The 288,358-nt window shown below is 47.2% G+C and overlaps 2 protein-coding genes across 2 annotated transcripts; both read right to left on the bottom strand.

The window, feature by feature from the left end:
- Positions 1–1,152: 1,152 nt before the first annotated feature.
- Positions 1,153–150,018, bottom strand: FRMD6 (FERM domain containing 6). Its single transcript, XM_053365658.1, has 15 exons — positions 149,798–150,018; positions 98,937–99,231; positions 40,721–40,980; positions 33,030–33,120; positions 31,953–32,032; positions 29,910–29,986; positions 28,324–28,510; positions 21,044–21,199; positions 18,400–18,465; positions 16,776–16,844; positions 13,359–13,533; positions 11,929–12,264; positions 10,025–10,159; positions 6,405–6,496; positions 1,153–3,923 (listed from the first exon to the last, which is right to left on the bottom strand). The coding sequence occupies exons 3-15, from the start codon at positions 40,817–40,819 to the stop codon at positions 3,639–3,641; spliced, it is 1,848 nt and encodes a 615-aa protein (XP_053221633.1). The 5' UTR covers positions 40,820–40,980; positions 98,937–99,231; positions 149,798–150,018; the 3' UTR covers positions 1,153–3,638.
- A 38,893-nt stretch (positions 150,019–188,911) lies between these two features.
- On the bottom strand, positions 188,912–269,283 carry LOC128402100 (maestro heat-like repeat-containing protein family member 2B). Its single transcript, XM_053365954.1, has 43 exons — positions 269,058–269,283; positions 266,577–266,704; positions 264,531–264,696; positions 263,163–263,261; positions 260,501–260,652; positions 259,046–259,186; positions 257,775–257,867; positions 256,557–256,667; positions 253,725–253,794; positions 252,414–252,530; positions 249,690–249,763; positions 249,037–249,159; positions 247,701–247,808; positions 242,743–242,881; positions 242,141–242,181; positions 239,913–240,066; positions 238,593–238,639; positions 237,341–237,448; positions 234,727–234,846; positions 233,169–233,294; positions 230,077–230,229; positions 229,616–229,642; positions 228,859–228,981; positions 227,790–227,869; positions 227,326–227,452; positions 223,826–223,921; positions 221,436–221,537; positions 219,115–219,238; positions 214,560–214,669; positions 213,514–213,666; positions 212,198–212,352; positions 211,887–212,049; positions 209,810–210,000; positions 207,039–207,176; positions 205,961–206,072; positions 204,540–204,686; positions 201,721–201,894; positions 199,563–199,718; positions 197,885–198,016; positions 196,872–196,974; positions 194,440–194,505; positions 192,804–193,016; positions 188,912–188,974 (listed from the first exon to the last, which is right to left on the bottom strand). Exons 1-42 carry the CDS (start codon positions 269,089–269,091, stop codon positions 192,805–192,807), a joined length of 4,995 nt encoding a protein of 1,664 aa, XP_053221929.1. The 5' UTR covers positions 269,092–269,283; the 3' UTR covers positions 188,912–188,974; position 192,804.
- Between the last annotated feature and the right edge of the window lie 19,075 nt (positions 269,284–288,358).

Below are 288,358 nucleotides of genomic sequence, written 5' to 3' on the forward strand. Positions count from 1 at the left end.
GTGTCGTGCAAAGGTGCTTGGACCGCAGTTCCCATCTGCGTGGCAGCATAATGCTGGAAGCTCATGGGAACTGTAGATCAAACACCTCTGCACAGCACCAGGTTAGCAAAGGCTGTCTTGGATCAATCAGAAGTTCAGCTCAAGAACAGCAACAACAAAAAGCTGATCGATAAGAATTCAGAATCAAGGAATTTGGCTGCAGCCATGCATCCGGGACGGACGAAAGGTGAGCTGTCGCTGTTATTAACTGTGTCTCAAGAGTCACAGAGGAAAGTGTTATGCAAACCGCGATGGTTGACTTGTGCGATCGTGTGATGCTGGGGCATTCACGGGAGACTGGGAAATGGCTAGTTTCAAAAAATCTCCTCTTTCTTCTCCAAAATAAAGTCTCCAGGGTAAACCAGTCAAGCTTATTGGTAATATCACCTGCCCTTCTCAAGCACCCTGACCACCACACCAGAGTGAAAGGTCAGCCTCATTCCTTGCCGAAATTTGTCTTAACAAGACCCAGCCTCCGTCCACAGATCTGGGTGGGCCACTTCTGATGGTGCGCCAAATGACAAGAGGGCTGTCCAATGGGAAGCGAGGAACAGGGCAAGCAACGGCAACATTGCTCCTTTATATACAGTCCTCCAAGCCCAACACAGTCCACTCTCCGTGTATTGCAGGCTACCAGGTGCTTGAATCCCCAGGTGAGGGCAAGACAAAGCCTGACAGGTCGCCATCCTTGGGTGAGGAGGGACTAAGATTGGCCTGCCAGGGGTGGGGTCTGCAATTTGCAACGGCTGGTACCAGAATGCTATGGAGAAGGGGGTTGGCACCTGTGCCAAACCGGCAGTGCCAACGCCAAAGCACAACATAAAGGACATGCAGTCTCACTGCAACTGCCGCTTTACGACACACAAATATACACACCCCTGCCTGTATCACGAAGCAAAATCTCAAAAGGAAGCTGCAAACATCTTGTGCTGACATGCTGAGGAGCGCAGGTACCGGTGAAAGCTCATCGGAAGCAATTGGCAGAATCTAGATGTGCCCAACTTGAGACTTCTTTTGGCTCAACTCTTAATACTGATTAGTTGGTCAGCCTATTTGGATACCAAAACAGGGGGAAGGGGTGAGGGAAAGGAAAGAATGGAAATTTTCTGCCTCTTTAGAAAAATATCCTTGCTTTCAGCTTTATAAAATAATATATATATATACAGGTACATATATATATTTAAGAAAGGCTCCAGTTAGAAAAAAGACAAGTGTATCAAAATATGGCGATGCTGTATGGCTGTGAATACAAAACCTCTCAAAAATATTTGTTCGCGTGCTTTTTTAAAAAAGGCATCGTGCTAAGAAACTTAAATCGTTTTGCTTCTCCCGCTCCCGCAGAAGGTCTTGGGACAATTTGAGATAGGGGACAACCCAGACCCGTTTAATGAAAACACGTAATTCCAAGACCGCCATCCTCTGAACACCAGCCTCCTTCCCCTTAGAGAGTGGCACAACTTCTCCAGAAGAATGGAGAAGCCGAGCGTCACCTTCTAAAGCTCTTGGCTCAAAGTTCAGGTTATGGGGAACGCCGCTCAGCACAGAATATGGGGCTCCCCACCCCCCCGAAATATGTTTGCTACTGCTTGGGTCACGAAGCCGAAGTCATGGCCAATTCCAGCTCTCTGGCAGTGCACATACCTTTCTGCTATTTTATTCCACGGAAGACTAATAAATATTGTACATCTTACGTGGGGGGTTGGTTCCAAGGGTTCTGCGTATGCACGGAAATCATATATGCCCAAACCCCTGGAGTCACGTCTGCAGCTAGCAGGTGTGTGCAAGTAAGGCAGAGAGCTTAAAAGCTCCTTTTGTGCCGGGTAAACCACATGGATCCAGCAGGAAAAAAAGAGCTTTTAAGCTCTCTGTCTTAACTTGGGGATGAAGGCCAGCCCAGAACACTGGCTCTGGGATGCTTACACGAAATCTCGCAGGAACCCAAATGGCCCTGCGAGATCTTGCACGAGCATCCCCGAGGCGGCGCCCTCAAGCAAGGCGGAGAACGTAGGAGCTCTTTAAAGATCTCTACCTCGTCTGGAGTTCAGTTGCACGATTCCAACCGGTCTGCCTCCGACCGCGTATGGTCGAAATCGTGCAAGCTCAACTCACGTAAGATGCAATCTTGCAGTAGCTGCACATAGGAGGTCCGGTCAAAAATGCGTTTGCTGCCCACAAATGTTACTGTATTTGTAAAGTATTTGGCGTGTTTGTTTTAGAAAAGAGCTCTGCTGAGTGGAGAGACCCTAAAGGTAAGGGGGCAAAACTATTCTCCTAAGGAGCCTGTGGTCAGAGGATGGCAGAGGGGAGCATCTCAGGATACACAAAAGACCCAGTTCAACAAAGAAAACAGCAAAGATATATTATGGGGGTGAGGAAGAAGCCATGCTTACGATGCAGCAATAACACCCCCCCTCCCTTGACAGCAAAAAGAAAAGGGGAGCAAGTTTTCTTCCCTGTGTGTAAGTAGAGCTTATGAGATTGTCTATATATGTAACATGGGGTGGTTTGGGGGTAGTTAACGTTTTCTACAAAAGGCATTTAAAACAGAAAAACAAAACGTAAAACGGGAGAGCTGCAAGTTGAAGCATACAATAAACAAATACTCCTCTCTATACTTATATACGCATTTTTTTATATAATCTTTCTCTCTCTCTTTCTCTCTCTCTCTCAAATTTAAGGTACTTTGGTCAGCAAACCTTATTGCTACATCCTGACAGATTATCTGTTCGTGAGGTTGTTTCCACCTCAATTGAAAACGCTTCCAGCAGCTTTCAAAATCCCACTTTTCTGAACATCGGTTTTTAGGCCTGTTTTTGTTCTTCCCCTTTTTCTTTTGTAAACAACACAAAATATCAGATGGAAGATGATGTCACTGCAGTCCTTTTCCTTTTGGTGGGGAAGAACAGGAAAATGGCGAGGTGGCCCGACTGCATCGCGACACACTTGCCGCCCTCCCCCAGGCCTCTGGACCGAAGGAGGACAAAGTCCCTTTGGTCAGTTATTGCTCACACCTACGGTCTCGATGGCTTCCCGTTTGGGACGTGTGCATTTCTTTGGCTTGACACAGTGCAGGAAGTAAAAAGGGTTGGGGGGGGGGAGAAAGAAGACTACAGAGACCAATGTCCTCGCTTTCAGCATTGATGCCACGACAGCCGACCCGAAGAAAGCTGCAAAATGTGATGCAGGAAGAAGCCAGGGCCACCTGAAGCGCGGAAGAAAGACGGGGGCTCACATGAGGCAAATAAAATTAAAAAGCCAATCTTTGTGCATCGTTTTTTTCTTGTCAAAACGAGAGAGCGCAACAAGTGCTCAAGGCTGGCCTCCCCTTTTCCGAGAACAGAAGACCGCCGTGTTTCCAGAGCAAATCCCACCACGGACATCGATTCGGAAAGAAACCGTCTTTGGGACAGGCACATTTTTGTCAAAGTGCAACACACAGGATCTGTGTAGTATCCGAGAAGAGATCTTGACGGGGAATATATCTCTCTATATACCCCTGCTATGGCACCAGAAATAATCCAGGCAATCCGTGGTCCTCTTTCTTGGGTCAAACTCCCTCCCGAGTACCCAGCTCCGGAGGCGTTTCTGAAGAGGCAGCGTCAGACGACAAACTCTGGGACTTCTTCGTGGGCAAGATCCAGAGAGAAGTACTTGCTGGTCCTCTTGACGGGGAAAGCGTCGTGAATGTTGATGCATTGCTGAGCCAAGCAGCCGTTGCAGTAGAGACCCTCTTCGGCCAGTCCGTGGCCACAGCCGAAGGTGTAGCTCTGGGCTGTCTCTTGGCAGAGGCTGGCCAGTCGAAGGAAGTCCTTTTGGTAGAGCCGGATGTCATCCAGGCTCAAGCTGTGCCGGTCAGTGGAGGTCTTTGGCTTCCGGCAGGCCGTCTGTAGGAAACAGGAAACGATCACCTTTATTGTCATTGTCCCATACAGAACAACAAAATTGAAAAAAAATCCGCACCAGACCTTCAAAAACCAACAAGCCTGCTATTCCAGCTATCCCAGCCTGGTTAACCCCCTAAAAAGTCGGATACCCCATAATTAAATACAATATACTCCCACAGAGACTACCTTAAAGGTAAAGGGACCCATTAGGTCCAGTCGTGACCAACTCTGGGGTTGCAGCGCTCAGCTCGCTTTATTGGCCGAGGGAGCCAGTGTACAGCTTCTGGGTCATGTGGCCAGCAGGACTAAGCCGCTTCTGGCGAACCAGAGCAGAGCACGGAAATGCCGTTTACCTTCCTGCCAGAGTGGTTCCTATTTATCTACTTGCACTTTGACGTGCTTTCGAACTGCTAGGTGGGCAGGAGCAGGGACCAAGGAACAGGAGCTCACCTCGTCACGGGGATTCGAACCGCCGACCTTCTGATTGGCAAGTCCTAGGCTCTGTGGTTTAACCCACAGCGCCACCCACGTCCCTTACACTGCGTTTAAAACCAAAATCGCATTTGAATAAATACTGTTTCTCAGGCGGCTAGTCCTAGTCTTTACAACCCTGTACCTTCTTCCAGAAGGCAGAAGCTGAAAGAGATTATTTCCAGAGTGCGCACTATCCTGCGCTATCTCTGCAGCTTTCTTATGGCACCTGGAAGCATAGATTTGATCCCAGGTGGGAAGAGGGCACCCAGTTATTCTCTCCGCAGTCTTCACAACCCTGGACAGCGTTGTTTTCCCCCTGACCGTGCAGCTCCCAAACCACACGAACAGTCCATAAGTTAATACACTCTCCACAGTACAATGGTAAAATGCCATCAACAGGTCCTTTGAGAGATTATTTTTCCAGAGGATTCTCAGAAAAGATAACCATAGAAGGGTTTAAGGCAGAAGCTGTCAACCTTTTGGAGTTCGCAGCTCCCTTGACCAACTACATACTTTCTGTGGCTCCCTTGTGGGGCTCAGGAGCCCAGTTAGGTCTCCCCTTGCCTGCAGAACTGGCAGCCGCTCACCCCTTTTCAAACACCCTCCCTTGTGGAGGGTTCCCTCAGCCTCCTCGCCTCTCCCCTCTCTTTGGGAGTCCTCTGGGCAGCTGCTGCCGCCGCCCCTGATCTCTGAGCACCCCCAAAGAGAGGTGCCTCCTCACACTGCCCCACAGAGGCCTGGGACTTGTCTGTCCATTCCCAACAGCAAGGGATGGTGGACTGGCTGGCTGGGCTCCCTGCCCCACTTGCTTGCTCTGAGGCTGCCTTAGCTCCTGGCAAGCAGCCGCCCCCTGGCTAGCCCCAGAGGCACCATTCGCCTGTGGAGCTTGCAGCCAGGGCTGCTGCAACAAACAGCCCTGCAAGCCTCAAATACGAAAGTTTGGTTGTGCTTGGACTAACCTTGTGAAGAATATGGAGAACACAAAGATTTGATGGACTATGAAAGAACTCAAGGAAAGGGAGTGACTGAAGAACAGGTGTAAAGGTGAACTAGGAACTAAGAGACGTGTGGTGAATGCGGTGGAAGTCTTTTAGAATATTTTAACTAGGATATATATATTGTAATGTTTGAAGTATAAATTTGGTATTATTATGAAAAGTATATATTTCTTTTTTTCTTTTCTTTTAGCTTTCGTCTCTTTTCTTTTCTAGTCTGCGTGTTGGAAAATACGTAGACAAATGAGTTTACAGTGTTATGTATTGATTTTTGTTTATTTCTTTTTTCTTTTTATTTTCTTGTAATATTTAATAAAAACTATTTTTTAAAAAAACAAAACAAAACAGCCATGCAAGCCTTTGGGAGGCAGTGACGCAAGAGGGCATCAGAGGAGGGAGGGGAGGAAAGAGGCCAGTCTTGCCCACGGCACCCCTGACCATCCTTCAAGGCACCCCAGGGTGCCACGGCACACGGGCTGAAAACCACTGGCTTAAGGAAACACTAGAGCAGTCACGTCCAGCTTTCAAGAGACTGAGATCTGCTCTCACTATTAAAAAAAACTGGCAGTGATCTACCAAAGTTGTTGAGCTTTTGTGGGGTGGGGGGAGGGTCCAGCGATCTACCACAGACACCCCGTGATCTACCAATAGATCATGATCTACCTATTTGACATCCCTGCACTAGAGCAGGAGTAGGCAAACTAAGACCCAGGGGCCGGATGTGGCCCAAATGCCTTCTCAATCCGGCCCGCGGACGGTCCGGGAATCAGCGTGTTTTTACATGAGTGGAATGTGTGCTTTTCTTTAAAATGCATCTCTGGGTTATTAGTGGGGCATAGGAATTCGTTCCTCTTTTTTTCAAAATACAGTCCGGCCCCCCACAAGGTCGGAGGGACAGTGGACCGGCCCCCTGCTGAAAAAGTGTGCTGACCCCTAAATTAGAGACTCCACAATTCTATGGTTTTATGGCCTCGAATGCAGAACTTTATGGACTCAGGCAGAACTTACGAACCTGGGGCAATGAATCAATGCTTTGGCCACGAAGCTTGACCACGGTCTCCGAAGAGCTGGAAGTGGACGAACTGACTTCTTTGACGACTAATCCTGTGTTGGAAACAAGAAAGCAAAGAGCCAAGAATTCGTCATTATTCAAGGGCGGCCCAGTTCTTAACAGAACCGCTAAGTTCTGCTTAGGGAACAGTACATCAGAAGCCTGCTTTTTAGCGTAATGGAAAAATCTGCCACCATCTGCCTGCTTTTTCAGAATGTGGGAATGGGCGAATGTGGCTCAAGAGACAGAACTGGTAATATATCCCCGAAAACCATTTTGTGCAGAGACAGTCCACATTTATCACGCCTTGGAACAAGAAGTGCCAATGTGATATTAGACCCCGTCCACTCTTTTATCATCCGATAGCTTTTTAAGACAAAACACAATTTCAGTTTCCGTTTCAAGGTATTGATTAAACTGACTGTAGCCATTACAGTTCAAATGGATGGTGAGATTATGTAGCTCTTGCTTGTTACTTATTTTTCCTGGGAAATCTCAACTCGGCACGGATTGTTTGTTTATCCCTGTTTACTGAATTTTGCTGTGCGGTGCACTATGTTCAGATTCCTGCACTGTCGGGGGCGGGGTGGGGTTGGACTAGATGACCCCTAGTACCCCTTTCCAACTTTGCAATTCTACGATTCACCTTTGAGCATGGCATAGCCGGATACAACATTAAAGGTAAAGGTAAAGGGACCCCTAACCACTAGGTCCAGTCGTGGACGACTCTGGGGTTGCGGCGCTCATCTCGCTTTACTGGCCGAGGGAGCCAGTGTACAGCTTCGGGGTCATGTGGCCAGCATGACTAAGCCGCTTCTGGCGAACCAGAGCAGCGCATGGAAACACCGTTTACCTTCCCGCCAGAGCGGTACCTATTTATCTACTTGCACTTTGACGTGCTTTCAAGCTGCTAGGTTGGCAGGAGCAGGGACCGAGCAACGGGAGCTCACCCCGTCGTGGGGATTCAAACCGCCGACCTTCTGATCAGCAAGCCCTAGGCTCTGTGGTTTAACCCACAGCCCCACCCACATCCCTGGATACAACCTTACCTGTGTATTATTTATTTCTTCGATAATTTGGAAGGGTTTCTTAGAAGAAATAAAAGATGTTCATTTGATTTCTGAGGGATAGCTCAGTCGGCAGAGAGTGAGACCCTTAATCTCAGGGTTGTGGGTTTGAGTCCCACGTGGGGAGAAAGATTCCCGCATTGCAGGGGTTTGGACTATGGTCCCTTTCTAAATCTACAAATATGTGATTCTGTGATATTTAGGAATGTAGGAAACTCTCTCATACCGACACAGATTCTTGGTCCATCTAGCTCAGTATTCTGTTTTTGGCAAACACTGGTGGCCGAGTAATATTGCCTTCCACGAACACAGTTTTAACAGTGAGTCCGTAAATGACTGTGGAGGCCAATTCTGGACCCACATGTCCTTCCACAGTGGGGACATAGGTTTCTGGGCAGGGGTTGATCATGGTGAGGCTACTGCCAAACGCTCAGCATTACCCACACTGACTGGCAGCAGCTCCCCTGGGCTTTATTTATTTATTTTCATTTTTTAAAATTGATTTTCCAAATTTATAAACAAACAAACACACATAAATCTTAACTGTAAATATTCCACTATTATTAACATTGTTAGGTGACTTCCTCAAATCCCCCTGGCTGAATGTCCATGTATATCATTGTAACAGTTTTCCAAGACTAATTTCCCATAAAATTTACCTAGACAATTAACTTCTTTTCCATATAAACTTTAAACATATTATTATATAAAATCACATATTTAAATCCTAAGCCAATCTGGTATTTGCAAGTATTTCTATTTAAATTATCTTAGCATATTTAACTAAATATTCTTTAAATTTCACCCTCCCTGGGCTTTAGGGGCAGGAAGCGTTTCCCAGCGCCACCTGAAGATGTTCTGAAGAAGGAGCTGATTCAAACAGGAAGCTGCCTGATTTTGAGTCATGACTCTCTGGGGTTTCCAGACACGAGTCTTTTCTGGAGACGCTGCTGGGCAGGGAGCGATTCTGAGATTTAGCTGAGATTTCTGCACTGCAAGGGGGTGGACTGGATGACCCTCGGGGGTCCCTTCCAACTCTATGACACCACAAACGCTAGACTTTCTGTGTGCAAAGCAGACACTCTACCGCCAAGGGCCTTCTGGTGGTTCCCTCGCTGCAAGAAGCCAAGTTACAGGGAACCAGGCAGAGGGCCTTCTCGGTGGTGGCACCTGCCCTGTGGAACTCCCTCCCACCAGATGTCAAAGAGAAAAACAACTACCTGACATTTAGAAGACATCTGAAGGCAGCCCTGTTTAGGGAAGCTTTTAATGTTTAATAAAAAGGTAAAGGTAAAGGAACCCCTGACCATTAGGTCCAGTCGTGGCCGACTCTGGGGTTGTGGCGCTCATCTCGTTTTATTGGCCGAGGGAGCCGGCGTACAGCTTCCAGATCATGTGGCCAGCATGACTAAGCTGCTTCTGGCGAACCAGAGCAGCACACAGAAACACCGTTTACCTTCCCGCCGGAGCGGTACCTATTTATCTACTTGGACTTTGACGTGCTTTCGAACTGCTAGGTTGGCAGGAGCAGGGATCGAGCAATGGGAGCTCACCCCGTCGCAGGGATTTGAACTGCCAACCTTCTGATCGGCAAGTCCTAGGCTCTGTGGTTTAACCCACAGGGCCACCCGCGTCCCTTTTTAATGTTTAATAGGTTATTGTATTTTAATATTCTGTTGGAAGCTGCCCAGAGTGGCTGGGGAAACCCAGCCAGATGGGCAGGGTATAAATAATAAATTGTTGTTGTTGTTACAGTGGTGCCTCGCAAGACGAAATTAATTCATTCCGCAAGTTTTTTCTTCTTGCGAGTTTTTCGTCTTGCGAAGCACGGTTTCCCATAGGAATGCATTGAAAATCAATCAATGCGTTCCTATGGAAACCGCCTTCAGACCAGGTCCGGGGACAGTCTGTCCCCCAACCTCTTCTGAAGGCGGGGGGGGGGCGAGGGCTTTTCTTTCCACCGCCAGCCTTCAGAAGGCTGTTCTGAAGGCTGGCGGTGGGAAGAAAAGCCCTTCTCCCCACCTCCCACCCCGCAAGCTCCGGGGACAGGAGGGCTTCGCTGCCGACCCCCAGCATTTTAAAAGCCCCCGGGACAGCAGAGGTCTTCTGAAGGCCGGCGGTGGGCGAAAGTCTTTGCTCCCGACGGCCAGCATTTTAAAAGCGGTCCGGGATAGCGGGAAAGTTCCCTGCTATGCCGGACCGCTTTTAAAATGCTGGCGGTGGGGAGCAAAGCCTTTCGGCCCCCGCTGGCCTTCCTGGACCTCTTCTGAAGGCCGGAGGGGGGCGAAGGGCTTTGCTCCCCACCGTCAGCATTTAAAAGAGGTCCCCGGAGATTTCCCTATGGGCTTTCTTCTTGCAAAGCAAGCCCACAGGGAAATTCGTCTTGCAGAACGACTCAAAAACGGAAAACTCTTTCGTCCTGCGAGTTTTTCGTTTTGCGAGGCGTTCGTCTTGCGAGGCACCACTGTATTATTAATTCCTTCCTTGTTTATGCCGAGCTCCTGGGAGGTTTACCTGAGTGTCCGTTGAACTTCCTGGCCATGAGCATGTCTTCGGTGATGTAAATGCAGACGTCGGGACTCACGTCGTCCAGGGACCTTTCGCTCGTGGGCTCCAGGTCTCGGGGGTCATCAACCAGCATCTCTATTTCTGAACCAAAGATGGAGGGGGGGGGTGAGATGGGAGTGGGGAAAGGGAGTCTGCAGTATGGGGAAGAGCACTGAGGACACAGCAGAGCATCGTCTCATCCCCCATGCAGAGGATCTTGGGATTCCCCCTTCCAGGATTTACGTACAGTGGACGTTCAGGTTGCGAACGTGATCCGTGCGGGATGCACGTTTGCAACCTGCAGCGTTCGCAACCCGTACCTGCGCGGGCTGTGATTCGGTGCTTTTGTGCAAAGCACTTCTGCGCATGCGCGACCGCCAAAACCTGGAAGTACAGTGGTACCTCGGGTTACATACGCTCCAGGTTACAGACGCTTCAGGTTACAGAGTCCGCTAACCCAGAAATAGTGCTTCAGGTTAAGAACTTTGCTTCAGGGTGAGAACAGTTATCGCACGGCGGCGGCACGGTGGCAGCAGGAGGCCCCATTAGCTAAAGTGGTGCTTCAGGTTAAGAACAGTTTCAGGTTAAGAAGGGACCTCCAGAGGGAATTAAGTACTTAACCCGAGGTACCACTGTAACCAGTTCCAGTACTTCTGGGTTTCGGCGGTCCATAACCTGGAAAAAAGCAACCTGAAGCGGCTGTAACCTGAGGTATGACAGTATAAGCTAAACAAGCTATAGCTTAGGGCCCCACTCTCTTGTGGCCCCCCCCCAAAAAATTTAAAGGAAAAAAAACCTGGATGTACATTTCCAAACTATAAGATAAGAAACAAATAAAAAAACACCTACATATGGCAACAGTGTTTTGTGTTGTGTAGGCTCCTATGATGTCCGTCATGGCCCCTGCCTGCTCGCCTGCTCCCTAAAATATCACGGGTTTGCTCCTTTCTGTATATAGGGTGCCTACATTCTGCATGCACTGGTTGCATGGCAACAAGTGCAAATGGCTTTAGATACCTATTAGGTCCATAAATTACCATATAGCATATATCCAACACACAAAAAACAGCTGCAATTTGTTGTTGACAGCTGGACATATAAAGGGCCCCATTACCTTCAGTAGCTGAGGGCCGCACTGAACCTAAATTCGGCCCTGCCCATCCTCATACATGTGGGCTTTGGTAAAACAAAGACATTTTCATTGCACCGTGTTTACAGGCGCCTTCCATCAGCTTTGGCTGGTGGCCCAGCTACGCCCCTATCTGGATAAGGATAGCCTAACTACTGTTGTCTATGCTCTGGTAACCTCAAGGTTAGATTGCTGCAATGCGTTCCATGTAGGGCTGCCTCTGAAGACGGTTCAGAAACTTCAGCTGGTGCAGAATTCAGCAGCCAGGTTGCTCACGGTTTGAGCATATTACACCGATCCTGGTCCGACTGCACTGGCTACCAATTAGTTTCTGGGCCCAATTCAAAGTGCTGGTTTTGGCCTATAAAGCCTTAAACGGCTCAGGACCCCAATACCTCAAGGACCGCCTGAGATCATCTTCTGAGATCATCTTCTTCGTATGCTTCCTCCTCGAGAGGTCTGGAGGGTGGCAACAAGAGAACAGGGCCTTCTCTACAGTGGCTCCCCGTCTGCAACATGCTCTCCCCAGGAAAGTTTGCCTGGCACCTTCATTATACACCTTTAGGCGCCAGGCAAAAACGTTCCTTTTTAACCAGGCTTTTGGCTGATCTGATTTACATCCTATGCCCTACGTGCATTTTTGGGGAGGGGTTCGTCTGAGCGAACTACAGCATGGAAATATAACCAGCCCATCCGTCCCCAAAGGGAGGGGCCCGCCCCGCAGGCTCGGCGCCGGACTTACCGTCATCCTGGGAGGAGTCTTCTTCCTCCAGACGCTCCTTCTCGCTGCTCTCCACGCCCGAAGTGTGGGAGCTGCCGTGGCTGGTCAGGGAGCTGCAGGCCCTCAGTTTGTGGTGGGCGGAGGGCAGCAGGAAGTCCTCCTCGCCCCCCTGCTCACCCCTGGGCTTGGGGTCAGCCTCGATTCCCGACGTGTGCGAACTGCTGTGGCTGGCGGTCGAGAGGCGGGAGAGGCACTTGTGCTTCATGCTCCCGGAGCTGCTGCCGCTCGCGCGGGAACGCTTCTCCATCTGGTCCATTTCCAGGTCGCTGATATAGGACTCGCGGTACTGTTTCTTCTCTGGGGAGGAAAGCCGGGGAGAGTCAGGGGGGAGACACGGCACCACACCCCTCTCTTTCTCCAGCCGCCAGTTGGGTTATCAATTAGAATCACTTTGATTCCCTGCTGCAACGGTACCTGTTTATCTACTTGCACTGGTGTGCTTTCACACTGCTAAGGACTTCCCTGGCTTTTTTCTGGCCCATGTAGGACCAGTCTGGAAAGTTAGCCGTGACGTTTACATCCCCAAAAAGTTTTTGATTTGAGTTTCCATTGAAATGAGGCTGTATTTTAAATGTTTTAATGTTGTATTTTAATCTTGTTTTTAAGCTGTATTTCAATCAATTGTTTTGATATTTGGTGTTAGCCGCCCTGAGCCCGGTCTTGGCTGGGGAGGGCGGGGTATAAATAAATTTATTATTATTATTATTATTATTATTATTATTATTATTATTATTATTACAGTGGTGCCTCGAAAGACGAAATTAATCCGTTCTGCGAGTTTCTTCGTCTTGCGGATTTTTCGTCTTGCGAAGCACGGCTATTAACGGCTTAGCGGCTTTAAGAAAAAGGAAACAAACTCGCAAGAACTCGCAAGACGTTTTCGTCTTGCGAAGCAAGCCTATAGGGAAATTCGTCTTGCGGAACAACTCAAAAAACGGAAAACTCTTTCGTCTTGCGCGTTTTTCGTCTTGCGAGGCATTCGTCTTGCGAGGTACCACTGTATTATTATTATTATTAACTTGGTAGGAGCTGGGACAGAGCAACAGGAGCTCACAGCGTCACAGGGATTCAAACCGCCAACCTTCTGATGGCAAGCCCAAGAGGCTCAGGGGTTTAGACCACAGCGCCACCCGAGTCCCTTTACCTTTTACCTTTATTTCCCTTTACAACTCAACCAAGCCCCCCCCCCCATAATTTCACAGCTCCTCCATGTTCCCCCCATCCCTAGAAAAGGGGGTCACGATGGCTTTCGCTCCCACAGCTACACTTTTAAACTCAGCAGACGTCAGCTTCCTGTTCTCCTGGCTGCTCATAACCTTGTGGACTAGCACCTTTGGCAGGCGGGAGACATATGCCAAAGCAAAGAAGAGCTGAGACGGGGCAGTTCCTACCTTCGCTCTCCTCCAGCTTCCTGATCTGCCGCAGGACGGGCTGCAGGTTCATATAGAGGCGGTGGCTGTTGCTCAGGAGCTGCAGGAGGTGCCGCGAGCGCAAGGGGCAGGCGGTGTAGTAGGTGAGTTTGCGGGCAGAGGGCAAGCCGTCGGGCAGGATCTCGAACCTCTTGCCCTGCGGAGAGAAAGGAGCACATTCGGGAGTCAGCTGGGGCCTGGAGACCATACACCGTGAGATTCAGGATGCAAAAGCGAAAGCACTTCTGTACGCAGCGCAGAGTTAAACTGTGGAACTCCCTCCTGCAGCGATATCCCCCAACTTGGACTTGACTATTTGAAGAACTGCTGTAGACAAATGAAAACGCGGCCAGCGTCCGAATTATGAGCAGTGGAACGAAAACAACGGTGAGGCAGAGGGCCTTCTCGGTGGTGGCGCCCGCCCTGTGGAACACGCTCCCATCAGATGTCAAGGAAATAAACAACTACCAGACTTTCAGAAGACATCGGAAGGCAGCCCTGTTTAGGGAAGTTTTAATGAGTGATGTTTTAATGTATTTTTAAATATTTTGTTGGAAGCCTCCCAGAATGGCTGGGGAAACCCAGTCAGATGTGCGGGATATGTATGTATGTATGTATGTATGTATAAATAAATAAATAAATAAATATTATTATTGAGGTTAATTTGTATTAGATTAAAGTATGTCATATAAAACAGTAGGTATAAAGTGGAACAAAAATACCATGGAAGTAAGGGTGGGGAGTCAAAAATTTTAAGAAAAACATATACAGTTGTACCTTGGAAGTCAAACAGAATCTGTTCCGGAAGTCTGTTCAACATCCAAAACGTTCAGAAACCAAAGCACGGCTTCTGATTGGCTGCAGGAAGCTCCTGCAGCCAATCGGAAGCTGCGCCGGACATTCGGCTTCCGAAAATCGTTCGAAAACCGGAACACTCACTTCCGGTTTTTGATTGTTCGGGAGCCAAAATGTACGCATTCCAAGGCGTTCAGCAACCAAGGTACGACTGTATTGAAATATAAGTAAATTTGTAAAACCTGTGAAAATCAATAAAAAATTATGTCTAAAAAAAGAGAGCGGATTAGACAAATTTGTGGAGGAGGGGGCTGCCAATGGCTACAGATGAACTAAGCTACAGTATGAAGGAAAAATGTACATTTTTTGCTCCACCCACTCTTCCTGCTGGCCCTGCCTCCTGCTGGAATGTGGCCCTTAGATGCCTTTTCAGAGGATTGTGGCCCTCGGGGGGAAGGGTCCTTGTGGCCCCTGCTTTTGGGGAGACATTGCTGAGAGAGACTCTGCAAGAATCCTGCTCTTCCACCACCGGTATAAAATTTACGGCATGTAATGCCTTAAGAGAGAATATTATGAAAATGATTTATAGGTGGTACATGACCCCAGTCAAGCTTGCAAAAATTTATCATTTGCCCAATAACAAATGCTGGAAATGTAATGAAACTGAAGGTACTTTTTATCACCTTTGGTGGACGTGCCCAAGGATTAAGGCCTTCTGGGAAACGATATATAATGAAATTAAGAAGGTGCTTAAGTGTACCTTTCATAAGAAACCAGAGGCTTTTCTCCTGGGCATGGTAGGCCAATTGGTGTCAAAGAAAGATAGAACGTTTTTTATGTATGCTACAACAGCAGCAAGAGTTCTACTAGCAAAGTATTGGAAGACACAAGAACTACCCACACTGGAAGAGTGGCAGACGAAGGTGATCGATTACATGGGATTAGCAGAGATGACGAGCAGAATCCGTGACCAAGGGAAAGAGACGGTGGAGGAAGACTGGAAGAAATTTAAACTTTATCTTAAAAATTCTTGTAAAATTACTGAGTGTTAAAATGTCATGGGTAAAGCATAGCAGATTTGCAGCGATAAATGATTGGACAAGAGGAAAGAAAAGGGTTAAAGAAAGGAATTAATAAGTAATTCAGACCAGGGGTTGCTGAAAAAAGTTTAAAACAGGGATGCAGAAAAGGGAGGCATGGGGAAGTCGTTGAAATTGGGTATATGAAAAAATTTATGAAATTATACATGTTTATATGTTTGTTTGTCAGTGTTTGTTGTTTGTATTGTCATATATTATATGTTGAAAAACCAATAAAAATTTTATAAAAAAAAGAATCCTGCTCTTCCGCAGCCTTTGAAGGCCAATTCAGTCTTCCAAGGAAGACTTTTATCAGCTGCCTGCCTTAGCGGTGCTGACTTGTTGTTTTTTTTAAACACTTTTGGCTGCTCTGTTTTATTTTTTGCCGCTTTATTATTCTGTAAGTATTTTATCGCAAGCAGCTTTGAGAGGGTTTTTTATTTCTTGCCAGGAAGTGGAGCTCGTAAAAAAGAAGAACAAAACAAAAAATAGAAATGCAGGCTTTGGATGTGCGAGGCCCCAAATCAAACTGCTGCAGAGCTTGCTAGCGGGGTTGAATCTTTAAAAAAGCAAGGCAGCCTCTCTAAGGCGCTGCCTTGAAATTATCTTTATTTGTTAAAGGTGGCTTCGAAGCAGTTTACCAAAGATTGCATGGCACTGTTAAAATCGCAGGGATTTGAACCGGCAACCTTCTGATCGGCAAGCCCTAGGCTCTGTGGTTTAACCCACAGCACCACCCATCACCCTGGGTAGCTTCCAGCAAAGTATTCAAACACAAAAACCTCAAATGTTAAAAACCTCCTTGTACCTCTTGAAGGAGCATAATCCTTGCATATAAAAAGGGTAAAGACCCCTGGATGGCTAAGTCCAGTCAAAGGCGACAATGGGGTTGCGGCGCTCATCTCGCTTTCAGGCCGAGGGAGCCGGCGTTTGTCCACAGACAGCTTTCCGGGTCATGTGGCCAGCAGGACTAAACCGCTTCTGGCACAATGGGACACAGTGATGGAAACCAGAGCACATGGAAACACTATTTACCTTCCCGCTACAGAGGTACCTATTTATCTACTTGCACCGACATGCTTTCGAGCTGCTAGGTTGGCAGAAGCTGGGACAGAGCAACGGGAGCTTATCCCATCGCGGGGATTCGAACCGCCGACAGACCTTCTGATTGGCAAGCCCAAGAGGCTCAGTGATTTAGACCACAGCGCCCCCCCGTGTCCCTTGCACATAACCACACGCTGTTTAGAGAAATACTTTCTTTGGTATTTTCTTCACATTATACTCTCCGGTTGCGTTCCCACTTTACTTGCCTTCCCCCTCCCCGGCCAAACTAAACTTTTCCAAAAAAATATGTTAGCTTGCCTCACCATCCTTCCCCCTTGACCTTTCCTACAATCTCCATTTTGAGGTGAAGTGACCAAAATTGCACGAGGTTACCCCAAGCGTGCGCCCCAAGAAAACCCGTCGTGCAAATCCGTGCCACAGGCAGAATATTTGTGAGGAACTGAGCAGAGAGGCTACTCACCACAAACACGAGTTTCCCCACGTTCGTCCAAGGGAAGTCATAAAGCAACTGCCTTTCACTGTTGACATTCTGGGAAGGAAGAAAAGGGGGCAAAGAGACAACGACAATCATTATATTTATTATCTGCCCTTCCCTAGCATGCCTCATGGTGGGTTACGGCAATGTAAAACTAAAAAACAGTTAAAGCAAATACAATCACAGGAAGAGGCCCTGAAAACATACGTCTCTGGTGCCAAAGGCCAGGGATGTGTCTTCAGCGTACAATGAAAGACGCACCTCCGTGGGGAGGAATTTCCACAGGTTAGGGGCCACCACACAGAAGACCCTCTCCTAGGCTGCTGCCACCACGGCTGTGAACTTCTGAGGGAGGTGGGACTACTGAGAGACCCCTCTGATGATTTTAACAGCCAAGGGGGTCTGTAGGGAAGGGGTTTTTCCAGCTATTTGGGGCCTAAGTTGCTCAGGGGTTTAAAGACAGACATGAGCATCTTGAACTGGGTGCAGAAATGAACTGGCAGCCATGATAAAGGTAAAGAGACCCCTGACCACTAGGTCCAGTCGTGGCCGATTCTGGGGTTGCGGCGCTCATCTCGCTTTACTGGCCGAGGGAGCCGGCGTACAGCTTCCGGGTCATGTGGCCAGCATGACTAAGCTGCTTCTGGCAGACCACAGCAGCGCACGGAAACACCGTTTACCTTCCCGCCGGAGCGGTACCTATTTATCTACTTGCACTTTGACATGCTTTCGAACTGCTAGGTTGGCAGGTGCAGGGACCGAGCAACGGGAGCTCACCCCGTCGCGGGGATTTGAACCACCAACCTTCTGATCAGCAAGTCCTAGGCTCTGTGGTTTAACCCACAGCGCCACCCGCGTCCCGGCAGCCACGATAGCTGAATATATTTACCATTTGCAGAATTTTACAATATAAAATGGGAGGTTCAAGGCAGGCAGCCAAGTAGGAGAATGGATTGCAAAGTGTGTGTGTGTGTGTGTGTGTGTGTGTGTGTGTGTGTGTGTTTTATCCCATGGGATCAGAAATGTCGGTGATCTTTTTTTCCTAAAAAGGTACATCTTTTCTAAAAAAAAGGTACATCTGTGCACATCTTAGGTTTCAGAAAACTCTCCCCATCTCTTTCTGCAGCTCTACCATCCAAAACCTGGACTCTCCAGCATGGAGATGGGTTACCTGCTTTCAGGCAAGCCTCAAAAGTCAGAAGGACTGTGAATCATCATCCCTCCCCCCCCCCCAGAAATCCAAACCCCAGATTCTATGCAAAGTTTAGCCTGTTGGGATACTGCCAAGGAGGCAAAGTCCATCATAGCCCCAAGCCGGCTGCCGGACGATCCATCGACCTCCCGTAGACAGGCAGTATCAGCAATTAGCGGCACGAAGCCTCAGAAATAGATTGCCACATTCTTAGGCTGGTGCACACTCTATCAGCAGAATCCACACAGCGAAAGATGCACAGCAGGAGAGCATTTTTCCAAGTTTATTCAGCGTTGATCAGAACAAAGAAAAACATGACCGTCTGCATCGGCATGCTCAGGCAAGAAAGCGAGGCGGCTTAAGTCTGGGAAAACAAGAAGCCATCTCAATGGTATGTAATGTTTTGGAGGCGCGTACCTGGAATATCTGGATGCCTCGAGTGGTAAGCCCTAGAGTGAGGGAGGCCTCGATTTCCTTCTTGTCCTGCGAGAAAGAAATGATAATGACTCTTTTTGCCCTTTTACAAAGCCCTCACCTCGCACACACAATTCGAACGACAGTTTTACTTGGGAAAAGGAGCGTTCAGACATGGAGAGAAAAGAGGGGGATTCTTCAGAGCAAGGTTGTGTGTTGACTAACAGAGCATCCTTCCCCAACCCGGCGCCCTCCAGATGTTTCAGACTACAACTCCCATCAGAACCAGCTAGCACACGGCCACACCTCGCTGGCTTCCCTCACAATCCCGTTCCAAATTCTAGCTATGTTGACATGAGCCAACAGTGTGACGCGGCAGCTAAAAAAGCCAATGCAATTCTGGGCTGCATCAATAGGAGTATAGCATCTAGATCAAGGGAAGTAATAGTGCCACTGTATTCTGCTCTGGTCAGACCTCACCTGGAGTACTGTGTCCAGTTCTGGGCACCACAGTTCAAGAAGGACACTGACAAACTGGAACGTGTCCAGAGGAGGGCAACCAAAATGGTCAAAGGCCTGGAAACTATGCCTTATGAGGAACGGCTAAGGGAGCTGGGCATGTTTAGCCTGGAGAAAAGGAGGTTAAGGGGTGATATGATAGCCATGTTCAAATATATAAAAGGATGTCATATAGAGGAGGGAGAAAGGTTGTTTTCTGCTGCTCCAGAGAAGCGGACACGGAGCAATGGATCCAAACTACAAGAAAGAAGATTCCACCTAAACATTAGGAAGAACTTCCTGACAGTCAGAGCTGTTTGACAGTGGAATTTGCTGCCAAGGAGTGTGGTGGAGTCTCCTTCTTTGGAGGTCTTTAAGCAGAGGCTTGACAGCCATATGTCAGGAGTGCTCTGATGGTGTTTCCTGCTTGGCAGGGGGTTGGACTCGATGGCCCTTGTGGTCTCTTCCAACTCTATGATTCTATGATTCTATCACTGGTTACTTATAAAGCCCTGAAGGATCTGGGGCCGTAAATCCTCAAAGAAACACCTCTCCACTACCCAGCTGTGCTTGCTAAGGGTGATGGGAATTGTAGTTCAAAACATCTGTAAGGCATCAGGTTAGCCAAGGGTGCCCTCTATTGTCCAGTGCCTGGATATGACGATTGGTCTGGGAAACGTTTGCTTGCTGCTAGCGCCCCAGCTTTTCACAGAAACACAGAACTGCAGGGTTGGAAAGGACCCCTAATCCTCTAGCACGACCCCCTGCGATTTTGCAGCACCCCCCGCTCTGAAATGCAGCTGTCCTCCAGAAGCGAGGGCTAAAGCCTGGTGGCCAGGATGAATAATGGTCTCCGTCTTCAGACCTTGCAACTTATCTCTACAGCCGTTTTTGAAGAGGGCCGTCGCAAACACACACCGTTGCAGTTTCTCAGCGAGCCATGTGAAAACGCAGCACTAAATTTCCCTGAGGTTATTATTATTATTACAGTGGTACCTCTGGTTGCGAACGGGATCCGTTCCGGAGCCCCGTTCGCAACATGAGCGTCTGCGCGTGTCGCGATTCGCCGCTTCTGCGCATGACATCATTTTGAGCGTCTGCGCATGCGGCAAAACCTGGAAGTAACCCTTTCTGGTACTTCCGGGTTACCGCGGGACACAACCTGAAAAGACGTAACCTGAACCGAACGTAACAAGAGGTATGACTGTATTGTTGTTGTTGTTGTTGTTGTTGTTGTTGTTGTTGTTGTTGTTGTTGTTGTTGTTATTATTAGAGTTTGGATTTGATATCCCGTCTTTCACTCCCTTTAAGGAGTCTCAAAGTGGCTCACAATCTCCTTTCCCTTCCTCCCCCACAAAAAAAAACACACTCTGTGAGGTGAGTGGGGCTGAGAGACTTCAGAGAAGTGTGACTGGCCCAAGGTCACCCAGCAGCTGCATGTGGAGCAGCAGGGAAGCGAACCCGGTTCACCAGATTACGAGACTACCGCTCTTAACCACTACACCACACTGGCTCCATATATTATTATTATTATTATTATTATTATTATTATTATTATTATTATTATTACTGTAGTTTATATACCACCCTATACCTAGTGGTCTCAGGGTGGTTCACAGAAAATATCACAACATATATAATCAAAATAAAAACAACAACCCAATTAACCCCCCCCCCCAAAAAAAGAGCCACATTTTAAAAGAGTATAGGATGTCCATCAGATCAACCAAAGGACTGTTTAAAAAGGAACTTTTTTGCCTGGCACCTAATGGCGTGTAATGAAGGTGCCAGGCAAACTTCCCTGGGGAGAGCATCCTACAGACGGGGAGCCACCACAGAGAAGGCCCCGTTCTCGTGTTGCCACCCTCCAGACCTCTAGAGGAGGAGGCACACGAATAAGGGCCTCAGAAGATGATCTCAGGGTCTGCGCAGGTTCATATGGAAAGAGGCGGTCCTGGAGGTATTGCGGTCCTGAGCCGTTTAAGGCTTTATAGGTCAAAACCTATTGTTTTGGGGCCAGGAGGGGGAGGGAGAGAGAATAATGACCAGGGACACAAAATCTTTTTCGCCTTCCCAAATGGAGGACACAAACTGATCAGCGGCTCTCGTCTTGCCTAACTGCACCCGTTCGATTCTGCCTCCCCCGTACCTTATACAATCTATAATAATGCACGGCCACGTCATCGAGGCGGACAGCTTCCTTGATGTACTTCAGATGGGCCTCGGAGGCCGTCAGGGCGCACTGGTCCTTGTGCATGATGGGAATGTGCTTCAGGATGTAGTCCTTCCCTCTCTTTGCCACCACCTGCCGAGACAGAGAGAGAAGGGGCGCTGGGTGTTAATTGCGCCTGGCTGGGAATCTCAGGTTTGCTAGGCGAAATAACAGTGGACCAGAGACGACTTGACACAGCCTTCCCCAATCCCAGTGGCCTCCAGTTGCTTCCAACTGGAGCAAGCCTGCAAGTTATGTGGGGGTTATGTTCTGGGGATGCCACCCAAAGCCAATACAGCACAGACTCAAAACACATGGCAAGTGGGACTGCCAAAGTCATTTCCCCCAGAACCTTCACCCTTTCCATATTTTTTCCCCTGCCACGTGCATCAAGCTAAACTGAAATACTTTATTGTCATACTTTATTGTCACTTCTACAACTTGTGTACAGTGAGATTACACGAGCACCCCCCACTCAGCTCTCTTAGTCTTAATTCCCCTCATTTACTGACAGTTGCCTTGTTGTTATCTTTTCCTTCAGCAGCCTAACAGCCCACGGATAGAAGCTGTTCTTTACCCTGTTGGTACGACTAATCATGCTTCTATATCTTCTGCCCGAGGGCAGGAGATCAAGTAAGTGCCGGGGTGTGAATCATCCCTGAGAATTTTCCTCACTCTCCTGAGGCAAGCTTCTTCCGCTATTTCATCCAGTGGATTCACGGGACAGCCCATAATATCTTGTGCTGTATTCACCACCCTCTGTAGGCACATCCTATCAGTTGATGTCAAACCAGCGTACCACACCGTGATGCAGTTGGAAAGGACACTTTCTATTGTGGACCGGTAGAAGGAGATCATCAAATGTTGATTGACATTGTTCTTCTGCAATACTCTGAGGAGATGGAGTCTCTGTTGGGCTTTTTTAACCACCTGGGTTGTATTGATCTTCCAAGTAAGGTCTTCACTGAGATAAATGCGCACAAGTTAAATGCGTGCACTTGCAGGCTTACTGTACGACCCCAGCCAACGTCTCTGATAGCCAGGAATTATGGGAGTTGTAGTTCAGCACCACCCAGGGGGCTGGAGGCCCTCAACTCCCTGTCTTAGGGAGCACCTCTTCCCAAAGGTTCTTCTCCTTTCCTTTAAAAGAGCAGCTGAAGTCTTCTCCACCATACCTCCCTTTTTCTAAAGTCACAAATATGAGCGTCTGCAGCAAGGCTTTCAGCGTGTAAATAAATGTTTGCAATTCTCAAACATTTTGGGGGGAAGCAAGCGGCTTTATTTATTTATCGCATGGTTTCAGCTGGTTAAAACTGCACAAGTTACCGTATTTTTCGCACCATAGGGCGCACCGGACCATAGGGCGCACCCAGTTTTTAGGGGGGGGAAATCAAGAAAAAAAAATTCCCCCCCCCCGCCCCCAAAGAGCAGCGTACAGGCTGCGCACAACCTCTCCCTGCCGGAGGGGTTGCACGCGGCTATGGCACAAGCCAAGGCAGCGAGCAGGATGGATCCCGCTCGCTGTTTTGGCTTCCCCTTTAGCCCCGTGCAGCCTCTCGTTGCCAGGAGAGGCTGCGTGTGGCTAAAGACTCCATAGCCCCGTGCAGCCTCTCCTTGCCGGAGGGGTTGCGCGCAGCTATGGAGCAAGCCAAGGCAGCCAGCGGGATGGATCCCGCTCGCTGTTTTGGCTTCCCCTTTAGCCCCGTGCAGCCTCTCCTTGCCGGGAGACGCTGCGCAGGGCTTTTCTGGCTTTACTGGGAGGTGGGGGGATTCACCCACCTCCCGCAAAACCGGCAGAAGCCGCGCAACTCCTTTAAAGAGATCCCGGCTTCTCCTGGCTTTTCTGGGAGGTGGGAGAAGGGACTGATGTGACCAGTCAGTCCCTTCTCCCTCCTGTGGAAAAGCCCGCAAGAGCGCACGGAGCTTGTGTGCAGCTCTTGGGGGCTTTTCCCGCCTGCCTCCCCCCTGCATTCGCTCCATAGGACGCACACACATTTTCCCTTGCTTTTTAGGAGGGGAAAAGTGCGTCCTATGGTGCGAAAAATACGGTAAATGCACGCAAGGTTTCCCCCCCCCAGTATGGAAAGAGCTTATCTACCTTGCTTGCTGTGCAAAGCCCTCTCAGCGTGCCGGCTCTGGAAGAATGGGCACGGTCGCACGAGATCTTGCAAGAGTACCCCGGAGATGGTGCGCTGAGCAAGCCGTACCAGATGAGCAAGGCTGAGAGCGAAAGGATGGCTTTAAAGATTTCTTCCTCGCTTTTGGGCAAGGCCCACTCAGCACACCAGTCCAGAAGGGCAAGTATCCTTGTGAAGGGACAGTTCAAGTATGTGGGGGACTCCCTGGTCCTGAATGGGGTAACTGTGCCCCTGAAGGACCAGGTGCGCAGCCTGGGAGTCATTTTGGACTCACAGCTGTCCATGGAGGCGCAGGTCCATTCTGTGTCCAGGGCAGCTGTCTACCAGCTCCATCTGGTACGCAGGATGAGACCCTCCCTGCCCCCGGACTACCTCACCAGAGTGGTGCATGCTCTAGTTATCTCCCGCTTGGACTACTGCAACGCGCTCTACGTGGGGCTACCTTTGAAGGTGACCCGGAAACTGCAATTAATCCAGAATGCGGCAGCTAGACTGGTGACTGGGAGCGGCCGCCGGGACCACCTAACACCGGTCCTGAGAGATCTGCATTGGCTCCCAGTACGTTTCCGAGCACAATTCAAAGTGTTGGTGGTGACCTTTAAGGCCCTAAATGGCCTCAGTCCAGTATACCTGAAGGAGCGTCTCCACCCCTATCATTCAGCCCGGACACTAAGATCCAGCGCTGAGGGCCTTCTGGCGGTTCCCTTACTTCAAGAAGTGAGGTTACAGGGAAACAGACTGAGGGCCTTCTCGGTAGTGGCGCCCGCCCTGTGGAAACGCCCTCCCTTCAGATGTGAAGGAAATAAGCAGCTATCTTCTTTTTAAAAGACATCTGAAGGCAGCCCTGATTAGGGAAGTTTTTAATATTTAATGCTGTATTGTTTTTAACACTTGATTGGAAACCACCCAGAGTGGCTGGGGAAACTCAGCCAGATGGGCGGGGTATAAATAATAAATATTATTATTATTGTTGTTGTTGTTGTTGTTGTTATTATTATTGTTATTATTATTGTTGTTATTATTATTATTTGCCTTCTTGTGTACATGTGGGACCCCTGGAACCAAACCCCCATGTAAGATGCCATTGTACTGTACTGCCTTTCATTCAGGGGCTGGGAAATGACAAGGCTGTTTATGCAACCCAGAGCAAGCATTACCTAAAATGCAGAATTTGGATTCTGAGGTATGTGCGTGCAACAGAACACTTACATGTTTATATTCCTCCTGTTCTTTGGAGACTGAAGGTGCAGAGGGTGGTTTTTTTTGCCGAGAGTCATTTTAGACTCTGGAATGTGTTTTCATTTCAGAACGCCTGTCTCATCCCAGCGGCTGTGTCTGCTATCTGAAGTCTGAGCTGTTGCTCCCCCCCCTTAATGCAGACGAGATGCTAAACACTCCTGGGTGCTTAAAATGGCAATAGTGAGTCAACCTTCCTGCAAGCGTGTAATCCTCTTAGCCAACACGTTTGCAGTGAGGGCTGGCTTGGGAGTCGGATGAACTTGAAGCCTGAGACGGGTCGGTCAAACACACCAAGCCACTCTTTCGCCTTGTGCCAATATCCACAGGGAGGCCTCAACAGGCATGACACGGTCGCTGCCAGCTTACTCGCACAACGCTGCAATCGTGTAGGTAAATCCCGCGAAAGTTGCAGGTCTGCTGTGTTTTACTGGTGTGGCATAGAATCATAGAGTTGGAAGGGTCCCATAGCTGCCAACGTTTCCTTTTTTAAATTCCCTTATTGCAAATAGGATTCCTCGCAAGAAAAGGGAAAAGTTGACAGCTGTGAAGGGACCCCAAGGGCCATTTAGTCCAACCCCCTGCCAGGAGAGCCAGCTTGGTCCTGCAACCATAGGCGCCTGGGGCCATGGGTGTCATGCAGCGTGCATGGCCCTGGCGCTGAAGTTTGTGGGTGCCCGACCCCAATCATGGGGAATTTTGTGGGTGCCCGGGCACCCGGGGAGCTGGCAGCTATGCCTCCTTTAATGCGGGAATTTCAGCTAAAGCATCCATGACAGATGGCCCCCCCAACCTCTGCTTAACAACCTCCAAGGAAGGAGAGTCCACAACCTCCCAATGGAGTCTGTTCCACTGTCAAACAGCTCTTACTGTCAGAAAGTTCTTCCTGATGTTTAGCCGGAATCTCCTTTCTTGCAGCTTGAAGCCATGGGTTCAAGTCCTATCCTCCAGAGCAGGGGAAAACAAGATTGTACAAAGTGCACACTTGGGTGTCCAAATGACTGTTCATCCACAGACAGACACACACAGCGAGGATAAATTTTATGGGCTGGGAATTCCAAGGAGGAGCTGACTGACCGAAGGAGACTTAAGAGGCAGAGGGAGCTGCCTCGTGCCCAGAAAGACTTATTGGTATGACTAGTTTAGTGTTGTCTACACTGACTGGCAGCACCTTCTCCAGGGCCCCGGTCTCGCCTGGAGAAGCAGGTGCGCTGCCCCCAAGCCACACAGCCCTTCCTGAGAGCCACTGACCATTAGGTCCAGTCGCGGACGACTCTGGGGTTGTGGCGCTCATCTCGCTTTATTGGCCAAGGGAGCCGGCGTACAGCTTCTGGGTCATGTGGCCAGCATGACTAAGTCGCTTCTGGTGAACCAGAGCAGCGCACGGAAACACCATTTACCTTCCCGCCGGAGCGGTACCTATTTATCTACTTGCACTTTGATGTGCTTTCGAACTGCTAGGTTGGCAGGAGCAGGGACCGAGCAATGAGAGCTCACCCCATTGCGGGGATTCGAACCGCCGACCTTCTGATCGGCAAGTCTGTGGTTTAACCCACAGCGCCACCCTGCTATCCCATTTTAAACAGCTATGGCCTCCTGAAAAGCATCCTGGCAGATGAAGTTTGTTATGGGTATTGAGAGTTGTTAAGAGACCCACCCCTTTCCCTGAATGAGCTACAATTCCCAGAGTGGCTTAAAAATCAACCTCTCTTCCCAGTGCCGGATTTACGTATAAGCTAAACAAGCTATAGCTTAGGGCCCCACTTTCTTGCCCTTCCCCCCAATATACTTCTTTTTAATTGTATTTCAGTTCAACAATTACTTTGATAAAATACATATTTTGTTATGTGCAAATGGCGTGAGATACCCATTAGGTCCATAAATTAAAGGTAAAGGTACCCCTGCCCGTACGGGCCAGTCTTGACAGACTCTGGGGTTGTGCGCCCATCTCACTCAAGAGGCCGGGGGCCAGCGCTGTCCGGAGGCACTTCCGGGTCACGTGGCCAGCGTGACATCGCTGCTCTGGCGAGCCAGCGCAGCACACGGAAACGCCGTTTACCTTCCCGCTAGTAAGCGGTCCCTATTTATCTACTTACACCCGGGGGTGCTTTCAAACTGCTAGGTTGGCAGGCGCTGGGATCGAGCAACGGGAGCGCACCCCGCCGCGGGGATTCGAACCACCGACCTTTCGATCGGCAAGCCCTAGGCGCTGAGGCTTTTACCCACAGCGCCACCCGCGTCCCGTCCATAAATTACCATATAGCATATATTCAATGCAAAAAAAAAAGCCGACAATTTGTTGTGGACAAAGGACAGCTGGACATATAAAGGGCCCCATTACCTTCAGGAGCTTAGGGCCAAATCAAACCTAAATCTGGCTCTGGCTCTTGCCAGGGAACTCTGGGAGTTGTAGTTCGGGGAGCTGAAAAGGGGGTTTCCTAACAATACTCAGCTCCCAGAATTTTTCGAGGGAAGCAGTGACCGTAGTGCTTTAAGCTGTGTTACTTTTACTGTTGGTAGCCGCTCTGAGCCCGTCTTTGGCTGGGGAGGGAGAGATATAAATTATTATTATTATTATTATTGAATGCAGGTTGGGAATGCAAACCACTGATGGACCCACGGCCTGGCTGCGTATGAGGCAGCTTCCCATGTCCCTAGGAAGTTTTGGGGCCAGGGCAGGAAGGGCCACAGCACAGGGGCAGAACTTGCAAGCAGAAGGTCGCAGGTTCAACCATAGAATTGAAGAGCTGGAAGGGACCCCTGAGGGTCATCTAGACCAACCCCTGAAATGCAGGAACCTCCATGAACAGAGAGCCAACCAACCCTCAACGGCACCCCCAGGCAGGGTTGGGGAGAGCCTCTTGCCCGAAATCCTGTCGGGCTGCTGCAAGCCAGTGTGGGCAGCACTGTGCTAGATGGACCAAGGGTCTCAGGCAGGTTCCTATGTTCACGCATCCAGTCCCAAGCCCTGCTATGGCTCCACCTCAGAGCCTGGCCGCTGCGAACGGAGCCGGCGAAAAACAAAACACCAAAACCAACAGGCGTATTGGCCATAGCTGTCATCCGTCCCTTATTTGGCGGGAAAGTCCTTTATCCCAGTGCTGCTGTCCCTTATTGATGATGTCCCTTAAATTTCCCAGGTTTCAAAGGAAGCAGCTCCTTTCCCTCCCTCCCTGCCGGCCAGAGAGGAGGGAGGCTCCAACTGTGTTGCTTGGCTGCGTTGCTCACTCAATAAGGAGTCTAAGAATGACTGGGGGGTGGAGCTTGCATGCCTTGTGCCGCTCAAATCGGCCGCGTTGCCTGGGAACTCGCCTTTGCTCAGCGCTTCCCAGCGGAGAGGTGACGGCGGTTTTCCTTGCTGCATCCCCTTTGCCGGGTTGCTGCGCTGTGGGAACCACCGCTTGAGGCTTCGTTTGGCTCCTGGCTGGGCTTTCTGCCTTTGGCTCGAAGGGGCTCAGAAGTTGAACACACCCGCACTCCGAATATCCCTTATTCTGGCTGCTGATCCCTTATTTTCAAGGCTGCCGGTCCCTTATTTTCAAATCTGTAAGTTGACAGCTAGCGCTCTCCTCCGAGGGGAAAGCCAAAACAGACAGCGCCGCCAGATTTCTGCAAAAGGCAACTCGATCCCAGCCAAGCTGGGAAGCCCCACGGCCGCCTTCGGAATATTTTCCGGCTGACAGATGCACCCACCCACAAACCCCTCGTGCCGTCTGGAACGGCTCGGAGGACGGGTGGCCTTCAGAGCTATGGCAACACAGCTTGTGTTTAGGCACTGGGAAGAGAGATGAAGGGGACAGAGGGAGAGAGCGAGCCTGGGCTCGAAGGAAGAGGGTCTCCTACCCAGGCGGGGAAGTAGGCTTCGGGTTCAAAGTATTTCCCGTAGTGCTTGTTCCTTTTGAAGTTGCCCAGGTCGGCTTGCAGGGCGAAGGCTGCCAGCAGGAAATAGGCCTCCTCGCGAAGGAGGCTCTGCGAACGGAGGACTTGCTTCCTCAGGTGCCAGTAATAATAGTAGCGGGCGGTTCGGTCGCTGGAAGGCGAGGGAGAGAAAGGAAGAGGGATGTAAACGAAGAACGGCAGGGGGAAAACGGACGGGCAGAAACCATGGATGTCTTTCACTGGGGTTGGTCGCTTCTTCCTTGTAAACTTTTTTTTATTATTATTATAAATTTTTTATTAGTATTTTCCAAACAACACCAAGAAATATATCGAAAAATAACAATACACAAAAGACAAAAACCGACATTAAAAAAACAAAAAACAAATCTATATCATACAAGTTAATAATATAAACACTAAAAAGAAAACAACAACAACAACAATTGACATGCAACTGTTTTATCAATAAGAACTCAGACAGAGCTTTTAAAATACCGCATTTTTTTCGCTCTATAACACGCACCAGACCATAACGCGCACGTAGTTTTTAGAGGAGGAAAACAAGAAAAAAAATATTCTAAACGAAACAGTGGATGTATGATTTCTGTGGTTCATGCTGTGGCCACAGACATGTGATCTGACAGTGAGTTTGGAGTAGCCCAATGCAAAAATCCTGAGGATCCATGTGGATCCATGCTTTGTAACCACGTTTTTGCACCACTGCAAAAGTGGGTGCGTGATTTTTTTGGTGAAAGATGTAGCCATGGACATGCTATGTGATCTGATGGTGAATTTGGGGCGACCCAGTGCAAAAATCCTGAGGATCCATGTGGATCTGTGCTTTGTAACCACGTTTTAAGTGGGGAGGGAAGGAAAAGCGCTCAAGGGACAAGGAGCACGCGTGGGGTGTGTGGAGAAGGATGCTGCTAATAATGCAGGAGAGGGGTTTAAGGGGAGAAGAAGCATGCGTGGGGTGTGTGGAGAAGGATGCTGCTAATAATGCAGGAGAGGGGTTTAAGGGGAGAAGAAGCACGCATGGGGTGTGTGGAGAAGGATGCTGCTAATAATGCTATTTAGTGAGCTGAGTGGGGAGGAGAGAGGGACAGAGAGCCTGCTTGCTTTATAGGGGGCAACCGGACAGGAGCTGCTTACACTCGTGTAAGCGGCTCCTCTCCTCTCCCGCTTTGCTCCTTTAAAGCAAGCAGGCTCTCTGTCCCTCTGTCCTCCCCACTCAGCGACTCCTCTCCCGCTTTGCTGTTTCAAAGTGAGCCACGGAGGAGGGAAGGAAGGGGAACCATGGATCCTCTGCTCACGACTGCAGCAGATCCCCCCCCCCATCCGTAGGCATTCGCTCCATAACACACACAGACATTTCCCCTTGCTTTCTAGGAGGAAAAAAGTGAGTGTTATGGTGCAAAAAATACAGTAAATAAATTGTGGGCCACCATAAGGTCCACTTTTTCTTCCATATGGCTCTTTGCCACCAAGGCTTTTGGCAACAATTTTTCTTTGCTCCCCCCCACCTCGCAAAAGCCCCCTTTCCCCTTTACCTGATCAGCCGGCCGTTTTCCACGTAATACTGGACTCGGAAGTGAATGATCATGGGGGGGCCAAACTGGTCTATACCCTGCAACCAAAGGCAAAAATAAAGGATCAGCCTTGAGGCAGGGAGGGAGAAGGACCCCCCCTCCAGAAGACATCTTCTCTCCCCCCCCCCATAAAAATACTGAGCCCCAGCAGGAGCAGCGTGTTAATGCTGGGGTGCATTTGGCGAAGGAGCAATTGTCACCTCGGCGGCAATGGGAGACCCAAAGGCTCTGGGGGGATCTGGCTTTTTGCAAAAACGGTTTGCACCACCAGCTACACTGGGAGGATATAACCTGAGCTTCAGATCTGCCGGTAACCTGAGCTCCAGGTTCAGTCTTGATCTGTGCCCTTTTCGTTATCTGCTACCAGAAAACCAGACCCGACCTTTTGCTGCTTTGACACGAAACCCATCTGTCTGGAGGAGAAGGCGGCAGCTGGAAGCGGCCGCACTGTCTTTCGGGGCCGCGGCTAACTCTCAGAGGTCCTTAAAGGCAATTTTCTGAGACGTCCCCCATACGCCGGCAATTTGTCTCAGGGGCAGGCTGGAGTTTCAAGACCAAGCCGGCCTTGACAGCTGAGGCTACAAGATGCTATATGTTTCCAAAGAGCCGGGCTTTGAACGGCTAAGCAGCTCAGAGCTCCCAGCCGTCCTTTCTTAGAGAGGGGAAGAAGATACTTTCTGTGTTGACTGTCATCTGGTTGTTTTAAAGCAGGCCTGGCCAAACTTGGCCCTCCATATGTTTGGGGACTACAACTCCCATCATCCCTAGCTGACACGACCAGTGGTCAGGGATGATGGGAAATGTAGTCCCAAAAAACATGCCTGTTTAAAGCTCTGCAAACTGGCTTCAGATAAACATTAGGAAGAACTTCCTGACAGTAAGAGCTGTTTGACAGTGGAATTTGCTGCCAAGGAGTGTGGTGGAGTCTCCTTCTTTGGAGGTCTTTAAGCAGAGGCTTGACAACCATATGTCAGGAGTGCTCTGATGGTGTTTCCTGCTTGGCAGGGGGTTGGACTCGATGGCCCTTGTCGTCTATTCCAACTCTATGATTCTATGATTCTATGAATTTAAGCTTCTAATTGCAACTCCTTTCCTCTGGGAAAAAGCATCTTTGTTCCGGGATGTCAGAGAGCTCTCAAAGGTTGCTAAAATGAAGGCGCCGGTTCTTCCTGCTTAAATCTGGTGAGGATAAGGTGACACAGGCGCTTTCGGTGGCCAGCTCATGCTACGGCAACATAAGAACAAGCAAGAATTGCTCGCAAGATCAGGCCAATGTCCCATTCGGGCCAGCCCAGATGCACCTAGTGGGAAACCGGTGAGCGGGATCTGAGTGCAAGAGCATCATTCTCCCCTTCCTGCAGTTTCCGGCAAAGGCACTTCTGAGCTAGAGAGGAGGTGGGGTTGCGGGCTTCACGCCCCTCCCCCACACTCGCCGGGGGCTGCCTCCAGCCCCTGCGATGCCAGGGAATCCTCAGACGCGCCATCCCTGGGCCAGCCAATCGGCTGGCCCGGGGGGCGTGGCCTCTCGCATTTAGGTCTGGCCTCGCGCATTTAGGTGCGGCCGGGGCTCTCCCTCTTTCCCGTGCTGCAGCTAGCCAGGTTTTTCCCCTAGTACCTCAGCTTCCGGTTCCGACACTGCCCCACCGGGAACTGCTTCTGCTACCTGCCCCCTAACCTGATCCCAGTCTTCTCGCTCCCTCAGGTCAAAATCGGGTTCCTCGGGCGGTAGGGCGCCTCCCAAGGGATCATTCGGTAATAACCATCAGCATGATATAGATGTACCCAGTATGTTTCAGGAACCGCCGCCGCAGCCCGCAACAGCGGAAGAGATTTCTGGTTCCTCTTCCGATGAGGATCAATAGGGAGGCCAGGACGCGCCCCCGGTTGCAGCCCAGACCACGGCCTCCTATGAGGAACAGGGCGGGAAAAGGGGGGGAAAGGGGGGAGGCGGGAACTCGCCACGCAACTGGGATTCAGAGGCGGAGGTGAAACCAGAGTCCTTACCTTACTGGCTTCTTTCTTCCACTCTTTCGGACAGTACTTGCAGAGCTTTTGGGACAGCTCCATATAGACGTGCTCGTTGTCTGTGCCGTGGGAAGAAATGGGAAGCTGAGATTAGACAGTGGGCCTGTTGCAAGGACCCTCCCGATGTTCCTCTAAAAAGCAGGGACAATTCGGCACCCGCAGCCAACAAGAACCACAGTATTGCAGTTCACAAAGGCAGCATTTTAGCAGTTTCTGAGGGGGGGGGCAGATTCCCCAACGAGCTGCTCTTTGTGGTAAGGTAAAGGGAAGGTAAAGGGACCCCTGACCATTAGGTCCAGTTGTGGACGACTCTGGGGTTGCGGCGCTCATCTCGCTTTATTGGCCGAGGGAGCCGGCGTACAGCTTCTGGGTCATGTGGCCAGCATGACTAAGCCACTTCTGGAGAACCAGAGCAGCGCACGGAAACGCCGTTTACCTTCCCGCCGGAGCAGTACCTATTTATCTACTTGCACTTTGACATGCTTTCGAACTGCTAGGTTGGCAGGAGCAGGGACCGAGCAATGGGAGCTCACCCCGTCGCGGGGATTCGAACCGCCAACCCTCTAATGCTGCTGCTGCAAGGGATTCCGTTAAAGGAATCGGGGGCTAACTATTGCTTGTCCACCCCGTCAAGGGGGCTCGGGTCACTGCAAGAGCTCCTGGCTGCATTTGAGGTGGGCTGAGGGCAGGTTCCCTGCTCCGTCGCTAGCTCCAAGTGTATTCCCCTTTTCCGACTTTCGCAGGGGTGCGGAATGTCAGACTGTCAACCAATGCCTATGCAACCACTCATGTTTGTATTTTAAGAAAGTTGTGGCCAAATTATGCCAGAAACCTTAAACAAAAATATTGGTGTGATGTGTGAGTTATTGGGGTGGCCCTGGGGACACGCAACATCCTTTACTGAGAGGCGCTTCCGCACATCGGCTGCGGCGGCAGAAATGTTGTGCTGAGTGCTCACTGAGCGAGGGAGCAGCAGCGGTCTATCTGAAGGTCACTGAGAAGCAGGGCAGAGGTGCAGAGAGTGGAAGGAAGCCAAACCCTTCTCTCGGGACTTACTCTGAATGACGCTGAGTCCGAAGAGGTGACAGTCCTTCAGCCGCAAGAGGTCACACACCTGGACCAGTAACTCATGGCACAATATTTTTACCTACAAGGGGGAGACGGTGGTGGAGGAAAAGGGAGTTATTTGGGGAGCGACTTCTGCAGGGATGATACAGGAAGACCCATTTATTTATTTCAGGATTTATAAGACGTTCAGCATTCAGAGAACACCCAGGCAGCAAACAGCAAAAGAACATAAGACATAATGCAGCATGTAAAAGCAGTTTTATACTGTAAGACGCATTTGTGCAACTGAGCTTTCAGAATAATAATAATAATAAATTTTTATTTATACCCCACCCTCCCCGGCCAGAGCCGGGCCCGGGGTGGCTAACACCAGTAAAATTACAATAAAAACATAATAGGGAAGGGGGGAAAATACAATTTAAAATACAGGTTAAAAATGCAATTTAAAATGCAGCCTCATTTTAATAGTAGCCCGTACATCAAAACCAGAACGGGAGGGAAACATAAGGGTCAGACTGAGTCCAAACCAAAGGCCAGGCGGAACAGCTCTGTCTTGCAGGCCCTGCGGAAAGATGTCAAGTCCTGCAGGGCCCTGGTTTCTTGTGACAGAGTGTTCCACCAATTCGGGGCCAGTGCTGAAAAGGCCCTGGCCCTAGTTGAGACCAATCTAACCACCTTGCGACTTGGGACCTCCAAAATGTTGCCATTTGTGGACCTTAAGGTCCTCTGCAGGGCATACCAGGAGAGGCAGTCCCGTAGGTACGAGGGTCCTAGGCCGCATAGGGCTTGAAAGGTCAAAACCAGCACCTTAAACCTGACCCTGTACTCCACCGGGAGCCAGTGCAAATGGAAAAGCACTGGATGAATGTGATCCCGCGGCAAGGACCACGTAAGGAGCCTCGCCGCGGCATTCTGCACCCGCTGGAGTTTCTGGGTCAGCTTCAAAGGAGTCATGTAGAGCGAGTTACAATAATTAAGCCTGGAGGTGACCGTCGCGTGGATCACTGTGGCCAAATCAGGGCTTTGCATGGGCACAGAGGGAGGAACTTGCAAGATTCCCAGACTATCCCTGAACCTTTATCTCTATGCTAATTCCTCCCTCTCCCTCCTTGTTGTTTAGAGGGCTACACCTTTAGTTGCATCCTGTTTATAACTTCTTCCTCGCGTTTCTCTCTCGGAGACGAGGGGTCAGCCAGATGGATAAGGTATAAATAATAATTAAAACATTTATTTTTATTTTTACTATCCTCTGAAAGAACCAAGGGGCAATTACGGCTGACTTGCTCTTCTCTAGGCTTCTTAGTTAGATGAGAACAAGAAACCTTTTCTATCCGCAAGTTAAGTAGTAAGAATTCCCATCATGCCCCAGCAGCGTGGCCAAGGGTGAGGGATGATGGGAGTTGTAGTACAACAACATCTGGAGGTTCCTGATCCCTGGGTCCGTTGCCAAGTGGAGTGTTAATCATGAAATTAACAGCAGCTACCCAGGATTTTGGGCAGGAGATGACGGGATTGAACCTGGAAATGTTTGCACGCAGAGCACAGCATATGCATTAAGCTCCAAGGGCTCAGAGCCAGAGGATTGGTGGACAGAGGGAGAAGACTGTTTTGTGGGGACAGGGGGTAGGGAGGTATGGATGACTCCCTGGTCCTGAACGGGGTAGCTGTGCCCCTGAAGGACCAGGTGCACAGCCTGGGAGTCATTTTGGACTCACAGCTGTCCATGGAGGCGCAGGTCAATTCTGTGTCCAGGGCAGCTGCATACCAGCTCCATCTGGTATGCAGGATGAGACCCTCCCTGCCCGCAGACTGTCTCGCCAGAGTGGTGCATGCTCTGCTTATCTCCCACTTGGACTACTGCAATGCGCTCTACGTGGGGCTACCTTTGAAGGTCACCCGGAAACTACAAGTAATCCAGAATGCGGCAGCTAGACTGGTGACTGGGAGCAGCCGCCAAGACCATATAACACCAGTCTTGAAAGACCTACATTGGCTCCCAGTATGTTTCCGAGCACAGTTCAAAGTGTTGGTGCTGACCTTTAAAGCCCTAAATGGCCTCGGTCCAGTGTACCTGAAGGAGCATCTCCATCCCCATCATTCTGCCTGGACACCGAGGACCAGCTCTGAGGGCCTTCTGGCGGTTCCCTCACTGCAAGAAGTGAGGTTACAGGGAACCAGGCGGAGGGCCTTCTCGGTGGTGGCCCCTGCCCTGTGGAACGCCCTCCCAACAGATGTCAAAGAGATAAACAACTACCTGACATTTAGAAGACATCTGAAGGCAGCCCTGTTCAGGGAAGTTTTTAATGTGTGACATTTTAATGTATTTTTAATCTTTGTTGGAAGCCGCCTAGAGCAGCTGGGGAAACTCAGCCAGATGGGCGGGGTAAAAATAAAAAATTATTATTATTATTATTATTATTATTAACCATGGTTAAGGGAAATGTCGCAGAGCTACACAGAGCCACAACGCCATTCTCGATTCCAAAGCCATCAAAAACAAGAACGAAAATAATGATTCTAGACTAGAACAACTAGAATCTCAAATATCGTTTCCAGGCAGTTAACTGCAAAGGGGGGAAACTGCAAGATCCATTGGACCCAAGATGGCTTCCATTTTGCTTAACCCATTGCGATTTCAACAGCTCTGTTTGGAAGCTTGAAGCATGGGAGATGGAAAGCCGTTCCAAATGTCTAGAGAGACTGTTATTTGCTCACGGTCGTAAGGCCTCGGCTTCTCCCCGTTTTGCGGCAATTACGGATACGGTGTGCAAATAAAGCTTGCAGATCCACTACAAAAAATATTCTAATTTCCAGCACGGCTCTGGATGCTTTGAGGGCCCCCTCGCTTCGCCAAGAAGGCACCAAGCCAGAGACTTAATAATTGAAGAATTCAAAACAGCCGCATAAGCAACTCTCTAAAAATGTTGCATGTAAGAAGAGAGGAAGGGGTGGAGTGGGAGAAATGGCCCTGTCAGAGAAACAAAGGGAAGGGAAAAGCTCTAAAGGATCATCGCTTGGGAACTTCTAAATAGGACATCAAACTGTCAGGGGAGAGAAATTTGGTAGAGAGGTGGGCATGCAATGCAGCGATCCTTTAAATTTAACGCCTGTCGTTTCCAAAAGGAAGTCACACAGCCAAGATAAAGAGCTTTTGGGTGACCGGCAAGGATATAATGGGTGAAAATTGTAACTTTTCCTTCTTTTCAAGCATGAAAAGCACAGGTCTCTCTGGGTCACAGCCAGTGCCGGATTTACGTATAAGCTAAACAAGCTATAGCTGAGGGCCCCACTTTCTTTAAAAAGGTAAAGGTACCCCTGCCCGTACGGGCCAGTCTTGCCAGACTCTAGGGTTGTGCGCTCATCTCACTCTATAGGCCGGGAGCCAGCGCTGTCCGCAGACACTTCCGGGTCACGTGGCCAGCGTGACAAGCTGCATCTGGCGAGCCAGCGCAGCGCACGGAACGCTGTGTACCTTCCTGCTGGTAAGCGGTCCCTATTTATCTACTTGCACCCGAGGGTGCTTTCAAACTGCTAGGTTGGCAGGCGCTGGGACCGAGCGACGGGAGTGCACCCCGCCACGGGGATTTGAACCGCCGACCAAGTCCTAGGCGCTGAGGTTTTACCCACAGCGCCACCTGCGTCCCTGGGGGCCCCCCAAAAATATACAGGGAAAGAAAACCTGGATGTACATTTCCAAAATATAAGATAAAGAACAAATAAAATAAAACCTACATACAGTGTTTTGTGTTGTGTAGGCGCCTATGATGTAAATCATGGCCCCCGCCTGCTGGCCCGCTCCCTAAAATATCACCGGTTTGCTCCTTTCTATATATAGGGTGCCTACATTCTGCATGGACTGGTCGCATGGCAACGTGTGGAAATGGCTTCAGATACCTATTAGGTCCTTAAATGATCATATAGCATATATTCAACACAAAAACAGCGACATTTTGTTGTTGAGAAAGGACAGCTGGACATATAAAGGGCCCCAGTACCTTCAGGAGCTTAGGGCCTCATCAAACCTAAATCCAGCCCTGGTCACAGGTCCAAACCCCATGAAAGAAAGGACAGGAGCAAAACTGTTCTGGATAAAATTTTAGAAGGTTGGCTATTGCGGAAGCCAGCCAGGAAAGGGTTGAGAGAGACAGGCCTTTTAAACTGTCAGCTCTTCATTTCGGCAGCCTAATAATTCAGGCCGGGGAAAGTCATTTTGTGTTGCTGTAATTAAACTACCAAGAGGAATTCAAACGAATAGCCAGCACGTGTAGACACAAAGTCAGAAAAGCTAAAGCACAGAATGAACTCAGGCTTGCTAGAGAGGTTAAAAGCAACAAAAAAGGCTTTTATGGGTATGTTCGTAGCAAAAGGAAGAACAAAGAAACAGTGGGGTCACTCAGAGGAGAAGATGGTGAAATGCAAACAGGGGACACAGAAAGGGCTGAACTCCTCAATGCCTTCTTTGCCTCAGTCTTCTCTGATAAAGAAAACAATGCCCGACCTGAAGAATTTGGAGCAAATGATTCAGCAGAGGAAACACAGCCCAGAATAGCTAAGGAGATAGTACAAGAATACTTGGCTAGTTTAGATGTATTCAAGTCTGCAGGGCCAGATGAACTGCATCCAAGAGTATTAAAAGAACTGGCAGATGTGATCTCAGAACCACTGGCAGTCATCTTTGAGAATTCCTGGAGAAGAGGTGAAGTCCCGGCAGACTGGAGGAGGGCAAATGTTGTCCCTATTTTCAAAAAGGGGGAAAGAGAGGACCCAAATAATTACCGCCCAGTCAGTCTGACATCAAGCCTGGTAGATGAAGGGAATGCAGTGGATGTAGCCTACCTTGATTTCAGCAAGGCATTTGACAAGGTGCCCCATGATATTCTTATAAAGAAGCTGGTAAAATGCGGTCTTGACTATGCTACCACTCAGTGGATTTGTAACTGGCTGACTGACCGAATCCAAAGGGTGCTCATCAATGGTTCCTCTTCATCCTGGAGAAGAGTGACTAGTGGGGTGCCACAGGGTTCTGTCTTGGGCCCGGTCTTATTCAACATCTTTATCAACGACTTGGATGATGGACTCAAGGGCATCCTGATCAAATTTGCAGATGACACCAAACTGGGAGGGGTGGCTAACACCCCAGAGGACAGGATCACACTTCAAAACGACCTTGACAGATTAGAGAACTGGGCCAAAACAAACAAGATGAATTTTAACAGGGAGAAATGTAAAGTATTGCACTTGGGCAAAAAAAATGAGAGGCACAAATACAAGATGGGTGACACCTGACTTGAGAGCAGTACATGTGAAAAGGATCTAGGAGTCTTGGTTGACCACAAACTTGACATGAGCCAACAGTGTGACGCGGCAGCTAAAAAAGCCAATGCAATTCTGGGCTGCATCAATAGGAGTATAGCATCTAGATCAAGGGAAGTAATAGTGCCACTGTATTCTGCTCTGGTCAGACCTCACCTGGAGTACTGTGTCCAGTTCTGGGCACCACAGTCCAAGAAGGACACTGACAAACTGGAACGTGTCCAGAGGAGGGCAACCAAAATGGTCAAAGGCCTGGAAACGATGCCTTATGAGGAACGGCTAAGGGAGCTGGGCATGTTTAGCCTGGAGAAGAGGAGGTTAAGGGGTGATAATGATAGCCATGTTCAAATATATAAAAGGATGTCACATAGAGGAGGGAGAAAGGTTGTTTTCTGCTGCTCCAGAGAAGCGGACACGGAGCAATGGATCCAAACTGCAGGAAAGAAGATTCCACCTAAACATTAGGAAGAACTTCCTGACAGTAAGAGCTGTTTGACAGTGGAATTTGCTGCCAAGGAGTGTGGTGGAGTCTCCTTCTTTGGAGGTCTTTAAGCAGAGGCTTGACAACCATATGTCAGGAGTGCTCTGATGGTGTTTCCTGCTTGGCAGTGGGTTGGACTCGATGGCCCTTGTGGTCTCTTCCAACTCTATGATTCTATGATTCTAAGAGTAAGAAACTCTTTGCTTGTCTACTGGCCAGGGGTAGCCTAACATCCGTCACCTATGGTCTCTAGGTTAGACTACTGCAATGTGTTATATGTGGGGCTGCCTTCAAAGGCGGTTTGGAAACTGCAGCTGTTGGAGAATTCAGCGGCCAGATTGCTGAGTAACACCAGTTTTGGCACAGGTGTTCTGGCTGCTTCTGGGCCCAATGCAAACAGCAGGTTTTTACCCGGAAAGCCTTATGCAGCTCAGGACCACAATATTTCAAGGACACCCTCGACCCACGTGAACCAACCTTCAGGATGAGAACAGAAATCGTGCTCTGGCGGTGTGGTGGCAGCAGGAGGCCCCATTAGCTAAAGTGGTGCTTCAGGTTAAGAACAGTTTCAGGTTAAGAACAGACCTCCGGAACAAATTAAGTACTTAACCCGAGGTACCACTGTACCTTGTTTATTGCTTTCATTTTATGGATCAATGGTCTCGTTAGAAAGTAAAATTCACGTTAAATTGTTGTTTTAGGGGTTGTTTTTAAAAGCCTGGAACGGATTAATCCATTTTGCATTCCTTTCTATGGGATAGAGCACCTTGGTTTTGGAACACTTTGGTTTTGGAACGGACCTCCGGAACAGATTAAATTTGAGAACCAAGGTACCACTGTATGTTACTGTTATTTTAGGTTGATTTTATTCCTGCTTTTATATTTATTTATTACCTTTGCTTTTATAAATTGCTTCGAGTTCAATTTTTTTCGGAGGGGGGACGACTAATGATGACAATGACAATTATTTTATTACCTGCCCTTTACCAGCAGGTTACAGAGCAAGTCAAAATTCAGAATGAAAAGCAGTTAAAACAGATTGCAGCCCCAGGAATAGGGTGGGCCCTGCAAACACACCTAGGTTTCAAAGCCCAGGGTAACACTGAAAATTTCCCCCCTTCCCAGACACCTGCCAGTAGAGCCCACCTTACTCTTGACAGTTGGACTGGGGGGGTAATGCCCCCCCCACCAAGACTGTGCTTGAGCAACGTCCACTTTGCCCAGGTCTCAGAAAGGGGGAGGGAAAGGTTGGGGGCACATACTGTATTTTTCACTCTATAGGATGCACTTTTTCCCCTCCAAAAATGAAGGGGAAATGTGTGTGCGTCCCATGGAGTGAATGTAGGCTCCTTGGCTTCAGCGATAGCAACGCAAAGCCTCCGAAGCGCAGAAGGAGTGCTCCCCCCCGTGCTTCGGAGGCTTCGTGTTGCTTTCGCTGAAGCCACCTGAAGCCCCTGGAGCGCAGGGAATGCCCGCTGGACTCCGGGGGCTTCAGGCAGCCGTCCGCAAGCCTTTGGAGCACAGCAGGAGTTCCCGCCGCACTCCAAAGGCTTGCGGATAGCTGCCTGAAGCCTGGAGAGCGAGAGGGGTCGGTGCACACTGATTCCTCTTGCTCTCCAGGCTTCGCTTCGCTGGAGAGGCGCTGCACAGTTTTCCCTCTCTGCGCAGTGCCCCTTCAGCGAAGCGGGAGGAGAAATGGAAGGACCTCCGTTTCTCATACTGCTTCGCTGAAGGGGCGCTGAGCAGAGAGAGGGAGAATTTCGCCCCCCCCCCCCGTTATCTCCCTCCTATGGTCTGGTGCGTCCTATAGAGCGAAAAATACGGTACTTGTGACAGGCCCCCGAGGAACGGCGAGAAAGAGGCAGCCCTGAGACGGTTCACTCACGTTTATGATGATGTTGAGGGAATGGTCGTTGGGGAGGAAAACACACACGCTGCGTCGGTCCTGCATGACTCTGTTATTGTGGAAGTTCAATTTGTTCATCGTGTTCCGGGCCTTCCCCGTGGATGTCTGAGCGAGCCGCTTAGAGACTGCGCGGGAACCTCGGGGTCACGGCACACGGAGACCAGCAGCTCCACCTCCTCCTGCTCACCTGCGGCCAAGCAGGCTGGGCATCTGAGCATCTCTTCTCACGGGTACCATCACTGGAAAGGACGAGAAGCACACGCAACTTCAGGTGCTGCTGGCCACGAGAAGATGGGAGAAGAACTTCGCCATGCCCTACCCCCAGTGTTGGACTACAACTCCCATCTTCCCTGACCTCGTCCAACCACAGCTGAGAAACACTGGACCCAAACCAATAATTATGATTATGATTGTTTTAATCCCGCCTTGAAAAGAAAAATATAGAACGCAGTCGGTGGCCTGCGACTAGGAAAGGGAAGCCCTCTCAATTTCTGTTTCCCATATCCCCAATCTTGTAAGTTTGGTTCTCCGCATTTACATATAAGTTTGAGATTCTCTGTTTCTTTTAAAATCCTCATGAAAATTCTTCAGCATTTCAACATGACTGGTCGGAGGTTCGAATCCCGGCAACTGGGTGAACTCCCATTGCTCGGTCCCTGCTCCCGCCAACCTAGCAGTTCGAAAGCACATCAAAGTGCAAGTAGATAAATAGGTACCGCTCTGGCGGGTAGGTAAACGGCGTTTCCGTGCGCTGCTCTGGTTCGCCAGAAGCGGTTTAGTCATGCTGGCCACATGACACGGAAACTGTACACCGGCTCCCTCGGCCAGTAAAGCGAGATGAGCGCCGCAACCCCAGAGTCGGCCACGACTGGACCTACTGGTCAGGGGTCCCTTTACCTTTAGCTATCTCCTTTTGCAAAGCACACTATCCCTAAATATTGTCCCGATTATTATTTATTTCCTGCCCCTTGCCCTAAGGTACCAGGGCATATTACAAGACTAAAAACGCAACATTAAAAGCAGCCTGAAACAACTTACAATCGCAAAAATAAGGTGTATCCTAAAAACATACCCCTTCGTGTGCCAAACATTTGCCCCTGCTGAAATCTGTTTTTGATATATTCACCACCCAGTGGTACCTCGGGTTACATATGCTTCAAGTTACATACGCTTCAGGTTACAGACTCCGCTAACCCAGAAATAGTGCTTCATGTTAAGAACTTTGCTTCAGGATAAGAACAGAAATCGGGCTCCAGCGGCGCGGCGGCAGCGGGAGGCCCCATTAGCTAAAGTGGTGCTTCAGGTTAACAACAGTTTCAGGTTAAGAACGGACCTCTGGAACGAATTAAGTACTTAACCCGAGGTACCACTGTACAGTTCTTTCAGGTGCAGAAACAACAAGGAAGCGTGTTTTCAATGTTATAGTCATCAATGTGAGCATTTTTTTCAAAGGAACCTTTTAACCCATTCTACGCATTCCTCTCATCATTACTTGGCTGAAGGGCTGAGCAGCAAAATGCGCCAACGCATGAATTTGGAAAGATGGCTATGTGTTTGGTTCGTGTATCATCTCAGAAAGTCAGAATGGGGCAGAATTGGCTTCAAAAGAGAACAGGATCGAATTTCTGCCCCTGTCCTGACTCGCAACTGTTTTTGCCACTGTATTCTGCTCTGGTCAGACCTCACCTGGAGTACTGTGTCCAGTTCTGGGCACCACAGTTCAAGAAGGACACTGACAAACTGGAACGTGTCCAGAGGAGGGCAACCAAAATGGTCAAAGGCCTGGAAACGATGCCTTATGAGGAACGGCTAAGGGAGCTGGGCATGTTTAGCCTGGAGAAGAGGAGGCTAAGGGGTGATATGATAGCCATGTTCAAATATATAAAAGGATGTCACATAGAGGAGGGAGAAAGGTTGTTTTCTGCTGCTCCAGAGAAGCGGACACGGAGCAATGGATCCAAACTGCAGGAAAGAAGATTCCACCTAAACATTAGGAAGAACTTCCTGACAGTAAGAGCTGTTTGACAGTGGAATTTGCTGCCAAGGAGTGTGGTGGAGTCTCCTCCTTTGGAGGTCTTTAAGCAGAGGCTTGACAACCATATGTCAGGAGTGCTCTGATGGTGTTTCCTGCTTGGCAGGGGGTTGGACTCGATGGCCCTTGTGGTCTCTTCCAACTCTATGATTCTATGATTCTCCTCTAGCGGTGGAGGAGTCGAGAACAACAAAAATTCCCTCAACTCAGGGACACCATCACCCAGAAGAAGGCGGCCTTTGCGCCAGGTGATAGAACGAAGTTGTTACTTGCGTAAAATGTTTCTGAACTGCGATTCAGCTGAGGATTCCAGGCTGCCGGATGAAAGTACAAGAACAGTTCCCGCTGCACGCAAATGCAAGAGATGAGATCATTCCCTCTCTTTGGCACACACACACAAAAGTGTGAACGAAAAAGCAGGCTAAAAACAGAGAAGCTAACGAAGAGAAAAAAGAGGCTGCAACTATTAATCTAAAATGCCCAGGGCAACAAGGAATAATAATAATAATAATAATAATAATAATAATAATGCTTGTGATGTCAGCGCCAGATTGCAAGTCAGACTATTGGGCCATCTAGATCAGTATTGTCTACACTGATTGGCAGCGACTCTCTGGGCTTTCAGGCAAGAGTTCCCCTGCCCCTCCTTACTTGGAAATGTCAAGAACCGAACACAAGACTTAGGGCCCTTGTATCTACGAAACCGCCTCTCCTGGTCTGCGCTGCAGAGGACCTTACGGTCCATGAATAACCATAGTTTAGAGGTCCCGGGCCCACCAGGGACAGGGCCTTTTCAGTGATGGCTCCGACCTGGTGAAATGCTCTGTCCCATGAGACCAGGGCCCTTCAGGATTTAACCTCCTTCCGTCGTGCCTGTAAGACAGAGCTATTCCGCCTGGCCTTTAAATTGAATTCAGCCTGATCTTTTATTTCCCTTCTCTCCCCCCCTCCTTTATGAAGATCACCCGCTCTGAGACCCCACAGCTAATTCTCCCCTGGCCTCCTCGCTGGCCCAAGTAGGACCAATTCAGCCAGCTAGCCCTGGGAATTAGCTAATTGATTTTTATTGTTATTCATGTTTTTATACTGTATTTTATAATTAAGTGTTTTAAAGTGTTTTAAATTTGTTGTTAGCTGCCCTGAGCCCGGTTTTTGAACCAGGAAGGGCGGGGTATGAATAAAAAAATATTATTATTATTATTATTATTAAGACATTTTGCATGGAAAGCAAATGTTGCACCACTGAGCTCTGCAGCCCTTCCTCATTTTTCTTAAAGGCTTAAGCTGTTGCTCCTAGGTTCAAACTACATTCAGTCTAGCTTACTATTCATTTGCTTAGGGACATATGTCTTGTGCAGAGTTGGACCACTGGTCCGTGTAGCTCAGTATTTCCAACACTGACTGGCAGTGCCTCTCCAGGGTTTCGGACAAGCGCTACCTGGAGATGCCAGCAACTGCACCTGAGACTCAAACATCCCTTGAAGGATGCTGCGGCATATTTGCTTTCCTGGGAAAGAGCACATTTCATCACCTGCGCTCCCATTTCTCAAAGCTGGTGCCGCAGTCCATTTGTGTGCCCTCAAAGTTGCTACGAGGCCTTTTTGCCACTGGGTTCCCACCTCTGGAATTCGCAACGACCCATAACACCATTTTAATTATCCTCTCCTCCTCCGCCACCAAAGAAAATGCCGCCACAAACATGAACGAGGGCACCTTTTTATTAAGTGTACATTTCCCAATTGGGTTAGCCAAGCCATCGCCTCCTTTTCACAGAACAGAGGGGGCTCTGGATCTTTTTAATCAACTGGAAACTCATCTCCTGAAAGCCTGCAGGGCTTTCTTCCATGTGCATTAAGCGGCTGTCCAAAGGCAAACACATTTCTCATCTCTGAACGTTAAGAGCGTAAGCCGAGCCTTCCTGGATCAGGACCATCCAGTCCAGCATCCTGTTCTCACAGTGGCCACCCAGGTGCCCGTGGGAAACCAGGGAGCAGGATTCAAACACAAGAGCAACTCTCCCCTCCTGTGATTTATAATAATAATAATAATAATAATAATAATAATAATAATAATAATAATAAAAAATATATATATTTATACCCCGCCCATCTGGCTGGGCTTCCTCAGCCACTCTGGGCAGCTTTCAACAAAATAGTAAAATACCATAATACATCAAACATTAAAAGCTTCCCTAAACAGGGCTGCCTTCAGATGTCTTCTAAAAGTCTGGTAGTTGTTGTTCTCTTTGACATCTGGTGGGAGGGCGTTCCACAGGGCGGGTGCCACCACTGAGAAGGCCTTCTGCCTGGTTCCCTGTAACTTCGCTTCTCGCAGGGAGGGAACCGCCAGAACGCCCTCGGCGCTGGATCTCAGTGTCCAGGCAAAACGATGGGGGTGGAGACTCTCGTTCAGGTATCCTGGGTAAGGCCATTTAGGGCTTTAAAGGTCAGCACCAAGACTTTGAATTGTGCTCAAAAACGTACTGGGAGCCAATGTAGGTCTTTCAGGACGGGTGTTATGTGGTCCCGGCGGCCACTCCCAGTCACCAGTCTGGCTGCCGCATTCTGGATTAGTTGCAGTTTCCGGGTCACCTTCAAAGGTAGCCCCACATAGAGCGCATGGCAGTAGTCCAAGCGAGAGATAACTAGAGCATGCACCACTCTGGCGAGACAGTCTGCGGGCAGGTAGGATCTCATCCTGCGTACCAGATGGAGCTGATAAACAGCTGCCCTGGACACAGAACTGACCTGTGCCTCCATGGACAGCCGTGAGTCCAAAATGACTCCCAGGCTGCGCATCTGGTCCTTCGGGGACACAGTTGCCCCATCCAGGACCAGGGAGTCCTCCATACCAGCCTGCCCTCTGTCCCCCCAAAACAGTACTTCTGTCTTGTCAGGATTCAACCTCAACCTGTTAGCCACCATCCATCCTCCAACCGCCTCCAGACACTCACACAGGACCTTCAACGCCTTCACTGGTTCTGATTTGAAAGAGAGGTGGAGCTGGGTATCATCCGCATATTGATGGAGACCCAGCCCAAACCCCCAGTTGCTGGTTTACAGCAACTGGGATTCAGAAACATCGCTGCCTCGGACCATTGATAGCCCTAAGCTCCTCCATGAATTTGTCCAATCTCCTTTTAAAGCCATGCTGTGGGAGGGAGTTCCATAGATTAACCACGCACTGTGTATAAAAGTACCGTATTGCCCCAATATAACCCGCATCCGAATATAAGCAGCACCTTTAAAGTTCGGGGGGGGGGGGAGAGAAAAAAGACAAGACCCAAATATAAGCCGCTCCCTTAAAATTCCACAGGCACTCACACCCGTTCCGTTTTACTGTATGTCTGTTTCAGCAGCGATACCGTAAAAGCCAATTTTTGTAAGGTCGCAAATTTAAGCCACACTTTTAACTTTTCACAGTCGGAATTTGGAAGGGGGAAAAAAGTGCAGCTCATATTCGGGCCAATACGGTATTTTCTTTTATCTGTCGTGTTTCGCACACAGTGCCCTGACATGGGCAAAAATAGCGATTTCCTTAACAGGAAGGCTCTAACCATCTGAAACAGAGAGGGGAGAAGGAACGATGGAGAGAGGGAACACTATGGGAAAACGCATATTTTATTTCATAAAAATTATACACTTCTTGATTGTAAAAAACAAAAGAAAAACCTCAAAGCAGTTTACGGAAGATAAAACAGTAGAATCAAGAAAAAAATCACAGCCATACTCTTAAAAGATACAGAAGTTAAGTCCTTAAACAGATTAAAATTATCTCAGCTTTCTAAGCATCTGGGTAGGCTTGTCTTAAACTAGGTACTTAGCAGGCTAGGAACTTAAAGTTGGTTGCAGCTGGGAAGAAGGATTAAAGTGGCAAGGCCACAGATATGCGGGAAAATGTGGATTTTGAGGAGGGGGGCTGAAGATGGGAGAGGGGTTTCTGTGCCGGTAAGGTGTCAATGTGCTTTGTGGCTCAGGCTAGGATTCCAGGATGGCTTTTGTAACATCACTGTGGCTGTTTTATCCCAGGCTGCCTCCGCCTTGCGGCCGCCTTCTTTCCAAAACTAGATGAAGGGCTCCATCCGGTGTAAAATTCCAAGGGCTTCGATGCAGGCGCCGTGAAACTGAAGGGTTCTTTGTGCTGAGAAGCCTCAAAACTTCTATAGAGCAACAAAGCATGCAAGCAGGATCCAGCAGAACAAAGTGGTACAAAAGTAGATTTTGCTGCTTCAGAATGCAGGATGCCACTTTTTTTGCAAAATGCAGGACATTAGGGAGAAATGTCCTAGCTCCTTGCTATGCCAGGTTTGTATTTGCTGGGAAGCACAAAAAACCACAACCCACTGCCAGCTTATTTATCGGGGTGGGATCCAGACTGGTGCCTTATTATATTGGACGTATAGACCAGCTGCAAATACACTTCCCAGATGCGGAAGAAATTACACGTTCTGTAGCAGATGGGCAAAACCGATTCCTGCAAATTATTTATTTTGCTTGAAAGGATTTGGGGGCTACCCTTCAGCAAAAGAAAAAAAAGGTTCTTACATCAGCTTGACGTAAGGCAAACATGGCCCCCCAGTATAGAAGACACAACACAAAAGGAAAGGGGCTCGAGCAGGGAGGAGGAAAGGAAGCAAACTCTGGTTCTTCGCTGTAAAGTTCTTTTAGCAACCAAGCTGGAATGGAAGAGGAGTTCAGGGAGGGGAGGAGGGGAGTTGGTGGTTTCTGCTGGCCTGGCAGTGATGGAGGGAGAAGCCGGAAGGGGCTGATTTCTCAGTGGCCCGCCTTCCTTCCTTCCTTCCTTCCTTCCTTCCTTCCTTCCTTCCTTCCTTCTCTCCCTCTCTCCTGCAGCCACTCAAACAAACTGGCAAGGAAAGGAAGGCATGAGTTGAAGCCGAGAAGTAGTAACCCGAAAATATTCATCCCAAAGCTACTTCAACCCAAGGTATGGCTGTACTCCATTCTGAACTTTAAAATGGAAAGTGTAATGCTGGTGGTCAACATAAGAGGTTTAAAGACTGTCTCAAGGCAAATCTTTTAAAATGTAGTATAAACACCAACAACTGGGAAACACTTGCCTGCGAGTGCTCCAATTGAAGAACAGCCTTTACCAAAGGTGTCATGGGCTTTGAAGACACTCGAACTCAGGACGCAAGGGAGAAACGTGCTAGGAGGAAGGCACGCTTGTCAAATCCACATCATGATCAACCCCTGCCTGGAAACCAACGTCCCCACTGTGGAAGGACGTGTGGATCCAGAATTGACCTCCACCGTCACTCATTGTTAAAACCGTGTTTATGGAAAACAATCTTACTCAGTTCTAGATTCAGGTAGGGTGCCGTGTTGGTCTGACACAGTAGAAATATAATCTATAGTAGTAGTAATAATAATAATAATTTATTTATACCCCGCCCATTTGGCTGGGTTTCCCCAGCCACTCTGGGTGGCTTCCAACAAAATATTAAAATACAACAATCTATTAAACATTAAAAGCTTCCCTAAACAGGGAATATAATTTTTAAAAAATAAAAAATTGTCCAGTAGCACCTTAGAGACCAACTAAGTTTGTTCTTGGTACACTATGCATGCACACGAAAGCTCATGCCAAGAACAAACTTAGTTGGTCTCTAAGGTGCTACTGGACCATTTTTTATTTTAAAAAAATGTATCTTACTCGGCTATGAGTGATCGCCAAAGAAGACGACAACGACATTGTTCTCCCTCTTCCATTTTATCTCCAGAACAACCCTGTGAGGCGGGTTGGCCAAGAGGCAGTGACTGGCCCCAGGCCACCCAAGTGAGCTTTGTGGCCGGGGAGGGGGGTCTCCCAGGTCCTAGTCCGTCACTCCAACCATGACACGGCACTGCCTTTTCACACCTTCCCCAAATCCTTGGCAGAGAGCAGAAATTATCAGACACAGGACCCCAAGGAAAAGGTGGCTGCGGGCTGAGTCTCAAACCACAGCGGCTGCACAGATTTTATTCCATCCACATTTCTCTCTCATTTCTCTGTGATGACTAGGGCTGGGCGACATATCGAGATATCGTCCCAAACCAGTTAGGAGTCCCTGTCTTGATACCGGTTTCGCAATTTTTGACCTGGCAATATAGCGAAATCATGACGGGTGTGTGGTCCGCAAAAAACGCGATGTGGGGGAAACCGTGAAGCCAGCCAAAACCTCCATCCTTATTTCAGACACCAGGACATATTGGTATATCACGATGTTTAGCTAGTGATATATCGTGATGCCGAAAACCAGATATTCGCCTAGCCCTAGTGATGACAAACACCAAAGCTGTCAACTCGCCATCAAGCAGCTTGTGTTTTTCTTTCCAGGAGCGTGGAATTCAATCCCGAAACAGAGCTTGAGAGGACTTCTGACTAACATTGCTATGTCTCAGCCAACGTCGCTTCATCCGTGTCTCCATCTATTTTAAGCTCTTTTTGCACCTATTAAAGGCCAGGCGAAGCTTTCCCAAAAACTCTCTCCATCTCTCGGTGTTTTACAACCCTTTACCTGGGCGCTCCCAAGGCCCAATTTTAAAACCTTCAGCTTTAGGTAAAGGTAAAGGGACCCCTGACCATTAGGTCCAGTCTTGGCCGACTCTGGGGTTGTGGCGCTCATCTCGCTTTATTGGCCGAGGGAGCCAGCGTACAGCTTCTGGGTCATGTGGCCAGCAGGACCAAGCTACCTCTGGCGAACCAGAGCAGCGCACAGAAATGCCGTTTACCTTCCCGCCGGAGCGGTACCTATTGATCTACTTGCACTTTGACGTGCTTTCGAACTGCTAGGTTGGCAGGAGCTGGGACCGAGCAACGGGAGCTCACCCCTTTGCGGGGATTCGAACCGCCAACCTTCTGATTGGCAAGTCCTAGGCTCTGTGGTTTAACCCACAGCGCCACCCGCGTCCCCCCACCTTCAGCTTTACGGGAGGCAAAACATTTCACCGATCTGTGTTTTGCCATCCACTTATTCACCCAAAAGCTCCTGCTACTGGCTCAGTCCTCCAGAGGACCCAAAGCCTCGTTGAATACAAGGAAGTTCAGGTTTTCTTGCCAGCGTGAGCCCAAGATGTTTGGGCACCTGAGGCAAGCCACAAAATGCCACCTCGCTCCCCGCCACAGAAGGAGGGCTGAGTGAAGATCCACACAACAGGAACAAAGAGGGAACGAAGATCTACCTGGAATCTGCTGCCCCTGTGAATTCTGCGGCCCGAGGTGGTCGTCTCCCCTTACCTCATGGGAGGGCCGGCCCTGTTTCTTGCTCACAAATGCACACAGACATACAGGCTCTCTGAATGTCCTTTGTATAAGCATAATTATTTGTGTTCAGTTACACACTACCAACACACACTGAATTCAACCCCAATAAAGGGCCAGCCAAACTTTTTGAGCCAAAACGCTACTGATGGCTACTAGCCACAATGGCTATGGCTCTGTCTCCACAGCCAGAGGCAGAAGTGGTTCTGAATCCTAGTTTGCCGCTGTGGGAACAGGATATTGGACTAGATGGGCCACTGGCCCGATCCGGCAGGCTCTTGTTCTGCAGTTTAAAAACAGCCTGAGATATATATTTATTTATTTTAATAGCCAAATGTGGTTGAAATGAAGTATTTTCCTGGGGTGGGGGTGAGGAAATATTATCTATACGTAGGCAGCATCTGTCATACTCACGAGTAGCCCCATTGAAATCCATGGACATGGATAGCTAAAGTCTACACAACCCATAGCACCTAGTGCAGTTTTCAACGTGATATTCATATCAAAATCAAAGCTTTACTTGAACTTTTTTTTTGGGGTGGAAAACTCATAAATATTTTAAGATGTAGAAACTCAAAACATTCCCCTTACATTATTTAAATTTTAAGGGGGGGGATGAAGGCACCAAAAAATCTGGTAGCACACTAATTTTAGCATGCTTGAACAGCTGTCCACATCAATATCTTAGGGGCAGACATCCTAGCTATAGCTAGCTGGGAAAAGAAGCTTTGATTTTAGATTTAGTTAGATTGGATTGGATTGGATCCACTCCAGTTAGCCAATTCAACTTGTAATTTTCTTGTTCAAATTTGTAGTTAAGTGATTTACAATAAAATCAAAATTCACTACCCAAATCTTTTAAATAACTGACTGTGATTTTATTAGTAACCACCAGTAATTTATCTATCACTGGTTGTTTCTACAGTTTCCATAGCTTGGGGTGTCCAGCAGGCAGCTGTTGCTGGGAAAAGCTGCAATCATAAGGGCTAGCAACTTGGAACATTTTTAAAGCAAGCAGAGGAGAAATTCTCAGGATGCCAATGTCAGTTGTTCAGTATTGGATTACAGGCAACTGGAACATCTAATTAAAACCGGAGCAAGACAGTTTGAGCATATTCTTCTTCTTCTTCTTTGGCGATCACTTGTAGCAGAGTAAGACTGTCTTCCATACAAGGTTTTAACAATGAGTCCATAATAATTCTTGATCCTGGTCTGACTGCATTGGCTACCAATTAATTTCCGGGCCCAATTAAAAGTGCTGGTTTTGACCTATAAAGCCTTAAATGGCTCAAGACCACAATGTCTCAAGGACTGCCTCTTCCCATATGAACCTGCCCGGACCCTGAGATCTTCTTCTAAGGCCCTTATTCGTGTGCCTCCTTCTCTAGAGGTCCAGAGGTGGCAATACGAGAACGGGGCCTTCTCTGCAGTGGCTCCCCGTCTGTGGAATGCTCTCCCCAGGGAAGTTTGCCTGGCGCCTTCATTGTACACCTTTAGGCGCCATTCCTTCTTAGCCAGGCCTTTGATTGATCTGATGGACGTCCTATGCCCTTTTAAAATGTGTTTTCTGTGCGGGTTCGTCTGAGTGAACTACAGCGTGGAAATAGAATCAGCTCACCCACCCTGAGCCAAGACCCCGCCGGACTTACCATCACCTTGGGAGGACATCCAGCACCCTTTGAGAATGTGGCTCTTTGGGGGTTTTCTATTGGGTTATTGTTTTTTGTTTGGTTTTACATACTGTGGTCTAGTTTGTGAACCACCCTGAGACCTCCAGGTGTGTGTTCTGAACAGCAGAGGATTGCTCTTCTGCAAGACCAGTCAAGGAGGTGAAGGGCAGGAAGGTGTATAAATTGAAATAGTAATAATAATAATAGTAATAATAATAATAATAATAGTAGTAGTAATAATAATAATAATATTAATATTATTATTAATATATTATAATATATATATATATTATATAATATATATTATATAATAATAATAATAATAATAATATAATAATAATAATAATAAATTCACATCTTCCACCTGGCCTTTGGCTTGGAGCCAATTTGATTCCCTCCCCCTTTCTTTTTTCTTTTTACTTTCTCCTCCTGTGATGAGGCTGCATTTTAATATTTTAATGTTTCAATATTTTAATGTTGCATTTTAATCTTGTTTTTAAGTTGTATTCATTCAACTTGTTTTTATTATTGCTTGTTAGCCGCCCCGAACCCGGCCTTGGCTGGGGAGGGTGGGGTATAAATAAAAATTATTATTATTATTATTATTATTATTATTATTATTATTATTACTATTATTATTATTATCTATGGGACCGCCTTTCCTGGTCTGCCCCGCGGAGGACCTTAAGGTCCACAAATGACAACATTTTGGAGGTCCCAAGTCTCAAGGTGGTTAGATTGGTCTCAACTAGGGCCAGGGCCTTTTCAGTACTGGCCCCGACTTGGTTGGAACGCTCTATCACAAGAGACTAGGGCCCTGCAGGACTTGACATCTTTCCGCAGGGCCTGCAAAGCTGTTCCGCCTGGCCTTCAGTTTGGACTCAGTCTGACCCTTATGTCTTCCCTCCCCTTACGGTTTTGAGCTATGGGCTACTACTAAAATGAGGCTGCATTTCAAATTGCATTTTAACCTGTATTTTAAATTGGTTCCCCCCCTATTATGTTTTTATTGTAATTTTACTGGTGATAGCCACTCTGGGCCCAGCTCTGGCCGGGGAGGGCGGGGTATAAATAAAAATTATTATTATTATTATTATTATTATTATTATTATTATTATTATTATTATATTTATCTGATGATCTTGATCTGCTTTACTTAGCACTGATTCAGGACAGAGGATCCCTTCCCCATCATCTCTGCTTAAACCTCTCATGCTCCTCTCAGATGCTCAGGGACTAAAAGAATGTCAGGCCGGACAAGAGAGATCCGACTCCATGGATGAAGGCAAAGAAGAGTTTCGTCAATCCCCCACGAAGCAGGTGGCAGGAGAACAGAAGGAGATTCATCCTTTCACAAGCGGCCCTGAAGGCAGAACTGATCCTTCTGACCTGCGCTGAACAGCCAAGCAGCTCTGCGGGTCAACGCCTGAGAAAGCTGTTCTGTTTTGTAACACCTGCACAGCATCCCCACAAATGGCCTTCTGCCTGCAGAGCACGTGTCCAGTGTTAGAAATTTGGATATATAAGCTAATAGCCAAGTGGCACCTTAAACATGGGTTACAGTCAGGGTGGATTTGATTTAAATCAAATCGATTTAAATCACGACTAGTGGTCAGTAAGACTTGATTTAAAACACGTCAGTAAGACTTGATTTACCGTGTTTTTTCGCTCCATAAGACGCACCTGACCATAAGACACACCTAGTTTTTAGCATAACTAAGATATGCAGATGACACAACCTTGATGGCAGAAAGTGAGGAGGAATTAAAGAACCTTTTAATAAGGGTGAAAGAGGAGAGCACAAAATATGGTTTGAAGCTCAACATCAAAAAAACGAAGATCATGGCCACTGGTCCCATCACTTCCTGGCAAATAGAAGGGGAAGAAATGGAGGCAGTGAGAGATTTTACTTTCTTGGGCTCCATGATCACTGCAGATGGTGACAGCAGCCGCGAAATAAAAAGACAACTGCTTCTTGGGAGAAAAGCAATGACAAACCTAGACAGCAACTTAAAAAGCAGAGACATCACCTTGCCAACAAAGCTCTGTATAGTTAAAGCTATGGTTTTCGCAGTAGTGATGTATGGAAGTGAGAGCTGGACCATAAAGGAGGCTGATCGCAGAAGAATTGATGCTTTTGAATTCTGGTGCTGGAGGAGACTCTGGAGAGTCCCATGGACTGCAAGAAGATGAAACCTATCCATTCTGAAGGAAATCAGCCCTGAGTGCTCACTGGAAGGACAGATCCTGAAGCTGAGGCTCCAAGACTTTGGCCACCTCATGAGAAGAGAAGACTCCCTGGAAAAGACCCTGGTGTTGGGAAAGATGGAGGGCACAAGGAGAAGGGGACGACAGAGGATGAGATGGTTGGATAGTGTTCTCGGAGCTACAAACATGAGTCTGACCAAACTGCGGGAGGCAGTGGAAGACAGGAGTGCCTGGCGTGCTCTGGTCCAGGGGGTCACAAAGAGTCGGACACAACAAAACGACTAAACAACAACAAGAAGAAAGAACACCAGAAGCACCTGCTGGCTCAAGACAATAGCCCATCTAGTCCAGCCTCCCGTTCTCCCAGTGACTGAGCAGATGCCCGGGGGACACACACAAGCTGAACCCGAGCACAAGAACAATTCTTCCTTCCTGCGGTTTCCAACAACTGGCATTCAGGAGCACCGCCATCTCTAACCGGGAAAGCCTTGGCTTCCGTCTGTCTCGGGAGACAATGGAGGAGTGTGCCTTCATTTGGGTTGAGGCCCAAATGCTGGGAGGTTACAGCGCCTGATGCGGCTGTAGAGTCCGATACGGGAGAGACATGTTTCGTTGCAGCCGGGGCAGAGAAAGGCTGCAAACACACTCCATCTGGTCAGCATTGTGGATGTACAATCTGTCTCCTTTAGTCTGCAAGGGATTCCCGCACAGCGGAGTTGATGTTGCCAGACTTCTTGTCACTTTTGCAGACGTCTTTGTAACACGGATGCCTAAAGTCCCACAGAGCATGCCCTAGGGACACAGCCATTTCCCATTCCATTCTAAGCACAGCCATCACAGCTAGTAGCCATCGACAGCCTTTTATTCCTTGAATATCTCCCATCTTCTTTTAAAGCCATCCAAGTTAACTCGCTGGCAGAGTCTTCTTCTTTGGCGATCCCTCGTAGCCGAGTAAGACTGTCTTCCATAAACACGGTTTTAACAACCAGTCTGTAAGTGACTATGGAGGCCAATTCTGGATCCACACGTCACAGTGCAGACATTGGTTTCTGGGCAGGAGTTGATCATGGTGTGAATTTGCTAAGTGTGCTTTCCTCTTAGCACGTTTCTCCCTTGCGTCCTGAGTTCGAGTGTCTTCAAAGCCCATGACACCTTTGGTCAAGTCTGTTCTTCAATTGGAGCAATCGAAGACAAGTGTTTCCCAGTTGTTGGTGTTTATACTACATTTTTAAAGATTTGCCTTGAGACAGTCTTTAAACCTCTTTTGTTGACCACCAGCATTACACTTTCCATTTTTAAGTTCAGAATGGAGTACAGCCATACCTTGGGTTGAAGTAGCTTCGGGATGAATATTTTCGGGTTGCGCTCCACAGCAACCTGGAAGTAATGGCAACCCAGCAACCTGGGTTTCGCCACTTGCGCATGCACAGACGCTCAAAATGACGTCAAGCGCATGTGCGGAAGCGGCAAAACGCAACCCACGCATGCGCAGATGCGTCTTACGTTTACTTCAGAATGTGAAGGGGGCTCCGGAACAGATCCCATTCATATCCAGAGGTACCACTGTAGTTGCTTTGGAAGATGATAATCAGGCATCCACGCAACATGACCAGTCCAACGAAGTTGATGTTGAAGAATCATCGCTTCAACACGGGTGATCTTTGCTTCTTCCAGTACACCAACATTAGTTCGCCTGTCTTCCCAAGTGATGTGTAAATTTTTTCAGAGACACCATTGATGGAATCTTTCGAGGAGCTGTTGATGGCGTTCATAAGTGGTCCGTGTTTCACAAGCGTACAGTAAGGTTGGTAGTACAATAGCTTTGTAAACAAGCATTTGGGTTTCCCTGCGAATGTCCCGGTCCTCAAACGCTCTGCACACTGGACAAGAGCAGACAGTGTTCAGCCGGCTAACCACAGCATCCTGACCTGCACAAAGGCAGCATCCCACATTAGAGCAAAGCTATGCAGTTCCTCCTTTCAATATGTGTTAGCACAGGAGAGGAGAGAGGAGTTGGGGAATGGGGGGGGGGAGAGAAGAGAGCTGCCAGCATCTCCTGCCAAATACCTGCAGTTTTAGCACCTCAGGCTGCGTCCCTGTCATGTCTGATCAGCTTACGCCAGCCTTCAATTTGGGCAGGTTAAAAATAGAGGCAGAAGTTGCAGAAGAGGCAGGTGAGAGACGGGAGGTGTCTCAGGCAACAGAGGGGGAGCCGCCTCTGCATTCGAAGCCAGCGGAAAACCCAGTGCCGGGGCCAAAACTACCCAACGGGTTTGCGGACACCGAATCTTAGAACTGTTGAGTTGGAAGGGACCCGAAGGTCATCTGGTCCACCCCCTGCAATGCAGGAATCACAGATAAAGAATCCCTTTGACCTGTTTAGAAACCTCCAAGGAAGAAGACTCCTCTGTGTTCTGAAGGAGTCCGTTCATGGTGTGGGGGGGGGGGGGAGAGAGGGGGGGGGGAAAGGGAGAACAGGAAGCTGGAATCACAATGGACAGTCATATTCATAATTATTCAGAATAGGCCCCTTGCAATTAATGGACATGACTAACTTAGGTGGAAGGACAGATCCTGAAGCTGAGGCTCCAAGACTTTGGCCACCTCATGAGAAGAGAAGACTCCCTGGAAAAGACCCTGATGTTGGGAAAGATGGAGGGCACAAGGAGAAGGGGACGGCAGAGGACGAGATGGTGGGACAGTGTTCTCAAAGCTACAAACATGAGTCTGACCAAACTGCGGGAGGCAGTGGAAGACAGGAGTGCCTGGCGTGCTCTGGTCCATGGGGTCACCAAGAGTCGGACACGACTAAACAACTAAACAACAACAAAAAAAAACTTAGGTTCATTCATTTCAGTGAGGCTACTCTAAGCAGAACTTATTTTGAAGACCTTTCCTAATGACATGAAATCCTATTTAGTTTGCAGTGCAAGACCTTTGACTTTTAAAAAATCTTCTTTTGTGGCAAATTGCTGAGGGTAGTGTATTGGGTCCCATCCCCTTTACCCTCACAACACTCTCGTGTAGTTTTGGCTGAGAGGGACTGACTGTTCTGAGGTTCTTGGGGTTGAGAGATAAAATGGACTATCCTGTATAAGAGCATGGGCAGCTGACCAGAATACTGAACAGAAGCACTCCATGCTGCAACATTTTGCTGCAGGCCCCACTACCTAAGCACACATAAATGTATGTTGGCGTATGGACAATGGGCAGTGTGCAATTACATAGGTGTGCTAGTGCAAGGATCAGTGCTCGTGCAATGGGGTCCACCCCCCGTCTGTCCCCAGATCTGCTCCGGAGGGTTGGATGAACCCCCAGAACAGATTTAGGGGGCATGTTGGAGGAGGAAAAGGGGAGAACACTACATTGCACCAGGAAGAATTCTTGCACTAGTGGGACATTCACCTTAGCGCTATGCTGCACACAACCCACTAAATTTGGGGCCTTTCCAGATGTTGCAGTTTTGGGGGCCATCAGTGAGCCTTCACAGTGGGCTGTTCGCCACCAATTTCTTATTTCACTACAAGGATTCCAGTCTTTGAGACTATATGTCATATAAGGTAAAGGGACCCCTGACCATTAGGTCCAGTTGTGGCCGACTCTGGGGTTGCGGTGCTCATCTTGCTTTACTGGCCGAGGGAGCCAGCGTACAGCTTCCGGGTCATGTGGCCAGCATGACTAAGCCGCTTCTGGCGAACCAGAGCAGCGCATGGAAATGCCGTTTACCTTCCCGCTGGAGCGGTACCTATTTATCTACTTGCACTTTGACGTGCTTTCAAACTGCTAGGTTGGCAGGAGCTGGGACTGAACAACGGGAGCTCAGCCCGTCACGGGGATTTGAACCGCCGGACCTTCTGATCAGCAAGTCCTAGGCTCTGTGGTTTAACCCACAGCGCCACCTGCGTCCCTTTGTCACATATACCCCTCCAAAAATGAGGATTGTAAGCTCCTGTGGGCAGGGACTGGCATTTCCCCAAGACAAAAGGCTACAGGGCAGTGGCAGAACATCTGCCTTGCATGCAGAAGGACGTAGGTTCAAATGCCAGCATTGCCAGGTAGGGTCCTGCCTGAAACATTGGAGATCTACTGCCAGTCAGTGTAGTCAATATTGGACTAGATGGGAGAATGGTCCTGACTCGATACAAGGCAGCTTTCTGCGCTCCCTCCAGGACAGGTTAACTGTTGCTATAGGGTTCGTTCCAAAATGCGCAGCCTCCCTTCAGCTAACAAGCGAAACAGCTCTGTGCTTAAAACAGTAGCGTATCTAAACCTTGTGTCGTTACAGAGATGCGTGATCTACCCAGCGCTTGCGAGAGATTAACTGCGACTGCAGCTGCCTTTGGGCTGCATCTCTCATGATCCCCAACCCCTCTGAGGTAGAGGCAGAAAAGGGAAGGGGGAAATGTGATGATAATAATAATAAAATTTTATTTATACCCCGCCCTTCCCGGTTCAAAAACTGGGCTCAGTGCGGCTAACAACAAATTTAAAACACTTAATTATAAAGACAGCATAAAATACAGTGTAAAAACATGAATGACAATAAAATTCAAAAATCAATTACGGTAGATAATCCCCAGGGCTGGCTGGCTGAATTGGTCCTACATGGGCCAGTGAGGAGGCCAGGGGAGAATTAGCTGTGGGGTCTCAGAGCGGGTGGTCTTCATAAAAAGGGGAGAGGGAGGGAAGGGAGGGGAAATAAAAGATCAGGCTGAATTCAAATTAAAGGCCAGGCAGAATAGCTCTGTCTTGCCCTGCCAAAGGAGGTTAAATCCTACAGGGCCCTGGTCTCATGGGACAGAGCATTCCACCAGGTCGGAGCCATCACTGAAAAGGCCCTGGTGGAGGATAGTCTGACTTCCTTAGGGCCCGGGACCTCTAAACTATGCTTATTCATGGACCTTAAGGTCCTCTGCGGGGCAGACCAGGAGAGGCTGTCCCGTAGATACGAGGGCCTAAGCCACAAATTAAAAAATCCTGCCCTTCACCCCCTCATTTGCTCTTGCACAAGAGCAACACTTTCCCCTCCTGGGTTTTTCCAGCAACTGGTGTGCAGAAGCATCGCTGCTTCCAATTGTGGAGGCACAACACAGCCATCCTGGGCTGGGAGCCCCTCTCTCCTCCTCCATGAATTTGCCGGGTCATCTTTTAAAGGCGTCCAGATTGTTGGTCATCCCTGCCTCATGTGGCAGGGAGTTCCGCAGCTTAACGATGTCTTGCCTGAAGAAGTATTTTTCTTTCCTCTGTTGGACTAAATCCAGTCTTAGTTGAGCGTTTGGGGGGCCGGTTATATGATAATCGGTATTCATCCAGATTTGCTTGTGGGAAGTTCACATGCTAACCGTTCGCCCCACACTTTCCAGCGCATTTGTTGCGCTGGGGCAAGAGAGTGTTTTAATTGTATTTATTTATTTGTTAATAATAATAATAATAAATTTTATTTATATCCCACCATCCCCAGCCGAAGCCAGGCTCAGGGCAACTAACAACAATAAAATAATACAACATTCTAAAATCTTTTCATTATAAAATTAATTCAAATCAAATTGATGGCAACCATTGGGCTAGAGTGCTATGAGGATTACAGAAAGAGGGTCAGGCTGTACCCCGGCCAAAGGCCTGGTGGAACAGCTCTGTCTTGCAGGCCCTGCGGAAAGATGTCAAGTCCCGCAGGGCCCTCGTCTCTTGTGACAGAGCGTTCCACCAGATCGGGGCCACAGCCGAAAAAGCCCTGGCTCTGGTTGAGGCCAGTATAACCTCCCTGTAGAGCAAGTTACAATAATCCAGTCTGGAGGTGACTGTCGCGTGGATCACAGTGGCTAGGTCAGGGCGAGAGAGATAAGGAGCCAACTGCTTAGCTTGGCGGAGATGAAAATATGCCGCCTTTGTTATAGCTGAAATCTGCGCCTCCATAGAGTTGTATACCACCTGTCATTATAAGTTCTCAAGATAAACCACATTAATTGCATTTGCAGTCCTGTCACAGCAAATGCGCTGCCTTGGTCACGTCCACAGAAATGGAAGATGGCAGGATCCCCAAGGACGTGAAGTACGGGGAGTTGCCTTCAACCACCAGGCCCAGTGTCAGACCAGCTCTGCGTTAAAAAGATGTCTGCAAATGTGGCATGAAGGCTGACAACATCAGTCCTTTGCTGCGTAAGAACCCCTTGCAGACGACCGCAGTGCCTGGAGACAGACAGTCAGGTTGTGCGTCCATAGCAGTGACCAGAGGAGGAGCAGAGAGAAAAGAAAAAGCCCTGGTGCACCTGTGGCAGTGCAACCGGATGCCTTCATCTGCCCCAGCTGCAACAAAACATGTCTCTCGAGTATCGGTCTCTACAGCCACAGCAGAAGGTGCTGTAACTCTCTGATGGTTTGACTTCACCTCCAAAGGTTCACTCCTCCTTTGTCTCCCGAGACAGACAGATACCAACATTTCAATACCACATAACACCAGTCTTGAAAGACCTACATTGGCTCCCAGTAGGTTTCCAAGCACAATTCAAAGTGTTGGTGCTGACCTTGAAAGCCCTAAATGGCCTCGGCCCAGTATACATGAAGGAGCATCTCCACCCCCATTGCTAAGCCCGGACACTGAGGTCCAGCACCGAGGGCCTTCTGGCGGTTCCCTCCCTGCGAGAAGCCAAGTTACAGGGAACCAGGCAGAGGGCCTTCTCGGTGGTGGCGCCCTCCCTGTGGAATTCCCTCCCATCAGATGTCAAGGAAATAAACAACTATCTGACTTTTAGACGGCATCTGAAGGCAGCCCTGTTTAGGGAAGTTTTTAATGTTTGACGTTTTAGTCTTTTTTTAATAATCGGCTAGGAGCTGCCCAGAGTGGCTGGGGAAATCCAGCCAGATGGGCGGGGTATAAATTATTATTATTATTATTATTATTATTATTATTATTATTATGTGTTCAAGCCCTCTCCTGCAGGAGAGGAAACATCTGTACAAGAATTTGCGGGTTATTCATGCATCGAAAAGGATCTAGGAGTCTTGGTTGACCACAAACTTGACATGAGCCAACAGTGTGACGCGGCAGCTAAAAAAGCCAATGCAATTCTGGGCTGCATCAGTAGGAGTATAGCATCTAGATCAAGGGAAGTAACAGTGCCACTGTATTCTGCTCTGGTCAGACCTCACCTGGAGTACTGTGTCCAGTTCTGGGCACCACAGTTCAAGAAGGACACTGACAAACTGGAACGTGTCCAGAGGAGGGCAACCAAAATGGTCAAAGGCCTGGAAACGATGCCTTATGAGGAACGGCTAAGGGAGCTGGGCATGTTTAGCCTGGAGAAGAGGAGGTTAAGGGGTGATATGATAGCCATGTTCAAATATATAAAAGGATGTCACATAGAGGAGGGAGAAAGGTTGTTTTCTGCTGCTCCAGAGAAGCGGACACGGAGCAATGGATCCAAACTACAAGAAAGAAGATTCCACCTAAACATTAGGAAGAACTTCCTGACAGTAAGAGCTGTTTGACAGTGGAATTTGCTGCCAAGGAGTGTGGTGGAGTCTCCTTCTTTGGAGGTCTTTAAGCAGAGGCTTGACAACCATATGTCAGGAGTGCTCTGATGGTGTTTCCTGCTTGGCAGGGGGTTGGACTCGATGGCCCTTGTGGTCTCTTCCAACTCTATGATTCTATGATTCTCCTCTAGCGGTGGAGGAGTCGAGAACGACAAAAATCCCCTCAACTCAGGGACACCATCACCCAGAAGAAGGCGGCCTTTGCGCCAGGTGATAGAACGAAGTTGTTACTTGCGTAAAATGTTTCTGAACTGCGATTCAGCTGAGGATTCCAGGCTGCCGGATGAAAGTACAAGAACAGTTCCCGCTGCACGCAAATGCAAGAGATGAGATCATTCCCTCTCTTTGGCACACACACACAAAAGTGTGAACGAAAAAGCAGGCTAAAAACAGAGAAGCTAACAAAGAGAAAAAAGAGGCTGCAACTATTAATCTAAAATGCCCAGGGCAACAAGGAATAATAATAATAATAATAATAATAATAATGTCACATAGAGGAGGGAGAAAGGTTGTTTTCTGCTGCTCCAGAGAAGCGGACACGGAGCAATGGATCCAAACTACAAGAAAGAAGATTCCACCTAAACATTAGGAAGAACTTCCTGACAGTAAGAGCTGTTCGACAGTGGAATTTGCTGCCAAGGAGTGTGGTGGAGTCTCCTTCTTTGGAGGTCTTTAAGCAGAGGCTTGACAACCATATGTCAGGAGTGCTCTGATGGTGTTTCCTGCTTGGCAGGGGGTTGGACTCGATGGCCCTTGTGGTCTCTTCCAACTCTATGATTCTATGATTCTATGAAAAGGGGATCTAACACAAAATAGGAATAGATGGTGGTGATGATGATGAAGAAGAGTTTGGATTTGATATCCTGCTTTATCACTACCCGAAGGAGTCTCAAAGCGGCTAACATTCTCCTTTCCCTTCCTCCCCCACAACAAACAGTGGGGCTGAGAGACTTCAGAGAAGTGTGACCGACCCAAGGTCACCCAGCAGCTGCATGTGGAGGAGCGGAGACGCGAACCCGGTTCCCCAGATTACGAATCTACCGCTCTTAACCACTACACCACACTGGCCATTATCAAGTGACGCGATTGGGTGCGTGAACTGTGGCCGACACACGAAACTTGCCTCCCTTAGTTTTCCTTTGGTCTTCCTGGACCCAAAAAGTTTAGAGCTAAAGAACTTCACCCCCCCCCCCGACAAACTGCCTTTCTGCCTCTTCTGTAAAGAGTCGACAGCCGAGGTGAAGAGTCGCATGCCACGAAAAACCTATGCGGGAGATCATCTTGTAAACAGAGGCCTGCCCGTTTAAGCAAGAAGGATAAGTTGTAAGGGGGGGGGGGAGAAAGAGAGGAAAAGTGCTGGAGTCAGGGAAAATTCCTTTTCAACCATCTGCTTCTCATTTCCACAAAGAAATCTTTGATTCCTTCACACTGAGAGCAGCCAAGATCTCTCCCTTAAATGCTGTGGCTAAATACTGAGAAGCAACTTCCATGCAAAAAAACAGAAAAAAGAGAGACGGTTCCTATTATGGGGCAGTCAAGGGAGAAACCTGTTCTTCACTCCATCCAGGATATTTCTCCTGAGTCCGAGAAAGGATGCTGCTTTTGCTGAACTGACCCAGGAACGGCCAAAATTAGACAGGGAATTGGTAATCTAGGCTCAGTTTGGGGGCTCGGTTTGGGGCCCCAGAGGGCCTTTGGTCCCCTGAGCATGTGAGGATAATAGCAAAGGGATGACAGCTCTCTCAACCCCCCAAATACAGTGGTACCTCTGGTTGCGAACGGGATCCATTCGTAGCTGTCAACTTACAGATTTGAAAACAAGGGACCAGCAGCCTCGAAAATAAGGGATCATCAGCCAAAATAAGGGATTTTCCAAGCACAGGTATGTTCGACTTCTGAGCCCCTCCAAGCCAAAGGCAGAAAGCCCAGCCAGCAGCCAAACGAAACCTCAAGCGGTGGTTCCCACAGCGCAGCAACCCGGCAAAGGGGATGCAGCAAGGAAACCCACCGTCACCTCTCCGCTGGGAAGCGCTGAGCAAAGGCGAATCCCAGGCAACGCGGCCGATTTGATCGGCACAAGGCATGCAAGCTCCACCCCCCAGTCATTCTTAGACTCCTTATTGGGTGAGCAACGCAGCCAAGCAACACGGTTGGAGCCTCCCTCCTCCCTGGCCGGCAGGGAGGGAGGGAGAGGAGCTGCTTCCTTTGAAACCCGGGAAATTTAAGGGACATCATCAATAAGGGACAGCAGCGGGACACGGCGCTGGGATAAGGGACTTTCCTGCCAAATAAGGGATGGTTGACAGCTATGGATCCGTTCCAAAGGCCCGTTCGCAACATGAAAAGAGCGCAGTTTGCAACGGCGTGTCTGCGCACACGCGGGTTGCGATTCGCCGCTTCTGCGCATGTGCGTGACGTCATTTTGTGTTTCTGCGCATGTGCCAAAACCTGGAAGAAACCCTTTCCGGTACTTCCGGGTCGCCGCAGGACCTAACCTGAAAGAATGTAACATGAAGCAGACGTAACATGAGGTGTGACTGTAAACAGAGCCCTGTTTTCTTTCACTTCATTTTTTGTTCCCACCCGTGTCTCGGGCTGCAAAGAGGACCAGATTCTTGGTGTGCCTGGTAAGCTCCCTGCTGAAGTCACCTCTTCTGGCAAGCATCAGAGAGGAGAGGGTTAAAGAGTTCTCGGCCCTTCTCTGCCTCAGGGGGCAGCCAATGGGCAGAGCTTATGCTGCCGCCCTTCGGCACATTGGCCAGTTCAAATAGGGCCACGCCTCTTGACAAAGCAGCGCTGGACCACACCTCCACACCTGGGCCTTGAATGGAAGCGGAGGGGTTGGTGCTGCTGCCTGGCTGCAATCAGAAAACCAGAGAGACATTTGCAGCATATGCCATCCTGCTGTTTTTGCAGGAAGATCGGAGCACCATCTCTGCAAGGGAGAAAGCAAAAGCCGTGGTTCCCAAAGGGGGTGTTGCTGCACCTGGAGAGGTGATCGGATTACTAGGAGGGTGCTAAGAGGCAAGGGGGCAGGAGGGAGGCGCGGGAAATGGGCCCCCTTTTTAAAGCAACTGAACAGGCTAGAGCCTAGAGCAAAGCACCTTCCTCGCTTTGCATTTCTTTTACTGCTCTTCTTATCACTTTCAAAGCTCTTTCCTCTGCATCTGCGATTCCGAACTGTCACAAATCACACGACAGGCAATTATAGGCAACAGCAATTGATTTTCTTATGAATTAGTTACTGTACATCTGTGGTGGGCAAAGGTTTGTGGATGTTTGGTAGGTTTTTTATATATATATATATATATATATATATATATATATATATATATATATATAGGTTTTATATATATATATATATAAATCGCTATGAATTTCCTTCACCCTTACATTTCTGTTAGTAAGAATGTGCAAAAATGTATTTCATGCAATATTCTTTGCTGTATATTCTTTTCTTTTCAGCTACAAGATTAGATCAGAGCATATACCGTATTTTTTGCTCCATAAGACTCACTTTTTCCCTCCTAAAAAGTAAGGGGAAATGTGTGTGCGTCTTATGGAGAGAATGCAGGCTACACAGCTATCCCAGAAGCCAGAACAGCAAGAGGGATCGCTGTGCAGCGAAAGCAGTGATCCCTCTTGCTGTTCTGGCTTCTGAGATCCAGAATATTTTTTTTCTTGTTTTCCTCCTCCAAAAACTAGGTGCGTTTTGTGTTTTGTGCGTCTTCTAGAGCAAAAAATACAGTTTGTGTGTGTATATATATATATAACCTGCAATGAAGTGCTACTGTTTTTAATTTTGTTGGGTTATAATCTTCATTAATGGGCTGTGCATCCTGTTCCCACAGTGGCGAACCAGTCACTGATAATAGCACGTTAGCAGCCAATTTATATTGGACCGTCTATCATTCAGCTTTACGGATTGTTCTGTGCAACTTCCCCAATGTTACTGCAGTATTTCCACCTCGAAGGACACTCCTGTGTTACAGTGTGACCAAAAAAAGCCCAAACAAACTCAGAACAATTGTGGGATAGAAAGTTACAGATTTCAGCAGGAAGCTGCCCCAAGTGGAAATGAAACAGTATATTATTATTATTATTATTATTATTATTATTATTATTATTATTTATTCAATTAATACACCACCCTGTATCCGGAGGTCTCAGGGTACAGTGGTACCTCGCAAGACGAAATTAATTCGTTCCGCGAGTTTTTTCTTCTTGCGAGTTTTTTGTCTTGTGAAGCACGGTTTCCCATAGGAATGCATTGAAAATCAATTAATGCGTTCCTATGGAAACCGCTTGCCGGGCTGGCGGTGCGGAGAAGGGCTTTTCTCCCCACCGCAAGCCTTCAGGACAGGTCCGGGAACAGAGGGGAAGGCGCGCTGCGCTTCTCCTCTGTTCCCGGAGCTTGCGGGGCTTGCAGTGAGGAGAAGCGCTTTCCTCCCCACCGCCAACATTCAGAACAGCATTCTGAATGTTGGCGGTGGGAAGGAAAACCCTTCTCCCACTGCAAGTCTTCAGGACAGGTCCGGGAACAGAGGGGAAGGCGTGCAGCGCTTCTCCTCTGTTCCCGGGGCTTGCGGTGGGAGGAGGGTTTTTCCTCCCCACCGCCAACATTAAGAACAGCATTCAGAATGTTGGCAGTGGGAAGGAAAACCCTCCTCCCACCGCAAGTCTTCAGGACAGGTCCGGGAACAGAGGGGAAGGCGCGTTGCGCTTCTCCTCTGTCCCCGGACCTGTTCTGAAGGCTGGCGGTCCACCGCCAGCCTTCAGAACAGCCATCCGAAGGCTGGCGCGGGGAGAAGGGCTCTCTGCCCCACACCAGCCTTCGGAGCAGCCTTCCAAAGCCTGGCGGCGGGAGGAGGTCTCTCCGCCCCACCGCCAGCCTTCGGAGGAGGTCCGAGGACAGTGGGGAAGACGCGCTGTGCTTCCCCGCTGTCCCCGGAGATTTCCCTATGGGCTTTCGTCTTGCGAAGGAAGCCCATAGGGAAATTCGTCCGGCGAAGCACCTCGAAAAACGGAAAACTCTTTCTTCTTGCGAGTTTTCCGTCTTGCGAGGCATTCGTCTTGCGAGGTACCACTGTAGTTCACAAACAAGACCACAACATATAAAATCAAACCAAAAACAATAACCCAATAACCCCCCAAAAAAGAACCACATTCTAAAAGGGTATATTCACCCTTAAACATCAGGAAGTGGGATTGCAATAAAAGGGTCCTCAGAACATCTGTCTACCTAGCCTGGTACAGTCCATTTGCTGGCTCCGGCACAGAAGCCCACCTTGTCTGCAGAAAGCTAGCAGTTAAGTGAGAAGGCCAAGTTAGAATCTCCCTCCCTGATGTGCTAGCTCTCTACATGCGGGGAGCACTTGAACACGATCGCTCCCCTCCATTCAGATACAAAGCGGTCCCAGAAAAGCAGTGTTTTTCTCCTATAGTTGCTGGCACCTTTTAGAACTGCAGAGGCAGAGATTCTGGGCAAATCGCTGCAACCCACACGTCCTCAAATTACACGTTCCAGGCTTTTCATTCCGAGATCAATGGATCAAAGGAGCTGAACGAGATCCAGGAGCGCTACTTAATACCAAAGAGTTGTAATTAGGCAATTAGGAATTAATGAATCAAAAAGAGCTTTAGCGCAACAAAGGGAGGCAGATCTCGGGAAGGGAAGAACTGAAAACACCCTTGTTTGGAAACTCTGAGGCTTTCAGAGTTTCGAAGTGGCAACTCCAGCAGGAAATACGGGGCCAACCTAAGCACAGACACATCAAAATCTGAAGCAAATCTCATGCCTACAAAATGCAATGTTGCTAGGGATGTTACATCTGGCTATTTGAATATGACCTTCCAATAGCCCTTGTAAATCCCAGAGACGGCTGTATCTGTTCTGGCGTACAACCCGTATTCAAATTTATTAATAAGGCAAACCGAGTACAGATTGCGCTCAAACAGAAACACGAACCCCAAATGTATAACGAACAGATTCTTAAATTTCAGAGGAGGCGGTGTGACCCTGTGTAAGTTGAGCAGCCTCCGCTGGGAATTTAGCTGTAGTAAACATTACAGACCTGTCTGAACCACACAACACATTTTTAATCTTATCTGTATCCCTGAGGGTAGCAAACCACTGCTGAAGGTTTCTCTAAATAACTGGGTCTAGGCGTTTCATGCAGTTTACGGTATAGGGGTCCTCTGATCACAAGCACATGCAGAAGTGCCAATCTCTGGGGGTTTTCTTACATCTCCCCTCCAGAAAATTTGACTTCGTAGTCTGGAAACGCCGGTGTTATGTACTGAGTTGAATAGGATTCAGAATGGAGCAGTCTGATTGGTCCTAGAACAATAAGGATCCAGAATGCAGCAGTCTGATTGGTCCTAGAACAATAGGATCCAGAATGCAGCAGTCTGATTGGTCCTAGAACAATAGGATCCAGAATGCAGCCGTCTGATTGGCCCTAGAACAATAGGATTCAGAATGCAGCAGTCTGATTGGTCCTAGAACAATAGGATCCAAAATGCAGCAGTCTGATTGGTCCACAGGAGCCACCCAATCCAGCTCCAGGTGGAAGTGAATCCGCAACCTGATTGGCCTACAGGAGAATCCCGGAATTAGCCAATCACGTGGGGCCCATTGTGTAAATAATGTATATAAAGCAGACATTCTGGGGGGAACTTCCATTCCTCCTCACCATTATGAGCTGAATAAAGAGCATGAAATCCACTCTCAACTCCGAGTATATTTCAGCAGGGCTTGAAGTGCTTTGTAGAAAACAAAGGTGGATTTAACTCAGATAAGTATTTCTCTGCCCTGTGGTGGGGAAAGTACTGGAGAATCTGGATCACGTAATGGAACCCATGTCCTGTCCTACAAACATATTGCAATCAATATTGTTCCACTAGGAAACAGAGGAACTGGGAGAGAAAATTTACCACCCTTTAGGAAGCAAAGGCTCAGAAAAAGCTCAATATGGAGGCCAAATGGCCAAAATATTGGGAAATTTTGGAACAAGATGGAGATAAATTGAAATTGCAGAGTTTTGACAAATTAAAAGATAAAGTGCGAGACTGGCTTCATTACTATCAAATAAGGGAAGCTTATAATTTGGACAAAAAAACCGGCTTCCAGGTGGAGAAATCAAAATTGGAAACAGAATTGTTAGAACCAAAAACAAAGATACTTTCGAGAATGTATAACTTGGTGTTGAAATGGAATACTCAAGATGAAACGGTTAAATCTGCTATGATTAAATGGGCACAGGATGTTGGATATAACATTATGTTTGCTGACTGGGAACAGTTGTGAACCACTGGTATGAAATTTACGGCATGTAATGCCTTAAGAGAGAATATTATGAAAATGATATATAGGTGGTACATGACACCAGTCAAGCTAGCAAAAATCTACCATTTGCCCGATAATAAATGTTGGAAATGTAAAGAAAATGAAGGTACATTCTTTCACCTTTGGTGGACATGCCCAAGGATAAAGGCTTTCTGGGAAATGATATATAATGAAATGAAAAAGGTATTTAAATATACCTTCTTGAAGAAACCAGAGGCATTCCTCCTGGGCATAGTCGGCCAATTGGTGCCAAAGAAGGATAGAACTTTTTTCATGTATGCTACAACAGCAGCAAGAATACTCATCGCAAAGTATTGGAAGACACAAAATTTACCCACTCTGGAAGAATGGCAGATGAAAGTGATGGACTATATGGAGTTGGCTGAAATGACTGGCAGAATCCGAGACCAGGGAGAAGAGTCGGTGGAAGAAGATTGGAAGAAATTTAAAGACTACTTACAGAAACATTGTAAAATTAATGTTAAAATGATGTTGGAATGGACCTAAGTTGACTTAGTAATAAGATCAGTAAGAGTATGCAAAAATGGTAGGACAATTGGTTAAGGTATAAAGATGTAAATTTGATGAAAATCAAGCTAAATGTTATAATGAAAAAAGGGGTAAGGATATGCTGAACTAATGACATGACTGGGAATAGAAAAAAGGGAGGCGTGAGGAGGTCAAAGAAACAAGCTGATGAGAATTTTGGAAAAGTGAGAAAATTGAGTTGGTTTTTAATTATTTTTCTTTTGTGTTGTTATGTGTTTGAGTGTGTTTTTTTTATGTATTTTTTGTAGTTTTCTGTTTTTGTATGTTTTCTTTTTTGTTATGACTATTTTCTGTTCTGTTTGTTAAAACATTAATAAATATCTTTTTTTTTTTAAAAAAAGAAAATTTACCACCCTTTGCTGGGGTCGTGGAACCGGTAGCATCGCCGGATGCTGTCGGACTCCCACCAGCCTGTGGTTATCTAGGGATGATGGGCTTTGTAGTCCATCAAGAACTGGAGGGACCACAGCTTCCACAGACCATTCACAACCCAGAAAATCGGGCCTTGAATTTACGGCTCCTCTCATGCCATAATCCCGGACACGGGGATGAAACAAATAATCCCCATCGCTAGAAGCCTCTTTTATCCAGAGATCTCTGCAGGTTTACACGGAGAGAACAGCCTCCCAGAAGTTGTAAGAGGGCTCCCTTGAGACAAGGGCTCCCAGATGCAGAAGCCCGATTACATCATCACTGAACAGAGAGGAAAACAACAGAGGATGGTGTCTGAGAGAGAGCCATTCCTTACATTTGTAGCTCTGCAACATTAGGACACTTTGTTCAGCTGCCTCGCCCTCAGGAACATCTGAAACTGGCTCATTCAGAGTCAGAAAATTGGTCAACCTAGTTCTGTGATAGTGCCCAGCAATGGTCATCCTGGGTCTTCGGCAGGGGTCTCTCTCTCTCTTTAAAAAAAAATATTTTTATTAAGAATTTCAACACAATAATTTTAACAAAAATACATCACCCACTGTCCCCCCCGATCCCCCCCCAAATTATGCCCACACTCCCATCCCCACCCCCCGACTTCCCTCAGCTCCTATCTCTGGTTTCTCAATATTTATTTTTGTCTGCATGTTATAAAATGGTAAAGATCCTTAATTTATCTGTCTGTATATTACCAAGTATAACCCAGTATATAACCCAGAGGTGATGTATGGAAGTGAGAGCTGGACCATAAAGAAGGCTGATCGCCGAAGAATTGATGCTTTTGAATTCTGGTGCTGGAGGAGACTCTGGAGAGTCCCATGGACTGCAAGAAGATCAAACCTCTCCATTCTGAAGGAAATCAGCCCTGAGTGCTCACTGGAAGGACAGATCCTGAAGCTGAGGCTCCAAGACTTTGGCCACCTCATGAGAATAGAAGACTCCCTGAAAAGACCCTGATGTTGGGAAAGATGGAGGGCACAAGGAGAAGGGGACGACAGAGGACGAGATGGTGGGACAGTGTTCTTAAAGCTACCAGCATGAGTTTGACCAAACTGCAGGAGGCAGTGGAAGACAGGAGGGCCTGGAGTGCTCTGGTCCAGGGGGTCACGAAGAGTCGGATACGACTAAACAACAACTAACTTGGACTTAAGATTTGGAAGTTGTTTTTAGCTTTTTTTTTGTTTCCTTAATACTTTCCATTGCTCTTTCTTTATTATTTCCTTCTGTTTAGATTAGTTTGACTTTTATTTATTGTATTTGATGTTGATTTTTTTTTTAAATAAATGATTTTTTTAAAAAGAGAGATTGTGTTACAGCGCCTGCTGTGGCTGTAGAGACCGATACAGGAGCGACATGTTTTGTTGCAGCTGGGGCAGAGGAAGGCTTCCAGTTGTTCTGCTGCAGATGCATAACCAGGCTCTCTGTCGCCAGGCACTTGCAAGAGTTGTCTGCAAGGGATTCCCACACGGCAGGGTTGATATTACCAGTCTCCACTCCACATCTGCCGCCTTAAAAACCACCCGGAAAAACCCTCCCTGCTCTTTCGCCCTCTTCTCTCCTCACTCAATCACCCTTCAAGTGTACATGTCAGGGCAAGAGAAAAAAAGAACTGGAAAAAAACTGCAAGGGTTTTCCGTTCTGCATCAGCTGCGAGCTTCTCAGATTTATTTTGTTAAGCAGAAGCTGGACTCTTTTCATTACCGCATGCAGCACAAAACATTTTGCTTTCTCCATGGAGAAATGCTTGCCTGACCCTGGGAGATTAGAGAAGAATCTGGTTGTGTCTCCCACAGCCAGCGAGGCCACAACTGCTGTCGCAAACAGTCCTGGGCCAAAAGTTGCCGCTTGTTTCCTGTTCCAGGCTAAATTTGGGAACCTTGTTTCTCCAGGATTTAAAATAGGTGCTTTTTGCCAGTGCTGGAGCCTGCGCCAAGCTGAATGTACTCCTAAGTCTCATGTTGCAGTGCTGAGTCTCTACCTTTGAGAAAGCTGGCATCACTGGATCAAGTCCATTCGTTTTGTTGAATTAATTAAACTACATCGCTGTAATTGGATTTTGGATCAATGCACAATTCATTGCTACCGTTTTGAAATTCACTGTGTTGCTCTCTGTTTTAGTTGGTCGTGCAAACTGCTATTCTGAATAGCGAATGTATATATTGGGGGACTGCTGCCCTACTGCAAAAAATCCGGTTTAAAAGAAGAAGATGACTTTTAGAAATTAGGAAAGTGATTATGTACAGGCAACTCTCAATTTACCGGTGTGGGGGTGGGGAGGAGGGTTACGTTCCATGGCACCAAGCGTTTAAGTGAAATCATGTGTATTTGAAACACCATTGAAAAAGCCCGCAAATACCCTGTTCCCTGCTCCTTTTTATGACATTTTCAGGTCACTTCTGGGTTCGGCACAGTCGCACACATATTGGGCGCACCTAAAATTGCCATTGACTGTAATGCTTGGAAAGTATGGGATGAACGACTGTCTAAAGGAAAGACATATAAACACCCCCAACAAGCAAATCAGGATGAATGCAGGATAAACGCTCTCTCTCGCATCTAACCTCCCTGCAAACAAATCGGAATAAAGACCGGACAGCCCTAAACTGTGGCTGGAGCTTCGCATCAGGATGAATGCTGAACCATCAGGTCACCTGGAAGATAGGCACATACGAAGACAAGGCATCTCTGCAGGTTCTCCAGTCCTGAACCAGAAAGGGCTGGAAAGTTCAGAATGCCCAGAGAACAGATCCCCCAAACAGGTCAGAGGTGGGTTTTACTATGTCAGATCACGTAACTCGAAGGGACGCGGGTGGCGCTGTGGATTAAACCACAGAGCCTAGGACTTGCTGATCAGAAGGCCAGCGGTTCGAATCCCCGCAACGGGGTGAGCTCCCGTTGCTCAGTCCCTGCTCCTGCCAACCTAGCAGTTCGAAAGCACATCAAAGTGCAAGTAGATAAATAGGTACCACTCTGGTGGGAAGGTAAACGGCGTTTCCGTGCACTGCTCTGGTTCGCCAGAAGCAGCTTAGTCATGCTGGCCACATGACCCGGAAGCTGTACGCCGGCTCCCTCGGTCAATAAAGCAAGATGAGCGCCGCAACCCCGGAGTCGGCCACGACTGGACCTAATGGTCAGTGGACCCTTTACCTTTACCTATCACGTAACTCGCCCCTTGTTTTGCAAGGACTGCACCCGGCTTTCCACAAAGGAGAGAAAAGTTACACATTGTATGTTTGAAGGACATGGCGAGAGCTGAAGTTTTGGAGCGTTCCAATGCACTATGTGTTAAGGGAAGACGGGGAGGAGAAGGGGGGGAGGAAGACGCAAAAAGATTCAACACGGAGAGACATCTGGGTTGTAAATGTCAGTGGAAAAAGCCACACAGTTATGCTGTGAAGGAATTTGGCTCAGCGTTCCTGGGAACGTTCTTCAGAAGGAATCCATCTGAAGGCAATTGTTTGAAGCCAGGATTCTTTGCTGCGCTCTCAAATCTGCATGTCCTCAACTCGCTTTGTTTCATGCACAGCAAAACAGGCGCTGCGCACCACTTTACTCACGAGAAAGCCGACTGCCGTTCTCCCCAAGTCGGCCTTCAAGTTTTCCCTAAGCTGCCGAAGCTAAATTGGATGAAGGGGGAGGAAGGAGGCTGTGGTTGGAGACTCACTTCCTGCCTCCCTCCATCAGGCATCTGGAGCTTCTCCTAACTCCCCACCACAGACGGAAGGAGGAGCAAATTCTCTGCAGAAGATATTCCTGACCACGGAGGCAAGCGAGTTCAGCCCTTTCCCTTACCCCAAGTTACAAATCTTGGTTCTTAAGAAGAGCCTGCTGAATCAGGTCAATGGCCCATCTAGCCAATAATAATAATAATAATAATAATAATAATTTATTATTTATACCCCGCCCTTCTGGCTGACTTTCCCCAGCCACTCTGGGCGGCTTCCAATCAAGTGTTAAAAACAATACAGCATTAAATATTAAAAACTTCCCTAAACAGGGCTGCCATCAGATGTCTTTTAAAGAGAAGATAGCTGCTTATTTCCTTCACATCTGAAGGGAGGGCATTCCACAGGGCAGGTGTCACTACCGAGAAGGCCCTCTGCCTGGTTCCCTGTAACCTCACTTCTTGCAATGAGGGAACCGCCAGAAGGCCCTCGGCGCTGGATCTCAGTGTCCGGGTAGAACGATGGGGGTGGAGACGCTCCTTCAGGTATACTGGACTGAGGCCATTTAGGGCTTGAAAGGTCAGCACCAACACTTTGAATTGTGCTCGGAAACGTACTGGGAGCCAATGTAGGTCTTTCAAGACCGGTGTTATGTGGTCTCGGCGGCCGCTCCCAGTCACCAGTCTGGCTGCCCATTCTGGATTAGTTGTAGTTTCTGGGTCACCTTCAAAGGTAGCCCTACGTAGAGTGCATTGCAGTAGTCCAAGCAGGAGATAACTAGAGCATGCACCACTCTGGCCAGACAGTCCGCGGGCAGGGAGGGTCTCAGCCTCCGTACCAGATGGAGCTGGTAGACAGCTGCCCTGGACACAGAATTGACCACCACCTCCATGGACAGCTGTGAGTCCAAAATGACTCCCAGGCTGCACACCTGGTCCTTCAGGGGCACAGTTACCCCATTCAGGACCAGGGAATCCCCCACACCCGCCCGCCCCTTGTCCCCCCAAAACAGTACTCCTGTCTTGTCAGGATTCAACCTCAATCTGTTAGCCGCCATCCATCCTCCAACCACCTCCAGGCACTCACCCAGGACCTTCACCGCCTTCACTGGTTCCGATTTGAAAGAGAGGTAGAGCTGGGTATCATCCGCATACTGATGAACACCCAGCCCAAACGCCCTGATGATCTCTCCCAGCGGCTGCATGTAGAGGTTGAAAAGCATGGGGGAGAGGACAGAACCCTGAGGCACCCCACAAGTGAGAGCCCAGGGGTCTGAACACTCATCCCCCAACACCACTTTCTGGACACGGCCCAGGAGAAAGGAGCGGAACCACTGTATAACAGTGCCCCCAGAATCCTGTTCTTTTAGTGGACAACCAGACTCCCATTATAGGAAACCAGCGAGCAGGATCCGAGCACAATCGGCACCTCGCCTCCTGGGGTTTGCAGCAACAGGCATTCAGAAGCATTGCTTCCTCTGGCTGCGGATGCAGAGCGTAGCTACTAGGCTTTGATGCCAATGTGTCCAATCCTCTTCTAAAGACACCTTTAGGCTGCTGGCCATCACTGCGTTCTATGGCAGAGAGTTCCAAAGTTTAACAATGTGCTCCTCCAGCTGCTTTGAACTACAACTCCCACCGGCTGGGGGCTGTTGGGAGTTGTGGTCCAAAGCAGCTGGGGAGCCCCATGTTTTAGGTGGGACAGGTTAGTAAAGGTAAAGGGACCCCTGGCCATTAGGCCCAGTCGTGGCTGACTCTGGGGTTGCGGCGCTCATCTCGCTTTATTGGCCGAGGGAGCCGGCGTACAGCTGGTCATGTGGCCAGCATGACTAAGCCACTTCTGGTGAACCAGAGCAACACACGGAAACGCCGTTTACCTTCCGGCCAGAGCGGTACCTATTTATCTACTTGCACTTTGATGTGCTTTCGAACTGCTAGGTTAGCAGGAGCAGGGACCGAGCAACGGGAGCTCACCCCGTCACGGGGATTCGAACCGCCGACCTTCTGATCGGCAAGCCCTAGGCTCTGTAGTTTAACCCACAGCGCCACCCATGGCCCATGGGGCAAGTTGTTGTTGTTGTTGTTTAGTCATTTAGTCATGTCCGACTCTTCGTGACCCCATGGACCAGAGAACGCCAGGCACTCCTGTCCTCCACTGCCTCCCGCAGTTTGGTCAAACTCATGCTGGTAACCTCGAAAACACTATCCAACCTTCTCGTCCTCTGTCGCCCCCTTCTCCTTGTGCCCTCCATCTTTCCCAACATCAGGGTCTTCTTCTCCAGGGAGTCTTCTCTTCTCATGAGGTGGCCAAAGTACTGGAGCCTCAGCTTCACAATCTGTCCTTCCAGGGAGCACTCAGGGCAAGTTACCCAACGACAAAGGGGGAAAAGGTCTGTTCTGGGTTGCTTCATCCCTTGAGTGATTGTTCATTTGAAAAGACAGCAAACAACTCTTCTCCTTATTTGCCCTGCTAGGACTCTTTTGCCTCTAGTGGGGTGAATGGGAGGATTTCGGATATACTTGTTTAACAGTTGTTCCTTGTTTTGAGGTTTTGCATGTGTGTTCGTTCGGGGTTTGGTTTTGCCCATTTATACGCAACTGAGGGACTGTTGCCTTTCTTGGGGTGGGGAATAAAGCGAAGTTGACCTGGGGGAAAAAAGTTTAACTACCGTATTTTTTGCTCTATAACACGCACCCGACCATAACACGCACGTAGTTTTTAGAGGAGGAAAATCCGTAGGCATGCCACCTGTAGGCATTCCCTCCATAACACGCACAGACATTTCCCCTTACCTTTGAAGGAGACCCGGAAACTACAACTAATCCAAAATGTGGCAGCTAGACGGGTGACTGGGAGTGGCCGCCGAGACCATATAACACCGGTCCTGAGAGATCTGCATTGGCTCCCAGTACGTTTCTGAGCACAATTCAAAGTGTTGGTGCTGACCTTTAAAGCCCTAAGCAGCCTCAGTCCAGTATCCCTGAAGGAGCGTCTCCACCCCCATCATCCTGCCCGGACACTGAGTTCCAGCTTCGAGGGCCTTCTGGTGGTTCCCTCACTGCGAGAAGCCAAGTTACAGGGAACCAGGCAGAGGGCCTTCTCGGTAGTGGCACCCGCCCTGTGGAACACCCTCCCATCAGATGTCAAGGAAATAAACAACTATCTGACTTTTAGACGGCATCTGAAGGCAGCCCTGTTTAGGGAAGCTTTTAATATTTGATGAATTATTGTATTTTAATATTTTGCTGGAAGCTCCTCAGAGTGGCTGTGGAAACCCAGCCAGATGGGTGGGGTATAAATAATAAATTCTTATTATTATCCTCAGAGAGAGAGCAGATGAACAACTCCTCAACTGGGCTGAGCCTGTCGTGTAAATAACTCACATTCAGAACAAAGGCATGGTTGTAGTTTTGGATCCATCCCTTATATTCATTCGCACATCCAAAAGGAGATAAAATGCATTATCGAGAAAGAGGACTCAGATCTGCATGAAAATTGCAAATGCCGATTTATACGCAAAGGTGCAAAACTCAGGAAGAACTGCTATAGTTTAGATAAGAACGCAATGTATGTTCTCCCTAGTGGGGAAGCCTGTGGCCAGCTGTGCTGTGTCCCTGCCTGCTGTCCAGGTGATGGGGAACCTGGTGATGGGGAAAGCCAGGCCCCCTGAAAGCCTCCCTTTTTGGGATCCTTTTAAAAATCCTTTTAAAAGACAGCCTTTCAAAGGCACAGCTGCCCTCTGCAAAGCAGGGCACGTGGGACACCCCAATTCCTAGATGCACAGAGGACTCTTTCCGATTTAATCTTGCTGCGTGCAAATGTTTGGCTTGCCCTGCTACTGCGCAGCCCTGCTGTGAGGGAACAGGGCAGCTATGCAGCAAATGCAATTAATTAAAAACCATTTGCCAACTCCCAAACATGGGAGAACCGGCCCCCACGAGGGGGGAAAGGAATTAAATCAGATGACTCAAATTTCCCAGGAGGATTTTATTATTTTTTTGCTGAAATGTTTCTCCTCGGCTCCAGCTGGCCCAGGAGGAGAACATCCTGAAGCCAACCTTGTAGAGCTGCCCAGACAACTACCTCCAAGCTCTGAATTAAGTGTTATATTGGGGTTTTATTTATTGGAAAAGGAGGCATGGCTCATGATCGCCGACCACGGCCTTGCATCCAGTGGGAAGGGGTTCTCATGAAGCAACAGATCAGCGTGGTTGGAGTGGTTAGAGAGCGTTGGGCTAGGACCTGGGAGACACGGGTTCAAATCCTACGTTGGCCATATGAAGGCAGTGCTGTTTCTCCACAGTTGGAGGCAGCAATGCTTCTGAATACCAGGTGCTGGAATCCAAGAGAGATGCTCTTGGGTTCGAATCCTGCTTGTGGGTTTCCCACAGGCATCTGCTTGGTCACTGTGAGAACAGGATGCTGGGCTAGCACGGGCCATTATGAAGCTCTTTGGCTAATGGAGAGGTCAATTCTGCCCACTAGGAATTGGAATCGACAGACTTGCTGTCTCTAGCCACAGAGAAACTGAATAGCCATCGTTCAGCCGGGACACTGAGATCCAGCGCCGAGGGCCGTCTGGCGGTTCCCTCGCTGTGAGAAGTGAGGTTACAGGGAACCAGGCAGAGGGCCTTCTCGGTGGTGGCGCCCACCCTGTGGAACACCCTCCCACCAGATGTCAAGGAAATAAACAACTATCTGACATTTAGAAGGCATCTGAAGGCAGCCCTGTTTAGGGAAGTTTTTAATGTTTGATGTATTACTGTACAGTGGTACCTCAGGTTACATATGCTTCAGGTTACAGACTCTGTTAACCCAGAACTAGTACCTCGACTTAAGAACTTTGCTTCAGGATGAGAATAGAAATCGTGCTCTGGCAGCAGCAGGAGGCCCCATTAGCTAAAGTGGTGCTTCAGGTTAAGAACAGTTTCAGGTTAAGAACGGACCTCCGGAACGAATTAAGTTCTTAACGAGAGGTACCACTGTATTTTAATATTTTGTTGGAAGCCGCCCAGAGTGGCAGGGGAAGCGGGGTATAAATAATAAATTTATGATTATGATTATGATTATTATTAAAACAAATCACACTCTGCTCTTGTGGTCCTTGAATATCTATATCTATCTATCATCTATCTATCTATCATCTATCTTATCTATCTTTAAATGTGCTCCTCCAACTGCTGGGCTGTTTGTTCATTACAAGTCCTCCTGAGCATCACAGAATCAACCTCTGTTGTCTTTTCCTTTGTTCAAATTCCCTGTCCATGACAGCTGGATGACAAGAGGTGTTCTTTAACCGTTTGTTTTCCCGATACTGTTGCTCCCTGCTGGACTCTACCCAACCAAAGCTGAGCATTCCAGGAGCTCTGCTGCACACAAGCAGTGGCATCGACCCCAACGGGATTTCATGTGCTCAGAGTTCCAGTTAGAGAGATTTGATCTGAACAATGAAAAAGATTTAAAGGCTTCCGGTCCCAAGGCCATAGCAGAGATGACATCCAACAGGGGGGTGGGGGTGGGGAGGGGGAGAGAGGAGACACACACCGCTGAATGTCTTTGCTGCCGACGTTAGCAGTTGGATTCACCAGAAAGGAACTGAGGTCATTCATCTCTTTTCTGTCCCCTTTATCAAAACAGAGATTGCATGCTCCTTGCAGCAGAGACTTCCTCGTTTTGGACGGTGAAGTTCTAGAGCAGCATAAACAAGGGGAATTCTATTTCCCTTCCACAGACTGAAGATTAAAGCTGCTTCCTCAAGTGTGTATTTAAATTGCAGCACCCAAAGGCCACGATTCCCACAGTGCTAGTGGGAAGGAGGTAAGAATGGGTGAATCTGTCAATTTAGTTTTTTCTCTACCTGTCCAGTCTTAGGTCCAATCCCCCAGTTTCCTACAATAGTTTGCTTTTCTTCTTCTTAAGCAACGGTTCACATAAAAATTCATCAGTATTTTCCTGCAAAATTCTCCTAGTCCTGAGAATTTGTATGCAATTTCATCTAATGTGCATGTTTCTGCAAAGCAATTTCCCCCAATGTAAGGCATTTTTGTGCACTTATTTTGGCTAATATTTCCACCTCTGTGCACACTCCACCTAAGTATACGCATTTTCTGTATGCATTACTTGCCTGGAGAACTGCATTGCAAAATTCAGAAAATGGAAATTTCGAAAGACGGTTGCGTTTTGGTGCACCTTATTTCAAAAAGGGTGAAGCAGGCAAGTCTGCCTTTAAATGCAATCTTAACCAAATTTCTCATTCATCCTTCGCAGGAGAGGAACCCACGTTCCGATTGCCGATAGTCCAGACACGCTGGCAGCAAATTGGCAAAAGAAAAGGAAATGCCCACTGCCCCAGAACAATGACAGCAACTCTCAAAGGCCCTGAAGAGGAAGTGCCTCTTTGATGGGGTATTTCCTGTTTCCTCTTGACCACCACCAATTGTACTTTACGCAGCACCTCTCTCAGATGCCGTTATGTTGGGAGGAATGAGGCCTCCGGTAGGGAAAACCAAAGAGGCCAAGGTAATGCATTCACACGGATTTAAAAACGAATGAAAGTTTTGCTCTGACATTTGCAAGTTCAAGGGGACGCGGGTGGCTCTATGGTCTAAACCACAGAGCCTAGGGCTTGCCGATCAGAAGGTCGGCGGTTCGAATCCCCGCAACGGGGTGAGCTCCCGTTGCTCGGTCCCTGCTCCTGCCAACCTAGCAGTTCGAAAGCACGTCAAAGTGCAAGTAGATAAATAGGTACCGCTCCGGCGGGAAGGTAAATGGCGTTTCCGTGCGCTGTTCTGGTTTCGCCAGAAGCGGCTTAGTCATGCTGGCCACATGACCTGGAAAAACTGTCTGCGGACAAACGCCGGCTCCCTCGGCCAGTAAAGCGAGATGAGCGCCGCAACCCCAGATTCGTTCGCGACTGGACTTAACTGTCAGGGGTACCTTTAGCAAGTTCAAAGCACATACAATTAATTCAGCTTTGCGTACTGATTTTTTAAATGAATGCTTCGTTGAAGAGTCATCATCGGTTTTACAATGCACGGCATGGACAAAACGACGGAGAAATATTTCCCTTTCTCTCTTTAACGCTAAAACTGGTGGTCATTCAATGAAGCTGGGTGTTGGAGGATTGCAGAGAGATAAAAGAAAATATTGTGTGGTGCACAGTTAAGTGATGGAAGTCACTTCCACAGCAGGCAATAGAGGCCACCAACCTAGATGGGCTTTAGAGCAGCGTTTCCCAGTCTTGGGTCTCCAGCTGATTTTGGACTACAACTCCCATCACCCCTAACTAGCAAGACCAGTGGTCAGGGATGATGGGAATTGTAGTCCGAAAACAGCTGGCGACCCAATAATAATAATAATTTAATAATAATTTATTATTTGTACTCCGCCCACCTTGCTGGGTTTCCCTAGCCAGTCTGGGTGGCTTCCAACAAAAGATTAAAAATACATTAAAACATCAATCTTTTAAAATAGGGCTGTTTTCAGATGTCTTGCTCGGGGGTTGGGAAACATGGCTTTAGAGGAAGATTAGACAAATTCATGGAGGAAAGCGCTACTGATGGCTACTAGCCATCATGGCTATTGTCCTACCATCACTGCCTCAAAATGCTTCTGAATAGTGATGGAGTTTATGGAGCTGGCTGATCTCACGGGGAGAATCCGCGACCAGAAAGAAGAGGAACACCAAGAAGACTGGAAGAAATTCAAAGACTATTTGAATAAATATTGTAATACTAAAGATATGTAACCACTTGAAAGAATTAATTAGGCCTAGGACTAAATTAGGATTAAGTAATTAAATAAGAAAGTATGATAAGAAAAGTTAGGAAATATGATTAGAACTGTGATATGGTTTTATGAAATAATGATATTGGAAACTGCTATATATAATTACTAAGAAATTCAGATGGAAGAGATTAGAGGAAGTCAAGTAATGTTGATGAAGATGGATTTTAATTAATTAAGTTTTAATTTATGTGGTGATTGGATGTATTTTATGTTTTATATTCTTTTTGTTTTGTTTTTCCTTTTTATTTTACTCCTTTTTCTCTTTTATTATTGTTTATTCTCTCTTACGTTTTAGTATGAAAATAATAAACATTATTGTGTCTAAAATGCTTCTGAATATCAGCTGCTGGAAACTGCAAGAGGAGAGAATGATGCTGAGATCTGGCCCTTGTTTGGCGCATCTCATAGGCTTCTGGCTGGCCAATGAGAGAACGGGATTTTGAACCAATGAGCTTTACTGCCTCCAGCATCCCTCCTTAGCAGACTTCCCTGAAGGTAGATTTGGATGGAAAGGGCGAATAAGGTTTGTGGTTGAAGGCAACCCCTGAACAGCGCTGCAAGGCTTCCCTTGCAAGGGAAACCATGCAACAGTTCTTAAAATTTCCCCCAATCGATTATTTAAGTTTAACGTCCACACGCTCCAAGATGCCAGATTCGCAGCAGGAAAAATAATAATACAGGCATCGCCCAACGGCATGAAACAAAAATGGTGCTTCTGGTCTAGGGATGGCGGGTGGAAATACTGAAGCAATAAATTTACAGAAACACAGCTATTCCTCCAAATTCACACTTCTTCAAAGTTTTCGGGTTGCAGTTCTCCAACCCAAAAGTGCATGCAAAGCAGTGTATACGGACTAAAATATACATGTCAGAGGGGGAAAGTGCACTATTTTGGAAGAAACCGTTGGCAAGAATATGTCTACAAGGCAAAATCAAGTACAAAAACTTGTATGTCGAATGAAGAGGAACGGAGTCCTTAAGACTGAAGTTGACAAAAATTGCCCATCCCTTTTGCAGACCCCTTTTACAAGTGGAACTTCCTTGGTAGATAGTGGGGTGTAGCAAGAGAAAGGAACAGGACAAAGCCCCCGTTACAAACATTTCACACGATACGTGGAAGATCTTAAAAGGGCGTTTCTGAAAAGAAAAAAAGACCTCTTCATGATTTGTAAAACCCCATCCAGTTTCAAGCGCATTTGGAAAATAAAAAGGGGAGGTAGGAGTTGAGATCATCTGAAATTTGGAATTCACATGCTTTTTTCTACATCTGCTCTGAATTAAGCTCTCCATAGGACTGCCTTGCATGTAATAGGATAATTGCTTACAGATTTGGGATTTTCTTCCTCCCCTTCAGTGCTCTCACTCTCTCGAAAACATGAATTTTAAAAGGAGGGAGAGGAGGAGGAGGAAGAGAAAGAAGTCAAACACAGCCCAGAATTCTCTTGGAAGGGGAACACCAGAAAAAAAAGAGGAGAAGAATGAATCACAACGCGATGGGCACACCAGAAAACGAAGCCTAACGGACAATAAAAGGCCCGGTTGTAAAGATACTCTCCTGAAGGCCAAATGCAGGAAGAGATACATACGGAAGAATCTGCCCGTTTTTCGAAGTAGCTGTCAAGCTTTAAAAAGATGCCACAATGACCAAAACAAGCTACAAGATAAACAACATAGCCTTGTCTCTTTCGTCACCATGGACAAGTCACTGTCTTCTTCAGGATATGGGGTTGGCCTTGCAACAGAAGATCTTTTTTTGTACCCAAATTCACATGCAGGGAATCCAGCTGGTAAAGTTGGACGATACACATCCAACGTGATACACATTTGCATTTCTTAAATATATAAATTCACTGCAACAGTTCCCTCCCCCCCCTTTCAACACAGACCACTGTGCAGCTGCAAAGCAGTTCTAGCAGGAAAATGTGCTTAACTTCTCCCATAAGGCTGTCCTGTATGCAATTGCCCCGAGTTTTGGAGCTTAGATGTCAAAGATGCTCATCAGCCAACACAACCCAAACCTGCTTGCCAACCAATTACGCACACACAAACACACACAAATACACACTTCCAGTTCCTGAGCATTTGGCTGGCAGCTCCTGGATGAAGTTCCCTGCTGGTAAAATAACTAGATATTAACTCTTCTCAGTGGGAACCCTTTTGCTTCCTATTAATCTTCATCAAGGGCTCTTTTTTGCCATGATCTATTAATCCAATAAAAAACGAACAAGCCCTGCAGTCTGCAAGCTGCTAGCTCTGGAACGGCCCCTTCGACACCTGCCTTGGGAACAGAAGCCGTTTCAAGACTGCAGTCCTTCAAATTCATTTTAAATCCTAGTTGCACTTTAGGTCCAGGGCCAGTTAGCATATCCAGCCATGCGGTCTACAACTGCAGCATGTTCCCCCGGTGCTAGGAAGCTGCTGATGCCTTCACAAGATGGAGAGGTACCATTCCAGCTCTGGGGACCTCAGCTTAGGAAGGATATTGACAAGCTGGAGGTACAGGCCTGGGAGATACAGCGATATATGGCCCAGGGCCGGTATATAGGGGCAGACCGCGATGACAGCTTCACTTGGCGGTATATCGCTGCTGAAACTGCCATTGCACTCTGCCCCTGCAGAGGGAGAATAATAATAATAATTTATTATTTATACCCCGCCCATCCGGCTGAATTTCCCCAGCCACTCTGGGTGGCTCCCAATCAAATGTTAAAAACAGTACAGCATTAAATATTAAAAACTTCCCTAAACAGGGCTGCCTTCAGATGTCTTCGTGACTCCTTGCTTCCTGACCCTCGGACTCTTGGCTTCCTGACTCCTGGCTTCCTGACTCCCGTTCCTGCTACCACCCCGCCATCTTGCCCCCGGTCCCAACGTCCCCAGCCGGGACTTCGACCGCCCATGAACCGGACCGTGATACCCTCCAAGTCTACAGTTTGATGATTCTAAGAGCAAACCCTGCCCATCCTCCAGATCTACCTTTCACAAGACAAGGAGCAAAAATACCCACTGTGCTTTACTGAACTTGGGATTTATTTATTTTTTGGGAGGGGGGGGTTAATGAATATGTGGCATCCATCACCAAGTCAGCACAGTTACCACCTGAAAATGGAACTGAGCAACATTGGAGGACATGAGGAAGCAGAGAGGATGTGGGGGGCGGGGACCAGCTGTAACCTTTCACTCCTTTGGGCTTGGCCAGAAGAACTGTCTTGAGGACTAGGCAAAAGCCCTTGTCACGGGTGTGAACAATACAACGTACTTTGGTAGAGTTACTTGCAGCGGCGATGGGGGACCTTTCTCAGCCTGAGAACCGCATTCCCTCTGGGTCATCTCCCATGCCAGTGTTGGGCGAGGCCAGGGCCAGGAAGTGGGAGGGCCACACCTGGGAATTTCACCTTTGCACAGCAGGCTAGTCTCTACACCAGTGTTTCCCAACCTTGGGCCTCCAGCTGTTTTTGGACTACAATTCCCATCATCCCTTGCCACTGGTCTTGCTAGTCAGGGATGATGGGAGTTGTAGTTCAAAAACAGCTGGGGGCCCAAGGTTGGGAAACACTGCTCTACACAAACTTGCATGCTCCCCCATCCAATCTGGCAAGCAAGTAGCATTCAACAGAGTTCAAGGCCACATTCCAGACAGGCAAAAACTCTTAAAGACAACAGCTTGGTTAGAGAAAAGTGCAGCTGGGGAGAATTCCTAGAGTCAAACAGAGGAGGTCTAAGGGGCCAGATTTGGTCCCTGGAGCCCTGAAGTTTCCCATCTCTTACCTGCAGCATACAAATACCCAATAAATAAATAATAAACACACAAGACGTAACCGGCTGTACGTTTGAAAAAATAATATATACTATTCATTGTACTGAATTGTAGATTTCAACAGAAGTAGCTCATAAAGTTCAATGGAAAAAGCAGAAGACCCAGTGGATCAGTTCTTTCTCTAATCAGTTTATGAATAAGGTCCATACATGTGAAAATGTCTATTCCACCTGCCTGTTCATAGAGTCCAACAATCCACACGAAAGGTTGTTGCAGTTCCACAGAATCCTTTCACAGAGTCTAAGACAAGGATTTCCAGAATATTAGCCTTGTTTCGCTGTCCTGGGCTTCATCAGTAGTACAAACTCATATATGATATTACAGGACAGTGGATCTTATAGCATAGTAGTAGTGAAACAAGGCTAATAGGGTTATAGGTTTTTCAGCTTTGCTGTGTGTCTAACAGATGAGCCACTGAAAAGTGACAAATAAATGAAATATATAATAATCAGCAGTGGGGGCCACAGAAGTTAATCTGGGGCCATCATTCTTATGGCCATTAGCAAAAGTATTAATTTTGCCTTTCTGCCCCCAACGTGCAAAACAATATAAAAAAACACGTATACAGTCGTACCTCAGTTCTCGAACACCCTGGAACTCGTACATTTTGGCTCCAGAACGATCGAAAACTGGAAGTGAGTGTTCCGGTTTTTGAATGTTCTTTAGGAAGCCGAACGGATTCCATTTGACCTCCGAGGTACGACTGTATTGTATGTCAACAGATGTTTTTGCAGCTCAGAGTCCACTTCCTCAGGTGCATGAAGTCTTATCCTCAGTTGACAGAGGCATGTTCATGTGTGTAAAATTTACACAGGGACACTGGGGGGTGGGGAACGTAAAACAGAATCAAATAGCAATGGAATGCAGAAAATAACCAATTGTGGCAACTCAACTAAAGCTTCAATGTATGCAAAACAAGCACACCAACTGATCACAATAGCAGTAATTGGCACAATTATCTTATCATTGCTAACACTTGTAGCAGGACAGGAAACCATTGTCTCGATTCATGCCCAAATGGACAGAATCAAACTTTCAAGTAACTTCTAATTTAGCAGATTCATGCTGGGGGCATCCCTTTGATATTTCTTGGTTGGAAAATACCAACTTCATTTTAAGGTGCTCCACAACTCTGTTGCTTTTGATGCAACAGGCTAACTTGCAGACATACTATCATTCCACAGAGGAGAAATGTGGTTTCAGTGCTAGCCCAGCCACCTACTTCCAAAGACTACAGCATCCACAACTACTACTACACTTTGCAAGTCAAGCACTTTGCACGTCGCCTGTACAGCAACCCTGTAAGGCAGGGGGTTAGCTGGAGGGCTGAAGGCTGAGACAGTGCTTTGCCCAAGGCTACTTAGGGAATCCAGGTGGGAGGGACCACCTGGTTTATAGAAACTTCCATTATCCAAGCTCCCCCAAAACTGAACGCAATATATTGCTACTTACAGAAGTTGATACAGGTGGGGAGACCATCCCATAAATCTCAGCACCCAACCTATGTGGCAACTAAAAGTGATCTGTCATAGCGAGCAAGATTGCACCAGGATCTCAGATATTTCAGAAATATTGCACAACACCTAAAACCAACAAGTTGAAATCTGCATTCTAGATGCGGAGCAGTGATGGGGAATTTGGAGCAACATCTGGAGAGGCAAAACTTCCATGACCTTTGGCCACTCTGGCTGGGGCTGATGCTTGTTGTCGTCCAACAACATCTGGAGAGCCAGGGTTTCCCCCCATCCCTGGTGCAGAGTGAAGCCCTACTTGCATTAAAGGGTCATTTGCAGGACAAAACTTTGGCCCGGCACACTAGAGCAGAGTGCGGTCTTAACGCAGACCCAGCCCTGCAACCAATTTTCCCTTCAAACTCTTACAAATCGCAAGTGGAAATAGCTCCCTTTATCTCCCCATCAGAGGGCCACTCCTGGAGTCTCCGCAAATCCCTCGGGGTCCATGTGTGCTGCAACATTATCATCCCTCTCCCTTATCAGCGTGGTCACCAAGTCCCAAAAAACACAAAGGGGAAGGGCTGGTGGTGTAACTCCACCAAGCTGTTGAGAATTAGGGGGGTGGGGGTGAGAATAAAAGGGGGCTCCCTGCTGCAATTTTTCTAACACTGTGCGCACATTCAGGGCCATTTAATTGCCGTCCAGCCTTGCACATTGTCAGCCAACAGGCTTTCCATGCCAAAACTGAGCCCCAAAATGTCATGAGCATTAAACCCAGGATGGGGAACTCCCCGCAACCCCAGCCAGCATGGCCAATAGTCAGGGATGGTGGGAGCAGTGTTCGGAATTTGCCAGGCGCATTTTGCACCTGGCTACTGGACCATCAAGAAGGCTGATCGCCGAAGAATGGATGCTTTTGAATTCTGGTGCTGGAGGAGACTCTGGAGAGTCCCATGGACTGCAAGAAGATCAAACCTCTCTATTCTGAAGGAAATCAGCCCTGAGTGCTCACTGGAAGGACAGATCCTGAAGCTGAGGCTCCAAGACTTTGGCCACCTCAGGAGAAGAGAAGACTCCCTGGAGAAGACCCTGATGCTGGGAAAGATGGAGGGCAGAAGGAGAAGGGGACAACAGAGAATGAGGTGGTTGGACAGTGTTCTCAAAGCTACAAACATGAGTTTGACCAAACTGCAGGAGGCAGTGGAAGACAGGAGGGCCTGGCGTGCTCTGGGCCAGGGGGTCACGAAGAGTCGGACACGACTAAACGACTAAACAACAACAATTGGTCACTTGTGACTAAGTGAAGATGCCCAGAGGCGCATGCCTGGGGAACATGGGATCTAGACTGTTCTCACACGCTAATGCCACATCCTGTAGAACTCGTGATACAGGCACACCTCGGTTCTCGAACCTAATCCATTCCGGAAGTTTGTTTGACTCCTGAAACCATTTGAAAACCAAAGCACATTTTCCGATTGGCTGCAGGAACTTCCTGCACTTGATCTGAAGCCGTGTCGGATGTTTGGCTTCTGAAAAACGTTTGAAAACCAGAGCACACACTTTCAGGTTTTCGGCATTTGGGAGCCGATTTGTTTGTCAACTAAGACAAGGTATGACTGTATTTTATCTGCACAATCAGAATAAATTTCAGGAACCAAAACATTGTATTGAAAAAGATGACTTTCTAGCTGTCTGGCCTCAAAACTGGCAACTAGGCATCCTGTTTCGGTAACTGCAACCCTGGCTTAAGGAGCCAATCGGCGCATGGCTTATATATCTGAGTTTCTGGCATCTGGGGAGCACCCACAAGCCGTTTCCGAGCCCCCAGCCACCCCCCATCCCTTTGGGAGGAAGGATTTTGAGCCAGAAGCATCGAGGCAGAGATGCTCCTCCGCGTGCTCTTATTTCCATGGAACTCCAGGCAGCCAAAGGATGCCACCCAAGTATGCGCCATCACAGCTGATCCAAGCCAGCCGGAGACAGAAGGAAATTCGGCTTATTCCCCTGGCTGCTTGACTGGAGGAGTCCAGCCAAGTGCACAGCCTATGGGGAGGGTGGGGGTTGCACAGATGAACCCCACATATTGCAACTCTGTTTCCAGAGACCCAGTTTCCAGGAACACAAATTGGGGGGGCACAGCCTATTGGAGGGGGGCACAGAGGCACCCCACACATTGCAACTCTGTTTCCAGAGACCCAGTTTCCAGGAACACAAATTGGGGGGGGCACAGCCTATTGGAGGGGGGCACAGAGGCACCCCACATATTGCAACTCTGTTTCCAGAGACCCAGTTTCCAGGAACACAAATTGGGGGGGCACAGCCTATTGGAGGGGGCACAGAGGCACCCCACACATTGCAACTCTGTTTCCAGAGACCCAGTTTCTAGGAACACAAATTGGGGGGGGCACAGATGTACCCCACATATTGCAACTCTGTTTCCAAGCACACAAATGGGATGTGTGTGTGCTGTATCCTGGCTGGATGAGCTGCCAGCCCCCCGCTCTGCCCCACAACTCCCCGTGCAAAAAGGCTCTCCGAAGGCACAAAGTTAGAGCCCCCAAACTTCGAGCCCCCCCCGCGTCCCTTCCAAAGAAAGCCAGCCCCCGATCTTGTGGGGGGGGGAGGTTGCAAAAAGCTTTGCTCCCGCCCCAGAGAAAAGCAGCACCCCTTGATTCAAAACAACCCGGGGTTCCCAAGAGGGAGACCCCCCTCGAGTTGGAAAGCTCGCCTCCAAATCTGAGCGCCCCACAGAAACGCAACCCCCCCCCCCAAAAAAAATAACCCCAGCCCCACAGCTTGGAAAAGTCCTCCAACTTTGAGCGAAGGGACCCCCAACCTGGGAGCCGCGAGAGAAGCAGCAAAAAGGGGGGAGCTCGGGACCCCCTTATTCCGAGAGGGGGAGTTTTGAGGGGCGCCTCCGCTTCTCGGCTCCCCTCCGGCGCCGCCGCCGCCGCTCACCTCGCCTCTTCCCGCGTCTCCCTCGCCGGCTGCCCGTCCGAGCCTCCGCTCCCGCAGCTGCAGCTCCTCGTCCGCTCCTCCCCTGGCGCTGCCCGGCAGCCGACTGGCGCTGCTGCGCTCGCAACACATGGACTGGGGGGGGGGGGAGCCAGACCGTACCAAGCGCCGCCGCGGGGGTGGCCCGGGCAGCCGCGCCCGCGGAGAGCCGGCCTTTCTCTCTCTCTCTCTCGCGCGCGCGCTCAGGTTCTTCCTCTCGCTGAGGAAGAGGAGGAGAGATACAAAGAGCGCAGGGGGGGGGAAAGGGGGGGCATCTTCCCGTCGCTCTTTCCCCTCTCGACTCCCCCCCCTCTACTTGGTACGGCCCCCTCCGCGCGCCCAACTTGCCGCACTCTTTGAAGAGGAGCGTCACTCGCGGCGCTGCGCAGCCGGTGCGGAGTCGGCGGAGCGGGCGGAGGGAGAGGCGCCCGGAGGACGCTGCCGAAGCGCTCGGGACACCCCTCGCCCCATCCTCTCAACCCCAGAGATGTGATGGAGGCGGAGGGGTTTGCTCCGCAGTGGAGTGGGAGGGAGGGCGCTCTGCACGCGCTCAGAGGCACCCGGGCTCCCCCTCCTGTTGCCGGGGGGGGGCGCAGGGGGAAGCAGAGCTGCCGATCGGTGGAAGAAACAGGAGTCGGTTGATCGAGATCTGTTGCTGTTGCTGCTGCTGAGGCTGTTAAATTGCAAGCCCAGGATTCCCTTTTTTAAATACAGTGGTACCTCGGGTTACAGACGCTTCAGGTTACATACGCTTCAGGTTACAGACTCCGCTAACCCAGAAATAGTGCTCCAGGTTAAGAACTTTGCTTCAGGATGAGAACAGAAATCGTGCGGCGGCAGCGGGAGGCCCCATTAGCTAAAGTGGTGCTTCAGGTTAAGAACAGTTTCAGGTTAAGAACGGACCTCCGGAATGAATTAAGTAGTACGTAACCAAAGGTACCACTGTATAACAATTCATTGATTTTCCAAAAATAAAAACAATAAAAATACACAAACGACACATAGCAAAACAAATGGACTTCCCTCTAGTCCCTTCCTTGGTTCTGTTATTTATCAATATACTGCATGTCCATTGTTCAGTTGGAACCTCACTTAAATTACTTATTATCCATTCATAACAAAATTACAAGTGGTTTTAAAAGCCTGCTCATGTGTTAACCAGTGTACAACGCCTGCAAGCCCAGTATTCCAAGGGTTAACTCAGACAAACAAAGCAAGCATGTTTGCCTGCCTGGCTTTTTATTTAGCAACAGTTTTTGAAACCACCAGCCACTTCCAAAGTGATCAGTCTGACCCATTAATTGGGCTGCATTGATTCGTTTGTTTGTTTATTAAAACGTATCTACCACTTTTATGAATCTCACATTGGTCCGCAAGAGACGTTTTTAAAAACCTATTAAAACCAGAAAATCAGAGCAGATTGTGCATAATTTGGACAATGACACCAACCGGATCCGGTAAAGGAAAACTCAGGGATCAAGCGGTCAAGAAATCTTTTAACTAAATTCAAAAGCACCCCATTGCTGGCTCTCTCTAGATCTCCAATGGGAGCTCATTCAAAAGGGCCTCATCCAAGAATCAAAGCAGAAAATCCCATCGCTTTTGCCCATTAGCTGTGCTGGTTTGGGCAGGTGGGAGTTGTAGTCCGAAATATCAAGGGTGCCATGTTGGGGGAAGGCTGCTCTACAATAGGGAGTAACCATTGTAATACCCTTTAGGGCATGGTTAGGCAAACTAAGACCCAGGGGCCGGATCCGGCCCAATCACCTAAATCTGGCCTGCGGACGGTCTGGGAATCAGTGTGTTTTTACATGAGTAGAACGTGTCCTTTTTATTTAAAATGCATCTCTGGGTTATTTGTGGGGCATAGAAATTCGTTCATCCCCCCAAAAAAATATATAGTCCCGTCCCCCACAAGCTCTGAGGGACAGTGGACTGGCCCCCTGCTGAAAAAGTTTGCTGACCCCTGCTTTAGGGGGTTATTTTTATTTATTATTGCATTTATATCCCACCAGTGTCTCCAAGGAGCTCAAGGCAGCTTATTTGGTTCTCTCTTTCCTCATTTAATCCCCGCAACAACCCTGTGAGGTGGGTCAGGCCAAGAGAGAGTGACTCTCCCAAGATCACTCGGTGCGCTTCAGTGGGGATTCGAACCCTGGTCTCCCAGGTCCTAGTCCTGCACTCGCAAGTGCTATACCAGGGGTCAGCAACCTTTTTCAGCAAGGGGGCGGTCCACTGTCCCTCAGACCTTGTGGGGGGCTGGACTATACAGTGGTACCTCAGGTTACATACGCTTCAGGTTACATACGCTTCAGGTTACACACTCCGCTAACCCAGAAATAGTGCTTCAGGTTAAGAACTTTGCTTCAGGATGAGAACAGAAATCGTGCTCCGGCAGCGCAGCAGCTGCGGGAGGCCCCATTAGCTAAAGTGGTGCTTCAGGTTAAGAACAGTTTCAGGTCAAGTATGGACCTCCGGAACGAATTAAGTACTTAACCCGAGGTACCACTGTATTTTGAAAAGAAAAATAATGAACGAATTGCTGTGCCCCACATATAACCCAAGATGTGTTTTGAATAAAAGCATACATTCTACTCCTGTGAAAACACCAGGCAGGTCCCACAAATAACCCAGATATGCATTTTAAATAAGAGGACACATTCTACTCATGTAAAAACACACTGATTCCCAGACCGTCCACAGGCTGGATTTAGAAGGCGATTGGGCCGCATCCGGCCCACGGGCCTTAGGTGGCCTACCCATGTGCTATACAGTGGTACCTTGGGTTACATACACTTCAGGTTACACACTCCGCTAACCCAGAAATAGAACCTCGGGTTAAGAACTTTGCTTCAGGGTGAGAACAGAAATCGTGCAGCGGCAGCGGGAGGCCCCAGTAGCTAAAATGGTGCTTCAGGTTAAGAACAGTTTTAGGTTAAGAACGGACCTCCGGAACGAATAAAGTACATAACCAGAGGTACCGCTGTACCACGCTGGCTCCCAATGGACTACAACTCCCATCAGCCCCCAGCCAGCAACAGGCCATGGATGGGGCTGATGGGAATCATAGTCCTAGAACAGCTGGAAGGGACCAGCTTGGCCAAGACTGGAATATACCAACAGTTCTCAAACACAGGAGGCAGGAGGAAAAGCGAGAGCGAGACAAGAAGTGGTGTGTTTACAGGAAGGAAGGTTTAGTTTAAAATTAGAAAGGGGGGGGGGAGAAAAGAATCCTGGGCTCTAATCCAGGGAGCTGCTCTGTTATATATATGAAAGCTTCAGGCACTCACTGCAGGAGCTTTCTCCTTCTCCGAAGCATCACATCACGAGCGACTTGCAAGAAGGGGTCTCCCTGAATGACTCCAAGGCTGAAAGGTTCAGCATTTCTTTTAACTAAGAAGATATATAAAGGTAAAGGGACCCCTGACCATTAGGTCCAGTCGTGACCAACTCTGGGATTGCGCGCTCATCTCGCTTTATTGGCCGAGGGAGCCAGCGTACAGCTTCCGGGTCATGTGGCCAGCAGGACTAAGCCGCTTCTGGCGAACCAGAGCAGCGCACAGAAACGCTGTTTACCTTCCTGCCGGAGTGGTACCTATTTATCTACTTGCACTTTGAGGTGCTTTCGAACTGCTAGGTTGGCAGGAGCAGGAACCGAGCAACGGGAGCTCACCCCGTGGCAGGGATTTGAACCGGCGACCTTCTGATCAGCAAGTCCTAGGCTCTGTGGTTTAACCCACAGCGCCACCCGCGTCCTTAAGTGTGTGTGTGTGTGTTTGTGTGTGTGTGTGTGTGTGTGTGTGTGTGTGTGTGTATATATATATGGTGGCCATGGGCCCAACTCTGAGGAGGACTGTTCTCTGATTGAAGGGCTGTCTGGTCAAAGTCTAGTTCAAGACAAAGCACTCTGAGTCCTGCAAGAGGCCTTTGGCGTTGCCCATCAACTGAGCAGAAGCTGGAGAAAAGGCCAGCATTACCAGGTCAGGAGCTTCCCAAACCCTGGGATTTCAGGGCCCCAGTGTGCTGGGCCTGGGCGTAACCTGTGCAACGTGATCCAGGTCTGGTCCAGAATCCAAAGGTTCCGCTAGGAGTCAGTCCGACAGGGACAAGGCAGGACACGAGGCAGGAAACCAGGCAAGGACAGGTACAGGATCTCAGGCAGGATCTAGCATACAGCAATGTTGCTGCCACAACCTGGGGCGGGGTCCAACAGCCTGTTATCTTTGTTGGAGTAACGGCCGGTCCTGATCCCCCGGCGACCCACCTCCCTGTTTCGCCTAAAGGCAAGCACTCCTCCTGCGAGTACTCAGGTCTCTCCTTCTCTCAGACCTCAGTCTCTGCAGCTTGGAAGACGTCGGTGGGTTACTAGACCCAGACGCCGCCTCAGCCTCCCCTGACCCAACCGGTAGTGGAGCAGCTGTAAGTGATGGCCCAGCTGAAGGCAACGAGGTCATCCCCGCATCTGGAGCCAGGGCAGGCTCAGGCCCCTGACTCGGCCCAGCTGGTGCTTGTTGCAGGGGAACCTGTGCAGACTGGGACTCTTCAATTTCAGGCCTCAGACTTGGTTCAGGTGATGCCTGAGGCAAAGGATCCAGTGCAGACTGAGTCTCCTCTGGTTCCGAATCTGAGCCCGAGTCCCAGGCCATCACACCCAGCCTGATGCCCAGGGGTGGCCCTTGGGGTCAGTCCCGGGGGACTCATCCTCTGCATTCCCTTCCACTGCCAAACCCTGGAGATGGAGGTTAATTGGGAGACGGGTGGAGGGAGCGAAAGAGGGCAGACGCCCCGCCCTTCCCAAGAGACTGTGCTATAATTTGCTGCTGCCGCCTGCCTGCCTGGAGCTTGCCAGTTACACACATGTCTGTCTGTCTGTCTGTCTGTCTGTCTCTCTTCCTCTTCCACCTGGAGAGAGCTAGGCAAACCCTGGAGGTCTGGCAATCCTATAGCAAGCACGCAGTTCACCTGCTCACCTCCCTGCTACGGCGAGATATTTTGCATTTGTATGTAAATTCTAGCAATTATTTTATAGTTGCATCTTTAACAACAACAACAACATATTATTTATACCCCGCCCATCTGGCTGGGCTTCCCCAGCCACTCTGGGCAACTTCCAACAGAATATTAAAATACAATAATCTATTAAACATTAAAAGCTTCCCTAAACAGGGCTGCCTTCAGATGTCTTCTAAAAGTCTGGTAGTTTTTCTCTTTGACATCTGATCGGAGGGCGTTCCACAGGGCGGGCGCCACCACTGAGAAGGCCCTCTGCCTGGTTCCCTGTAACTTGGCTTCTCGCAGGGAAGGAACCGCCAGAAGGCCCTCGGCGCTGGACCTCAGTGTCTGGTCAGAACGATGGGGGTGGAGACGCTCCTTCAGGTATACTGGCCATTTAGAGCTTTAAAGGTCAGCAGCAACACTTTGAATTGTGCTCGGAAACGTACTGGGAGCCAGTGTAGGTCTTTCAAGACCGGTGTTATGTGGTCTCAGCAGCCACTCCCAGTCACCAGTCTGGCTGCCGCATTCTGGATTAGTTGTAGTTTCTGGGTTACCTTCAAAGGTAGCCCCATGCAGAGCGCATTGCAGTAGTCCAAGCGGGAGATAACCACAGCATGCACCACTCTGGCGAGGCAGTCCGCGGGCAGGGAGGGTCTCAGCCTGTGTACCAGATGGAGCTGGTAGACAGCTGCCCTGGACACAGAATTGACCTGCGCCTCCCTGGACAGCTGTGAGTCCAAAATGACTCCCAGGCTGCACACCTTTAGCCCATAAATGAGCACAGGCAGAATTGTCTGTCAGTCATCTTTCTGGCTGGTGCAGAAATGACCACCCCAGAAAGCTGCATGGAGTTCGGTGGGACTAAAACCACAGAACTGCAGAACCGGCAGGCACCCCTAAGGCTTATCTCGTCCAACCGCTTGCAATGCAGACATCGCAGCTAAATTACTTGCTCCCAAGTAACTGTGCACAACACTGCAACCTGAATACTGCAGCTGAAATGGAGCACAGTGCAGTGCTGAGGCCTCAATCATAGTCTGGATTAATAAGAAGCATCCACCCATGTGCCCATTTATGAGATAGTGGATGAAATTTGTTTCTTTTCCTTCTTTTATACCATCCCCCAAATGCAATGGGAATCCGCAAGGGAAAGTAAGGGCTGCCAGTAGACAGAGTTGGTGTGTCTCACAACTCGAACATAGCTGAAGCTGTCATTCACCTGAAATACAGCCTTTCTCTGCCACTACCAACCCTTTGGGGTTTGTGCTATGCTAAATCTGCAAATGCAGAACAAAAGTTCATCTGCAGGAACTAACAGCTGCTGGCTATAATTCTGGGCTGGGGATGAGGTAGAGATTCATTTCACTTCACAGCCAAAGGTGCATCTACCTCATTTGCACTTTGTGAAACAATATACAAACCAAAACTCTGGAATGCACGCTTCTCTGAATTTTGCAATCTCCTACCACATAACAGCATACAGAAAGGCATATACTGCACTAAAGTGCACATGAAAAATGCATATATTATTGAAAATAACATGCCAAAAATGCACTACACTAGGAAACATTGCTTTGCAAATATGCGTACATGAGGCAAGATTGCGTACAAAAATCTGTTTACTAGGAAAAATTGCCACTGAAATGCTGGTGGATTTCCAGAAGAACTTTTTTTTTAATGCAAACTGATGGAAAAAATGTGGAAGTCCGAACATAAAACTGGAGAAACGAGAAACCCAAACTGACCAATTCGCCCCTTCCTCTCCTGGCTCAAGTCATTCAGATTCCAGACTCAGCTAGACTGGTAAAGAAAAAGCAATTTATATGAGTTGTATATGCAATATAACACTTTGCCACCAGATGGCGATGTGGAGTCCCGGTTTTCCTCTAGCTGTTTTCCCTGTTTAAATTTACAACGCTTTAAACTGAAACGCGTCTTGGATGCATCTAGATCCAGCCTCCTTCTGCATTCCGTGGGTGTGCAAAAGAAAACATGGGGAGATCCCATCTTGGCCAGCTCTACTTCAGCCTTTGCCAGTGGGGTGCCCATTTAAAAATAATCTAGAAACGGTTTAAAAACCATGTGTCGACCAGTGATCGCAGGGTTTCCGGAAACAGTGTATTTCGGCCATCAAAAGCCTGGGTTAAACAGGAATGCTTTAAAATTTCTCCAGGATATCAGTAATGAGGCAGGCAGGTGCACCACACCAGGGAGGGTATTCTGCAACTAGGGAGCCACCACTAAAAAGGCCCTGTCGTGGGTCAGTGCCAACCAGGTAGCCCCCAACCCTTGCCAAGCTGGTTAACGCCTCAGCTCTCGGGGTGAGCATTTCTCGCTTGGCTTTCCGCCGTTTGGCTGCGGCAGGAAGGGGGTAAAAGGCCATGTCGAATAGCAAGCGCGTGCAGTTCACAAAGATGTCAAGACAGGCAGAGAGCAAGAAAAAGTGACGCTGGCAGGAGCAGGGGCGAAGGAAGGGGTGCAGGAGGGGCGGTCCACCCCGGGTGTCACCCTGACGGGGGTGACAAAATGGCGGGTGTGGGGCCTGCAGCTGTAGGGTGGCTGAGGCCCCATGGCGTGCCCCGCCCCATCCCTCCCTGAGGATGCCACATGCCCCGTTCTGCCCCTATGGGCGGATTGTCCCACTCCTTGGCGCACTGCCCCAGGTGCCCAAAATGCTTCTTCCGCCGCTGGGCAGGAGAGGGCTACCGTATTTTTCGCTCCATAAGACGCACTGTTCCCCTCCTAAAAAGTAAGGGGAAATGTGTGTGCGTCTTATGGAGCGAATGAAGGCGGGAGGCTCTGCTCAGCGCTCCCTTTAAAGAGCCGCGCTGAGCTCTTGGGGGCTTTTCCCCGAGGAGGGAGAAGGGGCTGACGGGCTGCCCTCTGTCCCTTCCCACACCTCCCGGAAAAGCCAGCAGGAGCCGCTACCAGGCTCTGCTCAGCGCTCCCTTGTAAGGGCTCCCTTTCGTCCCTCATCCTGCTTTGCTGGGAAGCCAGATGTGCTGGTCGTGAGGGTTAACTGTGCAGCGAGGTCCGAGTCCAGTCAGAGGTCGCGGTCGCGGTATGGAGGCTGTCTGTCAGAGCTGTAGCTGGGTCCAAGGCAGGGAGTCGGGTGAGGTCAGGAGCTCCGGCAGGAGAGCAGGACAGGGTGCAGGCAGGAACAAGCTACCAACAACGTTGCTCCCGCAACTTGGGACTGGGGCTGGCTGGCTTTTATCTGCCCCGAGTCATAGGGCAGCCCCAGTCCACAGGTGACTCGCCTCTCCTGGCCTGGAGGCGAGCACTCCTCCTGCGAGAACTTAGTTCCCTCCGCCTCTCTGCCCTGAGCCTCTGCAGCTCAGGAGAGGCTGGAGGGTTACTGGGCCCAGAGGCAACCTCAGCTTCCTCCAACAGGGCTGAGAGTGGAGCACCTGCAGGCAATGGGTCCTCCATCACCTCAGGAGCCAGAGCAGACTCAGCTGGTATCTGAGGATCCGGCACAGGTGAGGACCCTTCAGGCTCAGGCCCCAGCCCGGCTCAGCTGGTTCTCCTGTGCAGGCTGGGATTCCTCAGGTTCAGCCTCCGAGTCCAAATCCCAGGCCATCACACCAGAAGAGGCGCTGTGCAGCTATTGCTCTTGCTCTGCTGGCTTCTCAGCGAAGCGGGAGGAGGGACGGAAGGGTTTAAAGCAAGAAAAGTGAGAGCTGCTTACATGCTCTGCGCAGAATATTTTTTCCCTTGCTTTCCCCCTCTAAAAACTAGGTGCGTCTTATGGCCAGGTGCGTCTTATGGAGCGAAAAATACGGTATTTCTGATAGACAAGGTATCCTCAGAGTGCCTCTTGTACTGCCCTTCTGTCTCCCAGCCAAGCGAAATCCACTCAACAGTCAAGGGGGACCCCTGAGGCCATCTGGCGGGGAGTCAGAAAGCCCACACTGAGATTTAGGGGAGCACTTATTTCGCTTCCACGTCTTCCATTAGCTAAACCCTTGAGAGTGCTTAACACAGCGTGGGGGGGGGGTTAGAGTGGCCCCTACAACTCGCTGTTAAAAATCCATTCACTTCAAAACACACAGGACTTCATTATGACCCTCTTGGGTGGGGGGTGACCAGGATCAGATCCGGAGGCCTCCTCCTGAACTCTATTTGTCATTTGTGGTCAGCCTGGTTGGGTGTGTGTGTGTGTGTGTGTGGATTTGTGTCCTATTTTACAGAGGCCAGCTCCCTGTTTATGGTCTCGTTCTCTCGTGCTTTCTCGTTTCCCCATTATTAAATTCAGTTCTCCGCTTTCCCCACATCAAGTTTGCAAAATCTGCCTGTGTTGTTTTCTCGCGGTTTCTTGTTTTCCCATTCTTCAGTTCAGCTCTCCACATTTTTTGCATCCGTTTGCAAAACTGTGTCCCCCCCCCAGTGTTTTTTTTGTGGGGGAGGGGGCAGGGATTGGTGGTGGAAATATTTGCAAAAAAAATTGCTTTACCTGTATACGTAGAAATCGGATGAAGTCCATGCAAAGCCTCCTCCATAGACTAGTTCTTCTTTCTTGCCCCAGACTAGCAACGAACCTCCACGCATCAGCAGCCTCTACCTGTTGACTGGCTTTGCAAGGGGTCCCCTTGGCTGGTGTTTTTATTCAGTAGCAGAGGGATGAATCGGAAGGCCGAGATGTACCACGGGGGTCGCAGGCAAGAAGCTTTTGCCACATCTAGACACCCACACGAGAGTCTTCCTCTCCTGCGCTTGTTCTGCCCTCTCCCTCTGAGGCCACCAGGGACCTGTTTTGGGGGGAAACAAAAAGGTTGTTAGCGGGAACAGAAGTGTGGCTATCGATTAAAAGCCTTTTAAGAACCGTCTTGCTTTTAAGCAGTTAATTGATCAGCAACAGACTCTCACACTGCACACCCCAGTAGATGAGTTTTCATATACATTACTTGAGTGGGAAACCGCATTGCAAAATTCGGGAAAGTGCAAATTTCATAGGATGGGAGCGTTCCGGTTCTCATATTGTTTTGAAAAGGCCAAATTAAGAAAGCTCGCCCTTAAATGTGAATGGAATTCCCCACCACGTTTCCCCAAACATCTATGCATAATTTTCTTTTCTTTTGAAATATTTTTTAAATTTATTTTACAAGTGCAACTTTATAACAATACAAAATAGATATCCATATTTAGAGATTTCTCCGGATCTTGAGACCTCCCATCGTCCCCTAAAAGGGTCCTTTTGTCAACATTTTCAACTGCATATTGTTTCATAATCCATATTTAAAATCTCTCATATTATCCATGTTATTTGCTACATTACAAGTGTTATTAAAATCCTGCTAATGTTTTCGTCTGCTTACAGAGGTCTCCTATATAAATGATAACCCCCCCATACTTTATTGAAGTTTTTGTCTTCTTGGTTCCTGAGCCTCCCAGTCAGTTTTGCCATTTCGGCGTATTCCAACAGCTTGTCTTGCCATTCCTCTCTGGTACAGATTTCTATGCATAATTTTCCTACACCTCTGTCGTGTCCTAGTGGGTGGGCCCCTGGCCTGATCCAGCAGGCCCTTCTTATTTTCTTATGGACCGAATTTCCCCCTCCCCACCCCTAATTGTTGCTTAAGATTCTTGTCTGCAGGCTAAGGCAACTAGAAAAAAGAAGCGACCACGTTTAAGGCTCTAGTCCTCAGCCTCTGATCTCAACGCAGTGCTGGATTTACACATAAGCTAAACAACCTATAACTTAGGGCCCCACTCTCTTGGGGGCCCCCAAAAAATTTAAAGGAAAAATGGTTGTACGTATCCAAAATATAAGATAAAAAAATAAAAATAAAACCTACATAAAGCAACCGTGTTTTGTGTTGTGGAGGTTCCTCTGATGTAAGTCATGGGCCCCGACTGCTCACCTGCTCCCTAAAATATCACAGGGTTGCTCCTTTCTATATATAGGGTGCCTACATTCTGCAATGACTAGTTGCATGGCAACATGTGCAAATGGCTTTAGATACATATCAGGTCCATAAATTACCACACAGCATATATTCAACTATTAAAAGATGCCTGCTTCTTGGGAGAAAAGCAATGACAAACCTAGACAGCATCTTAAAAAGCGAGACATCACCTTGCCAACTAAGGTCCGTATAGTTAAAGCTATGATTTTCCCAGTTGTGATGTATGGAAGTGAGAGCTGGACCATAAAGAAGGCTGATCGCCAGAGAATGGATGCTTTTGAATTCTGGGGCTGGAGGAGACTCTGGAGAGTCCCATGGACTGCAAGAAGATCAAACCTCTCCATTCTTAAGGAAATCAGCCCTGAGTGCTCACTGGAAGGACAGATCCTGAAGCTGAGACTCCAATACCTTGGCCACCTCATGAGAAGAGAAGACTCCCTGGAAAAGACCCTGATGTTGGGAAAGATGGAGGGCACAAGGAGAAGGGGACGACAGAGGACGAGATGGTGGGACAGTGTTCTCAAAGCTACCTGCATGAGTTTGACCAAACTGCGGGAGGCAGTGGAAGACAGGAGTGCCTGGCGTGCTCTGGTCCATGGGGACACGACTCAACGACTAAACAACAACAATATATTCAACAGCGATAATTTGTTGTTGACAAAGGACAGCTGGACATATAAAGGGCCCCATTACCTTCAGCAGCTTAGGGCTTCATCAAACCTAAATCCGGCCCTGTCTCAACGGGCACACGAAGCTGTGCAAATAGCCAGCTGGCTCATGTGCCTTTGGGATCGCCACCCCAGCGATTCCCCACATCTCTCACAGTGCCAGGGCTCCTATGCCAGCTGTGCTGGCTTTTGGAAATGCCCCGGGACATTTTCAGATTTTCTGCCACCCGCTGCCAGCAACTCCTTGGAGCCCGGGGCTCAGTCCGCAAAAGCATGACTAATGCGCAAGCGATGGGGGCGTGCTGAAAACATGTGCTGCACAAAAGTGCTGACTGGGTGTGTGGGAACCCAAGGCAGAGCCTGAACCTGGTGTTTTTATAGCTGTTGAGGTTGACGCAGCAGAGCAGGAGTTTGCATTGCACAGGAAAATGTATCTCAAAAGGCCACGTCTTCTTAGGGAAGTGAGTGCAAACAGAAACGGCAAGGCTTGCTCCACTTTTATATAAACCAAGGAGGTAATAATAATAATAATAATAATAATAATAATAATAATAATAATAATAATTTATTATTTATACCCCGTCCATCTGACTCGGTTTCCCCAGCCACTCTGGGCGGCTTCCAACAAAGTACAGTGGTACCTCGAATTAAGTACTTAATTCGTTCCGGAGGTCCGTTCTTAACCTGAAACTGTTCTTAACCTGAAGCACCACTTTAGCTAAAGGGGCCTCCTGCGGCTGCCACTGCGCCGCCGGAGCCCAATTTCTGTTCTTATCCTGAAGCAAAGTTCTTAACCTGAAGCACTATTTCTGGGTTAGCGGAGTGTGTAACCTGAAGTGTATGTAACCTGAAGCGTATGTAACCTGAGGTACCACTGTGTTAAAATACAGTGGTCTGTTAAACATCAAAAGCTTCCCTAAACAGGGCTGCCTTCAGATGTCTTCTAAAAGTCTGGTAGTTGTTCTTCTCTTTGACATCTGGTGGGAGGGTGTTCCACAGGCCACACTCCCTTCTTTGCAACCTTCCGAGGGCCACCTGGCAGTTATGGGCGGGGCCGGAGGCAGAAGTGGGCGGAGCAACAGAAACGGGAAGTTGTGTTTCCCAGCAAGGGCTGCCCAAGGATGGATGCAGGGGACATTTTGGGATCCAATCAGAGACCGGGATGCCTGCTTTAAATTTGTGATGTGCCACTCAAAACGGGGCAGTTGTGTGGCAGGAAGAGGCCGTGGCAGAGATGCTTCTGAATGCTGCTTTCTGGAAACCTCAGGATGGGAAAAATTGCTCTTGGGATCAGAGCCTGCTTTCTGGTTTCCCCCAGTCGTGTGGTTGGCCATTGTGAGAACGGGGCTGGCTCGATGGGCCTCTGGCAGGCTCTTCTAATGTTCTGCAACGGGCGAGATTTCGCAGCCTAATTATTCCTGGAAATTACTGCATTGCTCCAGCATTACGGCAAATTCTAGGAACTCCGCAGAGTGCAGCCCCTCTTCGGAGGAGCAAGACAGACAGAAAGAATGCAGAGGAAGAATCGAGCAATACCTTCTTCCCCAGGCTTTCCCTAAGCCATAAGACCAGACCCTGTTTTCCTTTCCCCCGAATTCCTATTTTTTATTTCTTCTTAAATGCCTTTTTATCATACTGTTTTATCGGTTTAGCAATAACTCCTTTTGTTTTAATGCTATTGCTCATTGTTCTGAGGTTGCACCCCGCTTACAGCTTCTTTAAAAAATATTGAGGTTTATAAATACTTTTAAATGAGCACTTAATTTCTAGTAAGAGCATTTTTGGATCCTTCCTTAAGAACTAAAGAATTGTTCATTTGCTACCACCCATTACATTGGTTACTTACTCCATGGTTCTCCACTGCCCTCCCCTTTTATCTTCACAACGACACTGCGAGGCAGGCTGGGCTGAGAGAGGGTCACTGGCCTGAGGTTCCCCCCAGCGAACAGAATGAGGATGCGGGGAATCACATTTTTAAAATAGCTGCATAGAAGAGTGCAGTAGATGTAGCTTGCACGCACGCAACTGAACTGAGGGCTATAGTAAAACTATGTGGAATTATTCCCAAATACAGTGGTACCTATGGTTGCGAACGGGATCTGTTCCGGAGTCCTGTTCGCAGCATCAGCAGAACGTAACCCGTGTCTGCGTCCGTGCGGGTCGTGATTCACCACGTCTGTGCATGCGCGTGACATCATTTTGCGCATCTGCGCACGCGTGAGCGGCGAAACCCGGAAGTAATCCTTTCCAGTACTTCCGGGTCGCCGTGGGATGCAACCTGAAAAAATGTATCATGAAGAAAACGCAACACGAGGTATGACTGTACACATACGGAGTGCAATTTTGCAGAGTTGCTTCCAAGCAGATCATGGAAGTGAGCTGCAGAGAAGAAGAGTTTGGATTTGATATCCCGCTTTATCACACCCGAAGGAGTCTCAAAGCAGCTAACGTTCTCCTTTCCCTTCCTCTCCCACAACAAACACTCTGTGAGGTGAGTGGGGCTGAGAGACTTCAAAGAAGTGTGACTGGCCCAAGGTCACCCAGCAGCTGCATGTGGAGGAGCAGGGAAGCGAACCCGGTTCCCCAGATTACGGGTCTATCGCTCCTAACCACTACACCACACTGGCTGGTCTCTTTGAGACTTTCCAGGGTCGGAAGACTTTTCCATCCTACTCACATGCACACACACACACACACACACACTTCCTGACTGCTGTACTTGTGACCTGCTAGGAAACTGTCTCATATGTGCAACAGTGAATCATTGTTTGCCCCTCTCCAAATGCTTATTTTTACCTGCCTTTGGAATGTGGTCCTGACCTTGGGATCATACCATTCCAGCAGGGAAAGGGGAGTGGATGGAACCAAATGGGAGCGATGCCAGGATGTGTGTGTGTGTGTGTGTGTGTGTGTGTGTGTGTGTGTGTTGGTGCTTTTTAAATCACAGAGCAGGGTCATTTCAGAACCAAAACTCTTTTTTTAACGGTCATATTTAGAATGGCACATTTCCCCCATAAACCACTCCTCCTTTTGCACGTTCGTTCCTGCAAAAGCTGCTGAATTATGATTATTTTGCTTTCGGACGGTTGGCATTACTTTCCAATTGTACGATGCTTCACCTTTCGCGTTGTTAACGGAGAAATCTGAAGGCTCCCTTGGACAAAAAACAAGGACACCAGCCAGGAATACCAGAGCAAAACAGCAGCCAGTAGGCTTGGTCTTGATTGAAGACTGTCGCGACAGGACTCCCACCTGCCACCAGGTGGAACAAGATGGAAGCCCCGAACAAAAGAGCACCCAAACATTTATTAGCTGCTAACCCCCATGGTACACCCCCCCCAAACTACATCACGGTTACATCATGAAAGGGGAGGTCTGGTGGCAGTAATCTGAGAATCCTGGACCCTGCCCCATGGTTCTCCTTGCCCTCCACCAAACACCCATCAAGTGTAAACAAAAGAGATATTTACATTTCCCTGTTTCCCACCATTTTGTCTTGATCTGGGTTTTTTATTTCTGGAATGGCTACTTGTCTGGCACTCAGGTATCAGGATGCCAGGGATTATCACTCGGGCAGAGGGGCTGCTGAGTAGCTGAGCTCACATGTCTGTATGAATTTCTGAAGTTTTCCCAGTGAGCCAGTACATAGATACATTTATCAGCGAATTCTTACATTTGGTATTCTGCAGCAGAGGCCCTTTGAATAGATAGGAAGAAACTGTGATGAAGTGTTTTGTGGGGACAAATCACAAAAGTCACAAAAGCGATTGTGCTGATTTTGGTAGTTGGCTGCATGTGCATGATATCTGCTGGAGGGGCAACCCCCCTCAACCTATACATAAATTCCTGCAACAGCGTCGAGAAGCGGGGTTTTTTTGCAAATGTGTTCTGATAATAATTATGAGTGATGGTGCGGTGACAGCACCATTGGGACAGCAACCTCCCCCCAGCAGCCGGGGAGAGAACAGATTCCTTTCTTCGATCTGACCGTTCCCTGCAGCGCTGGATCGATATGAAGTGTTGATGGACTTGCTGCTCTTATTCATGGACTGCTGCTCCAAACAGAACAACATTTCCCTTCTTGCAAAGGGGTATTATATATTTATGAGGGATTAGGGAGATACAGAAAGGCAGTCCTTGCTGAACTCCGAGGCCCATTGGTTGCGAGAGTCTGTTTGTAGACTGAACAAACTCCGTGGCAGAGCTCTTGCTATGGATACAGAAGGTCCTGGGAAAATCATAGAAACATAGAGATGGAAGGGACCAAATGGACAGCGTAATGCTGTTGGTCAACAAAAGAGGTTTAAAGGGCAACCAAAATGGTCAAAGGCCTGGAAACGATGCCTTATGAGGAACGGCTAAGGGAGCTGGGCATGTTTAGCCTGGAGAAGAGGAGGCTAAGGGGTGATATGATAGCCATGTTCAAATATATAAAAGGATGTCATATAGAGGAGGGAGAAAGGTTGTTTTCTGCTGCTCCAGAGAAGCGGACACGGAGCAATGGATCCAAACTACAAGAAAGAAGATTCCACCTAAACATTAGGAAGAACTTCCTGACAGTAAGAGCTGTTTGACAGTGGAATTTGCTGCCAAGGAGTGTGGTGGAGTCTCCTTCTTTGGAGGTCTTTAAGCAGAGGCTTGACAACCATATGTCAGGAGTGCTCTGATGGTGTTTCCTGCTTGGCAGGGGGTTGGACTCGATGGCCCTTGTGGTCTCTTCCAACTCTATGATTCTATGATTCTATGATTCTATGACTCTCTCAAGGCAAATCTTAAAAAATGTAGTATAAACACCGACAACTGGGAAACACTGGCCTGCGAGCGTTCCAATTGGAGAACAGCCTTGACCAAAGGTGTCATGGGCTTTGAAGACACTCAAACTCAGGACGCAAGGGAGAAACGTGCTAGGAGGAAGGCATGCTTGGCAAATCCACACCGTGATCAACTCCCGCCCGGGAACCAATGTCCGCACTGTGGAAGGACGTGTGGCTCCAGAATTGGTCTCCATAGTCACTTACGGACTCGTTGTTGAAACCGTGTTTATGGAAGACAATTTTACTCGGCTACGAGGATTCGCCAAAGAAGAAGAAGATGGATACAGAAGGTCCAGGAATCTCAGGTAAAGCACCCAGGACAGATGGCCATCCAAACACCCAGACATGCAGCCTGGACCTGTGCTGAGAAATGCGGTACGAAAGGAAGCCTAGATGAGCCCTTCGTTGACTCCGCCTGCCATTGGCTCTGGCGCCACCTGCTGTTGGCCTCCCCGCCTTCCGCCCCACCAGTCCCAGTGAACACCAGCTGCCACACACTCTTCCACGCCAACCCTGAAACCTTTTGATGGAGGCCGGTTAAGAAACCGTTTGAACAAACTGCGTGGGCACTTCAGGAACAGCTCCCTCTGCACACAGACCAACCGGGGAGAGAGCTTTGCCTGGTGCCTGGAAACGACTTCAAAAAATACAGGCACTTTTGTGATAACATTTGTTGTTGTTTAGTCGTTTAGTCGTGTCCGACTCTTCATGACCCCCTGGACCAGAGCACGCCAGGCACTCTTGTCTTCCCCTGCCTCCAGCAGTTTGGTCAAACTCATGCTGGTAGCTTCGAGAACACTGTCCAGCCATCTCATCCTCTGTCGTCCCCTTCTCCTTGTGCCCTCCATCTTTCCCAACATCAGGGTCTTTTCCAGGGAGTCTTCTCTTCTCATGAGGTGGCCAAAGTATTGGAGTCTCAGCTTCAGGATCTGTCCTTCCAGTGAGCACTCAGGGCTGATTTCCTTCAGAATGGAGAGGTTTGATCTTCTTGCAGTCCATGGGACTCTCAAGAGTCTCCTCCAGCACCATAATTCAAAAGCATCCATTCTTCGGCGATCAGCCTTCTTTATGGTCCAGCTCTCACTTCCATAACATAGTATTGTATATAAACAGCAGAACGTATCATTTGATGTAAGAAACCAGAAATGGAAGCTGAGGGAAGTCAACCAGGGGTGGGGGGAGAATGAAAAACTAATGCTTAGTATTGATATTGGATATTTGTTTTGGAAATGGGAAATCAATAAAAAATAAAATAAAATACAGGCACTTTTCTCAGTTGGTTGGCCCGTCTTTTAAAGGGGGAGGCAGGAAACTTTATTGCACCCCCTCCAAATTTTAAGCTCAGGAAGGGAGCTTGTGTTTGGTGGCTGATGGAACAGGGAGGGCAAATGTGGGTTTTTAAAAATTATTATTATGCATTCATTGTCCTTTATATATACGCAAGCGTTAGTCATGTTGCTGCAGCTGTGACGTGCAGGGGCTCCGTCTTAAGGAAAGGAGGGGGGCAAAGCAAACATTTGCTGATGGCTTTTAATAAGCCATTAGTGTCTAATTATCATGCAAAGAGTGCAATTAGGCTCACACAGCCTGTTCCAGCTCCGCAGATCCAATTTGCCAACTTGGTTTCCGGGTGGCGCTTTTGCCGCGGAGCCTTGAAGAACCTACTGCCAGGACTTGAGTCAGGAGGCTCCCGGCATGTGGGTGTTACAGACCGGCTTGGCAAAAGACGCTTCTAGGTCTTTGCCCAGACTCCGTGGGCCTCTCTGTTGACAGCTGCCTGCCTGTGTTGGAGGAGTGTCATAACTCAACATAACTAACATTTTACATTTATACTTGCTCATCAGAGCTGACTTCCCTCCGTCCTTCTTCTGGTTTTTTATATCACGTATAATTTTATCGCATTATTTTCTTCCGTTTTATATATTGTTATTCATTTTCTATATTTGTCCATAGTGTAAAAAGTAAAGGTAAAGGGACCCCTGACCATTATGTCCAGTCGTGACCGACTCTGGGGTTGCGGCGCTCATCTCGCTTTATTGGCCGAGGGAGCCGGCGTACAGCTTCCGGGTCATGTGGCCAGCATGACTAAGCCACTTCTGGCGAACCAGAGCAGCGCAAGGAAACACCGTTTACCTTCCCGCCAGAGCGGTACCTATTTATCTACTTGCACTGGTGTGCTTTCGAACTGCTAGGTGGGCAGGAGCAGGGACCGAGCAATGGGAGCTCACCCCGTCGCGGGGATTCGAACTGCCGACCTTCTGATCAGCAAGTCCTAGGCTCTGTGGTTTAACCCACAGCGCCACCCGTGTCCCTGTCCATAGTGTATCCATAAACAAATAAGTCCTCATGTTTATACAATTCTTGTTGTCTCTCTGTATTCATTTACCACTACTGTTAGTTATATTAGTTTCCTTTTACATTTTGCTTCTCATTATTTTCATTATCCATGACTTTTCTTAATCTTTCCCGTTATGAGGTTTGTTTCCAATTCTACTGGTTTTACTATTTCATCTTATCTTTCCTATACACAACTTAAATTTTCCCCATTCTTTTTGAAATGTTTCCTTGCCCTGTTTTTGAATTTTCCCTGTTAAATTTGGCTATTTCTGCATATTCCATTACCTTCTGTCGCCATTCTTCTACTGTTGGTAATTGCTGCTGTTTCCAAACCTAGCAGTAACCTCGCCGCTGTTGTTGCATATAAAAACAGTTTCTGGTCGTTCTTAACTATATCTTCTCCTACCATTCCTAACAAGAATGCCTCCGGCTTTTTCAAAAACGTATATCTAAATACTTCTTTAGCTCATTGTATATATTTTCCCAGTACGTTTTTACCTTGACACATGACCACCACATGTGAAAGAAATTACCTTCTTTCACCCCACATCTCCAGCAATTCTTGTTTCCTGTTTTGTACATCCTTAACAGTTTAGTTGGAGTGAGGTACCGCTTTTCCTTCTAAGCAATCTTCCAGGGGCCGCATGGCGGTGAAGAGGGCAGGACCGGGGGCCAAAGTGGAATGAGAAATGGGTGTCAGTGGGAGATAGGGCTGTCAACAGCTACAGTCAAACCTCAGTTGTCAATCATAATTTGTTCAGAAGCCCATTTTTTGCTTCCGAAATGTTTGACAACCGAGGCGCGGCTTCTAATTGGTTGCAGGAGCTTCCGAAAGACGTTAAAAAACCGAAGCATTTTCCTACAGGTTTACGGTGTTCAGGAGCCAAAACATTCTGAAACGGAGGTATTCAGGATCCAAGGTTTGACGGTACTAGCTGCATGGCTACACTGTTGGAGGCAGGAACTGTTAAGGATAATTGCTTTAATTCACACTCAAATGGGAATGGCTATGTATTGGTGAAAAAGCTTTAACATGGGGATTTTCCATGGGGCTACATTAAAAGCTTTTTGCAGCTTGATAATTAACTCTTGATCGTTCTCCACTCTACTCAGATATTAATACTGCACAGTTTGAAGTGACCGGATGCATAAAAAACAGAGTCCTTTTGGAATAAAAACATAATGAAGGCCTGCAAGTTAAATTCAGACTTTCGCTTGCAGAACCTTCTTCAGCAGCATCACAAGGGCATCAAAGAGCTGGATGGAAAGGCGGCCAGTTCAGAGAGTGCCAGCTGGGCTGTGGGTCTGGATCGTGTTTTGTAAGGCGGCAGAGATATCATGGGTGGGGAGAAGCCACCCAGCAGCAGAAGCGGGGAGATAAAAGGACCCAGAAGCGAAAGTGGTGATTATGGGCCCCAGATATGAGGCTGTGCTGTGTGCACAGAAGGAGCTCTGGAGAGCCAGACTGAAGGGGGTGAACGACCTCACAAAGAGCAAAAAAAAGCTTTCTTGCCGAGGTTTTCAGGACTTACCAGACAGATGCTTGGGAGGTCTGGATTAATGGGGCACCGGCATGCGAAGTAGTTATTGAGCCAAATGAGGCCCCCTGCCCTCTTTATCCATCCCTCGAGACCCTCTGTGACACATGCGCAAATGCTTTTGCCAGTCATCTAGTGCAACCACCTGCAATTGCAGGAATCTTGCCATTTCTGCATATTCCACCAGCTTGCTCTGCCACTCTGCTCTGTTCAGGAAAGATCAGAAATCAGGAAGACCAAGTATTTTTAAAAGACTGGAATAACTTTCTAATGTACAGTCATACCTTGGGTTACAGACGCTTCAAGTTGCACGTTTTCGGGATACGGATGCGTCGAAACCCGGAAGTACCGGAACGGCTTACTTCCAGGTTTCGGCGCTCGTGCATGCATGGAAGCACTAAATCACGCTTTGCGCATGTGCAGAAGCACCGAATCGCAACCCGCGTGTGCGCAGACGCGGTGCTGCGGGTTGTGGACGCTGCAGATTGCGAACATGCCTCCCGCACGGATCACGTTCGCAACCTGAGCGTCCACTGTATAATAATAATAATAATAATAATTTATTATTTATACCCCGCCCATCTGGCTGGGCCTCCCCAGCCACTCTGGGCGGCTTCCATAAAAACCAAAAATACAGTAAAATATCACACGTTAAAAACTTCCCTGAACAGGGCTGCCTTAAAATGTCTTCTGAATGTCAGGTAGTTGTTTATCGCTTTGACATCTGCTGGAAGGGCGCTCCACAGGGCGGGCGCCACCACCGAGAAGGCCCTCTGCCTGGTTCCCTGCAGCTTCGCTTCTCGCAATGAGGGAACCGCCAGAAGGCCCTCAGAGCTGGACCTCAGTGTCCGGGCAGAACGATGGGGGTGGAGACGCTCCTTCAGGTATACAGGACCGAGGCCGTTTAGGGCTTTCAAGGTCAGCACCAACACTTTGAATTGTGCTCGGAAACGTACTGGGAGCCAATGTAGGTCTTTCAAGACCGGTGTATTTGAGAGATCACTGTAAACAGCTGAAATCACTGGCAGGAATACAATGACACTTTCAACATGGATATTGGATACTATGGCTACACTGTCTAACAGATAGATTACAGTAAAAGATGCAGGAATATTTGTTTTTAAGAACTGGAACCCATGAAGGAAGGAGGTCTCAAGGTTTGAAAGAACCCTTTTCTTAATGTGTGAAAATGTCATGTTTATGGTGTTTAATAAAAAACGAATAAAAAAATTATATATAGTGCCATGCAGGAATCTTTTGCCCAACCTGAGCATTATAGTAGGGAAAATTGCTTTGCGAAAATGGGTAGATTAGGCCAAATTGCAGGTGTGTGTATATTACGATAAATTCACATTAAAATGCTAATGAATCACCATGAATATATATTTTTTAAAATCCCAAACTGATATGGAAATGTGATGGGATGATGAGCTGCTTGTGCGTAAAATCCTAGTCCCTCAGAGTTTGGCTAAGTCCACAAACCTCTGTCTGTGACGGAGCTCCTTAAGCATGGCTCCATCAGTCGCTCGTAGAATCGGACAGTGGGCGTTTACGGAACTTCTTCCAGCATAAAAGCTCCTTAACAGAAACGCGTCTTCTGGACTCTCGGCGTGACAGTTTCCGGCGAGGAGTGGGTGTCCCTATAGGAGGTCCTGAAACCTCCCCACTATTTTCGCTGGAAGTGTCTCTGAGCCCTCCCTCCGACTCACTTTCCCTTGGAACTCCTCCTCCTCTCCCCCTGCTGGTTCCCTCCTCAGCTGAATGGTCTCTCTCACCCTCCGTGAGCCCTTTCACCTCCTGCGTCTCAGATGGCAGTTCCCTGACAGGAAACGGAGGACAGGACATTTTGATCTAGCAGGCCAGATCATCACTCCGCACCCCCACTTACTCTGACAGGTAGGCAGGGGCTCCCCGTCGATCAATCAGCTGACATATTGATGTCAGGTGACTGATTCATAGGTGATCCCAGCCACTTGCCGCAGTTGACCAGTGGGGTTTGGGGAAGGGGATCTGATTCACCATCCTTTCTCTGCAGGAAAACTGCTGGAAAGCAGGCTTGAACCCTGCCTCTTGACGCCTCTCAGTGATGCCAGGTGATTGGCAGGTGGGTGTGGTTTCTGGGAAATGCCCTTGCAGGCCAAACTGGACTCTCCAGCAGGCCGAGATTGGCCCACGGGGCAGACATCTTAACCTAAGCCTGAATTATTGCAATTAATTAATTGACCTGCAACTCTCCCACATGATGTGGCCAAGCCAGGCACCCACCCAAATCGCGCTGGGTGGAAACTAGCTTGTGATCGTTTTAATTTGGGTTGCATTATCTATATTTAGCAGGCGTCACAGTACATCGACTGCATTGCTGGGTGTTGTTTCTTGCCCTGCGCACCCTCGGGAAATCCAGCTCACTTGCCAAGAATACGCTACAGCTCAAAGGCGAGGAATGCACTTTTGTCAGCCACAATGACAGCATGTTCCTGAAAGGATGGGCAGCGTTACATTTTAATAGCCTAATGTCACTCTCTTCCTTCAGACGGGACTGAACATCCTGGCCCAAAGAATGCTGGCCGACAAGGCAGAGAGAAAAATGCTTGCTGTAACCCAGAGAAGAGGGGTGGACCTTTAATGTATAACTAACCATCATCTAATATCTAAATAAAACAAGCCTACCGATTAATAATAAGCATCATAATAATATAATTTATTATTTATACTCCGCCCATCTGGCTGGGTTTCCCCAGCCACTCTGGGCGGCTTCCAACAGAACACTAAAATACAATAGTCTATTAAACATTAAAAGCTTCCCTGAACAGGTCTGCCTTCAGATGTATTCTAAAAGTAGTTATTTTTCTCTTTGACATCTGGTGGGAGGGTGTTCCACAGGGCGGGTGCCACTACCGAGAAGGCCCTCTGCCTGGTTCCCTGTAACTTGGCTTCTCGCAGCGAGGGAACCGCCAGAAGGCCCTTGGCGCTAGACCTCAGTGTCCGGGTTGGACGATGGGGGTGGAGATGCTCCTTCAGGTCTACTGGACCTTTGAGCCCATTTAGGGCTTTCAAGGTCAGCACCAACACTTTGAATTGTGCTCGGAAACGTACTGGGAGCCAGATTTGGATGTTAGGGACACGGGTGGCGCTGTGGGTTAAACCACAAAGCCTAGGACTTGCTGATTGGAAGGTCGGCAGTTCAAATCCCCATAACGGGGTGAGCTCCTGTTGCTCGGTCCCTGCTCCTGCCAACGTAGCAGTTCAAAAGCACGTCAAAGTGTAAGTCGATAAATAGGTACCGCTCTGGCGGGAAGGTAAACGGCGTTTCCGTGCGCTGCTCTGGTTCGCCAGAAGCGGCTTAGTCCACATGACCCAGAAGCTGTATGCCGGCTCCCTTGACCAGTAAAGCGAGATGAGCGCTGCAACCCCAGAGTCGGCCAAGACTGGACCTAATGGCCAGGGGTCCCTTTACCTTTACCGATTTGGATACATCATTTCTGAAACACCTTTCAGGTTTCCACTAAGGGGTTAAATCGGGTGTCAGCAAACTTTTTCAGCAGGGGGCCTGTCCACTGTCCCTCAGACCTTGTGGTGGGCTGGACTATATTTTGAAGGGGAAAAAAAAAGAATGAATTCCTATGCCCCACAAATAACCCAGAAATGCATTTTAAATAAAAACATACATTCTACTCATGTAAAAACACGCTGATTCCCGGATCACCCGCAGGCCAGATTTAGAAGGCAATGCGGCCCCTGGGCCTTCGTTTGCCTAGGTAAAGGTAAAGGGGCCCCTGACCATTAGGTCCAGTCGTGGCCGACTCTGGGGTTGCGACCCTCATCTCGCTTTATTGGCCAAGGGAGCCGGCGTACAGCTTCCGGGTCATGTGGCCAGCATGACTACACCACTTCTGGCGAGCTAGAGCAGCTCACGGAAACACCGTTTACCTTCCCGCCGGAGTGGTACCTATTTATCTACTTGCACTTTTTTGCGTGCTTTCGAACTGCTAGGTTGGCAGGAGCAGGGACCAAGCAACGGGAGCTCACCCCGTTGCGGGGATTCGAACCGCCGACCTTCTGATCGGCAAGTCCTAGGCTCTGTGGTTTAACCCACAGCACCACCCGCGTCCCGTCGGCGCCACCCGTGTCTCTTAGTTTGCCTACCCATGGCTTAAATGGTCCCCAAACAGGCCAGTTCAGCAATGCTTAAATACCAGTTCATATTAGGAAGATGCTGTTGGTCCATCTCACTCAGTATTGTCTGCACTGACTGGCAGCATCTCTCCAGGGTTTCAGGCAGGGGTCTCCACTTGTCCTCATGGGGGACTGAACCCGAGACCTTCTGCACACCAAGCAGATGCTCTACCACTGAGCTGTGCCCTGCGATCTGCTTTTCAGCGCCAAGCTCAGGTCTTGAAATAACTAAGGACTAACAGAGAAGAATGTATGCTCTGGAGCATGTGCAGAGTGCTCTCCCACATTCACATTGTGGCAATCAAAGTAAGGGCAATGAAAAGGAACAGAGGAGGCAGAGGCTGGCTTTCCTGGACTGCTTGAGCACCAGTTTGGGCCTTCGTTCTTAAAAGAGAACAAACTTACTTGGCCCCTAGGGTGCTACTAGGGATGAGGGTGGCGCTGTGGGTTAAACCACAGAGCCTAGGGCTTGCTGATCAGAAGGTCGGCGGTTGAAATCCCCGCGAAGGGGTGAGCTCCCGTTGCTCGGTCCCTGCTCCTGCCAACCTAGCAGTTCGAAAGCACATCAAACTACAAGTAGATAAATTGGTACCGCTCCGGCGGGAAGATAAACGGCGTTTCCGTGCGCTGCTCTGGTTCACCAGAAGCGGCTTAGCCATGCTGGCCACATGACCCGGAAGCTGTCTGCGGACAAACGCCAGCTCCCTCGGCCTATAGAGCTAGATGAGCGTGTAACTCCAGAGTCGGTCACGACTGGACCTAATGGTCAGGGGTCCCTTTACCTTTTAAGGTGCTACTGGACAATTTTTTGATTTATTTCCACTGGGTGTTTGGTTTGCCTGCTCCTTGCTCAGTAGCAAGCAGAGGTGATATGCCCTGGGTGGTCTTCCAAACATTCCCGCCTCTCTGTCTAGCCACTCCACGGCTGCTGCCGTTGGGAAGATGGCTCAGATAAGCACAATCGATCATTTCACTCAGTGCAAGGACAGCCTTTTGCAGGCCACAGAGCTACAGGTATTTGCTCGGCGTGCTGCCCTCACTGAAGTTTGCCGCTGGAGAGGGACAAAACTGGTTTCTCCCAGTTTCTCATTGTCTCAATCAACTTCAGTTCTTCACATCCCCAGATCAGCGTGTGATTATTTTATTTTTATATCGGAAAGGTCCTCATGAAACTTCCCCAGCATTTCTGCATGGATATTTCCTAATATACATATTTGGGCATGCAATTTTGCTTAGGAGACACCCCCTCCAATGCTCACCCCTAACTCTAAATCACATATTACAAAGTCCCAAAATACAGGTCTCATTATCAACCCTCCACTGTCTAATAAACACATGCCTTTTAATTTTTTTTTTTAGTAGCACCGCAAAATTCAGAGTTCAGGTTTCACAGAATTGCTGTGTTTTGGTTCACGTTTTCAGACCCTCCAAGTGTTCCTGTTTTCCAGGGAAAGTCCCAGATTTACAGAAGCTGTCCCAGTTTCTGATTAGATCCTGGAATGTCCCACTTTTCCTTAAATGTAAAGGTAAAGGGACCCTTGACAGTTAGGTCCAGTTACGGACGACTCTGGGGTTGCGGCGCTCATCTTGCTTTACTGGTACAGCTTCTGGGTCATGTGGCCAGCATGACTAAGCTGCTTCTGGTGAACCAGAGAAGCACACGGAAACGCCATTTACCTTCCTGCTGGAGCGGTACCTATTTATCTACTTGCACTTTGATGTGCTTTCAAACTGCTAGGTTGGCAGGAGCAGGGACCGAGCAACGGGAGCTCACCCCGTCGCGGGGATTTGAACTGCCGACTTTCTGATCAGCAAGTGCTAGGCTCAGTGGTTTAGACCACAGTGCCACCCGCTTTTCCTTAGGACGTCCCTATTTTCATCAGAGAAATGTTGGAGTGTATGGAGTTATCCGACCCCATCTGAAGGCAGCCCTGTATAGGGAAATTTTCATGTTTGGTGTTTTATTGTGTTTTTATAAATGATGGAAGCTGCCCAGACTGGGTGGGCAACTCAGTCAGATGAGCGGGGAATAAACAATAAAATAATGATAACTAGGTATAGGGTGGTATATAAACTACAGTAGTAATAATAATAATAATAATAATAATAATAATAATAATAATAATAATAGGACGTCCCTATTTTCATCCAAGAAATGTTAGAGGTTATGCATGTTCCAGAAAGCATAAATTGGGGAGGTTGACATCAAAATGTGTATTGATGAAGATTTCTCCTTCCTCCTTAAAGGCCCTGAACAGGCAGCCTACTCTGAAGACAGCTAATTCTTCTGTCTTTCTGCCCAAAGAGTCATTCCCGGATCTGATCTTAGCTGATTTAGAGGTTGAGAGAGAGACGTTTGCCTTTATTTATTTGCGGCGTTCATCAGCCATCCTTCAGCAAGCCAACCCAGGGCAGGAATCCCTGCATCAGTAAGCCTATGTAGCAACAACACCAAAAACCGAATCCACATGAAAGCCTGAAAACCAGTAATTAGTGCAGTCAGCACTCTCTGCGAAAACAGGTAATTACAAACTCAGCACATCTCACCACCTTTCAGAGGCCTGGGCAAAGAGGTGTGTCTTCACCTGCCCATGAAAAGCAAAGGGCATTGGTGCAAGAGGTGTCATTCCAGAGATGGAGTTTCACCACAGACAAGGCCCTCTGCAGGAACAGCTGTAGCAGGGAAACCAAAATGCTTGTTTGCAAAGCTATTGTACTACCAGCCTTACTGTATGCTTGTGAAACATGGACCACTTATAAATGTCAGCTCCTTGAAAGATTCCATCAACGGTGTCTCCGAAACATTTTACACATCACTTGGGAAGACAGGTGAACTAATGCCAGTGTACTGGAAGAAGCAAAGATCACCAGTGTCGAAGCAATGATTCCTCAACATCAACTTCGTTGGACTGGTCATGTTGTGCGGATGCCTGATTGTCATCTTCCAAAGCAACTGCTCTATTTCCAACTTAAAAATGGAAAGCGTAATGCTGGTGGTCAACAAAAGAGGTTTAAAGACTCTCTCAAGGCAAATCTAAAAAAAAATGTAGTATAAACACCGACTGCTGGGAAACACTGGCCTGTGAGCGCTCCAGTTGTATTTCAGTTCAACAACTACTTTGATAAAATACATATTTTGTTATGTGCAAATGGCTTTAGATACCTATTAGGTTTGTAAATTACCATACAGCATATATTCAACACAAAAAACAGCGACAATTTGTTGTTGGCAAAGGACAGCTGGACATAGAAAGGGCCCCATTACCTTCAGTAGCTTAGGGCCTCATCAAACCTAAATCTGGCCCTGATAGATGTTAATGAGGAGATTTCACCCCTCCTACTGCAAGACAAGAACCTGCTGATTTTCCAGAGAGGAGGGGGCGGATTGTGCTTGCTACTTATTCCGCTCCAGCCTCACTTCAAAGGGGGGGGGGAAATGAGTGTTATCTCTGTGTAGATAAGGTCACTGCGGAAAGCAGCTGTAACACTCAGTGCAGTCCAGCGTCTCCATTTGTATATAGTTTGTATAGTACAGTAGCTGTTAATGAATAAAAGAAGATATTCTTCAGCGCTGTCGTCCAAGTCATTTATGCTCTGCTATACTCTGCTGGGCACAGCTGTCTTCTGGAAGTGAGTTCGGTGCTCACAGCTCTGAGTTGTGAGTCCACAGCACTTAGACCTGTTCCTGCAGAAGAAGTTCTCTGGAAGTGCTATCCAGCTCGCCTGGCCCAGTCGGGGCTGAAGTGGTTGAGCCCAGCTGGTGCCACTGGCTCAAGATTGAGCCGTTTGGGGCTACACAGGTCAGTTCCCATGCAAGGCAAAGCAGGAACCCACCAGGACAGGTCTCTGGAAACCACTCTGCAAACTGGTGTGGAACCAGTACAATGTTGTGTCTCCAGCTCCCAACGCTATGGGATCCTCAAATCATGGAATTGTAGAGTTGGAATGAGGTTCATGTAGTCAAAAGCGACTCTTCTTCTGTAGCGCAGGGCTGATCCACGTGAGACAAACCTAGAAGCGCAAATCTGGCAGAGAAGTGTTGAGGGCAGGTGTGTTTTGTGCTCACCAAACCCTTCTGCCATTTCATCCATTGATTTCCCAGGCAACACAGACCATTCCCTTGGGAGTGCACACTAGAACGGCTCAACAAACACGCAGAGAATTACTGCAGCAGCAATGATATGTACCCCCCAAAGATGCAAAATCAGCTTTGGGAGCAGTACTTCTTTTTTGGCAAAGCCTTCTGGCCAACGCATGCTAGTGTCAGTGTTGTGAAACGTGATGCCAACGGAACAAAACAACCTTGCTTTGAAATTTCGCTGCAAATTCTGTGGACGAGCCTGTACGGTGATTCACCCTGCTGCCAGATCTTCCTGGCGCGCCGGCAGCGCACTCACGTTTAATGAAAAATGCATCCCTTCTCCTTTGCAATTGCTCCCGTCGGCCGGGTGCTGCATTATTGATAGCGCCGCCGCCTGTTGATTAAGAGGGAACGGAACGGGTGTGTGTGTCCCTGCAAATCCCCGGGAGATGTTTGCCTACATATCCAAAGTTAATTCTGGGTGCATTAAAACACAGACATTGACTGACAGGGATAATTGCACCTGGAAGAGGCTGGAGTAGACACACACACACACACACACACACACACACACAATGCCACAAGCCTTCGTCACACAATCCATCTTCCTTTATTACTCTCTCCAACAACAACGTCAAAAGGTTTCTTGCAAGTCCCTAGTCTCATATTCCGGCTCTGCGTTGCCACAACTTGCTGAAGTCATCAGAAATGTCTCTTCTCTCTCTGTAAAAACATATATAAAAATGCATTGCCCAGGTAATACGCCACCTGTCCTGCCATTTTGTGACTTTCACAAGAAGCGTTGTTTCCTTGCAAAAAAGCCTTACGGACCTGATCTGGAGAAGAGCAGATCTCTCCAGAGAAGTACAAAACACGTTCCCCTCACCCAGTGGCGTAGCGTGGGGGGTGCAGAGGGGGCCGGCCGCACCGGGCACAACATCTGGGGGGGGGGCGTGCTCGCACTCGCAGCTCTCTGCCCCTACCGGGTTAGGGGACGCAAATTACTTGCCTTGCCCCGGGTGCTGACAACCCATGCTACGCCACTGCCCTCACCCAGTCAAATCGCTAATCTTCCCCAACCGCGTTTTGTTCGCTGTGATCTCTGCAGGAGGCCCTGTTAACCGCACAGAAGGCTACAGGTGCACATCTCACGGTGAAGAGGACAGCTATCTCTGTGGCAGAATATTAAAGACTCTGGGGTTGTGACGCTCATCTCGCTTTATTGGCCGAGGGAGCCGGCGTACAGCTTCCGGGTCATGTGGCCAGCAGGACTAAGCCGCTTCTGGCGAACCAGAGCAGCGCACGGAAACACCGTTTACCTTCCCGCCGGAGCGGTACCTATTTATCTACTTGCACTTCATACTTTTGAACTGCTAGGTTGGCAGGAGCAGGGACCGAGCAACGGGAGCTCACCCCGTCGTGGGGATTCGAACCGCCGACCTTCTGATCTGCAAGTCCTAGGCTCTGTGGTTTAACCCACAGCGCCACCCGCGTCTCTGTGGCAGAATATTAGAATGACAGAATTGGAGAACTGGAAGGGACCCTAAGGGTCATCTAGTCCAACCCCCTGCCATGCAGGAATCTCAACAAAAGAGGCTCCACATGGAGATCAGACAGACAGACTCCTGGCTCTGGGCGTCTGAAAACTTACCATTTCCTTGACATTTAAGAGTGCTTCTGAGCATGCAACAGATATTTTAACTTCTCATTGAACTGGTTTCACGGTGCTATTTTGTCGTTCTTCTATCTGAACTGCCTCGGAGTTCCCTTTTATTTCTTTTCAATGAAAGCTGGTAGGTACACCGGTCCTTTTTGTAAGCAAATAGTACCATAATCTCATCCTGCTGGGGTAGCTCAGTCGGTAGAGCAAGAGACACTTAGTCTCAAGGTTGTGGGTTTGAGCCCCACGTTGGACGAAAGATTCCTGCATTGCTGGAGGTAATACTACTACTACTACTACTACTACTACTACTAATAATAATAATATAATATAATAATTTATTATTTATACCCCGCCCATCTGTGTGTCTATACCAGGCATAAGCAAACACGGTCCTCCAGATGTTTTGAGACTACAGTTCCCATTATCCCTGACCACTGTTCCTGTTAGCTAGGGATGATGGGAGTTGTAGTACCAAAACATCTGGAGGGCCGAGTTTGCCTATGCTTGGTCTATACACACATACTCACCCATATAGTTCCCAATAGTGGCTGGGGAAACCCAGCCAGATGGGTGGGGTATAAATAATAAATTATTCTTGTTGTCGCTGCTTAGCAGCAGTAATCCCATCACATAGCCTGTTTCCACCCCAGCTGCTTGTAATTTGCTTTGGGATGCTCTGGGCAAGATAAAGGGACTAACAAATTCAATAAATAATAATGATCATACTTGAGACTTTGAGACCTGGTGGCTGAGTTTGCCTTTTTCCTCCTCCCTCCCAGTTCCATTTTCCTTTTGTGTGTGTGTCTTTTAGATGCCAAACCTGAGAGCAAGGACTATCATACTACTGAGCTTCGTACGCTGCTCAGGGACCCTTTTTAGCCCCGAAGAGCAGGGCATAACAGCTTTACATAAATGGTAAATATTGAAGTGGAATGCTTCTGCCACTACTTCACTTCATTTTCCATTGCTTTAAGGATTTTAAATTGCAAGCTGCCTCGAGAGGGCTCTTGTCTTAAAGCTATTTTGGATAAATAGAATAACATAAAAGCCTTGGCTTTCCAAATGTCACACGTGCCTGGCTACCACTGACAATATTGTTGCCTACTTCACTTATGAATTCTGCAGCGTCTAGCGCTCGCCTCCGAGACTTTGATTACGGCTTCTGCAAGTTTTTGTTTGCCTTAAGACAAATGCTGGGTTTTCTTAGAAGGAGGCTAAAACTGCAGCGTTCCTCGAAGGCCGCAGCCTTGCTGTCGCCCTCTGATGTAAACAGAGGGAGATCAGAGATGTTTCGCTGGCCAGCTTAGAGGAGACGAGGGGCGGGCAAACATCTCAATTGCAGTGTCCCCCCCTTCCCAATTTCCCCACCCTAAAGTCTGCTTTACGTCATTCCCACATTTGTACACATTCTCACTTTTCCAAATGTTCTGCATTCTGCAAAGTGCACAAATCTTCCCTAAAACAATCCGTTTGTGCAAACAAGACAAATCATGCATTTTTGGACAGGCAGCAATAATTTTAGGCACAACCAACTGACACGCGATTGCCAACACACGGGTCCTTTTGGACCAGGAAGAGGGCAGAACAGGAATGGAACATTTGCGTGAAACAGTCGCCCCCTTTACAGTATCTCTGTGAATAGATACATTTTAATGTGCATTTTCTCCGCAGACTCATAGAACTGTACAGTTGGACGGGACCCCAGGGGTCATGTAATCCAACCCCGTGGATGCAGGAATGACAAATAATAAATAATAATAATAATAATAATAATAATAATAATAATAATAATATTTATACCCCGCTCTCCCTGGCCAGAGCCGGGCTCAGGGCTGCTATAACACCAATAAAATCACAGTAAAAACATAATAGGGGGGAAAGAGAGGGGGGAAGGAGAAACAACAACCCCAATTTAAAATACAGTGGTACCTTGGGTTAAGTACCTAATTCGTTCTGGAGGTCCGTTCTTAAACTGAGACTATTCTTAACCTGAAGCACCACTTTAGCTAATGGGGCCTCCTGCTGCTGCCGCGCCGCCGGAGCACGATTTCTGTTCTCATCCTGAAGCAAAGTTCTTAACCCGAGGTACTATTTCTGGGTTAGCGGAGTCTGTAACCTGCAGCGTATGTAACCCGAGGTACCACTGTACAGGTTAAAATGCAATTTAAAATGCAGCCTCATTTTAAAGTAGCTGATAAATCAAGACCATAAGGGGAGGGAAACATAAGGGTCAGACTGAGTCCAAACCGAAGGCCAGGCGGAACAGCTGTGTCTTGCAGGCCCTGCGGAAAGATGTCAAGTCCCGCAGGGCCCTGGTCTCTTGTGACAGAGCGTTCCACCAAGTCGGGGCCAGTACTGAAAAGGCCCTGGCCCTAGTTGAGACCAATCTAACCACCTTGCGACCTGGGACCTCCAAGGTGTTGTCATTTGTGGACCTTAAGGTCCTCCACGGGACATATCAGGAGAGGCGGTCCCGTAGGTACGAAGGTCCTAGGCCGCGTAGGGCTTTGAAGCATCCATGACAGATGGCCGCCTAAACTCTGCCCACCACCTTTCGAGAGAGACCGTTCCTCTGTTGAACAGAGATTCCAACTAAACAATGGGAAAAACTTTCTGACAGTAAAAGCTTCTTTGACAGTGGAACGGTCTCCTTCGGGAGGTGCTGGACTCTCCTTCCTTGGAGGTTTTTAAGCAGAGGTTGGGTGGCTATCTGTCATGTATGATATAGTTGAGATCCCTGCATGTCAGGGGGTTGGACTAGATGACCCTCAGGGACCCTTCCAGCTCTACAGTTCTATGATTCTATGGTCCACAAGAAAACACAGTGGGTCCAGGTCCACAATCATGAATGGAGATTCCCTCACACCAGTACACAGTTTGTCACTCTTCGAATGACTAAGGACCAAACTTGATGCCGAACCATTGCAGGTAGCTACGGGGCTTGTTTTTCCTTAACCGATTTCTCATTACAAAATATCTGTATATCACAAAGGCCTTCGCTAGTGCATTTTGTCCCTATGCAGACAAATGTTGCATTCAGGTTGGCGTGGTGGTGGTATAAAAATGTAGTATGAACACTGACAACTGGGAAACACTGGCCTGCAAGCGCTCCAGTTGGAGAACAGCCTTGACCAAAGGTGTCATGGGCTTTGAAGACACTCGAACTCAGGACGCAAGGGAGAAACGTGCTAAGAGGAAGGCACGCTTGGCAAATCCACACTGCCCAGAAACCAATGTCCCCATTGTGGAAGGACGTGTGGATCCAGAATTGGCCTACAATAAGACCGTGTTCAAGGAAGACAATCTTACTCGGCTATGAGTGATTGCCGAAGAAGAAGAGGAGGAGGAGGAGGAGGAGGCGGAAGAAGAGGAAGAAGAGGAAGAAGAGGAAGAGGAAGAGGAAGAGGAAGAGGAAGAAGAAGAAGAAGAAGAAGAAGAAGAAGAAGAGGAGGAGGAGGAGGAGGAGGAGGAGGAAGAAGAAGAAGAAGAGGAGGAGGAGGAGGAAGAAGAAGAAGAGGAGGAGGAGGTGGAAGAAGAAGAAGAAGAAGAAGAAGAAGAAGAAGAAGAAGAAGAAGAAGAAGAAGAAGAAGAAGTGTGGAGCTGTTTATCCCCATCCTCTCTGGTCTACTTCCTCTGAACATGGAAGCTCCATTTTGCAGCTGTGGCCTCCTGCCTGACCTGACCTACATGCATTTGTCTTCCTGCCTGATTGAAACGAGACTCATGCCATGCCCTGACCTCTGTGTATCCCCCTACATTTCCTCGTTCAGCAGAGAAAACGACACAATCTGATGTCCTTGTCAAACACCTAGGTCTCGGCAAGCCTAGCCATGCCATTCCTTCTCCTCCGCTGCTGCTTTGGGTGGGGCCTCGTGGGATCCAGCGCTCTTCCTCCTCGGCCTTTGACCGTTTCCCTTCAGGTTGGGATTCTGCTGCTTCCTGACCTGTCTGTTCACCGAGTGACAATGAAACAGTGCCAGGTTCTCTGTTGCCAGAGGCTGCCAAGCTCCCCCTTCTTCTCCTTCTCCTTCTTCCTTTTGGCTGGGTGTATACTGGCCATGCCTGCACATTCTTCTTCCCAAGATGGAGCGCCTTGATGTCGTATTAAGGCAAAAGAAGCCCAACTTGTTCCCGGTGACAAACGTTGCGGGCTGTGAAGCTCAGAGCGGGAAGGGGAGGGGAAGGCAAAGCTTTTCTCCTGGGAGCAGATACAGGAAAGGCAGGCTAGGAGAGACCAGACTCTGCTTGTTGGTCTCTGGAGACTGCAGAGATTTTGCTTGGGGAAGCAGTGCGCCCTTTTCCCCTGCCCTCGCATTATCCTGCAAATACACCACGCCAGAAAACCACGGCGCTTTTTCCTCCAAACGGAGCCAGGGTGGAAAGAGAAAAGGCGAGGGAGACAAGACTTGATTTGTTGTTGTTGTTTAGTCGTTTAGTCGTGTCTGACTCTTCGTGACCCCCTGGACCAGAGCACGCCAGGCACTTCTGTCTTCCACTGCCTCCCGCAGTTTGATCAAACTCATGTTCGTAGCTTCAAGAACACCATCCAACCATCTAGTCCTCTGTCGTCCCCTTCTCCTTGTGCCCTCCATCTTTCCCAGCATCAGGGTCTTCTCTTCTCATGAGGTGGCCAAAGTATTGGAGCCTCAGCTTCACGACCTGTCCTTCCAGAGAGCACTCAGGGCTGATTTCCTTCAGAATGGAGAGGTTTGATCTTCTTGCAGTCCATGGGACTCTCCAGAGTCTCCTCCAGCACCATAATTCAAAAGCATCCATTCTTCGACGATCAGCCTTCTTTATGGTCCAGCTCTCACTTCCATACATCACTACTGGGAAAACCATAGCTTTAACTATACGGACCTTTGTTGGCAAGGTGATGTCTCTGCTTTTTAAGATGCTGTCTAGGTTTGTCATTGCTTTTCTCCCAAGAAGCAGGCATCTTTTAATTTCGTGGCTGCTGTCACCATCTGCAGTGATCATGGAGCCCAAGAAAGTAAACAAGACTTGATAGAAACATGCAAATCAGGAGAGGAAAAACACTGGTTCCATCTCTGGGGGACTGGGCACCCACAAAAATTCTTTTTTTAAAAAATACATTTTTATTAATTTTTTTAACATATCAATTCCAACGTTCAACATATCTTCATTCAACATATCTTCTCATCTTATATAGTATTTTAGACTTCCGTCAACACCTCTGATCATTTCCTGTTCTTCATCACTTATTCTGCATTTTTTAATTTCTATATTGCATTTAATTGTCCTTAACTATAATTCTCTTCATAGTCTTTCTTGCAGCATTTCAAACAATCCACCTTACAAAACTTCTTGCAGTCCTACTAGAGTAATTTGCTCATCACAATTACTTTTCAAATGGTTCATATATTTACTCCGGTCTTCTAAGAATCTCTGGTTTCAAATCTTGTTAATTTATCTAATTCTGCATAGTCCATCAACTTCGTCCTTCATTCTTCTTTCGTCGGTAGTTCTTGCTTCCATTTTTGTGCCATTAATATTCTTGCTGCCGTCATTGCATATAAAAACAACTTAGAATCGGGGCACAATTTCTACTGTGGGTGCCTGGCCATCGCATGCCGTTTGGTCTCTGCCCTACGCTGCTGCTGCCCGCTGCTGGCACCCACGCCCTGCCACCCTGCCCCGCTGCCCTGCCCCTGTTGCTGCAGAGGCCCCACAGCAGACACAGAGGCCCCGGCCCAGTCGCACTGTGGTGCCAGAGAGCAGTGGTGGCAGAAGGAGGCCAAGCTGCAAATGCACGCATGAACACAAGCATGCGCACCGCTGGACACCTGCAGTCTGGGGGCCAAGTTGGCGCATCTAGAGAAAAGCTTCCCCCCCCCTCTCTCATAGCACTACGAGTCGTGGGCATCGCATGAAGCTGAGGGTTAGGGCTGGAACCCAACTTTCATCCAGCAATAGGAGTTTGGATTTGATATCCTGCTTTATCACTACCGGAAGGAGTCTCAAAGTGGCTCACATTCTCCTTTCCCTTCCTCCCCCACAACAAACACTCTGTGAGGTGAGTGAGGCTGAGAGACTTCAGAGAAGTGTGACTGGCCCAAGGTCACCCAGCAGCTGCATGTGGAGGAGCGGGGAAGTGAACCCAGTTCACCAGATTACGAGTCTACTGCTACCAGTACCTGCCTCCTCTCTGAACCACCAGGTGCCCAATACTGTCCAAGCATCACTGTGCCTTAGATTTGCATGTGGAATCACAGAAAGGTAAAGGACCCCTGGACGGTTAAGTCCAGTCAAAGGCGGCTATGGGGTTGCTGCGCTCATCTCGCTTTCAGGCCGAGGGAGCCGGCGTTTGTCCACAGACAGCTTTCCGGGTCATGTGGCCAGCAGGACTGAACCACTTCTGGCGCAATGGGACACCAGAGCGCATGGAAACACCGTTTCCTGCCACTGCCACAGTGGTACCTATTTATCTACTTGCTCTGGTGTGCTTTCGAACTGCCACATTGGCAGGAGCTGGGACAGAGCAATGGGAGCTCACCCCATCGTGGGGATTTGAACTGCCAACCTTCGGATTGGCAAGCCCAAGGGGGTCCATGGTTTAGAATTGTAAAGTTGAAAGGTACCCCCCCAAGGGTCCTACAATGAAGGAACCACAGCTAAGGAATCCTTTTCAGATGACCTCTGTTTAAAAACCTCCGATGAAGGGGAGCCCATCACTTTCCAAGGCCAGTGGCAGACTTTGGGCTCTCAATGTCAGCAGCGCCCTGTGTGACGCTAAAATTTGGTGCCCCTGGCTTCTCTTCCTCCGTTTTGCAGCACAGAACTAATGCCAACACACTGGTCATGCCACCCTAAAACTGCCTTTTTCAGGGGAGTCCATTCCATTCTCTGACCCTCTTACCCTCAAAAAGGTCTTCCTAATGTTTCATCGGAATCTGCTTGCTTGATATCTGTATCCATTTGCAGAATGATACTGCCATGTGGACCCCTTCCCTAGGCATAGATGCTGCTTGTCTCTTTTTTTAACACCCCTGCCGGATTACCAAATTGGCAGCATAGGCCTTTTCAGGACCCTGCGACAATGGATCAAAATAATATTGATTATTTTGAAAGAAAATCACAAGCCAGCTTTCTTACTTTTAAGAGTTAACTTGTGAGATGGACCCCGAGATTTCAGCTGGCTAGGGGCCTCCGCAGGGTTTAATCTGGCACTGAGAATCATCCCCATGGCTAAATGGAGCCTCACCAGACCCCCAGAGCTGTGGCCCCCAAACCCTATTATGCCACAGCTCTCCTAGCTCCATAAACCTATCCCTTGTGCCCCTTACCCTACAAAAAAAGCATTATTCAGAATAGTGTTTTGCAAGGCTCACAAAAGAAGACAATGCAATAAAATCCAACACAGTACAGTGGTACCTCTGGATGCGAACGGGATCCGTTCTGGAGCCCCATTTGCATCCAGAAGCGAACACAACCCGTATCCGCGGGTCGCAATTCGCGACTTCCGCACATGCGCGTGACGTCATTTTGACCGTCTGCGTATGCGCGAGTGGCAAAACCCGGAAGTAACACACTCTGTTACTTCCGGGTCGCCGCAGTGCGCAACCCAAAAATACCTATTTTTTCGCTGTGTAAGACGCACCAGACCATTAGACGCACCTAGTTTTGGGAGGAGGAAAACAAGAAAAAAAATATTCTGAATCCCAGAAGCCAGAGGGATCGCTGCGCAGCGAAAGCAGCAATCCCTCTTGCTGTTCTGGCTTCTGGGATAGCTGCGCAGCCTGCATTCGCTCCATAAGACGCACACACATTTCCCCTTACTTTTTAGGAGGGAAAAAGTGAGTCTTATAGAGCAAAAAATACGGTACTTATCCCGAAGCTACTTCAACCCGAAGTATGACTGTAACTGGATCCAGAGATGCCAGCTTCTCACAGCCTGATAGTCCTTGCTGCCCCCCTTCTGCCCACTTGCCTCTTAGCACCCCCATCCCAGTAATCCCCCCCAGGGGATGCTAATGCCCACATTGCGCACCACTGCCCTAGAGCCAGACCCCCAACATCAGAAACCAGGCAGCCTCCAGTCGACGCTTAGCAGAATTTGTGCTTTCAAATTTCAGGGGCTCCCCGTGCGACACCAAAATTCGGCGCTCCCCCATCTCTTCCCTTCCGTTCTAAGTCAGCCCTGTGGCACCCTCTCGACTCGGCACCCAGTGTGGGTAAACCGGTCACGCTCCCCATAATCCTTCTCTGCTCACCCACCCAGCCCAGGGAGGGAAAGTGTTTTCGCCTGACGGTTCCCCACAATCGCCTCCATGAGAAGGATCTTCAAAGCTTCACAACTCCTCTAGGAAAGGCACCCTGCCTAGTTAGTGGGTTGCAAATTACCGGGGCCAAGCCCATTCTGCTTAGATAAGCCTGATTCATCTCGAATAAACCTGTGCATTTATTCATTTGTCTGGCCTCAAGACTCTCCTCTGCCTTGCTGAGCAGCTGAGCAGCCTTCCCAGTCTCTGGCGCACCTACTTATTAGCAAGAGATGATGACAGGACTCTTCATACCTCCGTCGCAGAGCTGGAGGTTGGGAGGGAGGGAAGGAAAGGACACCCCCCCCCAAGCCAGGCCGCTCACAACAAAGCCACGTTGAAATCAACCACGTTGAAGTCCATTGAAATCAGACATTCTAAGTTCATCTTAGGCTGGGTAGTTCACAGGTCTCTGTGGCTTTGCACAAGGTTTTCTATTTTTCTCAGAAGATTGATAAAGAATGTATAATTATTTCGGTAATTATTGTGTGTATATTAGTCGCCAAAGTGTTGGATGAGTTGTACTACAACCATGGCAGAGCACAGATGCAACTTGCTGGCAAGAGCGATGGAAAAAATATTTTGGCTTCCTCCGGGGAACGAGGCACCTGGTGGGCACAGAGCCAGCCAGTCTTCCAGGAAGGAAGGCGAAGAGGGCGAGCGCTTGGAGGGAACGGATCCTGGCGTTCCCGGGGGCTGAGTAATGTTGTTTGCATTTCTCCCTTCTCTTTGGCCTTGGGAGACTCTTGTGCAATGCTTGCCAGTGTTGACTCACAAGGGGAGGGAGAGAGAGGGAGGGGGCACCGTGGCAGAGGCTGTCACCCTCAAGCTGGGTGCTGGCACTTCTCACCGGGAAATTCCCCTGACGAAAAGCCAGCCCTCTGAGTCATTCGGCAATGGGAAGCAGATGGGGAAAGGAAAACATGCCTGCAAAATGGAGCTTCGGTCAGAAAATGGGTCTGGCAGGCCTGAAATTAGGGTGGCCACATGTTGCAAAGTGCAGAATCACAGAATTGTAGAGTACCGTATTTTTCGCTCTATAAGACGCACTTTCCCCCTCCAAAAATTAAGGGGAAATGTGTGTGCGTCTTATGGAGCGAATGCAGGCTCCATGGCTTCAGCGAAAGCAACGCGAAACAAGCCTCCGGAGGCTTCGCTTCACTGGAGAGGTGCTGCGCAGTGAGAGGTGCGCAGTGCCCCTTCAGCAAAGTGGGAGGAGAAATGGAAGGGGCTCCATTTCTCCTGCGGCTTCGCTGAAGGAGTGCTGCACAGAGAGGGAGAGGTTTTTCCCCCCTTGTTCTCCCCCTCTAAAACTAGGTGCGTCTTGTGGTCCGGTGCATCCTATAGAGCGAAAAATACAGTACTCCCTATCTGTCAAGTTCCCCTTTCCTGCTTAAATTTTGGAGAGCTTCCCCCATCTGTTCACAAGCAGCGACTTGAAAAGATATAGCGGGAAAAACCCTTGTTTGCCTTCATAACAAGAGAACGAGATCTTAACAGTGGCAGGGGGAATATTCTTCTGTTTTTGAGCAGAAAGGGACGTTTATTGTTTAGGACTACTTTTGTTAGGTTTGTAGTTCCGTAATTTTTTATCTATTGTAAGCTGCCTTGAGAATGGTTTTAACTTTGTAAAGGCGTCATACAAATAAAATTATTACATGATTGATTGATGTTGTCAACCCTTGAAGGCTTCTGTTAGCCAGAATGGCATTTCTTGATATGTGAGGCTCCCAAAATATCTGTGCACAGGGGATATATGAAGGGGAAACTAAATAAAGAGGGTGCAGCGGAACGCGTTTCTTTTGGGTTTTGCCGCAAGCGCAGACTGTAAAAGTGATGTCATGCGCGGAAACGGCGAATTGCGGCATGCGCAGACGGGGGTTGCGTTTGCTTCAGAATGCAAACGGGGCTCTGGAACGGATCCTGTTCGTATCCAGAGGTACCACTGTATAGTCAAAGCTATGGTTTTCCCAGTAGTGATGTATGGAAGTGAGAGCTGGACCATAAAGAAGGCTGATCACCAAAGAATTGATGCTTTTGAATTATGGTGCTGAAGGAGACTCTTGAGAGTCCCATGGACTGCAAGAAGATCAAACCTCTCCATTCTGAAGGAAATCAGCCCTGAGTGCTCACTGGAAGGACAGATCCTGAAGCTGAGGCTCCAGTACTTTGGCCACCTCATGAGAAGAGAAGACTCCCTGGGAAAGACCCTGATGTTGGGAAAGATGGAGGGCACAAGGAGAAGGGGACGACGGAGGACGAGATGGTTGGATAGTGTTCTCGAAGCTACCAGCATGAGTCTGACCAAACTGCGGGAGGCAGTGGAAGACAGGAGTGCCTGGAGTGCTCTGGTCCAGGGGGTCACGAAGAGTCGGACACGACTAAACGACTAAACAACAACAACATAGTTCCACACAGTGCTCTCTCTTGGTCCTGCTAGTGTGTGACAGAACATTGGGAAACGGATTCTGGATAGATTTCTAGAGTGCTTTCAAATGCAAATTGCAGTTATTGTGTAATTAATCCTTTAAGCATTCCTGGGAGGTAATTTAAGTTGGGAGACAGGGAGAAAGAGAGGGGGGGGAGAGAGAGAGGCAGACACACCCAAGACCACCTAGTGAGCTATTTGGCTGGGCAGGGATTCCAAGCTTGGCTTTCAATGTTCAGAGTCAAGACTCCATGTTGGAGTCAAACCAAGGACCTTTTCACACAATCATCTGCGTGTGTCTTGGCCAGAGGTTGCAAGCTGGCTATGTTCACCTCCCACCAGATACAAGGTTTTGGCTTTCCATTCACCCGGTGTCAGAATTTGAGGGATTACGAACCCCCTCCCCTCATGACTGGGTGCCAGAAACAGGGAATGAGACGTCTTACCAATGCAGTTATTCAAGATTCCTAGAGAGATACGGAGGTGCAACCGCTCAGAAGGTGGCGTCGCTCCAACTGAGCTCCCCCCCCCCCTCCTTACAGTGGCCTCTGAGTCTTTTGCACTTACACTTTCAATGCATACAGAGTTCTGGGAGAAGGGGGACCAGGAATGTTTTCCAGTGATAACGTGTCAGCTGGCTGCTCTGTCTCTCCTGCTCTCTTCTCCCAACTCCTCCCAACTCTTCTGTTCATCTGTCTCTGGGCTGTCACCTTCCTCAAACCACTGCTGCAAATCAATATTGGCCTCCTCTTCTCTGGAAGGTTCTGTTGGCATGCATCCAAGGATGAGTCCTTTAAAGGTAAAGGACTCCTGACAGTGAAGTCCAGCCGTGGACGACTCTGGGGTTGCGGCGCTCATCTTGCTCTACAGGCTAAGGCAGCCGGCGTTGGTCCACTTCCACAGACAGTTTTTCCGGGTCATGTGGCCAGCATGACTAAGCCGCTTCTGGCGAACCAGAGCAGCTCACTGAAATGCTGTTTACCTTCCTGCTGGAGTGGTACCAACTATCTACTTGCACTTCATACTTTCGAACTGCTAGGTTCATTTTCGAACTGCTAGCTGCATTTTAAATTGTATTTTTTAAACCTGTATTTTAAATTGTTTCCCACCCTCTATTATGTTTTTATTGTAATTTTACTGGTGTTAGCCGCCCTGAGCCTGGCTCTGGCCCGGGAGAGCGGGGTATAACTAAAAATTTATTATTATTATTATTATTATTATTATTATTATTATTATTATTATTAGTTGGCAGGAGCTGGGACCAAACAATGGGAGCTCACTCCATCGCAGGGCCTCAAACCGCCGACCTTCTGATCGGCAAGTCCAAGCAGCACAGTGGTATAAACCACAGCGCCACCCATGTCCTAATAGTACATCTTGTGTGAGTTGCCTGGGCTAGGTAGGACTTTGCTAATGGAGGGCCCAGGGCAGCTACGAAGGGCGAGCCTCCTGGAGTGCTGAGATACCACCAGCTTCTCAAGGGTGCTGGCCAACTGGTCTTCCCAGTCTGGCAGAGTGGGTGTGGCTTTCAAGACTGGTTGCTGGGAATCGCAGATGGGGAGTCCTGCTTGTGGGGTTTTGCTTGTGAGCGTCCCGTCTAGGCCTCTGGTTGGCCACTGTGAGAACAGGGTTTGGACCAGAGGGAAACTTTGGTCTGTTGGAGCAGCCAAGCTCTTCTGATGTTTGCGTTCTGCGTCACATTTCAGCTACAGCATTTCCACAGCGTTTCAACCACAAGCTCTCCATCACAGCTAGAAACTCCAGCTCCATTGCTTCGGAGGAATGTTAATGCTTTCATGGTGACACTGAGGCGGCTGCCCCGAGGTGCCAACCCCTCCTTTCCCCAAACTGGGAAGACCAGTTGGGTTGGTTTGCCTTGCCAGAAAACAGCACACTTTGGGATTCACGGCACGCTTCTCTTGGGACGACTGCTCCTTCTTTTTAATGTAGGAGCTTGGAAGCTGGAGGGCTGCGAGAAGAAACCGGAGACTCTCTAAGACGGAAGGAACAGGCCTCATTGGTCAGGAGTAGCCAATGGGATGCCCTCCATCTGCTGCTAAACTACAACTCCCATCGTCCTTGACCATTGGCGTTGCTGACTGGGGTTGATGGAAGTTGGTGTCCAGCAACATCTGGGGAGAACTTCTGCATTAGGTCCTCTATCCAGTGGTGCTTTTGAATTATGGTGCTGGAGGAGACTTGAGAGTCCCATGGACTGCAAGAAGAACAAACCTATCCATTCTGAAGGAAATCAGCCCTGGGTGCTCACTGGAAGGACAGATCCTGAAGCTGAGGCTCCAATACTTTGGCCACCTCATGAGAAGAGAAGACTCCCTGGAAAAGACCCTGGTGTTGGGAAAGATGGAGGGCACAAGGAGAAGGGGACGACAGAGGACGAGATGGTGGGACAGTGTTCTTGAAGCTACCAGCATGAGTCTGACCAAAGTGCGGGAGGCAGTGGAAGACAGAAGTGCCTGGCGTGCTCTGGTCCAGGGGGTCACGAAGAGTCGGACACGACTAAACGACTAAACAACAACAACAACAACAACAACAACAACAACAACATCCAGTTGGACTTAATAGTCTGACGGGCCCCACCTTTTCAGATCGCCATGGGTACTGCATCCCTTGAGTCTAAAGGTGATGATCCAAGGCTGCTATTTTTGGACCCTCCTGCCCTTTCTGCTGAATGAAGCTCTGGATTTCTGCCCTGACAGAACCATAGATATAACATAGACTCAAGAGGTGTACTGAGGCTCTCTTGCACCCTTGGCAAGGAGGTGTTTTGCCACCTCTGAAGCTGGGAGAAACCATGGACCAGAAACTCAACAAGTTTGCTCTTTGTCGACTTTTGCCAGTGACTTCCTGCTCTGTTCTGCCTTCCCCACCTCACCCCACCCTCCATCCATCCGTCCGTCTGTCTGTCTGCCTGCCTCCCTCCCTCCGCTCCCTGTTTTCCCTGCTAGCCAATCCAAGCCAGAGTGGAGAGGCACAATTTTGGCGCTCCCCCTGGGCCTGGGCCCTTCGCAGAGGCCAACCTAGCCAACCCCTAGATATGCTGCTGGATAGACCAGCTCCTGTTTGAAACCTGATATTCCATCCCACGTGCCCTTTATGATCAATAGGTGCCACAGTCAGGCCTTTGCCTGAGAAGAGAAAGCTTTAAACCAGGAAAGGGGGCGGCAGTGCACAGGCAAGACCCACCCACAGTGTCCCCTGGTGTGCTTTTCAGATTTTCACACAATTTATGTGCTCAGAACCTCCCTGCAACATATGACCCAGGGTTTATAGAGGTTTCTGAAAGTTGTAACCCCTCAGAACACTGTAGCAACCACACAGAGGGTCATAGTGCATAGGTCTTGCGTGGCTACTTTGGTTTAACCCTGTATGTTTGCAAGCAAAATGCCATAAATGCCAGAGAGGTAATCCAAATTCTGCACCCAGAAAAGCAGGACCCTGCAACCGACATAAATTGTGCAAGCCACAGTTAAGCAACCTCTCTTTCCCCCTGCATTCTGTTTCTGCATCATCTACCAGAGCTTTGCTTGTGATACAGAGGGACATAGACCAATGTAATGCACCGAAACCAGTACTGCCACCCACTGAAAACATGCGAATTATGATCTTGCTATATATGATTTTATTTTGGAGTTGTCTGCTGTAAAGAATGTATATTATGTGAATAAAATAATAAAGACCCGATACTGCCAAACACTGGGAATTTCAGCAGAGATTGTCCATATACATGGCCTTCAGAATTACCTCCACCTTCCCTCTATAAGGGACACAGGTGGCGCTGTGGTCTAAACCACAGAGCCTAAGACTTGCCAATCAGAAGGTCGGCGGTTCGAATCCCCGTGACGGGGTGAGCTCCCATTGCTCGGTCCCTGCTCCTGCCAACCTAGCAGTTCGAAAGCACGTCAAAGTGCAAGTAGATAAATAGGTACCGCTCCAGCGGGAAGGTAAACGGCGTTTCCGTGCGCTGCTCTGGTTCGCCAGAAGCGGCTTAGTCATGCTGGCCACATGACCCGGAAGCTGTACGCCGGCTCCCTCAGCCAGTAAAGCGAGATGAGCGCCGCAACCCCAGAGTCGGCCATGACTGGACCTGATGGTCAGGGGTCCCTTTACCTTTACTACCTCTATAAGGGTGAGAAAAGTCTCTTTCAAACAAAGAAAGAAAAAAGGAAGTTGAATTCATTCCCAGGAAGCCAAATTCTGTTGGAGAGGCCTCATTCCGCCCTCCAGCTGAATCACAGCCTTGATGATACCCTTGTTTCAAACAATTTCTCACCCATCCTTTCTCTGGAAATGTTTGAAGTTTCTCCTCCACCACAACCTTCCCTAGAAGCTGATTCCTTCCCTGCTTTGCTCTTGCAATTAGAAAGCTCTTCCTAATATTATCTTTCCTGTCTCTTCAACCCAAGGAAGGAATGCACTTAATTAAAATGCCTCGAGAAGAAAACACCAGGATATTTCAAGGTAACAAGCACATTTCAGCCATCGGAACAAATGGCGCTCGGAGCCACCGCTGAGACCCATCTGGTGGTTGAAATGGCTCGCAAACTCAATGGCCCATTGTCTCATTCAGGCGACCCTCTCATTCTGCGGCTCTTTCCAAGACATCCCCAGTCACAGAGAGGATGGGTTATGCTTGGCAGATCTCTTAACCCGAAACCCTCTGGTTACCAAGTTTGAAAGTGGCCTTCGGATGCAAGGAGACCCATCAATTAACACAGCAATATTCAACCAGAACAGAAGAAAAAGTCCTTCTGGATCAGGGCAGCGGCCTGTCTGGTCTAGCACCCTGTTCTTGAAGTAAAGGGTAAAGGGACCCCTGACCCTTAGGTCAAGTCGTGACCGACTTTGGGGTTGCGGTGCTCATCTCGCTTTATTGGCCAAGGGAGCCGGCGTACAGCTTCCGGGTCATGTGGCCAGCATGACTAAGCCGCTTCTGGCGAACCAGAGCAGCGGACGGAAATGCCGTTTACCTTCCCGCCGGAGCGGTACCTATTTATCTACTTGCACTTTGACGTGCTTCGAACTGCTAGGTTGGCAGGAGCAGGGACCGAGCAACGGGAGCTCACCCCGTCGTGGGGATTTGAACCGCCGACCTTTTGATCGGCAAATCCTAGGCTCTGTGGTTTAACCCACAGCGCCACCCGCGTTCTCGAAGTAGCCAACCAGAATTCTGCATATTAGCCCAGGGAGCTGTACCCCGGCTCCCTCGGCCAATAAAACGAGATGAGCACCGCAACGCCAGAATCGGCCACAACTGGACCTAATGGTCAGGGGTCTCTTTACCTTTAAGGAACTGTGGGACATTCCAGGATCAAATCAGAAACTGGTATTACTGTAAATCCAGGACTGTCCCTGGAAAATAGAAGCACTGGGAGGGTCTGAACCACCTGGGTTGTGAGTGGGCAAATGTTAACCTTACAGTGTATCTCCACCTATCTTAGAGTTTCACCCAAAGCAGACAGTCCCCAGAACACTCTTGGGGAGATCTGCAATTTTATATGGCAGAAAGTGCTGGCGGAAGTTACAACAGTCCCCCCCCCTTTCAACACCAGTGGCTGTTGCAGAGATACCTTTGCCACAGGCCTTCTGAGTCGCATCACATAAATAATGACAGCATCTGGCTTTGTTAGTCAGATCGCTGGCTAATAGTCTAAGACGGTAGTGGCTGATGTTTCATCGCTGGGAAAATAATGGCAGGAGATGGAGTCTCGATAGCTTGGGGGCATTTCTTGAATGAGATATCCACTGGAGCAAGGAGAAAGTGGAGGAGATAGGGAGGCAGAGGAGGTGATAAAGAAGGAAGTTTATAGCAGTTGGAATTGAGTGTGTGTGTGTGTGTGTGTGAGAGAGAGAGAGAGAGAGAGAGAGAGAGATCAAGCTGGAATCAGCTGGACTTGTGATGTTGAAAGCTTGTCTCTTCAATACTCTCTCGCCTCTAAAGAAACTTAAAGTATGGTTACCAGATTTTTTTTCAGTGAATCCGGGGACACTTTTTTTTTTTTGAAGCTGAGTAGCAACAGGGAGTCAGTAGCGGGGATGGTGAGGCAAAAGACCCTGAGCCCAAGCACACATGCACATTGTACAGTGGTACCTCGGGTTACATACGCTTCAGGTTACAGATGCTTCAGGTTACAGACTCCGCTAACCCAGAAATAGTACCTCGGGTTAAGAACTTTGCTTCAGGATGAGAACAGAAATCGTGTTCTGGCGGTGTGGCGGCAGCAGGAGGCCCCAGTAGCTAAAGTGGTGCTTCAGGTTAAGAACAGTTTCAGGTTAAGAACGGACCTCCGGAACGAATTAAGTACTTAACCCGAGGTACCACTGTATAAAGGTGCAAAGCCCTTTTTTTGCACCCTGTGAAACATAAATGCACAGAGTTTTTAAAAAACTGGGCAACGGCCAGCCGGCTGCAACTCCTGAGCCTCCCCCAATCAGTGAAAACAAAGGGGGAAGGGGGCAGGAGATCTGGGGAGGCTCAGGGGTCACGTCTGGTAACCCTAACTTAAAGTTCAATAGCTGGATCCTTGCAACTGCCAAGGGCACCATGCTTGGAGGTTCCCTGTCCTGGGACTGTCTCCTAGTTTCTCATCTTTCCATTCTGAAATTCAGTTCACATTGCTTTGCGATTTTTGATATATTAAAGCAGTGTCCTCAAAAAAAAAAAAAAAATTATCAACAGAGAATCGTAGAGCGGGTGGCGCTGTGGTCTAAACCACTGAGCCTCTTGGGCTTGCCGATCAGAAGGAAGAAGAAAAGAAATGTGAATTTCAGAGAGCGGCTGTGTTTCAAATGTTTAAAATGTGAAGCAAACCAACTTTCTCCTCTCCTGTCCTCACTCCCTGTGTAACTATCCTCCGAAGATCTGAAACAAATTGGGCGAATATGACACCTTCGTTTGCTAGACTGGTCCTGCATGATTCGCACTGGGTTAATGTTAGCGTTGCGTTGTTGCTATTGTTTTAATTTGCATGAAAATTTGACACATCCAGCAAGCAGCAGGTGCTTGTGAGTAATTTCAATCTACCGTTCCAGTTTATCCTCTTTTGTGTGGCAGGGATAAATCATGCATGCATCTTGGGCGTGAAAGTTGTGAAATGGGTGATAAAAGTAATAACAAAATATTCAGGTATTCAGAAGCAGAGCAAGTGGGGGAAGGAATCTGCTAAAGTTCAGTCTCATCTGGGGCACCATTTCTGGTCTAAGGCCAGCTCTGCCCGTAGCCAGGATTTTGCTTTTCAGAAATGCGAAGAAGTGATGATTCTGTAACAATACTGACCCTGATCTGGGAGGCAAGGTGTCAGAATGGAATCAAGGTTGTTGTTGTTTTTTTAGTGTGCAATTGGGCACTAAATGTGGAGTTGGGTTGTTTGTGTGTGTGCTGTTGGAAAGCTGATAATGTACAGTTTGAAAAATGGGGAAATTAAGCACGTGTTTATTAAGCACTTCGAATCAGAGATGGATTTCGGGGAGCGCAACCGGTTTCGTTGCACTGGGCGCGAAGACTCTGGGGAACCCACTGGGGATGGCACAACTATGATTTAGAAGGGAGTGCGAGAGGCAGGGGCACCAAATTTTGGCATCGCACTGCACACCGCTGGAATTTGAGACCCACCACTGCTTAGAAACACAGGGCTGTAGTGTCAGAAGGGACAGAAAGGGTCATCTAGCCCAACCCCTTGGCAAAGAAGCATCAGAGATGGCATGCACACAAATTATGCCAGGGCAGAATGCGCCCAGTGTCCATACAGCCATATCTCGGGTTACAGACGCTTCAGGTTGTGCGTTTTCGGGTTACCGACGCACCGAAACCCAGAAGTACTAGAACGGGTTACGTCCGGGTTTGGGCGCTCGCGCATGTGTAGAAGCACTAAATCGCGCTTTGCGCATGCGCAGAAGTGCCAAATCGCAACCCATGCGTGCGCAGACATGGGGCTGCGGGTTGCAAACGCTGCAGGTTGCGAACATGCTTCCAGCACAGATCATGTTCGCAACCCTGAGCGTCCACTGTACCTTAAACAAGCTGCCCAAAGCACATTTAAATGTCCTGATTTGGGCCAGAACCTCCTCTTCTGTTCCTTTCATTTTGGGGCAAGCAACGCTTCATAAATACCTTTAAATGACTCTTTTTATTGTGCCTGATAGTTACTGAGTCGAGGCAGATTCATAAATGAATCGTCACTTTATAGTGGGTAAGGACTACTGGCGCCTAAGGAGAAGCCACCATTGGTATTGTATGTAAGCAGAGAGAAAAGGTTTTTTAAAAGTGTTTGCTGGGTAATATGTGCAGTTGGAAACGCTGCTTTAAAAACACACAAAAACCCACCTTGATTTGCATGGGCCTTGCCTCTTCTTGGCGCATCAGCTGTGCCCTTTCCTGGACAGGATTCCCTTGGCCACTGTGACCTGTGGATTGGTAACTTCCTGTCTGGGCTACTGTAATGCGCTCTACCTGGGGCCACCCTTGCAGCTGTTCCAGAAGGCTGCAGCCTGAGTGGCGAGTGGCACTCATTATCAGACCTACGTCACTCCAGTGCTGAAAGATCTGCACCGACTGCCTACTGGCCTCCAAGCCAAGCTTAGAGTTCTGCTACTTATATACTTGGGCTTGCCGATCAGAAGGTTGGAGGTTTGAATCCCTCAACAGTGAGCTCCTATTGCTCTGTCCCAGCTCCTGCCAACCTAGCTGTTCAAAAGCACACCAGTGCAAGTAGATAAATAGGTACTGCTGTGGTGGGAAGGTAAACGGCATTTCCATGTGCTCTGGTTTCTGTCAGTGTCCCATTGTGCCAGAAGTGCCTTAGTCCTGCTGGCCACATGACCCGGAAAGCTGTCTGTGGACAAATGCCGGCTCCCTCAGCCTGCAGGTGAGATGAGCACCGCAACCCCATAGTCGCCTTTGACTGGACTTAACCGTCCAGGGGTCCTTTACTTTCTGTGATTCCACATGCAAATCTAAGGCACACTGATGCTTGGACAGTATTGGGCACCTGGTGGTTCACAGAGGAGGCAGTTACTGGTAGCAGAACAGCAGCTACTACTATGCTATAACATCCACTGTCCTGTGATATCATATATGTTTGTACTACTGATGAAGCCCAAGTCTTCCAGCAAGCATTCCCCCTAACTTGCAATGTTACTGTTTAAACTGTATTTTAACTTTTTAAAATGCTTTCATTTTTATGCTTTTAAAGTGTTCGCTTAATCGTATATTTTAATTTAGGACGTTTTCATGCTCTCGTGCATTTAATTATGGATTGATTTCACGGTCGTAAACTGCTTAGAAGCCATTTTGGTGTGTGGGTGTGTATTCATATTCTAGTTATTATACAATTATTATAATAGCAATCATTATAGTGATAATCTAAAAGGGGAGAACCTCATCCTCCTGCACTCAATTCCACATGTCACACCTCATGTTTTTATTTCTCTCTCTCTCTCTCTCTCTCTGTCTCTCTCGCTCGCTGGACAGCTCCACAGCTTCTATACATTGACTATTTTTCTGAGCAAGGCAATGATAACAAAACCAGCCCACAGACATTCCTTGCAATGCACCAGTAGCAGGAAACCCAGCAGGGATTTGGCGGGACGGCAGTAGGGCGGCAGGTGTGTTGAGGGAAGGCCGGAAGAAAGCAGGGAAAATTCACAAAGTCTTTTGCAACAGGCTCTGCGTAGACAAGGTTGCTGTTAATTCAGCAGGAAGGGACCACACTTGCGTGTCAAGACCCCGAAGCCACCCCCTCAATGGGAAATAACACACACAAGGACACAGATATTAGGTTAATGTTATTGGGCAAATTTTGGCCACAGCTTTATTGATTACAGAATGTGAGCGGTATTAGCTTAGGCATTGAATGGACCCGACTATATCTGACTCCTGCCCACTGCGCAGGGAGTCCGGTAAGGGTAAACCACCAGAAGGGGGAGCCCTGTCGATGCAGACCAACTGAAGCTCCCCCTGGTGTTCCCGTCGGGGTCGTGTCATGGCCCTAGCCCAGCCCCGGGCTTCGGACAAGACCCACACCCCTGGATTCCTCTAACGGAATATCCTTAAGCTTGGAGGGGCAGGTGATGGCCACACCTCCCCTCCCCCATCACAAGGTCAAACAATGCCTAACTGCAACCCTAACAAAGTTGTGACCATTGCTACGAGGTAGGCGAAAACCACATGGCCAGTGCCAATTTGCCAAGTGGAAAATTCCTACCGGGCCCCTCAACGGCGACCAACCAAGACCAGTGCCTAAACCTGCAAAATAGGGAGGGAGGGCAGGTGATAGAGGAAGCGAGCCAAAGAGGAAGTCCTCCGGCTCACACCTCTGATTAAATGGCCCTGGCCACGCCGCCCAGCCAGCGATTTGGCTGGCCGGGCTCTGGTGTGGCTGGGATCCCCCGGGAAACGGGGGACTAGGTCCCACACCCCCGTGGTCCACATCAACTCCTCCCCACGGGGAAGTGGACCGGATTTCTGTTGTCATCGAATGAGCTACGGCATAAAATAGCCATTTCCAGAAGGGTAGTCTGCCAAGGGCCTTGCGGCACCCGAAAAGCTAACACATTTAAGATGGTATAAGCCAGCTTTCCTCCAACCTGTTGCCTTTGGATTGGGTTGGACTACAACTCCCAACTCTACAAATTAAAAGACGCCTGCTTCTTGGGAGAAAGGCGATGACAAACCTAGACAGCATCTTAAAAAGCAGAGACATCACCTTGCCAACAAAGGTCCTTATAGTTAAAGCTATGGTTTTCCCAGTAGTGAAGTATGGAAGTGAGGGCTGGACCGTAAAGAAGGCTGATCGCCAAAGAATTGATGCTTTTGAATTCTGGTGCTGGAGGAGACTCTTGAGAGTCCCATGGACTGCAAGAAGATCAAACCTCTCCATTCTGAAGGAAATCAGCCCTGAGTGCTCACTGGAAGGACAGATCCTGAAGCTGAGGCTCCAGTACTTTGGCCACCTCATGAGAAGAGAAGACTCCCTGGAAAAGACCCTGATGTTGGGAAAGATGGAGGGCACAAGGAGAAGGGGACGACAGAGGACTAGATGGTTGGACAGTGTTCTCGAAGCTACCAGCATGAGTTTGACCCAACTGCGGGAGGCAGTGGAAGACAGAAGTGCCTGGTGTGCTCTGGTCCAGGGGGTCACGAAGAGTCGGACATGACTAAATGACTAAACAACAACAACAACACAACTCCCATCATCCTGATGGAACAACACTTCAGGGCTCCTGTCCCTGCTGCGTGGCTTTGGGGAGGGCCGGCCGCGCAGGTTTTTGAATCCTGGTGACGTGTGAAAATGTCTGCCTCAGGCCCCGGAAGGCAGCTGCCAGTAAGAGTAGACTATATGGAGTTAGATGGAGAAGCAGCCTGAGCCTGCCTGACCTGCATGTGTTGCAGGTTTGAGGGCAGAGCCCAGTTCAAGACCTGCCTATTCACCCCAGGTAGGGGCAGGGAATTGGTGGCCCTTCCAGTGCTGATGGCCTCCCATCAGCCTCAAGAAGCAAGGCCGGTGGTCAGGAATGATGGGAGCTTGAGTCCACCAAAAACTGAAAGGGGCACAGAGTCCTCATTCGTGGGTGGATCTACACACAGGAGAAAACCCCACTATAAATAAGCCAGAAATTAAATTGGTATAACAAATCAGTATAACAAAAAAAAACCCTATATAAAAATCTCATCAGAAATTTGTTTGCTCTCTGGCGCCATCTGTTGTATTATATGTTTATAACACATTCAAAGTATTGTTTTTTTGACTAATGTAGCTGAGTCCCCTGTCTAAGGTGGAAAAAAATGTAGAGCTAAAAAGTTTCCTTTCGAAAATGGAAAGAAGCAGAAGTTCCCACCAAAGAAGAAGGGATAGGTAAGGTGATGGACTTTGTGGAAAAATAGTGAAAGAAATACTATACTACAATGAACAAGCCAGCAGGATTCAGACTATGAACTGCAGAAGAAATTTTAGTAGTGTTGTTGTGGTTTAAGAGAGAGAAGATAGGGTGCAGCAGAGGTAGAGAAATGAAAAGACCATGGAAGCTGACAAAACAAAAGAAATAAAATTACTATGTATTGAAATATATGTGTTAAACGTTGGACAACTTGATAAAACATAGGATAAAAAGCTGTAACGCTAAAAAGAAAACAAGATAAATAAATAAAAATCCAGGCCGCCTCCTTTCTCTCCTCCTCCTCTTCCTCTTTCCCCAATTTTCTGGACCCCATCTCCTTGACCTACAAGCAACCTCTTTCTTCTTCGAGGTCTCCTGCCCTGAGGAAGGCACGGCAAAACACAGAACTCCAGCTGCCCCGACTCTGGCATGCTCAAGCCTGTCCTTCCATTCCAAACTTGCTTGTCACGTCACCTGAACAACCACGAGTCTAAATTCCTTCTGGCTTGGCACCCTGATTGCGTTAAAATGTACGGAGGAAGGTGGCCGGCAAAGTTTTCAGCGCTGGAGATCCATAGCATAAAGGGAGATCCATAAAGCGTAATGATATTTGCAACACATTTATGCAAAATATTGTAGGTTTTATATATGTGTGTGTGTGTATTTGGATAATAATCCTTATACACTGGATAAGTATATACTGAATTGTAATTCTTAACTTTAATAATGATATCATATACCTTTTCTTTTTTCTTTTGTTCAATTAAATTGTTATACAGTGGTACCTTGGGTTACATAAGCTTCAGGTTACAGACTCCGCTAACCCAAAAATAGTGCCTCGGGTTAAGAACTTTGCTTCAGGATGAGAACAGAAATCGCTTGGCGGCAGCAGGAGGCCCCATTAGCTAAAGTGCTGCTTCAGGTTAAGAACAGTTTCAGGTTAAGAACAGACCTCCGGAACGATTTAAGTACTTAACCTGAGGTACCACTGTATATATAGCGCTTTTTCTGGGGGTACTCTAGGGTACGAAGTATTGGCACCATTTTTTAAAAAAAGAAAAGCACTATATTTGCAGGCAGATCACAGCCACTGTGGTCAGTAGCCATTATCTAGTTATCTCCCGCTTGGACTACTGCAATGCGCTCTACGTGGGGCTACCTTTGAAGGTGACTCAGAAACTACAACTAATCCAGAATGCGGCAGCCAGACTGGTGACTAGGAGCAGCTGCTAAGACCATATAACACAGGTCCTGAAAGACCTACATTGGCCCCTAGCACATTTCAGAGCACAATTCAAAGTGTTGGGCTGCCCTTGAAAGCCCTAAATGGCCTCGGTCCAGTATACCTGAAGGAGTGTCTCCACCCCCATCGTTCTGCCTGGATTCTGAGGTCCAGCTCCGAGGGCCTTCTGGCGGTTCCCTCATTGCAAGAAGTTACAGGGAACCAGGCAGAGGGCCTTCTCAGTGGTGACACCCACCCTGTGGACCAGCCTCCCATCAGATGTCAAGGAAACAAACAACTATCTGACCTGCAGAAGACATCTGAAGGCAACTCTGTTTAGGGAAGTTTTTAATGTTTGATGTTTTATCGTGTTTTTAGTATTCTGTTGGAAGCCGCCTAGAGTGGCTGGCAAAACCCAGCCAGATGGGCGGGGTATAAAAAAAATACTAATATTATTATTATTATTATTATTATTATTATTATTATTATTATTACTACTACTACTATTTGGGTGGAGGATGGACGTCTATATGGGTGTGATTTGAAAACTCTGGTTTTTGTGTGGCCAAAATGTAGCTGAGTTGCAAGAGTCATCTGAGTTGTTTGGCCCATTTTTGCACCTGGCCCCTGCCATCCCTGCCACGTGGCCCCTGGAAAGTTGACCAGGATGGACTGCGGTCCTGAAGCTGGAAGGAGTTCCCCGCCCCTGGGGAAAACTCTGCCAAGCTAGCTGGGGCAACGCCGTGTCTCCATGGGAGGCAATCGCAGATTGCCTGGTGAGCGTCTGCCTGCACCCAAACAACATATTGCTTTGCCTAATGAGCCAGCTGCGCTCCATTTCTCCCTTTAATTGACTCTGCAACTTTATATGCCAGCACGGAACTCGAGGAAGCGTAGCGTTCTCCCGTCCAGACACTAGCCAGACCAGACCTGCCCAGCTTCAGCAAGCTGCGGGGCTGACCTGTCCCGGTTTGCCGCCTGAGGCCAAATGGGACAGTGCTGGCTCCCCACTGCCGCTGCCTTGCCAAAGCCTCACTTTCTGGGGTTGTGGGGCTGGGGTGGCTTCCGGCGAGACCTTTCAAGATCTCACCAACCGCTCGCCAGACTCTCATGAGAGCGGAGCTCTGAGATTTCTCCGGGGACTGCTGTCCCGTGGGATTCTGCCACCGAGGTGGACTTCTTCGTCTTCTTCTTCCTTTTCTTCTTCTTCCTTTTCTGCTTCCTCTTCCTCTTCTTCTTCTTCGTGATTTTAAATTTTATACATTTCAATCATTTTACCATCATTTTAACATTTCAAAACTCGCTTCCTTCCCCCTCTTTCTGCGGTTCCTTACATCTATTTTCCTGCATATTCCAAATTAAGTTAATTTGGAGTAAGTTAAGTTTACTCATTTATTCATCTACTTTAAGTACATACCCTTGTAAAGCTGCGGGTTATTACAATCATCCTGCCAACGTTCTTATCTGTTTACCGTTTATTTGTAAATATTCAATAAACTGTTTCCACTCTTTTCTAAAAAATGTAGTATAAACACAAACAACTGGGAAACACTGGCCTGTGAGCGCTCCAGTTGGAGAACAGCCTTTACCAAAGGTGTCATGGGCTTTGAAGACACTCGAACTCAGGACGCAAGGGAGAAACGTGCTAAGAGGCACACTTGGCAAACCCTCACCATGATCAACTCCTGCCCGGAAACCAATGCCCCCTCTGTGGAAGGACGTGTGGATCCAGAATTGGCCTCCACAGTCACTTACGGACTTATTGTTAAAACCGTGTTTATGGAAAACAATCTTACTCAACTGCAAAGAAGAAGCAACAACCCACAGTGTCCAGAAACCAGCGCAGAAATTTCAAAACTAAGCGGGGAGATGTAGCCAGCCTCCAATACAATATGGTACAGTCACCTAACTGGTTGAGAGTCCCCACATCAGCCCTGGAGCTCCAAATGAGTTTCTGTTCTGGATTAAAGCAGGGACTCAGGATAACTTGGGACGCGGGTGGCGCTGTGGGTAAAAGCCTCAGCGCCTAGGACTTGCCAATCGAAAGGTCGGCGGTTCGAATCCCCGCGGCGGGGTGCGCTCCCGTCGTTCGGTCCCAGCGCCTGCCAACCTAGCAGTTCGAAAGCACCCCCGGGTGCAAGTAGATAAATAGGGACCGCTTACTGGCGGGAAGGTAAACGGCGTTTCCGTGTGCTGCGCTGGCTCGCCAGATGCAGCTTTGTCACGCTGGCCACGTGACCCGGAAGTGTCTCCAGACAGCGCTGGCCCCTGGCCTCTTAAGTGAGATGGGCGCACAACCCCAGAGTCTGTCAAGACTGGCCCGTACGGGCAGGGGTACCTTTACCTTTACCTTTACAGGATAACTTGGGCCGGACTCTGCAGTGTCCTCCAGCCTTAGCAATGGGAGATTAGCTCCGCCCAAGGCATGATGCAGAACAGCAACAACCAGGAAAAGATAGAGATAATATTTTACAAGGACAGGAAGAAACATCATGGACAGAATAATTGCCACACACAGGAAGAACAAGGATATAGTTTGAATGCTTCACCTGTAGCTTTATAAATCATTTAATGTGTCAATACGGACGGAAGTCATTAATATTGCAGTTGTTGTCTAAGGGGTTGCTATTTTGACTGGAGTGTAATTGAAATTAATAAGATTTTGGAATGCAGAAGTAAAGTAAATCATCCATCAATTCTAGCATGAGGGGGGATAGGACACCTAAATTATATAACTTGGCATCTGAATGATTGGCATTAGCAATTGTACTCTAATTTGGCATTCTTATAATGAGGCTATTATTGAATTATTGTAACTGAAAACTAATAAAAATTATATATATATTGCTCGCTGGAAAACGCTCCCCTTAGCCGTTAACACAAGTCTGACAGGGAAAGGCAGCATTGCAGATGCGAAAAGCTTGACTAAGGTTGTTGACAAACTGGGAGATGGTTCTAGGACCCTGCAAAGATTAAGGGGTTGGGATGTTTTCCTGCAGTCAAGGTTTTCCCAAGCCGGCAATTATGGACTGCTCTAGCATGCGGCTCAGCGAGGCATTCAGAAATTGGCACCAGACAGTTTGCAAGCCCAGATCCCAGAGACGTTTCTTCCAGATCCTTCCCAGAACACAAATTTAATTTGGATGTCCTGAATTTGCATGAATAAATACCTTACGAGCTCAGAGCTTGCCATCAGCACTGGGTTGGAGCAGAGTGGCTGTCAGGCAGGCCAAAGTTGCCTTTCATCGCAGTTCAGGATGCCCAGGGGAATTTTTCTGGCAGATGGCGATTAGGAATGGGCAAATCTGTCCATTTCAGTTTCCATTCTGTTCTCAGTTCTTCAACTCAGTTCACCTGATTTCCACATCAGTTTGTGATTGATTGATTTTTTAAAGACAGCACAATTTGCATGCATTTCGGTACACCTTCCCACCCTTAAATTTCACTACACGGTGCTTTTTTTTTTTTGCCAGTGTTTCCCTCTTATACAATAAAGGCAATTTTCACTAATATACACATTTCACACAGACTTCCCCCTAACGTACACATTTTTGCATGCATTTTCTGGGTCGCAAATTGCATCAGAAAATTCAAATTCAACATTCAATTGCAAGATGTGTTTTGTATTGTTAACGGCATGGCAAATCTGGTAGGTTTGCATTGAGAGACGGACTGAACCCCATGTTGGCCTGTGAGTCAGACCTTGCCTGCCTGAAGTGACTAACAGCACTTGCATCTGTTAACAACATTGTTTTATCCCAGTAGCTGCAAAGAAACTGTGTTTTTGTTCTGACACACCACCTGGGTGACCGCATGCTCCAACAGCAATGGAATTCACCCTAGCAAAATAGACCAAAAGGCCTGTTTTGTTTTTCTTAAAATAGGTGCATGGGATCCAGTCATAACCCACTCTTAATGCAATGCCTTGCAGCTATGGACCGGAAGGTCTGTGGGCAAAATCCAGACTCTTGCAGAGTGCCAATTCTCTCACTTCCACATTGGAAAAATTCAAAGGAAGAGAACTCCATGGCTTAGCTTGTGATTGTGGCAGTGGGGGGGCTTTCTGAGGGTCCAACCTGGGGGGTCCCCTGACCCATCACCCTCCATAACATGAGACCCCTGTAAAACCTAGTCACTGACTGTCCAACCTGTTCATTTAAATAAACCAGTTAAAAATACTTTATTTGCAGTATTAAATCTCAAAAAATATGTCCTTTTGAGAATTCAGAAAGCTTGAGATCATCTTAATGGATGACAGGTCAACCTTTAGGTTCCCGTTCCATGAACTTTGGGAATGTGACATTATACGCTACATTTCCTTCTTTCTTTTATACCCCACCCTTTCCCCTATGGAGCGCAAGGTGGTTCTCTCCCTCCTCATTAGCTCAGTCGGTAGAGCACCAGACTCATAATCACAAGGTCGTGGGTTCGAACCCTGTGCTGGGCCGAAGATTCCATGGGGCTACATTAAAAGCTTTTTGCAGCTTGATAATTAAATGTTGATCGTTCTCTACTCTACTCAGATATTAATACTGCACAGTTGGAAGGGACAGGATGCATAAAAATGGAGTCCTTTGGAATAAAAACATTATCACGGCCTGTAAGTTAAATTCAGACTTTCGCTTGCAGAACTTTCTTCTGCAAGAGCATCAAAGAGACATCCAAACACTTCATGATATCTTGTGCATATCATGGAATCAAGCCACACACTGAACTGGTTTCATGGTGCTATTTTGTCGTTCTTCTATCTGAACTCCCTTTTATTTCTTTCCAATGAAAGCTGGTAGGCACACCGGTCCTTTTCGTAAGCAAACAACACCACAAACTCATCCTGCTGGGGTAGCTCAGCTGGTAGAGCATGAGACACTTAGTCTCTGGTTTGTGGGTTCAAGCCCCACTTGGGCAAAAGATTCCTGCATTTCAGGGGGTTGGACTAGATGACCCTCAGGGTCCCTGCCAACTCTATGGTTCTATTTAATCCCCACAAAAATCCTGTGAGGCAGGTTTGGTTGAGGGGCAGGGACTGGCTCAGGGAGAGCTTCATGGCTGAGTTGGAATTCGAACCTTGGTCTCCCAGGTTTTAGCCCACCACTCTAAGCACTGAACCACCATTGGCTCTATAACCTCTGGGCTGGTAAAGAGAGCCTTAGCCAACTCTCAGTCCTCAAGATGTTTGGACTACAACTCTCATCAATCCTAGTCAGGCTGTATATCTGAGTCCAAATGGACTTCAAAGTCCAAGACATCTGGCCTCTTCCATCACTATAGAAGATCCCCAACATTGACTTTCAAAGAGATCAAACTTGGAACCTTACCCTATGTCATCATCATCATTATAATTTGCCTATTAAATTTGTATTCCGCCCTTCATCCGAAGATCACAGGGTGGTTCACAACATAAAAATACAAAATGAGAACGCAAAATGCAACCAAGAACAAACACAAACCAATACTCCAGCCCCCAGACACATTTAAAAGGCCTTATGAGCCAATTTAAATCTTCAGTTTGAGCTTTGTGCCCCAATCCCACTCGAACAGCTGTTGAAAATATTGCTTAGATGTAACCAGTCAGAAGCAGAAGGGGAAATGCATTTTCTGGGCACCCAGAAAGTAAAGCAATGCGGAACATCAGCATGCACAAACAGGCTTTGCAAATATGAAATAAAAGGTATTCGGTGCCTAGTGAATGTCTAGTTTGTAGCTGTGGTTCCTAACCCAGTAAATGAGACAGGAGCCGGGCTCCGGATGGGGCCACTCATCAAATTAATTGCAGACAACTCATTGGAAGCTGGCAGCCTTACTACCTCGGACGATTTGCAAACCCTGCTTTTTTCCCAAAAGGCAATCACTAATTCAGAATAAGTTTTAAAAGGGCAAGAAAAATCTGAATGGACACACCAAATTGAGTTATGAAATAAATTTTACATTTCCCCAACTGACCCTTCATGCCAGCTTTGTCCCCTGCTGTCAGTGAAGTTGCTCGATTTGGATTCCTGGGTTATCAGAGAATTGTAGACTTGGGGACCCACGAGGGTCATCTAGTCCAACCCCCTGCAAGGCAGGAATCTCAGATAAAGCATCCATGACAGAGGGCCACCCAGCCTCCAGGGAAGGAGACCCGACCACCTTCTGAGGGGTGTTTGCTCCACTGTCGAACAGCTCTAACCCCCAGAAAGTTCTGCCTAGTGTTTATGTTACGAGATTTGAAGGAAATGCACCTCTCATCTTTACGGGATGCGAACAAGGCACCGCATGTGAGGACCTCCAGCCTGCTTGCTATCCAAAACAAAGCCCTGAAATCGTTCCCTACCTGGCACCAGAGCAGTTTAGGTGCCGGGTCCTCGCTGCCGCTCCATGCTTAATCCCAGACCGCCAGTCGAGCGAGATGGAGAGCCATGGCCACCAAGAGAGAAGCTCTTCAGATGTCCCTCAGGGGACAACGTCCTCTTGACTCGGCCGCCTGAGAGGTGGGTTGGTAGGACAGAAACAGCAGAGAGGATGGAGGCGTCAGAAGACGCGCACTCCAGCCTTTGCTGCTAGCAAAGGCAAGGGTGTTACTCACTGGGAATTACTGTACTATTAAGAGACCTACCCTGATTTGGTTGGCTTCCAAAACCTTGCTAGACATGTCCTTACCTGCTGTGAAGGAGGCAGCTCTGAAGCATAGAAGATGGGGGTTGGGGAGGAATCTGAAGTTGGTTGGAGGTGAGGCACAAGGCAAGGGAGCCTGGATGCTTCCCTATTTGAAATGGGGAGTGTGTGTGTGGATGTAGGGGGGGACAGAGCCAATATGTTAACATGGGCTGCATACCTGACCCAACATGAGCACAGGGATGTGGGGAGCCTGTTGCGGGCTTGGCTTCCCGCAGCGCAGATCGGCCTCAAATCAAGCTGCGACTCGTTTTCCCCAGAGACGTTAAGGAGCAGCTGGGATTAAGGAGCCGAGGAGGAATGTGGTTTGCTTGGTCCTGATGAGCCTCATACTGTACGGAGGCAGAGTCGCACGATGACAGATGGATAATCGCAGCCCCTTCATGTCTAATACCCCGGGATCGCGTGCTCAATCCGAACCCCGCTTGCAAGGAGATCGAGAACCACAAGTCCCCTAAGCAGTCATTTGCTTGCTAATTTCTCTAGCATTAAGCAATTAGATTTCCAGAGCCGCCGACTTAACATCTGCCTCTGGAGACTTCCTTGTTGGGTTTCCAAAAGCAGGGAAGGAAGTTTCAAGGAAAAGTTTTGCAGAAGCATGTCAAGTTTATAGCATGCTCTTCTTTTTTTAAAAAAAAAAACCCTAGCTGGTTTTTCCTCACCTGTGCACTGTGTGGGGACAGCTTTCCCATGAACTAGTCACTATTTGCCTCTCTAATTACTGTAAAATGGGAGCAATTGTCCCTTCAAAGGTGCAAAAACTAAGATGATAAAACGCATTAAAAATTAGAAATGTTTTTCCTTTTTTTTTTTTTTAAAGCCATGGAGGTAAGGCCTCCAAAACAAAACGGTGAGGTTAAATGCATCTTTGCCAAATGCAAATTGCATCCCTTGTGGGGAGGGTGTCCAACTGATATCAGGAATGCAGCAAGAGCGGGGAGGGGCAGTTTAACCCCTTGCTCCCCTGCTGCGCTCTGGGTGAAAAGGGAATAGCTTCTTTGAAGGCTCTGTGTTTGCCGAGAGGAAATCCTGCATTTTGCTTAAGAGCAGGATCAGTCCTGAGTCAGGCTGCTCTTTCCTAACCTCATTCTCCCGAGCTGCGAAATGTAGGGTAAGCACCTTGGCCTACCTTACAGGTTTGTTGCGAAATAATGTACGTGACGAAACGCCTTGGATCGTATCCAACAGCACGTCCTTCCTTTGTGACGACTCCTTTGATCCAGAGGAGGCTCCTGTAGCTAGAAGGGAAGGGAGGTAATCCTTGCCGGTTCCTCTTCTCACCCCCTCACTGCATCCGGCACGCCCCCTCCCTCCCAAAAAATCTGCTTTGGTGGGCTTGGGACCCTGGAGAAGTGCGTGGGAGGTGAACTGGGGGGCTGCAAGAAGGGAGGAGAAATCAGAAAAAGATGCTTCCTCCCCATTCTTGCTGCTGCATGTTTTTTTTCCTGGCTGAACAGGACTTGAACTCCCATCATCTACTACAACTCCCATCATCCTTGGTTCTTGGCCAGGCTGAGTGGGACTGGTGGGATTTGGAGTTGAATGATGCTTCGAAGGTAGCTACTTCCCCATCCTTGCACTAAACTTAAAACTGCTGCACAGTGGAGCCTAGGTTCTCAAACTTAATCCATTCCGGGAGTCCGTTCGACTCCCAAAACCGTTCAAAAACCAAGACGCAGCTTCCGATTGGCTGCAGGAGCTTCCTGCACTCAATCAGAAGCAGTGGAAGCCCCTCCAGACGTTTGGCTTCCAGAAATCATTTGCAAACCGGAACACTCACTTCCGGTTGGGAGATGATTTGTTTGGGAACCAAGCCGTTCAAATACCAAAGTGCAGTCACACCTCGGGTTGAATGTGCTTCGGGATGAGAGCGTTCGAGTTGCGCTCCGCGGCAACCCGGAAGTAACAGAGCGTGTTACTTTCGAGTTTCGCCACTTGCGCATGCGCAGACGCTCAAAATGACGTCACGCGCATGCGCAGAAGCGGCAAAATGTGACCCGTGCACACGCAGGCGTGCGGACACGGGTTACGTTTGCTTCTAGATGCGAACGGGGATCCAGAACGGATCCCGTTCACATCTAGAGGTACCACTGTACAGCTGTACTTTGAGAGTTGTTATGAGTAGTTCTGCGACACCCCACTTCACAGATGCGATTCCGCCTCTGGGAACGATCAGGAAACGATGGTGTTTTGATGGTGCCTTTCAAAAGCACCCCACGCCCTGATCCTTCGGGAGATACAGTGAGTGTCACAATAAAAATCATGCACAGCCAAATAAACAAAACTGACTTGCCACCAAACTGTTTTCTTCACCTTTTGGAGGAGAAAGAACTGTCCAAGGCCTCTCCCCGGCGTTTTGGCAAAGGGCACCATTACTAAAATGGTTGTTTCCCTAACCCTCTACCCCCCCCCCAAGTCTTAATTGTTGGTGTTGACCTTTAAAGCCCTAAACGGCCTCAGTCCAGTATACCTGAAGGAGAGTCTCCACTCCCATCGTTCTGCCTGGACACTGAGGTCTAGCGCCGAGGACCTTCTGGCAGTTCCCTCCCTGCGAGAAGCCAAGTTACAGGGAACCAGGCAGAGGGCCTTCTCGGTAGTGGCGCTCACCCTGTGGAACGCCCTCCCATCAGATGTCAAAGAGATAAACAACTACCTGACATTTAGAAGACATCTGAAGGCAGCCCTGTTCAGGGAGCTTTTTAATGTGTGATATTTTAATGCATTTTTAACCTTCGTTGGAAGCCCCCCAGAGTGGCTGGGGAAACCCAGCCAGATGGGCAGGGTACAAATAATAAATTATTATTTTTATTAATTGGTCCCTGCCTTCTGTTTAGGAAGGTTGAATTGAAAGGCCTTGGCAGCAACGGTGTAGCTAGCCGCTCGGGTACCCAGGGCGGCACACGCGCCCTGTACCTGGGGGCGGAGCAAGCCAGGGCAGGGTGCCACTGCCCCCCTCTCAGCTGTAGGGCAGCTAAGGGAGAGATGATGGGCAGACACAAGCCCCACACGCCATTTCAGGCACTGTGGAGCCTGCAGGCACCCAAACCACCACGTCACTCCCAGGAGAGATGCGTGGCTCGGGCACGCTGCAGGCCCCACGATAAGTGCCAGCCCCCACGGTGTGGCACCCAGTGCCAGTTGCATTTCATTGTGTTTGTTAACTAAAACGTTTCGTGAGCCCCCCCAAATTATTTTAAAACTCGTATTTTTGCCATTTTGTCACCCCCTCAGTGATGGCACCCAGGACAAACCACACACCCCCTTCCTACACCACTGTTTGGCAGGAGCGGTTGGTTCCATTTCATGCATCATTTGTCAGATGAAAATAATTATAATACCCCACCCACCGTTGCCGAGTAAGATGGTGATTGTAAGGTGATTGTGGAGGACAGTTCTGGATCCACACGTCCTTCCACAGTGGGGACATTGGTTTCCGGGAAGGAGTTGATCACGGTGTGGATTTGACAAGCGTGCCTTCCTCTTAGCATGTTTCTCCCTTGCGTCCTGAGTTCGAGTGTCTTCAAAACCCATGAAACCTTTGGTCAAGGCTCTTCTCCAACTGGAGCGCTTGCAGGCCAGTGTTTCCCAGTTGTCAGTGTTTATACTACATTTTTAAAGATTTGCCTTGAGAGAGTCTTTAAACCTCTTTTGTTGACCACCAGCATTACACTTTCTATTTTTAAGTTCGGAATAGAGTAGTTGCTTCGGAAGACAATAATCAGGCATCCGCACAACGAAATTGATGTTGAAGAATCGTTGCTTCGACACTGGTGATCTTTGCTTCTTCCAGTACACTGGCATTAGTTTGCCTGTCTTCCAAAGTGATGTGTAAAAATTTTCGGGGACACTGTTGATGGAATCTTTCGAGGAGCTGGAGATGTTGTTTATATGTGGTCCATGTTTCACAAGAATACAGTAGTTAGTAGAATAGCTTTGCAAACAAGCATTTGGGTTTCCCTGCGCATATCCCGGTCCTCAAACACTCTGCGCTTCAGTTGGGAGAAAGCTGCACTTACAGAGCTCAGGTGATGCTGGATTTTGGCATCAGTGTTGGCCCATGTGGAATGAGGGTAGGAAAAGTGATTAACACTTTCCAACGTTACACCATTGATAAAATATGGGAGAGAGAGGAGATCCCAGCAGACTTTAGGGATGCCAAAATTATCAATCTTTTTTTTTTTTTTTAAAGGTGATAGAATGGATTGTGGAAACAATCTCTTTAGTAGCTGCAGCTTGCAAAATTATTTTAAGGATCTTAGCAAACCGTCTCCTAACTATATCAGAGGCTACCCTTCCTGAATCCTAAAATGGTTTTCGACTTTATAGGGGGACAGCGGTCATGATTTTCACCACTCGACAGCTTCAGGGAAAATGCAGAGAGCAAAACCAACTGCTGTATATGGCGTTTATTGACCTGACTAAGACCCTGGACACTGTAAATCACACTGCCCTGTGGACTGTCCTTCTGAAAATCAGCTGCCCAGATCAATTTGTGAACAGCCTTCGGCTCCTCCATGACAATGACAGCAACAAGCGCTTGCAGGCCAGTGTTTCCCAGTTGTCAGTGTTTATACTACATTTTTTAAGATTTGGCTTGAGACAGTCTTTAAACCTCTTTTGTTGACATTACGCTTTCCATTTTTAAGTTCGGAATAGAGTAGTTGATTTGGAAGACGATCATCAGGCATTCACACAACATGTCCAGTCCAATGAAGTAGACGTTGAAGAAACATCGCTTCGACACTGGTGATCTTTGCTTCTTCCAGTACACTGGCATTAGTTCGCTTGTCTTCCCAAGTGATGTGTAATTTTTTTCCGGAGAAACCGTTGATGGAATCTTTCAAGGAGATGGAGATGGCGTTTATAAGAGTAAACAGTCGTTCTCCCACAGCTACAATTCCCAGCATGCTTAAGGAGCCACATTTACCAGGGTTCCTTGGAGGAACCATGTGTTTAAAATCTGTGGTATGGATGGGGTCTTAATTCACCACTGTCGATGGGATGGGACAAGACAGGTGGAATCTATACACATATAAAAAAAAGCTGTGAAAATGCTTTATGAAAAACATGTTTTGAAAAATACATTGAATTTCCCATAGCTCACTGTCACCATCTAGTGTCACATTTGTATATTGCACTTTACAACACACTTAAAACATTTTATTTGTAACTGTATAGCTGAGTCCAGCTTCTCTGAGTTATTCAAGCCCCTTCGCCATGCAAGACATTGAATTATGGTGCTGGAGGAGACTCTGGAGAGTCCCATGGATTGCAAGAAGATCAAACCTCTCCATTCTGAAGGAAATCAGCCCTGAGTGCTCGCTGGAAGGACAGATCCTGAAGCTGAGGCTCCAATTCTTTGGCCACCTCATGAGAAGAGAAGACTCCCTGGAAAAGACCCTGATGTTGGGAAAGATGGAGGGCACAAGGAGAAGGGGACGACAGAGGACGAGATGGCGGGACAGTGTTCTTGAAGCTACCAGCATGAGTTTGACCAAACTGCGGGAGGCAGTGGAAGACAAGAGTGCCTGGCGTGCTCTGGTCCAGGGGGTCACGAAGAGTCGGACACGACTAAACGACTAAACAACAACAAGCTGTGTCCAGAGTGTCCTCCGCTGTACCTGGAGGCTGCAAGCTAATTTAGGGCGTGAAGGGGAGGTTGCAGGAAAAACACACAGTTACTGGACCTCCCTGCTTCTGTCCACCTCTCCAACACCCGCCGCCCGAAGCAGCTGGCTTATTCTGCCCTGCAGCGGGGCCAGCCCAGGCGTGCAAAGAAGAGGACATTTTTTGCTCTGTCCTTTGAAACAAGAGCCAGTCGCTTGCAATCCAGGCACATATGCAATGCATCTTGCGCTCAGTAATTCAAACCATTTGGTTGCAGGCCCTGGCCAAGGAGGTTGAGCCAAAACACACACAGCTTCAAGACAACTACAGTTTTATGTTGCACAGAGAGAGTTGTGGATACTTTTCTTGGTTTGGCTGACACAGGCCGTTCCCATGGTTTGGGGGGGTGGATTTAAATTATGGCAAGGAGGAGGAACTTACGCAACAGCCTCTGGAATACAAAGCCTGGCTGTGCATGAAGCCTGGAGATGCAGGGGAAAGGCAGTGTGAAGTAATGGGTGGAGCGCTGGGCTTTGATTTGGGAGAATTTCCGCTCCTGGCAAAAAGGACCCGATGTGGAATTGTGCAAGTTGGCCTCTTTGGTCTCAGTTTCCCTGTCTCCAAAATGGGAACATCCAAGCCTGCCTGCAAAACGTTTTTTCATTTTTGCAAAATGGTCAGTTTATTACCGAATGGCTGTGCAGAGCCTGCTCGGCTGGCCGAGTGCCGTAAACCAACCTATAAATGAGCCACAAAAGAGCCAGTGTGATGTACTTGTGGTCAGTGGCGTCGCAACGGGGGCCGGGGGGCGGTGCGCCCCGGGTGCCTTGCCGGGGGGGGGGGTGACAAGAAGGCAACCCAGCGCCGGTGGCAAACTGCTATGTACAGTGCATGTGCGGTGTCGTAGACATGCGCTGTACGTAACAATGCTGCACATGCGCTGTACAAAGTGGTTTGCTGCCGGCGCCGTTCGGGCGCCGTATGGATGGCGGTGTGATCCGTTCGTCACCACTACAGCCGCAAGCAGAGGATCCTGGCACTGTCCGTATGGCACTCGAGCGGCGGTGCTGGCAAACCGCTATGTCCAGTGCCGAGGGCCTTCTGGTGGTTCCCTCACTGCAAGGAGCCACGTTACAGGGAACCAGGCAGAGGGCCTTCTCGGCTCTGTGGAACGCCCTCCCACCAGATGTTAAAGAGAAAAACAACTACCAGACTTTTAGTAGACATCTGAAGGCAGCCCTCTTTAGGGAAGCTTTTAATGTTTGATGCATTACTGTATTTTAATATTTTGTTGGAAGCCGCCCAGAGTGGCTCCACTACCAAGAAGGCCCTTTGCCTGGTTCCCTGTAACTTGGCTTCTTACAGGGAGGGAACCGCCAGAAGGCCCTCAGAACTGGACCTCAGTGTCTGGGCTGAACGATGGGGGTGGAGACGCTCCTTCAGGTATACAAGACTGAGGCCGTTTAGGGCTTTCAAGGTCAGCAGCAACACTTTGAATTGTGCTCAGAAACGTACTGGGAGCCAATGTACCATTACATTGGAGATGGTCCTTCAACAGCAGCATCTTTTGTGGCTGGAGTCACTCAGCGCCCCAGGACCTTCCCAGGCCAGGTGGAAACAAGCCAGCAAAGCAGGCGGCATGTCTTGCAAGACGCCCAGCAAAGATGGTCTCTGGCCCCTTCACCCCAGCAGCCTTTGTAGCTGGAGCCAAGGTAAACGCGGCTCTCAGCTTCTTCTTTTTCAACTCCTTTGCCGTTGCTTTCAAGAGAACTTGCTGGGCACTGCTCATGACGTATCAAGTTTTGTTCCTGAGACGTTTTCCCCAAGTCCCATTTTGTGCCATTTCCCCTCGAGCTGTTATATTTCCATCCCCGGTTCTGCAGCATCATTAGCAAATATGACACAGTAATTGGCAATAAGTAAACACATTAGCTGTTGGGCGATTCCATCATCCCAGCTGAAGTTTGTTCCCGGAACGGCTGGGATCAGCTTTGGAGAAACTGGGACGCCTCGTCACTTTTGCAATCACGGACACGACTTGTAGCACTGAAATATACTCAGAGTCGAGAGTGGATTTCATGCTCTTTAGTGGTGAGGAGGAATGAAAGTTTCCCCAAAGTATCTGCTTTATATACATTATTTACACAATGAGCTGCACGTGATTGGCTAATTCCGGAATTCTCCTGTAGGCCAATCAGGTTGTGGATTTACTTCCACCTGGAGCTGGATTGGGTGGCTCCTGTGGACCAATCATACTGCTGCATTGTTCTAGGACCAATCAGACTGCTGCATTCTGAATCCTATTGTTCTAGGACCAATCAGACTGCTGCATTTTGGATCCTGTTCAACTCAGTACATAACAAGCACTGAACAGCGGAACTGCTTTAGTGAGGATACAAAGATGGATTTAAAAGAGAATTGGACAAATTCAGGGAGGGAATGGCTACCGATGGCTACTAGTCATGATGGCAATGCTCTGCCTCCACGGATGCTTCTGAATACCAGTTGCTGGAAGCGACAGGAAGGGAGAGGGTTCTTTCGGTCAAATCCTGCTTGTGGGTTTCCCACAGGCATCTGGCTGGCCCCTGTGAGAAAAGGATGCAGGATGAGATGGGCGATTGGATTTATCCCTCAAGCTCATCTTACGCTCTGCTGTACTATTTGAGCAGTTCAATAAATATTTGGTCAATTCACCCATTTTTCATAAGGCTTGGTCTCCAGACCCTTAATCATCTTGGTCACCCTCCTCTGCGCATGTTCTAGCTTTTCAGACTCCTTATTTGTGGCACCCAGGACTGAGCACAGTATTCCAGGTGTGGTCTGACCATAGCTGTCAACTTAGCAGCCTCGAAAATAAGGGATCAGCAGCCAAAATAAGGGATTTTCAGAGCACAGGTATGTTCAACTTCTGAGCCCCTCTGAGCCAAAGGCAGAAAGCCCAGCCAGCAGCCAAACGAAGCCTCAAGCGGTGGTTCCCACAGCGCAGCAACCCAGCAAAGAGGATGCGGCAAGGAAAACCACCGTCACCTCTCCGCTGGGAAGCGCTGAGCAAAGGCGAGTCCCCAGGCAACGTGGCCAATTTGATTGGCACAAGGCATGCAAGCTCCACCCCCCCAGTCGTTCTTAGACTCCTTATTGGGTGAGCAACGCAGCCAAGCAACACAGTTGGAGCCTCCCTCCTCCCTGGCCGGCAGGGAGGGAGGGAGAGGAGCTGCTTCCTTTGAAACCTGGGAAATTTAAGGGACATCATCAAGAAGGGACAGCAGCGGGACACGGCGCTGGGATAAGGGAGTTTCACACCAAATAAGGGACGGTTGACAGCTATGGGTCTGACTAAGGCAGAATAGAGTGGTGCTATTACTTCCCTAGATCTGGGCTCTGTACTTCTGTTGATGCAGCCTAGAATAGCATTTGTGTACTTTTGCTGCTGCATCACACTCAGTGCCGGATTTCCGTATAAGCTAAACAAGCTATAGCTTAGGACGCCACTCTCTTGGGGCCCCCAAAAAAATTTAAAGAAAAAAACAACTGGATGTACATTTCCAAAATATAAGATAAAAAACAAATAAAATAAAACCTACATACAGCAACAGTGTTTTGTGTTCGAAACAAAATAAAAAAAATCCTTCCAGTAGCACCTTAGAGACCAACTAAGTTTGTTATTGGAATGAGCTTTCGTGTGTATGCACACTTCTTCAGTGTTTTGTGTTGTGTAGGCTCTTATGATGTAAGTAATGGGCCCCGCCTGCTAGCCTGTTCCCTCAAATATCACTGGTGATTATTTCACTATTAATATACTTCTTCTTAATCGCATTTCATTGTTAATATACTTCTTAATTGTTAATTAATTGATACATATCTCTTAATACATACTTTTTAATACATATTTTGTTATGTGCAAATGGCTTTAGATACCTCTTAGGTCCATAAATTACCGTACAGCATATATTCAACACAAAAAACAGCGACAATTTGTTGCTGACAAAGGACAGCTGGACATATAAAGGGCCCCATTACCTTCAGGAGCTTAGGGCCTCAACAAACCTAAATCCGGCCCTGATCACACTGTGGACTCATGTCAAGTTGGTGGTCCACTAAGACCCCTAGGTCCTTTCTACATATACTACTGTCAAGCCAGGAATCTCCCATCTTATATTTGTGCATCCAGTTCTTCCTGCCTAAGGGCAGAACCTGACATTTGTCCCTATTGAAATTCATTTGCCACTTTCCCCCAGGGTGATGAAGATTTCTCCCTCTTTAATGTGAAGTATAGTTAAAGCCATGGTTTTCCCAGTAGTGATGTATGGAAGTGAGACCTGGACCATAAAGAAGGCATTTTAACACCGAAGAATTGATGCTTTTGAATTATGGTGCTGGAGGAGACTCTTGAGAGTCCCATGGACTGCGAGAAGATCCAACCTCTCCATTCTGAAGGAAATCAGCCCTGAGTGCTCACTGGAAGGACAGATCCTGAAGCTGAGGCTCTAATACTTTGGCCACCTCATGAGAAGACGAGACTCCCTGCAAAGACCCTGATGTTGGGAAAGATGGAGGGCACAAGGAGAAGGGGACAACAGAGGACGAGATGGTGGGACAGTGTTCTCGAAGCTACGAACATGAGTTTGACCAAACTGCAGGAGGCAGTGGAAGACAGGAGTGCCTGGCGTGCTCTGGTCCAGGGGGTCACGAAGAGTCGGACACGACTAAACGACTAAACAACAACAACAAGCTTTAGAGTGCCCCATATGTGGGGCAGCCATTTTCAAGTCTCCCCAGCCCAAACATCTCCTTGCTTGATCAGCACCTGTTTGTGCTGTTTGCGTGGGATTTGCACTCCTTCACAAATTGCATTTGTGTAGCTCTCCCAGACTGTATACTGTATAATGAGCCTCTTTCAATTTGATCCACAAACCAGTTAAACCTGAGAGCTGGATGGAAGCCAATAGCTATTAGGCTTTTGAATAACAATCACACTGTGGACTCACGTCAAATTGGTGGGTTGGCCACTTAATTTTATTTTGATTTTACTGTGATTTTGAGCTGTGTTTTAATCAGTTGTTTGATTTTGTGTTTTTAATGTATTATATATTTGGTGTTAGCTGTCCTGAGCCTGGCCTTGGCCGGGGAGGGCAGGGTATAAATACAATTTATGATGATGATGATTGACAGTACCTGGGGATTTCCCCCCTAAGTTATTTATTGAGGCTGCTGGTGCTGGTAGACCACATCATGCTGCTTCTTGTTGTTGTTTAGTCGTTTAGTCGTGTCCGCCTCTTCATGACCCCCTGGACCAGAGCACGCCAGGCACTCCTGTCTTCCACTGCCTCCCGCAGTTTGGTCAAACTCATGCTGGTAGCTTCGAGAACACTATCCAACCATCTCGTCCTCTGTCGTCCCCTTCTCCTTGTACCCTCCATCTTTCCCAACATCAGGGTCGTTTCCAGGGAGTCTTCTCTTCTCATGAGGTGGCCAAAGTCTCGTAGCCTCAGCTTCAGGATCTGTCCTTCCAGTGAGCACTCAGGGCTGATTTCCTTCAGAATGGAGAGGTTTGATCTTCTTGCAGTCCATGGGACTCTCAAGAGTCTCCTCCAGCACCATAACTCAAAAGGATCAATTCTTCGGTGATCAGCTTTCTTTATGGTCCAGCTCTCACTTCCATACATCACTACTGGGAAGACAATGGCTTTAACTATACGGACCTTTGTTGGCAAGGTGATGTCTCTGCTTTTTAAGATGCTGTCTAGGTTTGCCATCGCCTTTCTCCCAAGGAGCAGGCGTCTTTTAATTTTGTGGCTGCTGTCACCATTTCGTGACTGCTGTCACCATCTGCAGTGATCATGGAGCCCAAGCTGCTTCTAAACACCCCTTAATCCAAATTTTAATATCTCCATTCTATTCCTAGTTCTTCGTTACAAGTGGTATTGCAATCCCGCTAACGATTTTAACTGTTTACAGTGGTTTTTAAGATAAATTATAAATTTTACCCATTCCCTGTTAAAGGAACGAAACAACATTTGACTTTGTTGGATGGCCAGTCTGAGTTCTAGCTAGTGTGGTTTTGTGCTGCAGTTTTTTCGCTCAAAAAACCTGCACCAAAATGCATATAAAATGTGCACATTTTACGGCGGTAATACATTTAGAAACCTGTACTTTTTTTGGGGGGAATACATTTAGAAATACACTGGGACCGCCTCTCCGGGTGTGCCTCGCAGAGGACCTTAAGGTCCACAAACGACAACATTTTGGGGGTCCCAAGTCGCAAGGTGGTTAGGTTGGTCTCAGCTGGGGCCTTTTCAGTACTGGCCCCAACTTGGTGGAACGCTCTGTCCCAAGAGACCAGGGCCCTGCGGGACTTGACATATAATAATAATAATAATAATAATTTATTATTTGTACCCCGCCCATCTGGCTGGGCTTCCCCAGCCACTCTGGGCGGCTTCCAAAAAAATATTAAAATCTTCTAATACATCAAACATTAAAAGCTTTCCTAAATAGGGCTGCCTTCAGATGTCTTCTAAAAGTCTGATAGTTGTTGTTCTCTTTGACATCTGGTGGGAGGGCGTTCCACAGGGTGGGTGCCACCACCGAGAAGGCCCTCTGCCTGGTTCCCTGTAACTTAGCTTCTCGCAGTGAGGGAACCGCCAGACGGCCCTCGGCGCTGGATCTCCGTGTCCGGGCAGAACGATGTGGGTGGAGGCGCTCCTTTAGGTATACTGGGCTGAGGCCATTTAGGGCTTTAAAGGTCAGCACCAACACTTTGAATTGTGCTCGGAAACGTCCTGGGAGCCAATGTAGGCTCTTTCCGCAGGGCCTGCAAGACAGAGCTGTTCCACCTGGCCTTTGGTTTGAACTTGGTCTGACCCTTATGTTTCCCTCCCCTTATGGTTTTGATATATGGGCTACTTTTTAAAAGAGGCTGCATTTTAAATTGCATTTTAACCTGTATTTTAAATTGGGTCCCCCCCCTTATGTTTTTACTGTAATCTTACTGGTGTTACCCGCCCTGAGCCTGGCTTTGGCTGGGGAGGGCGGGGTATAAAAAATTATTGTTGTTGTTGTTATTGTTGTTATGAGAAAGCAGGTTCAAAATACATATTAAAATATGCATTTTTATTTGGATTTTTTTGGGGGTAAAAAAATCGTAGATCCATAAACGGGACAGAATGGACTTATGAACTAAGATGGGGGGGGGACGAAGTGGGTTACCCTGATGGGGGATTCCTTGCCGCGTGTCTGCCTAAGTGTAAACATAGACACTTGAACCTTTCAGCTTTGATCACCTCCCTGAGATCCTGCAGTCCGATGTCATTACCGCATGAATAATAGAGAGCAGAAGGAAGGGAGGGTCCCATCTGGCTCCTCCATTATGAATGTGTCCCTTTCATTTTTAAAGTGGTCCGTCTACTCTCCGCCGTCCCTCCAGGGAAGCTTCCATTAAGGCAGACTCTCCAGCCTGTCATTAGGCTCAGCGCGGAGCCACAAGTCGACTGGGGAGCCAGATAAAGTCTCCCAATCTAGACTGTACGGAGGAGAGAGGAAAAGGATGCTCAAAGAGTGTAAGAACATAAGACGAGCCATTCTGACTATAGGTAAAGGTAAAGGTACCCCTGACCATTAGGTCCAGTCGCGGACTCTGGGGTTGTGGCACTCCTCTTGCTCTATAGGTCGAGGGAGCCGGCGTTTGTCTGCAGACACCTTCTGGGTATAATAATAATAATAATAATAATAATAATAATAATAATAATTTATTATTTGTACCCTGCCCATCTGGCTGGGTTTCCCAGCAACTCTCGGCGGCTTCCAACAAAGATTAAAAATACATCATGTGGCCAGCATGACTAAGCCACTTCTGGCGAACCAGAGCAGCACACAGAAACACCATTTACCTTCCTGCCGGAGTGGTACCTATTTATCTACTTGCAGGAGCAGGGACCGAGCAACGGGAGCTCACTCCGTCGCAGGTATTCGAACCGCCGACCTTCTGATCGGCAAGCCCTAGGCTCTGTGGTTTGCACCACAGCACCACCCGCGTCCCTATTCTGATTATAGTCCAACACAATTCCCATCAACCATGCTAGATAGTAGGGCCAGTGGTCAGGAATGACGGGGTTGTAGTCCAACAACATCTGGGACCCCCAAGGTTGGGGAAAACAGATGTCTGTGATGCCCTTTGAGCAGGCATAGGCAAACTTGGCCCTCCAGATGTTTTGGGACTACAACTCCCATCATCCCTAGCTAACAGGACCAGTGGTCAGGGATGATGGGAATTGTAGTCCCAAAACATATGGAGGACCGAGTTTGCCTATGCTTGCCTTTGAGCATTTGAAACATCGCACACACATTCCGAGGCTCATAACTGTACGATAATTATGTGACAATTGGCAACATTACAGCACCCATGAAAGCTAGGCCAGTGTTGTGTGCATGGGTAGGGTAAAGGTAAAGGAACCCTGACCATTAGGTCCAGTCGTGGGCGACTCTGGGGTTGCAGCGCTCATCTCGCTTTATTGGCCGAGGGAGCCGGCGTACAGTTTCCGGGTCATGTGGCCAGCATGACTAAGCTGCTTCTGGCGAACCAGAGCAGCGCACGGAAATGCCGTTTACCTTCCCGCCGGAGCGGTACCTATTTATCTACTTGCACTTGGACGTGCTTTTGAACTGCTAGGTTGGCAGGAGCAGGGACCGAGCAACGGGAGCTCACCCCGTCGCAGGTATTCGAACCGCTGACCTTCTGATCAGCAAGTCCTAGGCTCTGTGGTTTAACCCACAGCGCCACCCGCGTCCCTGTGTGCATGGGTATACACACATAAAACAAAACGGAGATATTAAATGTCAGCTTCCAGCTTCTTCAGCTGTGAATCAAAGTGTGCATTTTGCGCCGAGACTTTAATATCTCTGCCTTGTTGCTCCCAGTGTGGTGTAGTGATTAAGAGCGATAGACTCGTAATCTGGGGAACCGGGTTCACTTCCCCGCTCCTCCACCTGCAGCTGCTGGGTGACCTTGGGCCAGTCACACTTCTCTGAAGTCTCTCAGCCCCACTCACCTCACAGAGTGTTTGTTGTGGGGGAGGAAGGGAAAGGAGAATGTTAGCCGCTTTGAGACTCCTTCAGGTAGTGATAAAGTGGGATATCAAATCCAAACTCTTCTTCTTCTTCTTCTTCTTCTTCTTCTTCTTCTTCTTCTTCTTCTTCTGCAATAAATGCATGTCTTCGGAATTAACTGCTTCCTTCCTGGATGCAAGGGAAAGCACCTGACACTTTGAAAAGCATCTTCATAAGGGGGTCATGTGTGCTATTTTACAGAGGCCAGCCCTCTATTTCAAAGGCTGCCCTCCAGGTAAGGCTGGGAAGCACTTTCTGCCTGAGACCCAGAGAGGTGCTGGCAGTCAGTGTAGACAATACTGAGCTAAATGGACCAATGGTTTGACTTGGTATGAGGCATCCTTCCTGTGTTCCTTGATTGTAAGATGCTTGGGGCAGAGAGCTTCTGTTGTTTGTTTGTTTATTTTGCTCTGTAAAGCTCTACAGTCATAACTCGGGTTGAATATGCTTCATGTTGAGCGTGTTCGAGTTGCGCTCCGCGGCAACCCAGAAGTAACGGAGAGCATTACTTCCAGGTTTCGCCGCTCGTGCATGCGCAGACGCTCACACGCATGCGCAGAAGCAGCGAAAAGCGACACGCATGTGCGCAGATATGCAGTTGCTAGTTACATTTGCTTCTGGATGTGAACAGGGCTCCGGAATAGATCCTGTTCTCATCCCAAGGTACCACTGTATTTATTTATTTTCTTGCATGTATTCCCAAGGTGCCATCTGTGGTTCTCCTCTCTCCCCCCCCCAACAACCTTGCAAGGTGGGTTAGGTTGAGAGGCAGTGCCTGGCCTAAAGCCACACCCAGCGGGCTTCATGGCTGAGTGGGGATTCGAACCCTGGTCTCTTGGTTCCTAGTCTGACCACTACACCATGCTGGCCATTGGTGCCGCACAGACGAAGAAATAACCAGAGCTGTGCTGAATAATACTCTCCAAGTTCAAACTAGTTGCCTTTTCAGCGTAGTAAAAGAAATAGCATTTTGTGTCATTACACAACAACACTTGTAATGTGGAATTAATTATGGTAATTACAGATATGGGTTAAACCACAGAGCCTAGGACTTGCCGATCAGAAGGTCGGCGGTTCGAATCCCTGCGACGGGGTGAGCTCCCGTTGTTCGGTCCCAACCTAGCAGTTCGAAAGCATGTCAAAGTGCAAGTAGATAAATAGGTACCGCTCCAGCGGGAAGGTAAACGGCGTTTCCGTGCGCTGCTCTGGTTCGCCAGAAGCGGCTTAGTCATGCTGGCCACATGACCCGGAAGCTGTACGCTGGCTCCCTCGGCCAATAAAGCGAGATGAGCGCCGCAACCCCAGAGTCGGTCACGACTGGACCTAACGGTCAGGGGTCCCTTTACCTTAACAGATGTGTAAAAGTTGTAGAAAACTTTATCTTAAATACGGAACCCATAGAGGGAGGTTAGGAGGCCCGAGGGTTCAAAAGAACCTTGTATTTTAATGTTTGAAATGGTTAAAGTTAAAATGTATGAAATTATGTAAAACCAATAAAAAACTATATATGTATAAAAAGAAATAGCATTTTGTGATCCATCCAAATTTCTTTATTGCCTCGTGGTCCTAAAGCAGTCACGGCTGGCGTCGCCACTCACGTTCTGGGAATAGCAGGCGCATGAAATAAATTGCACTTCCACGTTGAACCCAAAGTGCATTTGAGGCTCACAACAGGCACTGGCTGTCCTGACGCACAGAGCTGAGGACGAGACTTCCTTGCAGTTCCCGGGAGACTTGGCTTGATGGCATAGACTCCCAGCAGGCTCCCTGGTGAGGCCGAGAGAAAGATATGTCAGCTCACACACAAGCGCAGCCTGCAGTGTGGCTGTTATAAATAGAAAAGTGGTATTTCAAAGACCGGCGGCATCCGAGTCCAACCCTCTCCCTTTCTTTCTTCCTTTGCTTTGTTTTGGAAAAACAATGTATCTGACAGCTCAGGTAGGGCATAGACAGTGCATAGTAGCCATCCATTGGCCCAATCCTTCACCATCTCCAAGTTCTCAGAGGCGATGTTTATTATCTTCCCAAACTTCAGGGATACAGGTTTCATGAGGCCCTAAGCTACTGAAGGTAACGTGGGCCTATCACCCACGTACCTGCGGTACTGCCTCTCCTGGTATGCTCTGCGGAGGACCTTAAGGTCCACAAATGACAACACTTTGGAGGTCCCAAGTCGCAAGGTGGTTAGATTGGTCTCAACTAGGGCCAGGGCCTTTTCAGTACTGGCCCCGACTTGGTGGAATGCTGTGTCACAAGAGACCAGGGCCCTGCGGGACTTCACATCTTTCCGCAGGGACGGCAAGATAGAGCTGTTCTGCCTGGCCTTTGGTTTGGACTCAGTCTGATCTTTATGTTTCCCTCCCCTTATGGTTTTGATCTATGGGCTACTTTTAAAATGAGGCTACATTTTAAATTGCATTTTAACCTGTATTTTAAATCGGTGGTTTTTCCCCCTATTATGTTTTTATTGTGATTTTACTGGGGTTAGCCGCCCTGAGCCCAGCTCTGGCCAGGGAGGGTGGGGTAGAAATAAAATTTATTATTACTATTATTAGTCCAGCTGTCCTTTGCCAACAACAAATTGTCGCTGTTTTTTGTGTTGAATATAGGTTGTTGTTGTTTAGTCGTTTAGTCGTGTCTGACTCTTCATGACCCCCTGGACCAGAGCACGCCAGGCACTCCTGTCTTCCACTGCCTCCCGCAGTTTGGTCAGACTCATGCTGGTAGCTTCGAGAACACTGCCCCACCATCTCGTCCTCTGTCCTCCCCTTCTCCTTGTGCCCTCCATCTTTCCCAACATCGGGGTCTTCTCCAGGGAGTCTTCTCTTCTCATGAGGTGGCCAAAGTCTTGGAGCCTCAGCTTCAGGATCTGTCCTTCCAGTGAGCACTCAGGGCTTATTTCCTTCAGAATGGAGAGGTTGGATCTTCTTGCAGTCCATGGGACTCTCCAGAGTCTCCTCCAGCACCAGAATTCAAAAGCAGGAGAGCCAGGGCTGGATTTAGGTTTGATGAGGCCCTAAGGTACTGAAGGTAACGGGGCCCTTTATTTGTCCAGCTGTCAACAACAAATTGTCGCTGTTTTCTGTGTTGAATATATGCTCTATGGTCATTTATGGACTTAATAGGTAACTAAAGCCATTTGCACATGTTGCCATGCAACCAGTCCATGCAGAATGTAGGCACCCTATATATAGAAAGGAGCAAACCAGTGATGTTTTAGGGAGCAGGTGAGCAGTCGGGGCCCATGACTTATGTCATAGGAGCCTACACAACACAAAACACGGTTGCTGTATGTAGGTTTTATTTTATTTGTTTTTTTATTTTATATTTTGGAAGTGTATATCCAGGTTGTTATTTTCATTAATTTTTTGGGGGGGCCTCAAGAGAGTGGGGCCCTAAGCTACAACTTGTTTAGCTTATATGTAAATCTGGCACTGCCCAAGTTCTACATATGTAACCCATGGCAGACCATTGAGGCAGTTCAATGGAAATTGATTCAGTGGAAATGGACTTGATTTGATTGAATGCTTGCATCCCACTTTTCCAGTGACAAATGTCAAACTCAAAGCGGCTCACAACGATTGCAGTAGCATTAAAAAAAAGAACAGACAGTACAATCGCTACAACTATCAAACACAACAGCGCATAAATAAAGCAAATAACAGCAAATTCACTCAAAATGATGAATTCACCAGGATTCAATAAAGTCATCAGAATTCAGAATATCAGAAAAACGTCATAAAATATCAGAAATCATTCATCAAAATGATCAATGGTTCAGTCAGCAGAGCATGAGACTCTTTATCTCAGGGCTGTGGGTTCGATTCCCACATAGGCCAAAAAAGATTCCTACATCTTGCACAATTCTTCGATTCTATGAAATTCAACAAAGCCACAGCATAGAACTGTTATATTTTAAGAGAGAAATAATGACTGGGCACACCACCGAGTGCTCCTGCGGCTTTTGGGGAAAGTTCAAAAGGTTAGGAAACTGTAAAGCAGTCTCTGTGTTTCTTATTAATGTTTAAACCTTCCATGCCGATAAGAAGCTTTCAGCATTTGCAAACACAAGTGGCTTTTGAAAAGGAGGGGAATCGTTCAAGGGACGAAAGTTTCCACATTCTGCTTCTCTCTTTTTTCCACGCTCAAACCAGAGCTGTAAATTCTTTATAAAAGCAATTCATTTCCCCTTCGTCCGACTTGTCCCTTCTTGTTTGCAAATGTTTCTGAACATGACCAGAGCAAAAAACAAAAAAACAAAAAGAAAGAAAGAAAGAAAGAAAGAAAGAAAGGAAGGAAGGAAGGAAGGAAGGAAGGAAGGAAGGAAGGAAGGAAGGAAAGAAAGATAGAAAGGGGGAAAGCTCTGTTGAAGATAAAAATAAACACCTACCCCAATGTCAACCCCACTGGATAACATCATCAACACAGTTTAGCCACTAGGGGGCTCTGGATTTAATTGTAGTCAGCTCCTACTTTGCAACGCAATCCATTCTGGAGCCCCGTTCGCATCATGAGCAGAACGCAACCCGCATCTGCGTGTGCACAGGTCACGATTCACTGCGTCTGCGCATGCGCGTATGTAATGACTAGATTAGAATGAAGATATGCTTTTATTTGTAGATGTGTGCTTTTCCCCCTCCTTTTTGTGTTTTGTTTTTCTTTCTTGTTTGTATAGTTTTATTTTGGATTCAGGGTTTGTAATTTTTGTTGTAATTTTGCATTGAAAATAAAATTAAAAATTATATTATTAAAAAAAAGGAAAAAAAGATTTGCTTCCTTTGACCGTGCCATGGACCTCGGTTGGTCGCCGTTGAGGGGCCTGGTAGGAATTTTCCCACTTGGCAAACTTGCACCAGCCACTTGGTTTTCGCCTACCTTGTAGCAAATCGTCACAACTTTCTGGGTATTGGCGGTTAGGCATTGGTCTTGTTCTGTAGTTGGAAGAGGGGAGGAAGCGTAATCACCTGCCCCACACATTGAAGGGTAGTCCGATAAAGGATTCCGGTGGGCGTGGTCCTGTCCGAAGCCGAGGGAGGTGAGGGCCTAAGGCACGCCCCCTATCGGTGACCCTGGGGGAGTTCCTAGTTGATGTGCATCAGCAGGACTCCCCCTACTGGTGGTTAACCCTTCCCGGACTTCTAGTGGACGGGCTGAAGCCAGATATAGTCGGTTAGGACCAATGCCTAAGCCAATACCACTCATCACCTGTACCCAATAAAGTTGTGGCCTTTTTTAGCCCATTAACCTTAATAGTTGTGTCATGTGTCATTATTTCTACATGGGGGGGGGGAACTCCCCGCGCAATTCCAGTGTCTAGTTCAAGGACACATTCTAGACTGGGAACACAATGCAAGGAGGGAATCTGGTGAGATCTCTGGCTGATAGATCTGACCAGGCTGGTCTCCCCTTGCCTTGATATTCATTCTGGAAGGCAGAGGGGCTTTCAGCCTCATGGCAACCTCTGCCCTCCGCCTGGCTGATAGCAGGAGTCCCAGAGGGGGCTTTCATCCTGCTCTGCAGTCCCAAAGCAGATGCAGACAGGATCGTTTGAGAGGAAGAGTCTGGAAGCCACTGCCCGATAAGAACTTGCATGCCTGACTGCTGCTAAGTCCAGACATGGCAGGCGAGTGTGAATAACCTTTTAGTATGTGTGATGCCGAACCTGAATCATCACTTTGGGTGATAAGGACTGGAGCACTGATATTTTGACCTCCAAAGGGTGCCCAGATGCATTAAGCTGGTTTGGATATTTCAGGAGAGAAGCACCCTGTGTTGCAGAGCTGGACGATCACTTCTGAACTGCCCTCTTCCTCATCGGAAGCGAGTTTACAGAACATTTCCTCTCCAATAAAACCCCTGTGTCTTACAGGCATCTTCTTCTGGAGGTGATCCCTGGCTGCAAGTCTTGTTTCTATTGTGTTGTCTTGTATTTGTGGCTGTGGAGCCTCTGATGCCAGCAGTGGGAGTTTCACGCCAGCTTGTTCAACACTCCCCTGCTGAACAACTCATACTGTCAGATATTTGAAGATGGCTCTCATATCACCCCTCAGTCTTCTCTGTTGCTGTTGTTTAGTCGTTTAGTCGTGTCCGACTCTTCTTGACCCCATGGACCAGAGCACATCAGGCACTCCTGTCTTCCACTGCCTCCCACACTTTGGTCAAACTCATGCTGGTAGTTTTGAGAACATTGTCCAACCATCTCGTCCTCTGTTGTCACCTTCTCCTTGTGCCCTCCATCTTTCCCAACATCAGGGTCTTTTCCAGGGAGTCTTCTCTTCTCCTGAGGTGGCCAAAGTCTTGGAGCCTCAGCTTCAGGATCTGTCCTTCCAGTGAGCACTCAGGGCTGATTTCCTTCAGAATGGAGAGGTTGGATCTTCTTGCAGTCCATGGGACTCTCAAGAGTCTCCTCCAGCACCAGAATTCAAAAGCATCAATTCTTCGATGATCAGCCTTCTTTATGGTCCAGCTCTCACTTCCATACAACATACCCAGCTCCTTCAACCATTCCTCATAAGGTTTGGTTTCCAGAACCCTGATCATCTTGGTTGCCCTCCTCTGCAGACGTTCCAGCTTGTCGATATCCTTCCTAAATTGTGGCGCACAGAACCAGGCACAGGACTCCAGGTGAGTTCTGGCCAAGGCAGAATAGACCACTGTGAGAACAGGATCCAGGACTAGATGGGCCATTGGCCTTATCCAGCAGGCTTTTCTTATATGTTCTTCCCTGGGAATGTCTGCCTGTGATGGATAGAGCAACATTTGTACTGTTCCCTAAGAACCTCTATGCTGGGCATTTGGGTAGTTTGTAGCATGGTGTAGTGGTTAAGAGCGGTGGACTTGTAATCTGGTGAACTGGGTTCGCGTCTCCGCTCCTCCACATGCAGCTGCTGGGTGACCTTGGGCCAGTCACACTTCTCTGAAGTCTCCCAGCCCCACTCACCTCACAGAGCGTTTGTTGTGGGGGAGGAAGGGAAAGGAGAATGTTAGCCCCTTTGAGACTCCTTAAAGGGAGTGAAAGGCGGGATATCAAATCCAAACTCCTCCTCCTCTTCTTCTTCTTCATTCCCTACCCCCACTGAAGAGCATATGTCCTAAAGTCAACACCCAGCAGGGCATCCTTATCACAACATTGAGGGTGGGGTGGGTGGGACCTACGATGGCATCATTGTGGTGAAATCAGTAAACACAGCTGGTTTGTTGACAGCCAAAAACTCTCCACCAGAGCATAATTTTGAGAAATAAAACCATTCATTGAGAGCCCAATGATTGATATACGGTATGACTAGCAGTTACTTGCGAGATTACATGGTTTGTTTGGAAACTGATGTAAGGCCCGAAAGCTCTTCTGTTTGCTCATGGATCTTGAGAAGCCAGATTCTTTTTTGCCTTGGCTGTTTATCTTGAAGTGGAGCAATGAGTGAGGAGGTGATTTGAGAACTTAAGAAACCCCGGCTGCTGAATCAGGCCAAGGGCCCACCTAGTCCAGCATCCCGATTTCACAGTGGCCAACCAGATGGGGAACTTGGAAGCAGGACCTGAGCGCAAGAGCATTCCCTTCACTTGCAATTCTGGGCAGCTGGGATTTGGAAGCATACGGCCTTGAATATAGCCATTGTGGTTACAAGGGGAGCATAAGAACATAAGACAAGCCTGCTGGATCAGGACACTGACCCATCTAGACCAGTGTCTTGTTGTGAGTCGAGGACCCGACACCTGCGTAGGATTATAAATAAGACACAAAGACACATTATTTTAGGTTAATGGGCAAAATTAGGCCACAACTTTTATTGGTTACAGCATGTGAGTAGTATTGGCTTAGGCATTGGATGAAACAGCAATACCAGACTCCACGGGAGTCATATCAGGGTTAACAACCAATGCAGCTTGTTGATGCAAATACAACTGGAAGCTCCCCCATGACGTCACGGGGGGTCGTGCCGTGGCCCTAGCCACCAGCAGGGCGTCGGACATGATCCACAACAGCCGGATTCCTTAATGGAATACCCAAAAGAGGAGGGGTAGATGATGGCCCATACCCAATCCCCCAACACAGCACATCTAAAAGGGAGGAAGGGCGGGAGATCTGATGCAAAGAGGAACCGACTGGGAACTGAGCGCTGCCACAGCTGTTTAAATGCGGCTAGCCCCGCCCACCAGCCGGCCCTATTGGTCGGCTGAAAGGCTTGGCTGTGGCAGCAGAAGCAATCAGGAGCAGGGAGCCGAATACGCCTCCCTGCTGCTGCCGGAAGCTGCTCCCGCTCACAACCCCTCCCCTCCGGGAGGAGGAGAGGCCTTCTCACAGTGGCCAGCCAGATACCTGCGGGAAGCATGCAAGCAGAATTTGAGCACGTGAACCCTTTCCTCTCCTGCAGTTTCTGGCAAGTGGTATTCAGAAGCATTTCTGCCTCCAACTGTGTAGGTACAGCAGGGGTGCCAACTTGAATAAAACATTGGGAGCCCCAGGTAAGCCCCAAGCCACACAATCAATCACAGGATGCAGCCCCCCCATTTGAATGGCAAAGGTTGTCAACTTTGTGGGCCCCCAGCCCCCAACCTCGGCCCCTAGGAGTTGACGCCTATGAGGCATGGCATAAACATCATGGTCAATAGCCATCAAGAGCCTTAATCTTTGTGAATTTGTCTAATTCTCCTTCAAGCTGATAGTCATCACACAATCCAATATGGCTTGGAGCTCTGCAAAGATCCTTGCATGACTTGGTGTCAGGCTTTGGGGGATCAGATCCCTTCCCCCAGTGGCAGTAAATAAGCAGATCAAATGAAAGGAGCCTTCTTACCAGATGAGTTCTTTAATAATCACGGCGAGAGACAAAGGAATGCATCTCTCTCTCTAAAAATGGCGATGCTCCTAATAAAGGTTTGCCTCCTCCTTCCCCATTAATCTATCTCACACCTACATCATGTAATCTGAGCTTGTTGCCGTTTCAGTTTCTGTTCTATCACTTTCCAAGCCCATCTAGTCTTCGGCGAAGGGAGGGGGGTTCAGGAGTGTGGGCCAAGGACACCGAATCTGCCAGCTGTCTCTCTACTGCCGTTTCCTTTTCTAGCTGTCCCTCACCCAGTATTTCCCAGCTTTTCTCCTCCGGACTATGCCCTTCTGCAAACCACTGTTCTAAACCAATACCATTCCTCCTCAGTCCAGTCCCTGACACTTGGTCCTACTTGCTGGCTTTCCAGGGGTATCCGCTTGGCCCCTGTGAGAACAGGATGATGGGCTAGATGTCATCTTGATGAAAGCCACAGCATACGGCTGTCACCGGAGACATCTGCTGATAGCAACTAGGACTTGACTGCATGGGTTGGGTTCCATTGCAAGAGCATACTCAGAGAGCCAAGCCAGTTTACTACCCAGGGCAATAAAACCACCCTGCACGCTGTCAGTTTTGTCTGCTAGAGAGCAGGTTCTGTCTTGCCTTAGTGATCCTAAAAAAAGAGGCATTCATTCACCTGGTTAGAAGATGACACAACATGACTCACGAACTCTTGCGAAGTCCAAACCTGTCTGTCTTGACCCAGTCACCTGGCAAACACAAAGGATGAGTTCTGGAGGTGGTTACCCAAGACATTTCCCTGCCATCTGCCAACAAGGCAGATGAGCATCGCCCGTTCTTGGCACACCTGGGCATTCAGGGCTGGATTAAGCCACACAAAGCATTCTATAGAGGTAACCCCTTGCTATAGTAGGTTTACTTGACTGTATCCCAACGTGTGAGTGCTTACTGGAAGGACAGATCCTGAAGCTGAGGCTCCAATACTTTGGCCACCTCAGGAGAAGAGAAGACTCCCTGGAAAAGACACTGATGCTGGGAAAGATGGAGGGCACAAGGAGAAGGGGGCGACAGAGGACGAGATGGTGGGACAGTGTTTTCGAGGTTACCAGCATGAGTTTGACCAAACTGCAGGAGGCAGTGGAAGACAGGAGTGCCTGGCGTGTTCTGGTCCAGGGGGTCACGAAGAGTTGGACACGACTAAGCGACTAAACAACAACAACATCCCAACGTGAACGTGTGCAGAGGAAGGTGACCAAGATGGTAAATGGTCTGGAGACCAAGCCTTATGAGGAATGGTTGAGGGAGTTGGGGATGAGCCTGGAGAAAACTGAGAGATGCTATGATAGTCACCTTCAAATATTCAAAGGACTGTCTCATGGATGGTGGGTGCAAGTGTGTTTTCAGCTGCTCTGGAGGGTAGGATCTCATGGACTCAAATGACAAGAAAGGAGAGTCCAGCTAAACGTTAGGAAGAACTTTCTGATGGTAAAAGCTGGAATGGACCTCCTTGGAAGGTGGTGGACTCTCCTTCATTCGAGGTTTTTAAACAAATATTCATTAGTGTGATGGCCTGGGACTCGGGCTCAGACCCAGAGGAGTCTCAGTCTGTACCGGATCCTTTGCCTCAGGCATCACCTGAACCAAGTCTGGGGCCTGATCCTGAAGAGTCCCAGTCTGGATAGGTTCCCCTGCAACAAACACCAGCTGGGCTGAGTCAGGGGCCTGAGCCTGCCCTGGCTCCAAATGTGGGGATGACCTCATTGCCTTCAGCTGGGCCTTCACTTACAGCTGCTCCACTACCAGTTGGGTCAGGGAGGCTGAGGCGGCCTCTGGGTCTAGTAACCCCCTGACGTCTCCCGAGCTGTAGAGACTAAGGTCTGAGAGAAGGAGAGACCTGAGTACTCGCAGGAGGAGTGCTCGCCTTTGGGTGAGACAGGGAGGTGAGTCGCCGGGGGATCAGGACCGGCCGCTACCCTGACAAAGAATACTTGCAGGAGGAGTGCTCGCCTTCGGGACTCACAGGGAGGTGAGTTGCTGGGGGATCAGGACCGGCCGTTACCCCGACGAAGATAAAAGGCTGTCGGACCCTGCCCCAGGTTGCAGGAGCAACATTGCTGTATGCCAGATCCTTCCTGAGATCCTGTACCTGTCCTTGCCTGGTTTCCTGCCTCGTGTCCTGCCTTGACCCTGTTGGACTGACTCCTAGCAGAACGTTTAGATTCTGGACTGGTCCTGGACCGCGTTTCACGGGTTACCCCCAGGCCCAGCACAATTAGATTGCAAGGGGTTGGAGTAAATAACCCTTAGGCATCCCTTCCAACTCTACAATTCTATGAAGAATCCCTAGAAGTGTGTGGTGTAATCCAAAATGCTAAATGTTCCATATTCTGATCTGAAGATTACTTGGTCCTTGAATTGAGAGGTCAGCTTCTGCACTGTGTTCCTAAAAGATCTGTGGCATCCTTGACTGCAAGCAGTTTATTTCCCATCCAGTTTCTGCGTGGTGCAGTACGTGCAAAGCCTCCTAGTCTCTCACCATTGCACACCTGCCCTTGGCCACGTCCTCGGAGGATGTGCAAGTCGTAAAGGGAGAGAGGAATGGGAAAGTGCGGCATTTTCTGCCACACTGAGCAAATTACCCTGCCAATTCATCAAGGCAAACATATGGGGATCTGCTCTCTTCCTGCCTTTGCAACAAAGGCGTTCTTGACTGCAGGCGATGAACTGCAAACCTCTCCAGAAGTTTGCAGAGAGCTGAAACCGCTGTTTCCTACTGGAGTGGCTCCTCTCACCCCTTTGGATACAACACCGAAGAACCTAAGAGCTTGCTGGAGCAGCCCAGTGGCCCACATAGTCCAGCATGTTGTTGTCACAGTTGCCAACCAGATGCCTGTTGAAAGCCTGTAAAGGAGGACTTGAGCCCAAGAGTCCTGTCTCCTTCTGTGGTTTCCAGGAACTGGCATTCAGAAGCACCACTGCCTCCAACTGTGGAAGAAGAGCAGAACCATTCTGGCCAGCCACCGATAGAAAGGTAGCGGGTGGTGCTGTGGGTTAAACCACAGAACCTAGGACTTGCTGATCAGAAGGTTGGGGGTTTGAATCCCCGCGACGGGGTGAGCTCCCGTTGCTCGGTCCCTGCTCCTGCCAACCTAGCAGTTCGAAAGCACGTCAAAGTGCAAGTAGATAAATAGGTACTGCTCCGGCGGGAAGCTAAACGGCGTTTACATGCACTGCTCTGGTTCACCAGAAGCGGCTTAGTCATGCTGGCCACATGACCTGGAAGCTGTACACCGGCTCCCTGGGCCAATAAAGCGAGATGAGCGCCGCAACCCCAGAGTCGGCCACGACTGGACCTAATGGTCAGGGGTCCCTTTACTCTTTACCTTTAAAGGACCCCTGACAGTTAAGTCCAGTCATGAACGACTCTGGGGTTGCGGTGCTCATCTCGCTTTATTGGCCAAGGCCGAGGGAGCCAGCATTTGTCTGCAGACAGTTTTTCCACGTCATGTGGCCAGCATGACCAAGCTGCTTCTGGCGAAACCAGAACAGCACACGGAAACACCATTTACCTTCCCGCTGGAGTGGTACCTATTTATCTACTTGTACTTTGATGTGCTTTTGAACTGCTAGGTTGGCAGGAGCAGGGACCGAGCAACGGGAGCTCAACCCGTCGCGGGGATTCGAACCGCCGACCTTCCGATCGGGAAACCCTAGGCTCAGTGGTTTAGACCACAGCGCCACCCGCGTCCCTCCAGTAGCCACCGATAGCCCCGGTTGAATGTAATAAAACCTTAAAGCAGTTTACAGTTTGGGGGGGGGGATGCTATAATTTTTAGAGAAGTACATGGCATCCCACAATAGTGATATATATATATCAATCACATACAAAATACAGCAAAAGTGATAAGCGTAACCAATGCAAAAACATGCAGAAACGGGAAAAAATGGGGAGGAAAAATTGGAAATAACTGAGAATACAATACAGCATTTAACTATCACATATATTTTTAAAAAGAAAAATAGGCAAGTCAATTCATCTCTCAATAAAGCCTCTCCACGTGCTTATCTGTAGAACAGGGGGTTTAGTGGGCCGTTCAGTTGAGTTAACATAGGAGAATATTTAAAAGATTCTTTTAAAAATTGACATGGTTTAAGTCTTTATCTCACCATAGTGCGGAGCAAAATGGTGACCAGTTATTTCCTGTTTCTGAGGAACTTCAAGCCCTCCTAACTTATCTTCCTTCTTAGAGTTCTTCATCTTTAAACCAGATTTGGATTGGCGCACAGCCTTCCAAACAGAGAGCTGTCCTCTGTAGAATTTGACACATGGTTACTTCATGCTTTAGCTCAGTCATGCCCAATCTGTTGTCTTCTAGATGTTTTGAACCACAGCTTCCATCAGCCCCAGCCAGCATTGCCAATAGTCAGGGATGATGGAACTTGTAGTATACAGCGGTACCTTGGTTCTCAAACACCTTGGTACTCAAACAACTTGGAACCCAAACACTGCAAACCCGGAAGTAAGTGTTCCAGTTTGAGCACGCTCCGTTTTGAGTGCCACGCTTCCGATTTGAGTGTTACGCTGAGGTCTGTCTGTTTTGCTATTTCTTTTGCATTTTTGCAGCTTTTTTGTTTTGTTTTCGTGACTGTGTGGAACCCAGTTCAGCTACTGATTGTGTGACGGCAGTACATTGTTTATTGCTTTCATTTTATGGATCGGCGGTCTTCTTAGATAGTAGCATTCATGTTAAATTGCTGTTTTAGGGGTTGTTTTTAAAAGCCTGGAACGGATTCATCCGTTTTGCATGACTTTCTATGGAAAAGCGTGCCTTTGGTTTTGGAATGCTTTGGTTTGGGAACGGGCTTCCGGAATGGATTAAGTTTGAGAACCAAGACACCACTGTACAGTCATACCTCGGGTTAAAGTTGCTTCAGGTTGGGCACTTTTGGGTTGCACTCTGCGGCGACCCGGAAGTAACGGAACGCATTACTTCCAGGTTTTGCCGCTCGCGCATGCGCAGTCAAAATGACGTCACGCGCATGTGCGGAAGTGGTGAATCGTGACCCGCGCATGCGCAGACGTGGGTTGCGTTTACTTCAGGATGCAAACAGGGCTCCGGAACAGATCCAGTTCGTATCCAGAGGTGCTGCTGTATATTTAAAAATACTGGGAGAGCAACAGGTAGTGGAGAGCTGCTTTAAGCTGTTGCTCCACGGATGGTGGTCCTTTATGCTACGTGGCAAATCAGTTTTGAAGCTAAGAGGTTCTCCCCAAGCACAGCTCCATGATAGAGCAATCGTTTTGCGTGCAGGAGATCTGGACTTCAATCTCCGTCATCTTCATTTAAGAGGATGGAGCAGGAAACCCCACTGGACTTACCCAAATAGCCCCCTGGATCTCTGCCCAGGTCTGCTAATGGCAATTGTAGCTGTACTTCGGTGCCTGCTGACAAGTCCCACTGCAGATTCTCGTTGTTTCCTCAAGGAGATAAGAGCTTCGATTCAGACAGATGGAGGGAGTGGAGGTGTGAAAAGTGCACAGGCAAGGAAGTGACAGGGCAGTCGATCAAGTTCAGATAGATCCCGGATGAATTAAAGCAAAGGGCGGATTATCGTGACCGGGAGCAAAGCCACGATCACACGAAGATGTTGAGATGAGGGTATAAAGGGAGCACGGACTGAAGGGACCAGTCACTTCTGTTTCGTTTTTTTGATAACATTTTATTAATTTTCCAAAAACGACAAAAATCAAAACAACAAAAATACAAAATCAAAGCAAAACAAAACAAATTGAACTTCCCCTTCCTTGGTTTCATTATTTATCAACATACCGCACGTCCATTGTTAAGTTTGAAAACCATTTAAATTACCTATTTATAACAAAATTAAAAGTAGTCCTGAAATCCTGCTAATGTGTTAACCTCTGTATGATGTTTCTGTATATACCGTATTTTTTGCTCTATAAGAGTCACATTTTTTCCTCCTAAAAAGTAAGGGGAAATGTGTGTGCGTCTTATGGAGCGAATGCAGGCTGCGCAGCTATCCCAGAAGCCAGAACAGGAAGAGGGATCGTTGCTTTCACTGCGCAGCAATCCCTCGTGCTGTTCTGGCTTCTGAAATTCAGAATACTTTTTTTCTTGTTTTCCTCCTCCAAAAACTAGGTGCGTCTTATGGTCTGGTGCGTCTTATAGAGCGAAAAATATGGTGCACAACAAAACACCTTCCATTCTTAAATTCATTGTCATCTCTTCCTCTTAGTTTCATTGTCATTTTTGCCATTTCAGCATATTCCATTAATTTGACTTGCCAATCTTCTTTAGCTGTGACACTTTCTTCTTTCCAACGTTGTGCTATCAGCGTGCGGCCATAGTTGCATATATAAATAAGTTCTTTTTTGGATCTTGGTAAGTCCACTCTTGTAATACCTAGTAGGAAAGCTTCTGGTTTTTTAAAAACAAAGGTTATTTTAAACATCTTCTTCATTTCATTATAGATCATTTCCCAATATTTCTTTATAATTTTACAATCCCACCACATGTGAAAAAATGTCAGATGGGACCAGTCACTTCTGGTCACGGTTACAGAAGGTGGCCTGGCATTAAGTTGTGTTCTGGGACTGAAATGAAGTTTTAGAAAATAATTCCTAGGAATGGATGGAATGATTTTTTTTAAAAAATAAATTTTATTTATCATTTTCAATTTTACAACATTCACACAAATCAAAGAAAGCAAACCCTATGCTTAACACTGAATTCCCCCCTTCCATGGTTCTTTTCAATTTTCTTTTACTGCTGCATATTCTAATTATTCCTTATTATTTCTTTTCCAGTTTTTCCCCTCAGTTTATAATCTACTGCTAAATTTATTCTAATCCTGCTAATGTTTTGGGCTGCTTACAATAATTTTTCAAACATTCCACCATTTTTCTTTCCAGACATACAAAATATCATTTGGAAGTGATTTTCCTTTTCTAATGCATGCATTTATTTTGATGGGTTATGTTTGGGTTCTGCCAGGAGGGGAAAGGAAGAGGTGGGGACCCAGTCTTGTTGATGTCTGTTGCATTACATAAAACCAATAAACAAATCTTTAAAATAAAACCTAAAAAGAAAATAATTCCCTTTGAGTTGCAGCTAACAAAACCATCTCACTGACGCAAGGACTTCTATATGTGCAATGAAACTTTCCCTCTCCTACCACTTTCACTTACTGGTCACAATTTATGTGAAATCCAGCATCTCCTGCGCTCTGTGAGTGCAGCTTTCTATTGATTGAGGTGCAGAGTGTTTGAGGACTGGGACATTCGCAGGGAAACCAAAATGCTTGTTTGCAAAGCTATTGTACTACAGACCTTACTGTATGCTTGTGAAACATGGACCGCTTATAAACGCCATCTCCAACTCCTCGAAAGATTCCATTAACGGTGTCACCAAATTTTTTTTTACACATCACTTGGGAAGACAGGTGAACAAATACCAGTGTACTGGAAGAAGCAGAGATCACCAGTGTTGAAGCAATGATTCTTCAACATCAACTTCGTTGGACAGGTCATGTTGTGCAGATGCCTGATGATCGTCTTCCAAAGCAACTACTCTATTATGAACTTTAAAATGGAAAGTGTAATGCTGGTGGTCAACAAAAGAGGTTTAAAGACTCTCTCTAGGCAAATCTTTAAAAAAGATGTAGTATAAACACCGACAAATGGGAAACACTGGCCTGCAAGTGCTCCAGTTGGAGAACAGCCTTTACCAAAGGTGTCATGGACTTTGAAGACACTCGAACTCAGGACGCAAGGGTGAAACGTGCTAAGAGGAAGGCATGCTTGGCAAATCCACACCGTGATCAACTCCTGCCCGGGAACCAATGTCCCCACTGTGGAAGGACATGTGGATCCAGAACTGGCCTCCACAGTCACTTATGGACTCATTGTTATAACCGTGTTTATGGAAGACAATCTTACTCGGTTACGAGGGATCGCCAAAGAGAAGACAGTTTATACGGGGGTGGGAGGAAATAAATAAATACCATCCCACCTCATTCAGGAGGTCTTACTCACTTACTGGGGCCAAGGGCTTTGGCAGAATCTCAGATGCTGGTTAGCCTGACCTTCCCAGACCCTGGTAAGCAGCCCTCTGTCTCATGGCACGAGGTGGGCTGGGAGTTCCCGGAGGTTCCTGACATTGCATGATTTGCACACGGACCCCCGGAGCTGAACCCTCATGTAAAATGCAAGCCCACTGTACAGATGAATGTGTGGTTTGAGTAGAGCTATCAGCTTTTGGCACCGGAAATCCAAATTTATGCACTTGTATAATGTATAAAGATACATGAATTGGAGAGATTTCCATTCTTCGTTCCAAACAACCCCCAAAGTTTCCTCTCTGTTTTGCAAATCTGTATTTCATTTGCCTGTTTTGAAGCTTGCGGCAGACACTGCCAGCTGGAACGGAAATATATCGCCTCTCCGTTAACCGAGTCATCGACGGCAGTGTTCGACAAGACTTATTACAAGACCATTTACATATAGGGATGGTGCAATATTTTGAACAATGTCAGCCGGGAGGAGCCGCTTAGTTTCTGAGCAAAAAGAGCTGTTGTCTTCCATGGCCGGCATGTTAACTTCTCTGAAACATTTGGCTGACCACTCCGTGGTAAGGACTCTGGATAAGACAGACCCTGGGTCTGATCCAGCAGGGCTCCCATTCAGCTGCTATTTTTTTAAACTTCTCCAATGCAATTTTAAATAAAACAGCATTTTATTTATTTTCTTTAAAAAGTTGGGTCCCAAAAATATCCACCTCAAGTGTCAAAAGCCAGGGAAAGAGGGGCATCTTCAACATTCTCCAAAAGCTGTGCAATGAGGGTGGCAGACACATATCTATGGGGAAGGAGTTCCGCGACTTTGGAGCCACCACAGAGAAGACCCTCTTACGTTCAAGTTTTTAATGGGAAGTTTTTAATGTTTGATGTTTTGTCATGGTTTTAATATACTGTTGGGAGTTGCCCAGAGTGGCTGGGGAAACCAAGCCAGATGGGCAGGGTATAAATAATAAATTACTATGATTATTATATATAAAAAAGCAGAGGCATCACCTTGCCAACAAAGGTCTGTATAGTTAAAGCTATGGTTTTCCCAGTACTGATGTATGGAAGTGAGAGCTGGACCATAAAGAAGGCTGATCGCCGAAGAATTGATGCTTTTGAATTATGGTGCTGGAGGAGACTCTGGAGAGTCCCATGGACTGCAAGAAGATCAAACCTATCCATTCTGAAGGAAATCAGTCCTGAGTGCTCACTGGAAGGACAGATCCTGAAGCTGAGGCTCCAAGACTTTGGCCACCTCATGAGAAGAGAAGACTCCCTGGAAAAGACCCTGATGTTGGGAAAGATGGAGGGCACAAGGAGAAGGGGACGACAGAGGACGAGATGGTTGGACAGTGTTCTCGAAGCTACCAGCATGAGTTTGACCAAACTGCGGGAGGCAGTGAAAAACAGAAGTGCCTGGCGTGCTCTGGTCCATAGGGTCACGAAGAGTCGGACACGACTAAACAACAACATGATTATTATTATTCTTACATGTGGGTCTATATCAAGACCTTGTATCGCTGAGTTGTCCTGTTTACTGGTTGGTTGGTTGGTTGGTTGGTTGGTTGGTTGGTTGGTTGGTTGAACAAAATGCACATACCTCTAAGTGATTTACAATGGCCAATAAAAATGGTTAAGAACGTCCAAGGATTAGAAATCACCCTAGAATTGGCCCTACTAAACATCTTCCAAGACAATAATGCCCACTCACATCACAATGAACTCATAACCCACCTACTCTCAGCATCCAGAAACACCATAACCAGACACTGGAGAGACCTGTCAGGAGTAAGCCTGGACCAATGGTACCAAATAGTATGGGAAACAGCCTTACTAGAAAAATTAACCAATAAACTGAAATAGACACAGGGACAAATAGAAGAAGACGCCTTCACCCCGTTATGGCTTTCTTTTATCACATACACAGCACAAGATAACGACAAGAATCCACCAACTGCATACGGATCAATATGGCTAACCTGATCCAAAACACCCACCCACCCCACTCACACATGAAAACAAAGACCACCACAGCCAACCACAAATTAACAACCACACCCTAGGCCAACTCCAACCTCTCACCATCAAAGGAACACAAGCGAATAGCAAAGAGAACCTGTACTAATGACACTGAAACAAAACCCCACACATACATTGAGTGAAATAGAAACATCGCCACCCGACTTCACCCCACCCACCACGGCCCCCTCCACCTCTTCCCCCCCTTTTCTTCCTAATGTAACACTAATGTCTCAACAAATGAAACTGATCTGTTGAAAATGTAACTCGAAAAAAGAGACATTGCACATACTTTTGTAAACTAAGAAATCTTTAATAAATAAATAAAAACACACCCAAGTAAAAACAATTAAAACTAAAGAGAGATTAAAACACGCCAACATCTGCATGCCTGCATAAAGGTAAAGGGACCCCTGACTGTTAAGTCCAGTTGCGGACGACTCTGGGGTTGCGGTGCTCATCTCGCTATACTGGCCGAGGGAGCCGGCGTTTGTCTGCAGACAGTTTTTCCGGGTCATGTGGCCAGCATGACTAAGCTGCTCCTGGCGAACCACAGCAGCGCATGGAAACATTTTACCTTCCCGCCAGAGTGGTACCTATTTATCTACTTGCACTTTGACGTGCTTTCGAACTGCTAGATTGGCAGGAACAGGGACCAAGCAACGGGAGCTCACCCCATCGTGGGGATTCGAACCGCCAACCTTCTGATCGGCAAGCCCTAGGCTCAGTGGTTTAGACCACAGCGCCACCCGCGTCCTGCATGCCTGGATAGCCTTGCCTAAACAAAAGTGTTTTAAGCAGGTGCTGAAAAGAAAATAGCGAAGGCACCTTCCTTGTGTCAATTGGCAGGGAGTTCCGAGGGTAGGCACTGCCTCAGTAAAAGATCAATTTTGTACGAGTGTGGAACAGTATTGTGTGGCTGGCTGGCACCCTGTAACCCTTCCAGGACACTCCATTCCATTCCCCCTCTCCCCTGGTTTTTTGTTCCCCACTGAACTGTCCATCAGTACAAACATTGAAGTTTCATCAGCCCGCCTGAGAGTTGGTGTCTTGGTTTCATAAGCAATGACATTCTCTGCCTGAAAAATGGATTCATAGACAGAAAAGAGGGACCTGAACTCAAATGAATACAACATGGAGGGCTCTGGTTCCAGCCAGCCACTCAGCTATGCCCATTTCCAGGTGACTCCATTCCGTTCCCTCTCCTCTGTGGTTCTCTGACTATCTTTTCAGCAATCGTTGGCCACTGAGCCTGCTCATTCCCGGTTGGGCTGTTGGGGGTTTGCTTGCTCTTTGGTGGATTTCCCCGGCTCCTGAATATTTTGTGTACCACTGTGAATGGCTGGGTTTCTCTGAGTTTTCTATCATTTCTCTCTTGCGGGTGAATGGTGGAGTTTTGACCACACAAGCGTCGGCCCTTGGAGAAGGGAACTGACTAGTGGCATATTTAGGATAATGGATTCCATGCACGCCACTGTGGTGTAGTGGTTAAGAGCAATAGACTCGTAATCTGGGGAACCAGGTTCGCTTCCCCGCTCCTCCACATGCAGCTGCTGGGTGACCTTGGGCCAGTCACACTTCTCTGAAGTCTCTCAGCCCCACTCACCTCACAGAGTGTTTGTTGTGGGGGAGGAAGGGAAAGGAGAATGTTAGCCGCTTTGAGACTCCTTAAAGGGAGTGAAAGGCGGGATATCAAATCCAAACTCTTCTTCTCTTCTTCTTCTTCTCCTGGACTTAAAGGTAAAGGTAAAGGGACCCCTGACCATTAGGTCCAGTCATGGCCAACTCTGGGGTTACGGTGCTCATCTCGCTTTATTGGCCGAGGGAGCCGGCGTACAGCTTCCGGGTCATGTGGCCAGCATGACTAAGCCGCTTCTGGCGAACCAGAGCAGCGCACAGAAACGCCGTTTACCTTCCCGCCAGAGTGGTACCTATTTATCTACTTGCACTTTAATGTGCTTTCGTACTGCTAGGTTGGCAGGAGCAGGGACTGAGCAACGGGCGCTCACCCCGTTGTGGGGATTCAAACCGCCGACCTTCTGATCGGCAAGCCCTAGGCTCTGTGGTTTAACCCACAGCGCCACCCGCGTGCCTCCTGGACTTACTTGGAGGCAAAGGTCTAACAGTGCAATGCTGTACAATCTACTCAAAGGTAAGACCTTTGGAGTTTAATGGTGCTTAGCCCCTTAGCAACTTTTGCTAAAGCTGTGCAGGCCACATTCCACTCACTAATTGCAAGAAATTTTAAATGGCAGCTCTGTGAAAACTTCTTGGCACAGATAGGCCCCTTTCAAGGGAACAGAAGGCAAGCAAGGGATTCGTTCCAGAATAGTAAGAGCAGTGCTGCCATCTTCTGGTTCTTGTGACACATTAATAGGCTGGCAACCGCCTGCCACAAGAGGCAATGGAGTTTGCTTCCAGGGGTGAAGTCAAACTGCTGTGTTTAGCAGCACTGAAGTGACCTCCTCGGGGCACAAACCTCGGGGCTGCCCAGATGACAAGACCCCCCCTCTCGGCCTCGCTGATGGGGTCCAAAGGAAAGCAGGGCAAGATGTTTGACACTAGCTGGGCTTCAGGAAGGGGGGGACGGACACACAGAGCCATCCCATGGTCTTTGAAACTCCACTCTGGATTTTGATATGGTTTACTCCAAAACCTTTCCTTCTCCTGAAGATATGCCTCAAGGCAGCGGATGTTTAGGATCAGATTTTTCCTTCTCCTAAGTCGGCTCCCTTCCCAGGTTGACAAGCCCCATCTGACAAGCCCTCACTTCCGTCTACAAAACATGCATGTTATGTACTGAGTTGAATAGGATCCAGAATGCAGCAGTCTGATTGGTCCTAGAACAATAGGATCCAGAATGCAGCAGTCTGATTGGTCCTAGAACAATAGGATCCAGAATGCAGCAGTCTGATTGGTCCTAGAACAATAGGATCCAGAATGCAGCAGTCTGATTGGTCCTAGAACAATAGGATCCAGAATGCAGCAGTCTGATTGGTCCTAGAACAATAGGATCCAGAATGCAGCAGTCTGATTGGTCCTAGAACAATAGGATCCAGAATGCAGCAGTCTGATTGGTCCTAGAACAATAGGATCCAGAACGCAGCAGTCTGATTGGTCCTAGAACAATAGGATCCAGAATGCAGCAGTCTGATTGGTCCTAGAACAATAGGATCCAAAATGCAGCAGTCTGATTGGTCCACAGGGGCCACCCAACCCAGCTCCAGGTGGAAGTGAATCCACAACCTGATTGGCCTACAGGAGAATCCCGGAATTAGCCAATCACGTGGGGCCCATTGTGTAAATAATGTATATAAAGCAGACATTCTGGGGGAACTTCCATTCCTCCTCACCACTATGAGCTGAATAAAGAGCATGAAATCGACTCTCGACTCCGAGTATATTTCAATGCAGAAACCACCTTATTGATCATTGACCTCCCTATTGGTCTTGTATCTTCAATCCACAGGAGTCTGTCTTTGCATGCAGAAGAAGACCATTAATAGGCAGTAGTCTACTAACGTTTGCCTAGTTTAATCAGAGTAGCAATTAGAGCGTTTGAGAAGGAGGGGGATATTTCTTGGTGTGTGTGGAAGGGAATCCCTTAACAGCCACATTTCTTCAAGGCTATGTGGTGCTGTCAACTATTCTTTCACCTGCAGCTTTTTGCCCCACTTTTATTTCCTGGGTGGATCTCCTTCCTCTTTCCAAGCCAATCAGGGATCACAGTATGATCCTGATAACATTCTAAATTGTGTTATAGATAATATTCTTATTGTGTTACGTCTTGTGGGTGCTTTGTTCTTCTCAGGAGGCTTGTGTGGAACGAGGGCCTGTCAGAAAACCCCACATTCTGCAGAGACTGGATCCGACCAGTAGAACCTCCAGAATGGATCCAATCCCAGCAGAGCCTTCAAATTTAAAACGCACCAAACACAAGCCTTGATTGTCAAGGAAAAACCAGGAGTGTACTTTCTGCCTGCCAATTTTTACGCTGTAGTGAAGGAATGGGTTTCCCAAACCCCAAACTGACTGTGCAGGCAGTTTGAAACGGGCACCAAAATCCCTATTTTTCCTTAGCTAAAATCCATTAACTTGAGCTCTGAGTCAGTGTATAAACAAAAACCCGGCTGTATAAACAAGTGCTCAGAGCCCTCTCCTTTATCAGTTCGTGACGGCAAGGATGACCTTGGCTGTTCCAGTAGAACAGGGATGACACGTCTAGGTCTTATCTTACGTCCTGACCACACTCTGATGCACAGACCTAGTCCGGGAACAGTGCCGGGAGACCTTCTTACTCCAAGATAAGAATATAGGAACAGGAATACCCTTTTATGGTCAGGAGTACAGGAAGGAAAACCCTTTTATGGTTAAGAGTGCTGGAGCAGGAACATCTGTGATGTCAACCTGCGTGCACAAGCTGACGTGCTTGGATTCCTGGGGAAGGAGGTAGAGGGTGCCTGGAGGATATATATACTGCATGAAATTTCTCATTTCTTTGGACTTGCTGTGGACTGACCACACAAGTGCCTTCTGCTATCCGGAGAGCAGAATAAACTCTTTCTTTGAATCAACCTCGGTGTCATTTGACTTCCTTCCTCCCTCCCGGGAGCAATGCAGACCCAGTCGGTGAACTCCAATAAGGCTACAGTAGCTGTGCTTTCACTTGTACCACACCTGACGTCATATGATCCCAGCCAAAGGGGGAACATATGGTGTCAGGTGCGGGGCAGGTGGCTTGGGGGAAAACAGCCACAAGGGCTAAATTGGGACTCGCATGTGGCCTGTGGACTGGAGGAGGTCTCCCATGCCTGCTCTACAATTTCGTCTTCAGCCCTTCCATCTCCCACAGCCTCCGAAAGAAGATTGGATGGCAATTTCTGGCCTGAAAGGGTGGTTTGCCCTTTCAACACAGCACTCACTTTTTGAACAGACTCTTCAGCAAAACTCACCTCTCCACAGATATTGCTACTGGCATATCTTGACGCTCATGTCTTCGAGCCTGTCAGGGCTGTCCACAGCTTATTTGCCGACACGCAGAGTGGGAGATTTCCAGAAGTACTTTTGCTTGTTTGTTTTGACAAAGGAGTTAGGCAGAGAGGCGAGAGAACCACAACAGTGAGGAATATATTGATCCAAATAATGCTGAGAGCCATTTGCTCTTGGAGGGGTGATGTGGGCCAAATCTGGTCCTTCTCTTGTGAGTGGCAGGGACTTTTGTCACTCCAGGTGTCCTGGGAGCAGAGAGAAAGGAATACTATTGCACAGAGACCAACAGGTTGTCATTTTCTTAAAATCTCAAGATGACAAGCCAATCGTGTCTACAGGTTAGATAAAGGTAAAGGGACCCCTGACCATTAGGTCCAGTCGTGGCCGACTCTGGGGCTGCGGCGCTCATCTCGCTTTACCGGCCGAGGGAGCCGGCGTACAGCTTCCGGGTCATGTGGTCAGCATGACTAAGCCGCTTCTGGCAAACCAGAGCAGCGCACGGAAACGCCGTTTACCTTCCCGCTGGAGCGGTACCTATTTATCTACTTGCACTTTTATGTGCTTTCGAACTGCTAGGTTGGCAGGAACAGGGACCGAGGAATGGGAGCTCACCCCGTCACAGGGATTCGAACCGCTGACCTTCTGATCGGCAAGCCCTAGGCTCTGTGGTTTAACCCACAGCGCCACCTGTCTACAGGTCAGCCATCACTAATCCACCGAGAAGCTATGATTCAAAAACTTTCTGCGAGCATGAAATGCATCCCCCCCCCCGCGCACTGTTATGAACATTTTGGTACACATCACTTGGCAGGAGAACCACATAGCAAAATCCGTGGAGGCTTGAATTTCAAAAGATGGCTAAGATTTTGGTTTGCGTCTTGTTTCAGAAAGTGCAAATTGGGAATATTTGCCTTTCATTGTGAATCAAATCACTTTTCTTCCCCATTCTTATTTCAGTCTACAGCTTCATTTTGCCCAGGCCTTCTTAGGGCAGAACAGCATGTCATGTGACAAAAAAATAAATGAATCATGCACCAGCTTTAAAACAACATTTCCTTCGTGTTTATGAGACCCTTTGATTTGATGCAAAGCTCATGTATTGACACAGAATGGAAAAGGAGAACATGCAACTTATCATTTATGAAGGACCAGGTGTGTAGCCTGGGAGTCATTTTGGACTCACAGCTGTCCATGGAGGCACAGGTTAATTCTGTGCCCAGGGCGGCTGTCTATCAGCTCCATCTGGTACGCAGGCTAAGACCCTCCCTGCCCACAGACTGTCTCGCCAGAGTGGTGCATGCTCTAGTTATCTCCCGCTAGGACAACTGCAATGCGCTCTACATGTGGCTACCTTTGAAGGAGACCCGGAAACTGCAATTAATCCAGAATGTGGCAGCTAGACTGGTGACTGGGAGCAGCTGCCGGGACCACATAACACCGGTCCTGAGAGATCTGCATTGGCTCCCAGTATGTTTCCGAGCACAATTCAAAGTGTTGGTGCTGACCTTTAAAGCCCTAAATGGCCTCGGTCCAGTATACCTGAAGGAGCATCTCCACCCCCATCGTTCAGCCCGGACACTGAGATCCAGCGCCAAGGGCCTTCTGGCGGTTCCCTCATTGTGAGAAGTGAGGTTACGGGGAACCAGACAGAGGGCCTTCTCGGTAGTGGCGCCCGCCCTGTGGAATGCCCTCCCTTCAGATGTGAAGGAAATAAGCAGCTATCCTATCTTTAAAAGACATCTGAAGGCAGCCCTGTTTAGGGAAGTTTTTAATATTTAATGCTGTACTGTTTTTAACATTTGATTGGGAGCCGCCCAGAGTGGCTGGGGAAACTCAGCCAGATGGGTGGGTGTGTGGGTGTGTATATACATATATACATATGTATATATATACATATATACATATATGTATGTATGTATGTTCAGATGGCAAGGTTGTGCACCCTCCCACAAACCCATTGATTCTGCCTTAAAAGTCCTCTCTACCCACCACCCCAATCTCTCTTTCCCTCTCCCACATCTGATGCCAAATGATAAGACTCCGTCAGTCTCAGACAGCATGGCAAACAGTCAGGGGCAAAGGGAGCTCTATAAATGGATGGCACCACATTCAGATCCTCTAGGGTTCCCTATTTTTCAGCAACAGTTTTGGATTTACTGTCCCGGTTTCTGATTTGAACCTGGAATGTCCCACTTTTCCTTAGGACGTCCCTGTTTTCATTGGAGAAAAGTTGGAGGGTATGGAGTTAACTGACCCCCGAAACATCTAAAGGCAGCCTTGTATAGTTTTTCTAATGTCTAATGTTTTGCTATGTTTTTATATATGTTGGAAGCTGCCCGGAGTGGCTGGGGCAACCCAGTCAGATGAGCGGGGTATTTTTATTGTTATTATTATTAATAATAAACAGGACGTCGCTATTTTCATTGGAGAGATGTTGAAGATGCTTGGTATAGCCTATCCCTTCTGGATCAAGAGTGGCTGGGGTAAAGGTAAAGGACCCCTGGACTGTTAAGTCCAGTCAAAGGCAACTATGGGGTTGCAGTGCTCATCTCACTATTCAAGCCGAGGGAGCTGGTGTTTGTCCACAGACAGCTTTCCGGATCATGTGGCCAGCAGGACTAAGCCACTTCTGGCGCCACGGAACACCGTGATGGAAACCAGAGTGCACGGAAACACCATTTACCTTCCCGCCACAGTAGTACCTATTTATCTACTTACACTGGCATGCTTAGAACTGCTAGGTTGGCAGGAGCTGGGACAGAGCAACGGGAGCTCACCCTGTCACTGGGATTTGAACCACCGACCTTCTGATTGGCAAGCCCAAGAGGCTCAGTGGTTTAGACCACAGTGCCACCCGTGTCCATACAGTGGCTGGGGAAACCCAGCCCAATGGGTGGGGTATAAATAAATCATCATGAACAACAACAACAACAACTACTACTACTACTACTACTTCATGGTATCTAGATGATTTTTAAAACAATCAAACCAATCTTGAAACAACAATTGCATTGCCCCTTCCTCTCTCCCCTGCTTTCTTGCTTCCAAAAATGGATGCTCAAGGAATTTGATCTCTGCAAATTCTGAATCCCAATGCAAACTTCCCATGCGTGCCCACAAGTGGGCACAAGATATTGGTCATAACATTATGTTTGAGGACTGGGAACAGTTGTGGACCACTGGTATAAAATTTACGGCATGTAATGCCTTAAAAGAAAATATTATGAAAATGATTTATAGGTGGTACATGACCCCAGTCAAGCTCGCAAAAATTTACCACTTGCCTGATAATAAGTGTTGGAAATGTAAAGAGACTGAAGGTACATTCTTTCACCTTTGGTGGACATGCCCAAGGATTAAGGCTTTCTGGGAAGTGATTTATAATGAAATGAAAAAGGTATTTAAATATACCTTTTTGAAGAAACCAGAGGCCTTTCTCCTGGGTATGGTGGGCCAATTGGTGTCAAAGAAGGACAGAACATTTTTTATGTATGCTACAACAGCAGCAAGAATACTCATCGCAAAGTATTGGAAGACAGAAGATCTACCCACCGTGGAAGAATAGCAGATGAAGGTAATAGATTATATGGGACTGGCAGAAATGACCGGCAGAATCCGAGACCAGGGAAAAGAGACGGCGGAAGAAGATTGGAAGAAATTTAAGGACTATCTTAAGAAACATTGTAAAATTATTGAATGTTAGAACGATGTTGATTTTGAAATTAAGTGGTTCTTAGCTGTAATGATTATGTAATTAAGAAAAGAAAGGTCAAAAATTATATAGAAATTAGGGGAAGGATTTGCTGAATTGAACTAATTAGAGATTGGAATACAGAAAGGGGAGGTATGAGGAGGTCGGGAAAGTAAGTTTTATGAATATAGGGGATTGAAATTATACTTGTTGTTGCATGTGTTTTGTATGTATTTTTATTGTTTCTGTTTGTTTTTTGTTTTTTCTATTTTATATAAATCTTTAAAACTTTAATAAATATCTTATATAAAAAAAGCAAACTTCCCATGCGTGAATTGAAAGGTGGTTCTCTACACGCTGCGAGAGGTGCTTACGGGACCAACCTCACTCGTAGAGTTCTTGGACGGAAGCGACTTCCATGATGCTGTTGGGTTGCACCCACATGGGGGCAGACCTTTGGGTGATGCTGCTCCTGCTTCGGCCGGCAACTTTCCTCTTCAGCAGATCTCCGCCCCACTTCTTGAGCAGGCAGGCAGTCACCTCAGAAGCTGCCACTTGAACGCCATGGCTGGGCGCCTCCTCAAGCTTATTGAGCGCTGAAACAGGAGGGGCAGATGTGTCAGGGGACCAAGAGCAGATATGCCAATAGAACCTGACTACCACTACTATAAGGGACGCAGGTGGCGCTGTGGGTTAAACCACAGAGCCTAGGACTTGCCGATCAGAAGGTTGGCGGTACTGCACACACAGAATAGGCGTGAGGCTTGTGAAGTCATACTATTCCTACAGTTACAGAAAGGTAGCTGTGTTGGTCTGCCATAGTCAAAACAAAAAATTTTTTTCCTTCCAGTAGCACCTTAAAGACCAACTAAGTTAGTTCTTGGTATGAGCTTTCGTGTGCATGCACACTTCTTCAGATACACTGAAACAGAAGTTGCCAGATCCTTCTATATAGTGAGAAGGTGGGGAGGGGTATTACTCAGAAGGGTGGTGGGAATGGGTGATTGGCAGATAGCTGTGATGAGCCTGTTGACGACTCTTAACGACTGCAATAGGTCTTACAGGAAAAAGCAAGGGGTGAGAAGGTGAAAAATGGCTTTGTCATGTATAATGAGATAAGAATCCAATGTCTCACCATGGAGAGACCTGGTCTGAACAAAGAAAGCTCATACCAAGAACTAACTTAGTTGGTCTTTAAGGTGCTACTGGAAGGAAATTTTTTTTTGTTATACCTACAGATTTATTAATCATAAATCAGAAAAAAGAAACATGTCGTCTCTCTCTCATGTCATCTCAGAGAGAACAGCAAAAGCAAAAGCTATACACAAACGGAAGTTCCCAGCATACTGTGCTGGAATGTAAACAGACATGTGACATGCAACAATTCCACGTGCCTGTTTCTTAAGATGGAATGGAAATGTCAACAGCAGCCAATCCTAAGCAGCCCTTGCCGCAGCCACCAATCACCCACCCAATCGCCGCTGAAAAGCTCCTGCTCGCGGCTGCAACCAATCACCATTTTGTTCTCTTGATGCTGTTCTCTTAATGTATTTTGCTGTCTGCTGGCTCTCCGCCAGCAGCACATGGCTCAGTCCCCATATGGGATAAACTCACACTATGTAACTATAAGCTGAAGCCTGCCTTCAGGGATCATACTATGATTTGAAAGACTCTTGCTTCTATATTCTGGATGTGAATATTATTATTGTTTTTTATTTTGTTATTTTTGGAAAATTAATAAAATGTTATCAAAAGAGAGAGAGAGAGAAAGAGGGGAATGTGCTCTGCTACATGATTCTCTAGCGTGAGTGAAGGAAGGATAATTTTGAATCAATATATCCTCTCCTACCATCCTTAGCATTGCGGCATATTTTCTGTGCAATTCGCTACTTGCATTGTTAGAAAACTCCTACAATGGAAGGGAGAAACAGGAGAAGCATATCCTTGAGCAGGTCTTGCAAGCAGAGCTGCTGCTGCCCTCATTGGAAACCCTGTGGAGGTGACTTTTGGGTGACTTACAGGCCAGCAATAGCAGCCGCAAAGTTTCGTCTAGTTCTGTGAGCAGCATGCAGTCCAGAATGACTCCTGGAGGAAAGAAGTCAAACAAGGACAGGTCAGGTATCTGATGCCATCTTAGCTATAAAATCCCCCGAGCGGTTTAATAATAATAAAAACAATAATAATTTTTTATTTGTACCCTGCCCTCCCCGGTCAGAGCCGGGCTCAAGGCGCTAACATCATAAAACTAACACAGTATACAGTCATACCTCAGGTTACAGATGCTTCAGGTTGCATGTTTTTGGGTTACGGACGCGCCGAAACCCGGAAGTACCAGAACGAGTTACTTCTGGGTTTCGGCGGTCGCCCATGCGCAGAAGCACTAAATCGTGCTTTGCGCATGCGCAGAAGTGCCAAATCGCAACCTGCACATGCGCAGACGCGGCGCTACAGGTTGCGGATGCTGCAGGTTGCGAACGTGCCTCCCGCACGGATCACGTTCGCAACCCGAGCGTCCGCTGTACAAAGAACATAAGAACATGAAAACAGGCAATCAGTTAATTAAAATACATCTTAAAATTAGTTCAGAGCAAATTAAAATCTGGACAGATGGCAGTCCATGGGTAAAATTGAGAGTGGTTTAACATTCAATAGCCCTTTCCATGGAACTCTGGGAATTGTAGTTCCAGAAGGGGAGCAGGGGTCCCAAACTACACTTCCCAGAATTCTTTGTGGTTGGGGAGCCCAAAGTGGTATAATAGTGAAACTTAATGGAAAATAAGAAATCAAGATAACAAACTTTTTATAAAAGAATGGAAATGATTGACTGAATATTTACAAACTGTAGACAGATAAGAACATTGGCAGCATAATTGTAATAACCTGTAGTTTTATAAGAGTATGTATTTAAAGGAAATGAATATACGAGCAAATTTATTTAATTTGCATATGCAGAAAATATTAAAAATAAATTTAAGGAACTGCAGAAAGAGGGGGAAGGAAATGAAGTTTTGAACTGTTAAAATGATAGTAAAGTGACTGAAAATCATAAATAAAATATTCTTAAAAAAACACAGAGTGGTATAATAGTGTAACATGAGTGTGAGATTCCTGGACTTGTCATACTGTAAATCTGTTATGTACTGAGTTGAATAGGATCCAAACTGCAGCAGTCTGATTGGTCCTAGAACAATAGGATCCAAATTGCAGCAGTCTGATTGGTCCTAGAACAATAGGATTCAGAATGCAGCAGTCTGATTGGTCCTAGAACAATGCAGCAGTATGATTGGTTGGCAGGAACCATCCAATCATGCTCCAGATATAAGTGAATCCACAACCTGATTGGCTTACAGTAGAATTCCAGAATTAGCCAATCATGTGCAGCCCATTGTGTAAATAATGTATATAAGGCAGATACTTTGAGGGGACATTCATTCATTCCTCCTCACCACTATGAGCTGAATAAAGAGCATGAAATCACTTTGCGACTCTGAGTATATTTCAAAATCTGATGAGGACCCTCCTGTAAACTCCGTCTAAGAGGGAAGGTGCAAATGAAGTACTTTAAATATTTAACAATAACCACCAATTTTCATGAAGATTTCATGTCTGCTGAAACTTATTTTCTCTCTCTCCCATGTGTGTATCTGTCTCTGTGTGCATACATCAATATGACTAGAACAGGGGTCTGCAACCCGCGGCTCCGGAGCCGCATGTGGCTCTTTTACACCTTTGCCACGGCTCCGGGGCGGATACTAGCGAGGGGAGGAGGCGCATTGTGCGCCCCGACACTCCCCACTGTGGCAGGCGCTGTACTGGCTGTGACATCGCATGGGGGCGGTGCGTGCGTTAGTCACGCACTGTCCCGACGTCACCTTCCCGCCCGCCTGCTACATTGTAAGGGGCATGTACGCTGGTCACTGCATTGAAAGGCGGCATGTATGCTGGTCACTGTTTTGAAGGGGAGTGAAGAACACACACACAAAAAAAGGTAACTTGTTAATTTAACGTTTATTTCTATGAGGAGGAGTAATTCTGAGGGGTCAAACAAAGATATAATAAAAAAGTGACAAAAAAGTTATTTTTATAATGACGAGGTTTGCGGCTCCCAGTTTTTTTTCCTTCGGAAACGGGTCCAAGTGGCTCTTTTTGTCTTAAAGGTTGCAGACCCCTGGGCTAGAACAATAATATCTAACCTGGTGCCTTGCAGATCTTTTAATCAATCAATCAATCAAAATCAATCAATCAATCAATCAATTATTAGACTTATTAGTAGCTTGCTATCTGAAAGATCTCCAAGTGATTTGCATTTAAAAACTTAAACATAATTACATTACACCATGGACCATTCACATGAAACACTGACGTTCTCATGCAAAGACCTACAACTCATGTTCACAGGCGGACAGAGACAATTACGTCTCCCATCAGCCCCTGGCGGCCTGGCCTCTTACCTGACAACTCAAGGGCTCTGATCTGGATCTCTTCCCACCTGCTTTGGAAATAGGCTTTGGTCTTTTTCAAGAGCTCCCTCCTCATCGCTGGGTGGCTGTTTACCTGACATTGATCAAACACAACATTCTCATTAGCTTCCTTGGCTGCCAAAAAAAAGGTAAATAAAATAAAAAGAGGCAATAGTGATACGACAAAATGACTCTCTTTTTTTATTTAGTTTTAGTTTTAGTTTTAGTTTTTTAGTTTTAGTTTTAATTTCCTGTTTAGGGAAGTTTTTAATGTTTGATGTATGATGGTATTTTAATATTTTGTTGGAAGCAGCCCAGAGTGGCTGGGGAAGCCCAGCCAGATGGGTGGGGTATAAATAATAAATAATTTTAATTTTAATTTTAATTTTAATTTTAATTTTAATTGCTGTAGTGCCTTTTGTGACAAATTTTCCTTTTGTGAGTTTTATGACCCAATACCGTGCTGTGCATTTTATAGAAATGAAATATACAAACAAAATCAACAGGCATTTCCCATCTCTTCCCTGTCCCCCCCCCCTCCGTAATATTGGGTGTGGAGTGGCCAGTTTCTGAATTCTTGAGGCCTCCTCTTAGGAACCAGAGAAGCATGTCCCCTCGCGGGGGGCTCTATTGCAGAATAAAGCTGTGACAACTCAGCACTAAGGCTTTTAACCATACGGTTGGGGGTTCGAGCCCACCCAGGGACAGCTGTGGGCAGGATTCATGCATCGCAGGGGGGTTGAGCTAGATGACCCCGCGGGGTCCCTTCCAACTCGGCAACTCTTCTATGATTTCTCCTTCACTGCCGCCTTCCTGCCACCCTGCCACAAGGACACTACACTTATAGCAGGCCTAGGAAAACTCGGCCCTCCAGATGTTTTGGGACTACAACTCCCATCATCCATGACCACTGATGGGAGTTGTAGTTCCAAAACATCTGGAGGGCCAAGTTTGCCTGTGCCTGACTGACAGCCTCCTCATTCAGGGATCTCTTTGTCTCTCACCAGCTGCTTGCATATGTGCATGCGTAAATTTGGGAGCCCCAAACTGCTGGTAGTGTACAGTTCTTCCAGATGGACCCTCAACTTCCCTTTGGCCAAAAATGGCACCGAGTGCAGAAATGCAGCTCTGCAGGCCTGCAAGAAAGAAGAGAGAGGGTGTGTGGGAAAAGCAGAACTGTGCAGTTTCAGAATTATCAGTAGGCTCCTTCAAGGACGTGAATGCACTGCAGGAAAATAATAATAATTTACAGTTGTAAGAAAAATAGTGCTCCCTTTCCCTTATGGGGTATCTAAGAGCCCGGATAGAGTCCTTAAGTATCTATCGGAAGGAGAAAAATAACAGAGGCATAACTGTCAACTTACAGATTTGAAAATAAGGGACCAGCAGCCTCAAAAATAAGGGATCAGCAGCCAAAATAAGGGATTTTCAGAGCACAGGTATGTTCGACTTCTGAGCCCCTCCGAGCCAAAGGCAGAAAGCCCAGCCAGCAGCCAAACGAAGCCTCAAGCGGTGGTTCCCACAGCGCAGCAACCCGGCAAAGGGGATGCAGCAAGGAAAACCACCGTCACCTCTCCGCTGGGAAGCGCTGAGCAAAGGCGAGTCCCCAGGCAACGTGGCCAATTTGATGGGCACAAGGCATGCAAGCTCCACCCCCCCAGTTGTTCTTAGACTCCTTATTGGGTGAGCAACGCAGCCAAGCAACACAGTTGGAGCCTCCCTCCTTCCTGGCCGGCAGGGAGGGAGGGAGAGGAGCTGCTTCCTTTGAAACCCGGGAAATTTAAGGGACATCATCAGTAAGGGACAGCAGCGGGATATGGCGCTGGGATAAGGGAGTTTCCTGCCAAATAAGGGACGGTTGACAGCTGTGAACAGAGGCCAACCAGAGAATATTGAGAAGCAAAGCAGCTAGTAAGCCTGATCTTTATTAAACTGTTGCAACAGGGTCTCCCACTCACCCCATGCAGGGAGGGAGGAGAGGAACCTAGAACAATGGTGTGCAAGCATTTATATAGACATTTGAAAATTGCCTCCCCAGTAGCTCAAGACCACCCCCCAAAACATCATACATGCAGTCTACAGCAGAAAACCTGTCTGCCAGGATACCCGATAACGGTCACTGATTGCTTTTACCTGGGCATCCTGGCCATTCTTTTCTGATGTTAAATACTCAGTTCCTGAATCCAGGTTACATGCTCACCTTATTCATACACAGATACGCCCTTAAGACAGGATTTGTGAGCAAAGAGACAAAGGGGAGGGAATTTTCCCATTTCCTTCCTCCTTGCAGAGAAACATTTGAGGCCAATTTGGGAGAGTCAAAATGGTTTCAGGATTGCTCTCCTGTACTATTTCAGACACACTTATGTATGTGTTTGCCTTGTAAATTTATGGACATATGATTTATATATATGAGACCTCAGAACTCCTATAACATAAACATTGAGCATGACAGATTTACTTCTGCGTAGACACATTTAGGATTGCACTGATCTAGGAGGTGCCAGTCTAGACAGTTATTATGAGAGATCTCTCAGAGATCAAATTATGCAGGAACCTCTATTTTGGGCCTCACCCTGTGCCATCGTAATGTGACTTTGCCAGGAGGCAACGACTAAGGAACTATCACTTTCCTTTGGTATTCAATGACCCAGATGGGATGGACAGGGCTCTGGGTCTTACCTCAGACACCTTGGGATTGGGGTCCCACTGGTGAATCAGAAGAGGCACCAAACTCTTCCTCGCTTGCTCGGCAAAAAAAGTTCTGTATCTGAATTTGGGCGAGTCAGCCAGGATGCCAAAGAGATAGAATGATGCCTCGCGAATCTCTGCCTCAACCTGTAGGCAGGAAAAGAAACAACCCGCAACTGATTATCATTCTTTATTTATAGTTTCATAAAACGTATACACTGCATGATTGTAAAAGAAACCAGCAACTGCAAAGCAATTCACAAAAGGACGAAACAGTAAAATCAAGACAAAAATAAACTGCTGAAACAGGTTAAAATTCATGCCAGTTTTTTTAGCAACTAGGTGTTGTTGTTGTTTAGTCGTTTAGTCGTGTCCGACTCTTCGTGACCCCATAGACCAGAGCACGCCAGGCACCTCTGTCCTCCACTACCTCCCGCAGTTTGGTCAAACTCATGCTGGTAACCTCGAAAACATTATCCACCATCTCGTCCTCTGTCGCCCCCTTCTCCTTGTGCCCTCCATCTTTCCCAGCATCAGTGTCTTCTCCAGGGAGTCTTCTCTTCTCATGAGGTGGCCAAAGTACTGGAGCCTCAGCTAGCAACTAGGTAGGCTTGTCTAAATAATAATGTTTTTAGCAGCCAGCCACCAAAAATTGTACATATAAGAATATAAGAGGAAAATGCATACAAAAAATGTGCACATTGGAGAAATGTGTACTAAACCACTGATGAATTTTCATGCTTGTGAACAAAAATTGCAAACTGTACTGAAGATGCCTACTTTATATCAAGAGGCAGGGAGTTCCAAAGTGTGGGTGCAAAACTATCGAGTTCTTACAAATGCGGAATAGGTATTACGTGTCACCTGTATCAGTGCTAATTTTGTAGTTGAGTGGGCAACTAGGGGGTAACCCCTTGCCCAGTAGCAAACTGGCAACCATAGCTCAGTAGGTATAATGTGAGACTCTTAGTCTGAAAGTGATGGTTGGGGAGACCTCTTAATTCCAGTAGCCTGCAGAAAATTAGCTCTCCATGGTATAGTGGGACAGTTTGGAAAAGAAAGACAAAAATCCTCCAGAGAGCTTCGTATTTCTGAAATAAACTTTTTGACGGTTCAAAGCACTTTTTAAAAGTTCTCAGTAACCTTTACGACAACCCTGTAAAGCAGGCCAGTGTTATTCTTTCCCCTATATTGCAGATGGTGGGAGAGAGGAGGGTGAGAGACTGGTTTGCTTAAGACGGTGGTGGCCAAACTCGGCCCCTCCAGATGTTTTGGAACTACAACTCCCATCATCCCTAGCTAACAGCACCAGTGGCCAGGGATGATGGGAATTGTAGTCCCAAAACATCTGGAGGGCCGAGTTTGGCCACCACGGGCTTAAGAGCATTGAATGAATTTGCTCACATGCTTAAAGGTAAAGGACCCCTGGACGGTTAAGTCCAGTCAAAGGTGACTCTGGGGTCGTGGCGCTCATCTTGCTTTCAGGCTGTGGCGTTTGTCCGCCGACAGCTTTCTGGGTCATGTTGCCAGCAGGACTGAACTGCTTCTGATGCAATGGAACACCGTGACGGAAACCAGAGCACACAGAAACGCCATTTACCTTCCCGCCGCAGCGGTACCTATTTATCTACTTGCACTGGTGTGCTTTCGAACTGCTAGGTTGGCAGGAGCTGGGACAGAGCAACGGGAGCTCACTCCATCACGGGGATTTAAACCACTGACCTTCTGATCGGCATGCCCAAGAGGCTCAGTGGTTTAGACCACAGCGCCACCTGCGTCCCTTAACTACCACCCAAGACCAATTCACAGCTTCCTGGAGGGTCCATTGCACAACATCACTGCAGAGCATCCCTTCCCTATAGCAGAGATGAGCTGGCAGCAAGCAATGGCAAGGGCTGTAGCTCATTGGCAGAATATCTGCTTTGCATGCAAAAGGTCCTAGGTTCAGGGCTAGGAGAGCCTTTTGGCTTGAAAGCCCCGGAGAGTCGCTGCCGGTCAGTGGAGACGAAATTGAAGTAGATGGAACCATAGTCTGACTCATTCATTGCAAGTTAGTTTCCTATGTTCATCATGGGAAGGTAACTTGAAACACAAAGCCGGATCTCAGGAAAATTTGAAGGGTGGGGTTGGGGTTCTATCACTGGCTTACATCACTCAGGTAGGTGATGGTCTTTGTAGAGATGTCTTTGAACATGAAGCCCACATCCTGCCTTTTCAGGTGAGGAAAGACCAGGGCAAGGGCTCTGAGACCCTCCAGGACCACATTTGCGTCGTACAACGTTCCCAGGAAAATAGCCACAATGGTCCTCTTCTGCTGTTTCACCTGGAAGGGAGGACATTGGATGAGCGCCCATGATATAGGAGACAGGCAGGAGTCCTTTTTCAAAATACTCATTTTATCTTCATGACAGATGCAATGATATACAGAACAAAAATGGGGTGGGACGGGGGTGGGACTATAAAATCCATAATCCATTATGTGAAGTAATTTACGAGGCCAAATTAAATATATCGACTAGCAAGCACACAGATACACTTTAGCATTTATTCTTAGTAAATACGCCTGGGGGGAAAAATGAAGTCTAATTAAGTCTAAGTCAATACATATGTGGCTTCTCAAATAACCTCAACTGCCTCTTGGCTTAGTTTAGAGCGGCTGTGATTTTGCCTGCAGTACAGTGGTACCTCGGGTTACAAACGCTTCAGGTTACATACACTGCAGGTTACAGACTCTGCTAACCCAGAAATAGTACCTCGGGTAAGAACTTTGCTTCAGGTTGAGAACAGAAATCGCGCGGCGGTAGCGGGAGGCCCCATTAGCTAAAGGGGTAACTCAGGTTAAGAACAGTTTCAGGTTAAGAACGGACCTCCAGAACGAATTAAGTTCTTAACCCGAAGTACCACTGTATATAGAAAGGAGCAAACCAGTCATATTTTAGGGAGTAGGCTAGCAGGCAGGGCCCATAGCTTACATCACAGGAGCCTACACAACACCAAACACTGTTGCTGTATGTGGGTTTTATTTTATTTGTTTTTTATCTTATATTTTGGAAATGTACATCCAGGTTTTTTCCCTTTAAATTTTTTGGGGCCCCCAACAGAGTGGGGCCCCTAAGCTATACCTTGCTTATCTTATACAGTGGTACCTCAGGTTACATACGCTTCAGGTTACAGACTCCGCTAACCCAGAAGTAGTACCTCGGGTTAAGAATTTTGCTTCAAGATGAGAACAGAAATCGCGCGGCGGTGGCAGAAGGCCCCATTAGCTAAAGTGGTGCTTCAGGTTAAGAACAGTTTCAGGTTAAGAACAGACCTCCAGAACAAATTAAGTTCTTAACCCGAGGTACCACTGTATTGAATAAAATTATCCCACTGCTCTAATGAATCGTTTGGTCCTTCCATAAAGAGTTTGAAATACAGGGCAGGGTTCCCCATGTCAGCTGAAGCCCTTAGCAAGGACTTCCCTTTGCACAATGGGACTCCCCCCCTCTTCCCACATGTACCCCCCAAATTGGCTGGGGGAGTGTCTGGAGAAACCACAGTACAGTGCTTGGAGCAGGGGGAGAAAGAGGGTTGTTCTGTCTGGCAAGCTGAAATGTTAGAATCATAGAATTGTAGAACTGGAGGGTGGTCTAGTACAGGCAGTGGCGTAGCGTGGGTTGTCAGCACCCGGGGCAAGGCAAGTAATTTGTGCCCCCTAACCCGTGGATTTGCGCCCCCTAACCCTTGGATTTGACCTAACCCCAGATGTTGCGCCCGGTGCGGCCGGCCCCCCCTGCACCCCCCACGCTACGCCACTGAGTACAGGGGTTCAGCAACATTTTTTCAACCATGGGCTGGTCCACCTGTTAGGATATACCGGTAGTTCCGTACCACCCTAAAAGGGAACAGGCATGACTGTTGTGTGTCGCCCTTGCTGGGAACTTCCGTTTGTATATTGCTTTTGCTTTTAGCTGCTTGCTGGAGACGAAGGGAAGCAGACATGCTTTTTCCTTTGTTCCTGAACTATGCTGAATAAATGCTGTAAATATGCTTACACAGGGTTCTGTCCGCCACTTCTGCTGCGAGAAGATTTATTAACTCTTGCTGATAGAGCGTGCCGAGTCTCTAAATGTATCTGAGGCTTGTGTTGTTGTTTGATGCTGTTCCAAAGGAGACCGGTGATTGCCCAGCAGCCGGCCGGTGGCTGGAGCCAGCTGGGGGCCTGACTGATGCCCCCGTCTCCCCGGCAGTATCCCAACAGCACCATCCCTCAGTCCATGTGGTGGCCCGGACTATATATTTTTTTTTGGGGGGGGGGGGAATGAACGCATTCCTCTGCCCCACAAATAACCCAGAGATGTGTTTTAAATAAAAGCACAAATTCTACTCATGTCGAAACACCAGGCAGGCCCCACAAATAACCCAGAGATGCATTTTAAATAAAAGGACACATTCTACTCATGTAAAAATATGCCGATTCCTGGACCATCGGCGGGCCGGATTGAGAAGGCGATTGGGCCACATCCGGCCCCCGGGCCTTACGTTGCCTGCCCCTGGTCTAGTACGACCCTTTGCAATGCAGAAATATGTTCCATACGCTTGAACCTGCGACCTTGGTGAAATCAGCACCACAATCTAACCAACGGAACTATCCAGCTTGCACAGACAGAACGATCAGAAGACCAGGATGTTGAATTCCACAAAATACACAGCAAAACAAAAGGCGAACCAATAACCCCCCTTCTACAAGCACATTAAAAAAAGCCATAGGATGTCAATCAGCAGAATGCCTAGCTAGAGAGGAACATTTTCATCTGGCGTCTTCGTTGTCTGTCTTTAGGCACCAGGGGAGCCTCCCTGGGAAAAGCATTCCACGAGCAGGAAGCCACTGCAGAAAAGGCCCCGTCTCATGTTGCCACCCTCAGCTGATGCCTTTGACGCACGGGCGTCCTGCAATAACGCCACCTTTAAAGAGCAACGCCTCACCTTGTCTGCAGCCACGAGGAGAACATTTGCCAGGCCCTTGATTGCCATCTGGCGGGTGCCCAGGTGCTGGTCTCCTGCCCTCTTCATCAGGAGGGGAAGAATGGATTTCAGACGCACCCTTTCTCCTAGCATGGGGTCCCGAATCGCCTGCAAATAAACAGACAATTTCATTTAGTTATTTACCTTATTTCGTTGCATTTATATACCTATTATTATTAATATATATATATATATACACAGTGGTACCTGGGGCCGCGGGTGGCGCTGTGGGTTAAACCACAGAGCCCTAGGACTTGCCGATCAGAAGGTCGGCGGTTTGAATCCCCGTGACGGGGTGAGCTCCTGTTGCTCGGTCCCTGCTCCTGCCAACCTAGCAGTTCGAAAGCATGTCAAAGTGCAAGTAGGTTAGGGTTAGGGTTGGCCACGACTGGACTTAATAGTCAGGGGTCCCTTTACCCTTTACCTTACAGTGGTACCTTGGGTTACAGATGCTTCAGGTTACAGTCACTTCAGGTTACAGACTCGGCTAACCCATAAATAGTACCTCGGGTTAAGAACTTTGCTTCAGGATGAGAACAGAAATTGTGCGGTGGCGGCGGAAGCCCGATTAGCTAAAGTGGTACCTCAGGTTAAGAACAGTTTCAGGTTAAGAATAGACCTCAAGAACAAATTAAGTTCTTAACCTGAGATACCAGTGTGTGTGTGTGTGTGTGTGTGTGTGTGTGTGTAAACAATTTTAACAAACATATTTTCAATCAATATATCCATTTACATTTGCCCCCCTTTTTGATTTCCACCCCTCCCTCCTCCCAATATCTTCCCTGAGCTCCCCTCTCTGCACATATTGTTCTCTGCATATTGTTAAATTGTACATATCATTGCCTTATCTATCATATATTCAGCTAATAAATTTGTGGATGTTTATTCAAAAGCTGCCAAGGAGTCCAAATCATTTTGTTGTCTTTTTAGATAATCTGTAAAAAGTTCCCATTCTTCCTTGAAGTCACGATTGTCCTTGTCACGCAGTTTATATGTCAACTTGACCAATCCTGCATAACTCATCAGTTTTTCTTTCGCTGGGATTTCCTCATTCTCAGGAAGAGAGATATACTTTCGATTATGGAAGTCCTTTCGATTCCTCTTGCCAAATAAGAAATGTTCATTGCTATTGTTTTCTCTCTGCTACTGCCCTACGCAATGACAACACAGAGCCATTCCTGGAAACAGTGGACCACATCCAGTGCTAGTCCTACTCAGAGTAGAACCCCTGAAATTCATGGGAATTGCAAACTTAAGTTCATTAATTTCAACGGGTCTACACTGATTAGGACTAGCACTGGACCCAAGCCAGAGCCCTCCGTTCTTCTGCTCAAATACCACGGCACCTTTTGAAAGCAACACCTGAGATGCCCAGGTCTTACCTCTGAAAAGAAGGCAGTTCCTGTCAGCCGAAGCTTTTCGGACTCGGAAGTCATCCAGGGGAGGGCATTCTCAATGATCTTGTGGTCCAGAAGTCGATTCTGAAACAGATGTCTAGAAGAGAAAAGAAACATTACAAGATACTTGTTATGTGCTGAAGTTCTCACCCTGGGCCAGCAGGGGGATACTGTAGATAGTTTTCACTCAGGTCCACATATGCAAATAAGGGATTGAAAATGACGTTCAGTGATTGGATAGTTACAGAAAATGGTTACTGTTGCATTGTACTGGAGCTCTATATAAGCAGGCTGGCTGAACCCTCCTGTTCAGTTCTGTTCTGGCCTGTGAATAAACAAGAGCTGTTTGAAGAATCGCTGTGTTGTCTGATATGTTCACCCACAATTTAACAATACTCACCTCCACAGCTGTGTGGGTGAGTGAGGGACTCTGAATTGGGGTAATTCAAAATACGAGCTCCCCTATTTCAGAGCAGCTTCATCCCAATACGATACGATACGATAATCTTTATTGTCATTGTCCCATACAGAACAAAGAAATTGAAAATCTACATCAGATATTCAGAAACCAATAAGCCTGCTATCCCTGCTATCCCAACCAGGTTAGCCCCCTAAAAACTCCAATACCCCATAATTAAATACAATATACTCTCATAGAGACGATCTTAAAAGGTAAAGGGACCCCTGACCTTAGGTCCAGTCACGGACGACTCTGGGGTTGCGGCGCTCATCTCGCTTTATTGGCCAAGGGAGCCGGCGTACAGCTTCCGGGTCATGTGGCCAGCAGGACTAAGCTGCTTCTGGCGAACCAGAGCAGCGCACCGAAACACCGTTTACCTTCCTGCCGGAGTGGTACCTATTTATTTTGAACTGCTAGGTTGGCAGGAGCAGGGACCGAGCAACGGGAGCTCACCCCATCGCGGTTTCCGTGCGCTGCTCTGGTTCGCCAGAACTGTACACCGGCTCCCTCGGCCTATAAAGCGAGATGAGCGCTACAACACCAGAGTCGGCCACGACTGGACCTAATGGTCAGGGTTCCCTTTACCTTTACCTTTACCCTCACCTGGCCAGCAGAGAGGCCCCCTCCTGGTGGGTTCTAGGATCACCAAGTGAAGTCCAGATGTTCACCTCTCCAAACTCTGCCAGTGAGGGATCAGTGGTAAGCTTCAACACAAGAGCCTTCAGACTTGCCACAGAAAGTCTGTGGAGGAAAAGGGCACAGAAAGGGCATCTGAATCGGAAGAAGGTCAAAGTCGAATACTTGAAGAAGAACAGGCCAATACAAACTGAAAATGGTCTGCCACTTCTGGTCACCTCTGGCCCTAAAAGCACTGAGCCAGCAGCTGTGGGTGGCCAAGCTGGGCATATTTCAAGGGGTTAGGATTAACGTCCAAAGCCATAAATGGCTTGAGAGCAAACTACCTAAACCTGCCTTTCCCAATATCAACTATTTTGGGCACGGGGGGAGGCCTTTTTGATTGTGCCACCCTCTGCAACAGGGTCTTCTTGGTGGCGGCTCCCCATTTGTGGAACCCTCTTCCTGGTGAGATGTGTCTGCCTCTCTCATTATTAACATTCAGGAGCAATTAAAAAACAACACACAATTCTATTCATTTGGGAGATTTGATGGCCGAAAGCTATGGCTCCTGGCAACCTGGAAATTAATAGCTGTGAGGGCTATGGGACTGTTTTTAAATGTTTGTTGATGTACTTGATGTTTTAACTTTTTCTTGATGTACTAAATGTCTTTATTTTATTTTATAGCATTTTGCTTTCCTAGCCTTTTGCTGTCTTGGGCTCCCATTGGGAAGAAGGGCAGGATAGAAATTACACAAATTAAAAATAAAAATAAAAAAGACTGTTTTGCATGGAAAGAAGTCATAAAGAGGGAACTCTGCATGTGCAGCTGTCTAAGAGGAAGCCCAAGGTTTGCACATCTGTATGTTATGTTGTTGTTAGTTGTTAGTTCAGTTCCTGCAGGCCAACAAGAGAGGCCTCTGTATATGCAAATTTACTTGTTCAGAAGGGCTGCTGTCACAGGAAACCATAGATCTGTAGAGCTGGAACGGACCCCAAGGGTCATCTAGTCCAACCCTCTGCAATGCTGGGGTCTCAGCTAAAAAACCCCTGACAAATGGCCACCCAATCCCTGCTTACAAGCCTCCAAGGAAGGAGCGTCCACAACATCCCAAGGGAGTCCATTCCTCTCTTAAACAGCCCTTGCTATCAGAAAGTTATTCCTAATGTTAAGTCGGAATCTTCTTGCTTGTAGCTTGAATCCAGCAGTTTGGGTCCTACCTTCCCCAGTGAGAGAAAGCAATCTTGCCCCACCTTCTGTGCTGGGTTCAGGGGTAACCCGTGAAACGCGGTCCAGGACCAGTCCAGAATCCGGAGTTTCCACTAGGAGTCAGTCCGACAGGGCCAAGGCAGGACACCAGGCAATGACAGGTACAGGATCGCAGGCAGGATCTAGCATACAGCAATGTTGCTTCCGCAACCTGGGGCGGGGTCCAACAGCCTGTTATCTTTGTTGGAGTAACGGCCGGTCCTGATCCCCCGGCGACTCATCTCCCTGTTTCGCCTGAAGGCGAGCACTCCTCCTGCAAGTACTCAGGTCTCTCCTTCTCTCAGACCTCAGTCTCTGCAGCTCAGGAGATGTCGGTGGGTTACTAGACCCAGGGGCCGCCTCAGCCTCCCCTGACCCAACCGGTAGTGGAGGAGCTGTAAGTGATGGCCCAGCTGAAGGCAACAAGGTAATCCCCACATCTGGAGCCAGGGCAGGCTCAGGCCCCTGACTCGGCCCAGCTGGTGTTTGTTGCAGGGGAACCTGTGCAGACTGGGACTCTTCAGGATCAGGCCCCAGACTTGGTTCAGGTGATGCCTGAGGCAAAGGATCCGGTGCAGACTGAGACTCCTCTGGGTCTGAGCCCGAGTCCCAGGCCATCACACATTCCATGTGACACAGCCGTTCAGTTATTTGAAGACAGGTATCATATCACCTTTCAGTCTCCTCTTCTCCGGGCTTCACATACCCAGTTGCCTCAACTGTTCCTCATAAGGCTTGGTGCCCATACCCAAGATCTTTTATTTATTTATTTTATTGTTTTATTTTTTCCCATGCTTATTTCCATGCTTATTACATACCAAAAAAAAAAAAAAAACCCCCAATACCAAAAAGGGATACAACTTAAGAGGGGAGGGAAAAGGAAAGAAAATAAAATTTACACCATCTGTTAATAAGATAAAAATTATGACATAAATTTGTGGTTGCAATTTCACGTTACAATAAAAATAAAAATCCCATTACCTTTTATACCCAACCTCCCATTTATTCCTTAATTCTTTTTACATAAATTTACTGCCGTATCAAAATACTATTTTTTAGATTAATATTTTCACAATTTATAAATGTTTATATTTATATAACCAATTAATAAAAGCTGCTGGGATCACTCAAAAGCTGCTACAGATTTTAACATGGTATGATTCTGTTTAAGATATGTACTGAAGGCCTCCCATTTTGATACAAATTAAATTCTCGGTTTATTTTTTCAGATAGACTACCTGATTCAGCATATTCAGTCAATTTTTGTATCCACTCTTGTCTAGAAAGAATTCTGTCACTCTTCCACCTTTGTATGCCACTGCTGCATACAAAAAAGATCTTTAATATTTTTAGGAATATCTGAATCAGTAATGCCCAACAGGTATGCTTCTGGTTTCCTAATAAATGAGATTCTTAACATTTTTTTTCTAACTCAAAGCCCAGACCCAAGATCTATAATTTTTCAGAGGAGGCCCATGCGAAAAGAGGTGGGCAAATGGGAAACTGACCTGCAAGGGTTGCCTTCAGACAAATGCTGCTCTCTCAGAAACAGCCTCCGGCGACCCTCGTAAAAGGGCATCCTCTTCTCCAGGGTTTTGCTGACCTGCTTTAGGAGAGTGCAGAACAGCTCTGGAAACAGCTCTTGGATGCCCTCTTCGGTGTGCAGCACGGACAGGACTTCGTAGATGGCGCAAGTGGCCTGAACAGAGAAACAGCAAGAGAATGAAAGCACACCTGGGTGTGTGAGAGGACGTCTTCCAGTAAAAGGGCTGTCATAGAACTGAATCATGGAATTGTAGAGTCAGAAGGAGTTCCAGTGGTCAGGTTGAGGTTGAATCCTGGCAAGACAGAAGTACTGTTTTTGGGGGACAGGAGACGGGCGGGTGTGGAGGACTCCCTGGTCCTGAGTGGGCCAGGTGCGCAAACTGTTAGTCATTCTGGACTCACAGCTGTCCATGGAGGCGCAGGTCAATTCTGTGTCCAGGGCAGCTGTTTACCAGCTCCATCTGGTACGCAGGATGAGACCCTCCCTGCCCGCAGACTGTCTCGCCAGAGTGGTGCATGCTCTAGTTATCTCTCGCTTGGACTACTGCAATGCGCTCTATGTGGGGCTACCTTTGAAGGTGACCCGGAAACTACAACTAATCCAAATGCGGCAGCTAGACTGGTGACTGGGAGTGGCCACCAAGACCATATAACGCCAGTCTTGAAAGACCTACACTGGCTCCCAGTACATTTCCAAGCACAATTCAAAGTGTTGGTGCTGACCTTGAAAGCCCTAAACGGCCTCGGTCCAGTATACCTGAAGGAGCGTCTCCACCTCCATCGTTCTGCCTGGACACTGAGGTCCAGTGCCAAGGGCCTTCTGGTGGTTCCCTCACTGTGAGAAGCCACGTTACAGAGGGTCTTCTCGCTAGTGGCACCCGCCCTGTGGAACGCTCTCCCACCAGATGTCAAAGAGAAAAATAACTACCAAACTTTTAGAAGACATCTGAAGGCAGCCCTGTGTTGGGAAGCTTTTAATGTTTAATAGGTTATTGTATTTTAGTGTTCTGTTGGAAGCCGCCCAGAGTGGCTGGGGAAACCCAGCCAGATGAATGGGGTATAAATAAAACAACAACAACATCTAGTATCAAGCGGCAGAGGAAACAACCCCACAGCAGGTTGCGAGGAACGAATAAGACAAGGAAAAGTCCTTACCATCTGCTTTTTATTCAATATTTACAGAGAGGCTTGGAACTCAGCCTCTTGGAGTAATGGCGTTGTCCCGAGTGACTCTCCACCCCCTTTTTCTCCCACTTCCTCATTCACCAACTCTGGGAGGGTCGGGTCTGGAATGCTTTCTAAGGACACTGTGTCCATCAGCTGTTGTCCTCCTGGTCGTTCCTCTTCCTCATCTCCCTTTATTTCCCAGCTTCCCCCCCTCATCTGCCTCTGAGCTGTGACCTCCCTCAAACCCTCATTGTAATTCTGAGCTGTCGTCTTCTTCTCTGGAAGGGTCAGGCCAGGGAGGCGGTCTCCACCATTCCTCCTCTGCCCAGTCCCTGACATCTAGTCGAAATTCTTGCAATGCAGGAATCATAGCTAAAGATTCTCTGACAGGCAGCTATCCAGCCTCTGCTGAAAAACCTCTGATGAAGGAGAGTCCGCCTTCCAAGACTGCCTTCCAAGATTTTCTGAGTGCTGTATGGAAAAGCACATGAATGTGACCTTGGAAGAGTTTGTAAGTAAAGCATTTTTAACTTACAAAATGTGAGGTCTCTTTCTATGCTAAGAGAGAAGAGAGGGGCTTTGGAAACAACTTAGGAGGGAAATTTTTTTGCTGGAGTTCTCTCACCAAAGAGTACTTGCCCCAAACCTGGATCTTAGGCATCCCGGAATTCTCTTTTTCATATATACCTATATTTCCCTCTTCAACCAAGAACAAAAAACCCCCATCAGATTTCTGGCGCGTGTGAGGCTACCCCAGTAATCAGGCTCTCCTGATGCTCTTATGTTTTTCAGTCTACATTAAGCGAGCTGAAATCTCTCCTCTCTAAGAATCCCTCCCTGTTTCTCAACTGCTCCTCACTTCTTCTTGCTCACCTTGAGAGGTCCTTCATCTGCAAATTCCACGCTGTCATTGCTGCCTGAGGAGAAAGGGGCTTCCAGACTTGAAGGCTCTGCCACCCTGGCTGCTAACTTGCATAAAATCAGTAAGGCCTGGGAAGGGTCTTTGCCTAGGGACCTCCAGAGTTCACCTGTTTCACTGCAATGCAACAACACATAAGTTGAAGAGGATTTGTTTTCCCACAAGCACCGCTCACTTAAACAGAGTGGGTCCAATTTGTGGGCTGAAATGCAGACACAGAGTCTCCCCAAATGTACTAAAGCCTCAGCTTAATGCTGGCATGCACCTGTCCATCGGGAGGCGGCGGCAGAATAGGCTCTCGATCACGGTGTCCAGGTGAAAATGGGAGACAGCAGCCACAGCTTCCACAAGGACCTGCCGCAGATCTTCCTGTTTGATGGTGGGCAAGCGGCTGTAGAAAATGTCCAGGATCTCTGAAACCTGACAGGAGCAATTCAGGTGCATGCATTGCTATCAGCAGTCCCACTCATATGAGTCAATTGCATTCTAGAAATTCCAAATACCTTCTTAGAAATTTAACACTACTTTGCTTTCTTTGAACAGAGGAGCATAAGAACCTGCTTTGTCCTGAGCCAGGCCACTAGGCCTGCTGGCCCTTTATCATACTCACAATGGCTCTCCAGGGTTTCAGAGAGAGGCATTTCTCCAGCCCTATATTTCTATACTCTTATACAGCCCAAGGGAATGGATTGGACCAAGGAATGTGCACACCACAAACAGATTAACACTGCAATCTTATTTGGGGGAAAGGCTGTAGCTCAATGGAAGAGTACCTGCTTTGTTTCTGAAGAAGTAAAACCAAGTTCAGTCGTACCTTGGTTGCCAAACACCTTGGAATTCATACGTTTCGGCTCCCGAACAATCAAAAACCGGAAGTCCATGTTTTTGAATGATTTTTAGAAGACAAACATCCAGCGTGGCTTCCACGGCTTCCAATTGGCTGCAGGAGCCACACTTTGGTTTCTGAATGTTTTGGAAGTCGAACGGACTTCTGGAACGGATTCCATTTGGAAACCAAGGTACGACTGTACTTCATTCAGGACCCAGTGGGGCTCTGCTGCGCTAAGCTGGCTAGGTCAAAATTTAATTTCAGTTTATGTTCATTGGTTGCTCGAAAACAAGGGTGAGGAACTTCAGCCATGGGGGCTACATGCACCCCCAAGCCTCTCTACCTGGCCCCCAGGGCTCTCTTTGGCCACACCCCCTTCTACAAGGCCACACCCCTCCCTGGCCCTGCTCTGTGTCCTCTGCAAGAGCTTTTACCTGGCTGGATCTTTTGGAGTGATGGGTACGTGTAGGAAGAGCATCCTTTTGCATGGGCAGAATGTGCGAAGGTGAGAGTCGCACCCATCACTCAGCCAACTTGCCCATCCAGCCCCACCCACAACTGGCATGTGCCCCTCACCCAAGGAAGACTATGAAACACAATCCCTGCCTCTGCTCAAAAGCTAAAGCCAACCTTCCGCACCAGCCAAAGCCTGCTCCAACAACCAATTGTAGATTGGTGCCTTTGGAGACCTGTCCGACACATGTCAAACAAAGCTTATAAAAGCCCCCCCCCCCATGGTCGCAGGTGGTCACCTGGGCTCCCATAGCGTCTCCGGAGTCCCAAAGGATGGTTAGCAGCCAGCGGCCAGCAGCAGTGGCGCACATTTCATTTCCGGACACCAGGTCTTCTAGGATGACCTCGATGAAGTCCAGGGCTTGATCTGGTGGGAAATGCACGCTGACCACCTGTGAAAACGCCAGAAGTAAAGGATTGTGAATCGATGATCACAATAACAATTGCACTGAAATGCAACTGCAGTTCATTCTGACCATAGAGGGGGAAATCGTCAAACAAATGGAAGTGTCATGTACTCCCTCGAAGGTGGTGGGTTTTCTTTTGATGGAGATTTTAAAATAGAGCTTGGATGGAAATCTGTTGCGGATTCTTCATCTCTGATTCCTGCATTTCTGGGGGTTAGACTAGATAATAATAATAATAATAATAATAATAATAATAATAATAATAATAATAATTTTTATTTATACCCCGCCTTCCCAAGCCAAAACCGGGTGCAGGGCGGCTAACACCAGGTATAAAAACAATTGATTAAAATACAACTTAAAAACAAGATTAAAATACAACATTAAAACATTAAAATGCAACCTCAATTTCAGTAGAAACTCAAAACAAAAACTTTTTGGGGGGATGAAAATGTTAAGTCTTCACCAAGGCTAACTATCCAGCCTGGTCCTACAGGGGCCAGAAAAAGCCAGGGAAGTCCCCAAATAGGAGTTCCATCACAGGAGGAGAAAGGAAAAAAGGAAAGAGGGGAAGGGAATCAAATTGATTCCAAGCCAAAGGCAAGGCAGAACAACTCTGTCTTATAGGCCCTGCGGAAAGAAATCAGATCCTGCAGGGCCCTGGTCTCATGAGACAGAGCGTTCCAGCAGGCTGGAGCCAGTGCTGAAAAGGCCCTGCCCCTGGTTGAGGCTAATCTGACCTCCTTAGGGCCCGGGACCTCTAGGGTGTTGCTATTTATGGACCTTAAGATGGCCCTTGGGGTCCCTTCCAACTCTGTAGTTCTGTGATTTAATGAAATCTGGTCCACAGATGTTAGCCAAAGGATTGGGAAATTCACCTTGGCCATTCTGCACGAAGCTTCGAATAGAGAGCTGGGGACCTCAGCCTTCAGGTCACGACAGGCAGACAGCATTTCTTCTTCCTCCTCTGCTGTGACTTTTGACTGAGCTGGAAAAGAAAAGGCAAGAAGGGAGTGTTAGGATATAGTTCCATTCCACCTTAAAAGGAACTGTTGTGTGACACATGCCTGTTTACTTCCAGCACAGGCTGTTTACTTCCCACAGTCTGCTGGGAACTTCCATTTGTATATTGCTTTTGCTATACTGCTGAGTGCTTGGACACGAAGGGAAGCAGACATGTTGGCTGTGAAAAAACTTAATATGGGGCTGAAATGGCCGAAATATTGGGAAATTGTGGAACAGGAGGGGGACAAATGGAAATTGCAGAGTTATGAGAAACTAAAAGATAAAGTGCGGGACTGGCTTCATTATTATCAAATAATGGAGGTCTTTAAGTCAGACAGGAAAAATGGCTTCCAGGTGGAAAAATCAAAACTTGAGACAGAATTGTTAGAGTCCAAAACTAAGAATTTGTCAAAAATGTATAACTTGCTGCTGAAATGGAATACACAGGATGAAACAGTCAAATCAGCCATGATTAAGTGGGCACAAGACATTGGTCATAACATTATGTTTGAAGACTGGGAACAGTTGTGGACCACCGGCATAAAGTTCACGGCGTGTAACGCCTTAAAAGAAAATATTATGAAAATGATTTATAGGTGGTACATGACCCCAGTCAAACTTGCTAAGATTTACCACTTGTCTGACAATAAGTGTTGGAAATGTAAAGAGAATGAAGGTACATTCTTTCACCTCTGGTGGACGTGCCCAAAGATTAAGGCTTTCTGGGAGAAGATTTATAATGAAATAAAAAAGGTATTTAAATATACCTTTCTGAAGAAACCAGAGGTCTTTCTCTTGGGGATGGTCGGCCAGTTGGTGCTAAAGAAGGACAGGACATTCTTTATGTATGCTACAACAGCAGCAAGAATACTCATCGCGAAGTATTGGAAGACAGAAGAACTACCCACCGTGGAAGAATGGCAGATGAAAGTTATAGACTATATGAGACTGGCAGAGATGACCGGCAGAATCCGAGACCAGGGAAAAGAGACATCGGAAGAAGAATGGAAGAAATTTAAAGACTATCTTAAGAAACATTGTAAAATTGTGGAATGCTGAGACGTTTGTGGATTTGGAAAATATGAGGTTGAATGCTGTAACCATTATGTTATATGAAAAGAAAGGTTAAAATTTATTTACTAGAAAATAGGGAAGGATTTGTTGATCATAATTAATTAAGGATTGGAATGCAGTAAGGGGAGGTATGAGGAGGTCGGGAAAATCTTTTATGAAAAAAGGGTTTGAAATTATACATGTGGTGTTTTTTGTGTTTTGTGTGTGTTTATGCTTTTGTTTTGTTGTGATTTGTGTTTTTATAATCTGTGAAAAATTAATAAATATTTATATATATATAAAAAAAGGGAAGCAGACATGTTTTTCCTTTGTTCCTGAACTATGCTGAATATGGCAGAATTGACGAGCAGAATCCGTGACCAGGGAGAAGAGTCGGCTGAAGAAGATTGGAAAAAAATTAAGGACTATTTACAGAAATACTGTTAAACTAAGGAAAGTTAAATGGTGTTGGATTGAAATTGAGTGGTTTCTAGCTGTAATGATATAAAGGAACATAGATGGGGGGGAAAGGGTTTGAAAAATAAGGTAACGTTATAAGCTGTAATGCTTTAAATGAAGGATTTGCTGAACAAATAACCTTAATTGGGATACAAGGAGGAGAAGTATGAGGAGGTCTGAGAAATATGTTATTTAAAAGTATGATTTATGAACTTTATGTCTTTTTTAATGTTTCTGTTTGTTCTGTTTTAGTTTGTTTGTTTAAAAAATTGGAAAATCTAATAAATATTCTTAAAAAAAAAAAAAGAACTATGCTGAATAAACGCCTGGAAATAGTGCTTACACATGTCTCTGTCTGCCACTTCCATTGTGAGAAGTTATTCACTCTGCTGACTAGAGCATCCCAAGTCTCTAAAGGTATCTGAGGCTTGTGTCGCTGTTTGCATGTTGCGTGGCGAGTTCCCGCCTCCCCCCAGTGGAAATAAAAACACATGACACAAATATTTAGGTTAATGGGCAAAAAATGGCCACAACTTTATTGGTTGCAGGAATGAGCGGTATTGGTTTAGGCATTGGTCCTAACCGACTATCCGGCTTCAGCCCTATTGTTGACCTTTATGATTTTGAATGTACTTATTACATTTAATATACTTTCTAATACTTTCTTACAACTTACCGTACCGATTTGCCTTTATTTCTTGATATTTTACGTACACAAGGGTCATTCAAACACTGCCATAGATAATATGTCGCTGTTATTTTTTTCCGTAAGTATCTCTTAAATGTTTCCCATTTTTGAGAAAATTATTGTTTTGTGTTACCTCTTAACCTACTTGTTAATTGAGCCATTTCCACACAGTCTAATAATTTATTTTGCCATTCCATTAGCGTTGGTATCTTTTCCCCCTTCCAATTTGATGCTATTAATAGACAGGCGGCTGCTGTTGCATATAAAAAAGATTATATAATAATAATTTAATTTATATAATAATAATTTAATTTTTTTTACAATTTAAAGTACTCATTTTTACATCCTTAAGATATCAATGACTTCCCTTATTCTCTTTCCATGGTTCATTTTACATATCATCAATCCCTGCATATTTTACAGAAACTATACCATTCAGTATTCCATTATTGTATTCCATTATCAAAACCTATTTACACTGTTGAATTTATCTTAATGCTACCAACGTTTTCAGCTGTACACAGTTATTTCCCATATTTTCAATAAACGTTTTCCAATCTTCTCAAAACGTATGTTCTTCTTGTTCTTTTATTCTTCTTGTTCTTCTATATGTTAAGTCTGCAAGCCGTGCATATTCTGTCAACTTAAGTTGCCATTCTTCTTTGGTTGGGATCTTGCTTGTTTTCCATTTTGGGGCTAGCAAGACACGGCCGCAGTAGTGGAATACATAAATAACCTTTTTTGACATCTGGGAATCTCAGTCTGAATTACCCCCAACAGAAAGAACTCTGGTTTTTTGGGCAAAGTACTTTTAAACATCCCCCCCCCAAATTCATTATGGATCATTTCCCAATACTCTTTTACCCTTTTGCAAGTCCACCACATATGAAAGAATGTTTCCTCAACCTCTTTGCATTCTCCAGCACTTATCTGATTCAGTCTTATACATCTTAGCAAGCCTAGTAAAGCTAAAGCTAAAGGGACCCCTGACCATTAGGTCCAGTCGTGGCCGACTCTGGGGTTGCGGCTTATCTCACTTTACAGGCCAAGGAAGCTGGCGTACAGCTTCTGGGTCATGTGGCCGGCATGACTAAGCCACTTCTGGTGAACTAGAGCAGCGCACGGAAACGCTGTTTATCTTCCAACCAGAGCGGTACCTACTTATCTACTTGCACTTTGGCATGCTTCCGAACTGCTAGGTTGGCAGGAGCAGGGACCGAGCAACGGGAGCTCACCCCGTCGCAGGGATTTGAACCGCTGACCTTCTGATTGGCAAGTCCTAGGCTCTGTGGTTTAACCCACAGCGCCACCCGCGTCCCTACTTGGAGTTAAATACCACCCTTAAATCATTTTCAAGTACGGTAGTTCTCCTTCAAAGAATAATATGTTGTTGTTGTTGTTGTTGTTAACCCAGAAGCAGGTCCCCTCCTCTGGTTTCCAGCAACAGGTCTTAAGAAGCATTGCTGCCTCCAGCTGTGCAAAAAGAGCACAGCTGTCATGGCTGGTAGCCAGTGCTACTCATTTTGACTCACGAAAACCATCACTTTATAGTTCAAATCGGGGGGAAATCAAAACAGTAAATGGACAAAAGTACAAAGATTCACCGATGGAATATGCAGAAATGGCAAAACTTGCAGAAAGATTAAGAGATAAAGATATCAGACTTTAAAAAGGACTGGAATCCATTCATGTTGTACTTATAGCAAAATTGTAAAGAACTAGACTCACTCGCAGGGTTTGGTTAAAGCAAAATGAATGAAACTAAGCAAAATGAATGTAAAAAAGATGGAATAATGATATGAAAATCTACAAGTATAATATAGGGGATGAACGGTATTGTATAAAATTAAGAATTTCTAAGAGCACTTATGTAGAAGGCTATGAAATCAAGATATAGAAGTAGTAAATTTTTTGGAAAACAACAGGGGGGGGAGTTGAGGGGAGGAGGGGAAAGGGATTTTTTCACACTTTGTGTTTATTGTTGATGACTGTTGAATACAAATTTGTAAAATTTAATAAAAATACTATTTTTAAAAAAGTAGAAAGATTCACAAAATGTTTGGGGGTATGTGTCCCCCCAGAAAAAAAGCACTGCTAGTAGTCATTGATAGCTCTCTCTCCTCCATAAAACTAAATTGATCACTCAACCAGTCATCTAACCAACCAACCAATCAGAAAGGGGAGTGAAGGCTGGGGGTTCACACAGCCCCCATTCAAAACATCCTCACCTTGTATGTGCAAAAGGCAACTAATGCACTGGGCAGCCCACTGCCGGCATCTGACAGAACCATCACAGGTGTAGGGGGCAAGGAATGCAACCAGCGACCCAAACTGCTGGAAATTTTCTCCATCCTACAGAAAAAGAAAGATTTTTAAAAATCTGTTCATTTGAGCCTGCCTGATCTTTATGACCTACAACAGAGGCGGGGGTTTTTTTGGTGTGTGTGTGTTAGGATTCTTTCCCCGTGTTGCAGTCATGGGATTGTTTATATCACATGACGGTGTATGTTTTCATTCCACATTGTGGGAAGTGAAGGAGACAGGATGTTTTTATTACTGGGTTGTAGGACATTTCTCCCTTTGTTCTCCCTCTTTGCTGTCTGATGCTGAAGAGGAAGGAGCTGAGTCAAGATGCTCCGAGTGTGCACCGTATTTTTCGCTCTATAAGACGCACCCAACCATAAGACGCACTAGTTTTTAGGGGAGGAAAACAAGAAATAAGAAGCCTCCTGAGCGAAGAGGGAGCGCTCCTCTCTCTTCGCTCAGGAGGCTTTGTGGGGCTATCCCTGAAGCCAGGAGAGCAAGCGGGATCGCTGCGCACCGATCCCTCTTGCCCTCCTAGTTTCAGCGAAAGCAAGCCTCCTGGCTTTCCCCCGACCTCCCGCAAGAGCCGCGTGCTCTTTAAAGCGAGCACGGCTCTTGGGGGCTTTTCTGGGAGGTGGGGGAAGGGACAGAACCACACGCTCTGTCCCTTCCCTCACCTCCCGCAAAAGCCAGGGATAGCTGCGCAAAGCCTCTTCAGGGCAGCGGGATGAAGGCTCCCCACTGCCCTGTGGAGGCTTCACGCGGCTAAACCAAAAGCTAGAACAGTGAGAGGGAGCGCTGTGCAGCGCTTCCTCTTGCTGTTCTGGCTTCTGGGAGAGCCCACAAAGCCTGCATTCGCTCCATAAGACGCACACACATTTCTCCTTACTTTTTAGGAGGGGAAAAGTGCGTCTTATAGAGCGAAAAATACGGTATATGTAAATAAACGTAGTTTAGCCGAAAAGCTGCGCTACTGAGTCTGAATGCTGACTGCCTATACTCTGCTGATCCTGAAGTGTGTTGATGTATCTTGGTATCAGTCACTGTGATGTTTGGGCTGGAAAAAGCTTTTGAAGCTCCCGAACGTCCGACCAGGTGGGAGAGAACATTCCAGTCGAGCATGTGTCTCTGTCGGACACTTACTCATGTGTAGGACTTCCTGACAGGGGGTCCCCCCTCCACGCCACTTGTGAGATGGATGGTGACCAGGGCTGGGGAGAAATCTAATTCTGATTGACTTTCAACGAGAAGCTACCTGATTTGCCCCTCTCAAACCAATGCATGAACTTTCAAAAGTCACCCTTCTCTGAATTTTGCACTGAAAATTTCTGTCCAAATTATGTGTACAAGCATGGACACCTTAGGGGGAAGTGAGTGCAAACATGGACATATCAGTGAAAGTAACAGGGAAAATGTATTATATTTTTGGGGGGTGGAGGGTAGAAATCCTTGCAAAAATGTGAACATTCAGAGCCGTTCGCAATTCGTTTCTGCGAGTGTTTTAAGTCATTTTTAAGATTACATTTTAATGGTGTTGCTTACAGATAATAATAATAATAATTTTTATATATACCCTGCCCTCCCCAGCCAAGGCCGGGCTCAGGGCGGCTAACAGGCAATAATAAAAACAAGTTGAATGAATACAACTTAAAAACAAGATTAAAATACAACAATTAAAATATTGAAACATCAAAATATTAAAATGCAGCCTCATCACAGGAGGAGAAAGGAAAAAGAAAAAAGAAAGAGGGGGAGGGAATCAAATTGGCTCCAAGCCAAAGGCCAGGCGGAACAACTCTGTCTTACAAGCCCTGCGGAAAGAAATCAGATCCTGCAGGGCCCTGGTCTCACGAGACAGAGCGTTCCACCAGGTTGGGGCCAGTGTTGAAAAGGCCCTGGCTCTGGTTGAAGCTAATCTAACTTCCTTAGGGCCCGGGACCTCTAGGGTGTTGCTATTTATGGACTTTGAGGCTCTCCGCGGGGCATACCGGGAGAGGCGGCCCCGTAGGTACGAGGGTCCTAGGTCGTGAAGGGCTTTAAAGGTCAAAACCAGCACCTTAAATATGACCCTGTACTCCACCGGGAGCCAGTGCAGCTGGAAAAGCACTGGGTGAATATGCTCCCATGGCAGAGACCCCGTGAGGAGCCTCGCTGCAGCATTCTACACCCGCTGGAGTCTTTGGGATAGTGGGCAGAGATGTGCAGACTGAGCAGCTGGCAAGCAGGTGAAGAGAAGGAAACTCACGGGGAGCTGATAGTTCTCCTGGAAGGCAGCGAGGGTCTGGGAGCTTGCCTGCAGCGCCCTCTCCCTGCTACAGTCCGATACGGTGAACCAGGGGTCTATGAGCTGTTGGCGGAGCAGGAAGGCAAATGCAACTGATGTTAGAAAATCTATTTTTGTTAAATTCCTATGCTGCCCTTCTTCTGACAATCACAGGGCAGTTTGCAATATAAAAACACAGTGCCAATTTTGTCCACCACATTAGCTATGGCTATTCTCACACAGGGCCTGCCACCATGATGCTGTTGTTGGAATTCTACTCAATATTGATCCAGAGCAGATTCCAACATATAGTTAGCAGAGTAAAAACTTAAACACGTTGCAGGGTTCCCCCCAAAATAGATCAGAAGCAATTGTATTTCATCCAGCAGAGCTTTACTGCTACTGGGACACGGGTGGTGCTGTGGGTTAAACCACAGAGCCTGGGACTTGCTGATCACAAGGTCGGCGGTTCGAATCCCCGTGACGGGGTGAGCTCCCGTTGCTCAGTCCCTGCTCCTGCCAACCTAGCAGCTCGAAAGCACACCAGTGCAAGTAGATAAATAGGTACCGTTCTGGCGGGAAGGTAAACGGCGTTTCCGTGCGCTGCTCTGGTTCACCAGAAGCGGCTTAGTCATGCTGGCCACATGACCCAGAAGCTGTACGCCGGCTCCCTCGGCCAATAAAGTGAGATGAGCGCCGCAACCCCAGAGTCGGCCACGACTGGACCTAATGGTCAGGGGTCCCTTTACCTTTACCAGCAGAGCTTTACTGCTACTGAAGGCAAATGAGCATGATGGTCACAAATCCAGTACATTCAGGATTGGCGCTGTCCATAAGAAATCCAGTTGCAGCAGACTTAATTTAAACTTACAATAACGTATAATACAGGCATACCTCGTGTTGTGTCCACTTCATGTTGCATCTTTTTGCGTTACATCCCGCGGCAAACTGGAAGTACCAGAATGGGTTATTTCCAGGTTTTGCCACTCGCGCATGCGCAGAAGTGCTAAATCGCGCTTCCCACATGCACAGGAGCACCAAATCGCACCACACGCCTGCGCAGATGCAGTGGTTTAAGTTGTGGGCATTTCACATGACGGACGGGCCTCCGGAACGGATCGTGTCCGTAACACAAGGTACCACTGTAAGTCTAAAACCTTAACGCTAAACATAGTATGCAGCAGACTTAACTTAAACTTACAATAACTTATAATAAGTCTATAAACTTTAACACCATATACAGAACACCACACCAGAAGGAAAAGAGATAGAAAGAGAAAGTGAAACCCAGGCTCCTTCTGGCCTCACTATTATAGTCAGCATGACCTTGACAGAAAGAGATAAGAGAACCAGTTTAAACCAACTGTACTCAGCTTCTCTGAAGAAATAACCCAAACATCATGAAGTTTCTTTCACACAGAGAAGCTTCCAGAAGCTTCCAGAACCCTCTTGAATTAAGCAGAATAGGAAAGATCTCTACACATCAGATCAAGACTTTCTGCACTAAGAAATGCAAACTGACAGGTGTATGCGTTGGTAACCCTGCAGCAAGACTACTGCAATGTTCTCTATGTGAGTCTCCCCTGGAAGACAGTCTGGAAGCTAAAATAAAAAAGGCAATTCATTCCTGAGTGATTTAGCAGAGCAGGGGCACCTCTGAAGGCAGTGATCCCGATCGTGGGGGAGGCCTTTGAAGCACCTCCAGCTGCCTGAAAAGGTCTCTAAATTGGTTGCCTAATCCAAACTATTGAACGCCAATAAAGAGAGTTTCTCCTGTTTATAATGAGATGAAAAAAATGTTGAAATATATATTTATAAAGAAACCAGAAGCATTCTTATTGGGCATTGTAGGAAGTGATATAAATAGAAAGGAATGTAAGCTGTTCTTATATGCAACAACGGCAGCAAGAATGTTATTGGCCCAAAAATGGAAGCAAGAAGAATTACCGACGAAAGATGAATGGAGGATGTAATTAATGGACTATGCAGAACTGGACAAACTAACAGGAAGGATTCGAAATCGGCAGGACCAGGAATTCACAGAAGACTGGAGTTAATTTACAGATTATTTGAAAAGTATTTGTGACGACCAGACTACGTTTGTAGGCTTGCAAGAAGTTTTGTGAGGAATATTATTGGAATTATTGCAAAAATGGATAAGGGGGAGGAGGATTAGCTATGACAATTAAAGGTAATAAGAATTTAAGAAATGCATAAGAAGTGGTTAAAACGGCGGATCATCAGAGGTGCTGAGGGAAGTCCAAAAAAAGATTGTATAAATGATGAAGTTTTGTGGTATGTATCATAATTTATAGGTTAAAATTAATAAAAATTATTATAAAAAAAGAGAGAGAGTTTCTCCTGCTGCTCACCTGGAACATCTCAACTATCAGCTCAGGTGTTGGGTGGTCCTCTACGATGCTCGTCACGAGTTTCCTGAGGGCGTCCATAGAGCAAGAGTACAGGGACTGGAAGCATGATGATGATAATAATAATAATAATAATAATAATAATAATAATAATTTATTATTTATACCCCGCCCATCTGGCTGAGTTTCCCCAGCCACTCTGGGTGGCTTCCAATCAAGTGTTAAAAACAATACAGCATTAAATATTAAAAACTTCCCTGAACAGGGCTGCCTTCAGATGTCTTTTAAAAAGAAGATAGCTGCTTATTTCCTTCACATCTGAAGGGAGGACGTTCCACAGGGCGGGCGCCACTACTGAGAAGGCCCTCTGTCTGGTTCCCTGTAACCTTACTTCTCACAATGAGGGAACTGCCAGAAGGCCCTCGGTGCTGGACCTCAGTGTCCGGGTAGAACGATGGGGGTGAAGACGCTCCTTCAGGTATACTGGACCGAGGCCGTTTAGGGCTTTCAAGGTCAGCACCAACACTTTGAATTGTGCTCGGAAACCTACTGGGAGCCAATGTAGGTCTTTCAAGACCAGTGTTAATGTGATCCCGGTGGCCGCTCCCAGTCACCTGTCTAGCTGCCACATTCTGGATTAGTTACAGTTTCTGAGTCACCTTAAAGGGTAGCCCCACATAGAGCGCATTGCAGTAGTCCAAGCGAGAGATAACCAGAGCATGCACCACTCTGGTGAGACAGTCTGCGGGCAGGGAGGGTCTCATCCTGCGTACCAGATGGAGCTGGTAGACAGCTGCCCTGGACACAGAATTAACCTGCGCCTCCATGGACAGCTGTGAGCCCAAAAGGACTCCCAGGCTGCGCACCTGGTCCTTCAGGGGCACAGTTACCCCATTCAGGACCAGGGAGTCCCTCACACCCGCCTGCCCCCTGTCCCCCAAAAACAGTACTTTAGTCTTGTCAGGATTCAACCTCAATCTGTTAGCCGCCATCCATCCCTACAATGCAAGTAGGGAGCTTGGAGGGCCAAGCTAGATGGGACGTCTGGAGATCCATGCTGGATTGGCATCAGTTTTAAAAAAAATGCTCTAATAAGCAGCTGCAGAGGTCCAGTCGGGACATAGGACGCAGCCTTGCACTGACTCAGACACTGGGTCCATTTATCTCAGTATTGTTCAACTGATAGCAGCTCCCCAAGGTGTCAGGCAGGAGCCATTCTTTCCCCCGAAATATTTTATTGTTTTTACTTATTTCTGCAAGAAGCAACCATCAGTCTTCAACAATCCCACCCACCCCAGCAGAAGCGCCAAATGGCTATATAATTTCATTTAACGTTTAAGTCATTTCAGTTTTAGCATTCCATAAGTCCTTGGAGGCCTATAACCAGTGTTTTTTTGAGGTCTTTAAAGGGAAAAGTAGTGTCGGTACTCACCATGAAGTTGGTACAGTAAGTGGCACACTTTTATTTTTAATTTAAAAAAACTATCAAAGATAAAACGATTGCACATAGTCAAAGAATCATCTCCGAATACTCCATAGTGCTTTATCAAAGTGTATATGCTAATATCATCACAAACTTAACACAAAAATAAGACATAACAACCTCCATTGATTGAACTGTTGTCCACAGCTCAAAAGATATATTGTTTCCGCAGCAGTGCTGGTCTGCAAGGTTTATACAAAAGCAGAAGCGGGGGGGATAATAATATTTAAAATATGTGCTTCATGTGCTCCAAATTGTGCTGTGGACCAGGAAAAGATCACTGCCTATAACCATGTTCTAGCAATGTCACATACATAACTATGCCAGGTTGATTGAAAAGCAGTGATTTTCTTGTCTGTTCGGCTGTTGTGGACAGGGCTTGTCAGTTGCCCATTAACATCATGTCCCAGAGTTGTGTGATCTCAAGCAGGGGTAGGTCTACACTGGTCAGTTCTAACGTTAAAAATGTGTTATAAAAATGTGACACCAGACGGTGCTGTAGGGCAGCGATCCGCCGTCAATGGGAAATTGCATTGACAGCTATTATTATAGTTACAGATAGGTAGCCGTGTTGGTCTGCCATAGTCAAAACAAATTTTTTTTTTCCTTCCAGTAGCACCTTAAAGACCAACTAAGTTAGTTCTTGGTATACCAAGAACTAACTTAGTTGGTCTTTAAGGAGCTATTATTATGTGTGTGTTTTTACAGCGTTTTTACAATCAGTGTAGATCCAGCCTAGGTCTGCATTCCTACTTGGAGGTGCTAGAGATTGAAACTGGAAAGAGTCTGGCTGCTGGATCAGGCCGAAGAGAGCTGATTTAGTCCAGCATTCTGTTCTCATAGTGGCCAGCTAGATGCCTTTTGGAAGTCTGCAAGCAGGACACGAGCAGAAGAGGATTTTTCTGTTGGGATACTGCCAGGGAGACAAAGGCCGTCATGCCTCCACGTCGTCTCCTGGTCTCCCGTAGAACAGTATCAGTCAATTAGCAACATGAGCCTCAGAAATAGCTGTCCACATTCCAGGAATCGTGCACGCCCTTTTCGCAGAGTTTCCACAACGGAAGATTCACCCAGGAGAGCAGCATATTTACAGCTTTATTCAGCGGTGGTCAGAACAAAGGAAAAACATGACTGCCTGACTTAGTGTCGAGGCAACAGAGAGAAAACAAAAGCTATATACAAAACAAACTTCCTGTGAGCCGGAAGTACGTAGGCTTGTGACACACAACTGCCTGATCCCTTTTTAAGGTGGAACGGAAATATCCTAACATTTTCCGCATCCTGTGGAATGCATTTTCCCACATTCATTATATGCAGTATGCGAATTTTTGTGTGAATTCTCGGTTGAATAACTGCACCATGAAATTTGGAGAGGTGAGGATGACTCTCTCTCTCTCTCTCTCTCTCTCTCTCTCTCTCTCTCTCGGAAGCTTGTATTAAAATGTGACCTAAATTGAACTCCCACCCAGTGCTGAATTTACATTTAAGCTAAACAAGCTATAGCTCAGGGCCCCACTCTCTTGGGGGCCCCCCAAAAAATTAAAGGAAAAAACCACTGGATGTACATTTCCAAAATATAAGATAAAAAAACCCAAATAAAATAAAACCTACCTACAGCAACAGTGTTTTGTGTTGTGTAGGCTCCTATGATGTAAGTCATGGGCCCCACCTGCTAGCCTGCTCCCTAAAATATCACTGGTTTGCTCCTTTCTATATATAGGGTGCCTACATTCTGCATGGACTGGTCGCAAGGCAACATGTGCAAATGGCTTTAGATACCTATTAGGTCCATAAATGACCATAGAGCATATATTCAACACAGAAAACAGCGACAATTTGTTGTTGACAGCTGGACAAATAAAGGGCCCCGTTACCTTCAGTAGCTTAGGGCCTCATCAAACCTAAATCTGGCCCTGATCCTGCTCTTTGGTGTGATCCGGGCAGTGGCCAATCAGATGCACCCAGGAAACTCCCATGTGGATGAGAAAAGAGGATCTGGAAATAAACTTTTGCCACCTACCTCGATCTTTAGAGCATCCCCTGCCGTCTCTTTCAGCTGCTCCAGGGAAGGAAGAGGAAACAAACTTTTGATGCTCTGATCGAGGAGATTGCGAATTTCCTCCATGGCCAAACATGGCTTCAGTTTGCTGGCAGGAGGAAGGTGGACTGATAGGTCACACAGGAGAGACTTGTGGACATCTGAAGAATAGTAGGCTGGACCTCAGTTTGGTTGTGGAACATTTGCTCCCACAAGAGGGAGCGATGGCTGTTGCCAAAGTCTCTTAAACAACCCAGACAGAATCCAAAGAGGAATAGCTCAACTGATAGAACGTGAGACTCTTTAATCTCATGGGTCATGGGTTCGAATCCCACACTGAGCAAAAGATTCCTGCATTGCAAGGGGTTGGACTAGAGGACCCTTGTGGTCCCTTTATGATTCTGTGAAAAGAAATTATGTGGAAAACTGCTAAGAAACACACCTACCTCAGGAATGCCAGGGCAGTGATGGCTTGGGGACGAAGTGCAGTATTCAGAGAGTCGAGCGGTTCCTCCTTGATAAAATCCTGTGAACACAAGACGGGCAAAGGGCAAAAGGAATTGAGGGTGGGGGGGAAACCCTTGAGGGGCAGAGAGATTTCCTCCACTGACATGCCATGGTCTCTATGGTTTCCAAAGGATACCAAGAAGGGATCAAGCACTCTTTGCTAAGCCAGTGATTACCGTATTTTTCGCTCCATAAGATGCACTTGACCATAAGACGCACCTAGTTTTTAGAGGAGGAAAACAAGAAAAAAACATATTCTGAATGAAACAGTGGATGTATGATTTTTGTGGTTCATGCTGTGGCCACAGCCTCCTTTATTGCTAGATTCCCTTATCTCCCTCCCCTTTCTTCTCCTTTTCTTCTAATTTCTCTCCTCACTGATTTTGTCTTCCTGTCTCCTCTCCTTGCAAGTTCGCTGTCTTTACCTCCTCCCTCCCAGGCAGCCTCCTTTATCGTTAGCGTCCCTTATCTCCCTCCCCGATCGCTTGCCGATCAGCTGCTTGGCGGCTTTGTTTCAACACCCCCTTTCCTCTTCTAAGAAAAAATGCACGATCTGCTTTTTACCCCTGGGCAATTTGGCTCCAGGGACCACACATTCGCTCCATAAAACACATAGACATTTCCCCTTACTTTTTAGGAGGAAAAAAGTGCGTCTTACGGAGCGAAAAATACGGTAACTTACCTGAAAGGCTAAGGGGCAATCAATCCATGAGTGAAGGATACAGAGGCGACATTTTAGGAGCACCAAGGTGCCGCCGCTGCATTTAGCCACAAAAGTACATTTGCACTACAGGGCTGACCTCTGGGAAAATAACGCCGTTCTGAAAATATGGAGCAGGAGCTGGCTGTGCACAGTGCCTATTGGCTGGGAGCCCATGATGTCATCAGGAAACCTACCCCCTTACAATCCTAGGAGAGGTTCTGCACCTTTGTTAAAAAGTTTCACGCAAAGGCCTCTCTGAGTGATCGGGGCTGCCATAGCCTCAGGCAGAATGTCAGGTTCCTCACCAACAAGATGTCCAGGAGCTCCTTTTTGCAAGTTAAGGTGAAGTTCTGGAAGTCCTGGGTCTCACAGATAGCCTGGCAGATATCTGTGGTGCTCTCAACAAAGGCCAGCTTGAGATTGGAGTCCTGCGTTGCCAAAAGAAAACATGCAACCCCCCCCCTCAAACTATTATATTAGGAAACATTGCTCCGCAGAAACAGATATAGTATGCAAAAATGTTTATATATGGAGGAATTCTCAATAAAATTTGGGTGAATTTGCACAAAGGGGAGAGAGCTGTAGTGCTGCTTTTAAGTTTTCCATTGGGGTCAGCTGGTTGGCCACAGTCAGAACGGGGTGTTGAGCTAGGTGGCACGGGCGGCGCTGTGGTCTAAACCACTGAGCCTCTTGGGCTTGCCGATCAGAAGGTCAGCGGTTCGAATCCCCGCAACGGGGTGAGCTCCCATAGCTCTGTCCCAGTTCCTGCCAACCTAGCAGTTCGAAGCACGCCAGTGCAAGTAGATAAATAGGTACTGCTGCGGAGGGGAAGGTAAACGGCGTTTCCGTGCGCTCTGGTTTCCGTCACGGTGTCCTGTTGCACCAGAAGTGGTTTAGTCCTGCTGGCCACATGACCCGGGAAGCTGTCTGTGGACAAACACCAGCTCCCTCGGCCTGAAAGCGAGATGAGCACCGCAACCCCATAGTTGCCTTTGACTGAACTTAACTGTCCAGGGGCCCTTTACCTGTTCAAGACTCCAAGTCAGATAATTTCTTGCTCACCTTATTTTCAATGCTGACGCCCAAAACCTGGACAAATGAAATGGACAAATTACCTGGACAAATTGCCAAATAACAAACACAGCACAACAGTCAGCCCATTATCATCATCTTCTATTATTACTGTTACTATTAATATTATTAAAATTTGCATACCGTCCTTCACCTGAACTTTACAGGGCAGTACACAACATAAAAGTACAAAATGAGAAACCAAAATACACAACGGAAACAATAATATACACAAATAAACCAATAAACCCCTTCTCACAAGCACATTTAAAAGGACATAGGTTTTTGGGTGAGCTTTCCATCCTGCCCTCCACAAAGACCTACAACGAAGGTTTCGAAGGACCTCTTAGTGCTGGCAGGGATAATGGGTCCTTGACTAAGGCCCATTGAACTTTGCCACCCTCTGGAACCAGCTCTGTGGCAAAGACCACTCTCTCCTTTAAAGCACTTGCCTGGCAGCTCTTCCGGTAATAGCAGAGGACGTTCTTCATTATGTCGGCCTCCACCCTGGGCAGGAGGAGCTCCTTGGGGGCTTGGAGAGCCACCTTGCCATAGGTGAGCATCAGCGTTTGGTGGACGTGACCCCGTCTGCCCTGCTGGTAGTCCTGAGCAACAGAAAAAGTTACTGGGCATGGGTGCTTCTTGTTCCATTTTGGCAGCCTCCGCATGAGCTGTTTAACTTTAAACCTGAAATCACCAGTCTTGTTTTCACTTTTTGCAGAGAATCTAGACCACATCGTCGCCAGATTCTTGCTACCCAGTGTTTTCAGCCCTGTCCTCCTTTATTTTTTGCCAACCTGATTTGTGGCTATTGTTTTTCCAGCTAACAAAGAACTGAAGCACCAGCTTGCTCAATGAAAACTGGCAAATGCTTTTTATGGTTTTTCAGTGCTAGGTAAAGGTAAAGGGACCCCTGACCATTATGTCCAGTCGTGGCCGACTCTGGGGTTGCAGCGCTCATCTCGCTTTATTGGCTGAGGGAGCCGGCGTACAGCTTCTGGGTCATGTGGCCAGCATGACTAAGCTGCTTCTAGCGAACCAGAGCAGCACACAGAAACACCATTTACCTTCCCACCGGAGCGGTACCTATTTATCTACTTGCACTTTGACGTGCTTTTGAACTGCTAGGTTGGCAGGAGCAGGGACCGAGGAACGGGAGCTCACCTCATCATGGGGATTCGAACCGCCAACCTTCTGATTAGCAAGTCCTAGCTCTGCGGTTTAACCCACAGCGCCACCTGCGTCCCTTTCCAGTGCTATCGTACTTTTAATTAGTAGCTTGCTCCTTGCAGATCCTATTGCTTCCTGTTCGGCACAGCAGCAGCAATACTGACAAAGAGCCACTTTATCCTTTAATTACCCTTTAATTGCTTATTGCCTGTTTGTTCTCCCTCTCTCTCTCTCTCTCTCTCTCTCTCTCACCCACACCCACACACCCACACACCCACACAGAATAACTGATCTCCTCTTTTTTTAAAACAACAACAACACCATGAATTTATTTTAAGTATTATTTCCAGAAGCTCACTCATCTGAATTTGGGAGCTCTCTCTCTCTCTCTCTCTCTCTCTCTCTCTCTCTCTCTCTCTCTCTCTCTCTCTCTCTCACACACACACACACACACACACACACACACACACAACAACTGATCTCCTCTTTTCTTAAAAAAACCCCACAAATTTATTTTAAGGATTATTTCCACAAGCTCACTCATCTGAATTTGGGAGGGGTAAAGGACCTCATGAATCTCTGCAAAACCTGCAACGTCCTTCACTAAAATGAGCTTGTAAACAGCAACTTTATACCCCCTCCCTCAGCAAGTCCCTCAGCAAGTCCCAAATGACACCCCAAAGGAGATTTTTTAAAGAGCAAGTGTGAGGAGGAAACAGAGAGGGTGTCATGCCCCCGTAAGTCCATGCAGGATGCTCCACGGGCAGCAAACCAGGTCTGGGCTAGCGGGAGCTCATGTCTCTCCTGGCGCTGTGCAGAGATAAAGCAGAAATGCTGACAGGGAGGCCATGGGCTTGAGGAGGAATTAAAAAGCAGAAAGCTGAAAGAAGCAGCGGGGGAGAAAGGAGTTCTTGAGAGGCATTCCACTCTGCTTGCAGAGTAAGCAGTTTAAGGGAACAGAGATAAAAAGGTGGTGCCTTCTAAGGCAGACCGGAAAGAAATGTCAGATGAGAAAAGGGATTTGCAGAGCACGGAAAGCCCTCAAACCTGGAATAATAGTAAAGGAACAAGAAATAGAGAGATTGGATTCAGAATCATAGAATTAAGGGACCACCAAGGGTCGTCTAGTTTAGGCATAGGCAAATTCAGCCTTCCAGATGTTTTGGGACTACAACTATGTGGAGCTGCCCTTGAGACTGACCCAGAAACTCCAGCGGGTGCAGAATGCCGCGGCAAGGCTCCTTAGGGGGTCCTTGCCGCGGGATCACATTCGCAACGGTGCTATATCAGCTGCACTGGCTCCCGGTGGAGTACAGGGTCAGGTTTAAGGTGCTGGTTTTAACCTTTAAAGCCCTATACGGCCTAGGACCCTCGTACCTACGGGACTGCCTCTCCTGGTATGTCCCACAGAGAACCTTACGGTCTTCAGACAAAAACATCTTGGAGGTCCCAGGCCACAGGGAGGTTAGGCTGGCCTCAACCAGAGCCAGGGCTTTTTCGGCTGTGGCCCCGATCCGGTGGAACGCGCTGTCCCAAGAGACTAGGGCCCTAGGGGACTTGACATCTTTCCGCAGGGCTTGCAAGATGGAGCTGTTCCACCAGGCCTTTGGCCAAGGCACAGTCTGACCCCCTCCTTTGGCAATCCTCATAGAACTCTAGCCCCATGGTTGCCATTAATTTGATTTTGAATTGATTTTAGAATGAATTGATTTTAGAATGCATTTTCAATTGATTGTGATTTTATGTAAACTGTGTTACTTTTATTGTTGTCAGCCGCTCTGAGGCCGGCTTCAGCTGGGGAGGGCGGGATATAAATAAAATTTTATTATTACAGAGGTACCTCGGGTTACATACGCTTCAGGTTACAGACTCAGAAATAGTACCTCGAGTTAAGAACTTTGCTTCAGGATAAGAACAGAAATCGTGCTCTGGTGGCGCAGCGGCAGCAGGAGGCTCCATTAGCTAAAGTGGTGCTTCAGGTTAAGAACAGTTTCAGGTTAAGAATGGACCTCTGGAACGAATTAAGTACTTAACCCGAGGTACCACTATTATCCCTAGCTAACAGGACCAGTGGTCAGGGATGATGGGAGTTGTAGTCCCAAAACATCTGGAGGGCCAAGTTTGCCTGATCTAGTCCAACCCCCTTTAATGCAGGAATCTCAGCGAAAGCATCCCTGACAGATGTCCATCCAACCTCTGCTTAAACACCTCCTAGGAAGGAGAGTCCACCAGCTCCCAAGGGAGACCGTTCCCCTACTGAACCGCAATTACTATCAGAAAGTTCTTCCTGGTGTTTAACCGGAATCTCCTTTCTTGTAAGGCAGTTCTTAAACCCACAACGTTTAACCCAGAAGAGGAGTCTCTCTTCCATTACCTTGTAGCGGCTGATGATAGAGGACATCTTAATTTTCAGACCCATCCCAGCTCCAAATTCCTGCAACGTGGCTAAGGTCAGATCTAAATGTCCCACGGCTGAGAAAGAAAGGATCTGGATGATCTTCTGTAAAGTGGAATAGAAATAGAAAAGAATCAGCTGGCCAGCCTTGTCAGGTCTCAGTGCTTTCTGTTTTTATGTTTAGTTATGTTTGGGACGCGGGTGGTGCTGTGGGTTAAACCACAGAGCCTAGGACTGCCAATCAGAAGGTCAGCGGTTCGAATCCCCGCAGTGGGGTGAGCTCCCGTTGCTTGGTCCCTGCTCCTGCCAACCTAGCAGTTTGAGAGCACGTCAAAGTGCAAGTAGATAAGTAGGTACTGCTCTGGCGGGAAGGTAAACAGCATTTCCGTGCGCTGCTCTGGTTCGCCAGAAGCGGCTTAGTCATGCTGGGCACATGACCCGGAAGCTGTACGCTGGCTCCCTTGGCCAGTAAAGCGAGATGAGCGCTGCAACCCCAGAGTCAGTCATGACTGGACCTAATGGTCAGGGGTCCCTTTACCTTTACCTTTATGTTTTAAGTGATTTTTATACACTGTAATTTTTATTTTATTTTTTGCAATTGTTATGTATCCTGCTGAGGAGCTTGGGTGAGGAAGAGAATACAGAAATATCTGAAATTTTTTTAAAAAAGAAATACATACTAATCCCAGAGACAAAAATGGATGCCATGAGTTTGAGGTCAAACATTTTGATGATGTCTTTATGGCTTTTCCAGATCACTTCCTGGTTTGACGCTGTGCGTCTGTGCATGATCGCGCACATGTCGTTTGCGCCAAAAATGGGAGCTGCCTGGGTCATGAAATTCAACTCAGTGTTAACATGTTGCAGGATTCCCAAAAAATAGACCAGAGGCAATTGTATTTCATCCAGCAGAGCTTTACTGCTACTGAAGGCATATGAGCATAATGGTCACAGATCCAATACATTCAGGGTTGGCACTGTCCATAAGAAATCCAGTTGCAGCAGACTTCATTTAAACTTACAATAACTTATAGTAAGTCTATAAACCTTAACACTATATACAGAACACCACACCAGAAAGAAAGAGAGACAGAAAGTGAAACCCAGGCTCCTTCTAGCCTTACTTTCATGGCCTTGAAAGAAGAGATAAGAGAACCAGTTTAAGCCAGCTGTACTCAGCTTCTCGTAAGAAATAACCCAAACATCACGAACCTTCTGCTTGTTTCTTTCACACAGAAAAGCTTCCAGAACCCTCTTGAATGAATTAGAATAGGAAAGATCTCTACACGTATTAGAGCAATACTTTCTGCACTAAGAAATGCAAACTGACAGCCTGGACCTTGTATTCTACCACCCACGGCATTTTTGGTGTGAGGGGGCGTTGGAAGAAACTGCCACTAGTAATATTGTACTTTTGTGTGGATGTTAATTGCAGACGGTTTGTGGAGCAGGGTCTGAGAAGCAGGGTATGTAGCAAAGAGACAAAGCAAAGAAATCACATTTGAAGGGTTCAGAAGTCGTCCCACCAGCATCGCACCTCTCTCTCTAGCTGTTCCATATAGTTTGCGTTTTCTATCAAGTGCTTCATCCGACTCTGAACAAAGGCTGGGTCTTCACAACAGGTCAGGGCAATTCCCAGAGATTTATAGAGGAACCTCTGAAAAGGAAGAATAAGGGAAGGACAGGCTAGGTCAGGGGTCGGCATCCTAAGGCCCATGGGCCAGAAGTGGCCCATGGGGGTCGTTAAACTGGCCCACGAGCCGTCCCCAACTGAGCCACTCTGTGCTGGTCCCATGGGTTAACCGTGAGGCGAGGTCCAAGTCCAGTCCGTGGTCGAGGGTGCAGTATGGAGGCAGTCCATCAAAGCTGAAGCTGGGTCCAAGGCAGGGAGTCGGGTGAGGTCAGGAGCAGGGTGCAGGCAGGAACTGGCTACCAACAAATGTTGCTCCTGCAACTTGGGACTGGGGCTGGTTGGCTTTTATCTGCCCCGAGGCATAGGGTGGCCCTGATCCACAGGTGACTCGCCTCTCCTGGCCTGGAGGCCAGCACACCTCCTGCGGGAAGTTAGTTCCCTCTGCCACTCTGCCCTGAGCCTCTGCAGCTCAGGAGAGGCTGGAGGGTGACCGGACCCAGAGGCAACCTCAGCTTCCCCTGACGGGGCTGAGAGTAGAGCACTTGCAGGCAATGGGTCCTCCATCACCTCAGGAGCCAGAGCAGACTCAGCTGGTGCCTGCACCTGAGGATTCAGCACAGGTGAGGACCCTTCAGGCTCAAGCCCCAGCCCCGGCTCAGCTGGTTCTGGAGGCGGGGAATCCTGTGCAGGCTGGGATTCCTCAGGTTCAGCCTCCGAGTCTGAATCCCAGGCCATCACACACCCGCTCGGCAAGTCCCTGCGCGCTGTGCTAAACCAGCACAGCATGGTGCGGGGACTCACTTCTGCAGTGCTGGAAATAGCACCTGCACATGTGCAGAGGCCAGAAATCATGGGAGCACATGCGATCCGGCCCACGGAGGGATCTCTGTTGGAGTGAACCAGCCCAGGTGAGGTAAACCTTGCCGACCCCGGTGCTAGATGTTGATGTTTGGATTTGGATTTGATATCCCGCTTTATCACTACCTGAAGGAGTCTCAAAGCAGCTAACATTCTCCTTTCCCTTCCTCCCCCACAACAAACACTCTGTGAGGTGAGTGGGGCTGAGAGACTTCAGAGAAGTGTGACTGGCCCAAGGTCACCCAGCAGCTGCATGTGGAGGAGCGGAGACGCGAACCCGGTTCACCAGATTACGAGTCCACCGCTCTTAACCACTACACCACACCGGCTCACCGATCAGAGCAGGTGCATCGTGGGAGAAGAACAAAGGAAGCTGGGTTAGGCTGGGTTATACCATTGGTCCATCTAGCTTAGTATTGTCTACATTGCAGGAGTGCCTACTTGGCCCAGTGACTGTGGATGCCTGGGACTGTTGGTGCCACACAGTGTGCATGGCCCTGGCCCTGAAATTTGTGAGTGTCTGGTCCCTTCATGGGGAATTTTGTGGGTGCTCAGGCACCCAGGGCCCTGGGTGCTACACTGACTGGCAGAGGCTCTCCAAGGTGTCAGAGTGGGTGCTCTCTGAGTTCTAACTGGAGATGTTGAGAACTGAACATGGGACCTTTTACATGCAAAGAAGATGCTCTACTAAGGGAGCTAGAGAGAGGACCATCGGAGAAACCTCATCTTCCCCACTAGGGATGACATGTTTCCAAAGACTTACCAGCTATAAAAAAAGGGAGAGTCATACAAAGTTCACACAGAAGCGTAATATTGTTTACCTTAACTCGCCTGTGGAAACAACTCAGAGGCTATTAAAGAAAGAATGATAAGAACAAGAAGATTGAAAGATGGGACTGGTGAACACTAAAAGCAGCAGAAATATGAGATGATTGGACCCTACTGAACTCGAAGCATGGGAACACCCCCCAAAAAATTTACAAATTGGCAAAATATTTGGACTTTATGATATGTATTTGTATAATTTGGAATAATTAATGTGATTTGATTGGATTGTTAAAATGGAAAACTTAATAAAAATTATTATTAAAAAAAGGGATGACATGTTTCCAATCTTAGCTTCAGCTCTTGGCATTTCCACATCAGTTTGCATTAAAAAAAGAGAAATCCTCGTGAAAATTTCTCAACATTTTAGTGTGAATTTCTCCTAATACATATTTCTGTATGCAGCTTTGTCCTGGCTAAGGAGGACTCTCCTAAGGTTGGGCAATATATCGATCTATCTTCCAAAACCCGTTTGGAGTCCATATTGTGAGATCGGTTTCCTAATTTTTGACCTGGTAATATATCACGAATCATGATGTGAAGCCAGTGAAACCAGTCAATGCTTCTCTCGATTCCTGCAGCCCCTGCTAATTCTGCTGGCTCAGCAATCCTCCAGCCTGGTGCCATCAAAAGTCCCAATTTGGGGGAAATTGTGAAACCTGTCAGTGCCTCTAAATAACTCCATCCATATTTCAGACATCATGATATATCGCGATGTTTAGTTGGTGATATATCATGATGCTGAAAACCAGATATTGCCCAACCCTAGTCCAGACTTCATGCCTTTTGTTAATTAATTAGGAACGAGGACAAATGCCTTCGAAGAGACACACACCCTTTCGGGGGACTGCTGGGCATAGCTTGTCATCTGACTTTCCAGTTCTCTGCTCAGATTCTGGGTCCAAGTGTTGTCATCAATGGTTTCCAGGGTTCTTCTCAGGAACTATGGACAAAAAGCAAAAGCAGGAACAAAATATGTTGCCTACCATCACTTCCCAAACATCCAGGAAAATCTGAACGTATGACAACTGATGTAGGCAGTGCCGTTTTGGCCCATTTTACTCAAAAATAGCTCCAAAACATACAATTTGCAAAAAAAGCTCAGCAACCTTTCTGTCCGGAATGGTAACCCTACATTTGCAAAGAAGGGAGATGCCCTTCTGAAAAACAGGGATGAGGAACCCTTGTGGGAGAAAATTCCCTTTGGGGGTTCAATATTTGGGGGCGCACACCAGATTAGTCAGGCTTTTAATTCAGGAATGCAAACCACCTTATGTAGGAAAAACACATCATTCGGCTGTTTATTCTCCAACCAACCACCTTCTGCCACTCCAGCACTTCACCTTTTCTTCCTCCAACCATAGTCCTTGATAACAGTTGTTGTTGTTGTTGTTTAGTCGTTTAGTCGTGTCCGACTCTTCATAACCCCATGGACCAGAGCACAACAGGCACTTCTGTCTTCCACTGCCTCCCACAGTTTGGTCAAACTCATGCTGGTAGCTTCAAGAACACTGTCCCACCATCTCGTCCTCTGTCGTCCCCTTCTCCTTGTGCCCTCCATCTTTCCCAACATCAGGGTCTTTTCCAGGGAGTCTTCTCTTCTCATGAAGTGGCCAAAGTATTGGAGCCTTAGGAGAGTTACAGTTACTCAACCCAAATTATATAGGTTTTGTAGTGAAGTCTGTGTCCTTGCAAATGGATTTTGCAGAATTTCTACCTCACCTTCCAAGTCTTTAGGACTATACTTCCCATCATTACCTAACATTGGCCACGCTTGCTCGAACTGCTGGGAGCTGGGAGCCCAGCAACAAACTGAGCTGGCTGGACCAATGGTTTGACTCAAGAGCTTAAATCGGTGATGGCCAAACTTGGCCCTCCAGCTGTTTTGGGACTACAACTCCATCATCCCTAGCTAACAGGACCAGTGGTCAGGGATGATGGGAACTGTAGTCCAACAACTGCTGGAGGTCCACGTTTGGCCATCACTGGCTTAAATGAAGGGATAACCAGCCAGTATCCAGGCCTGTTAAATCTTCTTCCCTACCACATCCCCACCTGTTGCAGGTGAAATCTCAGCACTTCCTTACCTGCAGCAGCTGTTTCTCCCATTCCTGGCTCCTGATCTCAGTACTTTCTAGGAGAAAAAGGGGAGGAAATTGTGCCACTTTAGCTGAAACATGAAACCACCGAATTAATAGCAAAATAACATCATAATAAGAACATGGCAATCTGTTTTCTAAAACGTCCTTTGGGTCGCAACATTCCAGGCCATTTCAGGTTTCAAAGGTTAATACCAGCATCCGTTGCAAAGCCACATAATACCCATTCCGCTGTTGTAAGGACTTGATCTTACAAGTCACTTAGTGACCTTGGGCCAGTCACTGCCTCTCAGCCAAACCTGCCTCACAGGGCTGTTGAGAGGGTAAAATGGGGAGCTGAGAACCATGTACACCACCTTGAGAAGAAGGTGGTATTTACAGTGGTACCTTGCAAGACGAATGCCTCGCAAGACGAAAAACGCGCAAGACGAAAGGGTTTTTCGTTTTTTGAGTTGCTTCGCAAGATGATTTTCCCTATGGGCTTGCTTCACAAGACGAAAACGTCTTGCGAGTTTGTTTCCTTTTTCCTTAAAGTCGCTTGAAGAGGTGCAGTTGCGACGGACCGTGCTTCGCAAGACGAAAAACATCGCAAGACGAAAAGACTCACGGAACGAATTAATTTCGTCTTGCGAGGCACCACTGTAAACACATTAAAGTAAAGGTCCAGTCCGTTAGGTCCAGTCCTGACCGCTAGGTCCAGTTGTGGCCGACTCTGGGGTTGCGGCGCTCATCTCGCTTTATTGGCCGAGGGAGCCGGCGTACAGCTTCCGGGTCATGTGGCCAGCATGACTAAGCCGCTTCTGGCGAACCAGAGCAGCACACGGAAATGCCGTTTACCTTCCCGCCAGAGTGGTACCTATTTATCTACTTGCACTTTGACGTGCTTTCAAACTGCTAGGTTGGTAGGAGCAGGGACCGAACAACGGGAGCTCACTCCGTCGTGGGGATTCGAACTGCCGACCTTTTGATCGGCAAGCCCTAGGCTCAGTGGTTTAGACCACAGCGCCACCCGCGTCCCTATAAACACATTAGACTGGCAAATATGGCCACCTGACAGCCAGATATTCAACTCTACTCCCAGGTAAAAAAGAAAAGGGTACTTGTCACTGGTGGAGGAAGAGGAGTGCAGGGGGAGCGCCCCTGGCAGCGCGATCCCAGTGGGGTGCCATCATGGCCGGTCGCCCCTGCCCCCACCTGCTCTCTGCCCCCCGGTGCCGGAGCATGAAGCTACGCCACTGGTGGATGTAGTTCTGTCTATATGTCCAGGGCGAAATTGTTTCTGGGTGGCCATGCGCAAAGGAGGCTTACCTGTTTGTATCATCGCCTTGCTTAGGAAGGATTCCCAAAGGAATGGGATTTGTTTGGCCCACAACTTGGTGATGGCCGTGTGGATGTTGCAGTGCAGGGCGTGTAAGAGTTGCAGCGCCCAGCTCCCTCTTTGGTTTGGATTGGACGCCAAGACCTGTCGGCAGGAGAGTGTGAGGAATGAGGATGTTGTTTTCTCCACAATGCTGCAACTGCTAGACAACCCCAGGCAGCCCAGACTTGCTTGCGCTCCTGGCTAGAACAAGCTTGCGGTTAGAATGCGTGTAAATAAGGCAGACGCAATTTCTGGCACCGCGGAATCGAGTTCCCGTGCTGTGCTGCCATCGTTTAGCGCAGTGTGCGTGGGGACTCGCCGAGTGGGCGGCTTGGTTCGGGGGCGGCTTGTGGGTCGGTTAAGCGACCCCCATGGGCTGCTTGTGGCCTATGGGCCTTAGGTTGCCGACCTCTGGTTTATTTGTAGGCTTCAGCAGTTACACCTGTAACTGGGACAACTAGTGGTCAGGATGTGGCTGTCGCTTGCAGTGGTACTTCGGGTTAAGAACTTAATTCGTTCTGGAGGTCCATTCTTAACCTGAAACTGTTCTTAACCTGAAGCACCACTTTAGCTGATGGGGCCTCCCACTGCCTCTGCACTGCCAGAGCATGATTTCTGTTCTCATCCTGATGCAAAGTTCTTAACCCGAGGTACTATTTCTGGGTTAGCGGAGTCTGTAACCTGAAGCGCCTGTAACCTGAGGTACCACTGTATGTTGGTGCATAGGAACATAGACCAAATAAGGAATAGGGTGAACAGGGGGGGCAGGGGCCCTCAAAATCAAGTTTAATGGAACAACATTAACAGGGGCAGGGAGCTTAGTAAGATACAGTGGTACCTCGGGTTACATACGCTTCATGTTACAGACTCCGCTAACCCAGAAATAGTCCCTCGGGTTAAGAACTTTGCTTCAGGATGAGAACAGAAATCGGGCTCTGGCGGTGCGGCGGCAGCAGGAGGCCCCATTAGCTAAAGTGGTGCTTCAGGTTAAGAACAGTTTCAGGTTAAGAACAGACCTCCGGAATGAATTAAGTTCTTAACCCGTGGTACCACTGTAATTAGGTGTTCAGGATAGGTTGTAAACTTCTGAGTATCCAGCCAGAAAAGAGGGAGGAATAATGTGGCCAGGTTGAGAAAATGTAAACTACTTTGGACATCCGCTCTTGCAGGAACGTATTATATTCAATAAACTCTTTGCTGCTTCACCAATTTTGTTCGGATTGTATTTGAAGGAGAGGGGTTAAGGGTCTTAGGTCGGAGCCACTTCTTACATCTTACAGACAGGAAGCGCAAGGAAGTGCTCTGGAACCAGGATCTGAACACTCGCCCCTCCACCTATGACTCACAGCAAACAGTTCATAGAATCACAGACTCCTAGAACCGTAGAGTTTGATGGGACCCCAAGAGTCATCTAGTCCAACCCCCCACAGTGCAGGAATGACAGCTAAGGTTGCAAAATTCATGGAAGCTTCAATTTAGGAGTTTAGGGCTCTAGAGTCACTATCCGGCAATAGACCTAACAAGTTTGTGCAGTACACAGTGCCGGATTTACGTATAAGCTAAAGAAGCTATAGCTCAGGGCCCCACTTTCGTTGGGCCTCCTAAAAATATACTTCTTTTTAATTGTATTTCACTATCAATATACTTCTTCTTAACTGTACATTTCCAAAATATAAAATGTACATTTCCAAAATATAAGATAAAAAACAAAATAAAACCTACATACAGCAACAGTGTTTTGTGTTGTGTAGGCTCCTATGATGTAAGTCATGGATCCCGCCTGCTATCCTGCTCCCTCAAACATCACTGGTTTGCTCCTTTCTATATATAGGGTGCCTACATTCTGCATGGACTGGCTGCATGGCAACATGTGCAAATGGCTTCAGATACCTATTAGGTCCATCAATTACCATATGGCATATATTCAACACAAAAAAACAGCGACAATTTGTTGTTGACAAAGGACAGCTGGACATATCAAGGGCCCCATGACCATCAGTAGCTTAGGGCCTCATCCAACCTAAATCCAGCCCTGGCAGTACACTTCAATTGAAGTTCCTATATTGATGATCAATAAATATCCAGGGGAAGGGGATCTGATATATTGAAATGCATCACACTTGCTTATTTTATTTTTCAAGGGGAAAATCCCCTGCTTTTTTTACTCATTCCTCACCAGAAGCCTCGCTACCAATCCGTGGGCGCTTGGAAGGCCTACTAAAAAGAAAAAAAAGAGGAAAATTCAGTACGCCTGGCTTGGAAGAACGGTGTGGTTTTCTGCCGTTGGCTTCATATATAGCTCCCACACTGGCCCACTGGTGGGAAGAGAGTGGAGGGTGCCTCTCAGCGCATTGCTCTCATTCAAGCACATGGACTGGCCTTTGACTGTTGGGATATTGCCAGGGAGACGGAGGCATCAGGCAGACCTCCATGACGTCTCTGGACGATCTCCGGTCTCCCGTAGAACAGCATCAGTCAATTAGCGACACAAGCCTCAGACACATTCCAAGACTCGTGCACATCCTTTCTGAGGAGTTTCCACAACGGAAGATTCAGCCAGGAGAGCATATTTACAGCTTTATTCAACGTAGATCAGAACAAAGGAAAAACATGACTGCTTGCATCCGTGTCCAGGAAAACAGAAGCCAGAACAAAAGCTATATACAAAATGGAAACTCCCAGTGAGAAGGAAGTAAATAGGCATGTGACACACAGCAGCCTGTTCCCTTTTAAGGTAGAACGGAAATATCCTAACATTGACAACCTCCTGCCACAAACCTCCTTTGCAAGAGCCAAGGAAGAGTGTTGTGTCGTCCTCTCGGCCGAGGGCCATTTCTTTCAGGCATCTACAGAGCGGGGTCAGCGTCGGGGTGTATGGAGCTGGTACAACGAAGAATAGGAGCCGTGGCCACAGAGCCTGCAAAGAGGAGGGAGATGCAATTAGATTTTTTGCTCCGATTGGCGCTGGGTTCTGTTTTACTGGAACCACTGTGATGATAGGCTTAGCTAGGGCTGAGATCAATATTCAGCAGCTGGGGTCAATGGCAGATTTCGGGTGGTTCCCCTACACAGGGTGCCAAGCAGAGGAGGCACATAATAATAATAATAATAATAATAATAATAATAATAATAATATGCCTGTTGTCTTTGTCCATGGAGTTTTCTTGGCAGGGATACTGGAGCGGCTTGCCGGTTCCTGCTCCAGGTGGATCACGTTTGGTCAAAACTCTCCACTATGACCTGTCCAACTTGGGTGCCCCTGCATGGCATAGCTCATAGCTTCTCTGAGTTATTCAAGCCACTTCGCCATGGCAAGCCAGTGATCCATGAAGGGATCATCTTAAAAAGCAGAGACATCACCTTGCCAACAAAGGTCCGTATAGTTAAAGCTATGATTTTCCCAGTAGTGATGTATGGAAGTGAGAGCTGGACCATAAAGAAGGCTGATAGCCAGAGAATGGATGCTTTTGAATTATGGTGCTGGAGGAGACTCTGGAGAGTCCCATGGACTGCAAGAAGATCAAATCTCTCCATTCTGAAGGAAATCAGCCCTGAGTGCTCACTGGGGGGGCCGCTAGGGGTGCATTGTGTGGGTCCTGGCTCTTCTGGACGCTGTCTCTGACCGCGCACTAGTTGCAGCAACTCGAAATAAACAATTAGAGAGAGAAGCAAATGCACATATTTCAAGTGAAGAACGGGAGTGAAGACTGCTAACTGAAGTGACCTCTGTGAAAGTAGAGCGACGGGTTGGATTTAACAGGAATATATCTGAAGAAGATACATCAAAGATACATCAAAGGTTTGGTATGTCGGAGCGGGACTGGATGGGGGAAATTTTTTTTTTCTTTTCTTCTATGTGATTAACCAATAACCCCTCCCCTAGAAAGAACTGTTGCATAACTGACCTAAGCAGGATGATTAAAAACTGTGTGGAAATGAATTACTAACCAAAAGTTTGGTTTATGGAGATCGAGAAAAGAACAAGGGCTCTTGGAATGATGCAGTAATAAAAAGGGAGTCTCCATCTTGGCAGGTTCTGTCGAAAGATTTATGATGATGATCGGGAGGAGGAAGCTATGGACTGGCAGAACCTCAAAGGACTGAGAAAGGGAGTGACAGATCTGTGAAGATTAACGAGCAAAAACCCACACAGGATTACAATTTGTTTTAACCCGCTTGTGGAGACTATCAGAGGTCACAAAGAGAAAGGAAAAATATATGAAAATAACAAGAAGAGATGTGGAAAATAACAAGAAAGGATTGGATAGAAGGGTGAACACTATTTGGAAAGATTTGTGGACATTAAAGCAGCAGCAACAACAAGAGGATTGGATCCCTTTCGGAACTTGAAATATGGGTACCCCCAACAAAAAATTTGTAATTTTGTAATTTGGAATTTATGTGATTTAATTTGATTGGTCTGTTAATAAAAATTATTTAAGAGAGAGTCCCATGGACTGCAAGAAGATCAAACCTATCCATTCTGAAGGAAATCAGCCCTGAGTGCTCACTGGAAGGACAGTTCCTGAAGCTGAGGCTCCAGTACTTTGGCCACCTCATGAGAAGAGAAGAATCCCTGGAAAAGACCCTGATGTTGGGAAAGATGGAGGGCACAAGGAGAAGTGGACGAGAGAGGATGAGATGGTTGGACAGTGTTCTCCAAGCTACAAACATGAGTCTGACCAAACTGCGGGAGGCAGTGGAAGACAGGAGTGCCTGGCGTGCTCTGGTCCAGGGGGTCACAAAGAGTCGGACATCATAATACCAAAGTCTGCTTCAGGGCCGCTAGGGGCGCATTGGAAGATGGCCGACAATAACATCTCTCCGGCCCACACGAGGTAGTTAAGAGGCTGATATGGGAGTATGCAGCCTCCCTTGTTCACCCAAGGGAATGGGGAACACTGTCTTGCCTGTTGTGGTCATAAATCACTCCCGGATTCGAAAGAAGGGGGTGAGGGCACTAGGCACAAAGCCCTTGTGTGGGTCCGGCTCTCCCGGACGCTGTCTCTGATCGCGCGCTGGCTGCATCAGCTCGAAATAAAAAATTAGAAAAGAAGCTAATGCACATACTTCAAGTGAAGATCGGGAGTAAAGACTGCTAATTAAAGGGATCTCTGGGATGTGGAGCGACGTGCTGGATTCAAAAATAAATCAAGAAGAACCATCAAAGGATTGGTATGTCGGAGCGAGACTGAAAAGAGACTTTTCTTTTTTTGTCTTATGTGAGTACCCAATAACCCTTCCCCCTAAGAAAGAATCGTTGCGATTACTGATCACAAGCAGGAGGAGTAAGAACTGTGTGGAAATTAATTACTAACCAGAGATATGGCGTGTGGGAACATCGAGAAAGGAAAGAAAGTTCTCTGTGACGCAATCATAAAAAGAGATTGTTATGGCAGGCCTGCCCGCAGGAGGACTGAGGGGGAGGAGGACTATGGCTCCTTACTATATCGGAATGTGAGATCGGCCTGGCAGGGCCCCCTGAGAAAATTTATGAGAGCAGCAGGCTTGTGGAAACCAGGACAGACTGTGGGAAACGTTTTGTACGGAGGTGTTGAAATGATGTCTGTCTATTTTGATATGGCTCTTGAATGAGTGTAAAATCCACACAGGATATAACAACGTTTGTTTTCAACCCGCTTGTGGAGACTATCAGAGATCATAAAGAAAACAAGAAGATGAGGAAAACAACAAAGAGAAGATGGAATAGAACTGTGAATACTATTTGGTCAGAACTGCGTATACTAAAGCAGCAGCAAGAGAGATGTTTGGCTCCCTTTCGGAGCTCGAAGTATGGGTACCCCCAACAAAAAAATCAAAATTTGGCTGTGTAATTTGGAATTAATGTGATTTGATTGGCCTGTTAATAAAAATTATTTTAAAAAAATAAATAAATACCAAAGTCTGCTTCTGTTGGGGTTGAGAAGCTCAGGCCTTGGGGCTCAAATCTTACCCCTTCCCAGAAGCCACAGCCTCCTGGAGTGATTTTTGCCTCTCAATTGCCCCGAAAGAGGATGGAGAGATGTTGGGGGTTCGTAGACGCCACTGTGCAATGCTCCACCCACTTATGCCTTGGGCCCCACCCACCACTGACGTGCGGCCCCCAGTAGGATCCTCGTAAGGGAATCTGGCTCTCAGGCTGGATCTGTCAATTTCGCTTTTCTCCATTTCTCATTGTTCCTTTCTTTTTTCAATAGATTTTATTAAAGTTTGAAAGAAAGTATGCGAAGGTTGATTTTAAGTATCCAATACCTTTTTATAAATCAAAGATAAAATAAACTAATCTAAATAGAAACACAGGAGGGGTTTCTCATTTTTTCCAGTCTCAAATTCAGTTCTCCACATTTTGCAATTTCTTTTAAAGACCTCATGAAAATTTATCAGTGTTTGGGTGCGAATTTCTCCTAATGAACACATTTCGTATGCAGTTTTGACAAACGTGCTCATCTTTGCAAGCGATTTCCCCAAACACAATGCATTTTAAAATGTTATTTTCACTAACACCTAACCGTCCTTTGGCAAACTTCCCCCTAACACGAGCATTTTCAAAGGATATGTGAGTTTCAGTTTGCACCTTGCATCAGAAAGAGCTAATTTGATCGGTTAGCCCAGGGGTCAGCACACTTTTAAAGCAGGGGGCCGGTCCACTGTCCCCCCAGACCTTGTGGGGGGCCAGACTATATTTTGGAGATAAAAAAATGAACGAATTCCTATGCCCCACAAATAACCCAGAGATGTATTCTAAATAAAAACGCACACTCTACTCATGTGAAAACACCAGGCAGGCCCCACAAATAACCCAGAGATGCATTTTAAATAAGAGGACACATTCTACTCATGTAAAAACACGCTGATTCCCAGACCGTTCGTGGGCCGGATTGAGAAGGCGATTGGGCCGGATCCGGCCCCCGGGCCTTAGTTTGCCTACCCATGGGTTAGCCTTTACATGCAAGCTGAACTGAATCTCTCCTCTGCGGTATGTGGCAAGGAGCTGTTATGGAAAAATCTAGTCGCAAGGCTGCTCAGTCACCCAGCTGGTTGGGCAGAGCCCGCGGGTCCCTGCGGAATAAAGGAAGGAATCCAGCCAACCAGAGCAAATATCTGTAGACCAAAGTTTATTGCACAATAGGTTCAAAGAGCAAATTTGAACCCCGAGGATGGGGTGACAAAGACTTTTAAAACTTTTCCACCGTATTCGTACAGCATCATCGCTACATCACTGACATGTCACAAAAGGGGAGGGGTTAACCTTGGCAAACATGTCCAGACAAGTCCTTGGTGCAAGATTAGCATAAGCAGACATGGCAGGGCAAGACTCAGGTATAAGATTAGCATAGACAAATATATCTTAAGTACCCACCACCCAAAAGTACAATAGAAGTTCCTTTGCATGTTTGGAGCCTGAGGCGAGTCAGGTGATGAGATTTGGCTTCCTTTGGCTAACAATGAACCCAGCAGTTGTCACCTCTGAGAACTTCCTGGAGTCCCTTTTCAAGGGAAAAATAGCTTTGGAATGGAGGAAACTGGGAAAGGAGATGATTTTATATTATTTTCAAAGCTAGGTAACTTCCCAGAGCTGTCAAGTTGAAAGGATACATTCAGGTACTGTATAATATTTGTAATATTTAACTTTAAAGATGTGCCCCCCCCGTAATTTCTGTAACAGAGCTCTCACAGACCTGTGCTGTGACCCAGGAGGGGTCTTCTCCCATGAAAAACTCATACGAATCACTCACTTTGCTCATCCCTTCCGCAGAGGTGTTCAAATTCTCCAAGACGTCGATGCAGAGTTCCTGAATCCGTTCTTCTTTCTCCTTCTGCTCGACTGCAGGGTCTTTCCCGTGCTTTGGCAAGAGAGGCAAATACAGTGGCACCTTGGTTTAAGAACAGCTTAGTTTGCGAACAACTTGGATTAAGAACGCTGCAAACCCGGAAGGAGGTGTTTTGGTTTGTGAACTTTGCCTTGGAATAAGAACATGTTGAGTGTGTTCCATTTGTTATTGTTTTTTAAATATAATTTTATATTAGTTTTTTTAACATATCATTTTCAACAGTAATTAAACATACTTTTACATCTTATTCAAATTTTTTCCATCAATCCTGTCTGAAAAATTTCCAGTCTAATCTCTCAGTATGCATTTCTTATCTTCCCTATTACATTTCAAACTCATAACCAATATCTCTATCTTTTTCTACTTTGTAACACTTCTTATATTTCTCCTTACAAAACTTCTTGTAGTCCTACTAGAGTAATTTGTTGATTACAGTTGCTCTTCAAATAGTTCATATACTTCTTCCAATCTTCTGTAAATCTCTGGTCCTGCAGGTTTCGAATCCTTCCTGTCATTTTGTCCAATTCTGCATAGTCCATTAATTTTGTGTGTTCCATTTGTAAATTGAGTCGCTTGCTGCTATGGGAAAGCACGCCTTGGTTTAAGAATGCTTTGGTTTAAGAACGGACTTCCGGAACGGATTAAGTTCGTAAACCAAGGTACCACTGTAAGTGGCTCGACTGAGGAGAAGAGGCTTTTGGAAGAGGGGAATGGGGACTTGTGGTCCTCCCAATGTTGTTCAGAAAACCGGGCTCAGGGCGGCTAACAACAAATTTAAAACAATTGATGCAACAAAAAACAGTATAAAATACAGTATAAAACATGAATAACAATAAATTCAGAATTAAAAAATCAATTTAGGGGGGAAATCCATCTAATAAACATTAGATGATCATCAGGGCTAGCTGGCTAAATTAGTCCTATTTGGGCCAGCAAGGAGACCAGGGGAGAATTAGCTGTGGGATCCCAGAGCGGGTAATCTTCATAAAAAGGGGAGTGGAAGGGAAGGAAGGGGAATAAAAGATCAGGCTAAGTTCAAATTGAAAGCCAGGCGGAATAGCTCTGTCTTACAGGCCCTGCAGAAGGAAGTTAAATCCTGCAGGGCCCTGGTCTCCTGGGAGAGAGCATTCCACCAGGTCGGAGCCATCACTGAGAAGGCCCTGGCCCTGGTGGAGGATAGTCTGACTTCCTTAGTCTCCTATATTGTCAGAGCCTTTTAGCGGCATGTTTCCTGACTTACTTGATGGCTGATGTGCACTGTGAACTGGCTGAAGATGTAGACAACCATCTCCCACACCGGACATCCCTCGACGTTTTGAGAGCAAAGAAGCTCTTTGATGAAATGCAGGAGTGCTTTTCTCACCTGTGGCAGTGGGGAAAGCAAAGTCATCTCACCTTTAGAAAGGCGATACCACAACACCATTCTACAAATCTAGGGCACGATGGCATTTGGAATCCTGTGTGTGTGGTTCTGGTCGCCTGAGCTCCCAAAGGAGTTGGAAAAGGTTAGGGCCACCAAAATGATCAAGGGGGTGGAAGTTGACGCCCCTATGACGAAAGGTTGCAGTGTTTGGGGTGTTTTAGTGAAAAGGCATGTAAAAGGAGACATGAGGGAAGTTTGTAAGAATTATGCATGAATGAGGGTAGAGAATGAGGTTTTCTTCCTCTCTCTTTGTGGACATGGAATGATGGAAAATTCAGGAAAGTTAATAGAAAGAGCTTCTTCATGTGGCAGAGAGTTAACTTATGGAATTTCCTCATGGAAACCACAGCAACTGGTTTTAAGATAAATTCTACCTCAAACAGTGAAGGGAGAAGAAAACTGTAGCATTTATCTGTCCCGAATCTTCCAGAATTTCAACAACTCAAGAAGAGCCCCTTCCCTCGTCTTACCCCTTCACGGTGGTCGTCCAGAAGACATTTCACGGCTTCCACAATTGGCTGTTTCTTATTTCTGCTCTCACACGCTAGAAGAGGCAGGAGATGGAGAGCGGATTTCAGTGGGGCTCCAACATGGACATTTGTCAGCTCCATCTCATACAAGCATCCGTGAAATAATAATAATAATAATAATAATAATAATAATAATAATAATAATAATAATAATGTTAACCGCGTTGAGACTCCTTCGGGTAGTGATAAAGCGGGATATCAAATCCAAACTCTTCTTAATAATAATAATAATAATAGTAGTAGTAGTAGTAATAATAATAATAATAATAATAATAATAATAATAGTAATAATAATTTATTTATACCCCGCCCATCTGGCTGGGCTTCCCCAGCCACTCTGGGTGGCTTCCAACAAAATATTAAAATACAGTAATGCATCAAACATTAAAAGCTTCCCTAAAAAGGGCTGCCTTCATATTTCTTCTAAAAGTCTGGTTGTTGTTGTTCTCTTTGACATCTGGTGGGAGGGCGTTCCACAGGGCAGGAGCCACTACTGAGAAGGCCCTCTGCCTGGTTCCCTGTAACTTGGCTTCTCGCAGTGAGGGAACCGCCAGAAGGCCCTCAGCGTTGGACCTCAGTGTCCGGGCAGAACGATGGGGGTGGAGATGCTCCTTCAGGTCTACTGGGTCGAGGCCATTTAGGGCTTTCAAGGTCAGCACCAACACTTTGAATTGTGCTCGGAAACGTACTGGGAGCCAGTGTAGGTCTTTCAAGATGCGCCCTTCCTTGCAAAAAATGTTGCAAAAATTGATGCGCCCTTCCTTGCAAAACCCACCCAGCCCATTCCCAGCTCTAGTTGCCCATCCCAATGGTCCCAAACCACATGCTTAACTGGAGCTTAGGAGCATTGGATGATCAAGTTTGAAGGCATCTCAAGGGGTACCCAACCTCTTCCTGGTTCCGGCCATGGGCTACTTACAGTATTCTTGGTTGGTGGGGTTGTGGGTTCTGCCTGGAAAATGCCTAGTGAAAGTGTTAAGTTGTGGGTGAACATATCAGAAGACACAATGATTCTTCAAACAGCTCTTGTTTATTCACAGGCCAGAACAGAACTGAACTGAAGGGTTCAGCCAGCCTGCTTATATAGAGCTCCACTACAACGCAACAGTAACCACTTTCTGTAATTATCCAATCACTGAACGTCACTTTCAATCCCTTATTTGTATATGTGGACCTGAGTGAAAACTATCTACAGTATCCCCCTGCTGGCCCAGGGTGAGAACTTCAGTACATAACAGAAAGAGATCCTCAGGAACATCAGGAACATGGCTTCCACCAAGTCAGAACCAAAACAAAGGGAAAGGTGCCAAGACCATAACAAACAGCGGACAGTGTCACAAAAAACCCCAAACAATAGAAATAGTATTAAAACCATTTTAAAACAAGACTGCATGGAACATGAACATGTATTTCTTTTAAGCTGTTTTAAATTGTTTTCCAAATTATGTAATGTTGTGTTTTCATCCATAGGAACAGTGCAATTTAATTGTTGTAATCTGCCCTGGGACCTTCGGGTGAAAGGTATGTAATGATAATGATAACGGTGAAACAATTACTGCAAATTATTATGTCTCCAGGATTGTATCCCAAATCATGCTTCATTAGAAGAAAATGTTGAACTTCTCTCTCACACATATTCATTTTACAAACAGTCTTGTTTTCTTGCTTATAAATCAGTTTTAATAGCATTTTCAATGTTCTGGGCTTCCGGCGACTTTCGCTCTTCTATTTTATACTGAGACAGATCATTGATCCATCTGTCTCAATACTGACTACATTGACTTGCAGCGGCTGCCCAGGGTTTCAGGCAGGGGTAACCCCCCCCCAACAGATGCCAAGGCTTGAACCTGGCAGGGGTTGGACTGGAGGAAGCAACCTTCTGCAAAGCTACTAAACAATAGCCCTTTCCCAGGTGGTCTGTTCCACCATCAAACAATTTGTCCCATGAGCTATATGTGCCTTTCTCAGCTACATTTTTGCACTGACTGGGGGGACTTTCGGGTTCTGGTAAAAAAAACCACAAAGCAAATCATGCAAAACTGAAGCCTGACCAACGCTACCTGAAAACGCTCTCTAAAAGCTTATATTAGTTTTTTAACATATCATTTTCAACAGTAATTAAACATACTTTTACATCTTATTCAAATTTTTAGACTTCCATCAGTCCTGCCTGAAAGTTTTCCAATCTAATTAGTATGCATTCCTTATTTTTCCTATTACATTTAAAACTCATAACCAATATCTCTATATTTTCCTATTTTGTAACACTTCGTATATTTCTCCTTACAAAACTTCTTGCAGTCCTACTAGCATAATTTGTTGGTTACAATTGCTCTTCAAATAGTTCATATACATCTTCCAATCTTCTGCAAATCTCTGGTCCCGCAGATTTTGAATCCTTCCTGTCATTTTGTCCAATTCTGCATAGTCCATTAATTTCGTCTGCCATTCTTCTTTCGTCGGAATTTCTTCTTGCTTCCATTTCTGGGCTAACAATACTCTTGCCGCTGTTGTTGCATATAAGAACAGTCTGACATCTTGTCTATTAATGTCTTGGCCTATAATACCAAGTAAAAATGCTTCTGGAAAAATGCTCTGTAAATGCTAATATTACTCTTCTATGCACCTAAGCCAGTTATATGGATCATGGACGCTGCTACTTACGGCCGTCATTGCCAACAATCATTTTCAGATGCATTAAGAACCCCACACGGATATATTCGGAGTCCTCCTTCATCTGAGTCTGCAAAAAGTCCAAAGCATCGACGGGACAGCAGCCGACTGCAAGGAAAGGAATGGCAAATTTGGGCAAGTCAGACTTCCCATCATCCCATCATCTTACAGACCATCATTATCATTATTTTGCAAGTGTGTATGTGTGGGTTTGATTCAGCTCACGTTTAAAAGCTAGCCAACCTAATTCACCGTTTCCAATACAAGATGAAAACACCAACACGTAGCGATCTTTTGCCCTTCGCCCTTCTCTGAATTTTGCGATGTAGTTCTCTGGCCAAGCAGTGTGTACAAAAATTCATCTACCGCAGGGCAGTGTGCTTCAAAATGCACACATTTGTGCATTTTAATATTTTGTTGGAAGCCGCCCAGAGTGGCTGGGGAAACCCAGTCAGATGGGCAGGGTATAAATAAATTATTATTATTATTATTATTATTATTATTATTATTATTATTTTGATGAAAATTAGATACAAAAATGTATTTGGGGACATAGCTTTGTCAAGGTGTGTTATTAGGTCAAATTGTGAATGCAAAAACGTGTCCATTAAGAGAAATTTGAACTAAAATGGTGAATTTTTGTGAGCACTAGAATAGATGGATAGATAGATAGATATAGATAGATAGATAGATAGATATAGATAGATAGATAGATAGATAGATAGATAGATAGATAGATAGGTCTGATGTGGAAATGTGGAGAAATAAAGATTGGAAAATGAGAAACTGACAGAAACTACAACGGACAGATTCATCCAAGACCTAAGACCTGACATCTCTGAGGAAAACCAAGAAGGAAATAATATTTTCAGGTCTCTGGTCTGGGGGTGGAGCAGCCGGAACCCTCTCTTGTTGTAAGACTCTAACTCCCATCAGTCCAGCATGGCCTAGTGAATATCTGGGTTTGCTGTTGTCTTTTTGTATCTTTATTTTAGACCTTGTGTGCTTCGTGTGGAAATTGCTCAGTTTGGTTGTGTGTTTTTTAATGTTTATTTATTGTTTTGTTGCAATGTATTTTTTTTCATGCTGCAAGCTTCCTTGAGCATGGCTTCAATGGTGGAACGATAGCATACAAATGGAAGGAAGGAAGGAAGGAAGGGAGGAAGGAAGGAAGGAAGGAAGGAAGGAAGGAAGGAAGGAAGGAAGGAAGGATATTTACGGGTGATGGGAGCTGGAGTCAGGCAACACATGGTGGGTTAATTTGGGGGGGCACAGGTTCTCTATTCCTGCTCCGGCTCTTACCCAAGTGTGCAAAGGCTTCCATAAGGACATTCCGGTGATCCATGCAGAGCTCCTGGTGTTCAGAAGAAGACTGTAAGAAGAAAGAAGAAAAAGGCTGCTGGCTTGAAGAAACCATCTTTTCAGATCAGGAAAGGGCCAGTCATGGAAGAAGGCCCCCCAGCCTGGTTGGAGGATGGATGGCGGCTAATGGATTGAGGTTGAATCCTGACAAGATAGAAGTACTGTTCTTGGGGGACGGGGCGGGCGGGTGGGTGTGGAGGACTCCCTGGTCCTGAATGGGGTAATTGTGCCCCTAAAGGACCAGGTGCGCAGCCTGGGAGTCATTCTGGACTCACAGCTGTCCATGGAGGCGCAGGTCAATTCTGTGTCCAGGGAAGCTGCCTACCAGCTCCACCTGGTATGCAGGATGAGATCCTCCCTGCCAGCAGATTGTCTCGCCAGAGTGGTGCATGCTCTGGTTATCTCCCGTTTGGACTACTGGAATGCGCTCTATGTGGGGCTACCTTTGAAGGTGACCCGGAAACTACAACTAATCCAGAATGCGGCAGCTAGACTGGTGACTGGGAGCAGCCACCAAGACCACATAACACTGGTCCTGAGAGACCTACATTGGCTCCCAGTATGTTTCTGAGCACAATTCAAAGTATTGGTGCTGACCTTTAAAGCCCTAAACAGCCTCGGCCCAGTATACCTGAAGGAGCGTCTCCACCCCCATCGTTCAGCCTGGACACTGAGGTCCAGCGCTGAGGGCCTCCTGGGGGTTCCCTTGCTGTGAGAAGCCAAGTTATAGGGAACCAGGCAGAGGGCCTTCTTGGTTGTGGTGCCCAGCCTGTGGAACTCCATCCCACCAGATGTCAAAGGGAAAAACAACTACCAGACTTTTAGAAGACATATGATGGCAGCCTTTTTAGGGAAGCTTTTAATGTTTAGTAGGTTATTGTATTTTAGTGTTCTGTTGGAAGCTGCCCAGAGTGGCTGGGAAATAATTTATTATTATTATTATTATTATTATTATTATTATTATTATTATTTATTATAGGACACATTTTACTCATGTAAAAATACACTGATTCCCGGACCGTCCGCAGGCCGGATTTAGAAGGCAATTGGGCCGGATCCGGCCCACGAGTCTTAGTTTGCCTATCCATGCCCTTAGGTTTGGTTTGGCAGCTGCAGCTATTGTTACTATCACTATCTAGAAGACATCGGAAGGCAGCCCTGCATTGGGAAGTTTTTTCAAAGTTTGACCTTTTACTATGTTTTAAAATGTGCTGTAAGCTGCCCAGAGTAGCTGGGGAAAGCCACCCAGATGGGCGGGGTATAAAAATAATAAGAATAAGAATTTGTACAGAGATCTGTTTGGTGGAGATATGGAGCAGGGCCTTCTCGGCTGTGGCACCTGCCACGTGGGATGTTGAGATCAGACAGGCACCAACAATGGGGTGCTTCTAAAAACCTATCATTCAAGCTGATCACTAGCATTAGTTCCTGTTACCTTTGGTTACTGTGTTGTTGCTGTTTTATTTAAATGTGTTGTGTGTATGTGTTCTTATAATGTTGAATCGCTTTTGTATCTCCTGCAAAAGCTCCTTTCAATATGCATTTAGAAAAAAAAGGTCTAAAAGCCCATTAAATAATAAAATAAATAAATAGGAACAAAATAGGTGGAGGGCCAAAATTCAGTGGCAGAGCATCAGCTATGCATACAAAGGAAGGACCTCACATAATAATAATAATAATAATAATAATAATAATAATAATAATTTATTTATATCCCGCCCTGCCCAGCCAAAGCCGGGCTCAGAGTGGCTAACAACAGTAAAAATAACCCAGTTTACATAAAATCACAATCAATTACAGTGGTACCTCAGGATGCGAACAGGATCCATTCCGTTCGCATTCCGAAGCAAACGTAACCCGTGTCCACGCATCTGTGCATGCATGGGTCATGTTTCGGCGCTTCTGTTTGATGCGCTTGACATCATTTTGACAGTCTGTGCATGCGCGCATGGCAAAACCTGGAAGTAACGTGCTCCGTTACTTCCGGGTCGCCGCAGAGCGCAACTGGAATTTGCCTAACCCGAAGTGTATTCATCCCGAGGTATGACTGTAATTGAAATACATTCTAAAATCAATTCGTTCTAAAATCAATTCAGAGGCAAATTAATGGCAACTGTTGGGCTAGAGTTCTATGAGGATTACAGAAGGAGAGATGGGGTCAGACTGTGCCTTGGCCAAAGGCCTGGAGGAACAGCTCTGTCTTGCAGGCCCTGTGGAAAGATGTCAAGTCCTGCAGGGCCCTAGTCTCTTGTGACAGAGCGTTCCACCAAGTCGGGGCCAGTACTGAAAAGGCCCTGACCCTAGTTGAGACCAGTCTAACCTCCTTGCGGCTCAGCACCTCCAAAGTGTTGTTATTTGTGGACCTTAAGCTCCGCGGGGCATACCAGGAGAGGCGGTCCCGTGGGTACATGGGTCCTAGGCCATATAGGGCTTTAAAGGTCAAAACCATCACTTTAAACCTGATCCTGTACTCCACCGGGAGCCAGTGCAGCTGGTATAGCAGCGGGTGAATGTGATATCGTGGCGACGACCCTGTAAGGAGCCTCGCCGTGGCATTCTGGAATCGCTGGAGTTTCTGGGTCAGTCTCAAGGACAGCTCCACTTCAGTCCTCAGCAACTTCAGGTAGAACTGGGGAAAAGCAAAGAAAGTAAAGACAAATTGGGGAATTGGGGAAGCCCTTTCTGAAACCCTGGAGACCTGCCATCAGCTAATACTGAGCTAGATGGCCCAGTGAGCTGACTCAGGATAAGGCAGATTCTTATTAAAGCTACCAGATGACATGGGAACAATTCTCCGTCTTGGATTTGTCTTTCCACTGTGAACCGTTGGTGCTTGAACCTTTCCATTATCTTCTGTTGCCCTGAAGTACTGCGTGGGACAACCTGGAAGAGATCAAGAAACGTCGGTACCTAGGTTGCTTTGCCAATACAGTGGTACCTCGCAAGACGAATGCCTCGCAAGACGAAAAACTCGCAAGACGAAAGAGTTTTCCGTTTTTTGAGTCGTTCCGCAAGACAAATTTCCCTATGGGCTTGCTTCGCAAGACGAAAGTTCTTGCGAGTTTGTTTCCTTTTTCTTAAAGCCGCTAAGCCGTTAATAGCCGCTAAGCTGTTAATAGCCGCTAAGCTGTTAATAGCCGCTAAGCCGCTAAGCTGTTAATAGCCGTGCTTCGCAAGACGAAAAATCCGCAAGACGAAGAAACTCACAGAACGAATTAATTTCGTCTTGCGAGGCACCACTGTAGTGATGTATGGAAGTGAAAGCTGGACCATAAATAAGGCTGATCGCCGAAGAATGGATGCTTTTGAATTCTGGTGCTGGAGGAGACTCTGGAGAGTCCCATGGACTGCAAGAAGATCCAACCTCTCCATTCTGAAGGAAATCAGCCCTGACTGCTCACTGGAAGGACAGATCCTGAAGCTGAGGCCCCAAGACTTTGGCCACCTCATGAGAAGAGAAGACTCCCTGGAAAAGACCCTGATGTTGGGAAAGATGGAGGGCACAAGGAGAAGGGGACGACAGAGGATGAGATGGCTGGACAGTGTTCTCAAAGCTACGAACATGAGTTTGACGAAACTGCAGGAGGCAGTGGAAGACAGGAGGGCCTGGCATGCTCTGGTCCAGGGGGTCACGAAGAGGCGGACACGACTAAACAACAACAAGTTGCTTTGAAACCATCCCCAGCTCGCATTCCCGGCATGGACTCTGGTGCTAATTTTACCATGTTGGCTGAGAGGTTCCCAGTAGAGGCAACTCTTGGGCTGTCAACCCATAGAATTGGAGACCATGTTGACTCTTCTGAGGTCTCTCTGGTAGGGATAAAATTGGCCCAAACCACCCAGGAGCAGCCCTTTTGCACAAACTACAAGTGGACAGAGCACCCAGACCATTTCCAAAGGTGACACGATTGGTGACACCTGGGCCTGCAGTGCACAAGTTTACAAAGGTCACTTGAGTCAGAAAAACCACCAGCTTCCCTGATGTCTTACCTGCTTGAATACAAAGTCACAAACTGCCTGGGATATCTTCTTTGGGATTGGGGGTTTGTACTCCTCACAGACATCCAAAAAAATATTAAGCCTCTAAAAAAAGAAAAAGAAAAAGAATCGGTTCATGCCCTTATAAACAACTATGACATGGCCACATTTGTAATTGTGGGATGTTATCCATTGGCGCGGATGCGGGTGACGCTGTGGGTTAAACCACAGAGCCTAGTGCTTGCCGATCAAAAGGTCGGGGGTTCGAATCCCCGTGACGGGGTGAGCTCCCGTTGCTCAGTCCCAGCTCCTGCCAACCTAGCAGTTCGAAAGCATGCCAGTGCAAGTAGATAAATAGGTACCGCTCCGGCGGGAAGGTAAACGTCGTTTCTGTGCGCTGATCTGGTTCGCCAGAAGCGGCTTAGTCCTGCTGGCCACATGACCTGGAAAAACTGTCTGTGGAGAAACGCCGGCTCCCTCGGCCAGTAAAGCGAGATGAGCGCCACAACCCCAGAGTCGGTCACGACTGGACCTAATGGTCAGGGGTCCCTTTACCTTCACGAATCATAGAAGAGGGGCAGACCAAGCTGGTGGAATATGCAGAAATGGCGAGACGGATAGATCAGAAACCAGGAAGACCAAGTATTTTTTAAAAGACTGGAATAACTTTTTAACATATTTGACAGACCACTGTTTAAATCATTGGGAGGAATACAAGGACACTTGTAATGTAACATGAATTTTGGATACTATGATTATATAATAGATAGATTACCGTATAAGATGCAGATATTTTTTTTAAAGAAATGGAATCTATGGAGGGAAGGAAGGAGGACTGAAGGTTCGAAGGAACCTTATTTATTTTTGGAATTGCTATGTTTGTTGTGTACAACCTTTATGTAGAATCAAAAAAAAATATTTTTTTAAAAATACAAGCTGAAGAAACATAAAAGATCACACACCTTATAACAATCTGATCCAATACAAACATGTCATAATAAAAACGTAACTTTAAAATAAACGACTTATATCAAATAATGTAATACTCAATAATCCATTAGGATACAATAGTGCACAATAAAATTACACATCAGCAAATAATAATACTTAAACAGAAATTCACTCTTAGCGATTATAATAAATAATTTCTAAAATGTAACTGATAAAAATAACAGCAAGTTACAGGGCATATTATAACACAAATTGAAAAGCAAAGAGGCACAACTTATAAAATTGGTTGTGTGTGTGTGTGTGTGTGTGTGTGTATATATATATCCCTTTACTTTGGCAATGAGGAAAGAATCCAAAATCTTGCTGTCTCGGAGGACTTGTGGGATCTTCCTGATGATCTCATCTTGCTTCGTTCTGCAGCGGACCAGAGCTCCTAGCATGGGCCACTGAGCTTTCATCAAGGCTTCCTTCACCTGCAAAAGGACACACATGGAAAGATTTTCCGTGGAGCTGAGTGCTGCTTTCAAACCAGTGCAAAGGTTCTCCAGTGGGTGGTCACAGACCAGATCGAGGTGCTCTTTGAGGAAACTGACTTTCTAGATCCATATCGTATGGGGGTTTGGGCCCGATTTTGGCACAGAAACTGCTTTCACTGTGTATGACAACCTTTTCCAGGGGAGACATAGGGGCAATGTGTCCCTGTGAATTCTCCTCGACTTCTCAGTGGCTTTCGATAACCATCGACCACAGGGTCTGTCTGGAGCAACTGTCTTGTATTGCAATGTTGCGAACCGCCCTGAGATTCATGCATGAAGGGCGATGTACACATTTATTCAAAACCCAATGGTGACGATTTAGTTTAATTAATAATAATAATAATAATTTATTTATGTGGGACGCGGGTGGCGCTGTGGGTTAAACCACAGAGCCTAGGACTTGCCGATCATTAGGTCGTGGTTTGAATCCCCGCGACGGGGTGAGCTCCCGTTGCTCGGTCCCTGCTCCTGCCAACCTAGCAGTTCAAAAGCACATTGAAGTGCAAGTAGATAAATATGCACCGCTCCGGCAGGAAGGTAAACGGCGTTTCTGTGCACTGCCCTGGTTCACCAGAAGCGGCTTAGTCATGCTGGCCACATGACCCGGAAGCTGTACGCCGGCTCCCTCGGCCAGTAAAGCAAGATGAGCGCCGCAACCCCAGAGTCGGTCACGACTGGACCTAATGGTCAGGGGTCCCTTTACCTTTACCTTTTTTTTAATTTATACTCTGCCCATCTGGCTGAGTTTCCCCAGCCACTCTGGGTGGCTCCCAATCGAGTATTAAAAACAATTACCGTATTTTTCGCTCTATAAGACGTACCAGACCACAAGACGCACCTAGTTTTTGGAGGAGGAAAACAAGAAAAAAAATATTCTGAATCCCAGAAGCCAGAACAGCAAGAGGGATCGCTGCGCAGTGAAAGCAGCAATCCCTCTTGCTGTTCTGGCTTCTGGGATAGCTGCACAGCCTGCATTCGCTCCATAAGATGCACACACATTTCCCCTTACTTGTTAGGAGGGAAAAAGTGAGTCTTATAGAGCAAAAAATACGGTAATTCAACAGAATTGATGAACTTGACCCAGAGGTACCAGCTTTGCAAAGTCTGGCAGTTCATTTATACCTCCAGCACCCCCTGCTGCCCCGTAGCAGTTTAGCACCCCCCCCCCAAGCCAATCCCATCGGTCCGGAAGGGGAGCCACTCCCTGCTTTGGGCGCGGCTGTGATAAGATGAAACTTTCCTGGTTCTCACCTTTGGTTCCTCGTCATTCAGCCAATCGCCCGCCAAGCGTTGATAGATGGGAATGACGGGGCTGCAAAGCTGAGCTTCTGTCTCTCTTGGGAATGAACACGCTCTCCAGTTTTTGTAGTAATAGTTTATTGCCGCACAGAAATGCTCCATAACTGAATGAGTTGAAAAAGAGAGAGAAAGCGTCTGAGAAGTGATTGCTTGGCACTGAAGTAGGGGGTTGTGGGTCCACACTTGGCGACAATGGAAGACTGACCCTTCGCTCTGTCCCAATTCCTAGGAGGGGGTTAAAAAAATATTCGTCTTGAGGTGGAAATACTGTTAAAGGTAAAGGTAAAGGTACCCCTGCCCGTACGGGCCAGTCTTGACAGACTCTAGGGTTGTGCGCCCATCTCACTCAAGAGGCCGGGGGCCAGCGCTGTCCGGAGACACTTCCGGGTCACGTGGCCAGCGTGACAAAGCTGCTCTGGCGAGCCAGCGCAGCACACGGAACGCCGTTTACCTTCCCGCTGGTAAGCGGTCCCTATTTATCTACTTGCACCCGGGAGTGCTTTCGAACTGCTAGGTTGGCAGGCGCTGGGACTGAACAACGGGAGCGCACCCTGCTGCGGGGATTCGAACCGCCGACCTTTCGATCAGCAAGCCCAAGGCGCTGAGGCTTTTACCCACAGAGCCACCCGCGTCCCGGAAATACTGTTAGGCCAGTGTCAATGGCACAACAATGGAACCCGATAACAAGATTGGCAAGAACCATGGTGGTATTGTCCGTTAGTTAATGAATTTTGGAAACTGGTTGGTATAGAAATATCGGGAATTGTGGGTAGGAAGGTGGGAATATCTAAATTAATGGTTCTTATTAGTCTGAGTAAAGGTAAAGTTACCCCTGACCATTAGGTCCAGTCGTGGCCGATTCTGGGGTTGCGGAGCTCATCTCGCTTTATTGGCCGAGGGAGCCGGCGTACAGCTTCCGGGTCATGTGGCCAGCATGATTAAGCCGTTTCTGGTGAACCAGAGCAACGCACGGAAACGCCGTTTCCCTTCCCGCCGGAGCGGTACCTATTTATCTACTTGCACTTTGACATGCTTTGGAACTGCTAGGTTGGCAGGAGCTGGGACCCAGCAACGGGAGTTCACCCCATCGCGGGGATTCGAACCGCCAACCTTCTGATCAGCAAGTCCTAGGCTCTGTGGTTTAACCCACAGCGCCACCTGCTGAGTAGCACAGAGTTAAAAACGAAAGAGGAATGGAAATGGGTAAAATTGATGGTAATTGCAGCCAGACAGGTTATAGCGACAGACAGGAAAAATGCAGAAGAGCTAGGGGTGAACCAATGGAGGGAAAAACTGAATAATATTATAATTTTAGAATATCTAACTGTGAAGATACACAGAATGAAAGGGTTTAAGATCAGTGAGAAGGAGGAGGATTGGTTTGAGAAGATATTGAATTATTTGGGTAGGTTTGAAAAATTTGGGGCAATTAAAATGTTAAATTTAAATAAACCTTGTGGAGGGAGGAGTGTTAAGGTATATAAAATTGTACATATGGTTGATTTGAATATGTTATTATTGATTATGTATACCCAGTGTATCAGCTGTTGGTAAAAAATAAACATTTAAAAATAAAAAGGCAAGAACCAGCTAAATGGGAAACTTATGGCTGCCTGTTAAAGTGAAATGCAATTCTGTATAAGGTACAAGGAGGGTTCTGACATGTACAGTAAAAAGAAAAAAGGTCTGAGTCAGTTGTATTTTATGGGCTGTATCTGTGAAGGACCACACATATCTGCTATTTGGGTCCCTGAAGCACAGATTCACACAAAGCGGCAAAACGCTCTTGCAGGTTATTAACAGGATTTTTATTGAAGTGCATATGCAGAACAAAGGCACAGGGCGATCAGTACGCAACCTGTACACAGTAGTCAGGGTGCGCCCCCTTTATATAGATTTGCAAAATAGAATACCACCTGATCTCTTGTAAGTCACCTGATTTCTGGGAAATCGAAACTTATAAGTTCCTATATTACCATATAAGTTCTTGGTCTTCTTTCCCTCCTTCCTGCAACCTCCCTCATCCTGGTGTGACAATAAATCCTTGCTCTTTATCTCTATCTGCCCAGGCTAGACATTGCAACGAGGGGCCCATTTGCAATGTAACATTTAAGCATGTCCTTCAATAATAGAACAATTATATTGTAATATGCAACTTCAGCTGGATGAGAAATGGTGAAGTACTGGGCTGAGTGAAGGTGGCTGGGAGAGGACAAACAACAAAGATGGCGTATATGTTGCCTATATAGGGTGTATCATCATAGAAATGCTCCCACACTTTGGACTCTTTTGGGTCATGCATTGCTGAATAAAGTCTGGCCGATTGGGGATTTGGGGCGAGCCTCCGTACTTGAACGAAGGGGAATTTCCCCCACAGTCTGGCACTGGAAGGAGGACCACAATGGTGCCAGGCGAACCGCCCTGTAAAGAGCATTCAACAATTAGGGGGCCACCACCGAATAGGCCCCGTTGTCTCATTGCCTTCCAAACTTCTCTTGGCTCAGATGGTGGTCTTTAAGGAACAGTTAGCAGTTGTAGGGGCTTTACTGTAATGGAAGGAAGTTGTTGATATTCCATCCCCCCCCCCGCCCCAAAAAGAAAAAGAATCACTCACCGTAACATATTGCTTCTTTCATGTGGCTAGTCATGGGCCATTTAATCATCACCCTTAAATACACACATGTCAGAGACAAAAACGGGATACACCTGAGTGCTGAGTGAAGAGACAGAAGCAACCTTTCGTTAGAGGACGGTAATGATTTATTACAAGTTAGGATCACAAACTCTGGGCAGCCCTTCTGTTGGAGATGCTTCCATATGGGACTGAACTTCAGCTGGTTTTGGTATGCAAACACACAATCTTCTGTTGCAGTGTGGCCCTTCCTGAGGTTAGATTCCCTAGCGTGGCCTGGGTGAAATTAAACAGAACCAGCTTTGTCAAGTCACTAGTCCTCAGTAAAAAATAAAATAAAATCCTTTTGACAATTTAGAAAATTTGGAAAATATTTAAAGTGACTTTTTCCAAGAGGCCAAAATCCTTCGTGCTGGGAAGCATTCTTTCCAAAGGAAGAATGGTTGATGGAAATCTTGGAAGATGCAGAGAGGGTGAAATTGACGGCGCTGATAGAAGATATAAATTTATTTATTTATTTTATTTATTTAACATAATTATTACAAAATATGAGCAAAATATTGCAAACACATACATACATATTTCAGATAAGCACACACATATATAAAAAAGAACAAAAGAACAAAAGATAAAAAAGAATAAAATAAAAAATAAAGAGAAAAAAAGAAGAAGAAAAGTTGGAAGAATTTCTTCCAAATTTATTCTACAAATATCTCAATACGAAAAAAAAAATTCATTGATTGATTTCCATCACTTACACTGCACTTCTTATATACATTTTAAGCAAGATTGTATCTGTTATTCCGTATTTTTCCCATACTATCTCACACAAATATTCTAATCAATAAGTTTTCTAAATTTTTCATAAATCTATTCTAAACACAACCAATACCTTACATTTAATCTTTGTCTACATAAATAATCATTTAAATATTTTCATTGTTTAAATTTAGGATCTTTTAAAGAAGACTGGAAACTCTTTTCTTCTCTATATAAAAAGTTATTCCCCATATGCAAAGACCACAGCAGGGTTTAAAGTGTGAGAAAACAGCAGGAAAAAATAAAGACGGAACCCTAAAATGCAATTGTATGTATTTTGAGTTATAAACAGCGATGACGGTCAAGTGGGAAGTCACTAGTTTTGTTGAACTGGAATATAATTGTTGAGTAACAAATGCAATTTTCTATACGGAAAGAAGAATAACATATTATTACCAAAAAAAAATAACTAGTCCTCAGTGTTTTCCCCCACACCCATATGTAAATTGCATCCTATCTGAGATGGGAATCAAGCCCTTTTTCCCTTCAATGGGAGAACATGCAACAGTGAAGAACTGGAGGGAGGCCTACCGTAGCGAGAGGCCAGGTTGCCCAGGGTCCTGAAGACCATGTGGTGAGGTAGGATCCCAGTCTTGACATTCTTTTGAAGTCTGTACATCACGTCATTGAAAAGAGAGCTTGCCAGAGATAGGAGGACATCATTGGCTTGCTGGACGATTCTCCCAGATGCATCTTCCTAAGGAAGCAGAAAGTCTTGTGGGTTTGTGGCGGTCAGTCTGGATTATGCTGCCCAGTTCTTGGCCTTCTGTGCTCAGTGAGGGTTGGGATCTAATGGGGGAAGTTGTTGAACTTTTCAGACAAGCTTCTCTGTAAGACAATGACCTGAGCTGGCCACTTAATTTTTTTCTTCAGCATCCCCAAAGAATGATCTAGGTTGGAAGAGCTACAACTAAGTCATGGCTGGCCTTTCCTCCCCTGCCTTAGTCAGCGTTCCTTGAAAGGTTCCATCAATGATGTCTCAAAAAAAATTTACTTGGGAAGACAGGTGAACTAATACCAGTGTACTGGAAGAAGCAAAGATCACCAGTGTCGAAGCAAGGATTCTTCAACATCAACTTTGTTGGACTGGTCATGTTTTGTGGATGCCTGATGATCGCCTTCCAAAGCAACTACTCTATTGCAAACTTAAGAATGGAAAGCGTAATGTTGGTGGTCAACAATAGAGGTCTAAAGACTTTCTCATGGCAAATCTAAAAAAAATGTAGTATAAATACCGACAATTGGGAAACACTGGCCTGCGAGCGCTGCAACTGGAGAACAGCCTTTACTAAAGGTGTCATGGGCTTTGAAGACACTCGAACTCAGGACGCAAGGGAGAAATGTGCTAAGAGGAAGGCATGCTTGGCAAATCCACACCTTGATCAACTCCTGCCCGGAAACCAATGTCCCCACTGTGGAAGGACGCGTGGATCCAGAATTGGCCTCCACAGTCACTTACGGACACACCGCTAAGACCATGTTCATGGAAGACAATCTTACTCGGCTACGAGGGATTGCCAAAGAAGAAGAAGAAACTAAAAGGTCTCAAATGTAGCCCTAACTAGATGGGATAGGGAGCCAGACTCAAGGCTGCCATTTTCAAGGGCAACTCTCTCTTCTTTGAGATGTGCAGTCCTACTCCAAGAAACAGGATTTTGTACAACAGTCACTCTTAACTAACCAGAAAAGGTCCCTGAAAATTCTTGTGGGGATATTCAAATTACAGTCAACATTCATCCTACTCCAAATGTTCTCATTGACATTATTGGAATTGACTGCCTTAGTAGAGCATGTCATTTAAGGCGGCGAAACATAATTTTTGCAAATTTCTTAAGTGAGGGGGTCTTAAAAATAATTTTGTGTGCGTGAGGAATTGAAATCTGCTATGATTTTTGTGACTGGACAATATTTAGCTTGGTGAGTCTATGTTTGAAGAAGAGTTTGGAAGAAGAGTTTGGATTTAATATCCCGCCTTTCACTCCCTTTAAGGAGTCTCAAAGCGGCTAACATTCTCCTTTCCCGTCCTCCGCCACAACAAACACTCTGTGAGGTGAGTGGGGCTGAGAGACTTCAGAGAAGTGTGACTGGCCCAAGGTCACCCAGCAGCTGCATGTGGAGGAGCGGAGACGCGAACCCGGTTCCCCAGATTACGAGTCCACCGCTCTTAACCACTACACCACACTGGCTCCCAGTGAATGAAGTTTGATGAAGAAGCAAAAAACTCCTTTCGGAAAACCAAAGAATTTAAATTTTGCCTACTGGAAGGTTATGCTAAATAATAATATGCTAAATAATAATGTCAGGTTATGCTAAATAATAACATCAATAATAACTGCAAGTACTCTGCAATCATTTTTAAACGATGCTGTGCAATTTTACACATGTTTTACTTACCAAGCAAAACTAAATTATATTAATGTAACCAAAATATATTTTGAATTCCCATGTCGCGTTATAAGCACCACTCATTTTGGGAATTTGAAAGTTTAAAAATTCGACACGCCTTGCTCCCTTTGGCCCATCTGCTCTGAGTAGGGCTTTGATACAACCCAAACATGATGTCAATTCTCTTTCTACCTCCTTCAGCATCTCCACCAACACATGGATGGCGGCATCAATGTTCGGTGGTCCAGCCCATTGGATGAGACTTTGGGCAGCCAGGTCGGCATTTTGCTCAGCACTGCAGCAGATGTAGTTGTAAATTTCTGAAAGGCAACACGGGTCATTGTACTGGTTGTCACTGATGGGTGTGCGTATCTGATCTGCTGGTTTTGAAGAACCACGATTGCAACAAGCGCCTCTCCCTCAAGCTGCCACAGGCCTCCCCCTTTGTAGGGGCAGAGCAAGGTGGGTGCGGTGGGTGTGGTTCGCCCCAGGTGTCACCTCTGAGGGGGTGACAAAATGCTGTGTGGCACTCAACGCCTGTGAGAGACGCTTTGGCTTTGCCATGCGCAGGCTTCCAAAACGGTCCACCTGCCGGCTCAAGCTCAGCTATAGGGCAGCAGGCAGACTCCTGCAAAAAAGCTCAACAACTCTGGCTCCCCCCCCCAAAAAAAATGAAATAAAGCCAAACCATTTTTGCAGGTCTGGCATAATGGGGACCTGCCAAAGCTAGATGGCTTTCACGCAAAATTTATATAATCTCTGCTGCAGGTACCCAACTGTGTCCCCAAATCCATACTTCTGTTAGAAGCTGGTGAGTGCCCAATTTTAACTAAAGCATAGTGGGCTGCCCTAAAATATTGGCTCAGGATTTCAGTGTTTGATCTAGGGAAGGGTTTGTACCAACACCTGACCAATGAGGAGTTCGTCAGCAAATGGCAGAAAACCATGGCTAAAAAAGCCACCTCTATTGGTCTGTCACCCCCCCCAACTGTATTACCTGGGTTATGAAGGCGCCCTAAAGACAATATGGGCATGCCTTTAAGTTAACATCTTACATTAAAAACCTGACAGTACCAAACTATCAAAGGCTTTTCACCAAAGCCAGACTAAATGTCTTTCCTTCAGCAGTGTTGGATGGCAGGTTGAGAGGAGTTCCCTACCAGGACAGACTTTGCTCGTGTGCTCAAGACATCAATTCCATAAATACTATTTTGTTGAACCAATGCACAACCGTTCTGCAGAATTTGCACTTCTCTGAAATCTGCAGTGGAGTTCTCCAAACAAGAAACGTGTATGGTAATATTATTATAAGGTAAAGTGTCTCCACAGAAGTATGACTTAAAATAACATCCAAAATTGCATTATATTAGGGGAAATTGCTTTGCAAAACTGCACGCAAAATGTGCATGTTAGGAGAAATTTGCAACAACAACAAACAAACTATGAGCTTTCATAGACTCATAGAATTGTAGGCTTAGAAGGGATACTCAGGATCATATCATCCAACCACCAGCAATGCAGGAATATGCAGCTGTCAAACTTGCAACCTTGTCATTATCAGCACCTCACTCTAACCGGCTAAGCTATTCGGTTTCACAAGGTCTTTATAAATTGCAAACTTATATGGCAATGCAGAGAACTGAAGACAGGGGAAATGAGGAACTGAGTGAAATTGAAACGAACAGTTTCGCTCATTCCTCCTCTCTCCCCACATGTCTCCTTCCTTCTCAGATACTTGTAGCTTTAAAAGTTCTTGTCGGGGAATGTTTGTAAAATGCTGAGTAGGTAACAATCTAGACCATTCTCCAGGTGAAAGCTCTACAGTGATAACGAGTTCTTGCTTGTTTTGTTCTTGCAAGAATTACCATATTTTTCGCTCTATAGGACGCACCTTTTCCCCTCCAAAAATTAAGGGGAAATGTGTATGCGTCCTATGGAGCGAATGCAGGCTCCTTGGCTTGAGCGATAGCAATGGGAAGCCTCCGAAGCGCAGAGTGAGCGCTCCCTCCGCACTCCGCACTTCGCGTTGCTTTCGCTGAAGCCTGGAGAGCGAGAGGGGTCGGTGCGCACCGACCCCCTCGCTCTCCAGGCTTCAGGCAGCTATCCGCAAGCCTTTGGAGCACGCCCCAGCGCTGCAAGCTCCAGGAGCGGCGGCAAGGCTGTGCGCAACCTTGCCGCTGCTCCCAGACCTGTTCTGGGGGGCTGGGGTTGGGGGAAGCTCGGGCTTCCCCCGCCCCAGCCCTGCGGCTAAAAACAAAGCCAAGACAGTGAGCGGGATCCATCCTGCTCCCTGTCTTGGCTTCTGCCAAAGTCGCGTGCAGCCTCTCCCGGCTGGAGAGGTTGTTCGCGGCTAAAGAGGAAGCCAAGACAGCCAGCGGGATGGATCCGGCTCACTGTCTTGGCTTCTTTGCTCTTTGGGGCTGGGGGGGATAATTTTTTTCCTTTATTCCCCCCCCCTAAAAACTAGGTGTGCCCTATAGTCCGGTGCGCCCTATGGAGCGAAAAATACGGTAAGTAAAGCGTGGGGTTTTTTTTAAAAAAAGAAAATAATTCCTGATTGTCAAAGTGGACAGTGCTACTCCTCAAGGATCAAGATGTGCTAAGTAGGAATGATGAGAATTCTTGGCCAAAACCGCTTGGGGGAGGCTAATTCAGAATGACTGCCTCACCTACCTCTCATTGTCTTTAAGTCACCAGATACATCCATGACGGACGCTGTCAGTCAACTATCACACCAGTTCACAGGCCGAAGGGCTGTCTCACAGCTTCGCCAGGAACTCGGAGCCAAGTAACAGGGCAAGCCCGTGCATGTTTACTCGGAAGTAAGTCCCACTGAGTTGAAGGGGGCTTACTCCCAAGTAAACGTGCACAGGACTGCAGCCCGAGTGGAAAGCAAACACAGCCGGGGCTTCCATTGTGATATGGGTGGTGATGGTGTCATACATTACTAAAGCAACCTGACCAATGGCGGCCCTGGAATCGACGGGGGATTGTTGACACCATTAAGACCTGGAGATTATTGCCTCAGACCTGCACATCAGCCCTGTGTCCTTGGATATACACACCAGTGCCTCTAGCAGGAAAGTTATGGCGAAGTTATGGATGGCAGCTAACAGATTGAGGTTGAATCCTGACAAGACAGAAGTACTGTTTTTGGGGGACAGGAGGAGGGCAGGTGTGGAGGATTCCCTGGTCCTGAATGGGGTAACTGTGCCCTTGAAGGACCAGGTGTGCAGCCTGGGAGTCATTCTGGACTCACAGCTGTCCATGGAGGCGCAGGTCAAATCCGTATCCAGGGCAGCTATTTACCAGCTCCATCTGGTATGCAGGCTGAGACCCTACCTGCCTGCGGACTGCCTCGCCAGAGTGGTGCATGCTCTGCTTATCTCCCGCTTGGACTACGGCAATGCGCTCTACATGGGGCTACCTTTGAAGGTGACCCGGAAACTACAACTAATCCAGAACACGGCAGCTAGACTGGTGACTGGGAGCAGCTGCCGAGACCATATAATACCGGTCTTGAAAGACCTACATTGGCTCCCAGTATGTTTCCGAGCACAATTCAAAGTGTTGGTGCTGACCTTTAAAGCCCTAAACAGCCTCGGTCCAGTATATCTGAAGGAGCGTCTCCACCCCCATCGTTCTGCCCGGACACTGAGGTCCTGCTCCGAGGGCCTTCTGGCGGTTCCCTTACTGCGAGAAGCCAAGTTACAGGGAACCAGGCAGAGGGCCTTCTCTGTGGTGGCGCCCTCCCTGTGGAATGCCCTCCCACCAGATGTCAAAGAGAACAACAACTACCAGACTTTTAGAAGACATCTGAAGGCAGCCCTGTTTAGGGAAGCTTTTAATGTTTGATGTATTACAGTATTTTAATATTCTGTTGGAAGCCGCCCAGAGTGGCTGGGGAAGCCCAGCCAGATGGGCGGGGTATAAATAATAAATTATTATTATTATTATTATTATTATTATTAGTTCTGACACTCCATATCTTGAACCCCATCAGACCCAGCTAGCATTCCCGATGGTCAGGGATGATGGGAATTGTAGTTTACCAGCACCTGGAAGGCCACTGATTCCCCATACGTGGCTTATACCAATGCCCACACATTTCCCTTTACAAAAACGGAGGAGAGAGAGAGAGTATATGAACACGAAAACAGTGTTCAGCTTATTTTTCAGCTGCTATTCTGTTCATATTGTTTTCTAGATTATAAATGTTTTATTGATGATTTGTTAACCATGCCTTATGCTGCAACTGAGATGTTTAGCCTGTGATTGTTGTTGTTTCTTGTCGCCGGCTTAGTAACAGTGTTTTATAGATTGTAATTGTTTTGCTAACAATTTGTTAATTATATGGTGTTAATTGAATAATAGAAAATGTTTTCAGATGGGTGGTTTTTTCTGCAGGTATCTTCTGCAACATGTCACTGAGTGCAATACAGTGGTAAAGGTAAAGGTAAAGAGACCCCGACCATTAGGTCCAGTCGCGGACGACTCTGGGGTTGCGGCGCTCATCTCGCTTTATTGGCCGAGGGAACCGGTGTACAGCTTCTGGGTCATGTGGCCAGCATGACTAAGCCACTTCTGGCAAACCAGAGCAGCGCACGGAAACGCCGTTTACCTTCCCACCGGAGTGGTACCTATTTATCTACTTGCACTTTGACATGCTTTGGAACTGCTAGGTTGACAGGAGCTGGGACCGAGCAACGGGAGCTCACCCCGTCGTCGAACCACCGACCTTCTGATCAGCAAGTCCTAGGCTCTGTGGTTTAGACCACAGTGCCACCCACGTCCCTGTAATACAGTGGTACCTTGGGTGAAGTACTTAATTCGTTCCGGAGGTCCGTACTTAACCTGAAACTGTTCTTAACCTGAAGCACCACTTTAGCTAATGGGGCCTCCTGCTGCTGCCGTGCCACCGGAGCACGATTTCTGTTCTCATCCTGAAGCAAAGTTATTAACCCGAGGTACTATTTCTAGGTTAGCGGAGTCTGTAACTTGAAGCGTATGTAACCCGAGGTACCGCTGTAATAATGAACAGGTGATGGATTTCTACTGGAGAGTCCACACATGTTGTTCTGCTGCATGGTGATGTTGGGGATGCTGTTCTTCCCGAACACCACCATGTTACTGCCACCTGGAGGGGAACTCCAGCACTACAGTGCAACAAAGCTGTGCAAAAACAAAACCAGGAATATTTGGGATTATGACAAACCGGGTTCCCTTGCCCCTTGAGTGTATTCCCAGTTCAAGTGGGGTTGGTGGAGGGGTTTGGGGTGGGCTTGACGCAAATTTGGTAAACCTTCGCCTCCAGCCACTCGCCCCTCCCTCACCTGTCTTTGCTCTCCGGCCAGTCCAGGCTTCTTGAGCAGGGCTGGTAGGCGTGTTTACGTTTTACAGAAACAAGACCAAGTAAACCCGGTAGGGCTGCCACCACTCCCTCTGTTCCCGGGGACCCAGAACCACAACCCAGGGAGAAGGCTGTGACCCGTTGTCACTGGCTATCCCCACTCCACAAGTTGTATCCACAGACTTGCAGACAGAAATTCTACGGTAGAGCGTAACCAAGCGTAAGGCTAGGAATTAGCTATTCCCCCGGAAAGGCACATAAACCAAACAGTTTCTTCTTTAAAAATTTATTTTAAAAGAACAACAGAAAACATGCTAAAATAGCAGGCACTTCTTTGGCAAGTTACAAGCAAGAAAAATAAAGACATTGTAAAATCTAACTGGCTTACATACTCACAAGTAAGAGACAGATAGAATAGTTAAAGTCCTTCCAGAGTTCCGCATTCAAAGTCTTTTCCGATTCTCCATCACAAAGGATGAAAGGACGGCTACTAGGTGGAACATCAGCAGCCGGGCAGTTCCCAGATTTCATGAGACTTCCTCCAACTCAAAAATGTGTGCAAAAACAAGTATAAAGTAATTTTGCAGCATGAACCAGTGACATAGCATGGGTTGCCAGCACCCAGGGCTAAACAGAGGGGAGGGGGGAGGGAAACAAATAAACAGAGTACACATGCGCATTCAACTGCCTAATGGCATCCACAACACCCAGGAGATCTCAGCAGCAGAGATAAGATAAAGAAGAGCTGTTCCGTTGTCCAGAGAGGTCACTTCCTGGTTCGCACGGAGAAGCCGTTTTCAGTGAAGCCCAGTGACAGAAGCACCCAGCTGTATTGAGGCAGCACCTGGTGTTGAAATTTTGCGCCTCTAAGAAAATTGTGCCCGGAACAACCGCCCCTATACCCACACCCATGCTACGCCACTGATCGCTGAAGAATTGATGCTTTTGAATTATGGTGCTGGAGGAGACTCTTGAGAGTGCTGGCTATTTGCAGTATGGTAGCGCTGCAGAGAGCTTGCTGGGGAGACCATGCATTAAAAAGGGACTCAAAAATAACTTAAACAAGGTTTTTAATAATAAAAACAAAAACTCCTTTTACACTAAATACATCAACAACAAACCAGACCCAACCACCAACCCATCCCCCAGGGTAATGGGAAAGCTAGGTGCTGCTCCTTATATACTACACCCAAATGCTGACACACCTTAATCAATACAACTCAGCAGCACCTGCTATATTTCACAGCTGTAAGACTGGGTCTCGTTTGCTCTGGCCCTTGCTCTGGTCCCTTAAAGACATACACATTGGGTAGAACAATGATGAACCTTTACATTTAAAGAAACCATTCAACAGAGAGCCCCATGGACTGCAAGATCAAACCTCTCCATTCTGAAGGAAATCAGCCCTGAGTGCTCACTGGAAGGACAGATCCTGAAACTGAGGCTCCAATATTTTGGCCACCTCCTGAGAAGAGAAGGCTCCCTGGAAAAGACCCTGATGTTGGGAAAGATGGAGGGCACAAGGAGAAGGGGACGACAGAGGACGAGATGGTTGGACAGTGTTCTCAAAGCTACCAGCATGAGTTTGACCCAACTGCGGGAGGCAGTGGAAGATAGAAGTGCCTGGCGTGCTCTGGTCCATGGGGTCACGAAGGGTCAGACACTACTAAATGACTAAACAACAACAGCATGAACACAACATGAAAAATGCATTAGGTTAGGGAACATGTTTGCAAAAATAGCGTCTTTTCCTTTGCTGGAGCAGTTTTTTGCTCCTAATTTCTCTCCTCATTGCTTGTTTTAGTATTCCTGTCTCCTCTCCTCTCCTCGCTGTCTTTACCTCCCCCCTCCCAGGCAGCCTCCTTTATCGCTAGCGTCCCTTATCTCCCTCCCAATTGCTTGCCAATCAGCTGCTCAGCAGCTTCGTTTCAACACCCCCTTCCCTCTTTCTAAATATAAAAAAGCATTATTTGCTTTTCGCCCCTGGGCAATTTGGCTCCAGGGACCACGCATTCGCTCCATAAGACACACAGACATTTCCCCTTACTTTATAGGAGGAAAAAAGTGCGTCTTATGGAGCGAAAAATACAGCATATTAAAAGAAAGGCACACCGGAATGCTTGCAGAGACAGAATGCTGATATGAGCTTGGTCTGATCTCTTTCGTTGCAAAGCTGGCTGGAAAACAACGTCTCTTAATCGTTTGTGAGCTTTGCAGCTAAGCAGAGTTCCACCCTAGCGTTTCTCAGGTACTTAAGCTTTTCCCCAACTGCGGCATCAACTCCTCCACCTTCCAGGAAGTGCCCTTCCCCAGATGTCCAAACTTTGGCAAGCCGTAAAACAGCGCTGCTAATTAACACTCGGATCTTGGAATCCACTCTGAGGTCAAGCGTCCACCAGCATTTGCCGGCAGAAAAGATCCCAGATGTTTCTCTGTTTGCTTAGGCAGGCTCCCAAATTTACCGTACTTCATTAAAAGAAAGAAAGAAAAACGGGAGATCTGGCAACGTAAAAGCATTGCTGCATGTAGAACCCCCCCTGCTTGAGATGTGACGGTCCTGTAATATTGCCCTCCGACGGGGTGAGGGTGGGTGTGGAGCTGAGTGATTTAAGGTACCACCCCCAGCCCTGACTGAAGGTTTTCCACTGGGTTCCTCGCCTTTGCCTCCCAGTATCAATGGAGGAATTAAATCATGACATTAAAACACTGAGAGGCTGTTTTCATTGGCGTGGGCCAACATGATCTAATTCAAATGTCACGAAACGTCAGCCATGCCTGGTCCCCTCCTCGACGGATGGATGAATAATAAAGACCTCTTCGCAGCCAAGGACAGTAAATTTAATAATCTCCGTGACCCGATACTGTTTGAATCCTTAAAAGATTTATAATAATGGAGCAATGTGTCTGAAACATCCCCCTACCAAATTGTGGACTCCACAGCCACTCCCCTACCCCAGATTCCTGACACACTACTGTCAAGAGCTTTCTTGTGCCAAACTCTCCGAAAGATATTGATTATGCCTTATCGGTCACATATGCCCCAAGTTTCCGACGTTTGGAGTCCTCCTTGCAGCGGGCCACTTGCTCACAGGTGGTCTGAATTTGGGCAAAGCCCGAACGGAGATTTAATATTTCATAAGTGCCTGCTCCATCTCAGGGCTCTGTTATTGACACCACATGGGACGCCAGGAAATTAGGTCTTTCTGGGAACAGTTTGCAGAAGTATGCGGCCCGTCAGGCCCTTTCTCAGGGGTGCATTAAGGAGAGAGAGGCTCACGGTTTCAAGCAAACGAACCTTCTCCAGATGTCCTCCACAGCACCGCTCCAAATTTCTCTCGTGATGGACGCGGCGGGCTTGGCAGAGAGGATTACGGGAGATAGGCGGGAGTGGGGTACGGTATCACAAACTCGGCGAGAAGAACAACACGGGTGGAAACTCCTGAGGGGCTTGAGCCAAGGAGTCCAAAATGTGTTGTGGAAAAAGCAACATGGGGTTCATCTTGTGCCTGAGCATCAAGCAGCCCCCCTTCCCTCGCCCCCTCAAGATGAAATAAGCATGCGGTGAAATTCCTCTCTCTCCCCCGTCCTCCGCCAGCCCTCGCAGCTACACTCAGGGACAGCCTGCTTTAATTCTTCCTCTTTGCGATACTGTTTATGTTACACACATTGAAGTTAGGACATGTCTTTAATAAGATGGAAATTGGAAGCGAGACGTGAAAAAGTGGGCGGGGGGGCCCTGTGCTGGCCGGTCGCCAAGGTTCAAGAGCGCAGTTGGGGGGCCGCTGAACGTGCACTCACACACAAAGAGAGAGAAAGCAGATGGAGAGACGCAAATAAGACGCAGAGGCCGCATCTTCAGGGTAGGGAGTTCTCTTAAGCGCCAAGAGGGAGGCGGAATTAACAGGATGATTCCTGTGAGCTTTTCTGACAGGGCCTAAAAACACCTTGCTCTTCCAGGAGGCAGTGCATAGCCGTCAAGTGTCCCTGTTTTCCCGGGACATTCATGGAATTACAGAAGCTTTCCCTGGCTTTTTTTTTTTAAATAGTTTTTATTAAGAATTATTTTATTAAGAATGAGAGTCCCATGGACAGCAAGAAGATCCAACCTCTCCATTCTGAAGGAAATCAGCCCTGAGTGCTCACTGGAAGGACAGATCCTGAAGCTGAGGCTCCAAGACTTTGGCCACCTCATGAGAAGAGAAGACCCCCTGGAAAAGACCCTGATGTTGGGAAAGATGGAGGGCACAAGGAGAAGGGGATGACAGAGGACGAGATGGTGGGGCAGTGTTCTTGAAGCTCCCAGCATGAGTTTGACCAAACTGCGGGAGGCAGTGGAAGACAGGAGTGCCTGGTGTGCTCTGGTCCATGGGGTCACGAAGAGTCGGACACGACTAAACGACTAAACAACAACAACAACATTAAGAATTTCAACATAACAAATTATCAAAAACTATCATCTTCACACACACCCCATTTTCCTCTCCCCCCTCTCCAAGAAGAACCCTCCCCCCTTCCCTCCCTCCCCCAAGACTTCCTTCAGCTCCTCTCTCTGGTTTTCCAACACATGTTATTCTCTGCATATTGTAAAATTGTAAAGATCCTTAAATTATCTGCCTATTATGTTAACAAACAATAAATTTGTGTATGTCTATTCAAAACCTGCCCAGGAGTCCAATTCAGGACATAATATACAATTTGAAGACTGGGGAAAATTGTGGAGAATAGATTTAAAATTTACAGACTGTTCTCTTTTGAAAGAAAATTATATGAAAATTATGTATAGATGGTATATAACACCAGTACAGATTGCAAGAAAGTACAAAACTGGGTCAAATGTATGCTGAAAGTGTAAAGAAAAAGGACTTTTTACCATATGTGGTGGGAATGTAGAGAAATAAAAAATTTTGGGAAATGATATATAATGAGTTGAAGAAAATGTTTAAATTAACATTTGTAAAAAAAACAAACACCAGAAGCATTTTTGTTAGGGATCGTAGGAAAAGACCTGCCAAGGAAAATAAAGAATCTATTTCTGTATGCGACAACGGCGGCAAGAGTCTTAATGGCACAAGGATGGAAGAATGAGGAAACCCCGACAAAAGAACAGTGGCAAGAGAAATTGATGGACTCTGCAGAATTGGAGAAATTGGCATACAACTGCAAGACAAGCTTCCCCCGGCTTCTGATTTCATCCGGGAATGTCCTGTTCTCCCCCTCCGGCACCGGCGCCGCCAAACACGGGAGGAGGATGAGCCAGCGCTTGCGCAAAGCGGAACTCTTGTGCGCAGGGAAGGCATTTGTGAGCAGGGCAGCGGACATGAGTAACGCTCTTGCTGCCCCTCTCAGCCGCCACCAAACACAGCTATCAACCTTCCCTTTTTTTGCGGGAAATTCCCTTATTCCAGTGCCGTTTCCCACTGCTTCCCGCTGCTATCCCGGATTGTTAGATATTCTGTAGACTGTCCCCGGGACAGGTGAGGCTGCTGATCCCTTATTTTCAAATCTGAAAGTTGACAGCTATGCCACCAAAGCCGCCACCGCTGTCTTGGCGGCATGAGGTGTGTTGTAGGCGAAGGAAGGGCGCAAGGAGGGAAGAGAGCCAGGGCTGGATTTAGGTTTGATGAGGCCCTAAGGCTCCTGAAGGTCATGGGGCCCTTGATATGCCCAGCTGTCAACAACAAATTATCGCTGTTCTTTGTGTTGAATATATGCTATATGGTAATCTATGGACCTAATAGGTATCTCAAGCCATTTGCCCATGTTGCCTTGCGACCAGTCCATGCAGAATGTAGGCACCCTATATATAGAAAGGAGCTAACCAGTGATATTTGAGGGAGCAGGGTAGCAGGCAGGGGCCATGGCTTACATCATAGGCGCCTACACAAGACAAAACACTGTTGCTGTATGTAGGTTTTATTTTATCTTATATTTTGGAAATGTACATCCAGGTTATTTTTCCTTTAATTTTTTTTTGGGGGGGGGCAAGAGAGTGGGGCCCTAAGCTACAGATATCAAAGAGATAAACAACTACCAGACTTTTAGAAGACATCTGAAGGCAGCCCTGTTTAGGGAAGCTTTTGATGTTTAATAGATTATTGTATTTTAATATTCTTTTGGAAGCTGCTTAGAATGGCTGGGGAAACCCAGCCAGATGGGCGGGGTATAAATATATTATTATTATTATTATTATTATTATTATTATTATTATTATGAGGAAGAAGAGTTTGGATTTGATATCCCGCTTTATCACTACCCTAGGGAGTCTCAAAGCGGCTAACATTCTCCTTTCCCTTCCTCCCTCACAACAAACACTCTGTGAGGTGAGTGAGGCTGAGAGACTTCAGAGAAGTGTGACTGGCCCAAGGTCACCCAGCAGCTGCATGTGGAGGAGCGGGGAAGCGAACCCGGTTCCCCAGATTACGGGACTACCACTCTTAACCACTACACCACACTGGCTCTTCTTCTTCTTCTTCTTCTTCTTCTTCTTCTTCTTCTTCTTCTTCTTCTTCTTCTAGCTTGTTTAGCTTATACGTAAATCCGGCACTGGGAGAGAGTGGGCAGCTGCCAGCTAGGGGCTGCGACAGGGGAGGCTGACACACCGTCCCAATTTTCTACTGAGAAATGTTGGAGGACACAGCAATGACGGCCACCAGCTGTCTTTAAAGGATTAGAAAAAGTCATGGAGGAGAGAGCTATTGATGGCTACCTTTTGGCATTCAAATTAAACCTCTCCCACTGGGATTATTTCTTGCCTTGAGGCCTGCCTCTTCTCCATTCCTTAAATCCCTGGATTGTCCCTGAAGCATAACCAAGGAGGTGCTCATCTTTCAAAAAAAGGGCAGGGAAGGAAGAAAAAGAGTTTGGATTTGATATCCTGCTTTATCACTACCCGAAGGGGTCTCAATGCGGCTAACATTCTCCTTTCCCTTCCTCCCCCACAACAAACACTCTGTGAGGTGAGTGGGGCTGAGAGACTTCAAAGAAGTGTGACTGGCCCAAGGTCACCCAGCAGCTGCATGTGGAGGAGCGGAGACGCGAACCCGGTGCCCCAGATTACGAGACTCTTAACCACTACACCACACTGGCTCTCAAGGACCCGGCAGTGGACCTGGCAGTGACGGCCACCAGCTTAGATGTCTTTAAAGGAGGATTAGAAAAAGTCCAGGAGGAGAGGGCTATCGATGGCTACTAGCCATGATTGCTATCCTCTGGGAGGAGCCAAGATGGCGCTGAGGCAAGTCACGCTCTCCGGCGCTCATTTTTATTCTTTTAAAACCTTATCTTAATTGCCCTCTGGATGCCAATTTCTAACAAACGGAAAACATTTTAAAGACTCTGAGCACTTTATAATTCCTGTTGGCTCTGCGAGCTTGTCTTCAGCTTGTCCCAGCCTGCTCCCTCCCTCCTTATCAGCTGCCCGGTCAAGGTTACCAGAGAGGAGAGAACGCTGCTGCCTGAACTGAGAGCAGAGAGAGAAGAGGTCTAAAGACAGAACTGTGAACTGCTTACCCGACCAACGGTACCTGGAGAAGGAGGGTAAGGAGAGACACGACTGTGAGCCCTGCTTTGAGACTGGCCCATAGACACCCAGCTCTGCTGAACACAGAGAAAGATAAAGCTTGGAGATTCGGGGGTTAATTGAACTGACTGACCCCCGCCCAGCTGGGGGGCTGTGTGAACTAGCTGGGGACAGCATTCCTGCTTCGCAGCTGAAGAGGAAGTGCAGTAGCTGGAAAGACTCTTCATTTTAACAAACTGTTCTGAGGAGACCAGCATTTATACTCTCAGAGACTCCTGGTGAAGGCATCCTGAGTTTTTTACAGGAAGTTTTTAATCTACACAATAATTCTACAACAGTGTATCGGATAGGACCCTCTGGAGGTTTAGAATACCGGCTACAGCAAGATATCGCTCTGTGCCCTGCCTTATGTGGTAGGCCTCTGAAAGACTGTTTAGAAGGAATCAGTGAACCAGCCCACAGAAAGTTTCCCTTCTGGGGCTCTTGGATATCCTTCGTTCAGTATAGGGCGGTGGGAGATGGCCTCTAAAGACTAAGCTAGGGCCCGAAATACAAGGTTATCATAGCTGTACATGCGCTATAGCCAAACTCCACTATTATCCTTTTCCAGCTGCACATAAATTGCCTAAATAAGGCAATTTTAATTTTAATGTAGTTTTTAGCCGTTTTATTACTGCTGTCCCTTTGGCAGCATTGTTTTATTATTATACTCTGACTAGGTTGCAGCATCTGTGAAACAGCACTGGTCGCATGATTGAGGTGAAAACTACAGGCTTAGGACAATCGGCAAGATCTAAAAGCAGAGAACGCAAAATAGAGAAATATACTGAGGCTGTTGATGAGTACATCAGGAAGCTGCTGCAGAGAGCAGGTGGGAATATAGATTGATACCCCCACTTGCCCCCCAATTTAAGGCAGTCGCACCTGGGGTAAACTGCCCTCTCTCTATATCAAGACAACTTTTACCATGGTTTTTACTAGAAGAACATATAAGGAGTTGGGTATACTGCCTGACTCGGCAATCAGCCCCCCGGGCCCTGGTAAAAGACAAAGCAAAATCACAAATTACTTTCCTAAGATGGAGGAGGGTAAGAGTCCACAAAAAGAGTTAATTCTTGATGAAGTAATACCCCCCTCTCTTACTGTTCTTGATTGGACGTCTCATTTTAAAGAGATATATCAAGATACTGGAAATATTAACTCCCCATGCAGCCTAGCGCAAGAACTAGCTTTAGCCGAGGAACTTCAGGAGGGAAATACCTCTATCACTAAGGAACAGCTGCCCACGGAAGAAATTACATCAACCCATCAAAACCAGATACCTATTCCAAAATACTCTCAAACGGAATTGAGTGACGGCCGCCCTTTGGATTATTCCTTAGCAATAAGTACTGATCTAGCCAACATAAAAAATTATCTAACAATAACGAATGGGCTACTGCTGACGTTAGTAGAAAACTTCATACCTCAATTAAAAGAGATGAAATTAAATGATAAGCCCCAAGAACATAAAACAGTTGAGCTAGTGGGGACGAACAAACCAGTAATAAATAAGAATTTGCAAAGACATAACTCAAGGGCAAAAGTGAAGAAAAGTAAAAATATCAAAACAACAAGGAAAGCCAAGTATACCTGCAGTAATCGAAGCATACATTGGCAGAAATTGTTTAAACTTCTTCCCTCGGCCCCAAATAAATCGACCACACGGGGCAGCAAAAAGAAGGGTAAAAAGAGAGGAACAAAGATAGTTACACAGCAACCGGCTAAGGAGGACTCGCCAAGGCTGACTCCAGTAGCAAGTGAGAAGGCAGAAGTAACAGTTCAGTCCTTGGATAACCAACTATTTAACAAACCTGATGCTGCGGAAGTTGAGGCCTCTACCTATGAAGGCAATAAAACACTTAGCAAATCGAACAGCGGGGAGGAGGAAGTGTTCAGTAGAGATGATACCCCCCTTCAGACCTGGCAAGCCTCCAGTCAGGAAAGAGATTGGAATTTGATCCTAAATCCCCACAAATTGGTACTCACGAACTTCCCGAAGCCTAAGGGCTTCCTCACAGGGAAACAGCGAATAATGAACTTTGTATCTAGCCTAAATGACATACTGCCAGGAATGGTTAAATCTAATGATATCATCTCGGTGGAATATCTACATTATGATGGTCACTCAGTGAGAGCACTGACCACTTTTAGGGATCAGAACCTGGCCAAGTTTATTTTTAGGTCAAGACCTGCCTTTTCAAAAGCACGGATAACAATACTTAGGCTCTTTGAAAATAAGGCTCCTTTGAGCCCCCTTTTGAGAACTAAGCAGGCAAATCTTAGAAAGGGGAAACAACTCTCAAAATTCTGGCCTGACAAACAGAATCCGCAATGCCTTGCGAGCAAAGGTGAGGATTTCTTTACTATGGAAGAAAATATCCTAATTGACCAATTCTGGATGTTCCCACCATTAATACAAACTGACATCTTGGGAAGACTAGACAAGCTAAGAGATAAGCTGGCCGAGAGAGCTTCTGGCAACGAGGTTATTAAGGGGGACCAAAAAAAGACCACAACACGCAACCTTCAGATCAAAGCGGAGATTAACTTTCCACCAAGAGAGAATGTGCCACCCTTCAAGGAGAGCACTACATCACCCCCTCGAAGGAGAAATATCCCTAAGGTGACCCCACCAGACGTATGGGACAAAATGAGATACCTAGATGAAACAGAATTGGGCCAAAATCAGGCCGCAACAGAATATCCACAGAAGGAATCTATGCATAATAAAGATCCGGTGTTCACAAACGTGAGCACTTTGCATCCACCTATTGAAATCATAGAGCGGCTGGATAGCCCGCCATACAAAGTCGATAGGCGACCGATACATAAAGCGATAAACCCTAAAAGTACACTAGCTAATAATTGACAAAGACTCGACTGTGATAAAGCCAATCTTAAATTTTTATCATGGAACATTGCTGGTTGGCTCAACAAGGCGACTGACCAATCATTTGTCAATTTTATTCAAGATCATGATATAGTCTTCCTGCAAGAGACATGGCTAACAGGGGATTTAGATGTAAATGGTTTTGCCTCATTTTCGCTCGCGGGTTCACCAAGCAACAAAGGGGGACGAGTTAAGGGTGGGCTAGGCATTCTAATATCCACAAGGCTGAGAGCATCTTTCGTCGAGCTGGAGCCTCTGAGCAGTGTGGCCATGGCATTATTAATGAAATGCAGATATTGCACACTTCTATTGATTAATATATATGCCCCTCCCCAAAGAGGCAAGCAGCTTATCAAAAATATCTGGCATAGACTAGAATCATATGTCGATGAGCTAATGAATCAAACTCCTGCAGCGGCAGTGCTGCTGGCTGGAGATTTAAATGCCAGAATTGGCCAATCAGACGAAGCGTTATATGCTCATTTCCATGACGTACCTCCCATTTCTGAAGAAGCCCTTTCTATTCCCCCAAGGCTCTCAAAAGACAAGGGCTGCAACTACGCAGGCCTATGCCTCCTACGTTTTTCCAACAATCTGGATCTGACTGTATTAAATGGTCGTGTCGACAGAGAACCCAGTGGGGAATTTACATTTATATCCAACATGGGAGCCTCCACTATCGATTACATCCTGGTGTCATCTAACCTTTTGAGCAGAGCACGGGAATGTAAAGTGGTGGAGAGGGTTGACAGCGACCATCTACCGCTCTGTTTAATACTGGATGTAAGAAAAGATCTATTCTGCTCTGATAAACTTGTAGCCCCATGTTTCGAAAACATGGAGCTAAGATATTCACGTATTAAATGGTCCAGCAAATTGAGTGATGAAATATCGGAAAGACTTCACTCAGATACTTTTCTTGCTAAAAAGGAGAACCTCGTTAATTCCTCAACTCCTGAGGCTAGATTAGACATGTTCCGGGAACTGATTTCGTCTCTACAACCTTATCTGACCAACAAAAAAACGCCATGGCAATCTCTACACTCTAATAAATCCAAACCTTGGTTTGACCAAGAATGCATGGCTATGAAATGCCTCCTGCTGGACAAGTACAGGAACTATAGATCAGCGAACTTACCTTCGCTTCCATTAGACTGGTTTGAGTTAAAACGCAGTTATAAAGCTTTGATTTACAGGAAAAAGCTCCAGTCACAAAGGGAGGAATGGCAGTGCCTAGTGGAGGCCTCCCGAAGGAAAGATTCTGCCACGTTTTGGAAAACAATCGCAAAGGGCTGGAGAGACTCCCCGATCGAAGTCGAATACTCTATACCCGCTGGAGCATGGGAGGCCTATTTCCTCTCATTATATTCATCAAATCAGCTGGTCCCAGTTCTGCTTCCTGCTTCAAGTGAATTTGGCAAGGAATGGCCCCCTGTAACCACAGAAGAAATTACTGGCCTTATTCAATCTCTTAAATCAGGGAAAGCCCCGGGTGCTGACAATATCCCACCAGAAATTCTTAAGGCAAATGTTGAATGGTGGGCCCCTGTGCTAGCCGCCTTGTTCACTAGTATAAATCAAACGGCTATTATCCCCGAGGACTGGGGTTTAGCCATCATCATTCCAATATTCAAGAAAGGAAGCAGAACTGAGCCAGCTAACTACAGACCAATCAGTCTATTAAGTATTATTAGTAAACTATACGCTGCTCATTTATGTGATAAATTAGTGGAGTGGATGGAAAGAGAGCATATTCTATCAGAAGCACAAGCAGGTTTTAGAGCAAAGCGTTCAACTATAGACCAGGCCCTTATCCTTCAACACCTGGCAGACAAATACTCTAGAAAAGGGGGGTCTTTATATGCAGCTTTTGTGGATTTTAAATCGGCTTTTGATCTAATACCAAGGGACAGACTCTGGGAAAAGCTTGGCGCTACAAACATAGATAAACGCTTATTATGTCTTATCCGTGGTCTATATGAAAACACCAGGGTGAGGGTAAGATGCGATCGGTCAGGCCATCTAACTAAAGAAATTCAAACGCACTATGGGGTTAAACAAGGATGTGTCCTCGCACCAACGCTATTTAATTTTTATATCAACTCTCTAGCAGTAAATATGGCAAAAGAAAATGCCCACCCTCCCAATCTGGCAGGTATGCCCCTCCCGGTGCTTCTGTATGCGGACGACGCAGCCCTACTCTCCTTTTCCTGCGTTGGCTTGAGGAAGCTTTTGAGATCACTTGCTGACTATTGTCAAGCGGAACAACTATCAATAAATTACAGCAAATCTAAAATTATGGTGTTTTCAAAGAAAAGAAGGAAACACATATGGAGAATTAATGGTCAACCTATTGACCAGGTAGCAACTTTCAAATACCTGGGAATAACTTTTCAGGAAAGGGTCTCGTGGCACCAACAGATGAAAAACGCCATTGCCAATGCAGGAAGGGCCAATAAAGCCCTTACAAGATTTTTTCACGGGAAAGGGGGTAAATACGTTCCGGCGGCCTCCCAGGTTTTTGCTGCAAAAATACTCCCACAACTCACTTATGGATCCCAGGTTTGCAGTTTTAAAAATTTTGCGCCTATGGAGGCATTTCAAACAAAATTCTATCGGTGTTTATTGGGGATCCCCCCCTGTGTATCTAATATAGCTGTCCGCTTAGAAGTTGGACAACCACCCGTTAACGCGCGGTTGTGGATTCTAAAGATACACTACTGGTTAAAACTTATTTTTTTCCCGGCCGGTTTGGCTCCTTTAACACTCTTAGACACCTTTCATTCTACCTGGAAAGCTTCCCTGTTTGAAAAGATAAGAAGCTTGGGATTCTCCCCACAGATCTTGATAGCGGCAGGATATGAGAGAGCCAGAAGTCAAGTGCTTCAACGCATTAGGGACATAGAACTGCAATGTCATATGGGCAAAATGGATAAATATGCCACAATTAGAGACTTTGGGAGAGGGTTCTCACCCGCAAATTATCTGGCTGATTTACAAATACCTAAGTACAGACACTCCTTTACCCTGGCCAGATTTAACGTTCTGCCCTCTGCCCTGCTGCTAGGCAGATATGAGGGCAAACCATATGAGTCACGTGTTTGCCCATGTGGCTCATCGGAAGTGGAAACAAATCTGCATGTATTGCTGCACTGTAGTTACTACGAGGACCTACGCCTGACCTTTATTGCCCCAGTTCTACAAAAGCTTAAAAATGAACCAGAACTCCAACGTATGAGAGCCTTGGTAGAAGATAAGGTCCCTGAAATTACGATCAATGTTGCCAAATTCTGTGTAGCCGCTATTAGGCGCAGGAAACAAGAGCTTTCCAATGCCAATATGCAGGCGAAGGCAAATACTTAATTTTATTTACGCTGTCTAATTTTAAATTGCTGTTATGGCCTAATCTGTATTGAAATTGTCCTTTGTTTTTTCCAGTGTTATGCTGTGCTGACTAGCTGTACGAGTTAATCTGGTCTGTGACCGTTTTTAATAAATTTGATTTGCTATCCTCTGCTTCCACGGTTGGAGGCAACAAAGCTTCTGAATACCAGATGCTGGAAACCACAGAAGGGGAGAGATGCTCTTGTGTTCAAAACCTGCTTGTGGGTTTTCCCCAGGCATCTGGCTGGCCACTGTGAGAACAGCATGCTGGACTAGATGGGCCATTGGCCTGATCTAGGAAAACTCTTAGTAGGTTCCTTTTTGTGCACTCAAGAAAAAAAGATTGTTATTCTTTTAACATGCCCTCGGTTGCCTTCGATGACAGCATCCTCAGTCAAGGCTGGATCTAGACACATCAAAAAAGTGTTTCAGGAAAACGTGTTATAAACCTCAGTGGGAAATCACATTGGCGGAAGATGGAACTCCACAGCTCCCTCTGGTGTGACATTGTTATAACACATATATAACACTTTTTCTTCACTAGCGTAGCCGAGTCCAGTATCTGATCACTTGTGTTGACTCGCACGCTTCTATTCCCTGACCTCCTGTGACATCAGCATGTCACATTGTGACATCATACCAGTCACCATGTGATTCCTGATTGAACGGGACCCAGCCCTGTGTGCTTTTATTTTCTTTATTTAACAGATTTATAACAAACTTTGGGGGGGGAGGGGAGTGGAAGAATTCTATTGTCTTTTGCAAAGGCACCAGGAACAGAAGACAATTTCTTAGGGTTTATGCCAATATGTGGATTTCAAAAACAAAAACCTGTCCTTCCAGTGAGCACTCAGGGCTGATTTCCTGAAGAATGGAGAGGTTTGATCTTCTTGCAGTCCATGGGACTCTCAAGAGTCTCCTCCAGCACCAGAATTCAAAAGCTTCAACACTGAAATTAGTGGACCTAAGTTGATTTCTTAAGGAAATCAGCCCTGAGTGCTCCCTGGAAGGACAGATCGTGAAGCTGAGGCTCCTATACTTTGCAATGACAAACCTAGACAGCATCTTCAAAAGTAGAGACATCACCTTGCCAACAAAGGTCCGTATAGTTAAAGCTATGGTTTTCCCAGTAGTGATGTATGGAAGTGAGAGCTGGACCATAAAGAAGGCTGATCGCCGAAGAATTGATGCTTTTGAATTATGGTGCTGGAGGAGACTCTTGAGAGTCCCATGGACTGCAAGAAGATCAAACCTCTCCATTCTTAAGGAAATCAGCCCTGAGTGCTCACTGGAAGGACAGATCGTGAAGCTGAGGCTCCAAGACTTTGGCCACCTCATGAGAAGAGAAGACTCCCTGGAAAAGACCCTGATGCTGGGAAAGATGGAGGGCACAAGGAGAAGGGGACGACAGAAGATGAGATGGTTGGATAGTATTTTCGAAGCTACCAGCATGAGTTTGACCAAACTGCAGGAGGCAGTGGAAGACAGGAGTGCCTGGCGTGCTCTGGTCCAGGGGGTCACGAAGAGTCGGACACGACTAAATGACTAAACAACAACAACAAGTTGGCCATCAGTTTGAATGGATCTACTTTGGAGAGGAGGAATGGATGCATTACATCGAAACTGCATGGGTTTTCCCAAACTTGGGTCTCCAGCTGTTTTGGGACTACAATTCCTATCACCCCTGACCACAGGACCTGCTAGCTAGGGATGATGGGAGTTGTAGTCCCAAAACAGCTGGAGACCCGAGTTTGAGAAACACTGTGTTAAATTGTTCCCAGGATTTGATGCATGGCCCCGCTTGGATTGTAACTTCCCAAACTGATACATCACCGGCCTCACACGCGCTGGCCGGGACAAACCCTTCACTTTGCATTTACCTCTGAGTGTTAATTCTGGGTTAATACTCTCCCAAGGCCTCCTTGTCAGCCCCGCAGATGGAGGGAGGCTGCGCTATCGTCTCTCTAAATCACGCGTCTCGCGGCGCAGGAGCTGGAAGGCCAGAGGGCCCTCAGGGACGCATTTGCACGTTATCCGAGGTCCTTTGATGAGATCTTCTGCAGCGGACAGCTCGCCTGCCTTCCAGATGTTACAGTTTAACGATCCCTGTTTAGACATGGGGATTTCCTCGGTCTTTGGAGATGAGCGGCCGGTCGACAGGTCTCGCATCACCCGCATCGTGCACTTTCCTCTTCCTGTAAGCTAGAGGACGAAGGATGTGAGAGGAAGCGGGTTCATCCACAAATATTGCAATTCCGTAAAGAAATGCTCTTTGCTGGGTGATCCTGTATACCTGAAGGAGCATCTTCACCCCCATCGTTCTGCCCAGACACTGAGATCCAGCGCCAAGGGCCTTCTGGCGGTTCCCTCATTGCGAGAAGTGAGGCTACAGGGAACCAGACAGAGGGCCTTCTTGGTGGTGGCGCCCGCCCTGTGGAATGCCCTCCCATCAGATGTCAAAGAGATAAATAATTACTTGACATTCAGAAGACATCTTAAGGCAGCCCTGTTCAGGGAAGTTTTTAATATGCAACGCTGTACTGTTTTTAACACTGATTGGGAGCCGCCCAGAGTGGCTGGGGAAACTCAGCCAGATGGGCGGGGTATAAATAATAAATAATAATTATTATTATTATTATTATTATTATTATTATTATTATTATTATTATCTGCTCAGTCCCTTTGCAATGCAAATGCGCTCTTAAGAAACTGGGACCATTGGTCTAAATTAGCTGGGTGAGTGCAAGGCGGACCATTAAAAATCTGTGTGGGGGAGGAGTACTAAACTC

Source organism: Podarcis raffonei, chromosome 1, assembly GCF_027172205.1.
Source record: "Podarcis raffonei isolate rPodRaf1 chromosome 1, rPodRaf1.pri, whole genome shotgun sequence".
In the NCBI taxonomy this organism is placed as follows: Eukaryota; Metazoa; Chordata; class Lepidosauria; order Squamata; family Lacertidae; genus Podarcis; species Podarcis raffonei.

Bases quoted from the DNA above. Each gene is read 5' to 3' on its own strand.
- FRMD6 (XM_053365658.1), bottom strand. From the start codon at position 40,819: ATGAACAAATTGAACTTCCACAATAACAGAGTCATGCAGGACCGACGC. The intron at 13,534-16,775 runs GTGAGTAGCCTC...TTCTCTCCGCAG, and splicing joins TGGGGAAACTCGTGTTTGTG to GGCAAGAGGTTCGAGATCCT. The intron at 6,497-10,024 runs GTAAACCTCCCA...TTTCCAACACAG, and splicing joins GAAGTTCAACGGACACTCAG to GATTAGTCGTCAAAGAAGTC.
- LOC128402100 (XM_053365954.1), bottom strand. From the start codon at position 269,091: ATGGATGTATCTGGTGACTTAAAGACAATGAGAG. The intron at 252,531-253,724 runs GTAAGAGCCGGA...CTTTCCTTGCAG, and splicing joins GGAAGCCTTTGCACACTTGG to TCGGCTGCTGTCCCGTCGAT. The intron at 214,670-219,114 runs GTGAGGATGTTT...TTTCTTTTCCAG, and splicing joins TTGCCTTTTGCACATACAAG to CTCAGTCAAAAGTCACAGCA.